Below are 286,639 nucleotides of genomic sequence, written 5' to 3'. Positions count from 1 at the left end.
AATTATATTGTAACAACAAAAACCATTTTAATGATAAAACCGTAATAATCATAGATGTATTAGTACAAAACATCAAATACTAAACAACAAGTATTTTTTAAATAAGTACAGGAAGTTCTGCTTTATATCATTCCTAGGCCCTGCTATAACATTACCTGCCACCAGAGGTCAGTCGTAGTTCTGCTTTCTTGCCACTACACCACCACGATATACGATTCAATTTTCAAATGAAAAACCACAACAAATTGTGATTTTCAATTCTTAGTGGCAGAGATGGGACATTGCTTTATCAAAATGCAATAGCTTAATTTATTTCAAATGTTTCCTGACATTGCATCTACATATATTACAAAAGCCCCCGCGTGTTTTAATTGCAGACTAGTGGCATTTTTGCTCCAAAAAGTTGTTGAGTTGTGAAACGGGACAGACATTAGGGTCAGACATAATTACTGTGAATAAAATTAATATCGATCACAGATGAAAAAATATAGAAATTAATGGTAGTTTTTAAGAAATAATATAAATATCCACTAGAGGGCAATGTGTAACAGAACCATTTGTTTCAACCATTTGCCCTAAAAGGGTAGAACAATATTTTTGTGAGGGTTTCCCATCATATAACTCAGCAGACTCAACTTCTTGTGCTGAATTAGGTGGGTGTGAGCTAAGAAACAAAGATGTTGCTACAGCCCTGCAGAAGAGCAGTTGAGACCAGTAGTGCACAGCACTTCCCATGGAAAAGCTGCCTCCTTTGTTTTAAATGAGCAAATAGGCCTTTGACTGGTTAATTAACGCAATGATTAATGTGGCCAAAGCAATGAATACCTACTCATTTAATTAACAAACATCATTGTGTAAACAGAGTAGTAACTAGGATGTGCTTCTTTTCTTCATATTCAACATGCCTGAACCAGTCTGAAATCAACTGAAACATAGCTGTGTAGAAAGAGAAGTCAGTCACGTTGACTCTGAGACCCCAATGGTCCTGTGTCTATTCTGATTTATTTTTAACATGCAAATTATAGTCAGAAACAACACAACATTTACATTTATGGCATTTATCAGACGCCCTTATCCAGAGTGACTTACAATCAGTAGTTACAGGGGACAGTCCCCCCTGGAGCAACTTAGGGTTCAGTGTCTTGCTCAGGGACACAATGGTAGTAAGTGGGATTTGAACCTGGGTCTTCTGGTTCATAGGCGAGTGTGTTACCCACTAGGCTATGACCACCCTGCTCCAGGACCCCAGCCATGTCAGTTTTAGACTATTTTTATTAATTAACTTTAAAAAAAAAAAAACAGGTTTTCCTCATGCTTACATGCTTTTATGATTGTTGTTTTATGATTTCTTACACAAGTTTGTAAGTAGAATATAATACAATATATTAAATGTGTACTGCATGTTTACTACATTTCATTGTAAAGCTTGGTTTTGCGTGACTTATCTTAGCTTACAAGTAATTATGTGAAATATACATAACTTAAATTCTGGATGAATTGAGATTAGGTGAAAAAAGAAGCTTATAGGCTTGTGTAGACTCAAGTCTATTGCATTACATGTAGTGTAAGTAATCATAAAACAACAATCATAAAAGCATGTAAACATGAGGAAACCTTTTTTGTTTTAAGTTAATTAATAAAAAATAGTCTAAAACTGTCATGGCTTGGGTTCTGGAGCCCACGTGCAGACATGGCTGAAGTTGGAGAGGCGGCCAGAGGACTCAGCGTCGCTTGGGATCCAACAGAGAGGCAGAGAGGGAGGGGAATTGTGAGCGGATGCACTTGTGAGCACGGATCAGATCTGGTTGTTGCTCTGTGGCAGGAGAAATGAACAGTACACAGGCTGGGTCAACCATGGTGTCGCTGTAGCAGAAGGCAGCAGGAAGAACTGGTGAATCAGAGGTCAAGGCAGAAGAATAGTCAGGTGCACAGCGATCGGTCGGCAACATCAGCGTCAGAACATGAACAGGTAAGGGCAGTCCAAAAGATTAGTCAGGGGCAGTCAGTTGACGTGAGGCAGCATCTAGCCAGGTATAACGGCTTGCAACACCGGAGCAAAAGAACAACGAGCTTGAGTGTCCAAGATGGCCACTGGTGGGCCTGGTGGTGGAGTGGCAGCTGTGATAAAAACAATCACTAAAAATTAGTTATAGATGTCTGGTTAAAAATATATATATATTTGAAGAAAAAATGGATATGTCTCCATTTATGTGTCTGTTGTAGATTAAAATACATTCTTATTTATTTACTGTTATACATATAGTGATACAATTTAGAATGGTGAATATAAAATTTCTCTATTGGGAATAAAACACCCTTCCACTGGCCTATAGTCTCATGAAATCCCACTTGCAGTGTGGTTTGATCATCAAAAGGTTGGACGTATTGCCCTATCTGGGATTCTCTCCTTTAATTGAAGCGACTCCTGACAGAGCGCTGCCCCATCTGCTGTGTAAATCACTTCCTAATTCAGTGGTAGGCAGTGGAGGCAACCCTCAATTAAGCACCACTGATTGTTCCTTCGGAAGAGCTCAGTACAACCCGTTTCCTGCAGAACCCTCAGGATGTTGTATTGTCTATGTAGCAGCAGGTTTTTGGGTCAGAGTGGAGCATAACCAGTACACTGGATTTTGCTTTAGCCTGGAAATAAAAAAAAAAAAACCTGCCGAGACCCTCATTCTTCCTTTGCGGCCTTTCCACACAAATTACAGCCTACGCTCTCATTATATTTATCAGTCATGATGCTGCCAGTGGCGTGCTGTATATAACTGAAGACAAATACAAACAAATGAGGTTGGTGCACGTTCGTATCTCCAGGAGACTCAGCCTGTGGCTCTGTTTTTAATGGTTGCATGACAGCCTGCCTCTGATCGTCCAGCCCAAAGCATCCTGGAGTGCTGAAATGCTTAATGTTTCATCATTTTGCATGATCAGATATGGGCACAGCATTCTGGTGTCTTTTTTTTTTTTAAAGACAGAGAACCACGACACTAGAGGAAGAGGAGGAGAAAGGGGAGGAGGATGAGGAAGCTGTTTAATCACCTTGCAGGGAGTCCCTGCACCAAGCAAATATTAACATAATTAATCATTGTCCAAATGTCACTCACTGAAAAAGAGCCTGAGAGGCTGTGCAAACAGTTCTGCTATTCTGCAACCAATGTGCACATGCACACTTGCTGAATGTAATTTATCCAAGGCCACTGTCCCCTGATGCTGTTCAGAGTCCTAATGGTGGCACAGAGGTGCACACGGTGCCTCCCGACAAAGCGTTTTAAAATCAAACAAATTGTTCTCCACATAAACGGCTTAACTTGTGCAACGAACAGTTATAATAATGCTGTATTGGAGATCAGCTGGGAACACCAAAAGTTGGACAAAACTGGTGACCTTGTCTTCTGCTTTTTACGTCCCTCCTCAGAGTGTCTGCTTACACGCTGAATAGCACAACTACATTGTCTATTCTTTCACCACCTTATAAAGTACACTGCCCAGAGCAAGAAAAACCATAATAAAAACATTATATATAACATTATAATCAGAAGCTTATGGATAAAAGTCTGCATGACCAGTGCATGGCCTAGAAAGCGCTTTGATGAATTTCTGCTTTTAATGAGTCCTTCTGTTTGGTCTGTTGATAATCAAGGATTTTCTCACAGTAAAAACCTGCAGGGTCAGAGGGAATTTGGCTTTGAACCGTAACTTGCTTATGCCTGGGATCTAATTACCATCTGTGTGAAATTACTGTACATTCAAAGCTTGTGGAAAAAAAAAAGACACAGATTAAGCAGAGCTTAAATATCACCTTGGCTGTGCTGTTTGATGATAATGAAAGAGGTTGGCCACATTCAGACACATTTTCCATCAAGTGACATTCTTTGGTGGCTGTCAATGCGTTTTGTCAAAAAAAAAAGAAAAATCTAAACCCGACTTTGAGATAAATCTGGGCACTGACAACTCGTCCAATGTTGCTGATCCAGACGGTTTTAGACTGGCTGTGTCTTTGTATATGTGTAAGTGGTCGGATTTGACATGCATGGAGGCTTCACCAAATTCATTCAAATGACTTTTCATGTCAAAGGTCTATGACAGTGAGAGAGAAGTGACAACGAATAGCCAAGTCCGTACTGTACTTTTGCTGCTTTTTCCTATAATGGCAACATCATACACAGCATCTTGCTATTATACTCATTACATATTTCTTAGAGGTGTAAAATAATCTATTCTCTTGAGTACTGTCAAACCATTTGTGAAAGTGAAAGAGAAGTGATTGTCATTGTGATCAACTGCAGCACACTACGAAATGTGTCCTCTACATTTAACCCATCACCCTTGGTGAGCAGTGGGAAGCCATGACAAGCGCGCGGGGAGCAGTGTGTGGGGACGGTGCTTTGCTCAGTGGCACCTCAGTGGCACCTTGGCAGATCGGGTTTCCAACCAGCAACCTTCTGATTATGGGGCCGCTTCCTTAACTGCCACCACTGCCCCTACTGTGTCAAATAAAAAAATATATATATCATCATATTTATTATTATGATATGTCTCAAGTAAACAACTCTTTTGCGACTGCATGTTTAGGACATACCTATACATATACATTTACAATCAATATTTATTGCCTCTTTGGACAGGCAGAGCTCTCAGCTTCTCCAGGTTATTAGTAGAGTTCTCTGTGAAAAGCCAAGGATACTATTAAAATTATGGGTCAGGTATTGGTATTCCATGAAGGTGAAAATATCTTTTTTCCATTTTGTCTTTATACCATTGGCTAATTTGGTTGTGTTTGGTTTTGCACTGCCCATTTTAAACCAATTTTTGGGCCAAACTTGTTTTAACTTCACATTATTCTAATGTTTGATTGTGTAGTCAGTTCTAAATGATTGTTTAGGGAAAGATTGCATGTTTCTCTTCAAAACCATGACTGGTTCTTATGGTATATCTACTTTGTATCCAGTGTGTCTGTCATGACCCGGTCCGGAAGGGGTTAATCCAGTCCGGGATCCGGACTCGAGTTTCACGTTAGTCCTGTGTAATGTTCCCTAATTGTTTTCATGTATAAAGCTGCCCTGTTCGTTTCTATTCAAAGTTGGGTCTATGTTATATTAAATGGTCACCAGCTGCCGGATGTCTTCCCTGTCCTGTTTGTCACCGATTAAACCCCGGTTTTGTGGCCTCATGCGAATGCGTCATTCTTCCTCATCATCTCTGTTCACCTGCCTCGTCATGCCACCATGGTTGTGACAGTGTCTATTGTTTATATAATGATACCATATACATTGTAAACATGTTTTATAACAAGTTGTCAAGTTGATGGTGTTTTACATTATTAGACAGTGTGTATTTATATGATATGTATTTATATACATATGGTAAAAAAAATTGTATTATTACAATAAATTGGGTGGGTAGTAGCCTAGTGGGTAACACACTCGCCTATGAACCAGAAGACCCAGGTTCAAATCCCACTTACTACCATTGTGTCCCTGAGCAAGACACTTAACCCTAAGTTAGGGCGTCTGCTAAATGCTGTAAATGTAAATTGTCAGAAGTTTGATTTTTGAAGTAAATTATGAATGGATGAATCATCATTATTTTTGGCATTAGGTTTGATCATGGCTGGAAATAGCCTCTACAATATTCTAGCAGACAATTGTGGTTTTTGACATTCTAACAAACTTTGTTGACCCAGACAGTTTTTTGAATATCCATTTGATATATCCTTGTATATGTTTAAGTTTAAGGATTTGTCATGGATGTCAGCCCCAGCAGTTTTCACCACAGGATTTATTTTTCAGCTTCACCAGCTTGAGCAAAAGCTACAAAGATGTGTGCATGCTCTGTGTAATTTATGTCAGGCATTTGTCTGTCAGAATATTTATATTAATGTAATCATCCTTGGATATATTAGCTAATTTGAGTATATATATATCTGTTTCATTGGGTATATTATATGTGTGTATTAATCATATTGTGTTATGGATGAGTTCTGTCTATATTAATTTTTTACTTTCTGAATCGGTTCACGTCCCTGCCTGTTCTATCCACATGTAATCAGTCCTGCTCATTATTTGTGCTTCTGACCACCTTCACTATCCGCAATGATGTCTTATTCAGCACCAAGGCCAGGTCCTCTTCACACAGTGGCAGGTCTCAGGTCAGCTCAGTGTTTAATAGTTTCCAGAGTACATTCCAAAATTTCTATTTAAGTCGAACTTTCACATTTTGCCTTTAGAGGGGAGCTACACTGGGAATGTTCATGGTAGCAGTTTATCTTACATTAATTGTAATGTATTTCCATAATAATGACTCATCATGACTTAATAGATAATTATTAGAAATAACAACACAGAAAGACTATTATTGCAATATAACAAACAAAACTACCCAAAATAGCAAAATAAGAAAAAAAGTATCTCCTTGGTTTCTGGCTCCATGCGGTCACAGGCGATTTTCTACATTTAGGTGAAACAATGGCTTAGAACAGGCTGTGGGGCCTGTTCGAGTTTCAGCAGCTGTGGATCTTCAAACAACATTGTTTACTTGCTTCACTGCCTAATCCAATATATTCAGAAACATGGAGCTAAGCTGTTCCAGTTTGGTGTATTTATTTGTTTGTTTGCTAAACAGGATTATTCCGGTTTGTTACGAATCTCGAGGGACATGTAATGGAGAAGAAAATTGTTTTGACACATATATGGCCTAAATGTTGCAAACAAATGGAAGAGGCAGGACCAAAAAGAAAATGCGCTCAGATTCGTCTTTCGCAGCTTTGTCCTCTGCTGTCTTATTTCCCTTTCTTCTTCCATCCTTCAGATCGATTTGCGATTCAGTGACCAAATGTGTCTTGTTGTATGAAAGGGTGAATCTCTCACTGGAATAAAGACATTATTTTCCTCTCAGATGTGAGTGATCTCCTGTGTGTGGTGGATGTTTGCATTTTTCTTGTTGGTTGCTTCATTCAAGGCTTCTACCGTGCAGTTTCTGATGCTGGGTCAACCTAATAAAGTAACATGTTGCAGAACGAGCTCATGTTTCTAATAAATTTCAACATTAGTACACAGAAGGTCATTAATGCTTTTTATTAAATTGTTAACAAATCAGCAGGCTGAAAAACTTTACATTTTCATCATTACAAAACAATAAGTTAAGAATAATTTCACTCTGTCCCCAAGTTAATCTTCTTCTTATTATTCCCAAACAAGAGATTATGGAGGGTACAACTCTTCAGAACTTGCAAGAGGTTTACTACAGAACTAAGTAGAATTTGATGCAGGATTATGAAGATCTTGATCAAAAGTATAGCAGACATAATTATATTTCAAACCCATGCAGTGATATCGTGGTGACAGACTGGATAACATTATGGCAGACATTCTATAGAGTAGGCTACGCTCGACACAGATTCTGTCAGTCGTGAGCCTCCAATCATGGCATACAAGACAAGATGTGTAATGGGCTTAAATGAAGTAAAGTAACCTGAAATAAATTCCCTAAACTCACGGAGAGGTTCTCCTTTCCCAGGTGTTGTGTAGAGCAGAGGCACAATGTGGCATCTGCAGTCAAATCATTCAGCTTTGGGCCAGATTTTACTAGTGATAAATAAGTATGGCATAGTTTTTTTTTTGTTGTTAGTTTAGTGTCAGGTATATACAGCTGGCATAATAGTATCAAACTGATAATTTATGAGACTAAAATTGTTGCCAAGAAACACATGATAGATTTCTGATATTATTTCTCAGAATATACTAATGTTTTAGCAAGACTCTTCATTCTCCAGAGTCCCTTTGCTGTTTGTTCAGCAGAGCCCGGAGAGACTGGAAATTGAAATACAGGCACTTTCCTAAAATGATTTTAAAAAATGGCCACTCATAGTGACAGATTATTCATACATGGATTCATACAGACATTGTGGTGTATATACATTCATACAGCTATATTCCCTTCTCTGTTCTGCATAATATATTATACATGATACACACCATCCAAATATATTTATGGTTTTACTGATTACTGATTTGCAGTTCTGGTAACAAATTATGTTCAGCTGTAGCTCCAAAGTGTGATATGAACAAATTAAAGCCAAGCAACATACAAAAGCCAACATAGGTTGCCCATAATAATTATCATATATGGTTATCAATAGTTTACTTATTGGGTATCAACAAAGTTTTAATATTCAAATTGCCTTCTTCTTCACATAGTAATGTTATAGTGATCATTACTCCACTGAACAGATCAAAAAAAGACTAGCATCGAACACAGTAAAAGTGCTCCACTATCCACACAGGCTGCTACATCCGACACTACGCTTTTTATTTATTCAGAACACTGATATTTCCCCTTAGATTTCTGCCTACCACTCTCATAAAAACATTATTTGTCTGGGAAAAAAAAGCATTTAAACACTTGTGAACAACACAACACATATCCTATGCAAGCCAGTTGATTTTTTTTTCAGTTTTGAGTGTTTTCTTAATTGAATGCTTTCCCTCTTTATGTTAAGGCAACATATACAGTGGTATATCTGGAGCAACATGGCACAGTTTTAAATATTAAAACTGAAGCCAAATTGCATAAATTATATGGCATGTAATTTACACTGTGGATCAAAAGGTAATCAGAGCACTATCATGTTTTTAATCTATGGAATCCCTATTGCAATTGACAAAATTAAGTTAAAATTAAAACATAACATTTAACATCTGCTGTTACATAGAAAAATGCTTTTAGGTCATTTCTAAAACATCAACCTTGGGTGTCGATTCAGTGGTGCAACAGCAAGTGTTTCATACATTTTATTTGGAAAATATTGTAAACAAAACTTTTAAAATATACTGAAGGTGCATAACCTACTGCACAGCACTGTGACCTGCAGTACGTTTTTCTAAGTCCATGGCAACAAGGGAGTTAGTTATTAAAAAGTTCACCCAGGCCCCTCCTCCTTTATCAGCCGACGTTGCAGAAGCCTCATCTGAGCCTTCACATGCATATTTACAGTTGAGCAAAGGAGACCGCATTTGTACGTTCCTCACGGCCTTTATCGGGGGTAAGATGACAGCGTGTGACACCACCATTGTCATCAGGTGAGGCAGACGTCAGTCCTGTGTCCATTTCATGGGCCATCGGGGGAAGAGGGAGTGCCTGCTTTTCAGGAACAGCATTGGGGGCTAAAGCGTTGTGTAAATGTACACGAAGATGATGACCACCAGGTTGAGGATGGTCCCGACGATTCCCAGCATGGCCAGAATGGACTCTTCCTTGCCTTCCTTGTCTTGAATTCCTTTTTCCTCATCACTGAGAGTAGTGTTTACCATTTTCCCAGAAAGAGACTGCAGCTTTCCTGTTAGACCAGTCTGCCAAAGGGATAGAAAAAAATAAATGTCAAAGCAAATCAGCGAGCAGCATTAACCGAGAGCAGAGAAGATGCAAAAGAAGACAGGGACAACTTAAACAAAAAGTTAATTCTTAACTGCATTTATGACTGTGCTGCCTCTCCATTCCATTTCCCGAATGTGTATGCGTGTGTCTGTGTGTGTGCCTACGTGCGTGTGTGTACACACACATACAGTACAGGTCAAAAGTTTGGACTCACCTACTCATTCAATGTGTTTTCTTCATTTTCATGACCATTTACATTGTCAAGTTGGAAAAACATGAGTCTGTGTGTTGTGAAGATATCAGATGGATGGACTTTGAAAAAATGGGCAAATTTCAAGGATGTATGTACTTTTAATGATGTGAGTCAATTATCCCTGCATAAATAAAGTGTGCATTTGACCTCCCAATACAAGAATACAGAGATGTTGATTGAGAGGATTTTTGTTTTGTTATATTTATGATTAAAAGTGTTTTCTTTGGTCAACATTTTCCATATTCAACCATATTCTGAAAAAAAATCCACACAATGAATTATGGAATAGGTTGAATAACAAAGGATTCATCAGATGAGTCCATCTTGGTCACATTTAAAGGACCTTTTCAACTGGGACTGCCTGACTAGGCCACTTACATCACATCTGTTCTTTGTATTCGTCATGAACTGAGTTCACAGAAACCTCAATACCTGAAAGTTCATTGTCCAATTATTTTAACTCAATATTTGAAAATATCTCAATATTTGATTCTGGCCTTGGCCGCATGGTGGCATGGAGGTTAGTGAGGAGGTCTCACACATCCTACTTCACAAGTTTGAGTTTGCAAGCTTTCCCCATCTTGACAGGGGAACTGGAGGTGTGTTTTACCTCTAAAATTACCAGTTGGATCTTTTTCATGTGACTCCTGAATGACAATTGTTCATTCCTTTCAACAATAAAAAAAAAAACGAAATAAAACTATTAGTAGAGCAATTTGGACTTAAAAAAAGACTTAAATCAAATTTCCAGTAGTGATTATATTATAGGAACTCAATATCAAGACAAGTCAAGAATGAGATAGAAGGGAGTAGATGCTCATGCCACAGGTCCTGTGAAAAGTCTCAGCCTCCAAGCCCTGACTCCAGACACAGTGCAGCGCTTTTGATTCTTATTGTCCTGGATGGTTGCCCTGGCAAATAAGTTGGCCTGTACCATAATGAAAAGCCCACACCTTGGAGGAATTTGTGATTGACACTTCAGTCATCGTGAGGATAGCCCTCTATGAGAAATGAGACTCTTGCTTGTACAGTATATCCCTGAAAAGGGGCCTGGAGTAAAAAAGAAATAAATCAGCTCAAAGAGCACCTTGCAATTCAGACCCCCTTGTCCAGTCAGTGGTCATTTTATGTTAAAAAAAGAGATTGTTTTTTAACAACTGTGAGGATCAGCTGGATCAACGGATCTGCTTAGTGCTTTCAGTTTACAGAGGCCACTTTTCTGAGAACGTCCCTTCATAATGCATTACAAATACATGTGCCAATGCATAATATTTCAATGCACTGACTTAAATATGTATTTTTAATATTACTTAATTTAAAGCAAGGTAATGTTCCAGTGATGCCTGCTGCAGTTCATAAATTCCTGGAATGAATAATCACTTCTGTAAAATGTGTCTATAATGTATTAGAGTCATCTACATGTCATCTCTATTATACAGTATCATGTCGTGTATGGTGCTGAAATGATTTTGAGCTTTAACTGACTCTGTGAAGTATGATACATGTGATTGTAAAGCGTGAAAAAGACAACAGTGATGGGAGATGTTAATGACCGCCTACCATTTGAAACAATTACGATAAAAGTGCCTAGTCCGTGCCATCAGAAATAGGTCATTTTAATATGCAGAAGAAGATATAGTCCCAGCATGATTCTTTTGCAAAGACCGCCTTCATTCAGCTGCCAGCAAAACCGGCATTTAACATTCAGCTGGCATCTGCCCCCATCCATCACAATAGAGAATACCAGCGCATCCGCCTCTTCTGACAATGAAGCCATTTCCATATGACTGTTTGCTGTAATTAACATCAGGGACATGCACATGGTTATCACTCATTCGCAAACCCGCCCGTAATGTATTTGAATTGTGTGGAACCAGCAAGGTCTATATGATGTGATATAAGTTTTGGTCCACTGGTTGTGTCTAGCTGGAACAACAGTCATCAAGATCTGGACAGTCACTGGACAGAATCGTTTAAATGGATTTTACAACTCTGACTCAAGTAGTCTTTATTCAGCTCAACACTATAAATGAGGAGGGAAAATTACTGTAATTCTGGTTTCTCTTAACCTGCATATTTCCTGGTTGTCTTGCTTACAATATGCACATTAAAAATGTCCCTTCATTGTCCAGCCAGCACAGAATAAACCGTGTTTCCCTGAATCTGAGCGCCGCTTCCTTGTGCCACATATTGCATGCGCCTCCACGCATGAAGGCGGCTGCTCACAGCTGAAACAACCAATGGCTGTGTGGGAGCTGAGGACCAGCCAAAAAAACTGGTTTAGCCAAAAGGGAAGCTGCTCACCCCCATCAAAAAGTCTGGACAGCATCCATAGGCTGTCAGAGGCCGGTTGATACTATATAATTTCATGGCACTCAGGGTGTGTTTAGTGACTGTAGGTTGTAGAGTCATGAAACCCGCGACTACTTTCATCCCTCCAACAACGTCACTTTCCCTCCTGACACAGCACCTCATCTTGCTGCTCATATTTCCTTTGTGGCCTTTGAAATGATTGCATTTATATTTATTTAGTGGTTTGACCATTATAGGTTCACTCACACTTAACACAATGGTAGTTATGAGGTGCTGACTGTGGGTTTGTAGAATTTGTTGACCATAATATTATGTTAAAATTATGACTAAAAAAGATTATCTATATTTATGGCATTTACCAGACGCCCTTATCCAGAGCGCCTAATAATCAGTAGTTACAGGGACAGTTCCCCTGCAGACACTCAGGGTTCAGTGTCTTGCTCAGGGACACAATGGTAGTAAGTGGGATTTGAGTATGATATATTAATTTTTAGTTCTAGAAATATCAAAATTTAATGTACCCAGTATATACAAAGTCCTATATATTCTTTTACATTTTACACTAATGAAATGGTGGATAAACTCTAAACCGCAGATCTTTTCAGTAGAATGAAAGAAGAATATTATGGTGGGCCCTTGTTTGAGGTGCACAAAGCGCAGTAGTTCACATCACAGATGCGCTGGTTAGCAAGCTGCAAAGAGAGTACAACTGCTTTATTGAGCAGACTGAAAATTCGACTAATTAATGGCACCTAATGGATAAAACTTTTGCTGGCTTTTCCTTTTTTAAAGAATTAACCTTGCAAAAGTCCTAAAGACCTGCTGAATGGTTAACGTATGCAATTACTCACTAACAAATGAGAGCTGGAAGCTAGAATCTTCCCCAGAGACACACTTAACCCTGCGATATCATTTGCATTATACTTACTCCTCAAACTAGCAGTTAGATGGAAAAATATTTTACATAGAAATTTGAATGTATTACAACAAAAGAATTTTTGAAAAAACATTGATATTCCTTAAGCAATATGAACAGGACAAGAAACAACTACAACAAAAGTGGCACAATCCTGCGAGACGGAATGAGACCGGACAGAATGTGGTGTCGTACCTGGGGAGAAAAAAAAAAGAAAAGAAGTCCATGGTCTCCAGCTACACCTAATCAGAATTAACCTCTGTGGAGCACTGAAGTGTGAAACCTTCTCTTGCTTGGCTTGTTCAGCGTGCACCAGGCGTCCCAAGACGCTAACCGCCTCTGACAGCAGGAGTTGCTTTTGGCATTGTTTTAAAATGGGATTAAAATAAGCAAGCCCTAATGTAGACACACACAATATACTGACGGTGAGTGCGACAGACAGAGAGACAGACAGACAGACAGGCTCATTGATGCACAATCAACCAATCTAACATATTTTTGTTGCATATATTAGTTTTATTTTTTCAGACAGACCTACATTGATTAGCATGTGTCGTGTCAAAATATAGACATTTCATTTTGAAGGAAGTTTTTTCCCCCACAGATATTTATGAATTAAGCTTGAAAGTACCCATCTAAAGTAAGAAATCAATTAATCTTTAACTCAGTTCATGTTTAGCTGTGTCACTGTAAATAAACCCCCCCCAAAAAAGTTTGAAAAATATACTTCATTTTGACCTTGACACTTAACATAATCATAAAAGACAAAATAATGGCCATCATTTACAATCTGATAAGGAAGAGACCAAAAATATGTCACCATATGTCACCACAATCCGCTATCTGTAGGTGTTCTGCGGTGATACCTGTTGTCACAGAGCATCAACGACTGCCACATACATGCACCTTCAGTGTAAAAGATCCAGAAAGAAAAGCGCCGTCTTACCTTGCACAGCATCAGGAGGAACATAAAACAGGACATGCTGCGAGGGATCGCCTTTCTGTGGCGTACAGACATCCCCGGAAACTAAGGGAAAAGTCGACTCTGCTCATTCTTCGGCTGGAAAGGGAGGATGCGTGTACCGGAGAGGTTCACTTCTTCCAGCCCGTCCGACTGTTCCCATGCAAAGACAGACTCTCCGATGCCGAATCTCATCTCACCAGCACCTGACTTCAGCCTGTCTCCTCCAGACTTTCACGCTATCGCTTCTTCGCGGCAAAGTTGCAGCTGAGGGCGAACAGATGAGGGAAGAGGAGGGAGGGTGGATCATGTGCTCACCATTATCACCCTTATTTAATTGGTCCAAGCCTCACTTTCCCTTCTCCAAAAAAAAAAAATCCATTTGGACCAAAGGCTCAACAAATTCCAACTAAAAGTTTCATGTGTTCTGAAGTGTCCCATTTATTTGAAATGTTGCCTGGAGTTCACTTTCAGAGAGTTTCATCCAGCACCTGCACCTCTGAAGGCGGAGAGGGGAGTGTGACCCGGAGCTATTTGACTGCTTCGGCAGCGGAGTGCGAAATGCGAGCGCCGGCTTGGAGGGGGAGCTGTACCACACACTCACGCCGCCACTGCCACGCTCCAGAGGCAGGAGGCATCCCCTGTTCCCTCTGCCTCGCATATTAATGGAGCAGGGGTTGCCTGGCAACCAGCTCAGGAGAGCCACCAAATGCCTGACAACGAGAAGCTTTTCTGACAGCAGCCGTGATGAACGACTCTCCAGCCACATTTTTACATAAAAAAAAAAAAATAATAATATATATGTGTGTGTTTTAATTTTTTTTTAAAGAAACATTCAGACAAGCTCACTGCCATTCGTTAGCTCTGGGGACTGCGGGAGAAGTGGGGGCTTTGTGTCATCCATGGTGCCACCAGAGCCAAGTGGACCAGCACAGTCCCCCGCCTCAAAACGAGTTTCTCGTTGGGCCAGCAAAGGTTCTACAATCCAACGAACGCTCACCAGGGACCCCTCTGCTTCTTTCAAGCTTCTCCTCGCTCAAATTCTCCCTCCCAGCCTCTTCTTCCTTTTGTCTGTCTCTGTAGAAAAACACAATGCGCTTTACATGAGAAACTCCGGTCATGCTCTTCAGAAGCATGTCACTAAATCATGATTCGGTGTGGGCTGTTATGTGTAAAAGCTCAGTCAGAGGGAGAGGTGTATTTGCTCATTTATTGATTCATACTAGATCACCATTAATGCAAATCTGTCTTTCCAATATTTTGCTTCATTGAAATCTTTGGTTGCTGTCATCTGAGCCCCATTCCTCAATAGCAAATTATCTGACTAAGAAAAAAATCTCTATGATGAGGCCCTGTCCCATCTCAGGACCTCAGGACCGCAGGACTGTCTAGGACATGTCTAAAAGCATGGTGAGCTCTCCACTAGACCGGGTGCTAAAACCTGTCCTGAATTATTTGGTGAGGGCTGTAAGATGCTGATGGGACCTGACACTGTCCGTCTTGTTTATTACTAAACAGTTTTGAGCAGAACCTTAGGCATCATGCCTGCACGTGGTATAAAGCAGTTCTATAAGGCACTTTACTTATGTAATGGTTGTTTATCCCTTACTTTGTGAGAACTTAGCTTGGACTTCAATCTGCTCCATTGCCTTCCATTGCTCTCACCTTGTGGGACACTCAATTGCGTGGTACCATTTCACTTCTTTTGTTGCTTCGGTCCCCTGCCTGTCCCTTGCCTTTGGGCATGGCAGGTGCTGTCACACAATGTAATAGTGCCACCCTCTCCATCCATCTGTACCTTACCAGTTTAGGCTAAAGTAAACGTTTTTTACCAAAGATGCTGCCACACCTCATTTGTTTCCTTTTTTTTACTGACATCTCATTGTTGACTCAATTTTTCCTCTGGCTGAATGCTAATACTGTACATTAATGCAACCCAAATGGACATTTTGATAAATGCTGGTTCCATGGCAATGATCAAATTATGTCTTCTGCTCCAGAAAGCTCTTACAAATTAGATGGCCTCATAGTCTCTGTTTAGTGATCCTTGATGTGATTGGATTTATACATCAAGTTTTTTTTCCACAGACAATATTTTATTTTGTGGATAGGACAGTAATGGAAAAGTTTAAGGAACGGGAGAAGTCAAAACAAATTGCTTTAAGCCTTGACGTTGCTTTGTGCATGAAATGGCCTGGAATGGACAGCAATAAAAATGGAAATGTAAAAGGCAGCAGTCGGCATACAGAAATCAGCAGTCTGCATAATTTTATCACTTACTTTCATCCCCGCCCAGCGTTAACTAAACTGGAGTGTCCAAATATATCAGGACATTCAGAGGCATTAATCAGACGCTGTAACTAATCTCGATCCCAGCACTGCCTTGTAAGTGTCTGTTGATGCCGTCTAAACTGCTAAATCGGTTGTTAACTTGATCCAGTTTCTTCAGTGCACTGAGAAACAGTGCACCTCACCCATCTCCTGTCCTCCTAGTGTCGACACGCGCAGCAGAAAGTTTCCACGTGCTTGCAGAATAATGACAACTCAGTCTTCTGCCCAGCGTGATTAGTCCTTCCCTTCTCCATAAAAGTTGAAAAGGGCACCATAGGCATTAAGCATTTGCTTAGGAGCAAAAAAAAAAAAAGCCTCGCATTTCTACAAGCTGTGGCACAATTTTCACTTGGCCAGTGATAAAAACACTGACCTGGCTTCTTAAGGGGTAATGTCAGGTTTCCCCCCCACAAAAAAAAAACCCTACTACAGTCGTTTCCACATCACCACCCAGGGACATTGAGAGACAAGACATCGTGAACTTCTAACCTCTAATGTGTTCTTGAAAGCGAAAGAGATTGTTTTTTTTGTCATTGGGATAAACAGCAAAGCACAGCACACGGTGCAGACAACAAAATGTGACTTCTTCACTTAACCCAGTGCACCCTGGCACCTTGGCACGTCGGGATTTAAACCTGCAACCCTGCTTCTTTACCCGCTAGGCCACCACTGACCCATGTGATCTCTTATTTTATTATGGTTTTAGATATAATCAGGACAGACCTAATGTCAGCTTTTATCATTTTGTCAAAACCGAGCTGTACCTGTGTAGTTGTATTGAAATTTGATGTATTCAGATATACACAGCAAATTTGAGCGTGTGCAGTGCCTGTATTAATTCTACAAACCTACTTATCCAAGGTGAGAGCTGCCGGAGCTAGAGCTTATCCCGGCACAAGTCAAGAACAGCCCTGGAGAGGATGCTGGTAGAACACACCTACACACACACACACACACACACACACACACAAAACAAAGTGAATACAAGAAGAACGTTCAAGGTCCACGGAGAGAGTTAAACAATGTCGCTTTATTACTTCATTTATTTTTTCATTCACATATGTTTGAAGTTGGCTGAGAAAAGCTGGCCATGGATGCTCCTGATCCCCGCGAATGAATGTGACAGCAGCATATGGACCAGTCTGCACGGGGAGCAGGATGACAGAGCACGGAGCCGCCTGACAGAGTTTACTCAGCTAATGAACCTCACGTTCCAAAGAGACCAAAATATTGTCACATGAATTATGGCTGGGTGCGGCGAATAATTTGGGATCAGAGCTCATTAGCAAGTCTTGCTTATTTTTTTCTTGATAATATCTAAATAAATAAGACAGGACAGCACTATGGGCTCCATGATAACATGTCCCACCTCCAGTCATTTCACTGTCATAACAGGAATTAAAGCAGACAGAGTGCAGAGCAGCTAAAGGAAAATCCTGACGTTTTCAAACAATTTTACTGACCAGTCAGGACCTATAACATGTTTGAATGAAGATCACAGAGCAAAATTATCTTCGGCAAAAGCCTCACAGTTGGAGGACAGTGTGACTGGTTTGGCTGGGAATGGAGGCTGTTGTTATTTTTTATCTACAATGCCTGGATTTAACATCACAGTGCTGGGTCAATTTACATTTATGACATTTATCAGACGCCCTTATGCAGATCCACACTGCAATTCACCTAGAACCAGATGAGTCCCACGGCAACATGGGGTGACCACACACACAATCCTTACTGCATCCACCCAGACATATTTTCATCCCTCTATCCTTCCTGGTCGGCCAAGGCTTGTCTCTGTGTTTGTTCTGTGAAGACAATATTCTCGTCCTTTATAAAGCCCTGCTGCTTTATTTAGGAACGGAGCCTAGGAACAAAATTAGAATAACATTTTTATCCCACATATTTGGCTCTGGCTGTTGGTGCATCTTATTACTTAAATGTAATAGTTTAAAGTTTAAAGACTTCATTGCCATTCCACAATCATAGTTGGTACAACAGTACAACAAATTGAGGTCATGCCCACCACCCCCCCAGTGCAAAATGCCATAAAAGAACATGGGACTAAAAACTAGTAACATCAAAGAAGTTACACATAATGCAAAATAAATACATAATAAATACAGATCTGTACAGGAGTGTGCAAAACAAGTCAAATGAGTAGCAGTCTGGTATGAATTGTAGCATATGTAATGTAATAGCAGCACACACTATACTGTGCAAAGTGTAGGGAATGTACAGTAAATACACACCTCTGTGCATAGTGTAGGGAATGTACAGTAAATACACACTACTGTGCATAGTGTAGGGAAGATATGAGATATGAACTGAGTATGGCGATGATGTGCATTAAGGATGAAAAACAAAAGCATACTTGTTGGGAACTTGTTGAGACACCCTCACTGTTTGACAGATACAAACCAGAATGCTTTCATCTTCATGCCCAAAACAAACTCAAAATAAAACCGTGGCCATGATGGACACCCTCGGGTCACTGGGTATACATTTCAAAATGTCTAATCATATGGAAATGCATTCAAATGTACTCACTTAAAGGCAAGTTGTTTCTGCATGCAGCATGTACACTTTATAATAGCAGGACGGAGTTGCATTAACAGCACTGTACCCCGGCATCATCAGTAACATGAGACTTTGGAGAATGTTGAGCTTGACGAACACTGTCTTCAGGCAAATGTTCACTCTCAAATGTAAATGAACAGAGATCTGAACTGTACTGAAATAATCATTTAGGGCAATTTTTTTTTGTCAAACTAGTAATGTGCACAAAACCACCCTCAGTATTTAGACAATAATTAGATAAAACAAGAAAGTTTAGTTTAGTTTGTGTATATGATTTATAGATGGGCACGGATTTAAATGATCCAGAATGAGCAAGTAGCATGCATCAGGGCTGTCAATCCTTGGGTTTTTCTTATTCTGAACTCTTTCCTTAAAGACTGTGTGCTGTGTGACAGAAATCACTACCCTTCAACTAAAAGGTTATCTCGTTTCTCCTATTGAACATAATTATAAACCTTTCCTTTCTTGTTTTTTCTGTTGATGTAAATCCTGAGCACAAATTTGACCTTACACTGGCAAACAAGCCCATAGCTTGTAGCTCTGCATTAAGGTTAGGGTTTAGGATTTAGCACCAGTCTAAAAATAGTGCCTTGCCCTGTACAGAGACCATAGTTTGTGGTTAAAGTTTCTTTAGTTTGAATGTCACGCACATTCTTTAATTTAAAGAGTTTTTTTCTTTGCTTTGTACAGCATAACACAGGAAGCACAGAATAGTAACTAACGTGCATAAAATATTCCTTTATGGATTTTGGATAATTAGCCAAGCATTTTTTGTTAATGCTTTGTTAAATCAGACTACAGAGGCACCAAATGCCACAGGCTTGCAATGATAATATGAAGAATAAAATTAAAATAATTTATCTCACGGAAATAAAGATTACATGGCAGGAAGGGACAGGAACATTTGCGGGAAGCCCCAAAAATACCATTTCCAGCAGCAACATGGTGTTGTACGGCAAATGATTTTTTCATATTTGGTCTACTGGGTAATAACCATACACACCATCTGTCATGCAATACCTCATACAATGCTACAGAGATATCATTTACAAAATCATTTAAACCCCCCCCTCTGCAGCTTACATATACAATTTCACACAAATGAATTCTGAAGTGCTAAACAAAGAAAGGAAAATGGTGAACTAGTGAATAACAGGGATCCAAGCACAGATGTGTTTAGTTCCATTCAAAACCAAATGGTGCAAGCTCCATAATTAAGCCAATAAGGATCCACCATTGTCTCCTCGGACCATTAAAATATTTGAAACCAATCTGCAGAGGCATTAACATGGGTAACACGTGATAGCTGGATTATGGAATTACAATCCTTGTTACATCATATCATCACATTTATTTTTTAAAAATTAAATGCAGAATCTCTGGCCTGTCAAATAAATCTTTTTGAAATACAGAATGATTGTGGGTATTTAACAATGGTACTTATCCACATGAGATAAGTTCCCTCGCTCACGGATTATAGGATCTGGTTTGGTGTTATCTGAAGCCTATCCTCCAGATCTCCATTGTGTCAAAATCTCCGTAGGTGGAGCATTGACTCTGGCACCAGAGACGGGCTGTCTCCACATAGCCGGAGGATATTTGGGGAGGTGGGGATGGGGTTCCGAGCAGCTCGAAAGCAGTGGGAAAGGTTTTTACTCTCATTACCAAAACTGTAGTATGTTTTGCCAGGACTGAGAGATATTCATACAATTCAAAAAGTATTTTTGTGTATTTTGAAGGTCCATACATAAAATCTGCCAGCTGTTTATGCTTGAAAGTAAAAGTAAATAAAAACCAAACTTGTGTTTTTAATTTGGTTTATGTTCCTCACAGCATTCAAATGGCAGAAAAGGCCTCTCTATTTGAACAAACACTAAAAGTTTTCAGGATGTGATTGAACCATTGGCTGTCTGGCTCTTTCAATAGTCCAAACCCATGCTGAACTTATTCACACTGTGACACGGCTCACGGGGAAGGAAGGCGAAGAAGCGAGGCATATTCCGGATGAAGGGCTTTTAATAGGGACAAAATAAACAAGGCACGAGGGTCAGACAAATGAAACAGTAAAAAGCAAATCAAGAAAAAACAAGAAGGCCTGTGGCAATTGCAAGGAACTAAAACAAAACCAAAGGGTAAGTAGACCACATTAATGCAAATCGTTCCTTTCAACAGGAACCTAATCGTGAACGACTAATCGGCGGCACTGGTCCATGATTGGAGCCCTCTGGTGAGTGCCCTGCCCCTGCATGTCCATGCTGGTGTTCCCATCGTTCCTCCCTGCCAGATTGCCAGGAAATAAAACAAAACCAAAGGGTAAATTGAAGGACCACATTAATGCAGCAGCATTTGTCTGCTGCCAGACCATTCCTTTTAACAGGGCCAGAGTCATGCACGCCTAATCGACGGCACCGGTCCATGATTGGAGTCCTGTTGTCAGGCTGATCAGTGCAGGCTGTGGACCCAGCACATGTCAATCTTGGCTTCAGCTATAACACCATTCAAGAGGCAAAGACAAAGCAGCTACTACAGAGTTGACAGATGCTTATCCTTGGATGTCAAAAGGAATAAACGCTCCTCCACTGTAGTATGTGAGATCACTGTGTAAGATTGGCCGTCGCAGGACCATGCTTTTGTTTTGCATAGCGGCCATCGCAGGACCATGCTTTTGTTTTGCATAGCGGCCATCTACAAGTAGAAATGTGACATTCCTGTGCCAATTGTTGTGCATGAAGATTCAACACCTCTGTTTTTCATGCCTTTTATGAGATGGCCACGTGTGAGCCCACTCTCTTTGTCTTCCCCAGATGGGAGGCACCGGGGGCGTGACATCAGAAACAACAGGTTCTGATTGGTCTGTGACAACTTCCTGTAGGCCAGTGACAACTTCCTGTAGGCCAGGGGTACAAAGGTCTGCTCACATGTGGGGAAGGGACTCTTTTTCTTTTCTTTTCTTTTCTTTCACAGCTGTCTTTCCATCGAAACCGGATCTTCTGGTTTTGAGCCTGCTCTATCATCTTATTTCATCCCATTGCTCTGCCTCTTTCCTTCTCTCTCTCCCTCTTTACTCTTTCTTCTCATTTTTATTTTCTCTGTAACCTTGGTACCTTTTTACATTCAATATTCACATGTAACTACAATATTTTTTTACCGGTGTTAATAAATTAGAAACTGTTCATTTTTAATCTCTATTGTGCCATGCCTCTTTCTGCCAGGTAACATCAAGTTGGAGTGGTTGAATACAGTGCACGTCAAAAAACGTCATACACGCTAAACCCTTCACCGTCGTATCAGGTTCCATTATTGGGCTGATAGGCGGGTTTTACCGTACGAGATTGCACATCACTCATATACCTTTTTCATAAGATCCTGTAATTTGGCCTCATAAACCAATCATTCATCCGCCTTTTTATTAGAGATGTGATATGTACATTCACTTTTTGATCACATCATTTAATAATTGCTAATAGGTGTATATTTACAGGCTGCAGCAACACTTCTGGGCAAACTGGGATCCATGGATCACATGGATCAGGGTTTTTTGTCTGTCTTTCTGCCTACGAGCAATATTGTGCAAAAACTACCAGGCTAGTAGTAGCATGTGCCAATAACTACCTGTTTACATTTTAGATTTTATCATGGGATGGATCCATGACCCAGAGTTTACCCATGACCTTGCAAACCCACATGTTTACCCATGATCTTACAATCATATATATGAATGGTCTTCCCTCTGCCATGGCTTTGCCCATTTGGCCTTGATATCCGATTTTGGTTTAGTTAGATATGCTTCAGAATTGTTGGAACACACAGCAAGGGTAACTGCATGGTCACCCAGAGTGGTACCTACATTGCACAAGTTACAAATAAAGAAGAAAATGTATATAATATGTTTATCGCACAAATTCTTAGCAGCAGGCTTTCTATACATTCAATTTAAAATCTTCCAGCGTACCCCAAAGAATGTGCTGCTGATTGCCGCAGCAACAGGAATGGGAGTCACTTCTCTACCACTTTGTCAGCACAAGCCCATTAATTACAGAACCTTGGCCAACACGAATCGCTTTGCAATAAGCCAACACCAGATCTGAACACGTACGTGTGTGACAGATATTATAACACATCCCAGTAGGGTGATAAATGTCCCTCTCAGTATTGCTTTCACATGCAATATGAAGGGCAGAAGGGAAATCGCCATTTAGACTGTGGGTAGGTAAAAACCGTGGCATAAAACATGTCAGTTTTGAGATGATGAAGTTGTTTAATTCTGCTGTACTTGACAAGAGGCTGCGAATATGCATGAGAGAGGCTGCATTATTAAAACATCCCGTTTGAGCTGCTCCAGCGCAATAAGCACTGTAGGGCTTCATGTTAATCTTACAGGCCTACCCTGGTGCTGACTGGGCGTGTATTGAAAGTTAAGAGCCACATACTGGCTCTTATTTTACAATCATATGCAGCGTTTGCATATTCAGTTCTTCTCTGTCTCTTGCAGGGTCCACCCCACGTTATGATCCTTTATCTTACATCAGTCACAATCAGATCTCTGCTCACATTTAAAATGATTGGGCTTCTAAAAAGTTCTGGAGGTGCATTGCTAATTTTCTCTTTCATTTAAAGGTGAAGTGGCATACAATTCTGCTTCCAAACCATCACCCTTTGTGAGCCTTGGGCAGCCATGTCAGGTGCCCGGGGAGAAGTGTGTGGTGACGGTGCTTTGCTCAGTGGCACCTCAGTGGCACCTTGGCACATTACAGGGCCGCTTCCTTAACCGCTAGGCCACCACTGCCCCACCACTGCCCCTAGATAGCACAGAGGAAAATAACTATCCAACACAAAAGCATGTTCAAAACTCAAACTGTATACAAATTCATATTCAAACTTTATGATTTCGCATTAAACCGTCAGGCAAACATTGTCAACTCTTAAATACTTTTGTGCTTTAGTAGATAACATGCTCTCAAATGCAGAGCCACATTCTTGTCATCCTTTATGATTAAAAGCATTGCATTTTATCAACGACAAGGAAAAATTACACCTCATTTGCCTTGGTGCAACTGTAAAGCGCTTAATGGTTGAGAATGAGCAGTTTGGCAAATGGAAGAGAGTGTTTTGCTTGGTGAAGGCTGCAGGAAGAGTGGGTGGTGTCTCCCTGTCTACAAGGCTCTAATGAAGCAGAGGCACAGGAAATGCTAATGAAGCACAGTTTAGGATCCCTCACTCAAATGCTCCTTCATTACTCTAAAAAAAATGTGGAACTCTTAAAATGAAGAGCTGATCCATTATTCATTGTGATCCATGTAACATCAGCAGTGTCTGTAATTAATATTCATCAATACCATAACGCTGTCAGGACTTTAAAAACTTTTATAGTGCAAAATCCATCATTTACTTAAATTCAGCACAGTCCATTTATTACAGAAGCAAATACTCAGTCTGATTGCAAATCAGCCTGTCATGCAAACTGCAAATATTGTGGCATTTAGATGCAAAAGAACTCAGAATGAATTGGACTATCCACAGTGTGCAAGTGATTGCATTATAATATTTTATATAATTTAAGAACATATAAATGACTCTAAAATAGTGTAGGTACATCATCCATTCTGCACACACACCTGTCCAAGTCAGGGAGGATGGAAACCTAATGCAGGAAACTCCAAACCTCATCCTCCAAGAAGAGAGGAACCCTAAACCCAGAGTAGCATAGGACACTAAACTGCACTGCTCAAAAAAATAAAGGGAACACTTAAACAACGCGATGTAACTCCAAGTCAATCACGCTTCGTGAAATCAAAATGTTCACGCAGGAAGCGACACTGATTGGATGGTAGTAGCCTAGTGGGTAACACACTCGCCTATGAACCAGAAGACCCAGGTTCAAATCCCACTTACTACCATTGTGTCCCTAAGCAAGACTTGATAGTTGGATTGTGTCCCTGAGCAAGACACTTAAGTTGCTCCTGGGGGGACTGTCCCTGTTACTACTGATTGTAAGTCGATCTGGATAAGGGCATCTGATAAATTCTGTAAATGTAAAGGATTGACAATCAATTTCACGATAAATTTGATGTGCAAATGGAATAGACATCAGGTGGAAATTATAGGCATTTAGCAAGGCATCCCCAATAAAGGCATGGTTCTGCAGGAGGTGACCACAGACCACTTTTCAGATCCTATGCTTTCTGGCTGATGTTTTGGTCACTTTTGAATGCTAGTGTCCAAAGCATGGAGGCACTACCAGGAGACAGGCCAGTACATCAGAAGACATAGAGGAGTCCATAGGAGGGCAACAAGCAGGACCGCTACCTCCGACTTTATGCAAGTAGGAACAGGAGGAGCACTGCCAGAGCCCTTCAAAATGATCTCCAGCAGGCCACAAATGTGCATGTGAGGGTGATATGAGGGCCCGATTTCCACAGGTGGGGGTGGGAGCCCAACACCATGTAGCACGTTTGGCATTTGCCAGAGAACACCAAGATTAGCAAATTCACCCCTGGCGCTTTGTGCTTTTTACAGATGAAAACTGTGAATGTTTGATGTGGTCCAAAAATATAATCTCTTGAGGTGAAATTTAAATTCTGTCCACATCTCCCCTATTTCTTGAGGGAAGCCTTTGAGACTCTTGAACTTTACTGCTACGTCTGCCGTTTTTTAAGAATTAATTTAAGCTCTTGGATCGTGTTGTCACATCTTACCCTTACAATTTTATGAAATTTCTTTTTAATTGTTTTTTTTTCATGAATACCCACTGATGATATGGATATGACATGCTGATCAAAAACTGGACAAAATTAGGCCCTTGCATAGTGCCACCATCTCTGTTTTATTGAAATCCTCTTTTATTGAAGGTTCTCCTCTGGTCTTCAAGGGGGCCTCAGAGATTTGAGCCCTTTGATTACGAGTCTGCTTCCTTACCTGCTAGGCTACTACTGCCCTTTAACTAGTTGACTTGGAACCTTGTCCATAGAAAATTGTGGACTTAGAATATGGATACAAAGAACACTATGATTGAAATGAAATGTCTGAAGTATCTACAATTGTCCACCATCTGACTGATGTGCAGGGCAGCAGACAGGGAGGACAACAAGGGGCTGTCCAAGGCCACAGTCAACAGTGCTAAGCCAATTAAAATCACTCTTCATTTGAGCCATTATTGATTTGCTTTTCAATTCTCATCCACTTGTCTTAAAGTCTCTTGCTCTTGTCCTGAGCCACTTTCTCTAGTCTATCTGTTAGAAGCTCTTAATGATGGGCTCATGTGTCAAGGTAACTGAACAAACAGGTACAGTCCCAACATAAACAGGCACATTTGAGTTGATTGTCACTTATTCTGGTTACCTTGCTTCACCTAAAAGAAGAAACCAAAAAAATGCCTTTTAAGTATATTTCTTGAAAGTGTGTACATGAATTTAGTTTATTATTATTAAGAGTACATAATAAATACATAGACAAAAGCAAATATATCTGATATATAAGTTCATTCGAATTTGTTGATGTATTTGATTTTACAGTGTAGTGAAGAATTTATCAGTAATTGAATATGAGTAAATGAAAAGATGAGAACATACCCCCTCTCACCTACTACACCCTCTACAGCAGTGCAGTTATTGTATTTTCTGCTTACTGAGTTTTAATACTGTTGTGTAAGCACACCAAAATGTTAATATTTCCAGTGCTTACAATTGCATTCCTGCTCCCCTTTCTTCTTGTTGACTCTGAGGCCTTGGACTGTCAGAGTCTTCCCCATCAGGGGCAGAACAAAGTCTCTGTTTCAGCAAGTTTGATAATAGTCTGACCACATCTCGTTTCGTGGCTCGTCATATAATCCATCCCTGCGTGTTATAAATCCAGGAGCCCAAATGCTTTTTATATAACTGCACAAACTTTAAATACAGAGTTCAACTAGAAATCTGATTTTCATTTTTTAAAAAGTGATAAATGATTGCAAAATGTGTATATAGAAAATGATTAATTTCACCAAAAGGCTGCTTGGACCATTGCTCTCTGATTAAAAAGCAATTTATGGCTGGAATTGTGAGATAGAGGGGATAGAGGAGAGTATTTTTGAAAAGATAGATATGCATGCATTAAATCTTATTTGCATGGTATACAAGTAATAGGTGCCTAAAAAGTGATCCAAAGTTGGATTTTTCATGAAAAGGACCCATTGCTTTTTAGACCCCTTGCTAATCTTTAGACTCCTGAACTAATCTTTGTACCTAATAGTGCAATCTTTCCCCTGATGGTTTTTGTTTCACTTCTGCTCAAAAAGCTATTGCAATTAAGTAACTGTTTCAGAGCTAAGCCGTGAACAGATTTTAGACACTCCCTTCATTTGTAGGGTGACTCTGTCCTTGACACAGCTTTATCAACCGGTAGAATAAGCAGCAACATATTGCATTCTATTGTGTGCTGTTGAATGTATTGCATTATAGTGTATTACATTTAATTGCATTATGTTATATTATAGATTTAAGATCACAAGCAATAATTGGATATGTTGACCCTGTACAAGACATTAAAAGATTTATTTATATATATATATATGTATTATTTATTTATAAAAGTCAGCATGCTATATATCATGTCTTATATGTGTCTACACATATATTAATATCTAATATCATGTCTACATTTGTACAGTAAATGGACAAATCTAAGTAATTTAAGTACTGGAAGGAGTACCCACCTCTAACAGAATGTTGATAATAGGTAATGTAATTAACACTTTGAACTCAAATCAAATCAAGATTCAGCTAACAATAGCCTATTTAAACATAATTGATCTCAGAATATAATGTTCACTGTTGCTTGTGGTCTCCTGATAACCCCCCCTCTCCCCCCACCTTCTTTGCCCCAATAAAAGGATCAGTAACCTCATGTCTAAATAGCTTCAAATATTTAACACATTGCAGATTAATTAAACAGTTAAGCAAAACACTGATCTTAACTCTATATGGTAGAGTCTGAGACATTTCCTTGTTGCATGAGTTCTTCAGATAAACACAATGTTGGACCAATGCCCTCAACCTCTGATAAATACCATCTGACAGAAAATGACATTAAAGCATAACATGAGAAAGTGCCCTCCATTCATTACACACACAGTCAAAAGGCACCTCACCAAACACCAAAACAACATGTGAAAAGGTCACGGTGACATGGTCAAAAGGTACAGCAAGATGGCTGTCAGCATGTCTCAAAGTCATTATCATTCACTGTGCATATTAAAACTGTATCAAATAATGCCACTTTTCTCATTTATCGGTCTTCTAGGAATGACCGCTTTATTTTCATTGACTTATAGTGGCTTATAATGCTATATATGCACCATAGTAACATGCTGCAAAAGCAGAAAGCCCACGTCTTACTCATTTATCATTTATCGTTTTTATTAATATTCCCTTAAGATGTGATGAATTGCAGATTGCAGGGTTTTCCATTTTACCAGTTTGCCCATTTTTTCTCTGCACCATCCACCACTTCTCTCTTCTATACATTAACTATATGTCACCAATGCAATATTTACCACAAGGCAACAATGATAGGTCACATATGAGGTTAAAGTATCTCCAGACATTAAGCAAAATGCAATTAAATCATTTAACGCATCCTTGACATAATCATTCACACACACAAGCAAAGGCAAAAGGACACAAAACACATTTTACTGTTGACCAGTCAAGAGGTGAAATGCTTCATTTGGTTTGCTTTGAGATTAAGTGACAGTAATGAGAAAAGGAAAGGAACTAACAGTCAACTGCAGAGACAACACTGATCCACTCCGGAAAGTGCTGTGTGGGGAGGATGGAGTCTGTCCATGGAAGGCCAGATGCCAAAAGTCCCTGTGCTACCTTTGGCTGGAAGCTCTTGATTGGGGCTTAATGTTATTCGAGCAGCTTTGCAAAAAGGCTTTCTGCAGCACCACAAGGAGAGCCGAGGCAGGGTCTGGCAGAGCGGCGCATTCGTTCCGGCATGGCAGTGTGACTGTTCCAGGCCCAGCACATTGTTACGGATATGATTAATTACTGGTGCGATGAAATGTGATGGCCCTGGAAATGTCACCGAGATGACACCGCTCGTCAAGGCGACATGGGGGGGTAGAGGCCGATCACACACAGACATCTGGAAGGGTCCTCGGCACCAGCCGCTTCCTGCCTCCCAGAGCCTGATCTCAATATGCACTGAGCCTAAAAAAAGCCCCCAGAGAACAGTTCTTCAATGCCTTGCTCTATCCATATTCCTCATATTTTTGGTACATTTCAATTAAAGCAGCATACATAAATCATGCAATAGAGATTCTCACTACAGAAACACATTTTGATTGTTTGAATAAACAATACATGCAATGTTTTAATTATCATGATACATGAAGAAATGTTTTTGACTCTGCTCAGTGATCTCATGTTCAGTTTTTATCAATTGACTACTACTGTACAATATATTGTGTACGATCAAACTAGTAGTGCAAAAATCTTTATTTAAGTGATCTGAATTCCTTGATGTTGCCAGCACTTTTAATGTAACCATGCTTATGAGAGCAAGCAATGCCAGCAAAGGTGTTTCTTGGCGACACATGAAATTTCCCACATGAGTTGCTCTATTTACTGAAATAAATTGAACTGATGCGAGGGATCCCAGGGTACCTAAATTTGTCCGGTATGAAAAGGCTCTTTCTATGTGAGCTGTCTGCAGCTTGTTTATAATAAGCACTGGCATATTACGACATGCTGATCAAATCTTTTTTTTCCCCACTCAAAGAATGTTTGAATTGTATTTTAAGACTTTTTCATGCAAGAAGCAGGTATCGTAAGTACATTATACACATACATATAACTAATATTTACAATAAATACATAGAATAGGTTCTTTGAGTTCTTTTCTTCTCACAGTCACAAAGTAGGATGCCACCTACACACCACTATTATTTCCAGTCGGAGTGATCTCTTAAATGCATGCTAAATATAAATCAATGCAAGAGTTTGCTGCTGCAGAGTTTCTGGGGATGCCTTGATGGCATATGGTGTTGCTGGTTTCCCTCCTCTCCCGTTGAGAACATATGCCGTTTGTTGTTGAAGATCCCGTATGAAATGATGTGGAATGATGAATGTTTAACCAGGCGTTTTACTAAGGTTGGATTTTTAATGAAACATATGCTGCTGTGGCAGTTCCTTTTTACCTAGATCACTGCTGCCAGGTCATACAGGTTTGAACATTTTTATTATTTCATCATTGCAAAGAGCTACTATAACATTGGAATAATGCATTAAATACTGACATGAATTTAACCAGTTTAACCATAAATATTTAATATATATACACCGTCCCAGATAATGCCAAATAATGTTTAGGTTCCTGTCATCCAATAAAAATGCTCTGTTGTATTTGTAAATTAGAAATGGAGCCTCCACGAATGAAACTTCCAGCACGTTCCACAAATGCTCAATGGAGATCATTCTGCTTCCTCAGGTTTGCCTCCGTCCCACAGTTATTCTGCTTGCACAACCAACCACAACTGATGACAGGGGACATCATGACATCATGGCGCACACCCTCATACACAGCAAAATGTGTTGTACCGTGTGTTCTGACAGATTCCTGTCACGACCAGCTTTAAGGTTTTCAAGAATTTGCTCAGCAGCAACTCTTCTGTGGGACGTGAATCACCACACGCATTCAGTGTGCAGATGAACCTGTCACTGTCCTGGACAAAACAACTTATCACTGCTGGAACCCCCCACCAGCCATCTTGCATCATAATATGGTAGCAGTCCAAGTCATTCAGATCCACTTTCTTGAACTACTTTCTTTGAATTGGTTGTAGGTGTGGGTGTCTGAGCAAATGGCATGTGTGTGTGTGTAAGTGTGTGTTCTGCTGTAGTCTGATTCCCCGACCAAGCCTGTGCCCAGTGTGGATGCGTGTGAGTGAGATTCCATTGGATATAATCAATGTTATTCACTTCACTCAGCACTGAGTTAAATGTTGGCTTCCAGACTGCAGTGACTGCAGTCTGTACACATGCACATCGCATGTACTACATGGATCAGAAATTTTAACTGAAGTAGGTTGTGGTGATCAAATTGAAATCTGTGAAGCGCCTTGGCCTTGGCAAGCCCCCAAAAGCCAATAAAAACTCAAGTGCATTTGGCACATGTAATATTGGATTCCTATATATAATAGCTCAAAAGCTATTGATGGAGGAACATGGCAATGTTTCAATTATCTGCAGTAATTGGCATCAATCTGCAATAAGCCATTAATTTAGAACATGACTGATTTACACAAGCAAACAGTCAAGTATTTTCATCGGGTTTGGGTTCATTGCTTTCAAATGGTAAAGACCAAAAAATGTGCAATACCATTACTTAAGGGAGTGTGAAAATATTTGTTTAAACATTATTCTCACTTCCAAGCATCTATTCAAACATCAAAGGAACCGTTGGGGGCAGGAGCATCTGATGTGGTAACTGGGCATTAAATCTGATTTGCATGAAAAAACGCTGAAGTGGACTAACAAATTGCTATGTTGACCTCAGCTACATTTCAACCCTGTGGCCTTTTGTTAAAAAAAAAATCACCGAAATAGCAAGCTTTTATCTTTGAGGGCTCAGCTGATTATACTGAATAGCTTGTGTTTGCTGTCTTATAAGGTGAAGGTTTGACTGACTGTACAGTTTAGGGCTGAAGATTGACAGGTAGAATTAACGCACGTAATGCACTTAGCTGAGATCAATAGTTGCTTTTCCACTGGCTGTCAAAGAAAGGACTCCATGAAAGGACTTGTCACTTTGACAAGCCAATTTCCAAAAACTCTTTATTTGGTCTGCTTCTTCAAGAGGCTTATTCAAGAATGCGAGCAAAATAAAGACTGTGCAAAATTTACATTCAAACACTTTAATGAGCAACTGTATGCCACAGTGTCAATAAAATATCTATCTATCTATCTATCTATCTATCTATCTATCTATCTGTCTGTCTGTCTGTTTGCCTATCAGTCTGTCCATGATCAAACAATGCTATAAAAGACACATATTATTCGTTTTTAATTTAGCATTAACATCAACACAGTGAAAAGCCGACCTACATTAGAAGGCAGCCTAGACAGGAAGACAATCGCCCATGAACCAGAAGACCACAAAGTCACAGTTTCAAACCTCACTAACTACCATTTTTTCCCCGAGCAAGATGCTTAACCCTGAGTTTCTCCAGCCGGACTGTCCCTGTATCTATTGTAAGCCACTCTTGATAAGGGCAAAAATGTAAATGTAAGAAATTATTCTGCATTAAAACATGTTTTTTTCATGTAGTATCAGGGATTCTATTTCAAATCTAAATCCCTAAATTGCATAAATCTAAAGTGAGGTGAGCAATGTGGCCTCAGACCTCCAACACTGTTAAAGGTGAACACTTGCTAAACTTTAATAAACTGAAGTAACCTGAAGTAACTAAGCTGCAGTTTATGCTTATGAGTAAATCATTTTTTACTTTACTATAATGCTACAGACAGCAGGTTCATTTGGTTTATTCACACTGTGGCAATGTTAAATATTAGGTTCAGATTCATTAAATGGTTGTGACTTTGAAGGTTGTGTGTGCTCAGTTTGCATGCACGCTAAGTCAATTGGTGAGTCCAAAATTTCCATATGTACGAGTGATTGAGTAAATGAGTAAATGTCCTGGGACGGGACCCTGGTTAGGAATAAGCGGTTAAAGAAAGTAAGTGAGTGTGTAACATCCTGTTTTGTGTCTCTGCCCTAATTACCCTCCTCACGTGTATTACAGTAATTAGCATTATTATTATTTCTATCAGAATGGATAGTCCCGTATGCACATTAGTAACTATTTATTTTCGCTTCAGACCTCGCCTGGAGTGTAACTTCTGATTGTGTTTGGGCTAATCTAAAGCTTTGTGAAACTTTGTGAAATCTAGAGTTTTATACAGTACGAATACATTTTGAAAGGTGAACTGTGGTATGGTCATAATAGTTAACAGTTCGTTCTCAGGTGGTTTTGTGATAGGCTGAAAGACAACGGCAGCTGTTTTTTTATTCCCTCTGGGACTGAGTGGGTACAATAGCATCAGAATATCTATCAGAGGTTTCCAGGATGAATTCCCTGGTTACAGCCATGTGTAAACAAAAGAAATGTACAAGTGGTGTGCTGTCTACAATATTTTGCTCATTCAATGATCATTCATCATCCTGGAAAGCTAGTGGCTGCATTTTTTGGGTGCAGGACCGCTGACCCACAGCACGGGTTTTTTTGCACCACAGCTAAATTAACAAATAAAGCAATGTACTCAAAAAGGACTACATGCAATGTGGAATGTATAGAATTGTTGTGTTTTACACAATAGCTAAATGCACAAATATGCATGATGATATTGATAAATGTCGCTGGTCTTAAATTCTACAGATATGTTTTAGTGTTTCCCCCTGTTTCTTGAAGGCCATATTTTTTTATCCTTTCATTCATGATTTTATTCTTTTCTTAATTATGCCAGATGCATCATCTAGGAATAAGAAAGGGAGCAGAAACAATTCTTGGGCAATGTAGATTAATAGCAATAATTATCAATATTAGGGCACATTGGTCATGCAACGTGAGTAGAAGATTATTAAATGCTATGAAAATAGCACTTCATTATTTTGATAAAATCTTTGATCTTGATTTAATTGCAACTGCAACTGCAAGCCCACTTCTGTAAAATCACCACCTAAAACTTATTCTCAACTCTAATATACTTAAGCTAACAGCTTTGAAGTTTTCAAATGGCTGACCTGGACACACTTAGCAATTTTTGTTTATTCGTCAGAGAGTAATGAGTAATTCCCTCAGACAATTCAAGATTCATTGTCTGGCACAACTACACCCCTTCTCACCCTCACCACCATGTCAAACATGCTCACAGCATCACAGCACCGATTATATGCTGTTTGACAGCAAATGGCAAGCAGTGCAGGAATTGCATCTATACTATTACTGTAAAACATTTCAGCATTTAATATGCATATTATTCATCTTCTTGCATGCAAGAAGATGGACAGAATAATAAATCAATTTAATTTTCTTTTTACCCCTCTCAAAAAATGTGTCCTGGTCGAGATTCGGGAGCACTGTCATCTGGATCCCTCTCTGGCAAATTACTGTTACATTTTTGTTGTGTTCACCATTTTTCCCACTGTCATTAAACCCTGAGCAGAGAGCAGTTAAATACCCTCCTGCATTTATTTTGACACTAAAGCAGATGGTGAGCTCTGCTAAAGAACAATGCTGACTATTGAAAAATGCTTTATGGAAGACAGTGAATGTAACATTAAATTCATTTCAGTTCAGTGCTCACATAGTATTCAGTTTAATTCAGTTTAATTCAATATAAGAATTTAATTCATTCTCTCTAATGCACCCAGTATGTATGACTAAAATAAAGTAAAGGGTGGGCAATCCCCCAATCACCTTGGTTTTCAAGGGATTCGAACCTGCTTTACGTGGGTTGAGTTTGCATGTTCTCCCCATGTAAGTTTCCTCCTGGCTCTCTGGTTTCCTCTCGCTGTCCAAATGCATGCATGCGGGGGGAATTGTTGACCCTGAATTGTGCATGTAGGTGTGTGAGTGATGATGAGGATGAGTGTCTGCACACGCTCCTTGAGGTTAGCTGACACCCCACCCTGGGTGAGTCCCCATCCTGTGTCCAATGTCCCGGGATGAACTGTGGCCGTCGTGACTCTGGTTAGGATATGAGTGTGCAAGGGGTTTTGGCTTCTACCAGACTAGAGGAAGCAAATGGTAATAGTGGAGTTGAACAAACTGAGAGCCATTTGCTAGAGTGTCATGGAGACTGAGCTTCCTGGTAAAGTCAACACATGACACCAGTCTAATTTCATCCATCCTAGCACCGCAAACAGGCTCAAGTAGTAGTAGAGTAGCTTGACATGAAACTAGTGACATGAAATATTTCAATTTCAGGTTCTTTACCACCCTCAGGGTCTAACAGGTCTAACGTCTGGATGTTCCAGTAGAAGAACTTCAGTACTGTGGGGGGATGATAATGATATTATATTAATCTATCATCCATAATTCACCAATAGACTATTCAGATTCAGCAGGGTTTTTCCATTTTACAGGTTTTGAATATCAATTAGTCATAGTAAAAGATCTAGATAGATCTGGGACAGTTGTGGCCTAGTGGTTAAGGAAGCGGCCCCATAATCAGAAAGTTGCCGGTTCAAATCCCGATCTGCCAAGGTGCCACTGAGCAAAGCACCATCCCCACACACTGCTCCCCGGGCACCTTCATGGCCGCCCACTGTTCACAAAGGGTGATGGTTAAAAGCAGAGGACACATTTTGTTGAGTGCACCGTGTGCTGTGCTGTCACTTTACTTTCACTTAAAACATTCAAATAAACATCAGACAATATATAAACTATGAGAAAGTGGTTAAGATGCAATATTGAAAAACATCCATCAGAGTCTATTTGGGAAAGAAATATTACACATTTTCAATCAAAGCATTTTCACTCAAAATTAGGATTCTGGCCTTCAGGACTTAAGAAATTATAAGTAATTTTAAGTTAATTCCTGCAGTGCCTGCAGAACTAGAACATGTAAACAAGTGCCTATTACTGCCAAGAACAGAACCCTCCTGAGGATTTTTTTTTGCTGTCTCTGGAAACAAGAAAATGTAGCTTTACTATAGCTTTACTAAGGTCCTCTATTATGATTGTTGTTGTTTTTTGCTGTTACATACAGGTTTTAGTGGTCCCCTAATACTATATCTTAAGTCTATTTCCAGAGTTCAGCCGTGGCGCAGAATTACAGCCAATTAAGCGATTCACACAATGAAATTTTCCCAGGACGCACCATTTCGGAGTCTGTAGCTTTAAATGGTAATTAGGAGGAGAGAGACGGAACGTCATCAACACCATTCACCAACCACAATGTTTTCCAGAAAAAAATAGAATTAACCCAAGGGCTCTTCAGAGTCTAAATGCTTACCCATTTTCAAGCCATGATGTTCTATGGAGTTACGTTTTTAGGGGAGGGGTGAAAGAGATTTTACCCAGAGTAAAAAACAGAACCCATTACATCATCCATGGTATAATAGATTCAGGTGAAGATCTGGTCAGTTGGGTTTGCCCAGGGAAAACATTCTGGAGAATGGGAGGAATCTGGAGAACAGGAATTACTGCCCTTTCTGACACCAGTGCCATGACTGTCCTGCTGGCTCAGAAGATGCATTTGTTGAAAAGGTCAGTCATCTCCCTGTAGACAAAGCTAGGGGCAACATTCAATACTAATGGAACATTGTGTGCACAGTGTGTACACAGGGCTGTCCAGTATTTATGTCCAATTTACTAAAATGCTTCAAATGACACTGGTTATATAAGAACTTACAATCATGTTAAGATTTATAAGAGATGTGCCACTTTAAGGGTACTGAAAGGCATCATGTGATGAGCTCAATTCATGAGCGTCTGGTGTCATGTTGCAGGAATTTATGCTAAAGGAAATCCATTAACATGGCCTACTGAGCAATGTAAAAGGTCAGTAAAGCTGCGCAGCCAGTTAACAAAAGGTTGGGGTGACTTTTACCAAGGAGGAATTTGTGCTGCTGCAATGAAGCTCAAAAAGTGCCATAAAATATCTTTAGCTTTGAGGCATGGAGACAGGACATTCATTTTCATTCACTGGTCTTAAACAAACCATATGGCCATATAGTTAGCATATGGATTAGCATAATGAATTGCAGTCAAGTGATACGCATGGCAACTTAACGCACATTTTGGAATGAAGTTGTGAAAATGTCTTATTACCAGCTGTCAAACAGTAACTGAATTCATCTTCCATAGAAAAAAAGGGTCCTTTTAACAGGCAATAGGTGTTGATGTTTTTAATCACGGTTTTAATGAGAATAGTTATGATTGCACTGTGTGAAACAGTATTTTAATACACTGAATATTGTTGTACTGACAATGAATCATACTTTAAAATGGACAAACAAGCCTATAGGGCTCTGCTTTGGGACAGGGGAAGTGGAATCGGGGCACACGGAAGAAAACGTTCACCACACACTCCACCTGGAAACCAACACACAAGACTTTTAAACAAAACTATAACCTAAACACAGAGTGTTCACACTCAGACCATGACTTTATCTATGACTTTAACAAGACAAGAAACCAAGGTGGTAGAGCGCAGGAAGTGTCTCTCCTCGCTCAAACAAGGTTAGGTTCAAGCTGGAAATTTAACACAGGGAGGCCTTCAGGTGCTGGAAATTGGGAGGGGCGTCGCCCTGGTGGGATCCACCGCGACAGCTGTAGATTGCGGACCAGGGAAAATCCTGCCCGTAATGCCTGTAATTTCAGGTCTAAACACTCAGGAATGAGAGGGCAAATTGCTTTTATTTATTTTTTGTCTAATTACACAGAGAATCTAGATACATTAAATCCGCAAATTCAAAAAATTAAATATAACCAATTAGGCCCAGATATGCAAAATAGGCTAATTAGTTTTCAACTAACTAATTAGAATTCAATAAAAATATGCTGGTCAAGTTCTGCAGGACACATTAATGAACACTGCTGCTAGTTTATATCTATAATGAGCAAAGTTATTTTTCATGAGCTCCTCAAATTAGCACATTACAAACAAAGACACCCAGTAGAACCTGTATAACATTTTGGATGGAATTGTAGGGGCCTGACAAGACTGACTGATTGGAATGATGGCTTGCGATATAATAAAAAGATTATATGCGTGAATAAACTTTTTGTTTCATAAAAATTACTTCACCAGCTGTTCATCAGGTCAATGTAATCTACCCAATGTCATAGTCCTACATTCAAAGCAGGGTTAATCAGTCACATAACGACTGCTATAACACATTTATAACTCTTCTTTTCATATTTACAGTTAACATGCAGTTAAAAGACCCTGTGCATTCAGACGCATTGGACAGAACTGATTCGTTATTGTTGTGTAGTTCATTATGCATACTGGAACTGAATGTTTTCCAGCTATTTTTTTCCAAACTCCTGTAAGTAGGCAGATACAAAAATGTGAGTTCACTAAGAGTAGGTAAACAATCTTCAGGCCATATTTACCAGTGGAAATGTAAAAAAAAATGTAATCCAGAGAGGTATTGCATTAATATTTGTCCCTTTATTTTAATCAGGACTGCTAAGAGGTATGTTGACATGTAAAACTCAGTTCGGCTTTTAATTTGAAAAGTGCAAAGAAATGCTGCAGGGATGAAAGACAGAACTTGTATGGCTGACATGTGCTAAATTATTTAAACAGGAACTTCAAAGGGTAGGGAACACACACACAGATTGGAGGCTGCTCACAACCAAATGCCTATCCAGCCTGTTCTATGTCAAGAGAACATCATTCGTAATCAGACTGTCCTTTATCCATTTTATGACCTCTGGATCCTGGAGACCTCTCTCAACCATGGGCCCAGATGTAAAACACCCATGAACGGACCTATCTCTTAAGACAACTAATAATTCTCACAAGAATCATCCTGTGGAGGAAGGGTGATGGCATCTGCTAAACAATCTATTGTAAAATCACACGAACTACCCCCCCCCAGCAGAAAGTGACTGGCCGGCACCAGGCCAGATGCTCCCCTCAAGTCTGATATCAAAATGTGATTAAATATTCATATAGGACTCCAAAGGACTCAAACACATATCACTTTCATCATTACTGATCCACCGGATTCTGTCCATTGAATGTCCTTTTGAACATCATGTCTGTATTTAAGTGTAATTGTGTAAAAGGTATTTTTATGTTAGGGGAAATCACTAAGTAGTTCACGTTTGGTATCAATCGCTTCTCTATTTTGTGTAAATAATGGTGATGAATGTTCGAATGAAACAGAGTAGATTTCTTTATGATCCAGGAGCCACACAAGGTTTGGTTTATTGAGTTACGTTGGTTTTGTGTGTGTGTGTGGGTGTGTGAGCGCTGCACTGGCTGAGGCTGGGCCTGTCCTCCGAGCAGTGCAGGTTAATTAACACTGGTGTGTTTCTGTTTTGGTTACCTGGGTGACTTCCCGTCCTGGGCCGAGTCACATGACTGCACAGCTGCAGAAGATGAGAGACTGAAATTGGGAGAGACCAAGGAGTCGGCCGGAAGGGGGGGGTTGACTTAGCTAAGAAGGTCTTTATGTATTTAAATGTATTAGTTAGGTCTTTGTGTATTTAAAGTAAAAAGTGAAGTGATTGTGATACACAGCACACACAACGAAATGTGTCCTCTGCTTTTAACCATCACCCTTGGTGAGCAGTGGGCAGCCATGACAGGTGCCCGGGGAGCAGTGTGTGGGGGACGATGCTTTGTTCAGTGGCACCTTGGCGGATCGGGATTCAACCGAGCAACCTTCTGATTACGGGGCCACTTCCTTAACCGCTAGGTCACCACTGCCCGTTTCTTACCTGTGTATGTTAGAGTGGTTGTAACTGGCCAGTCGGGGATTTGTTTTAGGAGTTCTATGTGAATGTTGGGAAAAGATTGGGAGAGAGAATGCTGTGACAGTGGTTGCAGATACTAGTTTGAGTTTATGTGTGTTGAAACTTGTCACAGTAGCTAACTGTAGTCAATAAAGATCTCCTTTTAGTGAACTTCTTCAGCATCCTCCTTCCTCGGCTGCTTGGTCCCTCACACAAATCCTGCCCAAACTTCTGATCGCTGGTCCATGCCACACCAAGGGCAGGGATCAGTACCGACATAAAAAATGCTGACACACCCAGCAACTTGGTCCTTCGTCTTTTCTTTTCAGCTGTCCTCACTATCCGCTGTAGGGTCTTGCGGTCTGTTGCGGTGCCGTTTCCAAACCAGACAGTGTTGCAGCTGGTTAGAATGCTCTCAATGGTCCCTCTATAGAAGGTGGTGAGGATTGGTGGTGGGAGATGGTCACACTAAGATCAGTATATTGTTAAAATTAACCACAAGACTATCTCTGCAGACGAGTGGTCAAGCCGGTGGAATTATTAATAATTTACTGAAATCACACTTTGGGCTCAATTTACTCTACAAAAGGCTGCCTATATTTATATCAGCACAGTGTATACCTGTTATTCTGAGGTGAAAGAGAGGTTGGTGCATGCAAGGCTAACAAACTTGTCCTGAATTTCAAATTTCATACTAATGAGGTTGAAAGTTATTTTGGCTTGGTAAGGACAGCCAGCTCAATATACAGATATTCTTATTCACCTGCTTTTTTATTTTATGGATGCAGCAACCATTCCCAGTCTACAGTGATTGTCTATCTGCGTTTGCACATTTCTAGCAGCTTGTGTTTGCCTATTGATTTCCCATGAAAACAGCCTACGGCTTTTGTTGCATTTTTTTGGAAAGTGTTTCTGAGGGCTGTATTTTGAGTTTATTTTTGAATTTTGGTAATGTTTCTCAGACTTGCTGGCTGTTAAAAAGTGAAGCCTTTGGATACTTTTCATTTGAGATAAAGGAGACAGTCAATAATGCACCATAGCAACAGAGGGAATTTTTAACTCTTTTCAATAAATCAACTTTGCATGTGTTCACATACATTTACTAAAATTACATTACTTGAACAAGTTACCTTTGTGTGTCAGTTTATGTTCTGTGCCGTTTCTTTTGTGTTCTTTGATAAATCCCTTTGTTCAGTATGTCCCGTCTCTGCAATTCCTTCCCCAGTCATCCCTCGGACATGACTAGTAGCATGTTTTTATTGAACACATACTTAAGGTCAAGGAAAATTTCAAGTGGAGACCTGGCCTCCACAGTCACCGGACCTGAACCTAATCGAGATGGTTTGGGGTGAGCTGGACCGCAGAGTGAAGGCAAAGGGGCCAACAAGTGCTAAACACCTCTGGGAACTCCTTCAAGACTGTTGGAATACCATTTCAGGTGATGACCTCTTGAAGCTCATCGAGAGAATGCCAAGAGTGTGCAAAGCAGTAATCAGAGCAAAGGGCGGCTATTTTGAAGAAACTAAAATTTAAAACATGTTTTCAGTTATTTCACATTTTTTGTTAAGTACATAGCTCCACGTGTGTTCATTCATAGTTTTGCTTTCAGTGAGAATCTACCAATGTAAATGGTCATGAAAATAAAGAAAACACATTGAATGAGAAGGCGTGTCCAAACTGTAGAATGTAGAATATATGAATGTAGTATATGTAGTACTGTAGAAGGGCACAACACTCAAGATTTTTTAAGTCATCCCCTATGTGGATAAGAATATTTTCAAGCCTGTACTCTGTACATCTTTTCTTCCAAACTGCAATATAAAAAGTGATGAATCACCAAAGTGGAATTATGTTTCAGCAAAAATCAGTTGATAAGACATATTCTGAAGACTTCTGAACATTTTTAAATAGCTTCATCCAGCACCATTTACATTTATGCCATTTATCAGATGCCCTTATCCAGAGCAACTTACAATCAGTAGTTACAGGGACAGTTCCCCTGGAGACACTCAGGGTTAAGTGTCTTGCTCTGGGACACAATGGTAGTAAGAAGGATTTGAAAATGTGACTTTGTGGTTCAGAGGCGAGTGTGTTACTCACCAGGCTATTACCAGCTCTAAGACAAGACTATGTGACCGGTTTTACAGAGATTGTGAGCATCTATTACATTTGTCATCATTTTTCTGATGAATGAATGAGTTTAGCTTTTCTTTAATTCACTCACTTTAATTCACTCACTTAATTGACTTTAATAACTCAGTAAGACACATAACATGGAACAGTGACATGGCCTGTGTGTTTGAAATTGTTACTGTGTAATGACATTCACTGCTTTCAACATACTTGATACAGGAATGATAAGCCATGATCAAACTTCTCATCCAAAGTGACTGGCTGCTCTCATTATCTGGGAGGGTGACTTGTCTTAGAAAAGGTGCACCTTGGTCCTTGTCAGCGCAAGTGTGTGTTTAATTTATGGCACTTGTGGAACTGTGATTTTATGTCCATCACATCCAAGGTGTAGACATCACACAGAAATCAATTGTCAGTTAGTTTCAAAAGTTTGGCATATTGGTTGAACTGTGATATGAAAGGATATGGAACACTGTGTGCAAGAACCCTGTGCACAGCAATGGTCAAGTTTGGTAAAAGTTTTGGAGAAACATCAAGAGTGAATCTGAACTGAATGTTTGATAAATTATACAGCTTCTGCCAAACTGCACGAGTGAGTTGGCAGGTTTGGAAAGTGCGTGTGTGATTTTCTGAACTTCTACCAGTCTGAATAACAGACAAAGATGCCAAATGGCAAGTTTCATTACAAATCCCTCCAAAATGGCTCTGTTGATAAAGATATGTGACACTGAAATTGTTGAAACATATCCAGTCGAAAACCTGCCAAACATATTTACACAAATATATTTACTTTTCTAAAAGTTTCAAATTGTTGGGCTACAATGGGCTGCACACACACACACACACACACACACACACACACACACACACACACACATTTACCTAGGTAAAATTGAGAGTCGTTAGTTCACCTATCACACCAAATTCAAATTCAAATTAGCTAACCACCATGCGGCCCCTGATTCAATATATATTCCCATTATAATTGGTGGAAATACGAGGGGATGAAAGTACAAGAAAATTAATTGGAATTCTGAAGTTTTACAAAGTAATGTTTTTAGCTAGATTTCCAGTGAACATATGAAACAAAACAAAAAAAGATAGCTGAGATAATGCTGTTTTAAAACAGTTAAAACAGTGTGAATTACTTTCAGAGGATATCCATTTTAACTGCTTCAGTTTATGGATGTGCTGCATATCAGCACCTCCTTGTGGTTGAAAGTGCCTCTTCTCCATTACACCATCACACTGACTACATAGTATCACTTACTTATACTATGCACGCAGACATTCACAAATATATTTTTATGAATATACTGATGTTTTTACAAATCACATGCACTGTTTTTTTCCACAGACTATTCATTTGTATATTGAACATTTATTATTATACAGACGAAATATTGTCTCTGCTATTATTTTTGCTGCTCTTATCTTGTACTGTCCATTTTCTGCCGTGAAAATGTAAATTTCCCACTTCTAGGACAAATAAAGATAATCTTTTATTTTATCTCATCTTATCAGGAGCACTGTGTTTGTATATTAAAAACACACACACGTACACATATACTTGGTATATACTTGTTAATCAAGCAAATGCCACTGACATAGCATCGCTATTTAAAGAATTTACCTGAAAAATTATTTTAACTGTTAGTTGACCTATTGTTTAGTCTTTGCTATTGAACACATACATAGACTAAAATGTGATTCAGTATGTCATATATCATAGTAGATCACTGTGATTTACACTGGAGATCCTGAGGATCCATACAGTTTCACACATCACATCACGGCACAGCTTAATGCTACAGATGGACAGGGCACAATTCTTTCTGGAGGAAACATTTATTATTTATTCATTTATTTATTTTGAAATCCTTACAGATGACTGACGCAGCCTGGAGGACCTAATGGCCTCCAGCCACGAGAAGGGTCTGTCTGCAGAATCTCCCAGCGCTGACCTCACAGCTGAATGCGGTGTACTGTGTCATTATGAGAATTGGTCCAGGGCGGTGCAGAGTGCAGCAGACCCACCACTGGAGGGATCAAATCTGTGCCATCTGACGCTCACGGATTTATGGGTTTAGTCAAAATTGCTTTTCCCACTGTGGAGATTAACCGCTGTGGGATGTTTACAGTGAGGACAGAGCTGCTTGCTCCTCAGCTGTGCTGCTCGAGAGAATGTCCCAGCACCCAGGAGCTGTCTTAGCCTGCTTGGCGCATGGATTTTTGCTCTAGAAGCTGCTTCGTTTGAGTGCGGCATGGCCAACATGCACATTGAGGCTATTCTCGTGCTCATCTGCGCCTGTCTGGTAGGTGTAGCTGGACGATCTGCTCAGCACAGGGGTAACAAACTGGAGACTTTCACACAAAGCAGGTAAAGTGTATTTTCTGTTACTACGGCAAATAATAGACTAGCCAGAATAATTCAGTTTTATACAGTTTATGTGATTGCTTGAGCATGTATTTAGATTTTGTTTTTAGTGCTGAAGACCATGTGACTTTTTATTCGGTACTTAGGGTTAGGCTTTTGTGAGGGAGAGGTTATAAGAGGTGAACTCTTCTGGATTAATATGGATCCTGCCAGAGCAAATATAAATATGAGCAGCACCAAGCAAAAGACCAACCAGAACTGGTGTTTCATGGCCGATCTTGGGTGACGATAGGTTGAGAATCTGTCACTAACATCATCTATTGTCCTGATCACAACACAATACCGGATCACAGAACAAAAATGTCAAAAATGCAATTGTGTGAGAGCAACGCATGTTGAAGCCATGGCGTCTTAATGCGTTCATCTGCTACTTCTGTCACCATCAGGCTGAGATTTTATAAGTAATCAGCACATGGTGCAAATTGCTTTGAGAAAGCCTACGCCTCATAAACCAAACACAGCATCCACAGACTGGACTCTTGACCTTCTTGGTCCAGCTGCAACAGCCTCTAATCCTGGAAGACCTTTTTGTGCTAATGTAGCTACCAGGCCACAGAGTGACAGAGGCCCGATTCTCCACGCTCAGGTTGGATTCTGGCAGAAGTACACTTTTGAAATACAAGTCGGACGGCCGATTTTTCAGACTGGAACAGATGAAATGTATGGGCCGTGACAGGCACATAGCAGGGCGTGGTGCGCAGGATCGGCACTGCAGGCTGACAGACGGCCTGTTCTCTGGGCCGGGGACAGGATTGAAAAGACCTCTCAGCCAAGCGGATTAGTAACTAGCTGCCGGGGCAGGCCGAGCGAAGTAGCGACCGGCAGCCCCGTTTCACCCAGCAGCCCCCTGGGAATGTCACGGTAGATAGTATAAAATACCACTTTTGTGTCTGTGCTGACCAAAGGGCCTCCCTACTTGTGTCTGCATGCATTCGCTCCTTTGTGCCATCATTAATCCATTTTGGGTTTTCAAATTGTCTACAGTGACCTACTTAATGGTAGCGAACAAAAGACAAGCTTACAGCGCAACGTCATTGCACAGCGCTGAACAAATACCCCCATCCTCACAGTCACAATTTATAGTAAGACACTGGACTATAATAGAAAAAGTGGCAAATATGCACACATGAGAATCTTACAATTAAAGACATTTACGTGAGTTTAGGTGGTCGGAATGTCTCAAAGCTAACAGGTCAAATAAACTGAACTCCTTGACACTGAATATGTGTGAAGTTCCCTATATGTTGATTGTTAAAGCTGTTAAAGCTGCTATTCATAACACGTTAACACGATGCTAGCACCGCCATGGCCGACTGCAGGCACTTTGTTGTTTGGAGGATGAGCTGTGCCGGCTTTGCACCACACCAAATCTTTTGGAATTGAGGCCAAAAAGTCAGATATTAGGCTTAACATATCTTACTGTCAAATACGGACATATTCAGATCAATATATTCTGTTTGTTTTTTAGTAATACACAGAGCAGCTAGCAATAGTAGTTACGAAAATGCCAGTGTCATTAAAAAATAAATTTAGCAGATATAACCAAAATTCTCTAAAGGAAACTTTAGAAAATCATACATGAAAAACCATTTCTAACTTTTTTATTATTATTAGAGTGATGTAAACTTTTATAACAATCTGCTGAGAGCAAGGTGGAGATATGGGATTCAGTCATTTTTCAATCATATATATAATAATAATCAAAAAATAGCTAACATTTGTGTTTGCTGTGTATATGATCAATGTATTCAGTTTATTTTTTGATAATACACAGAGCAGCTAGCGATAGTAGTTACACTATTGCCAGTGTCATTAGTTATGTGAAAAAAAAGTAAATTATCAAATAATACCAAAATTCTCTAAAGGAAACTTTAGAAAAACAGGGGGAAAACAACTCAAACTTTTTTTTATTATTATTAGAGTAACATAACTTTTATCTGCTGAGAGCAAGGTGGAGATATGGAATTCAGTAATTTTTTTTATAATATGCAGATTTTTTTATATATACAAATAGCTAACATTTGTGTTTGCTGTGTATATGTAAATAATTTAATACAATCTGCAAGTCTATATTGCACCTATGATTTAATTGCTTGTCACAATTGTACATTTTATCGATTTTTGTAAAACAGATCAAGGCGGGAAGTAACGAGAATAGAGGGTGGAGCTCATAAATCTGGGAGGTAAGAAACAGCAGGAAATTATTCAGCACTCTCAGAGACACATTTTACACCATATAATATATTCTACTGGATATGGTAAATACATGAAATAACTCTGAGCTCTGCATGGAAAATATACTGTCAGTGTACCCAGAAAAAAAAGCCTGATATAGTATAATAGTAGTAAAAACTGTTTTATACTCATATATAGGCAGTGGTGGCCTAACGGTTAAGGAAGCGGCCCCGTAATCAGAAGGTTGCCGGTTCGAATCCTGAGCCGCCAAGGTGCCACTGAGGTGTCACTGAGCAAAGCACCGTCCCCACACACTGCTCCCCGGGCGCTTGTCATGGCTGCCCACTGCTCACTCAGGGTGATGGGTTAAATGCAGAGGACAAATTTCACTGTGTGCACCGTGTGCTGTGCTGCTGTGTATCACATGTGACAATCACTTCACTTAAATAAAAAAAAATATAGCTTATGTCTTCATCTTTACAGCCCTATTTTCAGAAGAAGTCCAGACATGACCAAGTCCCCAGTGACAAAGTCAGAACAACTACTGAGAATAGAGGACCATGACTTCACAATGAGACCAGCGTTTGGAGGTCAATTATTTCTAATTTTGTGAGGTGGATGGATGGATGGATGGATGACTGGGTACAGCCCTGTAATGTGAAAGATAGATTTGTATCTCTGGGTTAAATGTGTACTGTAAGATGGGGATTTTCTGTGGTTTCATGGTAACGCAAGAGGGATTTGGTTAGGCTTTTTATAGAGTGTGGGATTATAAGATACATAACTCCTCATGATCTTTTGTATTAGCCAAGGCTAAATGCACATTTCATTCTCATGGTTCACAACCTCTTGCACACGTAAATATTCATATATATATATATATATGTGTGTGTGTGTGTGTGTGTGTGTGTGTGTGTGTGTGTGTGTGTGTATATATATAAATGTAATATTCAATTAATGCTAAACATTTGAAACAATAAAAATGTGTTGATTTATGTGTAGCTTCAAGACAAGAAGAAATTACTATAAATGCTGCTGTTTGAACCGCATTAGACGATGACCCTTCTTGCATCCTCTGATGTCAGCTTTAGCCAGCTAAAAAAATCTAATGGGGGGAAAAGGCACTGGACAGCATCCAGATGTGCTATGCAAGAACAACTTTGATCCATTGTGACCTAATTGTATTTTTGTACTACCGAAATCTAAAATAAGACAAAAATCCTGCTCAGTATAAAATACAGCCATAAATCCATTTGCTTTCCCAGAATCTCATTCTAGAATATTTATATGCATAAATGCACAATTACAAAGCACAGGTCAGGAAAAGGTTATCTGAAATTCCACTAAAATGTTGAAATATTGCTATGTTAGTAGAATAAGATTTTTGTTGTTGTTATTTTTGTCTTTAATCATTTAGGACCTCCAATCCCTGTTGGAGTGGATGTGCAGGTTGAAAGTCTGGACACCATATCAGAAGTTGACATGGTAATTGACTCGTGTGTTACAGAATAAAATATTACAGAATGAAATTAAATGCATTCCTAATTCTCTCTATTGTAGTTTATTTGTGAATTTTTTGGAACTCTCCTTGAATCGACTGACCCAGAACATTGACCACAGTTTTATCTGAAATCCACTTGCTCCTGTTGTTTCGTGACCCAGGACTTCACCATGACGCTTTATCTAAGGCACTACTGGAAAGATGAACGCTTGTCCTTCCCGAGCACCAACAACCAGAGCATGACCTTCGACAGCAGGCTGGTGAAGAAGATCTGGGTGCCAGACATGTTCTTTGTCCACTCAAAGAGATCCTTCATCCATGACACCACCACAGACAACGTCATGCTTCGGGTCTACCCCGATGGAAACGTCCTGTACAGCCTGAGGTAAAAGAAAAAAAAATTCACTTCATTTCTGCTATATTTGTCCTCACGTTTGCCTTCTGTGAACACTAATCAGATTTTCTTTGGAAATCTGGGGATCTCTTCATTACTGAATCAGCAGATGCTCTGGGAATAGTAATAGCCAATAACTGTAACAGCCAGACACCTTTGCTTCCAATAATGCTCGCCAAATAAAATAAACTACAAGGCTGGTCATAGATGCAAAGAAAAAAAAAAAACATTCAGTATTCAGAAACTCCTGTATTTCATGCATTGTCAACTGTAACATATTTGTTCTTGTTGCCATTAATGCTGGTTTTGTTTCCAGAGTCACAGTCACAGCTATGTGCAACATGGACCTGAGTCGTTTCCCGCTGGACACACAGACATGCTCACTGGAGATAGAGAGCTGTGAGGGCAATCGTCGTTTCATCATGCTCATCTTTTTCTCGTACATATGTTATGCTTGAAGCACAGAAAGTGATCACAGAATGGGATGCTTCCCTCCCAGATGCGTACACTGACGATGACCTCATGCTTTACTGGAAGAAGGGAAACGAGTCACTGAACACGGACGACAGGATATCCTTATCCCAGTTTCTCATCCAGAAGTTCCATACGACCACCAAGCTGGCCTTCTACAGCAGCACAGGTAAAACGGGGCTCCTTGCCGTTGCTTAAAAATGTTTGGAAACACCTGCTGGTGCTTCTCAATGGATGTTATGTCTGGTCAATAATAAATGTGAATTTGCCCATGGATTTTATACATGGAAATATTGTAAACAACTATTTAGGCATCAGATTTTGAAACGCGACTAATTAACCAAACTGATCTGGTGGGGGTGGCCAGGCAGGGTGGTGGGCATTTATATGATGGGTGACATTTTAATGTTACAAGATCAAAATAATCTTAAAATTTCGCACTACAAAACAATGGATAAGCATAAATTATTATATACTTAAATTATTATTTATTCCCCAAAGTCACAGGGAGCCACAGTTTAAGGATGAAAGGCGTGGTTTGCTGACCCCTGGCCTACATACTCATTCTTAACATATGGAAAACAACATGAAAGTGATTTCTAAAATGAACTTTCTACTTTGTACAATACAAGTACCAACCACCTGCCATGTTTTCACAAATTAATCTTATAATACACTGCATATGATAATATTTATCATATTTTTACTTCTTTTTTTTATCTCTTCTAGGCTGGTACAATCGCCTCTACATACATTTCACTCTTAGGCGGCACATTTTTTTCTTCCTGCTGCAAACCTACTTTCCCGCTACCCTGATGGTCATGTTGTCCTGGGTTTCCTTCTGGATTGATCGTAGAGCAGTGCCGGCAAGAGTCCCTCTGGGTAGGGAATCCAGTGTACACATGCAAATATATATATATATATATATATATATACACACACACACACACACACACACACACAGGTACTGAAGAAACTTATTTAGCTAATTTCTAAAATGTCAGTGAATGTCAGTATATAATTGTAACTGAATTCAGGAAGGGCTTTAAATAATATAAATAATAGGTCTTTCAAAGTGAAAGCGAAGTGATTGTCATTGTGATAAACTGCAGCACAGCACACAACGACATAACGAAATGCGTCCTCTGCTTTTAACTTGTTGAGCAGTGGGCAGCCATGACAGGCGCCCGGGGAGCAGCGTGTGGGAACGGTGCTTTGCTCAGTGGCACCTCAGTGGCACCTTGCCAGCTTGGGATTTGAAACAGCAACCTTCTGATTACGGGGACACTTCCTTAAACACTAGGTCATCACTGCCCCTCATCCTTATGAGATCCTGATGATTGAGTGGTCAATCATTCTTATGAGCTCCTCTTTCAAAAAAACTTTATTTAGAGTAAATATGGCAAATATGAAAATATGGCCATCTTGGGTGATGCATCGCGTTGCATGATGGTAAATCTCTTCTCAGGAATAACCACCGTGCTCACCATGTCTACGATCATCACTGGAGTGAACGCTTCCATGCCCAGGGTGTCCTACATCAAAGCAGTGGACATCTACCTGTGGGTCAGTTTTGTGTTCGTCTTCCTCTCGGTGATAGAGTACGCAGCCGTCAACTACCTGACAACTGTGCAGGAGCGGAGAGAGAGGAAACTCAGAGATCGCGTAAGTGCTCCCCTCATAGTGCCACGTGGGTCTTATGACTCAAAATTATGAAAAATCATGATAATAATATCAACACCATTTTTTATACATTGGTAATAGTAACGAATTTCCTACACAATATATTTTATTTTATTGTAGCTGCCCTGTACATGTGGTATAGCAAACCCCAACGATATAATGATGATGAACACCAGCTACAGCGACATGGATCAGAACGCCACTGGAAACTACGGGATGCCAGAGAATGGCGGGCGCCAAGAAAGGATTTTGGCCCAGCTAACACTGGGGGACAATCAGACCACAAGCCAGGTGAAAAGCTCCCGGACCTACGTCAACATTTGGATCGACACCCATGCCATAGACAAGTACTCGAGGGTGATCTTCCCTGGTGCCTACACCCTCTTCAACATCATCTACTGGTCCATCTATTCCTAACGCTGATTTTTCAAAGCCTCAAGGAGAACCCCGTTCTCCAGCAACTCATTTCAATCACTTGAAGAAAGGAGATGTTTTTTTTATCTCTCTGTAGTTTTGGATATTTCTGAAAGACATTTGGACCCCCAAATGACATACTATGTAACAAACGTCTTTGTACTCAGAAAAATAATAATCCCTTTATGTTGGGGTAACTCAAGCACTCATTCTTTTAGCATGCATTCATGAGTAGCATATTGTGTGTATAAATTATGTTCATAAATGAACTGACTTATTTCAATCCCAACCTTTTTAAATGTAAAAATATAATAATAATAATAATGTTTTATTGTCCCCCTCTGATCACATATCTAAGGATAAAGGCATAACACACAAGGGACAAAAACTGGTGGAAAGGAGGATGGCCTTGCTTGGAGTGTAATAGTGCTTAGTTGGTAAGCAACCAGGCTTTAATAAAATAAACACTGAAATAGCTGGAAGGTCAAAGTTCACATTTTAATGTCGTAAAACGCAAAAGCACACAAAGTTGGCTTTAAATGCTTTCTTTTGATATTATTAAGACATAAAAAAATGGTTCAACGTTATTATTGTTAGTAGTAAATATTTTTCTGCCGTCCTTAAAAAATGTGTTACTAATGTAAGTAACCATATTTGTTAGCATCCTCTGACAAATGTCCTTGGTCCTTACTCCTGCCCCATTTTGGCTTGTCTGAACTCCTCTCGGACCTTCTTGAGCAACTCAGGGTCCAGAAGCACATCCAAAGCGGTCATGGCCAGGGCCTTAGATGTGCGCAGTGTGTACATCTGGGCTTGCTCAGCACCTCAGGGTTTGAGAGGGACAGAAGTGCAACAGATCCTTACGTAACCCGGAAAAAGTAACACTCAGAAAGATATATGTTTGCTAAGATATAAGAGATATTCCAAGTGATAGATTGAGTGTTTTGCAACTATCACCATGATACAATTTTCATTTTGCAGTAAAACTTTTAGAATTAAAAAAATATATACACTTCCATAAGTCTATCCTACCTGCAGCAGCTGTGTATTCTGCGGTGTGATTAAGGGCATCAGAACCAATGTAAAAATAAGGGTGTATTCCCGGGACAATAAAAGACACATTCCCAAAATCAGTTGATCCTGTTGTGAAAAATAAATAAACAGATTTGTAGAATTGATTAATTCATTTTCAGGTCATATGGCATAGACATATTAAAACAGTTTGTTCCTAAAGGCAGAGAAGTGCATCAGTGCAGTTCTAATGCAATTTCACAGGAATGGGGAGAGGAAATAAAATGTTCTCGAATTGTAAAACCACCCTTAAGAACTGCTGCTGAACTGATTTGATTTTTGGTTACACAATTATCAATTTTCTCACCAGACAAATCTCTGCCCTCTTCTTTGAATTCAATTCCTAGGGCTCTCCCATTTTCTTGATAAAGCTTTTCCAGTGTTGTATTTTGAAGAATGTTGGTATACTCATGACCTGGATAAGTTATTTCCACCTACAAAAGAATAAAAAAAAAAAAGCAAAGTGTCCACTTATAAGTTTTCACTTACAGTCATTTTTTTAAATGTTTTTTTTTGTGTTGACACCATGAGTTTGAATGGCGACTCGGTTCTCTTTCTCGTCAACTTCTGCTCAGATGGGCAAAATATGATGCAGACAAAATAAACCAAACTGAGACCACCTTCCACGATGACTTTGATGATTGAATTTGTTTCAGGATTGTCTGGAGCGTTCACGTATATGCAAAAACGCGGACTAATTACTAAGTCCCCTCGAATGGACTAACTGTGAAAATAACCTCAAATAATACCGAGCAAGACACTTAACCCTAAAATAGTAGTAACCCTGTAACTACTGATTGTAAATCGCTCTGGATAAGAGCGTCTGATAAATATCATAAATGTAAATGTAAATGTGAACGCACACCTGGCAACCCGTAGCTACTGCAGCAGATCTGAAGCAGGCCTCCGCCTTGGCTTTAAGGTCAGACAGCTCTTTGTACATTGGGGTACGTAGATAAAATTCGAGCTCAGTGTAGTCTGGGATGATATTGGGCTTAACTCCGCCATGTTTGATGATTCCTGGGAAATAATGAATGATTTTGTTGTTAATTGATTTGACAATGAAACAAACCTTTTCATTTTCAACTCCACATGCGCCCCATACCATGAACTCTCCAATCAGGCTTCAACTGTTGCCTCAGCGCAGACAAGTTGTTGTAAGCCAGCACAGCGGCATCTAAAGCATTGATCCCCTCCCAGGGGTAAGCAGCCGCATGGGAGGCTTTACCGTGGTATTTCACATTGCACCTGAAACGAACATTCAGGGTCAAGTAAGAGTAAGACGCCAAGTCCAACTAATCTGGTTTACTCCATTTCACAGAAATGGCTCTTACTCTGTAATGGCAATACATGGACAGGAAACGGAGTCCTCTTGAGAGGGGTGTGCCATAAAAACAACATCCATGCCCTCAAATGCCCCGGCTTGGATCAAGTCAACCTTACCGCCTCCTTCCTCCTCAGCCGGGGTCCCAAGAACAGTCACCTACCGAACAAAGACATGCCTCAGACACAGAATCCACACCCGAGACAACAGCAACAGTAAAGCCTTGGAATTTAAAAAAAAAAAAAAAAAAAAAACACCCAAAAAGACCTAATCGCCCCCTCGGCCTGACTTTATTTATAGAACATCGCTGATTGCTGGGCCACCACAAAAACACGAAGACTCGCAAAAAAAAAAGAATAAAAAACTCTATATTTTTGAGCCTGTGGTTGAAATTCAGAACCACCAATGGTTCTGTACACTGCTCAATAAGGGTGATGGGTTAAATGCAGGGGACACATTTTGTTGTGTCGCTGTGTGCTTTGCTGCACCCGGTCCCGGGGCACCTGTAATCATAAGGTTGCCAGTTCGAATCCCGAACCGCCAAGGTGCCTTGGACTTGAACTTGTCCACCAAGGGTGAAAGGTTAAATGCAGGGGACACATTTTGTTGTGTCGCTGTGTGCTTTGCTGCACCCTGTCCCGGGGCACCTGTAATCATAAGGTTGCCAGTTCGAACCGCCAAGGTGCCTTGAACTTGCCCACCAAGGGTGATGGGTTGAATGCACAATGACAATCAAGTCACGTTCCCCGTTTCACAAAGCAGGAGAGCTCAGTCCACAGTAAATGTGGTAGATGGGGTGGGACACCTCCACTTTTAAACCACACGCATCACGAAGGGGCGGGTTCAAGGTGGAACGAGTGAATGAACTAGACACCCACGTGGACGTAACGATGCACCCTACCATGAATCGACAAGGCAGGCCGGACTCCAGCTCCAGCGCCCCCTTCAACCCGACGGACGCGGCCGCGCCGACCTCGGCTATTAAGTTGTGGCCACACGCGTGGCCGATGCCCGGCAGCGCGTCGTACTCGCAGAGGAAGCCCACGTTCACCACGCGGTCGCCGCCGTCGCTCTCGCCGCCGCGGGGGGCCCAGGTCGCCCGAAACGCCGTGTCGAGTTTAAAATGGCTGTCGACCGTCCAGCCGTCTTCCCGGGAGAAGAAGCCCACGAGCGTGTCGTGGGACCGCTTCTCCCGGTACGCCAGCTCGGGGCAGCTCCAGATGTCGCGGCTCAGGCTCTCCAGCCGGCCCCGCGCCTCGTCTATGACGGTGCCGACGCTGCGTTTCAGTCTCTGCAAAGTGTCTCGGGACGCCATGGCGGGTGGGAAGGACAAAAAAGGGAACGAGTGTGAAAACGGTTGAATGGTCAATATTCAACATTTACAACCATTTATAACTTTCTTTCGTTCGCCTGCGCGACGCGCCGACTGCCTGTGTTTCAATGTTGACGCCAGCGCCACCTGTAGGCCTGGGATGGAAGCTGGCCCCGGCAAAACGTGGCACGCATCCCGAAATGGAAATTTGCCTTTAAATTTCGACCCGGCGGAGATGTCTGGCTCGCTTTTACATCTTTCTTGGCGAGGTCGGAATAGAAGGGGAAGAAGGAGCTCCCGTTGTGGGTTGTTTTTCGGTTTGATCCCTGCCATCAGCTGCACATGCTGTGTGTTTTGGTTTCAGCGGACAATTCTTCATGCCTGAAGGCAAACTCATGTATGAAGGACTAAGATTAAAGAATTTCACTGCGTATCATACCGTGTATGACTGTGTATGTGACAAATAAAATTAGAATTTGAAGATTCAGTTGGCATTTCAGCTATTTATGGCCTATGCACATTTTTTTTTTTTTACAAAATATGCCCTCTTTTATGTCAGACATGGGGTAACTGCATATTCAAAACCTATGTATACTTTCTTATAAAAAATAAATAATGTGCCACACAGGTGCAGTTAGCAATGTGACCTCACACCTTCAAGGTTGTGAGTTTGAATCCTGGCTCGGACATTGTGTGTGTGTTTGCATGCATGGGGTTTCCTCCATGTTCTCCAGTTTTCATACCACCATCCAAAGACATGTATACAAGGTGAATTGGCATCTCTAAATTGAATGTATGTGTGAGTAAATGGTGTGTGTCCCCTGTGCTGTGCATGCTGTGCTCTACAGACTTCAGCACCTTTGTTTTAAAGCATCTTGATAATCACATCACTGGTATGATGTGATATGGTGTTTCTGAACATCAGAACAAGAACTTATAAATCATTTTTATTATCAAATTACAAGAGATGCCCATTAAGTAGCTGATTGTTTCAGCAGCCTTAATGTGTTTTTTTTGTTGCAACTTTCTATACTCGATATCCAATCTTTGCTGGTTATATGTTGTGTTTTTATTGTATTCGTATTGCATTTGTAAGCAGTATTTATTTATTCATTGTGATTTAGATCTGTTAAAAGTTCAATATCTCGGCCGTGGATCAGCGCAGCTGAGCCCGGTCTTGGTGAATGAAAACTTCAATTCCCACAGTTCCTTGCGTGCGCCTGCGCGTGGGGCTGTTGCGTCATCAAAAAACGCAGGAAAATCACGGAAGGTGCGTTGACGTCGAGACCCACCGAGAACATTTGTTTTTGTAATTTTTAGGCAGCGTTTCAGAAACACGCGACAATTTTGCGCGTCCTCCGAACGGACGGGTCAGGAAAAGTGGGAACGGCGGAGCAACAGTTTTTAACTTTGTCGACCCACCTAAACTACAAAAAAAATCGTTTTCGTTGGCTAGTTTACGAAGTTCCTTTGCTGCTGCGACGCCGTGTTTTCAATCAGCGGCCGGCATTGCCGAACAACCAGATGGACTAAAACCCCTTTAATAAATAACACCAGGTTGGGTTTTTTTCCGCGTTTGCCTCGATTCGAGGAGAACTCGGCTGATCATGGCGTGCGGAGCAACTCTGAAAAGGACAATGGATTTCGACCCACTCATGAGTCCCACGTCGCCCAAAAGACGGAGGTGCGTCCCCGTGCCGCCGCCGTCGTCGTCGTCCTCGCCGAGGAAGTACCTGCGCGACCAGCCGTCTCCGTTCGGGGAGGTCTCGTCCAGATACACAACAGGTTGGTCCGGCGTTAGAAACTTGTCCAAACCAGCTCCGATCCAAGCGTGTTAGCGAACGCGTGTGGCCGCCCCGGCGTTTTCTAACTTCCCCCCATTGCTTCGCTCCGCAGGGCAAATCCTTCATAGCATCAAACAGGAATATAAGCGCATGCAGAAAAGGAAACATTCTGAAGGCGCTTTCCAGGCAGCAGAAGGTCGCTGCTCCCCCGAGCCGCAGCCCGGCCTGTCGTATGGGAGCGGGTGCGGTTTGCAAGGTGAGATGTCCTCTCCCTGTTCCTGTCCCCTCGCTTTGAAAGGCGCACCCTCCGGTCCCGGTTCGCCGTCGAGGAGAGAACCGCCGCTCTTCACCCTGAGACAAGTTGGCATGATCTGCGAGCGTCTGCTGAAAGAACGCGAGGACAAAGTCCGGGAGGAGTACGAGGAGATGATGGCCTCCAAGCTCGCAGGTGGGTCTGGCTCGGCCGCAGGTCCGCTCCCAGTGCCGTCTGACGCAGGTTTTCTAATCCCCTCTTGTCTTCCCCTCTTGTCCAACAGAACAGTATGACACCTTTGTGAAGTTCACCCATGACCAGTTAATGCGACGTTTTGAAGAGCAGCCTGCCAGTTGTAAGTTCCTGCATTCATTTCCCACAAGATATGATCTTCGGCCTGTCCGGCACATGCTATCTGAAAGAAAAACGTATGCCTGGTCTAGGAAATATATCAACTGAGGACCTCTATCTGCTTAATCGGAGTTCCTCTCTCCCTCTGCTCTTATTTTCCAGATGTTTCCTGAGACAAATACACACCAAACCCCGGCTGGAACAGTGTTGACACGGCTGCAAGTCTATAGCGTTTAAAAGTGCCATATTTCCACTGTTGGCAAAGGCTACTTCTAGTTTCTGTGGTAAACACACTCTCCTAATTGTTTAGGTGCGAGGCTTTATATGAACCATCATAAGCCTTTAAAAGCCTTTTTTTTTTTTTTTTGTTACATTCAATATTATAAAGAATGCCACGGGTGGTCAAATCACAAGATCGGTTGTGAAAGACGGGATCGTTTCAGGAAGACTGTGCAGTATTTGGTGACACTGAAGTGACATCGAGCGCTTTTAGAACTTCACACGCGCCAGAAGACCAGTAATTGGGAGCGTCTCCCTGTTATTCAGCTCTGGTTGGTTTTTATTAAAGTCCTCTGGCAAGTGTGATGTCCATTACGACAGCGATGCATTTCTCAGAGTCCCCCACAGGCTGGAGTCATTGAATCAGACAAGATGCCTTTTAATAGTATTATTTATTTTGATGGCTGTAAGCTTAGACAGTTGATACTTCAAATAAAACATTTAATACAGGTTTGAGTCGTATTCTCATTTTATTATGAGGCTGTTGTGTGTACAAAGACTGTCTGCTTAAGTTCGGAAATTAATATGCTTTGTATATTGCGTCCAAGCATTTACGAAGTTACCTTCACTCCTTTGTGAGTTTAATTACATAGTAATAAGTAACAGTAATAAGTTTCATGTATTTCAGCAGCCTCCCCAAGTGAGTCGGGCCACATGATCCGTTTTCTGCTTTGTGGATTTAACAAATCCCACAAACTCCAGCTCTGACACAGCTTGTATAAACCGAGCACTGAAAAACAAACAGTTAAGGAAGGTATTTAGTTCAACGTTTTTGAATTTTTTTTGTGGGGCCAGTAAAGGCAGCAGCCTTAAAAATCACAGTCAATGCCACAATGAAAATTGTTAAGTAAAGCGATTGTCATTGTGAAACACTGCAGCACAGCACACGGTGACAACGAAATTTGTCCTTCGCTTTTAACCATCACCCTTGGTGAGCAGCGGGCAGCCACCCACCAAGTGTGTATGTAGTACTTGTCGTGCCTACTGGGTAGTTCAATATAAAAGTTATGACAAAGGCCATACAAGCGGTTTGATTAAACTTGCCAAGTGATTCATGAGACACAGAAAACTTGTCTCACTTGAAAATTCTGTGAACGCTAAAAGCATTCAGCCAAAATATTGCACCATATATTTCAATGTATAATAGGTGTCAAAACTTTGCAACACATCAATAAAATAATGTTTATGCAACACCAATATATGCAGTGCTGTTACGTTTACCATATGATAGCCAGTACTAAGAGTTAAAATGTTGTCCACTGTATGAATATTTTAACTGTTCAATGATATATTGAACAGTTAAAATATTCATACAGTGGACAACATTTTAATTAAATTTTAAACATTTAATTCAATTATCATTGAATGATAATTTACTTTGAATTTATATGAAATTAGTAAAACAAATTTACATGGTGAGAGATAACGGTGTTTCTAATGTCTGAAAAACCTTCAGTTCTTTTAAAGCCACTCAAATGTAATGATGTTCCACATTATCTGAGTACCAATCTTAATTATTAGGACTAGTGCAAATATTACAGAAAACTTTATAGCATTTTGGTTTCATTTTCCAGAGAATCGCCCTATTTGGTCATATAAAATTTCACCATGGAAAGGATACTGTTTGAGTTCATCCACTTTGCCGTAGTCTGGTGAATCAGGGTCTTTCCCCTCAGCTGCAGACACCACTGTGCAGTAGGCCTTAAAATGGCATAGTTACAATTAAAGAATCGAAATTTGATATTTCGCCATCCTGAATGCTGCACATCAGTAGGCGTGACCTACCTCCAGCCAGTCAAACAGGTTGATAAGTCTGCCACATTCTAGATGAAGTTTGTACACAACGCAGATGTCGGGTGCCGTGTTGGAGATGGAGCCGGTGTCTGTCTGTAGACCCTCATGCTGCAGTGAAACAGCGATGTCAGGGACCATCACAACTGTGAGAATGTTCTGCTGACTTAAGCAGTAATCACCTGCAGGTAATAGTAGGGGTGGCTCAGGGCAGTCTGGATGGAGGTACGGGGAGTGGCGTTAAGATGTCGCCTCAGTACTCCGGAAGAGCTGTAGTAACACACCTCATTCATGGGCTGAGTCTCTGGTGGAATCAGATATGTCCTATGCACAGAATTAATAAAAGAAAAGAATTTTAAAAAATGTAAAAAAACACAATGACATGCTGACCTGGTTTAATTTTTTTAACCCATAATCACCTAACAAGTTGGTCGACAATGTCCAGCACTTGATTTCGAAGAACTTCAAATGGCGTCATTTTCTTAGATCTCCTGGACTCTCTCATCTCTAACAGAGTCTGTGATGAATGACAGGGTTACAAAAAAAAAAAAATATATATATATATATATATATATATTTTTTTTTTTTGGGAAGAGTATCTTCCATAATTTCCTTTTCATTTACCTTTTGAAGTTGGAAAAGATCAGTTTTCTTCTGCAGGTCTTTTCCTGGAGAAGTTACTTCTTCCTCCATTAAATCCTCACTTGACAGTTCTGATGAAACAGATGAAAATGGAACATCCTCAATGATGACTAAAATGAAGGGGGGGGGGAATGTATGGAAAAACCACCAGAGCAAAGTCTTACGATCAAGTTTGTCAAATTTGGTTATATAATCCTCCAGCTGCTGCAAAGCTTCCTTCATTTTCTCTGACTTCGCTGGTCTCAGTAAATCAGCACAGTTCTGCAACGCTGCCACAAGTTCGTCTTTCGCCAGCATCCTAGCAACGGAGGTCTGAATTGATAAGGCAGAATCTCCCCAACTCGGGAATTTAGGAGAGTCCCAGGTTTGTCACCTTAAAAGCTGCATTGCTGTGTTATACTCTTCTGTCTCCCAAATGTTCTTTTCAAGACAGGATATGTGCAGTTCTCTGACCTGCACATAAAAATGTTCTTTTCTTTTATATCTTGATTTATTTCACAATCCAGGAACCTGATTTGCATTGAGCTTATATGTCACTGGATTTCACCTGCTTGCCAAGAGGATACTTCGGCAGAGACGACGTCAGACTGTGGAGACATCTCAAGACAGGGTGATAGTTCTTGTGGTACTTGCGAAGGTTTTTAATCAGCTTCTGGCACACCTCCTGAAATGCGTTCCATGGTCGTTAGTATCTGAAAGGATTTTACAGACTGAAGTAGAAGAATTTGGGTTTCTTCCCCCTCACCTTCACATGGTCGTCGTTTGTCAGCAGCTTAACCTGTTCTTCAGCATCCTGGTTCTCCACGTATCTTAAAACATTGGACAAAACCAAACATGTTACAGAACCGTTCAGCTCAGATATTCCAATCTTTTTGACAATCCAAGCATATGGTTCGAGATGTGGGAAATCATACTGGGCTGCCCACAGTGCCGCAAGGCTTCGGCGGGTGTACCTCATGAATGATGGCAGCTGGCGGACCCTCTCCACATCCTGGTGTATGAACTGCTGGGCGTGGTCCACGGCCTCCTTTTTGCAGCAGCAGAGCACGCTGAGTGGCTGAGAGTGGAAGTGCTCCACAAGGGCCAGCTGAGGGGAACCAACATCGCATCAGAAAGGGGAGTTCTCCAGACTCCACATGTAAAGAGCAGCCAAAGGCAGCAAAGGCATGACGATCAAAGCAATTTATGTGAGAAATGTATGAGAGCAATAAAAATAATTGTGCTTTTCAAAATGGCAAACTTTCTAAAATGCATGTTGCATGCTTCCATATTAAAATGAACTTATACATTTATTGACCATAGAACAATAACTGATGGTCTAAAACCAGGCTTCTCACCTGTAAACCCTTTATGAAGTTGCGAACAGAAAAGTCATGGTAGAGAAATATGCTTACAAGGACCTGCAACACCTTGCCTGTAAGTTTGAAGGGGAACTTGGGAGTCAGAACAAGCTGCAGAAAAGAGAAAAGAACAGGAATTGCAGTCTTCTCTTGAAGTGAGAATGCAATGCCACATTTTTTTTTTTGTCCTGTCAGTTACCTGGTCAATGACTGTGGCCAGGTGCTGCGTGCAGGACAGAGACTGAAAGAGCTCAATGCAGAGAAGAGAGGAAACCGAATGTGGAAGCATGTGCTGGATTGTGCTGGGTGACGTGGCGATGCCAAAAATGAACATCAGAGGGAGCTGCTGGATGTACCGACTGTTGAAACGAACGGTCAACACAATTTCATGACAGTAATTAATTCCCACATACATAAGATTTAGATCATATTGAATATCAGTGGCCTTACACATTTGAAAAGCTTAATTTAGCAACAGTGTTTCTTCCTCCAAGTAAAATGGGTGCCTATCATGTTCCAGCATAAATCATCAGTCATTTACATAAAAGGAGACATGTGGCTGCGGAGGTGCTGGAATATGGAAGCAACGCACACGATACCATGTGACATGGTTCACTATGTAAAGCCAGCGAAGATACTATAGACCTGCGCTAGTTTTAAACATTGTAGTTGTAAACCTACAAAAATGTTTCTCGCACAGTATTACGGGTTTAATTTGTATTCCAAAACTTTCAAGGCCTGGAAAATTTTCCAGGTTTTTAATGACCATAGGAATGCTGGAGAATATGTTTGTAGACATTTCCTAAAGGTTCATTAAAAGGGTTTATTATCAAATTTTCATTTTGTGAGAATTTAACATTAATACTAGTTTTTCTAGGCAGTCTGTGGTACTGTCGAGCTAGAAATGGCAATAAGTATAAAGAGTGCTTTGGCCATTCTGCTTCACCGCTCAGAGAGCGGGAACTCATACGGTCAGATCTGGAATTTGTGTATGTAGTCATAAGGGGAAAGGTTACCTCCCGTTTCTCATGCTTTTTCCACCCAGAGAATTTCCCACCCCGCCCCTAAAAAGGTAACTACACTGACCGTCATGGCTTGAAAATGTGTGAAGCATTGCAGTTGCTCTGTGTTTGGATGTAAAAAATTAGCACAAATGTGTTTTTTAGTTCCGTCACCGTCTGTTGAACCAGTGAGTTAATACATTTTTTTTCTGGAAAAACACTGACAAGACTTCCTGTCCATGCCAAACTTGCCTCTCTCCTCCTCATTAGCATTTAAAGCTAAATGCATCCTGGGAAAATCTCCTTGTGGGACTGGCTCAAAGTGGCTGTAGTTCTGAATTTTGGATTTCAGACAGAGTATTATGGGACCAATATGAGACTAATCGTTTTTCTTACCTGCATATTAATATGAAGTCCTGCAGCACCCTTGGGCTGAAAGCTTCGAGGTCTTTGAAGATTATCACAACAGGTGGATAAGGTAGAACGTCCTTGCCCAGAGAACTGCACTTCTTGCCCGGAGACCTGGCAGCAAATTTCTACAAGATACATGGTGGTGTTTTTTCCTTCATGCAATATCAGTAATTCAATTCTTCCCTTAAATGTATCCATTCACATAGCGAACACTATCGGCAAAATTTACAAAGGTGAGGAAAGAAGACAATGCCCTCCCACAAATACAGTAAAGCACCACTTGTATGAATCATCTTTGGCAAGAAAAACATATTTTCAAAAAAATATGTCACGAACTGGGAGATCCACAAGGCAGAGAGGTCTTTTTTAGTCCATCTATGCGGCACGGTATTTTTATACCGCAGTCCCAAGTCAAAAAATATCATAACTGCACTTGTATGTGCTTGTGAGTTTCATTTATAATCCATCGATCCCAAACATAATGAAGAGTGAACGTGAAATAAGAGTCGTCTTAATGCCCGTCCTACCTTGACAGCCATCTGGTACCACTCGCAAAGTGAACTAAGGGAGCAGCGCGCCCGCTTCCGGTTGCCAGGTACGCTGCAGCTGCCGCTCTGTCCCTCGTCCTCTTCATTCAAAGGCACGTCGACGCCCATGATGCGCTCCAGGACCTTCTGCATCAGATGCTTCAGAGCTGCGCGGGACAACTTGATCTCACCATATGTTCACTCACGCTTTACCGCATCCACTGAGGGTAACACACCTGTGCACTCTTTGGCTTGTACAGAGACCACGAACGGAGTCACGGACTGCTGCAGCAGTTCGGACAAACCCTGGAACGTCACATCGTGGTCGGGCACGTTCACTCCTGGCAACGGAACAGCAGAGTTACAGATACGCTCACGTCCGTGTGAGAACGAACTCCGGCACACGGAGCTCACCTAACACCAGGGCGGCAGTCGGTATTTCACTGGCCCTCATCAGGCCAGCCCAGTCATTCGCCTTCAACTGGAAACCCGAAGCACATTTCCTGATCAGCTCCAGCAGGCTGTCCAGGGTTTTCTTGTTAAGCTCCTCCTGCAGCGTCTGCAGGAGCAAACCATGACTTCTAACACTTCATTTGAACACATTATTCAAGAAGGAACAAATATATACAGAACAGGCCAAAGGTTTGGACTCACCATCTCATTCAATGTGTTTTCTTTATATTCATGACCATTTACTTAACAGAAAAAGGTGAAATAACTGAAAACATGTTTTATATTCTAGTTTCTTCAAAATAGCCGCCCTTTGCTCTGATTACTACTTTGCACACTCTTGGCATTCTCTCGATGAGCTTCAAGAGGTCGTCACCTGAAATGGTTTTCCAACAGTCTTGAAGGAGTTCCCAGAGGTGTTTAGCACTTGTTGGCCCCTTTGCCTTCACTCTGCGGTCCAGCTCACCCCAAACCATCTCGATTGGGTTCAGCATTTGTACTTTATTGATAATAATAAAATGCTCTAAGCATTGGTAATCAGTAATAGTCAAAGTCCACTTTATTGTCATCTCACTATATAAAAGTACACAGAGATACGAGAGTGCGAAGCTTTGGAGAGTCACAGTGCGCAAAAAGGCAACACAAAAACACGTCAAAGGACAATGTGGACATAAAAACAGTGCAGGTCGAGACAAACTAGACGAACCAGGCAGAAAAGTAGCAGCAATATGACAGTATATCGGCGTGTGTGGATGTATTTAGTATAAAGCGAGTGTGGTATATGAAATGCTGCGACAATAATGGCAGTAGTAGTGATATGAAATTATATATATATGGGTAACACACTTGCCTGTGAACCAGAAGACCCAGGTTCAAACCCCACTTACTACCATTGTGTCCCTGAGCAAGACACTTAACCCTAAGTTGCTCCAGGGATACTGTCCCTGTAACTACTGATTGTAAGTCGCACTGAATAAGGACATCTGGGAAATGCTGTAAATGTGAATATGACGACCATAACACAGCAGCGCAGTGTGAGGTAGGTACAGATTGAAGTATATTGAAGTATTAATACTTCAGTTAAAGTGCAGTACTGATGTTCAGCTTTACATTTACATTTACAGCATTTATCAGACGCCCTTATCCAGAGCGACTTACAAGCTTGCAACGTGCAGTTTGGCAGGGAGAAAAAGCCATCTACAGATGGTTTAAGGCATCAGATGTGGTCGATGCTGAGATGTTACCTCCGTGTCGGACTTTATTTTTTCCCAAAGCTCCTGGCAAATATTAAAGCGCAGCTTGGCACTCTTCGCGTCGTCGTTTCCTTCCGTGAAGTAGTCCTCTGGTGGAGGGGACATGGGTAAATCGTGTCAGCCGGCATCACAGCATTGTAAACCCTCACTCCGCACCTCGAACGGGGAAGGAAGCACATACCTACACGGGGAACCCTTTTCCTCTTTTTGGAACTTGGTTTAAACACAAAACATCCCTGGAGATGACACGACATAAGGTACAAGATGAATACTGGATTCAGTATATTTATACCCCTCCTCCCCGCCATACTTAATTAGCAATTAACGTAACATAACTTTAAATGTGTGATTTTACTCGGTGTAGGTTTCTAGATTTTTCACGATCGGTGTTACACTGGATCGGTAACGTCGGGCGGAGAGCGGCACGATGTAAACACGAGTGCTGCTGTTCTCACCTTCGACACGGACGAAGTCGCCATTAGTCGACCGAAGACGGAGGGCGGAAAGCGGCGAGCCACACGCTTGTCCCTCGGACCGAACAGCCACTTCCTACCGAGTTTCGCGCGGTTGTGACGTAAGGGGGCGGGCGTGTTCAAGCGCCTCAGGGAGGCGTCGATGGGAGCGAACGCGTCAACAGAGCCGCCATCTTGGGAGGGGCTAGCCTCCCTTTTCAACGAATGAACGTCTATCAGGGGCCAAGGTGGCATACAGAATAAAAGCATCATAATCTGGCAAAATTAAGAAGCGATCAAATTTTTTAGGCAAAGCACACAGTCACACAGCCTGTACTATTAACAAAGGTAAAAATGCCCATGTGACGTGCTTGGTAATCTAAAATGAGAGTAAATGAGTCTGTATAGAATTAGTTTCAAGCCAAATAATTTAATTTAATATTTTTAAATAGCACACATTTACCTAATTGAATCTAAATTTAAATATTTTTTAAATTGGAGTTAAACCAAAATTATTGTCCAAATTTTTGTTTTTTTTATGGGTAGAGCGTGGTTAAGTTCCTGCCTGTGTCCGTGTCTTGCTGGGATTGGCCAAGCGGGTACAGAAAATGGATGACTGGATAGAGGTTTGGAGTTTGGAAACAGTGTTTTCACAGGCAAAGCCACAAACCACACCCTTTGGTGTGGATACGTTCACCTGAACAGATGAATGGACCAGGTTCATTTACATTTACAGCATTTACCAGACGCCCTTATCCAGAGCGACTTACAATCAGTTGTTACAGGGACAGTCCCCCCTGGAGACACTGAGCAAGACACAATAGTTTGAACCTGGGTCTTCTGGTTCATAGGTGAGTGTGTTACCCACTAGGCTACCACCACTCTTCAGGTTCGACTCCTGGCAGGGAGCAAGTGGTTCACCTGAGACTATTGCTCCAAATACTCAGGCCTTCTTGCCTTGTAGCTTCAACGGGGATCAAAAAACAAAAACTCAACAGAGATTTACAAAAAGTTCGTTTAAAGATATCTGTTTAGAGTTTAGAGCAGAGTAAAGTGTTCTAGTGTCCTGTGACTGAAAACGAAGCAATTTGTGAAAACATGACCACAGCATGAAGAACATCACCCCCTTTCTTTAACAAGGCCGGTTAGCCACGGTTAGCTCAGCTGGTTACAGCGTGGTGCTCATAACGCCAATGTCGCGGGTTCGATCCCCATACTGGCTAGGTTGCCGGTTCGATTCCCGATCCGCCAAGGTGCCACTGAGGTGCCACTGAGCAAAGCACCGTCCCCACACACTGCTCCCCGGGCGCTTGTCATGGCTGCCCACTGTTCACTCATGGTGATGGGTTAAATGCAGAGGACAAATTTCACTGTGTGCACTGTGTGCTGTGCTGCTGTGTATCACAAGTGACAATCACTTCACTTTCACTTTCTTCAGCCCAAAAGGAACATGAATGAGGAACATGACACCAAGTCTCAACAAGGGGTACAACGGAGGATGAATGCACCTTCACAATATCTGAACTTGTTCACTGTTTCTGCCATGTATGACCTTAAATACGACCTTGTAACTTGTCATTTCCTCTGATACTTCTTTCTTCTGCAGCTGTAAGAGAAGTTCATTTGCATATGACCAGAGGTTAAACACAGGGGCTGAGCCCCAGCAAATAAAAGGGGGCTGCATCATGGGACATCTTCAGCAATTAAAAATAATTGTTACAATTAAGATTTTTTGGCGTTAAAGTTACATGTTTCTAACAATTTTCAGACCTTCGTAACAACCTTTTTTCTAAACCACATTTTTAACAAGCCTTAGAATGAACAAGTTGTTTGACCTGACCTAGAGTGCATAAATTCCTATATATGTATTATAAACACTTTTCAGAATCAAAAGAAGTGGACATCAGCATGCTCAGCATTAGCATTTGTATGGCATTTTACTGAAGAAATGTGTAAAAAGAAAAACAAAGTGGTCAATCGACTGCAAATTAAAAACCTTGAGCTGCTTTAAGAGAAAGCATAGTTGGATTTTTCCTTTTAAAAACCTAGGTTCCACAGTCAGGTGACTGAAAGGGCAAATATCTGTCTACAGCTCTTTATTGATGCCTGAGCCTTCCACTGTGTCACACAAAAGATATCACCAAAGTTCTTAAATCCCTTATTTGCATCATTCAAAACCTAATCAGAAAATAGGACCATCAGGGGTAGAGAGACAGATGGTTTGATGTGCACTTTTTGGAAAGTAAGCCATAGTCGACACCAAAAACAGGAAAACAACAAAACTCTGAACAACATGAGTGGCTAGAATCCCACTGGTGGACCTTCTAAAAAGATGCCCTGAGGATGTTGTGGTGGCTGTGCGTAACTGTTACGTTCCGTGATCATGTGATGTGTGGTTTGTATGTTCTGTCTTGTTGGTGTTTTTCCTTTTTGTAGGAGGAGCCTGTAATTTATGGAACTCCTCCCAGCCCTGACGCTGATTCGCGCTCCCATCGGAGTGATGCCGCTAAAGACGGTGTTACGTCCTCTGACGTATTTATTTTAGGTTTATTGTATTGTAAACATGAATCGTCATGCTACAGTATGTTGTTTCTCTCTCATCTTTTTCCCTTTTTTCTTCCTCTCGTCTACCACACTGCCGGCTTGGTGGAGCTCAGCTGTGCCTAATTGCACCAATCACCGCTGGATCCACATTGGCTAACGAGGGGAGCTCTGTGGAGTTAAAGGCTGCCGACACCTGAAGGACGGGGGAGGGTGTTTTGTGAGCAGAGCAGAGCAGAGCAGAGCAGAGCAGAGCAGAGCAGAGCAGAGCAGAGCAGAGCAGAGCAGAGCAGAGCAGAGCAGAGCAGAGCAGAGCAGAGCAGAGCAGAGCAGAGCAGAGCAGAGCAGAGCAGAGCAGAGCAGCTTAGGAGAAGGTGCCCTCCTGCTTTCTGACCCGCTCACTAGAGAAGAATGTGTTTTCTCCTGCCTTAGACATTAGCTTGTGTGCTATTGTTTGTGTTATGTGTTAGCTTATTATTTATGCTAAGGTGCTAGCCTTAACTTCAACTTCACCCGTTGTCAGCTTATTAGTCATTACTACAACCCCATTCCTACTCTTTTCCGAAACTTGAGTTCTTTGTTTTTGTTTACTTACTTATTTTAAGAAGGAGCAGTAGGGAGGAGGACGCCATTTACTTTTGGTCATCTTTTCTCATGTGTTGAGTTAGTAAGGGAGCCAGGTAAGACTTCTGTCGTTTATTTGATATTTTCTTTTGTGAGGTTACCTGAGTTAGAACTGTTATGTTTGTTATTTTGGCCTTGTTCCCTCCTGAAGTTTGTTTTGCTCCTGTTTTGGATATTTGAGTTTGTAAATAAAATCTTTTTGTTTGGCATTTAAGAATAGTGTGATCTTTTTTGGAGTGTTGGGACAGGGGAAATGCCAATTAGACATTGTATTCAGGTTAGTAGATAAAAAGCTGCTATCTTAATTCGTTTTGTTACTTCTCTTCCACCCCTAGACACGAGGAGAACGTAACAACGGCGTGGTGCGACGTGGAGGGGGCGGAAGGAAAGAGGGAGACTGAGAGAGGGAAAATACGCAGGACAGATGCCCTGTTCACATTTCGTCTACCCGGTGCTTTTCGTTGCCTGACTGTGTGTCAAGGCGTGACTTGTTTTGTTTTATTAAAAATCACTTAGTTCCAACGGTTGTGACGTTTCCCTCCCTCTTTCTAATTGTTCACGTTCCTGACCTAGACCAGGACATAACAGTAACTCTTTGACCTATTTCTTGACTTCTGAAATTAGAAGCGTTACATTGCGAGAGACATCTTGAATGAACAAACTACACTCATCTCCACAGGTCCTGCCCTTTCCAGCCAGCAAGAGGCCCAGAGCCAACCTGTTCTGAAGAGTCATGCGTGTTTAGTTTTTCATGTAGTTTCTGTACAGGCTGTCATTTTAGATTGAATATGTATAATATATGTATTGTCTTCTAAATAAATCCCCTTATACCTGGCAACATGGGCAGTGCTGATTCTTACATGCCTGTTCCTTGGAGTAGATACAGTCCATTAGTGTTATTTGTTCACTGACTGTTATGTGAATGTTAAAGTAACATTGTAAGGAATACACATTTGGTCAACTGAACCTGGATTCCTTTCAAACTGGTTGCTGTCTTACATTGAGTAGTATATAGTAGTCTGAGTAGTCACAATGAACAATGACAGATATCTATATATCTCCTGTGCAGACATAGCAACAAGTGCATTAACTTGTACCCTCAAAACCTGAAATGACATACTCAAAATAATCTGAAAATATGCAGTATAATATAACTCTGAATTTATAATACATCAATGGTTCAGGATTGAGCATATATGATACTGAGAAAGAGAAAATGAAGATAGAACCCAATAAGAATCTATTGTCCACTTACAAAAAAGCACAACTTTACAGTGATTCAGTCATCTGAAAGAGGTTTAGAAATTATAGGCCTGGACAGGCAATGGACAGTGCAGCATCTTGACTATAATCTGAACCAAAAATATTGCAAAAAAAAAAGAGTAGTATTGGAAGACAAAACTCCAACCTGTCATTCTGGGCACATTTAGGCACCATATGAGATTAACTAGGCCCCAAACTATAAAAGTCATTTGTCACATTTTACACATCACTATAGTTACTCACAGCATCTATTAACAGGGGTCAGCAAGACGCAACTCATTGACCCTTATGCTGTGGCTCCCTGTGTCTTTGTGAAGATTATTGTAATTTTGTAACATGTAAATTTGATGTGACTCAAAATATGCACCAAAAATGCCCTATATGCATATATGCCCGCCACTACGCCTGGTCATCAACAGCAGAGCTGTTAATCATATTGCTCTTCTTAATCTGATGCTTCTTGGGGTGAGTAAACTGTTGTTTGCAATATTTTGTGACATGTTGATTTTAAGTCAGTAAATTGAGTAAAGTTAGTATAGTACCGCTAAGTTAGACCACAGCTCCTCTTTTCCCCACACATGCAATTTTATAAACCCCCCCCCAAACTTTTTTCTTTGCATAAATAAAATTTCACAAGCAAAACACTAGCCTAGTACTTTTATATAAAGCTTAAAAGTTAAAAAGACCATTTGAGAAACTATTTTATATAAAACCAGAATAACTGACATTAACAGTGAAAAACAAAAAAAATGAATACAAAAGCAACAATTTTCACTTTATTGAATACTTTGTGGAAGACTTTAAATTTACAGACACTACAGTGATGTAAAAAATAAATACATACCAAATAAGAAAAGGAAATAAATCCCATGGGGATATCAAATTTTAGCTTTTTTTCTTCTTAAAATCAATTAATAAAAAAAAAAGAGGCTTCATAAATACAAACATCTTCTATCCTAAATTGCCTACATATTGTCATAATACAGAACATTTCACTAACATACATAATGGTATATCAAAATGTATGACAATATTATTTCCTATTTTAAAAACCTCTATTGTTCTTCAATATCCATTGTCTAGGAGCCATAACTGTTCCACGTTATGAAAGTACAGATTTAATGTGTTGGGTTTTTCTGTCTTCCTCTCTGCAGCATGTTACATTACTAGTCCTGAGTACAAGGTGTAAAATAGAGACGTTATACTTTCAAATCGACCATCAACTGTAGAGCCATTTCTTAAGTATCACTATGGGACACATATCCTGAAGTTGTTTCAGTAAAAGGTCAGCACCATTGGAAAATGTTTTGTCCATAACAATCTTCACATTTTTCACAGACTTTATTTTCAGGGGATTTCTAAAATTAACAAAGAGTTCATTGGATTTTGTCTTGTTGGTTTCATTTGAAGTTTTGCCCATGATGTTGGATGATTTTTGTTGAAGCGTACGCTGCCTCTTTAATGGAGTTTCCGTCTTGCCGCTTTCACTGGCTTTCCTTTTTACAGAGTTTTTGGAATCTTCCAGAAACGCAATGAAAGATGACTGGAAATCAAGGGTTTTTAGTGCAACATCGTCCATTTTTACCTCCTGCTGCTTATTAGGGTTGGACTGTGTTGCCATCATCATATGACTGACATTTTCTTCAATGCGGTTCCTCAGACTTTTCATCCTCTCCTGGGAAGGAACTTTTCCTGCCAACTCAGATTTCCGAGGACGACCCCTTTTACGCTTAACAATCACTGTGACGGGAGCAGCTTGGACATTTTCGTCATCAGTTTGCTGATTGTCCACTGCTGGTACCACACTAGGCTCCTCGGTGGGGCATGGAATGACACTTCCACCTTCGTCAAGGTCCGTTTGCTCGATGTCTGAATCCTCAGTGGACACTCCATCAGATTTATTTGCATCCTTGGTTCTAGAACGTGGACATTTCTTACAAAAGATGAACTGACTTCGCCGATCTTCAATGTATCGCTCTGTAAGCCCGTGAGTCGCATAATGTTTGAAGATATTCCGTTCAGCGCTCGATACCGAATCACAGCCCTTTATCATGCATGGGTACTGCAAGGGAAACTTCTTAGTGCACATAGCCGATGCTTCGTCCAAGGTCTTCAGAGATGGCTTTCCGAAGCTTGTCCAATGTTGAAGCGCTTTCTCTTTTTTCTTGGTATGCTTCCTCTTCATCTTCAACTTGTTGTTTGCAATGTTCTCTTTTCCATTTTTAGGATTGACTTTTGTTGTTGTAGCCAGTTCGTTGCCATTACTTTTTGGTTTTGATTTGGTTGGAAACAATGATTGGTGTTTTGCCATCAGATGTCGAAGGAGATTTGACTTTGTGGAATACATGCGATCACAACCCTCAAATTCACACTTAAATGTCAGGTCCACCTTTGCAGAGGCCAAGTCACCACCTTCTGAAATCTTTATTGCCTTATGATGATCTTTAATGTGGTCCAAGTATATCAGGGGAGATGTAAATGAGGCTGAGCACTTGGCATGGTCACAAGGGAAGGTACCAAAATCAAGATTTGATAACATGGCACTTGCTTCATCCACCGAGAATTTGTGAACCAAGAGATAATGTTTCAGCAAGCCAGTCACTTTGGGAAGCACCTTAGAACAATTCTCGACTTGGCAGCTGAATTCCTGAACCAGCCCGTCAACAGAGTCATTCGAAACACCACCTCTGCATTCACCATCTCCGTCCATCTCATGTATAGCCCTATAATGAAGTACTAAGTTCTGTTCGATTGAAAAAGCAGCCGCACAGCCAGGATAAACACAACAATATGGTCTATATGCCTTGAAGAGTTCATTAGAGTCACCAGGGTCAATTCTGGGGCCTGGGCTTTTTTGGAGTTTCTGAACAGGTGACATGATTTTAGGTGTGTGCGATTTCGATTCTAATGCTTCTTGGGTGTTTACACCCTGTGTTGTCCCTTGGTTTTCCTTTTTGTTTTCAGCCTTGAGAAGACTTGTTACAACTTGCTCCTTCGACAGAGAGTCAGCACTGACGACTAATGCACCTAAGGCACCCGATGCCTCATTCATTTGGAGGGAATCACCTTTTGCAAGTTGTCCTGGCACATTTATGTCATGCTCTTGTTTAATGTTCACCAGCATCTGCTTCATATTCATAGATGCTACCACTGGCTCCTTTCGCGAGACAATTGGAGGACGATTGGATTGAGCACTTACAGAATTGCCACTCGCAGGCTTTTGATTGATTTCATTAAGCCTTCCTTTTTTTATTTTGGTGATGTCTTCACGTGATAGGTGGTGGACGTTCATATAATGAATTCTGAGGCCTGTGGTTCTAGTGAATTTCCTTTGGCACAGCTGACAACTGTAAGGGGAAAACTTGTCTGTTGTCTTCTTGAGTTCATTTATCATATCATCAGAGTAATTGTGTTTTCTGAAGAGATGCTTGAACAGGGCCTCCTTTGTCATTGCACCATAATCACAGTCCTCTTTTTCACATCTGAAAGGCTTTAAGTCACAAATTTTTTCATTTGCTTTCTGTACATTACGTTCTGGGACAGAGTTGCAGGTTCTCTTTAGAGTTTCTGTGTTAACCTTTTGATCAGGGACACTGGTGCAGCTTTTATCCTTAGATGCATCCTTACAGACGTTGTCAAGCAAATCCAGACGCTGCAAAGCTTTTTCAATTTCTGATATTTTACTGTCTTCTCTTGTCTGCATAACATGTTCAGGATTGGCAGAATTTCCATTTGAATCAGTCGTTTTCATATCTAATTCAGGTGCATTCTGCTGGTGAGGCTGAGATGCATCCAGCATCTCAGACAAGCTTTCATTTGGTTCTTGAGAAGCGTGTTGCGCCACTTGCTCCATGCTTGTTGAGGGAGCGTCATTTGCTCCATTCTGGAAATAACCTGAACTGTAGGATTCAGTAAAATTGGCCTTCTCAAAGATGCCTGCGTCAGTCGCTTGATATATGGCCGATTCTCCAGGCTCATCCTTGAAAGTCATATTGTGGCTCATCATTGGTTGATACATATCTGAGACGTTTGGATCGTTCAGAAAATCGAGAAATGACGTAGGAAGGTCAGCTGTTAAATCAACCTCATCAAATGCTTTGCACTGGGAACGCTTAGACAAATGGCCACCAAGAGATTTTGTGCTAGCAAATTCCCTGTAACACCTGCTGCAGATCACCTTTCCATCTTTAATAATGGCAGGCCATTTAGTCCTCTTTGAAGAGCGGATCTTTTTCACTTTCTTGGGATCATCGCTTTGACTTGATATTTCTTTTCCCTCCACAGAGATTTCAGTCTCCTCTTGGTCTAATTCATGAGAGTTAGAAACCTCTCCAGAATCACTGTAATATGGAACCGAACTGTTCATTTCGGAATTGTGTGGATGGTCTGAGGACGTTTCCAGGTGAGGTTTATAAGTAGGTGACGCAAGGTGAGTAACATTATCAGCATCTTCAGGAAATGAAACAATGTCAAAAGTCACTGCAGTGTCTATTGTGTCTAACGAGGAAACTGAATTAACAGGAACGTCACTTGAATCGGCTGAAATATATGGATGCAAAGTTGGACAATGCAGAGCATCAGGATGTGAAAAGTTACCATTGTGAGCAACTACACTTGGATGAGGGTGCCCCATCTGAGACATCTCAGGTTCTTCGCTTGTCACTGCTTGCGGCAGCTCACACTGCTGCCCAGATTCAGGCGAATGCAGAACCATAAAAGAGCTTGAGATGTACTTTGATGCCTGATTCATCACACTTGAGTCTGTATTCAATGCATGTGGAGTATTACTACTTTCTGCTGAGGCGGTTGTGTGTGCAGAATCACTCTGTGCGTGCAGTCCAGCATCTGGTTTATCAACTCCACATGGGAAAGAATGAAGCGACTGCAGATCGGGTAAGGGCTGATCGGGGCAATTACTTGGTTGAGAAAAATGACAATTGTAATTATTTCCAGGTTGTGGATGCCACATATGATTAATATCTGTACGGACCTCGTTCTGATTGGCTTGAGGCTTTGTGCATGGCTGGTATGGAGTGTTAAAAGGCAGGGTGCCGGCAGGAGCAGAGTCTTCAGAGACAAGGTGAGATCCACGTGTTGAATCCATGGGAAAGTCCAACTGCGGAATACCGGCAAGCTTTTGAACGAGTCCAAGACCTGAGTCATTTACCTTTTTAGTGATGGTTGGCAAGATGGGTGTCTTTTGAACAGTTGAAAGCTTCTTTGAGGACAATTCCACTAATCTTTTGTACTTTCTAGACAGTTTCCATTCTTCAAAATCGTCGGGATGCACCTTTTTGACATGTCGTGACAGACTTTTCGATGTACAGTACCTGCGACTGCATTCCTGAAATGGACAGACGTGGGTCAATTTATCTTCTATGCTTGGCAGACTATTATTCTGCAAAGGCTCATCCGGTGTCTCTTTTTTGGGTGGCATCTCTGCAGAGCTGGAAGTAGAGCCAAACAACTTTCTATCCAGTACTGTCTGGGGCTGAAGCATAGGTTTGGAGCAACCCACGGCTTCTAAAGAATTGATGGATATCGGTTCCAGTTTTACAGAGCATGGCTGTGTAACTGGTAAAGGACCCTTGAAAGGGCTTAGACATGACTGTGATGCTTTGGTGGTCTCGGAATCTGGTAAATCCACCTGACTAACATGGACATCATGAACTGGAATTCTGGCCTGATGTTGAGCTGATGAGCATGTCAGGTCACTCCCATCACTGAGGGCTATAGCGGAGTTCAACATGCTTTCAACTGAGTGTTTGATTTTTGCTGATGCAGATTCTGATAAAACAGTACAAGCACTGTCTGATAGTTCATTCACTTGGACGCTTTGAGTTGGTTCACTTGTGTAGGGCATTTCCTGCTTATGTTGTTTCTGGTGGAAAAGCAACTGGGATTGAGAGTAAAACATTTTGCCACAATCTGCAAATTCACAAGTGAACATTATGTAGTGCTGTGCTTCATGGTCATACAGCTGGTAGGTTTCTGTAAAAATTCGGCCGCAGTTTGGAAACATGCACTGAGACTTAAATTCAGTGTGTACTTTTCTATGCATAAGAAGCTCTGCATGTGAATGAAAGCGTGCTTTGCAATCTAACTGAATGCAGTAGTATGGCTTTAAATCACAATGCATTTTCAAGTGATCATTCAGGTGAGTGACATTTACAAACTGTCTGCGGCAGTACTGACAAACCGCCTTTTGGCACTGTGTTTCAAGGAAACATCTAGCCTCGTCATCATTTTTGTGAACTTTCATATGGGCCACCAGGTTCCTGAAGTACTTGAAAACCTTCTGACAGCTGGTGACAGGGCACGAGCAGTCCTCAGTATTTTCGCTTGCACCTGGCACACGCTTGGGTTTTACAGGACTCAGGGTAACAGTCTGAGTGCTACTGCTATGGGCTGTTGAAGAATTAGGAGTAATTGCAATAGGTCTTTGTACTGGGCTAGTCTTTACAAAAGCTAGGGGATTTATCTCTGCTTCCAATGTCTTTGAAGACTTCTTGGAGGACTTCATAGCAGCAAGCCGTTCCTTGCTAGACTGTTTAACATGTAACATTACGTGAGGTTCCAAAACTGCTCGAGTGTCGAAAGACTTTGCACATATTGGGCATCGAAACAAGCCATCCTGGACATGCTTCAGTGCATGTTTCACAATTCTGTGCCCAAGAAACTCCTTATCACACAACACACAATACTGCATATAGGCCCGCCAATTACGAAATCTTGCAGATACAAATCCTTGCTCTCTTAGCTTCTTCATTTCCCTTTTTTTCTGTCGTTCAGCTTCGATCTCACTGAGATTACTTGCAGGGCTCATCAGAAAATGCAAAAAATTTTGACTGCTGCCCATTTCATCTTCCTGCCCCTCTACATCCTCCCCATCATTGAGCTCATCAATGGATGACACAATAGATGCCTCATCACCCATCAATTTCAAGCAGTTGCGTTTTAGAGTTTTCCAGTCCCAAAATTCTGGATCAAAAGGCCACTGCATCTTCAAGGCCAAAAGGAGATCACAGCGTAAGGAATTAGGAATGGGAAGAGACTCCTCCTCCAACTTTTGGTCAGGTTCATTGAAAAGTGATTCAACAGCATAGTATGAGTCCACAGTGGGTTTGTGAAGGAACTCTGTCAGCTGACACGCCCGTTTTACCTCCAAATCATTAGGCATTAGGCAGGAGATGGTTTTGCATATTGTGGCTTTACTGTCTTCACTGTCACTTGCTCCTATTTTCAGGGCTTGAATGCACATTTCAATGCAAACAGGAAGTCCTACATTTTCAACCTATAAAATCAAAAGAACATTTTGAGTTTATATGACACGTGACTGCAACAATATTCAAATGTAAAATAATAATTTTAATAAAAACAAAGCTGACCTCTGACTGGATAACTTTGATAAGCAGCAGGATGTGATAAACACTCCCGGTCAGCAGCATTAACTGCTTGCACTCCTCCAAAAATGCTTGTGCAGATTCAAACCGCATCCAAAGCTTACTCCAAAGCAGCGTAAGTTCCCTGTAAATGGAGAGAAGTTTTGTATTTACAATTTACAATGATTGTTGGTAAATTCCAATTCAAAATATAATACTGTTAAATGAGATTATAAGTCCAGACTTGTACACCATTCAACTCTTAATACATTGATGTTATTTTATGAATTTTACATTTACAGCATTTAACAGACACCCTTAACCTGAGCAACTTGCTATCCGTAGTTATGAGGACAACCACCCTAAAGCATTAAAAAAAGATCTATGCAGCGCTTCACCAAAGTACAATAGGTCGACTGTGTTCATTGCTATTCTATGACCAGTGTCTTGTTACTGTGTGTAAATTTCAGAGCACCTGTACTTTTAATGTTGGCACTGACCCGAACCCTGTGCAGAGGTCACGTGCTGTCATCAGAGTTGTGGCGAATTTAAAACAAATGGAGGTTGTGCACAAAGGGGCATATTTTTAATTTCTCATATTTTTTTATTTCTCCCCTTAATTCTTTGTTCTTGAGATAGGACTAACCCACTTTGACTTGTGTAAAATGAAAATAGTGTTGCCTTAAGTCACATGGGCTGTAAAAGCAGGAAGCCTGATGATGCAGCTATTGCATGAAATGCAAAACCGGAAAGAATGTACAATGTAATCAATAGCCTATTTGACAGAAAATCCACTTGTCTGGTATTTACCAACTTATCTAACAGGACTGATGTCAAGAGCCAAAAGACACAAGCCGCTAGAATAAGCAATTTTAAGGAAAAGACCACTTGCTTATCCACCGCTGTACATAAATTCCATTATGGTAATGTATGTTTGACCTTGACGTCACACTTTTGCGATAGTACGGCTTGAAGAGTCAGGGTTTGTTTTAGGGGTGTTGAAATTAATTGCACAATTGGTGTATTGCGATGCAGACGTGGACAATTCTGCATCAATTCAATGCAGAACATAATAAATTATGTCATAATGATGTTGCATAAAAATTCTCGTTAAGGAGTAGTGCTGGTAGTGACTGTGGCTGCCTGATCTGGTAGGGACTATGGCTGACCGGGGCCATTATTTCTTATGGCTTGTGCGGCAAAAGAGCAGTTGTCAGTGCCAGATTTGTACCATTTTCCCCCTCGGTTCCAATGCACAATAGTTAAGGAAGACAAAAACAGGATCGCGTGCAAATGCATCATGGCACACAGTGGTCAAAGAATAAGAATCAAAGCGGGCTTGTGTTCGGTCTTCCCCTTCGAAAGATACACACAAAGCGGGAATGGAGGAAAAACTGATCTTATCAAGTCTGAAGTCTCTTCACAACACAACATTATCATCTTAACAGTTCAGAAAAGTATGCAATTTTTTTGCAGCATTGGTGACCCCCCTGAGGCTTTGGGCGCAGAGAGAGGCAGCTTGCAGCGATGGCACAGTGGGGAGAACGGGACCCGGCGAATGGCACAAAGAGGCCAGAACTTTGTTTTACTCTCTGCCTCTCTTCCGCTTGCCTCCCCAACTCCACAAACCCTGACGTTAACTGATAGAGCAGAGTCTGGGGTTGCAAAATAATAGCAGTTGTGGCTTTCTATCAAATTGAATTAATTCAAATCGCGATTGCGGTTCATAATATCATTCAGCCCATACCACTCAACACCTTAATTGTACATGTCTTTGCACTGAACTGTCAGTCTACACCACACAAGCATTATTATCTTGGTAGAACTCCCATGTTTACAATGTGTGTACTATGGCTGCTTTGTCTGATGTGAACTTCTATTTTTAAGTTGAAACTGAATTAAATCATGTATTTCAGCTTTATGACAAGAGATCTTTGTTCATATATGCTAGATATCCGCAGCCATCTAGATCTTTTCACAAGTCAATGTATTTGGCTGTACTGTAAGCAATAATAATAATACAAATGTAATATTCACACCACTGCAGAAATGGGTTTTGATCATATGTTTCATAATGTAGCACAAGAGATAGAGCTGATTACTGTACATTGCAGCTTTTAAGAAACTGATAACCAGATGGAACCTCAAACATTGAGCCAAACTGTACCAGACACAACCACACTCACAAATAACAAACAGCTCAGTATGAAAATGCTGGAAGGAGTTAGCAAGCTTTAGCTGGTTGTCTAAAGGCACCATAAAAAATTATGTCTACTGACTAGATTACCAACACTACACTACTCAGAATTAAAATTAATTTGGCATCAGCGAGAGTCACACCCAAACTCAACTGGGACAGGTATTCAGTGGAACATTACATTTTTATTCATATTTGGAGACAATACAAAAACTTACCAGGCACAGTACACATCGCCTTGTACAAGCTGTCGCTTTAAGAAGGCAGAACAAAGAGCAAGTGCACCCTTCTCATCGCCTTCAGATTCCAAATTACAGATCATGTCCAAGGCATCTTTACAGTCTACCTCTGCAATCTAGAAACACAAAAATACACACATGACAGCAACAACAGTCATATACAGAGTCATAATCATACAGGCCATCTTGCTGTACTAAGGTCCATTCTTAGCCAGATATTATTTAGTGGTGGACCATTCCAAACACAGCAGTGACCTTGGTGTGATGGTGAGATGTTTGTGTTGTGAACGCATCAGGATTTGCACATCATTTAAAAAATCCTTCAAACTGGTTACAAGGTTCAGGAGTTTTTAATAAAGTGAACAACTTAAGCAAATCATTCAGAGTTTTGCACTTCACAATCATTCGTTCAGCTTAAGTAATGCCAAGCCCCATAGAAAATTGGTTTGGATGATATTCCATCAACATGACCTGCTTACCTCTTGCTTAAGCTCTTCCTGTGAATTGGTCGCACACAGGCACACAAGATAGGTTTGTTTAAAGTTCTTTTTCCCTCCAAACCCAGGAAACTCTGAGCATGTCTTGGCGAGCACAGCAGCTTTTTCAGCTTGATTCTTTTTTATAAGGTGCTTGATTCGCATATCAAGGAGTGTGGGTCCTTCCAGGGCCAAAAACTCATTGACTTCAGAACAGCAAGAGAGGAAAATAATCAAAAATTAAAAACTACCATTCTGACATATAATTAAGCAAAGAAATGACTTTGGAGCAAATTAAAAATGTAACAATAACCAGGTTTAATTTAAAAAGCAAAACCCTCATACCTCTCTCTCTATCTGGCATCTCATTAGACAGAATGCTGCACAGGGTGGCATTGGTCCAAACCCCACTTTCCGCTGCCACAACTGATAGCATGTGAATCTGCGAACTCCCATTCTCCCGCAGGATGCCATGTGCCGTCTACGAAACGTAAAGTCACGCAGAAGAAATATGGGTTTTTACAATAGCAGTTATTAAACAAGACCTAGTCCAAAAAAATATGAAAACCAGGTTTGTACATATTTTAAAATACAAAAATAACTGGCTCCCGACCTTCACGGATGACTGAAACTCTTCCCATAAGGCACCTGGAACGGGCTCAGTGAGTGAAAGCAAGAGATCCATGCAGCTTCTGGGATGGAAATTGGGGCACATTTTAGTGGGGTCACTTTCGGTCAAACAAAATTGCGGGTCAATGTATTTACCCCCCCCCCCCCCAATAAAATACTCACAGGCCTAATTTGTCAAGCACAAGCGGAACTTGTTGACATTCGGGGGAGAGAGAAGGGGTGGCTTCAGCATAACTAAGTATCGCCACGGAGTACATCTCCAGTAAAGGCAGTGGATTCTCTTCAGTCTTCCATCGTCCCCCATGTTCTAGCAGGACCTTGAAGATACAACGCACACAAAAATTCACGGTTGAGACCAAAAGATCTGAGCGCACCAAAATCAGCGTGCACCATGGGAAATTTAAAGGACACCAGAAGCAACCAAACCTAGTTTTATGCTCTTGTAATATACCATGAAATAAAAAAAATAATAATAATAATATTTGATATTTCTTGTGAGTTTCTACTGTACGAAACATAAAATTCAAAGAGATGCACAGTGGGTCCGGCCTTAGCCCAAATAGATCAACCAACAATTTGTCCATCTTGACTGAGGGGGGAAATATATTTATATATATTTTTTCCCCACGTACAATACTGGATATGTGCAGTATCAACTAGTGCAGACATAGTGATTTTTTATTTATTTATTTGTTTTAGACAAGATGCCAAATGCATTGTTCTTCAGGTACGGCAACCACCAGACAGAAACCATTCAAATTCTGCACAACATCTATGCACGTAGCCTACGAAGTCAATTTAACAGATCGAGCTGACTTACTGGCACGGACTGAGTAAATAAAGACGATCCATCAGCTCTGGACATCAAAGGCAGGGCCAGGCTAGTTTGTGTCAAACCGTATAATAAAAGCCATTACACTCAGCCTCCATAAAGATGGACGCAAATGTCACGTATTAGCTAAATTCTTGCCAATGAAAGAACGCCGTGCGGGCGAAATGGACGGGATTCGTGCATTTAAAGAATAGACGCGTATCAGAACACAACGCAATTAGTCAATATTGGCACAAAAAGCTAGCTAGCGCTTAGCAGATGGGGCTTGGGGGGGGGAAAGGGTCTCCCACATAGTGGGCGCTTAGCCATGAAAAATTGACACCGATAAACTTCTGCAACTGCGCGGCATTTTAGGGCACGCCGCCGCTACCGAACGTTTAATACGGGCTCGATTCGCATGCGTGCGTTTTCACGGCGCGGCGAGCGGCGACCCGCTAGCCTGGTTTTTTTTTTTTTTTTTTTTTTTTTTTTTTTTTGCAGTCGGTCATTTGATGGCTAGCGTTAGCATTCGTCGCTAGCGACACATCAACAGTCATCAGTCCCGAAACTGCAGACCTGGCAAAACTCCTGGCAAAAGCTGGAAGAGACGTCCGGCGGCGACGCGGAGCCCTCCTTCAACGCGGCCGTCAGCTCCTGGAAGCGGTTGCGGAGGGCCAAAATCGCTTCCCTTGTGCTGCGCTCCTGGTCTGCCTCCCCCTCCGCCATCTTCACAACAATCACGGCCGCGTCCGGACGGAGCTTCGCGTGCTCGGGCGGGGGCGCGCGCGCTGACGCAAGGGTGGGGGGGGGTCTGAGATCAGGCATGAGAAGATAACTTGCCCCCCCCCCTCGCGTACACGTTCAGAGAAACATCAGGTATAAAACTCGTACAAGACACCGTGATCACCCCCCCTTGATGTCAGGGGGAAATAATTCATATGTGAACCTTATCGATCAGGCATGAGAAGGTAACCTGCCCCCCCCACACACACACATACACGTTCATAGAAACATCAGGTATAAAACTTGTTCAAGACACAGTGATCACCCCCCCTCAATGTCTGGGGGAAATAATTCATATGTGAGCCTTATCGATCAGGCATGAGAAGATAACCTGACCCCCCCACGTACACGATCATAGAAACATCCTGTATAAAACTTGTTCAAGACACAGTGATCACACCCCCCCACACACACACACACACATGTACACGTTCAACATCCTGTAACAAACTTGCTCAAGACACAGTGATCAATGTCAGGGGAAAATAATTCATATGTGAGCCTTATCGATTAGGCATGAGAAGATAACCTGCCCCCCCCCTCACGTACACGTTCATAGAAACATCAGGTATAAAACTCGTACAAGACACCGTGATCACCCCCCTCAATTTCAGGGGGAAATAATTCATATGTGAGCCTTATCGATTAGGCATGAGAAGATAACCTGCCCCCTGCCCCCACGTGCACGTTCAGACAAATGTCATCTATAAACCTCATACAAGACACACTGATCACAACCCCCACCCCTCACAATGTCAGGGGGAAATTAGCGATCAGGCATCACAGTCGTTTTCATGTGTGAATGTACAAATCCTGTGACCAGCACATAGTTATTGCTTAATGGTAACTGACTCATTAAAATCCTGATTTAATCCACAGACACGTGTTGGGTGCTAAAGCCTACTGAAGAACTGGCAGGATATGTACATTTCTAAAAAGTAGGCAATTCTAGAAAATTTGTAGACCGTTCATTAAATTCTCTACAAAATAATTATGTTTAGCTACTCTGTGACTATTGTTTTTAGTACACTTTTTAGTAGACATTATGCAACATGCTCATATATATATTTATACACACACACATATATAATGTAATAAAATGTAATAAAACAGCACACATATATATATTTATTACTATATTTTTAAACACTTATTTGTGGATAGGGTTAATTACTCTAATGACTGTGTTTTTTTGAAAGAGCATGGGTGACAAGAGAAAATACAGCCATGCATTTTAATTGTTGAAAAAACAAAAATCTTTAATTGTTAAGGCCTTTTGCAGATTGGAAGCGTTAGTTTTAATTAGCGCTAAATACAGATATCATGAACTGCACAGTAATTGCAACCATATATGAGCCTTTTTTCCACAGTCTATTATGCATTCATATTGTGATCTCTAAAACACAAACATAACCAAGAAGAATTGCTAACAATTGCTGATGCTGAAGTGCGACAGACCCTTCGCATTGGACCAGATCTAAGACTTGTGGTGGTAGCAAGTGCTGCAGTGGCAGTCTGTGTGGTTCACAAGCCATATGTTGCTGACCTTGATCTGTGAAAAGAAAACAATTCATAGCATCATATAACATGTTATGATCTTATATTCCAAGATCAGTGATTTCCTCTGTATTCCGGATGGAAAGATGTGTGCAGTCATACCCTTTCGACACCCTTTGCCACGCAGCACGTCGCTTCTGATGTGATATTTTTTGGGACCACCATTGTCTTCTTGGACCTCAGTGGAGTGGGATACGCTCTGGAGAAGCAGCATCCCATACATTGATAGACAGGGGATCCAGGCTTTGAGAAGATGCTATTTTCTCTCAGCTTGCATTCATCACAGCCCACTAAAGAAAAATGATACCATTTAACTTGCGTTACGAAATGAATGACATTCACCTAGATCTGGTTTATATTTACACACATTGGAATATCCATAAGTATTTACTTACTGTTAGCCATGTCACTGTTTGGATACAAATGACCAAATTGGACAAGTATTAATAGCAGCAGCAGGGTTGCCAAACAGGACTTTGTCATAGTGATCATATCCTGCAAACACATATTTAACAAAGTACAATGTAATCATTTTATTTTAGCGATAATATTTAAGTATTTAAAATATCAGGAATTACCTTCTGTCTCCGGTCTTCCTGTTCAGTGAAGTCTGCAAAGCATCCTGCTGTGTTTTATACCAGCATCCCTCCGTTGACTCGTGTCTGCTGGATTAGATGAAGCCTTCAACTTTAAGTCCCCCAGTCTGTTATCCACATGACTCATTGAACACTTCCCTGCTCTGTAATCCCTTAAGTGAATGAGAAATGATGAAAGGCTTCGATTACAGTAGTTGTGCAATATCTCATAATCTTTTAACCAATGTGCAACAATGCTTTTGTTTTACTTGATCAACTAATTTAACCAGGCTGTATACATGCATTAACCTATTTAAACAAAAACTCTTTAAATCACATATGTTATGTCAGTAAAAGGGGTTGGGGTTATTACAGCGTGTGGGGCTCAGTATGTTCTTTCATAGGGCCCAAATTTTCTATCGGTGCAGGAATTAAGAATTTTGGTCCATAGCAAAAGTTCACCTCATTACTTTGTAATGTAACTTTGGTTGGCCAAAGTTCAACAAAGGTCAAACGTTTCCTGTAGGTCTTCACCATGTTTGCACACACTGTAGCTGATATTTTGGCTAATTCTTCCATGCAGATCTTCTCAAGATGTGATGTTTTGGGGCTGTTGCTGGGCACAGATTGGATTGAGGTCTGGATTACTGTTGTTCCAGCTCTCTTCAGGTCATTGCCCAGTCATCCCAGTCTTGTGTGTAGGTGTACAGTCTCGTCCCTGTGTCATCAGACAGGTCTCTGGTCTTGGCCATAGTGGAGGTCGGAGTTTCTTTTATACAGATAAGGATTTCAAACAGGCGCCATTAATACAGGTAACAAGAGAAGGACGTCTTAAAGAAGTAACAAGTCTTGCTTGTCATCAACGCATACAAAATCATACAATGTGATTTTTTTTTACATTCTGTCTCTTACATTTAAAATGTACATATGACAAAATGACAGACCTCTCTTATCTTTTTAAGTGAGACAACATGCACAATCTGCAACAATTTCCCTGTGCAGTAGCCACAGAATGTCAAGGATATTTAATTGCTGTGCTATCTCTTTATCTTTCCAATTTCATTAATGTTGTCAAGTACGTCCTTGGTTGCTTTGGAGACCAATGTAACAGAATAGGAGTGGAACATTGGAAATCTGAGATTTTAAGTCTCCTAGAGAAAAAAATGTATTTAAAGAATCAGTATGGACATTAGTTGAAGAACTAATGTCCATTCACACCACAGAGATGTCACTTCTGTTATCCAATGATATCATATTACTTCCTTTTATTGAGCTCATATACACAAATCTAAATGCATTTCAAATGATAAAAATAACATAATTTCTGCATTTATGGAATATTTCTATAAATATCTTAACCCATGTGCACTGGGAAGGCATTGATACAATATATACAATATACCCTATATAGCAAACAAGACCCCTGCTTAGTGACAGTTTGAAATATGTACCCTATATGTCAAAAATGTGCAGAAATGTGAACACTGAACAACACTGAACACTGAATGCCGTCCCAAACAAGGTTGTTCATTTGGGAACCAGAGTTAATTTCATACACAGTTGCTCATTTGGTAGCCCTCCCCATTTTGCAAGTGCTGCAGTTGATCTGTTCCAGACAAGGCTTTTAGTTCTAAGGTTTAGCCTCAAGTATTAACTATTACTTTAACTAGCTTTGTATGTGTATAGGTTGAACTAAGTTTGTACTGAACTGTAAAATTGGCCTTAACAGATGCATAAGAATGCATAATCTTCCAATCTGAACTGGGCAACTGAGCAGTGTGCCTTATCCTACCAACCTGATGGAGAGAACGGACGGGGTAAGGCCATCTGAGAAGGAGCCCAGGGGAGATGGCTGCCACTACCAAGTCTCAAGTTAATTCCCCTGTCCTGCCTCACCGCGATTGGCAAGGACCCCTCAGCCCATCTCTCCCTGAGGTACGGCTGATGGTGTGGCACAATGGCTGGAGCTCAGCCTAGACAACAGCAGGCCTATGTAGGATCTCACCCCTGCGCAACCGTGGTGTCATGTCCACCAACGCACCAGTGACAGTGACTGTAGCACCAGTGATAGGGAATTCCGCGCCTACCCAGTCCAGCGTGCCCAGGAAGTTACCATGCAGACTGTTGCTTTGACACTGTACCCATGCTGCCACTGTGATGAGAGTGAACACATCATCTGGTATTGCCCTCTACCGCGCCTAATCATGATACAGCGTCAGCAAAAACAACTGCTGGTGGGTTGGATTGACTCCACTGATGGATTGTAAACAGACTCTTTAATTGAGGGAGATTGCTGCCATAGACTGGTAGACACTGTACTGGATTACAGTTTGGGACAGCGCAGTCCAACCCGGCATGGTGGAAGAAACTGACAATTACCATGGGCCAGGGGACATCATTGCATCTAGTGTGAATGGCAGGGATTTGAGCTGGACTTGTTTCCCACATTGCGGACCATGTGTGGATTTTCATGGGGCAGTGCATTGTCTGGGGTTCTGGGCCGATCATACAGTACCAGAGCCTGTTTGAGCAGCTGGAGGCCGCCACAGCAGGCTGACCATCGTGGCATTTGGTTGGCCAGTGGTTGGCCTAGTGGGTAAGTAAAGGAACCCGTAATCAGAAGGTGCCGGTTTGAATCCCAAACCATGAAGGTGCCACTGAGCAAGGTACCATCCCCACACACTGCTCCCTGGGTGCCTGTCGTTGCTGCCCAATGTTCACCAAGGGTGTTGGATTAAAATCAGAGGACACACTGCTTTCAATTTCATTTAGCGAGAGTATCGCAAATTACTCAACCAACCATCTCCTGGTTGATGAGTAATTTGTTTAACCACAAACAAGGTTCTGCCAGGTAGTGTGCAATGTCTAATTGACATAAAAGACACCACAAGAGAGTGTGATGGGCAGCAGAGGCAGAACTATTCACCCTCTGAACAACTGAGCTCAGTTGCAAACCAACCAATTAAGAGGGGGTCCATTAAAATGTGGGCAATCTGTATGCTACAGACCATAACGTGTTCCTTATTTTACATTTGCTTTTGTGGCATTTGGCAGACATCCTCATCCAGATCAACTTACAACATGTTTACAGGTTACCATCAATGAAGTAATCAGTTATGGTTTACTAGGACCCCCAACTACAAATCATTTTATTCACTCTGTTTTCCTACATAAATACATATACCTATTTAAGTTTATGTTTCTAGATTGTATAGTGTACATTTTATACTTTATTGTTTTTTTTTTTTTTTCTTCGCTGATCTACCTTTTCGCTGCTCTTACCTTTGTTCTATCCACTTTCTGCCATGACAATGCAAATTTCCCACTTGTGGGACTAATAAATGATCTTATAAGAAAATTCCTAGTTAGTCTAAGTATACTCTAAAAAGGAAGGGGGCGACATCACAGGCATCTGCAATTATTATAATTTTTTTGGGGGTGCGCACCCATCATGCCAGCGCATTTTTAGGATTGCATTGGCACCAATCTGTTTTCTAGTCCTTTTGCGGGGAGTAAGGTCACCTTTTCTGAGGAACGCTTGCTTCTTGCCAGAGGGAGGAGGGGAGGAGAAACGCTGGCTGGCTTGATAAAAAGTGATAAAGTGAAGTGATTGTCACAGCAGCACAGCACATGGTGCACACAGTGAAATTTGTCCTCTGCATTTAACCCATCACCCTTGGTGAGCAGTGGGCAGCCATGACAGGTGCACGGGGAGCAGTGTGTGGGGACAGCGCTTTGCTCAGTGGCACCTCAATGGTACCTTGGTGGATCGGGATTCTGATTACGGAGCCGCTTCTTTAACTGCTAGGCCACCACTGCCCCCTTGAGTGGCATCTAATAACCAGATCGCAAAATAAAACAAACACAAAAGCACCAGACATTATGACATATCACACCCATATATGTGGGAAGTGAGCGTGAGGGCCCTTGGCGCTCCTGATTTCTGCTGCTGCTGCTTGTCACACACACCCTGTCGAAAGGGGCAGTGTGCTTCCAGTGTGCTTCCAAATAAAGCACATTTAATTCCTAATATTGTCAATCCAAGCTCCTTATGTCACAATTAATTGTCACAAAATTGCAGAACAACAACAAAGAATTTACATTGTGGTGATCCTTGGGTTGGAGGATGGGTGTTGTTACTGGAGTGCAAAATTAACCCCAATGGAAGATGGACAAGAAAATGATCCCAACAACTGTAAACAGTAAAATATGTAAATGTACAATTCCTAATATGTTTTATGTTTCCGAGTGTGTGTGTGTGTGTGTGTACAGAGTGGGAATTCGCCCAGGGCCGCCCTGTTGTCAAACAGGAAGAATGGATCATGTACAGTACAGGCCAAAAGTTTGAACACACCTTCTCCTTAAATGTTTTACATTTACATTTACAGCATTTATCAGACGCCCTTATCCAAAGCGACTTATAATCAGTAGTTACAGGGACAGTCTCCCTGGAGCAACTTAGGGTTAAGTGTCTTGCTCAGGGACACAATGGTAGTAAGTGGGATTCGAACCTGGGTCTTCTGGTTCATAGGCGAGTGTGTTACCCACTAGGTTACAACCACCCTTTATTTTCATGACCATTTACATTGGTAGATTCTCAGTGGAGGCATCAAAACTATGAATGAACACATGTGGAGTTATGTACTTAACAAAAAAGGTGAAATAACTGAAAACATGATTTATATTCTAGTTTCTTTGCTCTGATTACTGCTTTGCACACTCTTGGCATTCTCTCAATGAGCTTCAAGAGGTCGTCACCTGAAATGGTTCTCCAACAGTCTTGAAGGAGTTCCCAGAGGTGTTCAGCACTTGTTGGCCCCTTTGCCTTCACTCTGCGGTCCAGCTCACCCCAAACCATCTCGATTGGGTTCAGGTCCGGTGACTGTGGAGGCCAGGTCTCCACTTTTTGTTAAGTACATAACTCCACATTAACTCATTATTCTGGACTGAACAAGAGAGGAGTAGAGAAAAATAGTTTGCACTGCGTTGACATGCAGGTCAGCGGTGTGTTAAAATGTGCATGCACAGGCAGAAAGTGGGGAAAGTTACCCGACTACCAGTTGGATTATCTGGGTTATTTTCTGGGAATTTTTAGAGCTCCCTTTTAAGTAAGATTTCGGTTTTCATGTATTTTGTCCAAGTTTATATGCAATTACAAAAAATAGATTTTCTCTTACGTAATGGAAACATTATTACATGGAGTACAAACAAAACATGTTTTGGACATTTGTAATTAATTGAAGACGTTCTTGTCTTTCACAAGGCTACGTGTCACGTTCCACGAAAATATATTCAAACGAAGGTCTACAACCCCTCTGTCGTGGTTCTACGGATAAGACTGCAGTGATTGTCGTGATAAATGTTTCCTCGCAGCAATATTTTCCCCGTGACGGGTCATCGGCGAAGATGGAGCTCTCTTCGGCCCGGCTGCGTGTCGCGCCCTGATCCGCTGCCTCCTCCTGGCGGCGGCGCGTTTTATTCGCGACCTCCTCGCCGAGCACAAAGAGCGGCGGAGCTGCCGGCGCAGGTCCGTGCGCCGGGCGCCGAGAAACCCCGTGGACGGGAAAAAGCTGGCAGCGTGAGTCTCGCCGCCATTTTACATCCTCCAGAGTGAAAGAGTGGAGCCGGAGCAGCGGCGGGGATTTCGACTCTCTCTCTCTCTCTTTTTTTTTTGCTCCTCTCCTCCCATTACGTTTCCCTCCCGTACAGCACAAAGCAGTGGTCTATCGGCAGGTACGGCGATTACTTATTCCTTATCCCCTGGCGCTGTTCGTGGCCGCCCGCGTCGGTCTGTTAGCCTATGCTTGTAGGAATAAAAACAAAGTGGGAACTGCTCGGGACGTTTGTCCACACCGGCTTTTTGAAAATGGACTCCCCTATGTGGCGGCACGTTGGCAGACTCGTTAGCTAGCCGGCTACAAGCTTCTCGCACCGGTCTGGAAACTCTTGGAGAAGTGGTGGGATTTAGAACCAGCCATTTCCCGAACTGTAAACGCGTGTCGATTTGAAAGATTATTATTATTTTTTTTTTATTCTGACTGCGAATGACCATTTATTAAAAAAAAAAAAAAAAAAAGTACCGCCCAGTGGTGCCAACACTTAAAATCGGATTCAGCCCCGGGACCAATGATCTGTGCGTGTCCGGTTGTTTTATTTATTACGAATTTTTCCTACCACGACGCAGATCACGTTTCGCGCAGTGTCGGCTCACGGGAAACCCGGTTGCCCTCATCGCCGTTTGGTTCGACCCCAGAGTTCACCACGGCGAGACTTAACTTGTGGAAAGTGCATTACAAATTCAACTGACCAGAGTAAATATCCCGCTGTATCGTTGCCATGGATATCTGTTTGGTTAAATTAGGTCTTTTGAGTGGGGAAAGTCTTTTTTTTTTTTTTTTTTTGTAACTCCTGAAGGACAAAACCACGAGCCTGTTACTTTACTAGGCCTTAGGAAGACCCGGAATAACCTAACCCTGGACGAGTACTGTAGCTAGTAAATAGAGACCTTGCCCTGCTGTTGGGAGGCGTGTGGCTAGCTTCGGTCGTCCGGGGCCTACTGCCATGTTCCAAGTTGCCCGGCTAGCTCGCTAATTTGCAGCCGTTCCGCGTCATCTCACCAGAGCCCATGCCCATTTCGGGAGGTAATAGGGCGGGATGCGTACAGATGTCCCACGAGGCTGTGTAGTCAACACAGGCTCACCTGCCCGGCTAATGTCACACACATGGGCTGGCTGCAGCTAATGCTAAGCTAACGTTGGCTAACTGGAAACGCTGGTTAAAAACGAGTTTCGTGTTTTTTTTTTCCCCAAGACGACGCGTTTTTTATTAATCGTTAATGTAGGACTTGGGTTATTTTGCCTAAAATGCTTGTCTTGATTCACTGCTGTAACAACGCTGTCGATTTGCCCGGGTTTTTCGCAAGGAACATAGCTGAAACATAGCTGTCGCTCTTTTAAGCGGTGACGAGGTCGAAAATGACGTGGCCTGGTGTTTACCACGTCTGCTTGCATGTGCAGATGACTGTGAACGGCGGGGTCTGGCACATGCTCGAGGCAGAAACGTTACCGGAAACTGCTGGTGGAACACGTGTATTGGATCTGCGCCGTTATCTGGCCAAGATCCTGCGTGAATAAGGCGGGTGTTAGATTGGGTCGAAGTAATGTTTAAACTTTCCTCGGGTGGTGTCTTTTGGTTTTAGTGCACAGGAACAACGTTATATTTTGGACTTCAGTTATCCAGCAGGCTGCATAAATGTTTTTTGAGGATATGCCTTAGTCTTCTTGTGATTGGCTAGGTGGATATGTTTGCTTTTTAATAATTAGGCCGTGTATCTATAGATGTGTCTTTTAGGGAATGTCTTACATAGAGCCAATTGTTAATTACTGACTGGGATGCACACAGGGTGGTCTCTTTCAGATGAATATTATTTATCTATGTAAATTAAGCCCTTGCATGGGCCTCCTGCATTAAGTGCAAGTGAACATATTTTAGTGTGTAGACTGCCGGCATAGGCATAAATAAAGAGTAACACATTTTTGTCCCGTTTTGGATTAATTTGGCTCATTGCATCTGTGCAGATCTGGAGACATGGCCACAGAGCATATAAATGGAAACGGTACAGAAGAACCAATGGAGACCACTGCTGCAGTTACCCATTCAGAGCACTTCCAGTCTTTATTAGAAGCTGGTTTACCAAAAAAAGTTGCAGAAAAACTAGATGAAATTTACATGGCAGGTAAGGCCCGCTAAACATCCAGCATTTATTTGCTTCCATTCTTCTGTTCTTTGCAATTGCATGTGATGAAATTGAACTTTGAATGTAGGAATTTGGACTTTCAGCAACTTTTTGTGGTTGCCTGTCAAAATGGGTACTGCAGTCTGGAACAAAACAAACATGTGTATATATATTTATATCTACTTATGACATGCTTCCCCTGAGCTGTGCATCTTACATTTTATTTTATTTTTTGGTCCATGTTGCTGTCTTTGACTCAAACACACGACTTTGCAAGCTAGGCATAATTAGTTTTCTGCTGGATTGTTGTTGAGGATGTAGGCATCATGCACAGTCGTGACTAGATTTTTGGCCATCTGTTGCTATATGGTTCATCCAAGCAAATGTTGGGCATATTGCTTAAAGTTGAATTATCCTTAATGACTGTATTGGTAGTGTGTAATGTTGGATGTTTTTTAAGCCTATTATAGGTCCTAAGTGTATGAATGAATGTGTTTGGCGTAACGTTGGCCGGAAGTCCTTTATAATTTGCTCTTACAGGTTGTATGCTCATTGTCTGCCCCTCCTCAGGATTGGTATCACATAGTGACCTAGATGAAAGGGCAATTGAAGCGCTGAAGGAGTTCAACGAGGACGGTGCCCTGCAAGTACTACAGCAGTTTAAGGACAGTGACCTTTCACATGTTCAGGTGTGTTTTTTTTTTTTTTTTTTCTTCTCCTCATATGTCAAATGTAGAACATGGGGGTATTTGAATTTTCATGAACAAGCTTATTTAGCCCATTTGTGATGCTGACTCGTTGTTGACTATCACACATTGTTGTCCCCCCTACCCCCCATTAGTGTCCTGTTTCATTAAAGACACATACTCTGCTTACTTCTGCTTAAAATGCATTGTCAGTAAAATTGCTTTTAATTTTAAGCTATTGAGCCACTGGTTTTGAATTATTTGCAGGCTCTCATAATAAATATCTATGACTATATCTGTGGTTGTTTGTGGTTCTTACCATTTCAAATAAACAACCCCCCCCCCTTTAGAACAAAAGTGCCTTTCTTTGTGGAGTAATGAAGACGTACAGACAGAGGGAGAAACAGGGGACCAAAGTGTCAGATTCCAATAAAGGACCAGATGAAGTGAAAATAAAAGTATGTCTTTACCATTAGCTTAACCCACCTTTCATGTTATATTTATGAAATTTACTTAAATCTGCTTTCCCTCCCCAGGCACTGCTGGAGAGAACTGGCTACACGCTCGATGTAACAACAGGTCAGAGGAAATATGGTGGCCCTCCTCCAAAGTCAGCCCACTCAGGAGCACAGCCCACAATTGGCACAGAGGTAGGATTCTTCCTTGTTTTCACATGAGTGTTGGTGGGAGAAAATAGCCATGTAGCCCGTATAATTTCCTTTAGTCCCAATGATGATCTCTGTACTCAAACCTGGAGTAACTCTTGTTACACTGATGGCTAACCGCTAAGATCTGAGTGGATGTCCTTATTTTATTTCACCTGCATGTCGATAACTAGCATACAACTACCCAACTGACTGTCATGTTTTGATTATTTTAACCAGATATTTGTGGGAAAGATCCCAAGAGATCTGTTTGAAGATGAGCTGGTCCCTCTGTTTGAGAAAGCAGGACCTATCTGGGACTTGCGTCTAATGATGGATCCCCTCAGTGGCCTGAACAGGGGTTACGCCTTTGTCACTTTCTGCACTAAAGAGGCTGCTCAGGAGGCAGTGAAGCTGGTAAGGCTGTGTGTGGCCAGTAACTCAAGAGATTAAAATGTTGTAATAGTGATTTTGAGAATTTATTTTAATTCATTTTGCATTAGTTGTACCAGGTGTGTTTTTAGTATTATGAATGGATTTATGAAATTAATGATTTTGCCCATATTGCCCATCTCAGCTATGAACAGGACAATGGAGGGATTCCCCAACTGACCTCCTACATCTTTTTCCACACAGTGTAACAACAGTGAAATTCGCCCTGGCAAACACATTGGTGTGTGCATTTCTGTTGCCAATAATAGACTGTTTGTTGGCTCCATTCCTAAGAGTAAAACAAAAGATCAGATTGTGGAGGAATTTGCTAAAGTCACAGGTAAGCATGATCAGAGGAGAAATTTTTAGGTTTGAAAACAACTAGTGTCATTTTTCAGCATGACATTATGTGATTGACTTATTGGGTTTGTTATCGTTGAATTTTAACAGAAGGTCTTAATGATGTCATACTGTACCATCAACCTGATGACAAGAAGAAGAACAGAGGATTTTGCTTCTTGGAGTATGAAGACCACAAAACAGCGGCCCAGGCAAGGCGCAGGTTAATGAGCGGCAAGGTGAAGGTGTGGGGCAATGTGGTGACAGTGGAGTGGGCAGATCCCATTGAAGATCCTGACCCAGAGGTCATGGCCAAGGTAGGGGACTTGAGCAAACCACACTAGTTGTCCATTATGACTAAAATCGAATGCTCAAATAATTTGGTTTTAGCATAAATGTAAACTTCATGGAAGGCAGCTGTATTGTCATTACTATTGTGGAAATGGTTCATTATGATGGTGGTATTTTGCAATTAAGCTCAATAGACAGTTTAAATTAACTATATTGTTTTTTTTTCTCCTCCCTCCCCAAAGGTTAAAGTTTTATTTGTTCGAAACCTTGCAAGCACTGTAACAGAAGAAATACTTGAAAAGACCTTCAGCCAATTTGGCAAACTGGAACGAGTGAAAAAGCTGAAAGATTATGCATTCATTCACTTCGAAGAAAGAGATGGTGCTGTCAAGGTAACCTCCCTTTTTTCATGAATAAATCTGACGTTGTAAAATGATGGCACGGTCTAAGGATGGTTCTCTTCTCAGGCACTGGCTGACATGAATGGCAAGGATCTGGAAGGAGAACACATTGAAATTGTTTTGGCCAAACCTCCAGACCAGAAGAGGAAGGAGCGCAAGGCTCAGAGACAAGCAGCCAAGACACAAATGTAAGGTGGTGGTGGAGGAAAAGCAGCTTGACCGCTTGATCTTTCTCATGAGGTTTTTTTTGCTGACTTCTCCTTCTGTGCTCAGGTACGATGATTACTATTATTATGGCCCACCGCACATGCCTCCACCCACAAGAGGAAGAGGACGAGGAGGGAGAGGAGGGTACTGTTACCCCCACGACTACTATGGCTATGAAGATTATTACGATTACTATGGCTACGACTATCACAACTACAGAGGCGGCTATGACGATCCATACTACGGCTATGACGACTTCCAAGTGCAAGGCAGGGGGCGAGGAGGGCGGGGTGCCCGGGGCATTTCTATGTTGCGTGGTCGCGGAGCTGCTACACCCAGGGGCAGGGTCAGCTTCACCCAGCGCGGCGGCCCAGGAACCAGCCGAGGCACGCGGGGCTCAAGAGGAGGGGCTCAGCAGCGAGGCCGCGTGGTATGTGGCAGTGTGGAGAAATTGTGGGCTAGGCGGTGTTAGTGTGAATTTGGAAGGAGCCAGGTTAAATGTTAATCAAATCTTAATTTTTGGTTTTATCATGCGGATGTTAATTACTTTTTATTTAATTAAATATATATAAATTCCTTTTGGCTATGTCTCTCTCTGAAAATTGCATACTTATTGAAGGCACCATGTGGAAGAAATGGACCAAAGGTTTGCATATACTGTACACTTGCATGTTTCTCTTTTCTGCAGCCATTCCAAATTTGTGTTACATTTGTTCTGTCCATATAGTTCTCAATTTGCACGGCTTTCAGGGTTTCATAATATTTCAGATTTCCACATTGCACCGTCCGTATTTGTTTTACACCCCACCAGGTTTTTGCGCACATGTACAATTATTAGCCACAACATTAAAACTGTTGATTTTTTTGAAGGTAAGAATTTCCATTATTACTTCGGCACGAGCATGTATTAGGTAGTACAGTCAATTGATATGTTGGTAGCAGGGACTCCGAAAACGAACATAGTGTAATGCTGCACAATTGGGTCACAGCATCTGCAAAACAGCAGGTCTTCTGTGAGGTTCTGCATATGCATTAGTTAGAAACCATCTAAAGAGCTATTGTACTACATTATTGGCTGAGCAGCTGCTCAGCTGTGTCTGCAAAAATTCATCTCACACACATTTAGCAGGTGGTTTTAATGTTGTGGCTCATTGGTGTAAACTATACATCAATCCATCCATTTATTTATTTATTTATTTATTTATTTATTGTGTTGCTGGAAAAAGCCAAAATCGATGTATGAATTTGGCACCAGACCTTTGAGATGCTTGTGAGCATCATAGAAAGATTTTAATCTTTTTCTTTGTTTCATTAGCAGGGAAAAGGGGTCGAGGCTGGTCCTGACCAGTTATGAAGACTGACTTGTTACATGGGGTTACACCGGAAGCTGCCAATGGATGTGATGGTAAGGTCGTTGAAAAGGCCTACCCAGTTATATTCCAGCCTTACTGAAGCATATCTCCCATACTGCCACCATAAAGTCAACGGAAAAATCTAAAAGATACGTGCTTGGACTTACTGTTTTCATAGATAGAAAGAAGCCTCGCATAACAAGCATCCCACCCCCTGTAATATGCCCCTAGATCCCTTCCCACCCAAAGTATGCCATTTTAAATAATTCTGAAATTCCGATGTCCTAAAGGATGCCGAAATGTCAAATGTATTTTGCACTTTTTTTTTTTTTTTTTAGTTTTTCTTTTTTTTTTTTTTAGTTTTTAAGGTTGAAGTGGCTCAAATGAGCTTGATGCTAATGTATATTTTGTGCTAATTGCAATTTTATTGTCAGAATATCCATGTTATTCTAAATTGATTTGAGTTTAAAAAAAAATGAGAGAGAAAAAACATCTGCAGGTTTATGGTGTAACCACCTTGCATGGATAAGTCAGGCATTCCAGGAAAGTGGTTCTTTTCAGAACTTGTCTTTTAAAAGGGTTGGTTAACTACCTCAGTACAGAGGATTCAACTACCCTGCCTGTACTGTAAATAGGGAAACTTGTATTGATGAAAGCAGGGCTTGTTTCCCCATGAAATATGCACAAGAGCAGCCGCATGGCAGGTGTACTTAACGAAATTCTTGTCATTTTGCTGCTGCTCTGACGCTGCGATCAGTCAAACTGGGCATGCAAAAATAATCATGATGAGCCTAAACAAGCCCTGCTTTTATCCTATTTTGAACTGAATTAGCTGCCTTGCTTCTTCAGATTATGTAGTTACTGGTTGTATGATTGTAAGATAGTTTGGAATTAAATGTTACTTTTGTAAAGGCTTGAACATCATTAAAAAAAAAAAAAAGGCATCAACCGCTTTTGAAATGCCCTGCAGTGTCCCTTTCCTCCACGCCAAGAGAGGTTTTCCACTTTTATTTTTTTCTTTTGTTCCAATTTAATATGACGACCTTTTGTCACATAAGAATTATGTCCAGCGCCATCCCTTTTATGAAGAGGGAGGAGGGTTTTATCGCAATCATGCACAACTTTTGAATGGCCTCACATTCCAACTCCAAAGCCCGCTGCCTTTTAGGTCAAGCCCACCAGAGGTCTACAGCTCTCTATAGAGAGCGCAGTGCTGGCTTAGCCGACCGGTGATGTGGCGCCATTCAGCAGGGGGCAAGGGACGCTGCAGCTATGGGTTTATATTCCATGTATACTACTAGCAAAAAGGAAGACTGAACCATTCAACCGGTTTTGTACACAGTTAACTCCCTCTCAGTAAAGTTGTATCATTACAATCTTTTGAAGAAAAAGATGTTAGCAGTTTTAAACTATTGTTGGTGGCCAACAACGTTTTTGCATTCCTGCAAATAAATTGTTTTATACTGTAAAATGAGGTGAGTGTAACTTATTTTTGTAATAAAGTTTTTGATTTCTATCTGTGTCCTTAAACTGTTTACTTTTGATAGCTTTTTTTTTCTTTAAATTGTCTTTTGGCAGAAAAAGGGACAGTAAGGTAATTGCTTATTAGGCCCTTCATGACATATCTGTCCTGTCATTAGGACCAGGATGGTTATTTCTAGGCAGTGGCTCCCCTTTTATCTTGTCCATCCCACTGCCACGTCACGGCTGATGCAGAATTTGTAGCTGGTCTGTGATGAATGGGGACATTTACATTTACAGCATTTTATGAGACGCCCTTATCCAAAGCGACTTGCAATCAGTAGTTACAGGGGACAGTCCCCCTGGAGCAACTTAGGGTTAAGTGTCTTGCTCAGGGACACAATGGTAGTAAGTGGGATTTGAACCTGGGTCTTCTGGTTCAAAGGCGAGTGTGTTACCAACTAGGGAGTGTGTGTGTGTGTGTGTGTGTGTGTGTATAATAAAAGTTGTTGTGCGCATGAAGGGAATTTACGATTTTAGGAATGGTTCGTGTACAGAGGCTCGGACTCGGCGGCGCCCCCTGCAGGCGTCCCCGTCTTCAACCGGAGGTGACATCAGGCTCGCACAAGCGGCGGCCGTCAAAGTGCGAACCCACGCGGGCCAACGTTGGCACGGCGGCTGGCCGGGCTGGCGGCGAGTTCTCGCGTTCGGCGTGTAGCCTTCCGAGCAAATATGGAGCTTGTCTGCTAACGACGTCGTTTTTTTTTTTTTTTTAAACAAACAAAAAAAATCTAAATCCTGAAGAATTGTGTTCGTCTTAGCTGTTGGACGTCAGGTAAGGATGAGAAACGGAACATAAACATTAAGGAATTTTGGGCTCGGTGTCGATTCCGTTTCACGAGCGCGTCGGCACTACGAAGCCGCGGCCGGGACTGTCGAGATTTAAATGTTTCTGTCTCCATTTAAAATGGCAGCTCGAGTCCGCTCACTAGTAATTTCGCCGGTAGGGAAAAAAATGACTCCCGCGGGGAGGCGCCTGGAGAGCCTGAAGCGGAGGCTGAAGCTGGACGTGGTGAAGGAAGCGGGCCGCCAGTACCCCCTCTTCTGCTTCCTCCTGCTCGCCCTGCTGCTGGCCACCGTCCTGCTGAACAGGTGACTCGTCGCGTCGGCCCCGACGTCGGTCGCTCCGCACGGGCCGAGCGCTAACGTCGCGCCCCCCCCATCCGGTTGCAGGTACCTGCACGTCCTCATGGTCTTCTGGTCGTTCCTCGCGGGCGTGGTCACGTTTTACTGCTCGCTGGGGCCCGAGACGCTGCTGCCCAACTTTCTCGTCACGATAAAGCCGAGGGTCAAGGTAAACGCTGCGGTGCGGACATTTCGGCAAGGATCGGTCCGATTCTCGTCAATTCCTATTTGTATTGCAGCAAGAGCAACAGGAGTTGTTTCCCCTGGGACACAGTTGTGCTGTATGTGGGAAGATAAAATGTAAAAGACACAGGTAAGGATGGGAACAAGTAGACATTTCTGCTTGATGGATTTTAATTCCACACTTAAAAAAAAAAAAACATTCTCTCATCAGACCTACACTACTTTTAGAGAACTATCAGCCATGGCTGGACTTGAAAGTGTCCTCTAAAGTGGACACATCATTATCTGAGGTTTGACATTTTGTCTTATGTTGTTTTTTTTCGTTATTTTTTTTTTATTATCAATATATTAACACATTAAGAAATTTGCACTTGTGATGTTCTAGATTCTGGAGCTGGTTCTTGAAAACTTTGTATATCCATGGTACAGGTGAGTTGTTCCCTTAAATCAAGGTTGGACAACACATGATTATTGTGCCATTCATTTGTTAGTGTTGTTTTATTGGGGCAGTAGTGGTTAAGGAAGCGGCCCCATAATCAGAAGGTTGCCGGTTCGAATCCGATCACTGAGCCACTGAGGTGCCCCACACACTGCTACACACTGCATGGCTGCCCACTGCTCACCAAAGGGGTGGTTTGAAAGCAGAGGACACATTTAGTTGTGTGCACCATGTGCTGTGCTGCAGTGTTTCACAATGACAATCACTTCACTTTAAAACATTTAAAGTGTCTAATCCCAAACCACCAAGGTGCCACTGAGGTACCCTGAGGCACTGTCTGCACCCGCTGCTCCCCAGGGGCTGTTCATAGCTGCCCACTGCTCACCAATTGGTGATTGGTTAAAAGCAGAGGACATATTTCGTTGTCACCATGATTCACAATGACCATCACTTCACTTTCATTGCATCGTGTCTTGTCCATATTTCAGATCTGTCAGAGAAAAATCAGTTAAAGATGTACACCAAAGTTGAAAAAACACTAATGGAGAACATGGTTAATCACTTTGGCAGGGACCTAACCGATGATGAAGCGTTTGTGGACGAGCTCAGAGTCACTTTGCGCTTCTTTGCTGCTGTGTTGGTTAGGAGAGCTCAGAAGGTATCGCTTATATGATAAAATATAGAATTTCTACTCTATATTTTGTGCTTTCCCCCAAAATTATTTTAAATTAGCAATATTTAGCAGCTTAGTTTTTTTATCTTTTATTTGCAGGTTGACATACCATCTCTGATTACTCTAAAACTTCTTAAAGCTGCAATGAAGCACATTGAAATCATTACCAAAGCACGTCAGAAAGGTTCGTGTGACTAAATCTCCATGCAGAGCATTTTGCTGAAAGTTTCAATGTAATCAAACAGTAAAGCCACGGTTTCTGTCCTTCTTTAGTGAAGAACTCTGAGTATCTTCAGCAAGCCGCTCTGGAGGAGTACGGGCCTGACCTGCACGTGGCTCTGCGTAGCAGGCGAGACGAGCTGCTCTACCTTCGGAAGCTGACCGAGATGCTTTTCCCCTACATCCTACCCCCTAAAGCCACCGAATGCAGGTCAGCTTGGCTTTTCTTGCCTTATTCTGACCAGAATATCCGACTTCATGAGTGCCTCCCTGTTGTTTGCAGATCTCTAACTCTCCTGATAAGAGAGGTCTTGGCCGGATCTGTTTTCCTCCCATCTATGGACTACATTGCCGATCCAGTAAGTCACCTGTAAAGTGTAGGTATCTTTATTTTCAGTATAGAAAAAGGTCTGTGGACCAGGTACATTACTCTCGAGACAGAAAGAATGGTCTCCTTGTACCAGCACTGTGGGTGAACAGGTTTATCTGCTTTTCTAGGACACGGTGAACCATCTTTTGTTGATATTCATAGACAATACTCCGGTAAGTGCCATTGGATTATGCTGGAACATTCAGATTCATAGGTTAAGACTGTTAACACAATGTGCATATGAGTGTTAGTAGCCTAGTGGGTATCACACTTGCCTATGAACCAGAAGATGCTAAAGCAGCACTTATTGTCTCTGAGCTTGACACTTAAGTGTCTCCAGGGGGACTGTCCCTGTAACTACTAATTGTAAATCGCTCTGGATAAGGACATCTGCTTGATGCAATCAATATAAATGTAAATGAGTTTAGTGAATACCAGTGGTGATCAGAAGTTCTTGTTTCTTGTAAAGCCTGAAGCTGCCACTGATCCGAACTCGGCTTTGGTTCCGTTCCTGCAGAAGTATGCAGACCCTCGTTGCAAGAAGCCCTCAGTAAGCCTCTTTGTCTCCTTGTGGTTGTGGTACAATGCATTATACAGTTGTGGAGATTATGTAAACTGGTCTGCCCTGCCTTCAGGTTCTGAAGCTGGAGCTGAAGGAAATCCGTGAGCAGCAGGACCTGCTGTTTCGCTTCATGAACTTTCTGAAGCAGGAGGGCGCTGTCCACGTTCTGCAGTTCTGCCTAACTGTGGGTAAGAACCTCTGATGTAATGACATCCTATCAGAAGGCTATAGTTTGTGAAGCTTGCAGTGGCAAACCTGTCCCTGGTGGAGACCCTTCCAGAATGCTTATATATTCCAGCCCACACTTGCCACACAAAAGGCAGAAAAAATATCCCCTCAAAACTCCATTAGATAAGGGATATTTTAGATTGTCCATCAGGCAAAATTTTTAAGGGAACATAATAACATATTAGGGGCAATGGTGGCATAGCGGTTAAGGAAGCGGCCCCATAATCAGAAAGTTTGCCGGTTCGAATCCCGAGCCGCTAAGGTGCCACTGAGCAAAGCTATGTCCGCACAGTCTGCTCCCCGGGCTGCCCACTGCTCACTAAGGGTGATGGTTTAAAGCAGAGGACACATTTCGTTGTGTCACCGTGTGCTGTGCTGCAGTGTTTCACAATGACTCACTTCACTTTCACTAAATACCTTCACATGATCATGCATAGATACATTATGCTTTAGTATTTGTCTTTGTGTAGAAGAGTTCAACGACAAGATTTTGTGTCCTGAGCTTTCTGACGCTGAAAAGCTTATGCTTCATGATGAAGTTAAGAAGATCTATGAAACCTATTGCCTTGATGAGAGCATTGACAAGATCCGCTTTGACCCCTTTATTGTTGAGGAAATACGAAACAGTGAGTTTACTAGTTTTGTTTGTTCTAAGAATTTCTAAAAACTAGAAATTGCATTGAAACAATTCTAAACCTAATTACCTTTGCATTTCAGTTGCTCAAGGTCCATACACTGAGGTAGTGAAGCTACAGACCATGCGGTGCCTTTTTGAGGCCTATGAACATGTCCTGTCCCTGCTGGAGAATGTATTTACGCCAATGTTCTGCCATAGTGATGAGGTAACTTAGAGAAAGAAACCTACCTTCACCAGCACAAATAAACACACAATCACACACCCCTCCATAAACAATCAGTGTTTATGTCATAACTCCAAACACATGACTGACCAGTGACTTCATGTCCTCTAGACAAGAGATCACTGTATCTTCATATCTAGCACCAGAGACACCAGTCCAGTGACTTCTAGCTGCCGAATACACACTTTTCTTGGGCTAAGATTTTCATGTTGTATGTTTCAGTACTTCAGGCAACTTCTGAGAGGGGCAGAATCCCCGACCAGGAACTCTAAGCTGAGCAGGTGTGTGTTTGTCCATCAGGATTGAATACTGAATCATTGTGAATTTTAGTACTTATAGTTAGTACTTTAGTACTTAGTACTTTAGTACTAATAGTTAGTATGCATGGAAAGCCAAGTGTTGCAAAAACGTTGCATAATTTGTTAAATGCTGAATGCAAAGCTATACAGTTACAGATATTTAAGACGTTTTAAAACACTTTGCATTCCATGAATATAAAACAGTTTGCTTATCTTTTGTTTCACGTTGTAAAGTAGACTACACTGTTAGAGTTCAATTTCAGTGAATTAACATTATGTGTATTAACCTACCTTTTCCCCCCATTTTTTTGTTGAATGTTCACATATTGCTCACAGTGTTCAACTCTTGATAATGTGCTAACTGGTGTTTGATCATGGGGTGTATTTTTATTCTGGACCAGTTTTAACCCACTGTGCCTGTTCCAGAAATAGCCTGAGTTTGGATGACATCCGGTGAGTATGATATGGACACAGTGGTTCTCCTCTGCCTACTGGAAACTGCACGCGAGATAACTGCACTTGCTACAATGCAGTCTGAGGAAACAAAGCTGCCTTTGTAACAAATTGAAGAGCGATGTGTATGCAACAATGTCCACATATCCAATATCCATTACATGCTCAGATTTAGGTATTAGTGCCTGATAGCTTGTGAACTCTCATCTAAATGCCATTTGTGGAGCCAAATTCTTCTTTACTGAGCTTATCCTGGTCCACAAGCTCCTTTGAAGTATTGCACAGTAAATAGCTTGATATCTTAGTGCTGAAATTGCCTTTGAGGCTGATCGTATTACACAGACTGGATGTAAAAGGGCACATTATTACCTGGGACCTTTACAGGTTTAATTATATTGTCAGCCCATGGCAACAGATTCTGTGAAACTGCTGCACAGAAGGAAGGAGGGGCAGGAGAGAATGGCTTCAGCAGCACCCCATGTGTGAACACCTTCCCATTCATTCCGGCTAACACCTTCGTCTCGTTTCTCTCTTGTACCTTTCCCATGCTTTGTTGTTGTGTGTTTTTTTTTTTTCTTTCCCCCCATCCATCCTTTGGCTCACCATATGCCATTAAAAAAAATGGCCTCTAGCTGCTCGGAGAGGGACTGCCTGCCGAGCCTTGAGTCCCCGTCCATCACTCCTGGTTCATCACCTGCGTCTGTCTCCCCCCATGTCCACTCACTCTTAACTCCCCCGTACGGCAGCCCAACTAGCCGTGCTGCCATGCTGAAGTAAGTGAGGGTGCGTTCCATGCTTCAGCCCTCGCGACCCCTCTCTGCATGAGCCCCTGTGATGCCTTGTGTGTGTGTGTGTGTGTGTGTTTTAAATGCCACTCCTTGTCGTGAATGCCATTTACCATGTATGTGCACAGGGAGCCATGGTTTTGCGAACCATTTTAAGCTGAATGTCATTGTTTTTGTTAATATATTTTTGCTTTTCTGCATTCTTCTCTGTGTACCTTTTGTAAATCTAAAAAAAATATTGTTGGTTTTATATTAACTGTGGCTGTGCTGCTGAAATGTATGGCTAAACTTTGTTGATGATGTAGCTGAACTTTTTTGGAATTTCTTAATCTTTGAATTGTGTTTCACTGTTCCTAGTTTCTCACACAGCTTACTGTGCTGCATGTACAGCAGTTAGCCATGAATGGCACTGTTTGCGGCGCATTTCTAATGTCTGTACTTTTATTTAGGGGCACCTCTAAGCGAGGAGAGTCGTTTGGGATTAGCCGCATTGGCAGTAAAATCAAGGGGGTTTTTAAAAGCACCACCATGGAGGGGGCCATGCTGCCATCCTATGGGCTGGCAGAAGGAGAAGATGACATGGTGAGTTGTTTCTATTTGGCATTATACAAACTCAACAATATTAACTAAAATGCAGTAATGTTATTATTTTTTTCTTATTTAACTGCAGAACTTTATGGATTTCGTTTAAAGGACTGGGTTTGTGTGGCAGTTACCTGTAACTAGTGTTTGTGGCAGTAGCAAAATCATTAGTCACTTTTAGTCCATGCATAAACCAGTGACTCCCACCTCCTGTATATGAGTCTTAGCAGATGAACTCATTAATCCCAAAATCAGTGTTCTCTACCAACATGTTCCACAATAATGTAATGTTTATAGTCGGATTGTGAAAGGTGCTAATTGTGTGACTCTTCTAGGTAGAGGAAGCCATGATGGTTCTGGAAGATGACTCTCCAATGGAGGCCATTAGCACCCCCAGTACACCCCGCAACCTTTCAGCTTGGGGTATTACTATCCCCTATGTGGACTTTTATGATGACGATGTGAAAAAGGAGAGGATTCCAGTCTTCTGCATTGATGTGGAGAGGAATGACCGGCGTGCAGGTGAGTTTATTTATTTATTTTAAATAATAAGCACAAAGATGAGCAAAAAGGAAAGTTATGTGTATTACTTTAGTAACTTGTGCTTTAGACAGATCATTTACATGTTCTCAATCCTCTAGTGGGCCATGAGACTGAGCATTGGTCAGTGTACAGAAGATACCTGGAGTTTTACGTTCTTGAGTCAAAGCTTACAGAGTTTCATGGTATGTTATACATTACAAGCTATAATTGTCAGCTGTGCAGTTCATACCATAGAATCATTATATTTCTGACCCATGTCTTGCACTACAGTTTGCTTATTGGACAGCCAGTACATTTAACATTTCACAATGTCTCCCCAGGATCCTTTCCAGATACCCAGCTACCCTCCAAACGAATAATAGGACCAAAGAACTATGAGTTCTTAACCTCAAAAAGGGAAGAGTTTCAGGAATATTTACAGGTAGTGACACTACCACCACCAGTGGAAAAAATACATTATACAGTCATGGCCAAAATGATCAGCACCCCTTCTGATGTACCGTTTCTCCCAGAAAATTGTTGCGATTACAAATGTTTTGGAATAAAAAAAAAAACAAAAAAAACTTTTTTTAAATATTGTATTAATGTGCATTGGAACAACACAAAAAATGATAAAAAAAAAAAGCCAAATCTGACATTATTTCACAAAAAAAGACTGACTGGACAAAATAATACGTGTGTGTGTGTGTGTGTGTGTGTGTGTGTGTGTGTGTGTGTGTGTGTGTGTGTGTGTGTGTGTGTATATATATATATATATATATAATAATACTTATATATATTAATATACTTAATGTTAGGTTGCACAGGCTTTGGAGAAACACTCCCTTTAGCCATCAACAGTCAGCTTGTTGCACCTCTCTCAACTGGAATTTCTGACCACTCTTCTTGTGCAAACGACTGTAGGTCAGATTTGAAAGGCCATTGTCCCAACAGCAATTTTGAGATCTCTCCACAAGCGTTCAATCGGATTTAGATCCGGGCACTTCAGAACTCTCCAGCGCTTTGTCTTCAACCATTTGTGAGTGCTTTTAGAGGTTTGTTTTAGGTCACTGTCCTGCTGGATCACCCATGACCTCTTAAGCAGGCCCAGCTTTCTGACACCTGACCCTACATTGTGCCCCAATATCTTTTGGTAGCCGCCAGAATTTATGATGTCTTGTCAAGGCATCCAGTTCCAGAAACAGCAAAGCATCCCCAAAACATCTTAGAACCTCCACCATGTTTGACCCTATGTACTCTGTTCTTTTCTTCTTAGGCCTCATTGCATTTTCTGTAAACACAGTAGAATACCGTGGTCTCATCTGGCCACAATACATTTGCCCAGAAGGAGTCTGGCTTCCTCAAGTACATTTTGGCAAACTCCAGTCTGGCTTTTTTTTGTTTCAGTATCAGCAGGGGTCCTCCTGGCACTCATGCCATAGCGTTTCCTTTCGTTCAGATTTTGTGTCAATCGGGAGACTGTGGTTCGATTCCCAGCAATGCTTGGATGTTTTGGGGCAGTGGTTAGCCTAGTGAGTAAGGAAACAGACCCATAATCAAAAGGTTCCACTGAGCAAAGTACCGTCCCCACACACTGCTCACCAGGCGCCCTTTCATGGCTGCCCACTACAGCCATAAGGGTGATGGGTTAAAAGCAGAGGAAACATTTTGTTGTGTGCACTGTCGAGTATCATATGCTTGGAATAAAACGATTTAGCCACAATTTTGAAAGGGTGCAAATAATTTTTTCCAGCCCAGAGTTTTGTGTGAAATGTAAGATTTAACTTTTTGTTTCTCTGTTTTTTTTTTGTGTTCCAATGCATATGAAGGAAATAAACATTTGTAATTGCAACAATTTTCTGGGAGAACTGGGTCATTTTCTGGGAAAATTCCAGGGGTGCCAATAATTTTAGCCATGACTAATTATACAATCAAAATTTTACAAACGTGTCATGTAAATTCAGAAAACTCACGTTATTTTATACTAGAAACTGCTACAACATCCAGAGCTTAGCAACAGCCAGTTGTTGGCAGACTTCCTCTCCCCACACAGCATGGAATCCCAGTTCCATGACAAGATGCTCCCTGATGTTAATTTAGGTTTGTTTCTTCATTTAAAATCTCCATTGAAAGTTATGAAGATGTAACATTTAAAGTTATACATTTTTGTCTCTATATTTTATGCACAGGCAAGATTATTAAATCAGTGCCTGGGAAGTTGATAAAAGAAGTAGGTTATTCATTTAAATTTATGCTTTATATACATACATACACACACACACACACACACACACACATACATTAACTTAATTTCTTGCTCCCTCAGAAAGGGCAGCACCTGGAGCCATTCATCCAGTCATTCTTTAACTCCTGCGAGTCTCCAAAGCCTAAACCCAGCCGCCCAGAGCTGACTATCCTCAGTCCCACATCTGAGAATGACAAAAAGGTGCATTACTTATTTTTCTTCTTATTATTATTATTATTTCTAACCTAGCCTTGAATGCTTGGTTGAATGGGACCGGCATCAAGAAATACAGTCACATGCATGCCCAGTGGCTTGATTAGCCAGCTACTGCATTTATTTGTCTTAAATACACATCATTCATGAGTGTGTTTGTCTCTTTCTTTCGCTAAAGCTTTTCAATGACTTATACAAAAATAATGCCAACCGTTCTGAAACAATTGAGAAGAAACACAACCAGAATTACTTTATGGAGATGATCACTGTGGAGGGAGTGTATGATTATTTAATGTATGTGGGTAAGTACTGATTTTAATTAACGCAGAAATTATTTTAAATATTTTAATTGACCATATCATGCAAGGATTTGAAAATGGACAGACTAACTTTGATTTCATTTACTTTAATGGACCTTATGAACAGGCAGGGTGGTGTTCCATATTCCTGACTGGCTGCACCATCTGCTGATGGGTGGACGAATACTATTCAAAAACACCCTTGAAGCATACACTGACTACTGTCTGCACTGCAAGCTGGACCAGGTTCTTCAGGAGCATCGAATTGTCTCTCTCATCACTTTGCTAAGGGGTATTCCATCTAATACCTGGCCTTTGATGTATTTAGGAAGGAAGCAGTTTTGTCATTGTTTGTTTTTTTCATTCTGTCCTCATTTTAGATGCTGTCTTCTGTGAGAACAGTGAACCCCGTTCCTTTGAATATAAGCAAAAAAGAGCCAAGAAAACATTTGAGGAAATGATGAACTACATCCCAGGTGAGTCCATTTAATTTTAGTAGGCACATACCCTCAGGTGGAGAAAAAAAAGATTAGGGATGATTAGGAATGATTTAGTTACTACTAATTGCTTGGATGAAAAACCGTTTGTTGCTGTTTTAAACAGAATTCTTTTTCTTTTTCATAAAGTTCTGCATCTAAAAATGTACTTGAAAAATGTATATACCTAAAAATGTAGATTTCCTGGGAAAATGCATTGGGGAAGAGGGCAAGTATGAGGGAATCCGACTCCTGTTTGATGGACTACAACAGCCAGTTCTTAACAAACAGGTACAGAAAAAATGTTGCTTATCTTTCTGTCTTAGAGTGAATGATGTTGTGAATTTTAACCATCTTACTAAACCTTTTAATCAAATTTAGCTGACCTATGTTTTACTGGACCTGACCATCCAAGAGCTTTTCCCAGATTTAAACAAGGTACATTATTATACATTTTTATATATGTACACTGTCTCATTCATAGCATGTCTCATTCAGATGCTTTTGTGATAGGTACAGAAGGAGACCCCTACGTTGATGGCCCCATGGATGTAAGGAGCTGATGAATGGAACCTGGATAATACTGGAATACAGCCTGCACTGTTTTTATATACAATATAACTGCACTGCTGTTATTGTTATGCATATGCTTTTTTGTCTTGTGATATTAAAATATTGAAATAAAACACTAGAAGGGAATGCACATTAACTGCTGTAATACATGTGCCACTAATAAACTATTTATTGTTTGTAAAACTGTATTGTATATATATTTATTCTTACTGTAAACTGCCTAAAGGGATTTGACCACAATAATTTGACTTAAATGTGGTAATGTATGTCACAACCATAACTTAATCCTTTTCTTTACTTTACTTAGCAGACACTTTTATCCAAAGCGACTTACAAGAGAAAGACACCAGTAATTCATACATACCATTAGAATAAAATAGAAATGTAAAGATGATATACACAAACAAGAACCAAAGTAAAAAAAAAAAGTCAAATCTGGTTAAATAAATGTTAAATCTGGTTTTGTTAAATTGGCCTTTAGAAACGAGATAATAAAAAAAAAAAAAAACTCGCTTCGAAAAAGCGGACGTGGCAACATTGCTCCAATTCTGCGGTCACCTGATGCCTTTTCAAACGGTGATTAGGGTGAACCTGACGGGACCTCTAACTCCTCAATGGCCTTCCACGTTTTTACACCTCGCACGTCCCCTAGGAAGTTGGATTTTATCCTCACACGAACACTCCCCCTCTCTATTACACATGCCCGTCGACAGAAAGACGTTGGCATGGGCCTAACGTAAAGGCCGTTCCCCCCACACCCCATTCACAGAAATATGTCGAGGTGGAAATAAGGGTGAAAATAAACGATTTGAACGACTGGGAAAAAACCCTCTACATGTCGCCGTTCTGCAGGTAAAACTGATACTTGGCTTTGTTACGAAGAGCTTGCAACCTGTTGTCTAGCCACGAATACTGTAATATTTAATGCTTACATTTTACCAAACGTCCGTGGACACAGGTTCGTTTCTGTGGAACATTTAAATTCTGTAATGGAACACGGACGAGCAAGAACTCTGTTCACATCGAGTAGAAAAACTTTCTGTGTGTGGGACGAAGATAAATAAAATAAAATAAGAGTTCTTCGCTTTTATCTTCGATATTCGCTTTTGCTGACACCTCCAACTTTGCGGCGATGCCCAGGAAGAAGTCGCTGCGAGGAAACGCCGTCGGCCTTCACATGATCGGAATAAAAAGGTCGCTCAGGTAGGACCGCATCTGCGTTACGAAAGTGCGAAACGTGTGAAGCAGTCTTCCTCGGTCCCTGCCAGAAGGATTTCTCTCCAGCCAGGCCTTAATTTGCCTGGTCGGTTCATGAAGATGTTCACGTTTTTTTTTTTTTTTTCTGAAGCGAAGGACTGAGGAACACCGATATGCATCCTCTTAAGTGGCCTCAGAAATCGCGACCACAACTATCTGGCCATTGTTGAGGTTAATAATGAGATTGTGTCATGTGACCTTTCTAGAAATCCATGTCACAAAATCTTGCATTTTGTGTGTGTTTTTTTTTTTTTCTTTTTTTTTCTTTTTTTCTGGAGAGTACAGTAGCCAACAAGGTGCAAACCTCGCCTCACGTACTACAGGTCTGATCTCTAGCAGTGACGATGAAGGCCTAGGAAAAGGTCCCAAGCTCGGCAAGAGGTCTGTTTCCACCATCAAGGCACCCGTGGACGACATGGAAAATCTTACCAAACGAGCCAGCGTGGCCTTGAAATTAAGAAATAACGTTCCAAGGAGGTTACGGATGAGAGATCAGGTACGTTTTTATCAAGCAAGGTTTACTGGTTTTTGTTTTCAAGGATCAGACTAACCTTTTGTGCGAAATGTATTTAACTCAAGTAGTGCTGGCTGGTTGCTGTTCATATTCTTTTCAGATCATTAGCATATATGTTGTTGATGCTTGCTTAATAGTTTGGCGACCTCTGTTGCAACGCCTCTGTGAAAAGAGCCAAACCACAGACAAGTACTGTCAAGATGGTATTTGCCCAGGAGCAGCCCAGTATTTCCTTAAAAATCCGATTTTTCAGGATTGGAACGTTTCAAAGCGTGTCTGTGAACTCCGTTTTAGTAAGTCTGAGTAATCTGATGATTGTTTCATTCTCTGTGTTTTATTTGTGCGGTGGCAGCGTCTCTATTATCCTGTCTTGTCCTTCATTTACAGTTTACAGTGGATTGTATCAAGATTGGCTCAGATGGTAAGGTTGTGAACGTTGTGTAGTCATTTTCAGGACCGGCAAAATTTGGGGAATGAAGGTGTTACAAATCAAACTACCCTGATCAGTTCTGAAATACTGCCCTAGGCAAAATAAGTTGGAGCACTCTGTGTCCTGTAACAGAAAAAAACCAGAAAGCAATGGATTTGCAAATCTCACGAGTTTACTATCTCATGACAAATGAGGTTCTGTTTGAATTAAATGATTGCAAGGCTAAACAGCAACAGGATGTTAATTGACCACAGGTCAGTATCGTTTTATATTAGATAGTCTATCAGATTTAAAGATGGGCAGAGGTTCACCAATCTGAAAAAAAAAAACAAACAGTAAATTGAAGAACATTTTTAGAATAACCTTCCTTAATGTAAAATTGTGAACATTTTCCAATGTCATCCTTTTAACTACACTGCTCGGAAAAAATAAAGGGAACACATTAAACAACACAAGCTGTCCACTTAGGAAGAAACAGGAAGTGCCAGGAGACAGGGCAGTACATTGGGAGACGTGGAGGAGGCCGTGAGAGGGCAACAACCCAGCAGCAGGACCGCTACCTTTGCCTTTGTGCAAGGAGGAGCAGGAGCAGCCCTACAAAATGTCCTCCAGCAGGCCACAAATGTATATGCGTCTGCTCAAACGGTCAGAAACAGACTCCATGAGGATGGTATGTGGACCCAACATGCACAGGTTGGGGTTGTGCTTACAGCCCAACACCGTGCAGCATGTTTGCCATTTGCCTGAGAACACCAAGATTGGTAACTTCAGCCACTGGCACCCTGAGTTCTTCACAGATGGAAGAAGGTTCACCACTGAGCACACGTGACAGACTTGACAGACTCTGGAAACACAGTGGAGAACGTTCTGCTGCCTGAAACATGCTCCAGCATGACCGGTTTTGCAGTGAGTTCGTAATGGTGTGGGGTGGCCATTCTTTTTTGGGGCCGCACAGCCCTCCGTTTGGTCGCCAGAGGTAGCCTGACTGCCATTATGTACCAAGATGACATCCTCAGACATCAGGAGCATGCCCAGGTGCACGGGAGGTCTACAGGCATATGGAGGCCACACACACACTACTGAGCCTCATTTTGACATATTTTAAGGACATTACATCAATGTTAGATCAACCTGTAGTGTGTTTTTCCTCTTTAATTTTGAGTGTGACTCCAAATCCAGACCGCCATGGGTAGATAAATTTCCATTGATCTGGGATGTCTCAGTTTTGTGTTTCCTTGATTTTTTGAGCAGCATATAGGAGGATAGTGATGGGGAAATAATACTTCCATTTTTTCCAGTTTGCATCCAGGCATCTGAGCTGAGTACCTGTGAGTGGTGCAATGCACAAAAGCTGCCCATCCTCTTCTTTCAGACCACCTTCACTGGGTTTTTCAAACTACAACTGCAGCTCCAGATGTCCAAAGATAACAGTGTTTGGCTTGACAGCAACAGTGCGTGTGAGTACTTGGAGACTTGTGGGTCTGCTTGGAGAAAAGAACACTTTTAGTTTTGAGTGGGTGGAATATTAAAGAAATGCATTTGGATCAAGATTACTTGTGTTCTGTCTGCACAGGCCCAGCAGAGAGATACGTTGTTGTGGTGTTTGAGAAAGTGCTGTCTTCTCAAGAAACACATGTTCTGGAGACAATCTTTCGAGAGATTGGCAGAGCCAGTAAGCTTGAAAACTTCCCAACAAATTTTCCTTACAAGGAAGCCTGTGAACGACTAATGGCAATTAAGAAGATGGTATGCATCTTGACTGTGGTGTGCACTGGAGAAAATAAAAAATTCTGAAAGCGAGATATGATCAACTTATTGTGTGAAATCTGCAGCCAAGCTCTTCTGGGTCAGACAGCCTAACACTCAGCATCATAGACACTGATGATGATGATGATGATGATCAGCTACCCCAAATTCCAACTGATGAAGTCCAGCTGATTTTTAAAGGAGATCCAGGCCGAAGGCAAGAAGCTTCTTTGAATGAAATGTGTTTGACATTTTTTGGTGAGTTTTGTCTGTAAACCTTGTGTGTTTTCATCAGACTTGTGGTTTACCCTCCTCCACCTGCCAAAGGAGGCATATCTGTCACAGAGGAGGACCTCTACCGCCTTGATGAAGGAGAATTCCTGAATGACGTCATCATAGATTTCTATTTGAAGTAATTGAAGTGCTGATTTTTGTTTCAAACAAATGAAAGTACTGTTTCATACTGCAGTAATGTTAACACTGTGTATATACTGGATGTTCCAGGTTCCTGGTCTCAGAAAAACTGCAGAAGGAGGACACTGACAGAACGTACATTTTCAGCTCCTTCTTTTTCAAACATCTCACTCAAGAAGAATGGAGGGCTGTTTTGGATGATGAAAATGTGCCGTAAGAACCCATACCCAGATATTATTAAATTATACTGTATAAGACTTTTGTCATTGAGCTACACAAATGAAAGAGTCTGATTTAATCGACTTTAAGAAGTCTATCCCATTGTCCTGTAGTGGGATCCCAGGATATCTTCTGTAAGCCACGACCCAGATCTGGATTCAGTGGATATGGATAATGAGTGAGTGAGTCAAATTACTCTAGAACAAGTGAAATAACATTCTCTTGTTCACATCATTTCCCCCAGCATGCCTGAGCGAAGACACAGTCGGGTAAAGACCTGGACCAGACATGTTGATCTTTTTCAGAAGGATTTCATTTTTGTCCCCATAAACATGTCGTGAGTCCATTTGTTGGATCTTTTTTTCTATACTCTCATGCATCTTAGTAGTTTTTGCCATAGAGATTTCAGAGGTCATTGCATGTTCTCTTCTGCTTTCTGTTCTGTGGAGGGCTCACTGGTTCCTTGCTGTCATCTGCTTTCCTGGCCGGCAAAATCAAGACGTTGAGGAACAGCACTCTGGCTGTATGGACCTTCCACCAGTCTGTGAGGGAGGGTTAAAATACCTCTGGAGTGACCAAGACATCTGCCCCCCAAATCCCATGTCCCTCTTCTATCGTGGTAGTCCTGATTACACTGACATCAACTCATCAACCCAAGACAACATGGCCACATTTGAGAACACAATAAATACTGTGGTAAGCATTTGACATGGAACAGCAAAATAAAAACATACCCAATGATTATGTAAAAAATTGTTGTTATCTCACTCAGTCACTTAAGTGAATGCTTCGAAAACTTTGTTGTTTCAATAATGAACAGAAGAAATCCAAGGGCATCCATCCCAAACCAGCCAGCAATGAAAAGTAAGTTCATGATGCAGGATGAACTGGTTGTCGGGTTATTCACTCAGGTGAGATCTGAAGCTGTTGTCTCTCAGCCGTCACTAGATGGCAGAAATGTATATGGTTAAAGAGTAGGTGGGGCAGTGTTTTTGTCAATTGTCAATTATCTATTTATCTACTTACAATACAATATCGATTAATTTCTCAAATGTGTGGTCTCGAAGTTTCTGCCTAAATGAAATTGCCAGATGAGACATGAGCGCTTCATTACTTCATTTAGTTCCCTAAATTGTAAAAAAAATATTCTCACTATGCTAAGACACATTGCATTGGAATAATTTGTTTTATGATGATATTGTATTTCATAACATCTCATGTATTTCATGTATCTCATAACTGGGCCCTGAAAATAATATAAATGGATACCACTGACAATAACATAAACATTAAACCTAGTTTATCAACTAGCTGAATCGGTCTACAATGATCATGGAAATAGTTTTTGTACGTTTTAATAGATGCCCAAGTAGGGCTCTGTTAAATTATCTTGTGTCCTCAGGCCCTGCATCCTCATCATGGATTCTCTTGGCCACTACAGGTCATCTGTGGTCAAAACGCTGCAGGAGTAAGTCCGCACTCATTTTCTCTTACAGCTTTATTCTCCTAGAAGAATCACTTCTGGCTCCATCTTTTCTAGGTACTTAGAAGTTGAATGGAGGACTAAAAAGGGAACTCTGAGGACTTTCCAGCAAGGTGCGATGGAAGGCTACTGTCCATCCGTTCCACAGCAGGACAACTTTAGTGACTGTGGAGTCTATCTGCTGCAGTATGTGGAGAGCTTCTTTGAGGTATAGAACGTCCACATCGCCACCGATTTCTATATCAGATTATATCATGTTTTTTTTTTTTTTTTTTTCTCTCTCTCTCTCTTTAGAGCCCACTTCAGAGTTTTCTTGCACCAATGGACCTGAGTCACTGGTTTCCCCAAAAGGTTGTGAAGAAAAAGCGATATGAGATCAGGAAGCTCATACTTAAGATGCACAAACAACAAAAAACATGTAAATCTTTTCAGGTTATTTAAACCGATCAAATTAGCAAAATGCTTGTGAATATGTACCTAACATATTTTTTTTTATACTTATGAATGCTGTGTGGTCTGGTCAATTTGTATGTTTTTTTTCCTGTTGTGTTAAAAAAAAAAAAAAAAGGGTGCCAATTAAATATTTTTGTCTAATGACTTGTTTTCATATATTCTGTAATTTATTTAGTATATGAGTGGATGGAGTTCATTTTACTAAAATGACCTGCCATCAATAATTACTGAAACCCTGTGGAACTGCCCATATGTTCACTGAGCAGATGGACACGTGGAATCTGTTGTAATTTAAGAACGATTCAGTGTGACTGTCGATCTTTGTGTCTGTCTGTCCACGTGGGTGCAGTCTTGTATTGTATAATGTCTTCACAAAAACCAGCCAGAACCTTAATTACCTTAGGGGACATGAAGTTATGTAGTGAAATCAGCTTTGACTCCGGCATGCACCCAACAGGACCTGATTGTGTCTGCTGTATCTGGCACCAAGATGTTTGCAGCACATCCAGTAAGTTCTGAGGTTGGGCATCTATGCATTGGATCCCTGAGATACTTGATGGGATTGCAAATTTAAAGTCAGACATGGTGGACATGCTGAATCAATACGGGACACAATTTGTCTTGCATTTTTATCAATTATGTCCAAGCGTAACTCGACTTCCGTTGTCTAATCGCACAGCTATGATTCAAGAGTGAACAGGGACAGTAGAATTTTTGACGGATCATTCATAAGTTCTCGACAACATCCCCTAAAAAGTTTGGTCTGCCTATATCTTAACAATTCAGGCCTGTTTGTGAGTATGCCAGCAATTTAGTGTCTCCCATACATGCATAATATCTGGTCAGAAGTAATGATCCTTTGGTTAGATGTTGACCATTAGTGAATGAACAAGCAGGTGACTAATAGATGTCTATTACTATTACAACAGTACAGTATAAAAGGACGAATCTAAGTAATATATATGTACACAAATAATGTATATATGTGCAGTGTACCGGAACATCAGAATATTTACAGTATAATTTAATAATTGTGAACAACATCTCATCTTTTCTTTCACACTTGAAAAGGAAAAGTAAAAAAAAAAAAATCAAAAGAGAGATTTCTACTGCATGTGAAGGCTACAGAACAAAAGTGTGACATTGCCGCTAATCCCGATGAAACGCAAACAGTTGGATGGAGATGACTCGTCGGCCCTGTTCTGTCAGGAAATCGGACACTTTCCCAGCTCCGGCGGATCAGATGTCCTAATTAGATTTACAAACACCGTGTAGACTTTCAATGGCGGCTAGGATGTCTTCTTCAGAAATGCCTGAAACGTTTTAAATTACCTGTTCATCAAAGATGCATGAGCCTTAAAGTTGACGATAATTCAGCGGCCACCGTGGTTATATACAAAGTACACTTTCTGGCGTTATAAAATTATGTGTGTGTGTGTATATATACACACACACACACACAGTACAGGCCAAAAGTTTGGACAAACCTTCTCATTCAATGTGTTTTCTTTATTTTCATCACCATTTACATTGGTAGATTCTCACTGAAGGCATCAAAACTATGAATGAACACATGTGGAGTTACGTACTTAACAAAAAGTGGAGACCTGACCTCCACAGTCACCGGACCTGAACCCAGTCGAGATGGTTTGGAGTGAGCTGGACCACAGAGTGAAGGTAAAGGGGCAAATAAGTGCTAAACACCTCTGGGAACTCCTTCAAGACTGTTGGAAAAGCATTTCAGGTGACGACCTCTTGAAGCTCATCGAGAGAATGCCAAGAGTGTGCAAAGCAGTAATCAGAGCAAAGGGCGGCTATTTTGAAGAAACTAGAACATAAAACTTCCATTTTCAGTTTTCATGTTATAGGTTATTTCACTTTTTTTTTTTTTTACACTCCACATGTGTTCATTCATAGTTTTGATGCCTTTAGTGAGAATCTACCAATGTAAATGGTGATGAAAATAAAGACAACACATTGAATGAGAATGTGTGTGTGTGTATATATGTATATATATAGTCATTATCTCTCCGTTGCCGCTTTCTCTTCTGTTTGCGTGTAGGGGAAGGAAAGTCGCCCGTCCTCAGACGCCCGCCTGTCCCGGAGACGTCGTCCTGACGTCACCCGCTCACCTGGTGGCCAGAGCAGGAAAACCGAGCGCTGCGCTCCGGAGAGGCGAGCCGGAGGTCGGACTCATGAGCGCGACCTGGGCTGCCTGGCGAACACTTTCCACCGTAAGCACGCTTGTCTTTTATTCGTTTTGGGAAGCGTTTCTACCTTCGACACAGCAAATACAAAAAGAAAAGTGCGCTACAGGAGCGTTCTAGAAATATAGCTATTACAGCTAGCGCGGCTGCCGTGTTGCGCGTAGCTCTAGATCATTTCGCCGCTGACAGCGCTGATGCATCGAATTTAAAAACCGAACTCTGCCGGGAGCCGGGTTCTGCAGAATTCCGCTAATGTGGGTGAAGACATTAGACGGCTCTGTTAGAGTTAACTCTTATTAACCGCGTCCCGTTAGCCGCGGTTATGCCTCTAAACTACTTCATCGCCTTCTGGCGGCTTTCTTTCTCAGTACTTTGTACATCTTTTTTTTTTTAAATCACAGGCAACACAGAAATATTATACGTGGGCATAAAGCTGCGATGATGTGTACTGTGTGGTACAGTGTTCGTCTGTGAGGTGATATGTTCTTATATGGCTGTTTGTAGGCTCGAGTGTGACATGAAATTCCTGGATGTTGTATTGTTATGTACGAGTTTGGCTGGAACACCAGAGAGTGATGGGGCTTGGAGGAACTGATGGACAGACGTCTCTGTTTACATGCATTTTCTATTTTCTTTTTGTGGAAAGTGTCACATGCATTTTGCTCTCCCTTCAATGGTGAATGGCGACCCAGTGACGTGTGGCGAATTTGGGATGAACTGTTATAAATATTTAAATCCCCCCAGCTCCTGTGGTTGCGCTGCCTCCTTTTCTCCAGCAAGGGGACTAGCACTGAGTAACCGCGGTTCCTGAGAGGATATGGAGTGAGAACCGCGCCGCTCCTCACATCCTGTCGATATCGCATGCATTTTCCATATCCTCCATGCCACGTAGAGAGCAGGAAGTGTAGTCAGGCTGTCCAGGAAACAACCCCTACCCTTTGACCCCCCAGGACCATCTCTATGGGAACCACCATTGGGTATTGTTGGTGACAGCAGCTGCGCCAGTTTTCACCTCGCCGAGCTCCTGGCCCTTTCTTCCGTATCGGTTCGCCAGGCCTGACACATATCTCACCTCCGTCCAGGATTGGGAGTCCTAAGAGGCTTACATGCCGAGTTAAAGCAACCCATGCTGCATTCCACTGCGCGTTGCGTAAAGGCGACTTGTCGACTGCGTCCATGTCCAGTGCATTGTGGTGAAGAGCTGATCCAGATATGCTTCTGAGCAGAGTGTGACTGCGTATTCAATGGTCTGAAGTTGCGCAAGTGAAGTCCCGTTCAGCCCCCAGAAATAATCCAATAGATCTGTGCCTAATGACTGGTAAGTGGCTATTAGGAGGAGGTTTTGTTGAGTCTATTCATTTAGCCCATCATCCCATTACCCATCATTCTGGTTATAACTGCACATATGCACGTCTATTTTTAACTTTCTCTGTGATTTGTACGAAGTCTTATTTATTAACTGCTAATCTGATCATTAATAAAATATCACTAAGAATACTGCCTGTTCTGATTTTTATTTGGTTAGAAGAATGTAGTGAGCTCCATATGAAAAAACATATTGCCAGTAAGATAACAATCAACGGAATAACAACTCCATCCCACACGACTGTGTTTATTTCAGAGGCTACGCACTAATGATTGCTTATTAAGAGGGAGCAGAAATAGTTAAAAAAAATAATGGGACTTGATGTTTCTTGGGTGCTAGGGTGCTATAATGACAGCTATAATGTGGACAGTGTTATTCTCTTGGTATGATCATTAAAGGAATGATCAGAGGGGGTTTATTAATAAATATAAATAAATATCATTTATTTTCTCATGTGCAAAGGACAGATTTTCCTGTCTGTGAATCCCACAGGTCTATGTTTTACAATGCAGCTTACTAATAAATCTGTTCTTCAGAGCAGGCGATTTTCTCCTCCATGCCATATCTATGTAGTTATCTTTTTACACAAATATACTGAAAAGCACCGATAAACCCCGATGGTGACCAGTGTTAATGTTTCATTTCACCAGAGTGACCCCAACCCAACCTGAACTTTTGAACACAGTTACCTTTGTATAGTGAGACATGCCGATAGGCCAACGTATAAGATGATTTGCTGGTTAGTTTTACCTGGTCAAGCCTCAGAATATTTATAATAATAAAAAAAAAGACCTGGCACTTGACCTCAATTCCCAGTTCTAATGGGATCACATAATTAATTGAGTGTCTGTTCTTCATTATGCATAGCCTATTTACGCACACATGATGGTACTTCTGTTTGCTTCTTGTTACCTGCATGCAGCCTACCCGGTCAACAGCAATATGTGGTATTTAAATATTAATAATTAAAATAGTTCTGATCAGTTATCATTCATAAGCCTATTCTGACCTCATGTCAGAATTTGTTCTTGGAAAGAGCATAGTTGTCCTTTCTGTTCGTGCAGATTCACACTCGCTCTGGAGAGGATAACAGAGCAGCTATTGTCTCTGTACGCCTGGATGCAGGCTCTAATTAGTCGGTGCGATCCATGGTGGATCGACGCATTCATCCGGACGCAACCAGCTCCAAACTGGGCAAAACCCGAGGAGGGGAACAAACAAAACCACGCATCACTGTTCTGTTGCGTTTGCACAATGCAAGCTTTGGGCTGGTGAGCGAACGTCTTCGCTGAGTGGTTGCTCATGGCCAGAAGGAGAAGCTTGAATAATTGATGAAATGCGCCTTGCTTGCCTCTCTCAGGCGTCCAGACTGTGGGCCCTAAGGCCTGACCTGATGTTTCACAGTCTGTAGGGGAACATGGTTCCACAAGTGTTCTTTTTAAGTTAGGCTTCTGATTAAATGTGCATTGTAGTCTAGTTTTAGCCAATGATTTGATCGATGATATTTTTCCCACTAATGTCCCTTTCTTATAACACATATTATAATACAAATAAGAAAGAATTCACTTTCTTATAATACATAAGCTGTATACAGAATGCGTCATATCATTTATTTTCAGTCACCTACTCCTCAGTTCTTTTTTTTTTTTTTCATGCATAGCACGTCAAATCTTTTGCTTTTGCTTTAATCTGTCTATAGAGAATTAATTTGAATTTGCCATTATATAGTTAGAATTTTTTTTTTTTACAAAAATTGCCAGACAATAATGGCATGGCTTGCCTCACACAGGGGACTTTTCACCCAACATCTCACACTGCTGCAGTCTGTACTATGGAATCTATTGTCCTGTTCTCAACAGCAGCCTATCGGTCACATTCACAAACTGCAGGAAAACCCTGTGAACGTGTATCTTTATTCGGTGCAGATGTAGATTTTTTTTTTGTGCGTTAATCTGTGTGTGAATCTTTGTGTGGGATGTGGTACGGCTTGCGAAAATCTTTTTTTTTCTCCCTGAAAACATCAGCACAGTGTGGGCTTAACTTTTTTTCACTGAAAACTGTTAGCTTTTATGAATGTGGGAAGAAGCCCAGGTGCACATAAGGAGAGCATACAGACTCCACCCAGTTCACAGTAGTAGATAAAACTTAATTTCTAACGCAAATCAACCCATAAGAAACACTATACCAACATTTGTTACTAATAAATCTAGATAATAATACACACAAATAGCCAGTGGAGATGCAGAGGAGGCAGCACTGTGCTCAGGTGGGCGTTCCCAGGAGATTCCTACTTGCTAAAAACAAAATCCTTCATTACCGGCTCTACACTGCTGCTCGTGAAGTGAATAACAAGCTAACTGAGAGCCAACGTCCACTTGAATATAACACATAATAGGTAGACAGAGGTTAGACTATCATCTTTATTTATTTTTTAAAAACTGGACAGTAGTTCCTGGCACAAGCAAATACATAGATGCACTGCTAACTTTACATAAAGTTTACATAAACAGAAATAGCAACAGTGTTGTTCAATCTGCCCAATGTGTTCTGCAGACCTGGTGTACAACTGAGCTTAGAAATGGAGGATGGGAAGCCGGTTTGGGCGCCGCACCCAACAGAGGGGTTCCAGTTGGGGCTGATCGTGGACATCGGTGCTGACTCCCTCACCATCGAACCTCTGAACCACAAAGGCAAGGTGAGTTGTTCCATACGGCCAGTACACACACTGACTCATAATGTTCAAATCAATAACCTGCTGTGCTTCGGATGGCTCTGGGAATCAATAGAGGCCAAGGTCGTCAATGGCAACACATTAGTTTGCATACGACACAAGAGACCATATGATGTTGGATTCACGCTAGGACCAATGGCTTTACCACGGACTACTGTCTGTGAGATGGCCTGCCCCGATGTTATCTGGGTGACTACTGAGTACAATGTACTGCCCTGCGCAGGTTTGAGGGAGATGAATAAATGATGGCGCCAAGCTTCGGGTGCATTGATCGTGTTACTGGCTGAGTTTGTTATTAGGGGAAGCAGCCACCTGTGCCTCTGAGGCAGAAGCCACTCCCACAACCAGTTCACAGACAGACACATTCTGCCATGCAGATGCATTTCAGATGTTTTTTTTTTTATTTAGTCATTTACTACCTTTTATGTTTATGATCTCCCATTGACTGCCAAGCATGTGTGATGTATTTGCAAGTAAATGTAAAAGTATGTTTAGTAATGTTAAAAACATAGTCTGCCTAAATATATCATTTTTAACATGAGAACATTAATTTGCAGTATTTGAGTCCAGTGTGTCCCAAAAAAAAAGAACAAGTAGTAAAATATTGTGGTATTTGGAAGAGTGATTTTTAACACTAAGGAAAAGCAACAGAAAGAGAATAGTAAGCATATTTCCTTCTGTATAATATAGTGCAACTCTCACATATTAGGCAGATTAAACAAAAACATTCACTGACCAACCTACTGGGTGGTAGAAACCTTGCCTATGAACCAGAAGACCACAAAGTCACAGGTTCAAACCCCCACTTACTACCATTGTGTCCCCTGAGTAAAAACTAAAGTTGGAGTTGCTCCAGTGGGACTGTATCTGTAACTATGGAATTATGGGAGAAAATTGTGTTTGCCTGTGTTTTTTGGTGAGTGTAGAATGCATTTACTGAGTGTGGAGCAGTAAATGGTTCATTTTATGCTTTGCAGACATTTCTGGCTCCCATCAGCCAAGTGTTTCCTGCAGAAGAAGATGTCGACAAACATGTGGAGGACAACTGTACGTTTTGGACTGGTTCATTTATAAAAAAAAAATACAATATGAATGTTCTTCACAGCCTAAATATTTTCAGCAATCGTGTGTTATATAATATAAAAAAGGAACCACTAGTAAATGTTAATGAAAATCATTAATATCAGGGGCACCTTTCAAATTTTAAGTAAAAATTAATGTGTTGTAAAAGTAATGTGATTCAATAAGTCAGTCAGTAATTTTTATACTGTTTAATTTTTTCAGGCTCCCTTATGTACTTGAATGAAGCCACTCTTTTGCACAATGTTCGTGTGCGGTACAGCAAAGATAAAATATATGTAAGTATTGTTGTTTTTATTCTCTTGCTCCATTCTTCATGCAAATTGTCTGCAAATAGCAAAATGCTGTCTGGCGCTACACCTCAGTTGACTCAACCCATTTGCATCCCACATGACCAGAAACCTCCCTGTAGCAAATTTGAGGGTGGCCCAAAACAAGTGTCCCTCATTGTTTCCAGTGATGGGCACAGTGGTCTTTATTGTCATCAGTGTCTTAACATAAGGCCACAGGCCCTGTCCTGCTGCGGCTGCTCGTCTCGAGTGACCTGGCTAACCGCACAGCAGTGCTATCATATTGCCCAATGAATTTAATTAGGTCCTCCTAATGACCTAGTGTGGTTCTCAGCAGACTGAAGTGCTGCTTCAGTCCAGGACCCCCACAAAGTCTCAATGTATTTTTGTCATTATCACAACATACATTATCACATACATCCTTCATCAGCCTTCTGGCATATAGATATTGACCTTATGATGGTGAGGGTGTTTTTTTTTGGCCTTTCCCAGCAAGGTATAGGAGTGACCGGTGGTCAGCCAACTAAAGACACACACACACACACACACACACACACACACACACACAGAACAGTCAGAACATCACTTCACTTCTCTATTACATTTGCACATTACCATAGCAGCATTTGCACATTGCTTCTCTGCACCTTCATAACTTTTTTTTTTTTAGCACTGTCTGTATTGTTATTCTGTTACTCTTGCACTGCCTGTTTGCACTTTATGTAACCCAGATTGTCTGTAATAAATGGCAAATGTGATAAAGTGTGTTATATGGTTTAGTATACTCCATTTGGCCAGTACCATACAAAATGATGAATACAAAGAAATATATTTGACATTCATGACGCCAATTTTCCCAGACATTTGTGGCCAACATCCTTATCGCAGTGAATCCCTACTATGACATCCCCAAGCTCTACTCGCCTGAGACCATTAAAATGTTCCAGGGCCGCTCACTGGGCACCCTCCCACCACACGTGTACGCCATCGGTGAGAAAACTATGCTTCTTCCCAGCATTACGGCAGCATGTGTTTCTTCCTTCCCTGTGAAGACTCCTGTTTTTTTTTCTCTCTTTACCAGCGGACAAAGCATACAGAGATATGAAGGTTCTAAAGATGAGCCAGTCCATCATCGTATCTGGTGAATCTGGGGCAGGAAAGACAGAAAATACAAAGTTTGTTCTCAGGTGTGTTTTGTACAACCCAAGCACACTCGCACAGATACATACTGCACAAGTTTCGTAATATCTCTGTTCCTTTCTCCAGATACTTAACATCATCATATGGAACAGGTCAAGACATTGATGAAAGAATAGTTGAAGGTAAATATTGTAGAATTTACAGCATATCAAAATTTGAATCCTAATTATGGGTCATCATAGTATTTCTTCTTTCAAAATTTTAGCGAACCCTTTGCTCGAAGCCTTCGGAAATGCAAAGACTGTCAGGAACAACAACAGCAGTCGGTTTGGGAAATTTGTGGAGATTCATTTTAATGAAAAGGTTCCTCTTCCTGTGTCACCTAATAGTGACTGTCTGTCTGTCTGTCTTGACCTTCTTCTCATCTACTGTATCGTCTGCACTCTGTGCTGCAGAATGCTGTGGTGGGAGGGTTCGTCTCTCATTACCTGCTGGAAAAGTCCAGGATCTGCATGCAGAGCCCAGAAGAGCGCAACTATCACATTTTCTACAGGCTGTGTGCTGGGGCGTCCGAAGACATCAGGCAGATGCTGCATCTTGGCTCTCCAGACAGCTTCCGGGTCTGTTTGCCCCACATGCTGAAGCCATTTTTAACCCATTTCAATCGTTGTCTTAAGGGCCTTACTTTGTCGGTTCTTTACAAGATTGAGCCTGTGTTATGCTCTCCATTGTACATAAACAGTACTCCCTACTCCCTATTCCTTAGTCAGGGAGCATCAATTACAGGAACGGTGCTTAAGAAAATTGCTTGATTGCAGCAACATTACCTGCTGCTGCTATTGTGAAAATCAGTGAAATCGCTGATTAAAAAATAACACAATACCAGACCATATATGCAACCTAATTTGCAAGCTAATTTTACTACAAATTTGGGCCATATCCTAATAATGTCACATCTAATTGAATAAGTTTCAGCTAACGAGGATTGACTAACTGCAGGTAGCTGTTTCAAAATTGCCACAAATGCAAATTTATTGCATGGTTAGGAAAATTCGTAATTTGATCGCAAAATTATTTATGATTTGTTATTAATTATGTTAAAAGACTAATACCTGCTTTTACTTGTGCACATATATACTTTGGGTTCAGATTTTTAATTTTCATAAATTTGTTCATTCTTCAGGTGTAAGTTTGAAAACGGCAAAATCTGCATTTAACCACTAGATGTCACATTTGCAATAGTATTTTGTTTAGCTTTAACTCTTCCTTTTTCCTTTAGTATTTGAACCGTGGCTGCACCCGATACTTTGCAAGTAACGACTCTGACAAGCAGATCATTCAAAACCGAAAAAGCCCTGAGGTACAGTCCCCTGTTTGGTGCAGCCACTCACTTGTTCACACATTTTCACAACTTCATTTAGTAAAAATGCTGCTGTTCAAATAAGGAAGATGATCATATCATGTATGAGGAGTATGTTTATTCCAGGGACTCCTCATCCCCTCAGTGTTCAATTAACATATTAACCCTGCTATTGAATGGGGAATCTGGATGCTTACATTATAACTTTATTAGACCATTTACAGGACCGTAGAACCTAATTTTCCTTAAATGCTTTCCCTTAGCGTGCCATATAAATCTAGGGTGGACAGGACCTGAGATCCTGTGCTCCAGCCCTCGTGTTTCTGCTGGTAGAATAATTCAACATACTTTAATCATGGCAAACCTGCAAATAATAATAATTATTTTGAATTGTAGAAGCTTTGGTGTTTGGCCCAGGTATGTTTGACATGTAGTACCCCATATCCACATTCTACATCAAGTAGAATTTGTCATGAGCTCAGGCTTTTGATAAATAATGTAATAATACAATGTGCTGTTGGAACAGTGTAAAAGCTTTTGTTAAAAATCAAAGCTCTGAATCCCACCTTATAAAACTTTATTAACTTCACTCCTCGCTGGTGTGCGGAATTTTAAGCTTAAATGTTTAGATCTATTTCTTTTTACATTATGCTTTAATCTATTGTTGTGTCTTCTTTTCACTTTTCTTTATTTTTCGTTATTTTGCAGGACAACGAGGTGATTATTTCTAGTCATTAGTTCCACATTTCACACTGCTCCCAAACCACTGTTCTTCATGTAAATGCTGGGTTCAGTATTTACATTTTCTTAGACTGGAGTGGGATGATTCTGCCATTGTGTGTGTGTGTGTGTGTGTGTGTGTGTGGGAGCGAGAGAGTGTGTGGTGTTTCACAATAAAATAAAATTCATGGTTTGCTGATTAAACCTTACCATTCAATGTCACAGTATGGTTTGCTGATGGATTATGGATTTAGATTTGGATTAGATTTCATCATACATTGCATACATGAACATACAATACAATCTTTTACGTTCCTTCATAAATACCATGCAAGTATCTGTTACCTGACTGCACACTAAATGATGGTGATGTTGTTTGTGTTACAGAAGGAACAATTTCATGACCAAAGCTAAATCAATGTTGTATGAATTGATAGTCCTACCAGACATTTATGTATATTAACAGATAAACTGGGGTATCACAGCAACATTAGCAATAGAAAGTTGTATATTATGATTAGATTTAGACAGATCGTATTGTGACATTCTTTTGACGTGCTTTTTATGGCATGGTTCTTTCTACTATAGATTTGTCTGTATCTCCTCTATCCAGAAGAATAAGCTTTTCTTCAGATTTAATGGGGGTTTGGGGTCTGAGTCACTAGCACACATTCTTTTACACTGCTTTGATAAAGTGCAATCTGAACTGATTTTTTGTTGTTGTAACTCTGTAGCACCTTAATGTTGGAGCCCTGAAAGACCCTCTACTCGACGACCAGGGTGACTTCAACAGGATGTGCACGGCCATGAAGAAGATCGGTCTGGATGACACAGAGAAGCTGAATTTGTTTCGGGTGGTGGCTGGAGTTCTCCACCTGGGCAACGTTGACTTTGAGGAGACCGGCAGTACCTCTGGTAACCAGGAGTTTTCCTTCTCCCTCTCTCCCCCCTTCCTGTTTCAGCAGCTCATACACTGGCATCAGCACCTCAGCGGAGCTTATTAGGAGCTCTTTCAAGTGTTGATCTGAATCAATTTTATTTCCTGGTGGGGAGTCATGCCACCTACCTGCCAAATACCTGCCCTACTTTATAACTGAATCAAACATCAGCCTGAATTATTCTTTCTATTTATTCAGGTCTTTCAGGCAAGATGCTCAATGAAGAGTGTCTCACTCTTCTATTAGGTACAGGACAGATATTTTTTGGGATAGATTCATGTTGTTCCTTTTAGGGTACATGATTTGGGGATAGATACATCATTGTTCTTCAGAAGGGTACATAGTGATACTTCCATTTCTCTCTGTATACAGTAATCACAAGCGCATCCAGTAATCACATTTAAATTAAAAATGAAATGTCTACTAGGGGTGGGAGCCGTGTTGTTTTTATTGAATATGGCTGTCATCCACAAGAGCTTGGCACCTTCTGTGGTACCATGGTGTCCCTGAACACTGTGTTGTTCCATGGGGGTCAAATCTGTAATTTGGCCTCCACTAAATGGAATATGAGCACATCCCAATTACATCCCAATTCAATACTTTGCCCTCAATGGATTGAATATGAAACAAACATTAGGGCATTTTCTAACACTCACTTTAATTAAAATTGAATTGAACAATCCACAAAATGCTAATAAAGACAAAAGACATGGTCTGGCCTTATTTCTCATAGGTCTCCACTTCATTTATTTGTCTTTTTCAAATTGAGTGTGTAATTGTAGTTGTGCTGCAAAATGCACACATGACCGAATAATCCGTAACTGTTCCAGACGGCACCATTCTTGACTGAAGCCATAATGATGTAACCACTCCGCTGTGTCAGGTGGCTGTGTCCTGAAGAACCAGTCCAGTCAGACCCTTGAGCACTGCGCCGAGTTGCTGGGCCTGGACCAGGACGACCTGAGGGTCAGCCTCACCACCAGGGTCATGCTCACAACAGCAGGGGGTGCCAAAGGCACAGTGATCAAGTAAGTGTCCGGCGCCGAGGCCTCTGGTGAATCTCAGAGGGCTAGCATCCCTGGAGCTGTAGTGCGTTTCTAGCTTGTTGCGGCCCCAATTTATTACTGACAGTGTTCAAGACTGCCGGTTTAATGTGGTGGAAAGTGTGACAGTAATCTGTGCAGATCGGTTTTATTGACATATTCTGGATATACGAATTACATGTATATTCATTGTGTGTGTATTTGTGTATGTGTTTGGGTGTCTGTGTGTGTGTGTGTATATATTATATATAATATGCTTACTTTTCATTGCCCTCAGTCCAGCATGTAACATGTAATGTGAGCCTTGCAACTAACGAAAGCCTGGCAAATAATCAAAATACTGCTACATCACAGAAATTATTAATAAAGGTTTTATTATAGCAAACAAGTATACCTGGGATTGAGTCATGGGCTGGGAAAAATAAAAAACTGGGCAATTTGAGCAATTTGTATAAAGCATAATGTAAAAAGATCTGTTTCTTCATTGATTAAGGTCGCTCTATGAAAAGAAAACTAAAAGAATTTGAGTAAATCGAAGTAAACTTCAGCAGCCAACTGTAAAGTGTTGCTGTTTGTGCTCTGTGGAAGGACCTTAAGCACCCCATGATGGACTGAAGGTGCAGATAATTTACAGGAGTTCCCTGCTTCATTCATAGCGTGGCAATATGTGTTACATCTTAGTGTGTTAAAGTGATAGGGAAAAGCTTGGCAGATGAATATTTCATCAGGCACAGATGCTGGGCTGGGAGAGTTTTAGCTGCATGAATAATGGATGCTGGTTGAGGGAAGCCTGATGTCATTGGGACAGGGTGAGAAGAGCCTTGTGCCAAAGCCGGGGAAGCGCCCCGGCGATGTCTTGTTTGCCTGGGAACAGATGCGGCAGCATAAAAAGTCATCTCCTCACTGCACTGCAGACAATGCGGTCACATCAGTGCCGTAACGCGACCCATTAATTAGATTGCCGAGGCAAGCCGCAAAGCCTGGTTTTAAGCTAAATGCTCTTCTCTCGTTTCTATTTGTCTGTCCATTAAGAGTTTGAGCTTCTTTAGCACAAGTGATTATGTTTTAAAAATCTTTTGATCGTGCTGCGTCACTGCATCCCCTGCATTTGGCTTGACTTTATAATTTAAACAGTAATTAAAACTGTATGGGTGTGGGAAATGTTAAAAATAAGGGCATGGTGCATATAGCACAGGCAACAAAAGACTTAAAGAAGACAAATTTTTTAAAATATGCCAGTTTTCAAGTCCCCGGTCCCCTCTTCTTCCAGAGTCCCTCTGAAGGTGGAGCAGGCAAACAATGCCCGCGATGCCCTGGCCAAGGCCATTTACAGCCGACTCTTCGATCATGTGGTTAAAAGAGTCAACCAGTGCTTTCCCTTCGAGATGTCCTCTACCTTCATCGGAGTTCTGGATATCGCTGGGTTCGGTCAGTTGCTTTTGGAACATGGCTAGACCATTCACCAGAATGTCAAATCAAATGGCATAAAAATGGCATTAAAAATTAGGGCACAGCTGCACCTCAGCTAAATACATCAATAAGGGGGTTCGTAGTAGCAGAAATAGAAATTTCGCAGATTTTATTTTTTACACTTAAATTCCTTAGCATAATCTATATCATTATCATAAATGATGACACCATTTTTACAGAATTTTGCTCAGGTGTACTGGAAACCAACCAGATTTCTTAAGATCTAGCTAAGGTCATTGACATGCTGGGCAGAACTTTATAAAAACACCTATTTACTGTGTTAGATGCAATTTAATCTGCCTCTCCTCTCAAAAACGTGCCTTCCAGAGTATTTTGAACACAACAGCTTCGAGCAGTTCTGCATCAACTACTGTAATGAGAAACTTCAGCAGTTCTTCAACGAGCGCATCCTGAAAGAGGTACGGCCGCCTCCGCAGACAGCGATGCACATCACGCCTGACAAGAGCTTCATTACTTCTCGGCAGGAGACCGTGTGATTCTGCCATTATCCCCTTTGATCCACCCTGTTCGGCAGTCCACGCTCCTTTATGTTTGGGGCGTCTTCAGTGGAGAACATGCGCGTTTCTGACACTGTGCTCTTTCATTGCAGGAACAAGAGCTATACCAGAAGGAGGGGCTGGGTGTGAACGAAGTTCGCTATGTGGACAACCAGGACTGCATAGGTCAGCCAGCAGTGTTGCCTCAGCTTTGATTTGCTTTCAGTTTTATGGGAAATGAATAATCATTTCTTTATGTATTTATAGATTCCAGCATGTTTTAATTTTTAAAAGTTTTTTTTTATTATGTGTTCTGTGACCTATGTTACGAGCCAGTCTAGGGGTACGGTCCACAACAAAAGAAAAGACAAAAACTTAGGATGAAATAGAGAAATCTAACAAGTATTTTATTAACAAATAAACAAAGAAGAAATACATACGAAATGAATTACAACAAATAACGACAAACAAAACGGGAAAACAGAGAAAAACAAACACCGTCAAGCGGGCAGACACAAGTTGCGTCGCTTTCTAGGGGAAGCGCAGGGGAAACCAGAAGTGATGCAATCGGGAAATGCTAGGGAGGTGGGTGGGGTGGATGGCACGGCAAGCACAGCCCCGTAAAAGTAAACTGGACATAACACCTAGAACAAGGTTCTGTTATTTATTTATTTATTTATTTAAGGCCAAGTCCACCTACAGTTTTGGGACTTTTAAGACATATGACATACTTGAACAATTACCTGACTAGTAGTTATAGTGGCCAGCCAGCTCTTTTGAAAGAAAAGAGTTCCCACACACCAGTAATTTGGTTCAGTGCAGTTACACACATTCAGTTCTATATCTGCATATTGTAGAGAATTGATATGATAAGCTACTTGGGCTATGGTGCCACAAGACAACCTTGCAGTGTTCCAGAGGGAATGCAGTCCTCCCTTAATGCACAAATCTGAATAGTGTCTTGATGTCACCCGTAGATGCAGTAGATACAGTTTGACAGTTTTGTTTCAAAAGTACACAAGTACACCAGCTGGGGGCCATAACCACAAACTTCTTCCTGCAAGATTAAAATGCATGCGGAAAGAGAGGGCACCTTCACTCTGCAGAGAAAGTGCATTACATCGAGCTGCTCTCTAGAGACCAACAAAAGTAGCAAAAAAGTTGTGTGCTTGCAGTGCGTCAGGGCTGCACAGACTCTAGCCTGGAGGAGAAATGTCAGACACCTCATCAACGGAGAGCCGGGATAAGGCAGAATTTATTTGTACAGCCTAAAGCCTGACGAGAGATAGAGCTGCCCTTGGATTGGCCCCCAATTTCTGCCGGGCCCTGGATATCCTTTGTCCTCACTGTGTTTGTGTGCCTTTGTGTATGTGTGTGTTTACCTCCGGACACCAATACCGATAGGCCTGTGCTTGGGATTAGCTTCCAATTAATAAATGAGCAGAACAGTCTTTTTGGAAGTTCTGCCTCTTAAGGTCCCCTCAGTAGAAGGGATGGTCATTTTAATAATGCAGTGCTACCAATTTGGGATGAGCAAACAGGTTATGCACCCCATAATCGGCCTCCAGAATCATTTCTATAAATCTGTTGTCATGTTTTCCCCTGGCTGACTGGACCACATTACTCTTTTCCTGTTCCGCAGACCTGGTGGAGGCCAAGCTGGTTGGCGTACTGGACATTCTGGACGAGGAGAACCGCCTGCCTCAGCCCAGCGACCAGCACTTTGCAGAGGCCGTGCACAGCAAGCACAAAGACCACTTCCGACTGACGGTGAGTCGACTGTCCTAATTCCACAAACTTTGCTCCTCAGTCTTACTAACTGAACAAAGGAAGTCAACATTACCTTGGCATGATGGACTAGATGACAGCCAAGGCAAGAAAAGTGATTTAGCTTATAAATGGCTGATTGAAAATGACATTTTTGGAGGAAGACATGTTTTTTATTTAGTATTCCTTTGAATGTAAGGTCCCCAGAAAATCAAAGCTGGCAGTGCACAGGAACCTGAGAGATGATGAGGGCTTCATCATCAGACATTTTGCTGGAGCTGTGTGCTACGAAACGGTAAATCTCCTGTTCAAATAAAATGACACACCTTGGCTTTAAAACTGTTTTAATATACACAATTTCATATCCAAAATGTACAAGGTGACCTGCAATACCAGAATCATATTGTCTCTATTTCAGAGGATTTTGTTTCATATTTTGTGACTGACACAGTCTAGTCTGTTTTGAAAGTGAAGTGCCGCACAGCACACGGTGACACGACAATCACAGTGCAGGACAACCTATCACAGTGGTGAGCAGTGGGCAGCCATGACAGGCGCCCGGGGAGCAGTGTGTGGGGATGGTGCTTTGCTCAGTGGCACCTCGGTGGCTTTGGTGGATCGGGATTCAAACCGGCAACCTTCTGATTATGGGGGCACTTCCCTAACCGCTAGAACCTGTGCTTATTCAGGCTTCATAAGAATGATTAAAATCATAAGATCTAAATTTAAAATTTAAATAAATGCATTACCATTTATCTATGTTCTTATCTACAATTAAGTGATGAATTCTGGAGAAATTAGGACAAAAAAGTTCTTGGTTCAGCATACTTCCCTTCTATGAGGATTACTGTAAATTGCGTAAACCAGGGTTCTTCAACATAAGGCCTTCATTCCAGGTACTGCTGATATGCCTGCCTTCCTCTACATTTGCATCAGGTGTGAAACCTCTGTGGCCAGTCAGAATCAGTAACTACCTAGGAAACCTGAAAACAAGGCCTGGATTTGGTTTCAAGGTCCAGAGTTGAAGATCCCTGTGTTTGGTATTCAGAAGTGTGGGTTCTATTTCAGCACCAAGCAAATAGATAATATATGAAGATTCTGCATTATACATTAAATGCTTTTAGTTGGTGTCTTCCCTTTATTTCTTTATTTTTTTTTCAATAAGTTACACAAGTGTAGCACAGGGTGTTGTCTTCTCTGGTGTTTTTCCACTTCCCTCCGTTCTCTATACTTGCAATACCCCTTGTATGGACATCACAACCTCTAGCAAACCAGACATGGAGATAGATTGGAGCATTATGATTGGTTACATATATAGCACTGACAAGAGAATCCCCTCAAGGTCACATTTATTACATGCAGGTTGGAGCTAATGTAAATGCTATTATGCTATTTTTACCATTGAGTAGTTATCAAACACTGGTTGGTAGGTTTAATGATTCTAAATGAATGGCAGTCAGTATCTGGCTGATTTAATTGTCTTTATAATGTGCTGCCTGTGGTTTATGTATAGACCCAGTTCGTGGAGAAGAATAACGACGCCCTCCACATGTCCTTGGAGTGTCTCGTATGCGAGTCAAAGGACAAGTTTGTGAAGGATCTCTTTGAAAGCTTGAACAACTCTAAAGACTCGAAGCAGAAGGCGGGGAAGCTGAGCTTCATCAGTGTTGGGAACAAATTCAAGGTGAGACGTGTCAGCTCTTTAACCTGCTTGTTCATTTCATTAAGCAACACAGGTAAGATTTGCTGAGTCTTCAGAGCCGGGCAGATATCAAAGCGAAGGGTGCACTCGGAGGGCACATGCTCCTGAATTTCTGCTGGAAATAATTTACATTTGTAATCTTCCTGTATGAGAGATTTTGACCTCTGAGCCGATCTTTTGAGATCTAATTCCTCTGCTTCCTCTTCTCTTCCTGTTTTCCTCTCCCCCCCTGCTCTTGTAGACTTCCTCCTGTCTTGTGAACTTTTTCCTTGAGACATGCTCGAGACAGCCAGCATCAGTGCTCTAGAGAGGGGGAGGGATAAAGGAGTGAACAGGCAGAAGTTGTTAGGGATTAAAGGTGTTGGTGAAGAGGCGTAAAGACTGAGCCTGGGCCAGAAGGTAACCAGCTGGTCAAGCTTCTACTCCACTGCGCTAGTCCTGCCACCCAAAGAGTCCTTCCACCTCTGACCCGCTCCTGTCTGCTCTCTCTCTCTCTGTGTGTGTGTGTTTTTGTGACTGCAGAGTGCAGAAGGGCTCTGCCAAATAAAGCCCAGCCAGAGGTGTTTAATATTTTTAATTCATTTAAAATACATTTACATTTAGTTTGTTCATTCATTCATTCCTTATTTGGTTAACTCTGATCATTCTGATCATCTGAAACCATATATAATGCCTAATGATTTTTAGCAGCTAATGACTATTAAAAAACAAAACATTCATATCTCATATGCTGTTTTGTCACAGCACTTCACTTTAAAAAGCTCCCCCCATATGCATGATAGCATGGCACTCCCTTTTTTGCTTGATTGTTTATTATCCAGTATGCTTAATATAAGCCCATCGTCTAACACACATCTTCTGTGATTAATGCAGACCCAGCTGAACCTGCTCTTAGAGAAGCTGTGCAGCACAGTGAGTACTGTCTTTCATCTACTGCCAGGGAGGGCGTCCGTCAGTGCTGTGTGTGGCAGTGTGTTTTTTTTGTTTTTTTTTATAGGGCTCCAGCTTCATCCGTTGTATAAAGCCCAACTTGAAGATGGTGAGCCACCAATTCGAAGGAGCCCAGATCCTGTCTCAGCTGCAGTGTTCTGGTAGGCCTGATAAAGACCACTTCCAGGACACAAGCTTTAATGATCAAGTACATAGTGTACTTTTCAAAAAGCATTTAATGCTTACATTGAATTTTGAAAGTAGCTGACTGCAAAGAGTGAAAAGTGAAAACTTGTCTTGTGTTTCTCTTTTCCCATCAGGCATGGTTTCAGTCCTAGACTTGATGCAGGGTGGCTTTCCATCCCGAGCCCCATTCCACGAGCTTTACAACATGTACAAACAGTACATGCCTTCCAAACTCACCCGGCTAGACCCACGGCTCTTTTGCAAGGTTTGCTTCGGCATCAACTGGGCCCAGCTCTGGTCTGGCATTGTTATAAATCTGACTGATCTTGGCCCAGCTCTCATCCAGCTCTTCCCCACTTTTACAGGCTTTATTTAAAGCTTTAGGGCTGAATGAAAATGATTACAAGTTTGGACTTACCAGAGTTTTTTTCCGGCCTGGGAAGGTAAAAAAAATTCTGCATGTTATATGTTGCATAGCATCTGAACAGATGAACATTAATTTGTGCACCTCTTCCCAGTTTGCAGAGTTTGACCAAATCATGAAGTCTGACCCAGATCACCTGGCTGAATTGGTAAAACGGGTCAACAAGTGGCTGATCTGTAGCCGCTGGAAGAAGGTCCAGTGGTGTGCCCTCTCAGTCATCAAATGTATGTAATGATCCACTCGTTTGCATTTACTTTCTTTGTCATTTAATGAGTTGCACCACCTCCACTCTTTGGGTTTGTTTTTTTCCCCCTTGCCTCATCAGTAAGGAATAAGATGAGCTACAGGGCCATGGCTTGCATTAAGATTCAGAAGACAGTACGAATGTGGCTATGCAAGAGGAGACACAAGCCTCGGTGGGTGATCACGCTCCATCATGTCACAGAATTTACTCCTTGGCTCTGGGCATATGCTGTTTGAATTTCATTTTAGTTGCTTTGGTTGTTATAAACTTATAACATGTTTGACATTTGTGCTGCAGCATTGATGGCTTGGTGAAGGTGAAGAACCTGAAGACGACACTAGAGAAATTCAACGAGGTGGTGAGCGGGCTGAAGGAAGGCAAACAGGAAATGAGCAAGCAGATCGAAGAGCTCCGCACCAACGTAGATGCGCTGATGGCGAAGATCAAGGTGCCTGCCTATTATTTTTCACTGCATTGCCAGACATTGCTTGTTTTTACTCTAAATAAAATGCTATTTCTATAGCCGTTTCCAAGATTTTTCCCCCCACACTTCCCCTCTTTTATACACCTTCACTGTTTGTTTGTTATTGACATTCATTGTTTGCCTTCTTGTCTTTTGATAGTGGGATTTATTCCTTACACTCGAGCACACCTCACCCAGCTAAATGAGGTCTCGGTAGCTTGCCGCCCGCCTGCCCCTGCACTGCAGTTCCCCTCTCTGCATAGTATCTGCTCCCTGATTAGCATTGTATAATGGGTTTCTTGCCACGGTAACGCTGTTCCCTGCATTCTCGTGCGCTTCCCATTCAGCAGCAACTGTCATTCAATGGAAATGCCTGCCTTGTTTTTGCTCTTCCTGATGGCATGTATGAATTCTGGGCAGTTATTACACTTGAAGAAATAGGAACGTGTACTTTCCTGGTAACCATAGCCATTGACCATTGTAAATAGCTAGAGGGACGTGCTGGAAATTGGAGTCAGAAAGCACCCCCCGGTAGCAGTGAAATGGAGACCAGGGCAGCTGAATTTTAAGATTGCTTTCTGTTTTTGTGTGTCTGTGTAGACCACAGTGATGAGCCGCAGCGAGATCGAGCGAGAGTTTGAGGTCCTGGTGAAGCGCTCCGAGCACCTCCTGTCCTCCATGCAGAAGAAGAAACAAGAGGAAGAAGAGATGGAGAGGCTGCATCACATCCAGGAGGAGATGGAGAGGGAGAGGAAGAGGCGCGAGGAGGAAGAACGACTTCGCAAGCAGGAGGAGGAAGATCGACGCCTGTGAGTCACTTGTTGGTGTCTACTGTCTGTAGGAAGACCCATATGAACATCTTCCAGTTCTAGTTCATCAATCATAAACTTACTTTGAACATTTGTGTATTTAACTTTTACATTTGAGTGAACTTTTGATGTTCTTATAATCTGTCTATTGCTGTGTTATAGGAAGTCTGAAATGGAACAGAAGAGGAAACAGGAAGAGGAGGAGAGAAAGAAGAGGGAGGATGAGGACCGCATCCTACAGGTGTGTTTTCAGAATCATCCCACCCTGCATCTAATGTCCCAGACTCATGCAGGCATGATTAGGAATGATTAGGAATTTTTATTTTTACTGTTCCAATACTGTTAATTTTTAATACCTGTCAATCACAACAAAGCTAGTTAATGCACATCACAGACTCACCAAGTACCACCGCTAACTGATGTGACACCCCAAATACCACTAGAGGGAGCAGGAGTGCCAGATTTTGAGAAATACACAGAGGTTCTACACTAAAGCCCAATAAAAATGTCACAGAGATCTGCAACCATCTAGACTTTAGTCCATCTTTAATGTATAAGTTGTGTGCAGTATTGAAATGACCATAAAAAGTTGCCCCAACCCAACAATAACTGACCATGGTTTATACAGATATACTGACAGCCCATATTTAAGGTTCCTCTCTCCTCGGTGTGGAGAATGGTCCAAGGATGGATTCCTTTCCCAGTACACCCCTGATGGATACTTTAATGACTACACTCTGTATCTGCCTGAACTTGGCCTGGACCTGCAAGCTTATTTATCACCACCCTCCCCCCTCCTGATGGGCCTAGATTACAGTGTTCCTGCTGAGCGAAAGTCCTTCCTTCCATGGTCTCCTGTGACGATATTGTGGGAGCGGCAGAGTCGTTTTTTCCCCCTGCTCCATGTCCTTGATGGATCGCTCCTGTCCTGAATGTCCTTCCTGGACATCCCTAAACCAGCTGCCTCTCACCCTCCATCCTTTTCCCTCTTTTACTTTTTCCACAACCCACTAGTTTTTTTTTACTTCATTGTGCTTGTCCTGCTTTGTTAAAGTCTTCCGGTTCAGGTCACATTTTTGGCAAGTTGTGTTCTTTTCACAGTCTAATTAAACATATCCTTCTGACACATCGGACCCTTGAGGCACACCAGTAGGCTGTATATCGCTGTGCCAGGCTGTGTTTTTTGCCCAGTAATCAAGCAAGCAGAGGACAAACTCATTAGCTGTGGCACAAACTCAATCAAGCGCCTGATCAGGCTTTTTTTTAACACAGCTGTACTAGATGGTGATGGTTGCTGTTCTACATCACTGGAAGACAAAAACATTGTCAAAGTGAGTTGTTGTAACACTACTGCAGGTTGAGTTGGATATACAGTTGGCTCTGGAACGGGAGGAGCAGGTGCAGCGGCAGGCTGTTCTTGAGCAGGAACGGCGGGACCGGGAGCTGGCCCTGAGAATCGCCCAGAGCGAGGCAGAACTCATCCAGGAGGAAGGCCAAGCAGACCCCAGCCTGCGCAGGTATGCTAGGTTCCCCCAGGATGCACAGTCTCACCTACCATACAGGCGTGGAGGTGCAGGTCGTGTACCTCGGGTGGTAGTAGCCTAGTGGGTAACACACTCTCCTATGAACCAGAAGACTCAGGTTCAAACCTCACTTACTACCATTGTGTCCCTGAGCAAGACACTTAGCCATGGGTGTCTCCAGGGGGACTGTCCCTGTAACTAGTGGTTGTAAGTTTGATATATGCCATAAATGTACATGTAAACTTCTTCCCTCTGTTCTCTCCAGCTATGGTTCCACAGGTGTTTCATCTTCGGAAATGTAAGACATAGACATAGTTCCCTAAACTAGTACAATTGCTCCCTTCTAACACCCCCTCACCGACCCCTAAGACATTTACCAACTCCCTCACCCCTTTTGTTTCTTAATCTTCCAGCCAAATCTTTTACCAGCCTAGATAGAGGATTGCACTCACATTGCAAGGCCATAATAAACAATGGTCTAATTCCTTATTTGATGCTAACCTAAATACTCCTAATTCGCTCTGGAATCAGTCCTTCATTGTATTATGTGCTCTCAAATTAGGATGGTGCCGGGGATCATGTTGTTCTCCATTTGGTTCCAGAACAAGCAGCAAACAGTTAGCTAACTTTTCTAAGAAGCATTCTCCAGATTGCTGTTATCCTGGATTTGATTTGTGCAGTTTTTTGTGGATCTATTGGGTTACATAACCCGTTTTTCCACAGCTCACTGCAGTATAATAGACTTTCAATGTGTTTGAAACATTTTCACCAACATGTTATTCATATAATAAAGATTTTAAACCATTTACATAAAGTAGCTTTTGCAACACTACAAGAAGGCTTGATCAAAGCTGTAGATATCCTTACTAATATAACCAGCCTTAACATGTTAGTGTACAGCAGAATATAACTTTTTCATATTTTTATGAAAAAGTCTATTTGATCTACATATGTGTAAAGTGTGAATGAGTTGAAGAGCAGTGCTGTGCCAAGACCTGGTAAACAGCAGTTGGCGCCTCTGTCCATCAACCATCACTGTGAGCAGAGGTGTGTCAGTATTTCCCAGCAGTCACTCCTGTGCCTGGGCGTTTGTCAGCTATGTGTGTAACGCCGCTGCTCACAGGTTTCCGGCCTGAGTCATGACACCTGCCAGAGTGGTTTAATCAGGCGCTCAGTTATTTAATGACTTATAGGGCTGGGATACGCTTAAGCTGCTTTTCTTTTCACAGCTGTCATAGTCGCTGGTGTCAAAGTGCTGGGAATTAAAGTCAGGCTCAGTGACTCTTTACGGTTGCCATAATTTCACTTTTAGAGCTAGTTGTCTGGCTGATCCTTTTTATAGTCACAGATGCTGGTGGACTTATTATCGACAATCAAACAGAAAAAAAGGATCCTAATCATGCAGATGGAATGATTATCACCATTCGTACTATTACTACAACTATACTGCCAATTAAACCAGATATATGAATAAATAACGAAAACAAATCGGTTCAGAATCAAATTTGATTGGCTTAGGTGTCTCAAGAGAGCAGGAGGTTGGCACTGCCATGATCCCAAGGCTGGCATGAGTGAAAAAGCTGGATAAAGCTCAAAGAGCATTCACGTGCCTTACTGTACTGGTCTTTTTGTCCGTTTTTGAGATCAAGCCGCCAGAAACACAACACAGTCGAGAGATACACAATGAAATTTCCACAGAGGTGGCGATGCAGTATGTGGGTTATGTGGGTTCTCATATCACCTCAATTACTTGTTTCATAATACAGATAAGTATTATGCTTTATTGTAATATATACTGCAACTATTCTCTGGTTATTAAAAAGTATGCAGGAAGCACCCAATGTCAATTTAATTGGCCCTAGAGTTTTGGTAGAGCATATCGTATTTTTTACCCTACACGTTTGGGAATAGAAACAAAGACAGTTATATTTCTTCTTTTTGCAGTGTTCTTGTGAAAGTGGGGCACTATAAAAAAAACATTTACTGTTTCTTTTTCCACATGAGTTCCCAGTCCTATTCCTTGACAGAATGGGCTATGCTTCCAACCTGGACGTGCATTATTAGGTTCACCTAATAATGAAATCAGTTTTGTTTCAGATCATGTTTTTTAATGTCTGTATTTGCAGATATGCCTTGCTGACTTTTTAATAATAACCCACATTCCTGGAAAACAGTTTTATTATTCCTGGAGGAAGCTTTATACCATGGGTCGCCAACCCTGGTCCTGGAGGGCACCAGTCCTGCACAGCTTAGATATTTCCATGTTCCACCACACCTCATTCAAATCAAGAACTGGGTGATATTGAGTACAGAGGTTGAATCTGGTGCTGCAAGTGATAAGTAAAGTGAAAGAGAATGATTGTCACAGCACACGGTGCACACAACAAAATGTGTCCTCTGCATTTAACCCACCACCTTAGTAAGCAGTGGGCAGACATGAAAGGCACACAGGGAGCTGTGTACGGGGACGGTACTTTGCTTCGTGGCACCTTGGTGGTTCGGGATTCAAACCGGCAACCTTCTGATAACGGGTCTGCTTCTTTACCCGCTAGGCACCACTGCACCACCACTGGCCACTAAATGAAGGTAAACACAAAAATGTGCAGGACAAGTGCCCTCCAGGACTAGGGTTGGTGAACTCTGCTTTAGACTAATAAATTTAGGGTTTAGTTACTCAAAGCGTTTGAAGAATCCTGTATATGTTATCAGACCAAGTTGAACGTTTCTTGTTTTTCTTGCATTAAAGTCAAACACACACACTCACACACTCATTTAACTTCTCCCATGGAGCTAAATTTCTTTATTCAACACCAGGGGTGTACAAGTGCAGGCGAGCAAGGCAGCTGCCGGTGGCAAAAAGTACGACCTCAGCAAGTGGAAATACGCCGAGCTACGGGATGCCATCAACACCTCCTGCGGTAAGAACTCGCTGAACTGTCACCAGGCCTTTCAGATCTAAAAATGAAGGGTGAGCTGAATAATGTGAAGGCTGGTGTTAACCATGGGTGACTCCCACAAATTGATGAAATCACCATAATGATCTCAGGTGGCACTATAAAAACCAAGGCCGTTGTGATGAAGCTGCTGGGAAAGACCTGGCAGTCCATTAAGGAATACTGAGCAGATGCCCATCACCATTATCTTAACTCATTATAGCAGCCGGAGCACAGCCAGAGGAAACTGATGTATTCAGGAGGCCTTCCATTGCTCAGTTAGGTCAGACCTGTGATGTGCTTCTCACTTCATTTCTATTAGCATTAACGGGAAGGGCAGCAGTCACACTGGTACCTGCTATGAATTATTAATAATTTTCTGAAAAACAAACCGTTCATACACATTGTAACAGTACAACGATTTCTCCCAGGTTCAACATTTTCATTTCACTCACCTCCTGACAAGTGCAGACTGTGTGACTCATATTCGATTAGTGTTGATCTCTTCAGAGAAACTTTAGTTTGTGGATCAATAGATTCGATTTAGTGAATTTTGTTTTATCCTGCAGGTTATTGACCTACATTCAAGGTTTCTTAGGATGCATGTACAGTCACAGTTAATAATTATAACCTCAAGCGGTGATTAACGGGCCCTCGCAAACATGGTGAAACGCCCTTTGTTGTTACCGTAAAACAACGGATGTGTGCAGAATGTTTTTACCGAATTCAGTATTCACTGAAACTGGTAGCCATCTGACTCCAATGCTCCTGTGAAAGAACCCACCCCCCTCTCTCTCCAGCACACTCATAGAGCAAGCTAAACCCGCCCCTTTCAGCCTGGAGGATTTTCTTTTCAAGCTTCACACACACAGAGACGCACACACAGACCCCCTGCAGTCTGCCTCACTCACAGGCAGAGCAGACTGTCTTAGCAAGAGGTGAATTTAACACCACCACACGGCAACACCATCAAAGATAGAAATAAGATCTTTGACATGTGAAATGTTAAACTTGTTAACTTAACATGCTAAACAATTACGTGTGATCTGTAGGTCAATCCCGCCCATGCAGTCTACAATACTCAATTACCAACACACAAACTGGACAATCAATCAAACATCACTGACTTGCAATTGGACCATTACTTAATCAGAATCAGAATCAGAAAACTTTATTATTCCCGGAGGAAATTGCTTACTGTCCAATGATCCTCCTGCAATATTTATATTATCATTATTTTTTCCCCACCACTACTATCATTCAATAACTGTGTGATTGCTCTGGTGATAAAGTTCGTGGTATGTAGGTTAAATTGTATTCCCACAGGGTACAAAAACAGTTTGCTCCAAAGTCACCCCTGCATTTAAAATGTTATGTGAAAGAAACTGTTCAACATATCACAAATTCCTTATAAACACTGCACAAGGAACATGTTGTCACATGTGATACACAGCAGCACAGCACACGGTGCACACAGTGAAATTTGTCCTCTGCATTTAACCCATCACCCTGAGTGAGCAGTGGGCAGCCATGACAGGCGCCCGGGGAGCAGTGTGTGGGGATGGTGCTTTGCTCAGTGGCACCTCAGTGGCACCTTGGCGGATCCGGATCCTCTTGCCAGGTTGTGGCCCTATACCAAGGTCTCAAAATTCATTCATGGATATGACTAGGGTGTGAAAAAATTCCTGTTAATTTTCAACTCGATAACTCAATGTTTACTGCAATTTAGGATTTGTCCCCCCTAAAATGATATGTAATTTTGACGGCTTGCCAGAAGGGGTAAGGTGGCACTGTTGAGCAACCCTGGCCATGCCCAGGACGAAATCTGTCTGAGAATGAGCTTTAGGCGAATTGTGACGTGTGGAGCAAATAAAATTGTTTTCATGCATAGGAAGCACCTGAAAAATGGCAAAGTCTGTGAGAAGGAGAATAATAATAACAATAATATTTGCAGAAACAATAGGACTTTGCAACTTCGGTGCTCAGGCCCTAATGATATTTTTAGGATAAGATGCTCTTAGCCATTTAAATGAATTCAAAATTAATTGAACACAAAAATAAGATATCCTAGATCTGAATGAAAGAAATATTCTTATTCTTTACATAATTTAACGTGTTTACAAACTCACACAAAAATTATTGATTGAAATCAAATGTATCAACCCATGAAGGTCTGGATTTGGAATCACACTCAAAATTAAAGTGTAAAAACACACTAGAGGCTGATCCAACTTAAAACAAGTAAAAATGAGGCTGAGTAGTGTGTGTGGCCTCCACGTGCCTGTATGAACGCCCTACAACGGCTGGAGTGTGTTTTGCCATGCTATTAGCGAACAGATTAATTAGAACATCATTAAAGTGAGTGAATCACCCTAGCAAGTACCTGAAATATGAAACATTTGGCTTTGTTCACAACATAACCATGTTTGTTATTGCGTAGTTTTGAGTGTTCAGTTGTACAATACAGAAACAGAAAAAGTCCCATAAATGAGTTGGTGTGACAGAAACGTCTGTTATTCTACCCAAACATATTTTTAAAGAATATATAACATTTTGTTTACATATACCTTGAAAAATGTGTCCATATATGATATTGAAATAATGTCTCTCTAGATATTGAGCTGCTGGCTGCATGCAGGGAGGAGTTCCATCGACGCCTGAAGGTCTACCATGCCTGGAAGTCCAAGAACAAAAAACGCAACACCGACACTGAGCAGAGAGCCCCCAAATCAGTCACTGATTATGGTAGGAATTGCCATGGTCCTCTAGTGTTCCTGCATTATTCATATGTACACAGTCATATTTTTTACAGCACAATTTCCTCTTAAAAAGGTAACCAGCATATAAATCCCCAGGAGCTTGTTGACTTTCCGTGTAGGTTTAGCTTGCTGTCGAACACAAGGTGACATAAGGTGAGGAAACTTCTCTGTCATAAGCAGTGGGATCACTGTCTTTATTAGTGGAAGTGATGGAAATGCCTGTTTGCAGACGCATTTGTTCAACCAGCTCTGGGGCCCGTGGTCCATAAATGCCCTTTCAGCACTGGAGTGTAGCATCCAATCTTATTCTGCCATCGTGGTCTGATGATGGGTTCCTGTGTGACGCCGTGGCGACTGCTTGAACCTCTCAGGGCATAAGTTATTTCGTGTGCCTTCCAGAATATATTTACCTCTGGAGTTATATTGTTATTTCCTGGCTTGAAAGTACTGCTGTGCCTTTGATTGTATGAAAGAAAAAAAATCATTTTTTCACCCTTTTTCATCTTTGGAGGTCTTTTCTGCTGAAGGAACAAAAGCAGAATCCATTTCTGCCTTGTCCTTTGTTGATCCCACCATGTTGCAGCATTCCCTGGCATTTAGTGTGAATGCCGTGGAGGTGGAATCCTCTGAGCCAGGGCTTTTAAGGCTCCCCCCCTCTCCCCTTTCGTAGGTTGTTAGTTGGGCTCATTCAAAAAGTTAGTAAAACTTTGAAAGTTTATTTTTTCCCTGCAGCCTGAGGCTGCATGAAATACACTCACTGGCCACTTTATTAGAGAGACGCACCATAGCATCTTCTACTAGATGGCTGGTGCTACGCAGACATCCAACCACCAGAATCGATTCTGGTCTTGACATATGGGTTACAATAGGAAATTATAACTTTAAAGTGGGTTTGAGAGTTGGAGAATATAGGAGAATATAAAGTATGTATTATTTATGTGTTATTAATTAGTATTGCATCATTGATTTCCTGAACCAAAAAATGTGCAGCCCAACAGAACCCACCCACGCCTATGCCAGCCCGGCAGCAGGAGATCACCATGAATCGACAGCAGCGCTACTTCCGGATCCCATTCATCCGGCCTGCTGACCAATACAAAGACCCACAGAACAAGAAGAAGGGCTGGTGGTATGCCCACTTTGATGGACCCTGGATTGCCCGACAAATGGAGCTCCATCCAGACAAGCAGCCCATCTTGCTAGTGGCAGGTATTTATCTGCTCCTCTGGAATCCCCTGTTTAAATGTGTCTTAAAATATTGTATGTTGGCTTTCTAATCTTTGCAAATATGAGAACATTTTTAGATGAATAGAAAAAAACCAACTCTGCAAAGGCTTATTAGTATTCAGTGTGATAAAAGGAAGCACCACTAGATGGTGCTGTCAAATTGCAAATGTACCAAGCAAAGCTTATAGTTTTTATACCCTTGGGGTCTCCAAAAAGATAATTTCAGGGAACATTAAACAGAATGTAAAAAACAGTGCACATTGTCAGTGTCTGTTTTAAAATTAATCCAGAACATAATATGCAAGGCTATAATGAATAAGTTCTTGCCCTCAGGTAAAGATGACATGGAGATGTGCGAGCTGAGCCTGGAGGAGACGGGCCTGACGCGGAAACGGGGGGCTGAGATCCTGCCCCGGCAGTTTGAGGAGATTTGGGAGCGCTGTGGTGGCATCCAGTACCTGAGGAACGCCATCGAAAGCAAACAGGCCCGGCCCACGTACGCCACAGCTATGCTCCAGAACCTCCTCAAGTGAAATGCCCATTTTGTACCCTGCTCGCTGCGGGTATACATAAACCCTGAGTCAATGGAAGAGCGCGGCGCCTAGTGGTTTCAGAGGGATCAGGTTTAGAAGTCACCGTAGTTATGTTTCATCTGATCTAAGGTAATCTGTTAATTTGTTTTGTTAGTGTCATTTTGCTGTGAGACCTTATGAACATCAAGACCAGTTTATATTTTCCTATAGATATTGAGACACAGTATAATATGGGGCCTTAAAGTACCTGACCATGTCATTTGTTCATGTCAGACAGTTATTTTTAGTTCATCCTTAATTTGACATCCTATTGATATTGTACGTTGTTTGTGACTATTTCTTAGCTGACAGTGTAAGTCTTTGCACTGTACACCTCCTACTGAAAACGTTTAGGATTTAATGTGTCAATGGTATTCTGTTCAATTATCAATTTTTTATTAAACCTGTCGTCTAATGTAATTTCTAATGTAAATGAAAGAGTGCTACTGGACATGCTGGAGTCTCTGTTTTATAAGTAGATAACCTGGAAGTCAGAATGACAAAAATATTGTATGTGTATTATTATTATCATGTGTTCGATTTACATTTTTTTTGTAGCGCTAGACCCTGATAGTTTTGTCCTGAAAGCAGAACTTTCTCTTTGACTATCTATCTTTCTCTGAGCAGTTTTGTACTTTGCTAAGCAATATCTCGTTTATTACACTGGAAATCCGTGTCTTCTGTAAATCATGGAGCAATTTAGGTGCTTGAATAAATGATTTGCTGTGAAATCTGTGAAGGATCAATTTACTTGCTTGTGTATGAAATATTGAGTGCCCAACATCCAACCTTCTATAGACCAGGCTAATATATACTAAAATATAAAATAGGTATGAAACATTAGCTCCTGTTGAAAAAAGCTTTATTTGTCTGAATGAAAGATAGTATAAAATCATCCTTATCATCCATATGTTTCAGGAGCTGATTCGGTGTTATGCAAAACGTCTAATAATTACATCAGTTTGGTTTTTGGACTAGAGAGCTTTTTCTAATATGCACTTATGATACCAAGTGTATCCAGTTTTAAATAAACACCTCATTGTGAGGGAAAGAAGAACAACCTTTGAGCAAGGATATGCAAAGGAGACTGATCCTTCAATGATGCTTTGCGAGAGCAGTCCGTACATGAATCAGTTTTATGTTTCCTCTTTGTACTGCATTGACTCGACTGCTGAAGGACAATCCTTGAAGAGTCTATCCATACCTCCTGCAAGCCCGCTGACCACAGACTGCCTGCTTACCCGGACTTCTTTATAAACGGAGACCTTTGGTTCCATGTTCACCTCTGTTGCAAGAGTGTACGATCTGACATCATAAAACAGTTAATTCAAAATCTTCTTGATCCGGTCCCTGTACAAGGCAACTGGACGTCCTGCATTCATTAGGCAGTTGCCATGTCTGCTGACAGGACAGAAAAAAACAGCATGACAAACTTGCACATAAATAATGTTTTACGTTGTTGCATTATGTATGCTTGCAATTTGCATGCAGTTGCATGCAATTTGCCACCGTTCACTGTGACAGACTCAGCTAAGTGAGAAGGAGCATGTCTGTTAGGCCAAGTTATTTAAAATATTTCACAATGCATATTAAGCAAGAGTTGTATAATAAAAGAATGCATTTAAGTGAGTGAATTTCTTTGGATGATTTTCAGAGGTTGTTGATCATTTGTGAGCAAAAAGCCTTCTGAAGTTTGCAAAAAGTTCATTATTAATTTAAAAGCATTACATTGAAGTTGACAAAATTTTATTGAATTGTATTTGAAAAATATAATTTATATTAATAAAATTAATAGATTTTTAAATGGTTAGTTCCAGGATTTAATATGCCCTGTAAATGTAATTTTAATAGTGACTGTTATATTAGTAACATTTCGATATGGTTGTCTTACCTTAAATTAAAGTTCATTAAACCTATAAAGAATGGTTAATTAAATAAACACTAATGAAATAATGGAACACTGAAGAACCAATAAGTTTACGCATTGTCATAGACCACTTGAACTGTCCACTGATAAGATGCCTAAAGTCACAGGATCAAGCCCCACTTGTGTCCCTGAGCAAGACACCGAATGCTTAGTGTCTCCAGGGGGGACTGTCCCTGTAACTACTGATTGTAAGTTGCACTGGATAAGGGCGTCTGCTAAATGCCATCAATATAAATGTAATTGAGCCTGTGGTATAGAGGCACAGTGAAGTTGTTTTTGTCAGTATAGCTTACCTCATTGTGTGCTATTTCGTGGTGAAACTCTACAAAGTCCGGCACTAGCTTTTCGCATCTGGCTGAGTAGAGCTGTCTGGGGATCTGAAAGAGGGAGCAGCAGTTCGCTGTCAGCGTTTCAGTGGTGAATCACTAATCCATAGCAAAGCTCTACTTTGTAACAGGATGCTGAAAATGTGTTAAAGCACCTATTGCAAATACATGCCAACCCATGCTGATCTGAAGGGAATCATAGCAACATTATGAAAGTCCAACCTTGGCATATTCATTTCACTGAAACTTACCAAGAAATCCATATGAAACTCTTACCGTTCAAAGTATCTGATTAAAAAAAAATTTAATTAAAAAACCAATGGCGTTACATTTATTATAAATAATTCTGTACTCGTTCTGCATGGATTTGCATCTTTGCATTTCTCTCCTTAGTCAGTGTTGTGCATGAATGGCGTTCAATTATCACTTTCGTGATTTTTGAACAAATCCTTTTATAAAACTGCAGAAATTGGGAAGCACACATACATGAAATACATGTATGTATTTTGTATGTATTTTGTTAGCTTTGAAATGAAGTGAATCTCAAGTTAAGGGTATTCTTAGTTAGCATCTTCTTAGTAACATTATTTACAGTATTTAAAAAAGATAGTTTGTAGACTGCAGAGAATATCGAGCTGTTAGTTGTTAGTTGGAGCAAGTGAGGAGTTAGCCCAACAGCCGACCTTTGCCCCTTTACCTCAATGCTAACATGTATGTTTTCAATGGAACGAAAAGTGCCCTGTTCACACAGCTGTGAAGAGCTGGAATCAGAACAGTGTATTCTTGTCACTTGGGTCAAGAGACCATCGTCATTCTCAAAACCTGGATTTACCCTCAGAGGAAATGGGTTTTCAGGGTGCCTACATTGTACATGGGATGAGATATATGCGTGTTTACATTTTACATGTTGAACAGATGCTTCGCACTTCACTCTCCAGGACTGATTTGCGGAAAGAAAACTTACATCAATGTCACCGTCTTTCGGGTCCGTATGCATTTCTTGTTGATAAAAATCAGCAAGCCGATCACCAGAAAGACCACCAGGAGGCTCCCCACCAGACAGGTGACGAAAATGAGCGGGTCGACAGGCTGAGACACCAGCTCACTGCAGCGTTCCCCATGGTAGTGCCAATATTTGCCTACAGGACACCTAAGACATGACACAAAGCTAGTCACAAAGATGAAACAAATGGGTGCCATTGTGAAAATATAATTTTTTTCAATTCAGAACACACTGTCTCATTGTATGGGTGAATGTATAATATTTATAAAAAAGGATGGTAAATTTAATGTCTTTTGTGTGTGGTTGAGAAAGGTCAAAAACCAAAAACACTAAGGTCAGAATGAAAAGAGCACAGAAGACAAATTAATGAGGGTGAAAAAAGTTCAAGGCACAAACTGATGTAAACGTGTCCCATACTGTCAGATCGGAAATCCTTGACCACTTGACCCCGCCTTTCTGGGGTCCTCCACACTGGGGGTCAAGTTAATCTGCAGCCCATCATGCAGCTCACTAATTATGCAGGCCTTCAAGGGCGCCACAGCGAGTCATCCAGTAATGAAGAGCCCGACTACTCTTACCACACGATCCTCGCTCTCATATGGTGCACACACAGGCCTCGCCCCGAAATCTCCCTATAATTCCCTATACTTCCCTTCTTCTACCCCAAGCTGAAATGCAGGTGCATCCCTTTCGCTCTTACACAGGGGGAACAAACCTGGGATTCCTTCATGAAGCTCACATACTGGGTGCTCCTCTAACGATAAAATATGTATGGAAGCAGCCTCAGCACTGTGCCAAACTTGCAACTTGATATCAACACCAAAAAGACCTATTTTGTTCCGCATGGTAGTCATGGCAGTAGTACCCTGGTGGGTAACGTGCTCGCATATGAACCAGATGACCGCAAAAGTCCCAGGTTCAAACCCCCACTTACTATTACTGTGTCCCTGGGAGAGACACTTAACCGTGAGCTTCTCCAGGGGGACTCTCCCTGTAACTACTGATTGTAAGTCACCATGATTTATGTCAGAAATGAACCGTAGTGCTGCCACACCATCATCGCCCATCTAATGAAGCAATTCTCCCATTCCAAGGTGCCTCAAAGTGTAGCGCATTGCCCATATCTCAAGCCCCTCACACACGATCAACTCACGCCATGTGTCACATGTAGAGAAATGAGAGAGCACCCCCCCACCCAGCCTCTATCAAAGGTTGAGCCAGACTCAGGGTCCAAGTCAGGGCCCGTAGGCACTTCATCAGAGGTTTTGTGGGTAACAGTGTCTGTACCTGCAGGTCGCTCCATGGCCAGGGATGATCTCACACAGCCCTCCGTTCATGCAGTAGTCAGGCTGCAGGCTGCAGATGCTCTGGCAGGGCAACCCATCCACCGAGCTGTAGCCCGGGTCACACAGGCACTCCGCCTCCATGGTCCACGTGTTCGTGACGCATCTGGAATATTCGTTGCAGGCCATAAACCTGCAGGGGTCTGCACGGTCAGCTGAAAGGGAAGCGCATGACGCATTAGTGTTTGCGGCGGGCCGCTTACTTTCTATGGGTGGTAAACAACGGCAGTGAATTTTGAAGCGGGAGCGACAGCTTTAGGAGGTTTCATTAATCAAGTTTGCCCGCAGTGGCTCTCAGAGTTATTCACCCACGTTAAAGCAGAACTCCCTCTGACAGGAGGAATCACGTGATCATTGATTTCCACCATTCTGGGCATTTTAAGGCCCGTGCGGATTCTCACAAGAGCCCATTTGGACCTGGTGACAGTCCCTAAAACTTTCACGGTGGATCCCGAGCAAAAAAAAGGTTAGAACGCCTACCGGCCTCGACGTCCAGGGAGCCGCTGTCAATCTCCATATCCAGCCGCTTGGATGCGGCGTTGCAGAAGTCCTCCAGCACGCAGTGCACCGCCTCTGTGACATTGTACGGCACTGGCTTTTGCAGTTTCATCTTGCTGTTCACTACCACACTACCATTTCGGAAGTTCAGAATCTGTAGCTCTTTAAATCCTGTCAAATTAGATTGTAGGTATGGGAGAAGCTGGAAGAAAAGGGAAAGAAAATGACAGGATAAATGGATTTCGCTCTCAGTATTTTGACTTTTAAAGAAGTCATTTAAAGAAGTGAGCGTATTTTGCTAAAAGCAAAACCGACAAAATACAGGAAAAAAACAACAACACACAATGACAGTGAATGACAGGAAGACTAATAAATCAGTGGTTCTCTATTTAGTCAAGATAAAGCTTAGCAGCGAATATAGCCTGCACATGAGGTTTTAGTGTTAATGAGAGTTATGGTTAGAATGTTAGTTGAGGTAAATGTTCTTTTGGAACACCCATATTTACAGTCACTTTTTGGCTGTTGGTGAAATGCCATGATCAACTTGAGCATAAAGATAGATCAAAGATAGTTCATCAAGTTCAGCACTTAATCAAGTTCAACAACTTTTATAGCTCATTTTAAAAGAATTCCGTAGTTATTCACAACAGGAACTCAACAACATGACTATTTCATTTCTGAACTTTATTGTAAAGGTACGGAACCTTGAGTGAAAGACAAAATAAAACGAAACATATAATAAAAATAAATTAACGAAAAGGATTACATGAAATAAAAGGTCAAACAGAAATGAACGTGAAAAATGCAAATTAAACAAAAGATAACAAATAAATAAATGAAAAGTGTAGAAGTCAGGATGCAGTCATCTATCTGCATGATGCCCGGGATGAAAGGGTCACTATGCTTTTAGCACATGGTACTCAGTAGGTAGAAAAGAAGATTAGCAGGTCTTAACCCAGCAGGCCATGCCTGTACACTAAGAGATAAGAGGCATTACGTGCAGCTCTGGCTCTACAGCTCCACTTCTCACCTTTGGGCTGCCAGCCAGCTCACAATGGGTATAATGCTGCCCCAATGAGAAACCTCTACTTCCCAGTCAGGGGTGAGCAGACAAACCAATGGCTGAAATAATTGGCATTCACCTCAGCCTCTTGAACTCTACAGATGTGCATTAGGCCTAGATATCTACAGATCCCTCTCATAGTAGACTATACAATAACTCCTCCTTGACTGAAGAAACACACACACACACACAAGCAGTTGTGACAGCCATGAAGACAACAATTTGTACTGTTCTAATTTGCCAGCAATGATTTTGACTTTTGGGCAGAAAGGTTCCATTTTCTCAACACATATGAATTTCATATGAACCCAATGTAACCATGAATATAAAATACTCAGCCAGCAATGGTGCAACCCCTTTAAATCTGTATGCTCCATACAACAGTAAAAAAAACATTGATGCAATGCATCCATTGAGTTCCCGTTTGAATTCTCCACCTGAGCAATGCCAGCAATACCTACTGTTTGTAATTAAGCACATTTATTTTAATCCATATAAAATCCATGCATTGTACACGAAGGAAGATTTAGACTCAGAACTGAATGTGCTGCTGTGCCATTTTCCAGCACTGTGCAGTCATACAACAACTAAAATCCAGAGCACAAAGCATTAAGGCAAGACAAAATCAAAAACTTCACTCCAATGGCAGAAAAAAACAACTAAACAATTTAGTTTGATTGAAGCAAGAGAAGCCTTTATACATATGAACACTGCAGAGGTGGGTTAAAGACAGACACACATGCATATTTAACAGTAACAGATTTTTAGTTGCTAATTGTTTAGTTGTTAGTTTATTATATTAAAATTGATTATCTATTGTTTTTGTCTTAAGGATACCGGTATTGAAGCTAATGTCCTTTCTCTCCCATTCTCAGATTTAGTGGAGGCTCCAAGGTTTGGTGAGTTGTTGGGTTCGGAGAATTGTCTCTAGTTAAAACACAAAATTTTTACTTGACAGGGAAATCCACTATTTTGTCAAGTGTGGAAAGAATGTAAGATCTTTATAAGCACTTTTGAGATAATTCTACGTCGTTTCAGAAAAGTATAAAAATAAGTTCATTGAAAAAATACCCTTCTGTAGAAAAAATATTTCGATTTCCTAAAATTAGTGTCCACAAGCTCATGTCTGTGGATCCATCCCTCCATCCATCCATCCATCCATCCAAAAAAAAATATATTTCCACATTGCACTTTTGGTTTGAACAACATTGACAAAATCTTGAAGCTATTCATAAAGAGCAAAGAAAGAGGCATGTACAAAAACAATGTCAAGGACAAAAAGATGTCGACCTACCAGTTCAAGAAATGTATTCTCCAGCGATTTGTACTCAGGAGAGTTCTTGTTGAAAAGGTCGTCGGAAAACATCATGTTAGTTACTCGCAAGCTAAAGAATACGACTAAATCTTTCGCCTGGTTCGCAGCAATCATGGAGGGCGTGGACATATGTCTGAGTGCGGGTGGAGCCGTTGACTCTTCCTGCTCATCTGTGTCTGAGGCATCTGCGCTACCATAATCAAGTGCAGTGGTGCTGTCCTTTTCAGTTAGCTCCACATCCTCTTGCATATCTGCGGCATCAAAAGTAATTTTTTCCAAGAGAGCCGTTGTCAGAGTCACGTCCTCGGCTAGGTCAGGGAAAGGACGAGGGGTCACTGTGGATATTGTATACCCTGTAGGAACATCAATAGGCTCTAGGGACTCTAAGTCCGTGGGTTTGGGTGGGACCTCCACAGGATCAATTGGAGGAATAGTAGGTTGGACAGAAGTGATGTCAGTGGGTTTACTGGGTTCAGTTGTGGTGGCCTCTGGGGGGGAATCTATAGGCTTAACAGGCTCAGTTAAAGACACTAAAGGTGGTTGTCCGGGTTCAGCAGGAACTGAAGGAATGTCTAAAGGATCCATAGTTTCAATGGTCTCCTCTTTTGGCCTAGGTGAGGTTAGTGATGGTGTTGTCAAAATTCCAGACAAGGTGTTAGACTCCATAGATGGAAAAAATGTTCGTCCAGAGGCAACGCTGAAATAATCCAAATTAATAGATGCTGTGACATCCTCGTGCTCTGCTAAGGTTTCAGGTGGTTCATTTTCATTGGTCCCTTCAAATCCTAATGAGAAAAAAAATGTAACAAAAAATTTAATTGTATAAAAAATTGCATGTAAATAACTTTTGACTTGGGCTAGGAAACATATTTTAAGGCATGTACAGTCGTGGCCAAAATTTTTGAGAATGACACAAATACTGTTTATTCACAATGTTTGCTGCTTCTGTTTTTATTATGGCAATTTGCATACACTCCAGAATGTTATGAAGGGTAATCAGAGGATGAATTGCAAAGTCCTTCTTTGCCATGAAAATTAACTTAATCCCCCAAAAAAACTTTTCCACTGCATTTCATCCCTGCCACAAAAGGACCTGCTGAGATTGTTGACAAGCACAAGGGTGGAGATCATTCTGTCATGCTGACTGAGTTAGAATAGCAGACTGGATGCTCGAAGATAAGATAAGATAAGAATAACTTTATTTATCCCGAGGGAAATTCTTTTGTCAACAACATGCTCAATGCAGTAGGAGAAACAAGAGGAGTAAATTATATTTACAAAAAATAGTACAATAGAGCAAATATCAAAAATAGCTTAAGGCGCAATAACAATAATGATATTACTATATCCAGTGAAATGCCCGAGATAGTGCTAAGTGACATAATGATTATGCCATGGGTACAAGTGAGAGGGGGTAGCAGCGGCAGCGTGTGCAGGGGGGAAAAAACAACATTCAAAGACATCCAGGTGAGTAGTATTGCACATCTGAGTAAAAAAAGGAGGGTGATGCTTGAAATCATTGTTCTTCCTCTTTTAACCATGGTTACCTGCAAGGAAAATTTATTTATTTATTTTTTAATACGTGCAGTCATCCTTGCATCACATAAAAAGGGCTTCACACGCAAGGATATTGCTGCTACTACATTTACATTTACATTCATGGCATTTGGCAGACACACTCATATAGAGCAACTTACAACATGCATTCATGTTACTGTCGATGAAGATTTAGTTCAAACCATGAATACAATTATTTTATTCACTCTGTTGTAGTTTTGTCTTGCATAAGTCAGACTACAACAAGTTGTAAGATAGTATTCTCTAAAGAGGAAGGACTTAAGCTGTCATTTGAAAATACTAAGAAACTGTGATGTTCTGACTTCGAGGGGAAGTTCACACAGGGGCCAAGGTTGGGAAGAGTCTAGATGAGTGCCTTCCTCGTATCTTAAGTGGTGGATGGACCAGGCGAGCAGCACTGGAGGGTCGCAGTGTGAAAGTGAAAGTGAAGTGATTGTCACAAGTGATACACAGCAGCACAGCACACGGTGCACACAGTGAAATTTATCCTCTGCATTTATCCCATCACCCTGAGTGAGCAGTGGGCAGCCATGACAGGCGCCCGGGGAGCAGTGTGTGGGGACGGTGCTCTGCTCAGTGGCACCTCAGTGGCACCTTGGCGGATCGGGATTCGAACCGGCAACCTACTGATTACAGGTCGAGGTGTAGTAAGGGCTCTGAGGTAGGATGGTGAAACCCAATGTTTGGCTTTGTAGGCCAGCATCAGTATTTTGAATCTGATACGGAGGCAGCTACTGGAAGCCAGTTGAGGGAGCGTAGCAGTGGGGTGGTGTGGGAGAATTTGGAAATGTTGAAAACCAGTCATGCTGCTACTAAGATTGCACCAAATCAACCATTTCAGAGGTTGACCTGTTGTGAAGAAGCCATCAGGGTGCCCAAACAAGTCTAGCAAGTGCCAGGACCATCTGCTAAAGAGGATTCAGCTGCGGGAACGGGCTTGAAACGATTGCTCAGAAAGGGAATAAGGCAGATGTGAAAGCATCTGTACGCACAGTGAGGCGAAGACTTTTGGAGGATGGCCTGGTATCATGAAGGGCATCAAAGAAGCCACATCTCAAGAAAAACAAACAAAAAAAAAAAACTGCTGATGACTGGGGTAAAGTCATTTTCTCTGATGAAGCCCCTTCAAAACATTGAAATGTTGGGTCCATGGCCAGGAAACTCCCCGGACCTTAATCCAATTGCGAACATGCGGCCAATCGTCAAGAGGCGGGTGGACAAATAAAAACAAAACGAAAAAATTCTAAAACACTGAAGCAGTAAACTTTGTGAAAACCAGTATATGTGTTATTCTCAAAACCTTTGGCCACAACTGTATGGTATGTCCTTCATTACCTGGCTTCTGAACCCCAGAGGGTTTGAAGTCAGTGTCGGGGTGCTCAGTGATGACAGATGGCGGCATCACTGAAGGCTTTATCGCAAAGGTTCCTGATGTGGCCAGGAATGGGTGGGTTCCTTCCGTAATTCTGTTAGCAACAGGATCCCCTGTGAATGCTACAGTTTCCTGAACTTTAGGTTCTGATGAAGTGAATGTTCCAACAGGCACAGGATCTGCTGTGACACCTAAAATAACCAAGACAGTTGAGGTATCTGCCAACAAATCAAGTTGGTGCTCTGCAATGTTCAGCTACATATTCACAGACTAATTGAAAGACCAGTAGAATTGGGAATACCTTCTAGGGCAAATGTCAGAGAATGTATATCCACAGGCAGGGTAGTGTCCTCACTTAGTGCCTTAATCACCATTTCCTTATAATACAATCCAGCAGGGGTTCCATCAGGGGTTCCATCAGTTGTACGCACATTTATACCAGACTCAAAAACTACAGCATATCGTGCAAAAGCATATTCAGACCTGTCAGCAAGAAATACATCACAGGGAAAATTGTGTCATTAATTACTATAATTTAAAATTAAATTATATTAGAAACATGGTCCCAACTCACCAAAATTCCAACAGTCGAATCTCTTTAAATCCAGGAAGTTTTTCAAAAGTGTGAACCATCTTTGGAAGAGAGAATAAAAAAAATACTTGTCAAAGCATATTTTAGATTTTTTTATCAGTTATTACCATGGTTTAGGAAGAGAACTGGACTGGGCCAGCTTGGCTAACTGAACTTATCAACTGAAAAAAACTGTACAAATGTGTATACGCCCCATTCACTCCCATGCACAGATTACCTGATTGTGTAGACTTTGTGTGATTGTGCGATACTGGCTGGGGTCAGGGTCAGTCAAAACGTAGGCTGGGTTCATTATTGTGACACTAAACTCCACTATGTGCTCCACAGTGTCCTCAGGCATATGTCGATTCTGCATTTGCCGAATAAAGGAATCATCATCATCATCATCCATGCTATTCAGATCAGGAAAGACAATAAAAAAAATTCTTCTTTTCTTAATAAGATAAAATACTTACATCTTCAAATTTATCATTCGTTAAACCTGAAAAGTATTGAAAATACAATTAGTCATATAAAAGAAGACATATGTATATACATTTTTAATTTTAAGGAAGGGTCATCCTCTCACATTTCTCTCGACTGGGCTTGTGTGTTGTCAAACCCATTTCACTGGGAAAAGAGAAAAGCTTATTAATAAAAACAAAATAAACTATGTTCATGCACCATTATGCTTCAGCCTACATAATCCACTTAAAATAGATGAATAAAATGGAATTTTTGAAATGATTGGTATTTATGGATTTTTACCTTTCTTCTTCATCCTCATTCATTACTATCTGTGGATTAATGACAGCGTAGAAGTCAGAACTGAATTCTTTTTGTAATTCTGACAAACGTTTATGTATGTTCACTTCTGTCTAAAATGTTAACTACCTTAGAAACCATATCAAGATGCTCCTTTGAGCTGCTAAAGTTCTGTGCCAGATCATCTGCACAAAGTGAGTCCCTCTGACAGGCATAAACCCACTGCTGGTATTCCATGGTGTCGGGAACTCTGTCTAGGAAGATTCGGAATGCCTCCCATACAGCCTCCTGACAAACTGAACAGAATGCAACCTTTAGTTGTTTAAAAAGGCTATGCATTTAAACAGTCATGTCTACATATATGCAAAGTCAAGCCTATAAATGAAACCACAAAGTCACAAGTTCAAACCCCACATCCTACCATTGCGACATTTAACCCCCGAGTGTCTCTGGATGAACTGAAACTGTCCCTTTAACTACTGATTGTATAGTTACTCTGGATAAGGGCTTCTGCTAAAGGCTGTACATGATGTTGAGTGTTGCGTTTATCTCTTGAATCGGGATACCCCTCATCACTAATCCATCACAAAATACTGTACTATTATGCACTTTACATTGACAGACAGTATACATGACACTATTAAATGAGATGGTTTAAAAAAATATGTCACAACAGAACTGGAACTGGATGTCTCTCCAAAAAGGGAGGCTGCCAGAGACCTACAGCCACTATTATGGGGCTGCAGGAAACTGGGCATCACTTAGAATCCTAAGTGATGCCCAGATGCCCAGATATGCAACCAGACTTTTGTAAAGCAAAACCTGGTACCTTTAACACATTACAACCAATGTTTGTCTGAATTAACTGCTATTGTATAACTGGTTACATCTTGGTTCCATTGTTCCTTGCATTGTTCCCTTTCTTTATGATTTATTAATGCGTTAGCTTTACTGTATACCCAAACTAGGACTCAATATTCAGTCCGACAGTGGAATACCTCTCAGTCTGTAGTATGCACGATGGCTGGAGATCACCTCTGCCATGTTTTCCTGAGGGCACACTTTCACCCCTGTGCTGAAAATCGTGGATCGCCTCGACCGATGCCTCTCCAGGTCGTGTTGAGGTTGGACATTTGAAGGCAGGCTTATTGGTTTTACAGATTGTAGGAAGTGTCTGTATTTGACGTTTCTGATCCCAAACAAATCTTGGTTTTTTAGGTCTGAAAACAGACAAAAATTTAACAACAATACATTTTCTCAAAGATTCCCTTATTGTTAAATAATAAAAGTATGAAGAAAAGCTCCTGTAAATCCCATTTAAAGTGTCAATACAAAACAAGAACGTCTAAGTTTGGACTAACCAGTATACATTTAACAGGGTTAGTTTTGCTAAAGTGAACTCAATTGAAGCTGATTGATGCTAATTACACTGAAGTGATTAGACAATCCATAGATGCTTAGATAGATGGATGACAAGACTATTTAGAGTGTGGTTGCTTACCTAGAAAGAGATTACATTAGAAGAGACAAAGTTCATGTCTAACCCAAGCACTGGTCTAATCAAAAGCCAATTTTGCACACATCACACTCATATGCAAATGGCTACCCTCAACCATGCAATGAGACAATCCTGTTCTTGGTGTTGGGTCAGGTTCTGGGCCCCAGATGTACAGAAATGTTACAAAACTGACTACTTAAACTCCCTGCAGCTTAGTTTGATGTCTAACCCATGTTTCTATATCCTGAAAACATACTGCCCTGTATTCCTAGAGCATGTTGAAACATTGATTTGAATCTGATGCCAGATCAGCTATTTTCATATTACTGAAAAGGTTTTGCCTTGGCAATTCAAATGTACAGTAGAAAAAAACATTTTCCATGGTCTTTAGGAATTTAGGAATTGACACACATGTATTTGTTGTTGATAACAGCAAGATATATCAAGGCAGATTACCCATTCTCAATTAAAATATTGTCTTTCATACACCCATTTTTGTCGCAGTCCTAGTTTCAGGTTTTCAGATGTAATGGAGCAGGCTTTTTGGGGCCGTGAAATTACAGCGAGTCCCCATTCCAGAAGGCTAATACTAATGCTATTTGAAACAATGACTAATGTAGTTTGCTGATAGATTTAGCGGGATAACTAGTTTACGTCGGGTCTGAGAAATGAAAACACTTCCTGGCTGTCAACCATATTAAAGTCCCGTGTCACAGTAAGGCAGTACCACGTTGTTATGCAAAGCCATTTCACTAGAAAGCACAGGCACTCCATTCAAAGGTGACCAGGTGGCAGACCTCTGAAGCTTTCTTAATACATTAAGCCTGGCTCAGCAAGTAACACACTGGGGTTCTGCAATGCCTGGCTTTGGATTAGGAAGTGAACGGTGAAAAGGAAGTAGAGTAAAAGGCTGCACTGGAAGAAAAACAGGCCTTTTTTTATTATGTATGTGTTTTAATAGAAGATTTAGTAGTGCGTTAAAGTATAGGTTACAGACCTCAGAACCAGGAAAATACTTTGAGTACCATTTGCATCAAATTCTGGTTATTAAATGATCCATTGCTCAGAGGCAAAGGGGTGCAAGTCAACAGAGTCCTGAAAAGAGCAGGACTCACATATTCTATAGATCTGTCACAAGGTCTGAGTCCCATTTCAAACCTATAGGATTTCGTTCATTTAGTGCAAGACAGTTGATCCTATGGACATCCTATGGTGCCAAAACAAGGGGAATTTACACACACACACACAGAAATTCTAAATTAAACAAAACATGCCATATAACAAAAAAATCTACTACATGAAGCACAAAGAAAGCAAAAGTATATGTGTTTGATGCACAAATTGGGAAAAAGAAGGACTGTCTGTAGCTTTTTTTATTTTATCATATTTTCATAGAATATTTTTATGGAAGCTTATTTGCATATTTTACTAGGAGTTTGTCATTTTCATTTCAGGAAATGCTGTAAAAGGCCAAGAACAGTGTTGAGAAACCTTTCCTGACCTTCACCTTTTCCCTATTGCCCACAGTGGTCCACAATGCTGGAGACACATTCATCACCACAACCAGACATATCTTCAGGGTTTTGGAAATCAGTCGCTAACAGGGAAAGAAAGCTCTCATTCATTTCTGATAACCCAGTTAATTTGTTATAATACAACCTTCAAGGTCTTTTAACCTCTTAAAGACCTTCATTGGTGTCCGAGATTTGCTAAATGGCTGATGAAAACCCCAACAGGTCACAGTTGCCTCGATTTTGCATTGCTGCAGAGTCGTTCTCATGAACGGGTCAATATCCCCACATCTTCGGGGTCAGGAAGCAGCCTCTCGCTTGCACAATCTGGCCCCCAGGACTCAGTGTACAGAAGAATGTTCATTGACCCGAAGAATTGTTCATGCAGATCGCAAGGCTATTAAAGGCCTGCATCACAAGCTGAGCAATCTTCTGACTGACGGTCTAATTTAACCGACAAATGGAAGCAGGTTGCGAAATGTGCGCTCCCGTGACGCTGTCCTACACATGTGGAGAACCGCAGAGACGCAGCTAAATGGCCCTTATTATGAGGAGTGCGGTGAGAGGCCTTACAGCGGAGCTACAAGCCAGAAGAGATTAGTGTCCCGCGCCGACACGAACAGAACGCCTTTGTTTTCCTGGTTAATGAAGGGATCACACCAACACCACGGGGAAATGTTTTTCGTTAGAGAAAATCAGTTCAAAATCCACTCTGCTTTGCTCAACATTTGTTCACGTGTGGATCAGTCAATAAAAAATGTAATAATTAAATGTAAATGTAAATGTAAAAAAACCCAGTTCCTACACAATTTGAAAATTAACACAGCAACAGTAATGACAGATGGAAACTATTTAACACAACCCAAGTTAATGCATATTTTAAAAGTGCATTAATAGTAACAGTATGGCATTTTCTGATTGATTATACTTTTGCTAATTGTACTTTAATCATCAAATTGTGATGTTCTGCAATTATACCACGGAGACAAATGCAGCACGTATCCACCAATGTTTATGTATTTTATATCTGAAGTGAATCTCTGACAAAACATATATCTGTGACCTACCATCTAAAATAGGATTTAAATGACAAAACAGAATATATAGATATTCATACATAAAATGTATGTCAGTAGACGGCTTACCTTTGACTGTAGTGGCTTGGAGGGCAAACAGAAACAGCAGCAGGATGAGGAATAGTTCCGTTTTCATTGGCATGATGGACCTGGTTATTTGGTGGTCTCCGGCAATCTATCTGGGGTCCATGTATAAGAAATTAAGTTTCCAGTGACTATGTGTCCAGGTTTCCATTAAAAGGCTGTGAGGATATCCTTCGCAGGACTTGGGCACAGAGCAGGTTTTGGCAGGTGAGGAGTCCTGGGTGATGTTTGATCCCTGAGGACAGCAGTGATCCCTGAAGACCTGGCAGAGATGTGACGCTCCGCTGTGTGACAGTGGCAAACGAGGTTAAAAAAGCAGGCTCCGTTTTGGGACTAATCTGTTTACCTCGCACTTACACCTAATCCTTTTTGGCCCACATGGTGGACTATCTTCATCCTGTTAGTAGCCTCCTGGATGAACATCTGTCAACGTCCAGATCTCCAGTGAAGCCACCGTCCGCAGCCCATAGGGTGACCACCCAGCCTGGACTGCTCGGTCTCTGTCTCTCCTGGAATTATCCCAGCCCGTCTGCTCATGAAGCAGAGCACTTCCCAGCTCCCTGATTGGGACAGTGTCCCTCTCCGCCTGTTTGACTGGCTGGTGTGGCCTCAGCTCCTGCAGTGCGCGTCAGACGTGGTGTTGTGATCAACGCTCACAGCTTCATTAGCCGAGACGTGGATTACCAGCCTGATGCTCTTATTAACATTTTGTTACCAGAAATAAGCCCTTTCAGAGCAAATCCATTCAGGGCATTCCAGAGTGCTGCACACAGTGTCCTTTCAGACACAGAGCATAATCACCTATTTACTCAACATTTACTGTCATCACAGCGCAGAAATCGTCCTCATTACAGTGAACATTACTTAACGTGAAAACAAGCAGGACATCATCCTGTTAAGATTAACACATATATGTTGTCTCACAACTAACCCTGTACTGATGATCACATGTCTGATTGGCTACAGTTCTATTATACATCTATCTGTCTTCAGTGTATCTCAATGACTAATTAAGAGGGTCAGCTCAGTTGCCATAACCATTGCCATAGATCATCTGACTACACTGGTTATATCTTACTGCGACCCCAAGGCTACGATTCATTCTGACACACTCTGCTCTATTGTAATGTTTCAGCGCCACTCTTTAAGATGCTTCGAATTGTCTGTAAAATGAGAGTACACGGTACATAGGGAAGACATGGGGGGACTTATCCTTTTACTACTTAATTTAGATGGAAATGGACACTTGGGGTCAGTTTCCTGTTAACTGATAACCTATAGTCCTAAAAAATAGAACATCAACCAAGTGATTTTTAGTCTAGGGTTAATGTATGAACAGGAAACTGGCCCTCACCTTGAACAACAACTCTTTATTGCTTTAGAATCAGGGTGCTTCAGGATGTGAAAGATTATAATTGACAGAAATCATCAAATGTGAGTCATACTGTGAGAACTTACACCCCGTTGATAAAAAGTGAAAGTGATTGTTTTTGTCACTGACATGGTGAATCTTTTGGTTACAAATCCTCATCCTTACCCACCCGGCCACCACTGCGCCCTCCCTTATTTGTGTGCATTCAGCTATCAAATTTGATGTTCACAGATTCTTTTTGGGGCCAGTGCAGAAAATGTGGATGTACCTACTCAACTGAAATATGAATAATTTAAGTCATCAATAACGATATCCCAATTATATAGGAAAATGAGACGCCTATCTTATTATTTTACGTAATCACAGGTGCTACTAGGCAGATGCCGTATGGGAGATGTAATTCTGTTGGGAGTAAAACGAACAAAGAGAATATAGAACACAGCTCAACTTTGCTGTTATGTAAAATCCCGTTTTCCAATTTCGCCTCCGCTTTTATGACCAGCATTAAGTCAGCATCAAGACAAATAGCTTCTAGAGGTGCAGAGCATAGTGGCAATGATGAGCCCGATAAACTCACCAAAACATAACCACACACACACACACACACACACACACACACACACACACATGGTCTCTAATACGTTCATGGAACATTTCGTGATGAATGATGCGCATTCATCCTGCGTAAAAGAGTATCGGGATTTATGGTAATTGTAACAGGTAAAGTAATATGCCTCTGACAATCTGAAACATGTACTGTAAAGGGCCACAATAAAGCATAACAACAACAATAAGAGATGGTCACAGTGGACTAAAATGGGACCCTTATATATATATATATATACCCTTAGAAGATTGTTCAGGGTTTTTGGCTTTGACACAATTTACAGGCCACAAACAAAATCCTTCTGACTTGATGCAGATGTGAGATCAGTAGCACCTTTCCCCACACTGACTGACATTTCAATTTTTAACATAATTCTTTGGTACAAATCGCATGGTGTGTCCACATTGTTCATCATTGTTCAATGGTTCATCGCAGTGTGGTGGGTGCAATGCTCACTGATCTCCTAAAATGTCTTGGTTCATTTCTTGATAATGTCCTGCATTGCTTTAGCATTCTCAGATGTCTATGAAAGAACAAGACCAACTTGTTATTTCAGTGATTTCTCAATTTGTATCTGTCCAATATTCTTCTAAATGTCTCAAGAAAAGGTTATTTCACTGGCAACTGAACTTGTTATGGATCATTGACAACGGTTCTCCCCTTTCGCCCTCAAGTCCGCCAGTAATGCTGACTTAATGCTGGTCATAAAAGCGGCAGCGAAATGGGAAAACAGGGGATTTTGCATGACAGCAAAGTTGAGCTGTGTTCTATATTCTCTTCGTTTGGTCTTGAGAAAGCACTCTGGAATGGAATGGAATGAAAGTCACGTTGCCAGTGAAATAACCTTTTTTTGAGATCACCGTGACCTGGATGACTGAGAATCTTTGAGATATTCTTCTAAATGACAGATACTCTTCTAAATGTGTTCTTGAATAATAAACCAAGGTTATAAGGGAATTTGTCTCTGCTGAATTGGTCAAAAATTATCACGACACAACAAACAGCTTCATCTGATCTGCAGATTTTACCTCACGGCACTGAAGAAGTTGTTAGAACTGAACACATGCACATGGAATGCCTGCTGCTATTTCAGAATAATATTTGAATATTTGTCACCTTACTTTTAACAGCTGCAGTGCAAGTTTCTGGAAAATAAATGATTTCCAAAGCCACTAAGGGTTCGATCCAAATGTCAAAAGGGTGGTAGTAGTCGAACCAGAAGACCACAAATTCACAGGTTCAAACCCAACTTACTACCATTGTGTCCCTGAGCAAGACACCGAACCTTGGGTGTCTCCAAGGGGGACTGTCCCTGTAACTACTGATTGTAAGTTGCTCTGGATAAGGGCGTCTAATTAATGCCGTAACTGTAAAATCTTTGATATCTTATAGTCTAAAAGCACTGGTGAAATAATTGAATTAACTGGTGGCAGTTTGTAAGGATGCACGTTGGGAGTCATGCGCAGAAGGTGTTGTCTTATTAACTCTGTTGTGCATAGTTACTGTTGAGTTACCTGCTCTGAAAAGGAGAGAAGAGAATGGTGCTTCTGATGAGTGAATTGCATCAAGGCCACCAAAACACTCTGTAATTAGTCATTTATTTGAAAATATAGGGTCCCCATTGGGGGTATTTATGGGCATTCACTGGTTCAAAGTCTATGAAATGAAACCGTAAAGTCACACAGAGATTTTATGATGTCTTCCTGAAGCCATGTCTCTAGCATGTGCAGCAGCGCTGTCAGGTGTGGCGAAATTGAGCACATTCATCACTTTCCCACAGGAGAGCAACCTTTTCACTGTGGGGGATAGAAGACATGATGACATGCGTTGATGTCCTTGCCTTTCTGCCCTCAAGCCAGAGAAAGTTCTGGGAAGCGTTCCTGGTAGGGTTACCATCCGGTCCAGAGGGTGGAACACTGCCACTTAGAGTTCACATCTTGACACTGCCTCTTCTGTCCGTACTACTTCCTTTAAAACGTGCCTTAATGGCTAAATGGCTATAAATAAATAAAGGATAAAATAAAGTGAAATTATTTAACACCGTAGCAGATGGTCTCTGGTCCTCATTGTCATTCTTAAGTCACTGAAGAAAAATGGCTTGCAGAGGGGTGACCCACGATGGGCTACGAGCAGCATGACAACCCACTTGAGATGGTCCAGGGAGACCCAGGGAGAAACAGGTTCCAGAATGTAGGTTCTCTGGAAAATATAAGCAGGTCTCATTGTTCTTATAGACCTGAGCGTGGCAAAAAAAAAATGCTGGATAATCATTTTAGAACGGAGCAGAACAACGTGCTCCTGCTGTCACTGTGATGAAGAAAATCAAAATTATACCGTTTAAACCTTCAGATTATTTTACTGCTGCTGTCTAAACTGTGTTCTTGAATAATAAACCAAGGTTATAAGGCAATATGAATATGAAGGTGAAATTAGCAATTCATGTATGATCTAATAGCATTAAAAAAACAATAATTATGTTCTTTATAAGATTTTTTAAATATATTTTTGAGGCAACCAGGAACCTGATTTGTGTATTTTTTTACTGTTTCAAATAAAGCCCTTTCTCAGGTACATGTGGTATAATGGTGAAATATTTCTATGCATGCAATAGCAACACTAAAACAATAACCGACAATGGCAGGGCTCTAACGTTAATTAAAGACGACTAATTAAAAACCACAGGGGCCCTGAAATGAATTCACTGTTTTATTACAAAACGTTTCCCTTGCGTCTTAACTAAATGATGCACAGCCGTAACCCTAATGTGAGCAGAATATTGTGAAATATGTTTCACATAATATATTTCACAAATATAATGTTTCACAGTTTTATTAAGCTTTAAAAAAATTATTATTATTTTTAATATTCTAAAGAACTGATAATGATATTCACAGAACATATTAAAAGTTCAGTATATGTACTGACTATATCATTTCGAGCCAGTTTGTTTAATATACTTGAATAGACAGGAAATATGACAGTATTCAATCAACAGTTAAATCAGCGCTACCTTTATTTCCTGCGTAGCCCTGTGTGAATGTTCTTTATGCATTAAATTATGATCATTATCAGTACTTTAGTGCATTGATATCCTTAAAGCCGGGCCTGAAAAGCGCAACATTTGATTCCGAATGAATTCAATACATTTTCTCCTGAAGATGGAGTGCATGTTATAGCTTTCCATATTTGTTTTATTCTCTCGTATGGCTGTCCCTCCGAACCCTGCTGCTGGCCAATGATTCGGCCGGGCAGAGCAAACAGAGCAGCGCGAGGTGCATACAGCAGGATTCATATAGGTTACACTCACAAGTCAAACACTGACCATGTTTGCTCAGTTCTTGGGTAAATATGACTTCAAAATGACTTATTGAGCTGCTCCCCACACTGGAATAAATCCTGATGAACGTGCCAATTACTACTGGGTAACACTTTTTTTCACCTTCTGCAGCATCTGAAGCTCACAAGTTTATGGAAAGCCTTTTTGAAATCCTCGTTGGCCATGGTGTAGATGATGGGGTTTATCAGGGAGTTGAGGTACCCGAGCCACGTGAAAAGGTCAAAGAGCCCCGGGTACGAGCAGGACGGGCACAGGGGCGCCAGGAGGGTGTAGATGAAGAAGGGCAGCCAGCACACGATGTACGCGCCCAGGATGATGCCCAGCGTCTTGGTGGCTCTCCTCTCGCGCGCGGCGGAGACCCTCCTCCTCTCCTCCAGCGCCAGAGGAGAGCCACCCAGGTGCACTGTGGAGGAGTCGGACCCGGGCGAGCCGGTGGCCAGCTGAGCCGAGGTGATCCGCTTGCCCGGTCTGGGCGAGCGCCTCAGGATCCTCTTGCGCGCCTCCGCGTAGATCCTCCCGTAGAGCGCGACGAGCAGCAGGGTGGGGATGTAGAAGGCCCCGAAGGTGGAGTACACGGTGTAGAACGCGTGGTCCGCGTTGACGGTGCAGCTGGTCACCGGCTCCGTCTTCACCTGTCGCCAGAAGAACGGGGGCAGCGAGATGGACACGGCGATGACCCACGCCGTGGCCACCATGGCCGCCGCGCGCGCCGGCGTGCGCCTCTTGGCGTAGCCCACGGCGTCCGTGATCGCCCAGTAGCGGTCCAGCGCGATCACGCACAGGTGCAGGATGGACGCGGTGCAGCACGTGATGTCCGAGGACAGCCACACGTCGCACAGCACCTGGCCCAGCATCCACGTGCGGCTCACCGTGTACAGCGCGCATATGGGCATCACCAGGATGGACACGAGCAGGTCGGTGACGGCGAGCGACGCGATCAGGAAGTTCGGCGGCGTGTGCAGCTTCCTCGACTGCGAGATGGTCGCGATCACGAACGCGTTGGACAACACGGTGGCGAGGGTTATGAGCCCCAGGGTGACGGCCAGGACCGCTTGGGACACGAGGTCCTCCGCGTCCCCGTCCGGGTGGAACGGGACGGACGCGTTGTCGGGACCCTTGGACGTGTCCATGGCGCGCTCCTGGATTGCGGAGCTCTCCATCCTTCAGCAGAAGGTCACACGTTCCTTTACGCTCGAACGTTGTTGCAGTGTAGAAGAAAACGCCATCTTGTCGCTTTTTACGACGCAAAACAAGTTTCAAATCTCAACGTTCTGCTTTTTTGGAATAAAATCCACGCGGCTCTGACGCGCTTTTTTCCTGTTCCCGGTGGCACGCACTTCTCAGATCACATCACCCTGGACGTGCAGATTTCATGTCGCATTCGGATGAGCTCTAGCAGCGGTGTACCTGTTTTGGGGTCTGAGGGTCTGCCTTTATATAGCTGAAGGTGATGAATCTTGTGGGTCTCCCCACTCGGGACCTGAAGTCGTCGTCTGGGTCATAGTGCCCCGCCTGTCATCCAACTCTACCGAGGCCACGCATTGTTCACGTATTATACATTCAACTATACCGCAGAAATATCAATCTAACCATAAAATAGGGATGCTTTTGCATTAACATTTTTAGGAATTGTCAATTTAATGATTCAGTTACTGTGTGTGTTATGTGTAATAATAATTCTCTGAAATATTGGGGGGGTGTCTTGCTCCAGAGTTAATTTACAAATATGACCTGAAAAAATGGATGCTTTATTGAACCAGTACAACCAAGTTTGATCTGCCAAAGGCTTCAATTAATGACCGGAGGACAATGATCTGCTTGTCTCCTTTTCCCAACATTTCTTAAACCATCATCTCTCTCTCAACATTTTGCAACATGACCTCACACCTCCATGGTCGTGAGTTTGAGTCCCGGCTCTGGCTGTGCGTAGTTTGCATGCTCTCCCAGTGTGGGTGTGGGTCTCCTCACACCGTCCAAAAAGGCATGACCGGTGACTGTAAAGTGTCCCTAGCCTGCACCATACTGTATATATCCCAGTGATGGGCTCTGGCAGCATTGATCCTGCTTCGGAATAGACAGGTATGAACAGTGAGTGCTTGATTATCATGTCATTGCTGAAGTGGGTGTTGGTGGTGATCCTAAGTGTGTGTCGTCAGCCTTGGGAACAAAAAAGCACAGTCCATTCTGCCCAAGATAGATCTGTGTTAACAAACTGTCTAATGTAATATCAACTGTCATAACTCACAATAATGATAGTGATATATATATTAATCACGTTTGTGGGGTTGTATGTGGGCTGAGACTGCAGCAAACAGATGCATTTATTAAAGCCATGTTAGGACAGTAGCTCTTGTTTTGCTATGATATGGCATGCATCTATCCTCATTTTCACACTGCCCTCAAATGACTTCTTCCATAATTGATCTTGAAGACATTGACTGTGGATGAAAGTGACTGTAATTAAGGGGCTGGCACTTCAGTCACACACTTTAACAGCTATACAGTGAACACAGGCTACTGCAAATACACACGTAGCACAAGATAAAAGACTGACCTTTCTCTCAGACTTCACGTGAATTTACCAATATGAGGTAATAAGGACATTCATGTTAATTGGTTGCTTAGAAGTAGGTGGTTATGAAGAACGAAAAGCTGAAGTGGGTGTTGGTGGAGATCCTCAGCGTGTGTCATCAGCCTTGGGAAAATTAAAAAAAGGACAGTCAATTCTGCATTTGTAGGACAAAGCCAGTTAGCAAATGTCTAATATAATATCAGCTGTAATAACTCACAATGGAGTGGCCTAATGGGATCTAGCTTCTAGAGTGAAAAAGTCTTAGACGCTTTAAGGTCTTCCATTAGGGAGTTTGCAAAGCAGTGGCTTCAGTGCATTATCAAGCTTCTCAAAAAACACAACATATCAGCAAAACATTTTCAGTGTATTCTAAATCAGAATGGTCAAAAGAAACCCACTGCTGATCCTACAGACATTAACAATTACAGACCAGTTTCCCTCCTCTCATTTCTATCCAAAATCCTTGAGCGCTGTGTCTACAACCAGCTATCACTCCATCTATCACAGAACAACCTCCTGGATCCTAACCAGTCTGGCTTCAGAACAGCTCATTCCACCGAGACTGCCCTTTTGGCGGTTTCCGAGCAGCTACATGCAGCCAGATTGGCAAAACTGTCATCGATTCTTATTCTCCTCGACCTCTCTGCTGCATTTGACACCGTTAACCACAAGACTCTCTTTTCAATCCTTAAGAGGCTTGGAATTTGCATGGCAGTGGTTTGCTTCCTACCTTGATGAGCGATCTTACCAAGTGACTTGGAAAGGATCCACCTCTACCTCACATAGACTCTCCACTGGTGTCCCTCAAGGCTCGGTGCTAGGTCCTTTTCTCGCTCTACACGAGATCACTTGGTGAGGTCATTTCTTCACATGGATTATCCTACCACTGCTATGCTGACGACACACAACTCCTCTTCTCCTTTCCTTCCTCTGATCTACATGCTGCTTCCAAAATCTCTGCATGTCTAACCGACATCTCATCTTGGATGGCAGCCCATCACCTCCAACTCAATCCCACCAAAACTGAACTAATATTCATTCCAGCAGATTCTTCACCACATCAGGATCTTGCTATTTACCTAGACAACTCGCAGCTCTCTCCTTCTGCAACAGCCCGCAACCTTGGCGTAACAATAGACAACCAACTCTCCTTCTCAACTCACATCAGCAATCTTTCCCGCTCATGTAGATTCCTTCTCTACAATATCAGACGAATCCGCCCTTATCTGTCAACCCAGGCCACCCAACTACTGGTTCAGTCCTTAGTAATCTCACGACTGGACTACTGTAACTCCCTTATAGCTGGTCTACCACTATGTACCATCCGACCTCTACAAATGCAGCAGCACGACTAATCTTCAACCTTCCCAAATTCTCCCACACCACCCCTCTCCTACGCTCCCTCCACTGGTTCCCAGTAGCTGCACGCATCAGGTTCAAAATACTGATGCTGGCCTACAAAGCCAAACATGGAGTAGCACCATCCTACCTCACAGCCCTTATTACACCTCGCACTGCACCTCGTATACTCTGAGCCTCCAGTACTGCTCGACTTGTCCCTCCATCTCTGAAGGTAAAAGGAAAACATTCATCTAGACTCTTCTCCGTCTTGGCCCCTCGGTGGTGGAATGAACTTCCCCTCGAGGTCAGAACAGCTCAGTCACTGAGCACCTTCAAACGACAGCTCAAGACCTTCCTCTTTAAATAATATTTAGATTAAATTGTAATTTTCTTGTTGTCGAACTTGTGTACAGAATCTACAACAGAGTGAATAAAATAGATGTTTTCATAGTTGGGGTCCTAGTGAACCGGAATCGATCTCTTCATCAATGGTAACTTAAGCACGTTGTAAGTCGCTCTGGATAAGGGCGTCTGCCAAATGACGTAAATGTAAATGTAATGTAAATGTAAAAATGATTTTTCTTAATGTTACGGGGACAACCACCTGGAAGCAGACCAGGCCAGGGTTGGTGCCACAGATAAACATCTGGCTCATTGTTGGCTTTCCTTCATTGCTGCTTGCCCTGTTATCGACTGACCCTGCCTCATAATGACAGCCTCGCCTGACTCTTCTTTCGGATTTGACCCTGCCTGTTTCTAGTTTTGGACCCTGATGTTGCCAGAACCATGTCTACTCTTCTGCCTTGCCCTCGGATCTATCAGCCCTTCCCATTTCCAACCCATGCCACCCAACCAATCGCCTGCCAGCCTCCTTTCGCTATGAGTACACCACAGACTCTATTACCACCCCGCCTGCTACCCCCACCGCCGCTGGACGGTTACCTGAACTGTTCACCTCCACTGAGCAGTCTCGCTACTGCTCCCCCTCCCTCGCTTTCTGGCTGCTTCATCCCCAGAACCCCGCAGTCCCCTTGCTTCTCTCCCAACCCTCGATGTCTGCTCATGCACTTCCCAGCTCAGGCCCTCAGAGCCCAGCATTTCTTCTTTTGCTTCTGGTATGCCACTGTCATGATCTGGTCGGGCAGGGACCACTCTGGGTCCGGAGTTCGGACCAGAGTTTCATGTTCGTCCTGGTTTATGTTTCCTGATTGTGTTCACCTGTGTATGATTGTGTAAAGCTGCCCTGTTCGTGTCTGTTCTCTGTTGGGTCATTGTTTGTCGATGTGTCCCCTGCCTGTTCACCATTTATTAAACCCGTATTGTGACGTTGTGCGTATACGTCATTCTTCCTTGACATGTCCAGGCATCGTGACAGCCACGGTAACAACAGACTATATTTCAACCTTGTGTGCAACCCCCTCTTCCGCTGAGCGGTTACCTGTACTGTTCATCTCCACCGAGCGTTCTTGCTCCCGCAACCCCTCACTCCTTGCTGCCAATGCTCCCACAAATCCTACTGCTCGTGCACCTCCTGACTCAGGCCCTGACACTTAACCAGAACTCAATGACTTTATACACAATTTTTCAAAGAAAAAACAGGTATCAGATTTATATCTCCATAACCAACTGTACTTTTGTAATGTACTTACATTCAGCTTATAGTAATGGTCTCTTCCACCCATTCTTGATATTTTACAGGTTTCTATCTTCATAAATGCTGGACTCATTTGAACATGTTTTATTCCTCAGAGGGCTTAAAATCTATCAAGCAGCCATTTCCTGACAAAAGTGCAGTTAAAGCAGAAACCTCTCTTTTAGTGAAGGGCAGGGTAAATACCGTGATGCATGATGAAAGCTTTGTTCAGGATTCCACTTTTACTGTAACCGATGTGCCTGAAAGCAGCCGTCCTGTTCGCCATCATGGTTGAGTAATGGAGATTTATTACTGTTTATCTATCCACAATCAGGCGTGTGTGCCCGCATGCCATCTGCCCATTTCCAAAAGACAACTCATTGTTCAAGGGGACTAAAACCGACTGCCTGGTAAAAAGCGAATGAACACTTTAAAAATGACCCATAAAATATAATAAATGCAAAGAACACACTTTCACAGCATTCTCATTTGTCTTTTTTTTTTTGTAGTGAACATTTATTTCACGCATTGCGAAACATTGTATTTAAATGAGAAATTAAAGAAAAGCTGCTGAATAAATCCGATGGTGAAACATTTCCACTGTTGTCATATCTATTCTTTCAGCAGGGTGATCCAAGCTACACAAACGTCACCGAATAGATGATGAGTTTTAAAACCATGTAAATCATGTGATTTGACCTTCTGCCACCAAATGTCAACACAACTCATGTGTGATGTTGAAGTGACAGCATCTCTACCACCGTCATCAACACAACAACTAGATAATCATTTTATGGCACAGGTTTGAGCAAGTTTGTGGGGTGGATCTGCAGCAAACAGATGCATATATTAATGCATTAATGTATGTCGGTATGCATGTGTATGTCAGCAGCTCTTGTTTTGCTGTGATTTGGAATACATTCGTCATCATTTTGGTTCTGCTCTCAAATGACGACCTCCATAATTGCTCTTGAAGACAATATGGATGAAAGCTGACTGTAATTAAGCGGCTGGCACTTTAATAAATCCCTGATAACATCTTTACTTATGTTTTCTCAGACATCACGTGAACTAACTAATACGAGGTAATTAGTTGAATACACCATTGAGCACAATTTGTTGGTCTCTGTGTGAATGTGGGGCTTATTAACTTAATCCACAAAGTAGGAGTTTTCAGTTATCCAGGATAATGTAAGCTAGATGTCATGATTGGCCTATGGAATCATCCTTTAATGCAAACTTGTATGCATTCATAAGACAACAAGGTCTTCCAGGAAACAAAAAAGCCTTCTTTGAGCAACACCGCTTGTAGACTAATGGAAACTCCTGCCCCTTGGTTTTCAAAAAAGAGGTTTAATCCAAAAAAACAATCTGCTGATGCCCACTTGAATCCTGCTGATTTTTTGCTATGGGTTAAAAACAATGAACTACCCAAATGAATACCAATGTGAATCTACACCCAGGATGGATCTCTAGTCTTCACACACTTCAGCCAAACACAAAAACTGGACTAGACCCAGGGACCATGCTGCAGCCCAGTTTCTGTATTGATGCAGTTCACAATATCCAGTGTTGACCAGAGGAGTATGTGCTGTTCTCCTTGGGTCTCGCTTCCAGTAAATGTACATGACAAAAAATGTTTTACAAATAAAGATTGATTAAAAGCTTGATAAATGTTAGTGATGATTGAATTAATACACAACTCTGCCTATGGAACCTGCAGTCCGGTCATTGACTAAGCATCTCCATCTGGGCATACTGGGTGTTTCTCCCATGCAGGTGACCTCTATGATTGATAAGGAAGCAGGGTAAATGTTTAATGTTTGCCCTTCATTGTACCCAGGGGGAGTTATGGGTAGAAGCTTTACTTAATTTGTTCAACAATGAGAACCCCTCTTTGAAATTGTAAGGGATCATTCTGAGGATGCAGTATTTACTGCCGATATGCATACAGGATTAGTATAATTAAAACACATAAATTTGTATGTTGCTATACACTTTCTCTTGCCATAAAAAGGATGTCAAGGAGAAGTAGAAGCTCTTCGCACCCCAAGTGACTACCTACAGTATGATTCAGGGTACTTTATACTCGTAATAAAGGCACCCGGTTGAAGATGGAATGCTCACTATTCCATGACAGAGGTGAATTACAACAATTGGCTAAAGCTGTTGGATAAAGAATAACCAATCAGAGCGGCTGTACATTGAGTTGATCATCGCCTGGCAGTTTAATCTTTCTTAGCTAAGGATGTGTGGCCGAGGAGATGAAATTTCAATATTTAACCAGTCACTCTACCCAGTTAACTTTTACATGTGTTGAAACGGGTGAAGGACACACTACTAACCGTAGACTTAGAGAATTAAGATCTCGGATGTACAGAAAGTTGTACAAGAGCATGCTGACAAGAACTAAAAGCATGCCAATTTTATAGTATGCAGAACTGTCAACTGTGGTCATCACTTCGCAAATGTAAATGGCTTGATTTAAGTCTTCAGTTTGCCAGGTCGATGACAGAAAACCTGTCTGCTGACTACTACTAATTTCACAAGCAAGATTCATAATGTAAAAAACACTGTCCACAGCCATAGCAACCTGATATTATATCACTCCGCCCACCTGCCCCCAGTCAGAGTAAGGGGCAGTGGTGGCATAGCGGTTAAGGAAGAGGCCCCATAATGAGAAGGTTGCCGGTTCGAATCCCGATCCGCCAAGGTGCCACTGAGCAAAGCACCATCACACTGCTCCCCAGGTACCTGTCATGGCTGCCCACTGCTCACTAAGGGCGATGGGTTAAATGCAGAGGACACATTTCACTGTGTGCACCATGTGCTGTGCTGCTGCGTATCACAGTGACAATCACTTCACTTTATAGCAAATGCTGGGGCAGGAACCACAGATATCAGAGCTGCTACTGAAGAAAAAATAGATATGTGATTTAAAAAAATGTTCAGTCTGCAAGTAATTTACCAGCAATGCTCATCACCATTGAACATTTCTTGCTTCATATGCAGGTGAATATAGTCAAATATAATTTTATGCATCCTTATTCTGGAGCATGCTATGAAGATGCTTAACTGGATTTAGAACCATCTGTAGTTTTTTTCAGTTTTTGCATGTAGATCAATTGCACTCAAAGTACTTAAGCAGAGATTGGAAGGCTGAGGTTCATAAAGTATAATTTCCACATCAGTGTTCAAATCTAAACAAAAAAAAAAAACAGTTTCTTTGCACTTTAGACAGTTTTGCCAAGTATTTTACAGTCACACTTGGCTGGTGAAATGGAACCTGACCTGTGATGGTTTCTTTTTTGATACAGTGTACAATAAGTGTTATACTTAATTCGTTGTCGTTTAAAATAATCATTATAAATATTTTAATTGTTTGGATAGTGCTGATGAGCACTCCTCCTGACTCCTCTAATGTCCTGGCCCACCAGGTGGCGCCACATCTTTTGCTTTCCCTGTCTCGTCCTAATTATGATTACTGCCTGAACGTAATGAACCTTTTACCCACAAGTAAATTACCTCAGACACTCATGGTTACATGCAGTATACATACAATCCATGTACGAGAGAAAGTCACTGTTAGGTTTCTCTGTTCCACCATAGCTTGTATATTTTCTGTTTATTCCTTACACTAAAACACTATGTTGTGCATTTGTGTCTCTGGCTCTCTTCACTTGACATGACAGTTCCATTAATTGAATGGCAATAAAGTGTGAATGTCAACTCTTTCAGATTGAAAGATTTCAACATGCATTTTTTAAAAACAAAGTAGTTATTTATTTGAGCAATTTCCTTCAGGATTAATACATTTCTTATTCTGATTATAATTATTATTGGTGTAAACCCTATACACAGTAGCTCCAGAAGAACCATTAACCAATCCTTGTGGTAAGGTGTCATGTCTTCTGCATGTGTGGATTAGGTTAATTACCTCTGGACAAGACACAGGACAAGAAATCTCCTCATACACCACCAATCAGCCTTAGAAAATCACTCCATCACTCTTCATCCCTCATTCTGTTTTGGAGCACAGCCTCTTTTTTTCATTTTAACGTTTTATTTAGTTTTATTTACCATCCCATTATCCCATGGAACATTTCAGCAATGATGTGTTAACCCTCTAAATTCTTTTGTATGTAATCGCAGAATGGCGGCACATTAATTTCTTAACGACTTTCTGGCCGTCCAGTGGCTGCTAATATTTCAACTATAATATCTCAACTCCTGTGCAATGAGATAAGGGGCGGCAATAGCACGTTGTAATCAAAAGCAAGAAAGAAATCAACTTGGAGGAGGGGTTTTAAAGTGCACTAAAGCCTTGGGGAAGCCTTTTGCGCCTGAAAGGCTGCTTGTTTTTGTTTGCGCCTTGCCATTAGCCACCGTAAAAGCTCGAGATAAAAGCCGCCCATTTTCCCAACGACAGGTGATTCACAACAGGGAAGAAAAGTGATAATAGTGCCGCAGCGACGCAGGGGCTGGGTATGGATCTGTAAGGCGCAGAGCTTCATTGATATTCGCCCGAATTCCTCTAGCCTGGCTCAACTGTATGAAAATCAATGCTGTGGATAATTGTGTCTGGAGCAGGACCACAATGCACGGCCATGCATGTGCAATAATGATAAGGAGGTTCTTGTTAATCTAACGCTCAGCAGCAATTTTGGTTGCAGTCTGTGCACATTCTCAAAAGGAAAAATCCTAACTATCCAACTCAAATTTTTTGGGTGCACGTCACGTAAATTGGCTCTAGTGTTCATTTGTGAGCTTCCTGTCTGAACGACTGCTGGGATTGCAACGTTTTCTCAGTGGCCCTGACACAGATAAGTGGGGTTAGTGGAGAAAGTTCGTGGCCTCATGATGCCTTTGTTTATGCGAACAAGTAGCTTCGACCATATCGATCACCTCTGACTGAGCATCGTATCCAGACACTTGTTTCGTCAATTGTTTTAATATTTACAATGAAGAAGTCTTGTGTGCCACTTTGTAACCTTGAATGCTGCATTTTCAACTTTTTGTCCTGAGGCTCTGATGGTTTCCAAAATATATATTTTGTTGTTTCTTCCAGAGAAAGTGACCTGGAGCTGAACTTTCAGAATGTATTATTAAGTGGGATCGAATAGAAAGTTACTGCTTGTTTTCAGCTCCATGATTTAAAAATTCAGCCTCTGTGGATTCACTGTGTTCCTATGCGTTCGGGATTGTGATCAGAACAAACAATATACGATTAGGTGGATGGAAGATTGGGGATTTACACAAAGGTAAAGCGCTCGGTTCTTTATAATCATTTTCACAATGTTTTCATCAGGAGATCAATCTCCTCTTGCAGTAAAATGAAAAGTCAGCAGATGTGAACAACACTGCTGAATATTTAAACAGTTGAGCTTAACAGTATTACTTAAAATGCCAGTCTTTCCAGTTAGCTCAAATCTAGCAAACTCTTCTGAACTCTTCTGCCACCCAGAAGGATTTTTCCCCCCAATGCCTTTAAAATTCTGGAACTTCTGTACAATGTAACTACGTTTGTTCAGTTTAATGTTTAGGTTTTTCCACCCTAAATATAATTTTCTGAATTTATTGCAACCTGTCTCGCTCTTAATCTTTTAGATCTGCGGTTCCATTTCTATAGAGAATGTCTGATTGTTGTGTAAGTGCTTTCTTTATTGTAACCAGACTATGTGAAAGACCAGGGATCTCATTTATAAAACTTTGCGTAGAACTTTAGTGTACGTGAAAATATGCAATTGACGTATGCAAAGAAAATGTCAGATTAATGAAAACATGCTGACGCACACTTGCAAGCAATATAGGCTTCATAAATCATGCTCTACATGGGATTCTTCGCATGTGGAATTGCCACCTACTCCGCCCTTTACATGTCCCCTTTCAACCATACATGGTAAATGCAAATCACCTCATGAATATTTAAGTTTCCAATGCAAACCTTACAAAAACAGCATCATGGCAACTGAGGGGAAGAGAATATTTTCTGAACCTTAAATAGACGTGTTTGTGGGTGAAGTGAAAAGCCGACAAACAAAAAGGGTAACGAATGAAGTGAGTGCAGCAAACAGGATGGTGCCCAAAAAAGATTTAAAATTGATCATATAAAAAAGAATTGGGTGGTGTCATAGACGCAGACATGTCCAGAAAAATGCTATAATGCAATAACCGTTGGGTTGGCCTCTCTAACATTGGACCCAGTTCAGCCCATAGCTCCAAAAGCACACATCTAGGTAATCTAAATCAGTTTATGAGCCATCATCACTAGACAAAAAATCTTTATGGTCCCTGAACATCCGTTCTCTTCTAATTCTGCCATTGGCATAATCTTCTAACAATGTCAGTGCAACCATTATGGTATGTTACGCACAAGTGTGATCGCGGTATTTATGTGTTTATTTTAGCAATCAGACTGATTGTTTCACAATGTGTCCAAATGTTCATGATAATCACGGCCAAAACTTACATTTACACAGCTGTGGCGCATAGATACAAAGTGTACATTAAGTTAAGATGTAATTTGAAACAAATATTTTACTTATATATTGAGAAAATGTGGTGTATGTATGAGGTTTGTATGTAGAAGCATGAGGAAAGGTGGTGTATGAACGAGCTTTGTATATAGATGTGTGAGGAAGGTGGTGTATGTGCAAGCTTTGTATATAGATGGATGAGGAGAGGTGGTGTATGTGTGAGGTTTGTATATAGATGCATCAGGAAAGGTAGTGTATGTGCAAGCTTTGTATGTAGATGCATGAAGAAAGGTGGTGTATGTGCAAGCTTTGTATATAGATGCATGAGGAAAGGTGGTGTATGTGCAAACTTTGTATATAGATGCATGAGGAACGGTGGTGTATGTGCAAGCTTTGTATATAGATGGATGACGAAAGGTGGTGTATGTGTGAGGTTTGTATATAGATGCATGAGGAAAGGTGGTGTATGTGTGAAGTTGGTATATAGATGCATGAGGAAAGGTGGTGTATGTGTGAGGTTTGTATATAGATGCATCAGGAAAGGTAGTGTATGTGCAAGCTTTGTATGTAGATGCATGAAGAAAGGTGGTGTATGTGCAAGCTTTGTATATAGATGCATGAGGAAAGGTGGTGTATGTGCAAGCTTTGTATATAGATGCATGAGGAAAGGTGGTGTATGTGCAAACTTTGTATATAGATGCATGAGGAACGGTGGTGTATGTGCAAGCTTTGTATATAGATGGATGACGAAAGGTGGTGTATGTGTGAGGTTTGTATATAGATGCATGAGGAAAGGTGGTGTATGTGTGAGGTTTGTATATAGATGCATGAAAAAAGGTGGTGTATGTGCAAGCTTTATATATAGATGGATGAGGAAATGTGGTGTATGTGTGAGGTTTGTATATAGATGGATGAGGAAAGGTGGTGTATGTGCAAGCTTTGTATATAGATGGATGAGGAAAGGTGGTGTATGTGTGAGGTTTGTATATAGATGGATGAGGAAAGGTGGTGTATGTGCAAGCTTTGTATATAGATGCATGAGGAAAGGTGGTGTAAGTGTGAGGTTTGTATATAGATGCATGAGGAAAGGTGGTGTATGTGTGAGGTTTGTATATAGATGCATGAGGAAAGGTGGTGTATGTGTGAGGTTTGTATATAGATGCATGAGGAAAGGTGGTGTATGTGTGAGGTTGGTATATAGATGCATGAGGAAAGGTGGTGTATGTGTGAGGTTTGTATATAGATGCATGAGGAAAGGTGGTGTATGTGCAAGCTTTGTATATAGATGCATGAGGAAAGGTGGTGTATGTGTGAGGTTGGTATATAGATGCATGAGGAAAGGTGGTGTATGTGTGAGGTTTGTATATAGATGCATGAGGAAAGGTGGTGTATGTGTGAGGTTTGTATATAGATGCATGAGGAAAGGTGGTGTATGTGCAAGCTTTGTATATAGATGCATGAGGAAAGGTGGTGTATGTGTGAGGTTGGTATATAGATGCATGAGGAAAGGTGGTGTATGTGTGAGGTTTGTATATAGATGCATGAGGAAAGGTGGTGTATGTGTGAAGTTGGTATATAGATGCATGAGGAAAGGTGGTGTATGTGTGAGGTTGGTATATAGATGCATGAGGAAAGGTGGTGTATGTGTGAGGTTTGTATATAGATGCATGAGGAAAGGTGGTGTATGTGCAAGCTTTGTATATAGATGCATGAGGAAAGGTGGTGTATGTGCAAGCTTTGTATATAGATGCTTGAGGAAAGGGGGTGTATGTGCAAGGTTTGTATGTAGATGCGTGAGGAAAGGATGTGTATTCCTTGATATATTGTCTAGGGGGCGCCTCATGTACATTCTGCTGTCAAGATTGTTTCTATAGATCGCATCTTTTAGGTCCCCATTTTGTGTGTACGCAACGGTTCTAAATGAGACCCCAGAACAGTATTTTTTGCTTGCAGTGTGTCTATTTGGCCGGTATGCAGCACATCCCCACGAGCCACGTGCAGAATGGTGTGGTTCGTCTCTGCATGGAGAATGTGTTTGAAGCTTTGTTTGGCTTTCTGATATCTTAGCGGGGCCTCGGCTGTCGCCGACCCCGACTCCATTCCCAGGCAATTATCTTTGGGGAGCCCAGCATTCGCAGCTTTATCTGGGGCAGTGTTTATGCAGACGTAACTGCTGGCCTCTTGCACAGTTTCAGGGATGGAAAGTGAAAGAGTCCTCTTACGTTTTGTGACTCATTTGTGGCTCCTTTCAATCTAAGGCTACTGTCTGTCTCAGAAGTTTGGAAGTTTTATAGAAGGTAGGACAGTTTTTGTTTTCTTTTATGGTTAATAAACCGAGGCAGCTTGTGGGTCCAAAGTAAATACATCCTTCATAATATTCATTTGACAATACAAGTGATTAATGTGGTATGTCACCTATGCATGAAATTGGATGTCATCAGGATGCCCAGACAGAAGCTGATGTCATGCATGTTAGTAGTCCCTGTCCTGGGTCTCATGCTACTGAACATAGCTCAGTGCCAAAACCTGTCTGAAGAGCCCTGTACAGTTCAGATCTTGGTTCCTGGACTCAAAGGTAAGCTACCAATGGTATTCGCTTCAGTAGGAAAAAAAGTAAAAAAAAAAAAGTGTATGTATGTATATATATGTATGTGTGTGTGTGTGTGTGTGTGTGTGTGTGTATATATATATATATATATATATATATATATATATTTCTTGAACTGAAGCGAATATTTTATATATAAAACATATGTTTCATTTGAAAAAAAAAAAAAATATATATATATATATATATATATATATATATATATATATATATTTCTTGAACTGAAGCGAATATTTTATATATAAAACATATGTTTCATTTGAAAAATCTGATAATTTATTATATTTATGCAGCAGTGTGACTGCATGGTTGAATTCCAAGGTCTTAATCCAAGGTATAGAAGTCAACACATACTTTTACTTTAGGAGTGACTTTCAAATACATTTACTTCCCACAGGTGAGGCAGGAGAAAAAGGTGAGAAGGGGACACCTGGGCGGCCAGGGAGAGTGGGACCTCCTGGAGAGACTGGTACGCACATATTAAAATGCCTTAGAATCAGTTTATGGTAATGAAAAATGCAGCTTATAAATCACAAGTCATTCCCTCATGTCATGTGCAGTGGGCATTGTGTTTGTGTGTTCTTGTACAAAGACTCATAAGGTTAAATGTGTTTATGTTTAGCTTCAAAGTTGCTTTAACCTTTAAAAAATTATTTTACAGAGAGGAGAAAAATAACGGAATGATGTCTCACTATTTTCCTCCACAGTCATGACTTTAAACTAATATACATTGTTTTACAAGAGGATGTAAAATGTGGATGAAAGTTTATCACATTCCATTCCATTGCCTGTCAATAAGATAAATGTGCTGCTAGCTTAAGCAAGGCCAGAACTACAGTGTGTTTACTCAGGGTCAGGGGTCAATGTAACCAGAGAGCGCTAATGAGCGCAGGTCCCAGCTGGGAATATTTCCATTCCCTCACGTCTGTATTTTTTAAATAACGTACAACATCACCCACTTTTCAGTTTCACAAATGTTCCCTCATTTGTTAAGGTCCTCCTGGAATTAAAGGACAGAAAGGGACAATGGGACGTTTTGGGAAAATGGGCCCCTCAGGACATAAAGGTAAAATTGTCCTCATGTTTCAAGGGAAAGTGTTTTTGTGGTAAATGTTTTTAACCACAGGTCTTTTTAGGTGAAAAGGGAGACATGGGAGATCCAGGGCCAAAAGGACCAGTTGGAGACCCAGGTACAGCGTTACATTTTTATTTTGTGTTGGTAATGTGAACTTGAATAACACAAAAATGTCCTGTAAGTAAACTATAACTTTAATAACAGGGCTTCCCTGTGAGTGTGCTCCCCTACGGAAGATGATTGGTGAAATGGACAATCAAGTTTCACAGCTAACCAACGACCTGAAATTCATTACAAAAGGTATGTTTATGCATTTAACCCATCACCTTACTGGGCGTCCATGACAGCAGTGTGTGGGGACGGTACCAATGTGTGTAAACTGACATACACATTGTTTTTTCAATTGCTGCAGCCAATAAATTGTGAAGGCTAAATAATTCAGCTGCTCATCCATTTTAAAGCTCTCGCTGCACTTTTGACTGTATGTGACATTTCAAAATAAAAGCTCCTAATTGAAAGACAGGCAATAACATACATTATTATAGTAGGATCGAACTGGGGTCAAACTACATGTGTAAATCCATGCACATCATACACTTTCACATTTGTCATAGATAATAGGGTAAGGGTTATGTTTAAGGGTAGGCTTGGGGTTTTATTTTGAAATGTTGCTTACCGTTGCTTACACATTTTCTCAATTCGGCTGCAACAATTGAATAACCAACGTGTGTGTGTGTGTGTAAGTTCACAGACATACTTGACTTTGCGAAAGTGGAGATTTCTGGGTTTTTGTTTAATTCTCAACTTCTTAAAAAACTATTTTGCAAAAATAGAATATCACAGAATGCCAACACACAAAAACCCCCATACACCTAGTGATAAACCAAAATCACCAGTGAGCTACTTGTAGAAAGGGGGATATTCCCCTTTATACTCAATTAGATGCATTTGAATTAAAGCCAAACACTTCTGTAATACTGTTAAGAATTCTGTGGTAACTGTTCTTTTTTTTTTTACAAGACTCAACACTGCTTAACGGAGTATCCTCACTCACAGAAAATGTGATAACCAATTCTGCATTAGCTGTTTTTTTTTTACAAAGAAAAGTAAATTAACAAAGAGTAAAGTTCAACACCTTGCTGCTTTGTTGTCAATATAAGAAAATCAATATCTATTATAGTCTGTGCCATACCTGCATTCCACGATACTCAATTAGCAAATAAAAAAAAAAATTAGCGCATGTAAAGTTTGCGGGTTTTCTATGGTGCAGTTCTCAACACGTATATAATTTTTTTTATATATGTACTGACTACTAGTGCATGAAAATGCATCTCTGCAAAAATGCATTTTAAAGAAAAATGTATATATAAAAAAACCTCTATAATTACTTTATTCAATTATATCATGCAGCAGCATTTCATGTGATGTAAACACTCCTCTCAGCCAATCAGCATGCCAGGTGGCATTGGGTGGATGTCTGCTTGTGTGCTTATAGAAATGCAAGTGGTCATTTTTCAGCACTGCCCTCCCCTGCAGCTGTTGCTGGCATCAAGGAGACGGACAGTAAGGTCTATCTTCTGGTCAAGGAGGAAAAGCGCTACAGAGATGCTGAGACCTACTGTCAGGGGAAGGGAGGACATCTGGCTATGCCACGTGATGAAAGTGCCAACAAAGCCATTGCCGGGTACATCACTGAGGCAGGTCTCAGCAGGGTGTTCATTGGCATCAATGACCTAGAGCACGAGGGCAGCTTTGTCTATGTGGATCGCTCTCCCATGAGCACCTTCAGCAAGTGGAGAGAGGGGGAGCCCAACAACGCATACGAGGATGAGGACTGTGTGGAGATGGTGGCAGCAGGAGAGTGGATAGACGTCGCCTGTCGCCTCACCATGTACTTCATTTGCGAGTTTGATAAGGACAGCATCACTCAGTAGAGAGACATAGTGAATGAACACCAACATGTATAGAGTGAATGCAGATGGTCAGGAAGCCCGCTGCCACAGCATCCCACTGCTGCACATGTTTCTTTAAAATGTGCCTAATTAATTGCCCAAGAAATGTCAAAAGGTGGAAATGGTGTGGAGTCTGTTTCTACCGTTAATCTTAATAGATTGTCCTTATGGTTTATTAAAGGTGGATTGGTTTCTGTGACTCATTAATAAAATATCAAATATTTATATATTATCAAAATATTGAAAATCTGTCAATTTATTTTTGTAGGCATATTCCCAAAATCACTGCAAGTTTTTCTTATATAATGAGTACATTAACCTTACTTTAGCAGCACCGCTGTAATCTAGTCTGTATTAGCAAAGGTTAACAACTCTGGGTTGCGTTGATTAAAAATGAAAGTCTCACCTTTTGTGGTATTTTTTGAGTATTTCTTTGCATCGCATTAAGTCGTACATTTTAATGAACCCAGTCACTGGAGATGCTCGTGCCTCATATTTCTTGGTGCAGATCCCAAGCTCGGGTAAACGTGGTCATGTGGCATGAGGTGTAAAACGTTTTTCAGGTGGATTGGGCGGACAATCGGCCGGCTGATCCACTGAGGCAAACCCCTAACAGGAGAAGGAAGATGAAGAAGATACGTCTGAATGCAAAATGTATTTATTTGTCCTTCAGAAGAGATGCAAATGGTACCTAATTATGTGTAATATAGTAAAATTAATTTGTGATTAATTTGTCATTTGATTAAATTAAAAGAACATGATAAGTTAAATAAGTTAAATGTCTACAAAAAGTCGGTTCATATTGACTTTGTTATTGCATTGCTGCAGTGCATTGTTTCTGCAGAACAGTTCAAATGAAAATAGTATTTAGTATTAGTATTTTTTTGCTCTTTTGGCAATGCTTCTGCAAAAAATAAATGGTAATAATAATTCAGTGGCGGTTTGTGCGATGCTGCTGCCACCTGGTTGTCAAACTGAGATCCGACACTGAGATCCTCCCAACCAGCCGAACTAAACGTGCACTGGAATTCTGACCTGTCTGCTCTTCTGAAATGGCTTGAAAGTAAGTAATTACATGAACTATTTAGAAAACTGCTTAATAATGACTAGTAGGGTTACACAGGCCTGCATGTACTGCATGTGTGTGTCAGTTTGTGTATTTTATGATGATGAATTCTACTGTAGCTGCAAGGCTCATTCAAAATTCTGCCCTCTTCACCCTAAGAGAAAATAAAGTAGCCCGACGCATTTACACATTTGTGTAATGATGCACCGCGGCTTGTCGCTTCTTGCCCCTACTATTCATGCTTCTTCAGCCTCAGTACTCCTGCTGGGGTGCAACCATGCACGAGTGTTAAAAAAAGTTATTATCCTGAGAGCGGTCTGACCTTTCCTACACCGAATGACAAAACATGGCTAGATGTAAAAAGAAACTTTTGCCCCAATCCAGCAAGGTTGGCAGGGTTTATGGCTACAGGAGAGGCTATAGTCCAAAGTCGTTTTTTACATATAGTAAAAATAATAATCCTGCTGTAAATGCTTTCATTGAGCAAATTAGAATTTCTTTCTGAAATTAAATATAAATGCCTTAGTAGATCAGCAGTTTTTCCATGTCAGTGTCTTTCCTGCCTTTCAACGACGACTTTTGATTATATGAATGGCACACTGGTGTAATATTGATCTTATGTTTTAGCTAAATGTATAATTTATGTTATTTAGGGACATGTGCACATCCTCAAAATGCCATTGCAGTGTTAATAAACACAAAGCTTGAATATGCATGATCTAGGGCTATTGTTCTTTTCATAAAGCACCTTCTGATTGCCAAAAGAATTAATAATTCACACAAAAAATGAATTATGCATTCCATTGACCAGGAGTTGTCTGGCCAAAACCAATTAGCTAAATCTCTTGTTACCTCTGCCGTAAACAACTTCTGAGGGAGATGAAGAGATCACAGATGACTGGGTTGTGAAATTCCACTGACAATTGTAATTTTTCCTGCTTTTATAATTTAAACTCAAAGAATTTGCTTAAACACCTTTTCTAGTTTTACTTATAATGGCTACGTGGTTACACTGCATCAGAAACGAAAGACCAGGAACAGTCCAGCACATTTCTACTTTACGGATCAGTTTCCCATTCGTGGATTAAGTCTAGTCCTAGACTTAAAGAGTTCCTGAAGGACTTCCCTGAAGTTCTCTTTTAGTCTGGGACTGGGCTTAACCCATCAACAGGAAACTCACCCTATTTGCAAAAAACTAAACTGGTCATTGGCAGCTCTAAGGGGAATTTTAAGGTCACAATCCATACAGCATTTGGAGAAATACCTTGAAAATAATAATTGCAGTTGATGCACAAATATCTGATATATTTTCGTGCAGCTCTAGTGTTTTGTGGAGAAAGTTTACTTTGACTTTGACTGACTTTGTGCGTTGGAACTGCTGAATTATCAGTATTACTCTTGCCTACTGAATATTTCACATGAATATTTACTCTGTGGAGACTCTAATGTTAAAATCTGGTTTTATCCCACTTCTCACCACACACCTAATCCATTTCCTCTTTGTGTGTGGACACCTGAGACGATTCTCCCTCTCCATCGTCACCTGAGCCTGATGAGATCAGCTTACATTTGTCACTCCTGGCATTTGATGTCAGTGGCCGAAAGATTAACCCGTGTTCCTTTTACCATCCGCCCTGAGCGCATACCCACTGGACACTACAGAAGTGATGACCGCACCCCCAGGCAGAGCCCTACCACCCCAGCCTGCACCGCCCAAGACCGTGGTTGTGTACAGAAACGGCGACGTCTTCTACCCTGGGAGGAAGTTCGTAATTAACCAGAGAACGGCCACCTTTGAGAGCTTTTTAGGCAATGTCACAAGTGTCATCGAAGCACCATTTGGGGCTGTGCGGAATCTTTACACATCAAGGGAAGGCCACAGGATACTGGACCTGGATCAACTGGAGCATGGGGAAAGTTATGTTGCTGCTGGGAGGGAGCGCTTTAAACAGCTGGAGTAGGTCTACAATTATCATCACAATTCAGTAAATTACAGAGAATGCTGCATCATTGACTAAGAACTTCATTTCTTATTTATTAACACACCTTGCTAACTAATTTTCTAATCTAATCTGACAGAGCAATTTTGTCTGTTGTTATAAAATCTAACAATTTTTTTTTAATAGCTATCATCTAATATCAACCAAGAAACCAGAAAGAAAGAAAAGTGAACTGGTAAGGCCACGACTGCCTGTCTATGGACATAAATTCCAAGAGTATTGATGAAAGACAAATTACTTATGACATTTATTGACTTGGGGCTGGAACAAGTGATACTTCAGTAAGCCATCAGTGAGCCCTTGTGATTAAGTTAAATGGTAATGAATGTAATGTAAGTTTGCACATCATGCTAACCTGAGCCACATCGCTGGAGAAACTGGTTTAGTTACAGAAGACTGACTGACGTGTTTGTGTTGCAGATCCAGCCTGTTGCTCACAGCAGAATCGTAGTCTCCGCACGCTGGAAGAACATCGTTATCGAGTCGTGCACTATCAAGTGAGCCAAGAGAACGACTTTTTACATTGGCATGCAAAAGTTTGGGTGCCCTTGTTGTTCATTTTCATGCAGCTTCAGAAATGCTAGGGAGTTGCTCAGACGAACCCACTGCTGTTGATTATATTAGCAAGTTTGATGAAGATTCGAAGTACTTTTGAAATGTGTCTTTTGACTGTAACCAAACTGAAGTTCAATAAGATAATTAAGGTAATTAAGAAATCAAATGTATTGTGATCCTTTCCTTTTTTGTTCACTGTACACCTGTACAAAAGAAAAAGTAATGCATCTATATGCCACCGTATAGAGTCACATAGAGAAACTTTCGATTTAGGATTCACTTTCACGTTGAATTTTGTAGCGTTTTCACCAATGGAGGGAGCCTGGTTCCACCCGCTCGCATAATGATACCAAAATATACTCTGAGAAGCTGGGAGAACGTCCTGGCTATGGTCACAGAGAAAGTGCGTCTTCGTACAGGGGCAGTGCAAAGGTAGGTTCACTTATCCTGGGTTCATTATGAAGAGCATGAGTCTGAAGTTCATTAGCACTTTTGAACAAGCCAATGGAAAAAAAAATCAAGCTCACTCACTTAAAGACAAATAAAAACGGATTATGTAGAATTTTTTCGTATTACCTTACATTTTCACATTATGACATTTTAACTGGTCAAAACTGTGAAAAAGTGTGCCAACACACCTTACAATTGTAAAACTAGCTGGTCCACCAGCATTGCCAGCTTGATCATAGCATGTCGCTATCATTTGACTGATAAAAGGAGAACACATCTCAGTGAAACCTGAATAAGGCAGTTAAGTGAAAAACAATTTGAGGTTGAAAAATCCAAGGCCGATCTTTAAATCACACTTAGTGTCCTCCAGATGTACATGAACGTAATCGTCCTTAATGAGTCAAGATTCATCTGTCTCTTGTTATCAAATGATTGGACAGTCTATGTGAAAAATAATACAATGTCTCAAAGTAAACTTATAGCCCAAGACCAAACCCAAGCATTCCTTTGACAGCAAAGAATACTTAAAAACAAAAAAAATTGAATCCTTTTCACATGTCTTAGAGGCACCTTAAACAGAAAAACTAGTAAACGGTGATGTGACTCTCTACGGCCTTTTGGCATCAGTTTTAAAATAAGACCATCTGAAGGCTTTGCAGGCTGGACGGGACCATCGTATTGAACGCTGGCGAGTTGGAGAACAACCAGTACTACGTTGCCGTGGGAGCAGAGAAGTTCAGATGGTTGCCATACTTCCCGTGGGTTCCCAACAAGGCCTCCACGAGGGACCACAGTAATGGGTCGGTAAAAGCGAATCAAGCCGTAAGAGCCATTTCAATGAAATATTCGTAGACTATAGGAAAAAAAATGGTGTTTTTGTTCATTTACACAGAGAATTCCCAGCAGTTCTCGAGAGAGGCAGACTGGGAAAGGACGGGGTAAGCTTTGCGCAGACCTCAGAAAGTTGCATCAGATAACTTCTGCACAGCGAACAACATGAAATATAAATATTTCACCGCAGACGGTAGCTCATATCATGTTTTTTATCTTCGCTGAAGAAAAACACACCGGGGCCCTTCGGCGCCATGGTGTTTGTGTGCTGAACCGCAGATGGTTGCGAGACGCGGAGGCCGTGCCGCATTTCAATGACATCCTCGTTCCACCCAGTGTGAGGTGCAGATTGGGACGTTACCTTCATCAATCACTGTCCGAACGAGGCACAGAGTCCCTCGTACCTCGCTCGGTGATGGGAAATCCTGCCATGGCGACCCTCTGCCACTTGATCGAGTGTGCCGAGTGTTGCAGAGTGAAGGGATTTTTTTTTTTTAAAAAGGCCCCTCGTTCACCAGAGCGCTCAGAGGTGCTATTGTGATTCGGTGGACAGTGGAGAGTCCACAGCAGGCCTGCGGGGCCGAGAGCTCGTGAGCCTCGCATCTGACCAGAGAGTGGAGGGCTGCATGGTGGGAGTGTGAGGTCTCCTTCTTCGGAGACCTGACATCTGTTTATTGTAATATGAAAAATGACGTCCTCGTGTGACAATTTATGTGACACCAGCGGGCCTGTGCTTTACATCTCAGGTGCTGTTTTTTTTTTCTAGAACACTTCATCATGCTTCATCAGATTGATTGAAATGTGGTTCTCAAATGCAGTCTTCGGGGGGGGGTCTCATTAAAACCAATTAGGGGTTTGTACATGTAATTTTTTACTTAGCCTATCATATCAGCGTTAGTCACGCTATTCCGTACCGTTAATGTTGATTTTTCTCACTGCCGTCAGGACGTCTGCGTTTGTCACCATGATGACGAAATCTCTTCTTTAGCAGCTCTTCTTTACAGAACCACAAGGGGGAGACCGAGACTCACCAGAGGGCCCTGCAGTAGCTGAGCATGATGTCATTGTGCAGAGAGGGGGCTGGGGCGGGGGACAGAAAGTGGCAAGCTGTGTGCTGTGATGGAGTCGGTCCAGACCGACTGCGTGAACTGTGGAGCTCTGAGCTGCCGTCTGTAGGTGTTGGTGCATCTGTTGGCACAGGGACTCTCTGCTGAAGGCAGCGGCGACCACAGTCGCTGGGAGCAGAGATGAAACCTGCGCAGCGTTGTGGTGTTTGTTTTCCCAGTGGTGGTACAGATGCTGACAGAAGTGCAAAAAAAAAATAAAAAATTACAGAAATGCAGGATACAGGATGTTAGTATTGGTTTCACGTCATGGTCTCAGAAGGGAGAAATTTGTCTCCGGACTCTGTCACATGCATTCCAAAAATATAATTGTGTAATTATCTCATTTTAACAGCCCCTAGTCTGAAAAGACCTACATTTATTTCATGGTCAAGTTACCCAAAGGCTTGTTTTAATTGAGCAAGAGGAACCAAACAATGTTGAGTAGTTTTTTTTTCCCCTTTCTGCATGCGGTCTGTAATTTATAGAGAATTTCATACTGTGAATGAAACATGTGACGTCGTATTACAGGGCGGTCTCATCACAGCAATGGCATTTCTCTTTAGCGGAGTCTGAAATCCAAAACAGCATGTCTTCAACAGCTTCGTCATTTCTTTTTAAATTGAAACAGGTGTAATTATATAGTAAGGCAGTAAAATCTGTGATCTTGTGATATTCCGTTTCATTTTGCCCATGATCAAATGTAGCTCATGTCGGCCTGTTCATTAAACTAAGAAGAGCAACAACAATGACTTCCGAGAGACCCAAGGTCGCTGTATACAGAGAGATCCTTAAGTCTGAGAAGGAATGTGAGGGAGCAGCATGTCTGCATGTCAGGAGGAGGGCTTTGCGGGAGATTTACCTTGTTCACCTTACATCTCATTTGCATGGTAACAACAGAAAATAAGGTGCGATAAATAAGCTGCTTCTGTCGGCTGAAACCCCAACTCTCAGAGTTCCTGTGACTGATGACCAATCAGAAGTGGTGCAGGGAAACCTGCCACGTGCAAGAGGTTGGCACAGGGAAATATTTCATAAAACCGCTGCTTTGAATTTTGACCTTTTAAGCTCGGCCTGAATCATATTTCATGTAATGAATCATTAATGCATTATTAAAGTTGCAGTGTACCCATGCTGTCTTATTCCAAAGTAGACTGAAAAATCCACACAGTTGTTAGACTGTGAAAGCGTGGCAGCGGTCTGCGGTGACTGGGATTCAGCAGTTTATCATGGCAAGCAAAAACGCAAGGAAACATGTAAAGATGTTAGATTTAATTCTTTTTTCACGTGTGAATATATAGACAGAACTGGTACATGGGGTTGGGGGGGGGGGGGGGGGGGGGGGGGCTGGGTGAACTGATCTACCGGAACTGGATGTAACCTGGACGTTTAAAAGATGATGAAATCTGACTTATCTTCAAAAATGTGTTTATAAAGAGGTTTATTCCGTGTTTGTGATGTCATTTTAATGCAGGAGGTAGTGGTCAGGTGAGATGTTGAAGTCTGGCTCCAAAGGCAGCCGTGGTAGAAACACCTTTATCACCCGTCGGTGTATGATTTCAGTAATGAAGACAGTAATGATGCCCGTTACTGCTTACTCTTCACTCCTCCATATGTTATTGGTCTTAGTTCTGAGATCTGGGCCGATGCTCGTGTGCCGTGTTCCTTATTTTCCCAGAGTGCCGAGCTGAGGTTATCTTGCCAGAGCTGGACCTTTTCCATCCCGATCCGTCCTCAGCCTTCCCAGATCTCTTGTTGCCCCACAGCCTTGCAGCGCGGTGGGAATTTGTCGCCTCCGAGGGGCAAGGCCAGGGCCCGTCCGCCCTCTTCCCATCATTCCGGCCGGGCTCCCAGATACGGCAGCAGGCAGCGGTCGTGCCCGGCTCGCCTCCCCTCCCATGGCTGCTATCATATCACCGCGTCCCGCCTGTGCCTCCTCCGCGCTGCCACTTGAGAGGACGGAGATTACCTCCAGCCTCGCCCTGTCTCCGCTCAGACGCGGCGGCTGGCCCACAGGATGCAGTCTGCAGCCCGGCGCGGAAGATGGAGATGTGATGTCAGCTTTTCCGTCTCCGTGTCATTAATAGGTGCAACGGTGATCCAGGGGATCGCTGTGGTGCCCTTGAAGCTTGGACCTCTGGGCCCCGTGTGCCTCGCAGTTCCGCCCATGTCGTGTTTGTCACTTCTTTGGACTCTCCCGGCAGCCCTAACATGGATTGTTGAGCTTGCCTCGGTGAATTTTGTGAACTCCGTTTCAACTTGGCCTTGTTGAGTCCTGCTCATGCCTGCCAACAGCTGTTCGGAATAAAAAGAACGCCAGGCCGAGTTTGTGGTACAAAAAAAAAAAGAAGAATAAAATAACAAGGCAAACAAGCGTTATTCCCCCGGCCCGGCGTTAGTTGGCTTGCAGACACTGCAGCTCGCAGTGTGTTCTCATCGAATGCGGAGATCAGTAAACTGCCCCGGAGTCAGGCTCTCCACGGGGCCATCTAACGGCCCAGCGATGGATGGAGGGAGACCAGCTAGATAGAGAGCGAGAATGGGAGAAGAAGAAGAAGAAGAAAATGACATTAAGCCTGCCTTCTACCTACAGTCAGTGGAAAATTGCCTTTTTGCGGGAGCATTAATTCAGATGTGTACCCCGCTGGCCGGGCGTCACTCTGAACTCATTTTCCCACTGTTTTCCTTCACTTGCTCGCTCGCTCACTCACTCACTCACGTCCCCCTTCCCAGACCCCCTCTCCCCCATCAATATCTGTCGGTATTTTGCGAAGAATAAGTTATTCTCTGGAACCCCCTCTCCTCGCCCCCACACCTTCCTTTAAGCCTGTTTGGATTCTCATTGTTTGATCTGGCTTGATAAATAAGACAAATGCATTTAGAAATTCGCCGGTGCCCCGGCTCATCAATAAATGATTAGTTTGCTGTGCTCGCCGGAGATTGATAGGTTGTGCAGGGGTTGTATTGGAACCAGATGAATTCAATACAGTGTTCATCACAGGGGAGCCGCAAAGCATATCAGCTCGTGAAAAATTTAAGGGAAAAAGTTGGAAAAAAAAAGTTCATGTGGGAGAAAAAGAGGTGAACATGCATTTAAGGGTAGACACCTGAATAGATTACAAATCGTGGGGTAAATGCTTAATATTGAGGCGTGGGAAAGTGCAGGATAAGCAGGTTTTAAGTCTGCGGTACCTGTGTGTGTGTGTGTGTGTGTGTGTGTGTGTGTGTGCTGTAGCGTTCCGATTGGAAAGCGCTGCACCATGGATCGGAGCAAGATGGAAAAGGTGGGAAGCTTCTGAAAACCCACACTGACTCCCGCTTCCATGCCAAAGCAGGACGAGCCAAACATCAGAAGCAGGTTTCCAAAGTCTCAGATCTTCTCTCGTCTGGGGGTGAGTACCAAAACCCCAAACCATAGGGGGAGCTCCCAGAGAGCAGCTGTGCTCTTGCCTCTTTCTCAGTAGCCTGATCGCTGAGATGTGGATTGGACCTGTTGTTTTCATTGAAGGCTGCTGTATATGTCCATGTGTCAGTGTGTGATAAAGCAGAAATAGCACGGCCTTGCGGTGGGGATTGCTCTGAAGTTTCCATGTTGATCTCCGAAGAGTTTCAGCATCAGGTTGCCTGTCTTAGGAGAGATTTCAAACTCTTTGCAGTGAACCTTAAAGGTGCAAGTTTGTACGAATATCAGTAGTTTCAAACACGAAACATGGAAATAAATAACAAAGTTTATTTTAATGTGGAGATAGTTATGCTACCACCAACCCTCCTGTAATACCACTGTCTACAACAAGAGGTGACAGTGAGTTACTGTGCAAGCAACATGTCTGATCATTTACATTTTCATTTACAGCATTTATCATATGCCCCCATCCAGAGCGACTTACAATCAGTAGTTACAGGGACAGTCCCCCTTGGAGACACTCAGGGTTAAGTGTCTTGCTCAGGGACACAATGGTAGTAAGTGGGATTTGAACCTGGGTCTTCTGGTTCATAGGCGAGTGTGTTACCCACTAGGCTACTACCACTCCTGCTCAGAGTCAGGAGTGTCAAAATGTAACATCTGTGGAAAATATTACTGGCACTGTGCATGCACAGCTGTCAGATCATGTTAATTAAAGGAAGCGAGACACATGTCATATCTTTAAACGTATGACCCACTAACTCTCTTTCCATAACCACCAGTCATACTCAGGGTTGTGGCGGTGAGAGCCCATCTACTGACTCTTGCAGCAGGTCGGGGCCTCTCTCACACACACACACACACACACACACACACACACAAAAACACCATTCACTCACTCAGACTATCACATCTATGGACAATTCAGAGTTGAAAGTTCAACTAGTGTGCATGCCATTGGATGGCGGGAAACTGGAGAACCCGGAGAAGACCTGCACAAATATGTGGAGAGCATACAAACTACACAGACACAAATTAAAATGAATAAATCCAGGGAGTGTACTTAAGAAATACCAATATTTAAAAGGAATAAGGGGAATGTAGTTTGGTCAGTAACTAATAAGACTAATTTCGGATTACAGGAGCTGACATGGTCTCACAGTGTGCTAATGCATGTGACAGCTGTCACATTGTTCAGAAATGACATGGGGATCTGATAATTTCCTTGTTTCTCATGACAGGGCTCAACACTACTGCTTTTATAATAATATACTGCCCTGTATTTGACACATAAGTAGAAGTCACCAGACAATCACATCGTACACAATGCACCTTAAAATCAAATGGAGCTGGGAACATCATATAATTTATAATGATATATATAATGATTGACATGTAATTGACATACATTACATACCACAGGTTTTGAGGCCACCTTCAGAGTTAAAAAAAAGGTTCAAACCAATATTTATTGTTATTTTAGAGTGGGCACTACATTTGGCCAGTAATGTGGTGTGTGTGTGTGTGTGTGTGTGTGTGTGTATGTATGTGTGTATATATATTTCAACCAACTTTTTATAATTAGAATGTAATATCTTGTTTCCTGAATGCCTGCACAACTTGCCGTTTTTTTTGCACTACGCATTCCACTGAAATGAAAGTGCATCATGGCTCAGGGATGCTATGAGGTCATGGGGCTGAGTAATTACCTCTGTTCGAGGGCCGCCATCATTTCACACATAACAGCCGAGCCAGCAGTCCTACTGATGGAGTTGAATTTCCTCCTTCCACATTGCTGGCCTGGCTGTCTGCAGTGAGGCTTGTGGCTGAAGTGTCGACCCCGTTTTTTGACACTTGATCATCCCATGCGGCAGCGCTTCCTCCAAAACCCACTACTAATGCTTCAAGGGGGAAAAAACCACACATCCACACACACTCCCTCCTAAACAAACAATCTCCCCACACTCGTACACACTGCAATTAAGCGTTCATTGAGTACTGTTGAGACCACCTCTGCAGGAAGTTGCCCTAACCAAGGCCAGTGATCACTGGTGTTGTCTTACCCTTAAACACACAACAGCCTTGCAGGCTTCTCCCGAAACAGAAACATAATTTGTAAAATTATTTTAATAGCCTTTTATTGTATCACATACCCAAATCATACAGCAATGTACTTGTTTAAAATGAAACATTAGCAGTTTATTTTTATCATTCCCATTCATTTCAGAATCAAATCTCATTAATGATAACTTTTTAGGAAACATGAAAGCAGCATTAGAGATGTAATTATATGGTAATACCTTTTTTTTGTAATGAATATTTCAACACTTTTTTGGGGGAGAAACATTGATGTACACACATAAACAAGCTGTAAATAAATAACTGGATTACTACTGGAATATACTTGATGTTAACAATTTATACATGTGCACATCCTGTCAGACAAATCACCCTGGACAGTTCAGTGGTGGCCTAGCTAGTAAGGAAACGGACCCATAATCGGAAGGTTGCTGTAGACTTTTATTACAGGCTTCATTTTATGGAAGACCAATTAAATGATTTAGAAAGAGCACACGTTACACATCCATTAAAATGTTTGGCAAATGTTAATAGACAAATCCAGCTATAGCATATTGATGACATGTTTTTTTGCACATGTGAGACTTTTTCATCACTGACTTTAGTTGAACCCCGCTATTGTCAGATGTTGTCAGGTCTATTACCATGACGACAGATACAGCTGGGCATATCACGTGCAGAGTAGAAGGCAACAGAAAAGTGGATAACCTGTCACTGTCCCGACCTGTCCCATCCCTATTCATTTTTCCAATTCTGAAAAAATGGTTCCTGTCTTATCCATCCATATGCTGATAAAATGCTTCACACAACCCTCCACTGAACTTTGATATTAATTTTGCTGTTAGATAGTGCCACAGAAACACTTTAATTGCTTTGCCGTGGTACATTTCCCATGACATAAAGGTTAGACGGGGGATTACTGACTTATATAAGGACACAACATAATAGATAGTACCTGTGAAAGTTCAGCATAGCAGAAGAGTTCATTTTCCTTGTCAGAATCTTGGACCTCATCGTACTCCTCTGAAGGGTGGCCAAACTTGTCATAAAGATTTCCAGGCTTCCACTAGCCTCTGACTCTCTATAGTATTCATCCACTTGAAAGAAATAAAGGGTTTGACAGGCCCATTGATCACTTTTGAGGCTGAAGGCTAAAAAAGGAGTGAGGATATTGTGGATTGGCAGCAGGACTGGCTGCCAAGTGGAGAAGTAATTGTGATTAATCTTTGAACAGAAGGCAGTGTGTTCAAAGCCAAAGACAGAAGACGGGAAACTGCCGGTGCAGCTGAGGTGCAGGATGCTGGTGGACTTAAAGTGGACTTGCCTATAGATCAGGTGCGTGCTGTTTTCTCAAAAGCACTTTTGAAAAGCATTCAAAAAGAATTCTATCAAGAGGCCAGCCTTACAAAAAAAGATGGAGGCGGGCAGTGAAGGAGGTTTCAAGATGATTCAGATGATGGATGTACATTTACATTATTTTATAAATGGAGGCATGCAGCTGCCATGGAGTGTCTATGATATGCCTTTATGCTGGCCTTTTTTATTTCAGAAGCGCAGAGTGGAAATAAGATCGGACCAGATGAAAATATTTACTTGCACATGTGTGACAATAAGATCACAGTGTTTTTTGGGTGCATCATTTGAATCAACCCTTAGCCGGAAATTTAAAAAACAAAAGGTTGCCCAACTAAGCTGTTGTGAAAACCTAAGTAATTTGCACAAAATAGTACTTTTGCAATTGTATGCATTGTCCTCCAATACATGGGGAATACTCATATAATTTCAAATATCATCATGTGTAGGTCAGAGCTGAGACCGTGGAGGATGAGCTACCCTACTCTCTTTATCCGCAGAGCTCCAGTTCTCTCCATCCTGCCAGTATTACTCCGAGGCCCCCATCATCAGGTGGGGGGGAGGTCGGTGCATTCAGCCTGCACATTGTTAACACTCAGCAATGTACCTGCACGACACTGATTAAATGCAGCGCTTTTTTTTTTGCAGTCCTCAGCCAACACTTTCCGAAGCGAGGCAGGGAGAGTGTCGCCCCCTCAACAATAGGGGTGATGGATAAGACAAGTCACCTGTACACATGGGGCAGGAGGTATGGACACCACGCCATTTTCTAAAATGCCCTCCCTTGTACTGAATGTGGTCATAAAGGGACGCCACTTACAGGGTTTATCTCGACACTCATTCTGTTCAAACCTGAATTATGTAAACCTCATAACACACAATAACAATGCTGAGGAATATTACCATGGCATGCAATTTTATGGGGTTTTAAAATTGGACAACGTCAAATCTTATTTAAACAATCAATAACACTAAGCATTTTGCTTAATGAAAACGATAATTTCAGACAAAGGCAATTACAACCACAAGGGACGGTTTTTGGTGCTGTGCTTTTTCTGCTGTCTGAGGCACTTTTATAATAAAGATATTCGTATCGAAATAATTATTGACTTTGAGGAACAGTTATTACCTTGTTAAAGATCTCATCAATAGCATTATTCATTACTTATCTCATTTAGCCGTACAAAAACACTGCTGATTCAGAGACCGTATAGATTCTGGGAGCGAACCTCTGTAATGGAGAATTATAATGCAACCCCCCCTTCACACAAACACACACACACTAGAGCCCAGCTAACTGACAGAATCATTATCACTATTCAAAGCCACCTTTTTATGACTCTGGTGATCTTGACTGTGTTTGGCTCATTTCAGGCATGTGTGGGATATTTTGTGGGGCACTTTTAAAACTGCACTTAAACAAAGAGCTTTTGTATTGCACAGTGGCCCTCCACAATAAATATTTAAATGTTTTATTTTATTCTTCTCATATAGCTTCAGATCCCCATGTATTAAAAGCATGCATTGTCTGTGCGAAACACAAAGTATTATGCAACCAGTGCAATCATGTTATTCATAATTACACCATCAGCCAATATGATGTCTATACTGTGCCCTCCAAATTTATTGTTGATGGGAATTGTTGAAGTAGCTTCATTTCACAATGAGAAAAAATGTTTGGTTCACATATACCTTACAGAGTGTTGCTTTTCTTGCAGTGACCATAGCCGAGTCATTATTCCACCTGGACCGTGCTGGACAGAAATTCACCTAACAATCTTCAGTGTGCTTGGCAGGCGGCAAAACATCACTTCCCAAGCTTCACTGCTGCTCAAGAACAACTTGGAATCCATACAGTCTCTAAAATGTGAAGTCGGCACAGCCGCAGTGCCCCTGCTGGCTGGTTGCAGTATAGTGTTCAGCCCCACTCAAGAACCTTTGACACATTTGTGACTTTTCTCATATTTTCCTTCTTTGAATAGTGAATTTCCCCTGAGCTGATATCTGCAGTTTTGGTGTTCCTGTTCTGTAAATACTAGGGGTGCAACGGTACTCGGTAAAATACCAAAACATTTATTTTAAAATTGGTACAGTATGTCCAGTAAATACTGTAGATTTCTGTGGTCTTTTCTCTTGTGTTCCGATAAGTTTTTTTTCATAAGGGGCTAAAACAGACAAGCTAACATTGAACGAGACTCATGCCCCAACAATGTACAGTTAATACAATACAATGAGTATTTGTGGACAGTGTATCCAGCCTAGACACAACACCATGAGTCCAGCCATAAGTCTGGGGCGAATGCACCACGGCCTAATTCTAAAGAGAACATAATGATCATCCCCGGCAGTAGCTCTGTTGCTTGGTGTTCATTTGTTTTTATTGACTGGCTGATTGATAGAGTGCTTATGTGGAACCATTTGGGTGGGACACCGAAAAGTGTGATTCACTGTGCTGGTCATTTTGTTACATTGATTATAGGTCTTAAAGGTGACACATTATACCTCCTATTTTTCAAAAGTGAACTTATTCCTGGGATCTTAATGAAACTTATGTGACATGCTTGGGTCAAAATACCATAAGTACTACTGGCACATTTTCTTTGCTTTTTTTTCAAAAGCAACCCTATTTAGAAATATCAGTTTGAGTGTCTCATGGTAATAAGCCACTGCATGGTGTCTGTAAGAACTGGCTTCACTCATTTTCCCACATCATATCAGGGTACCTTCAGCAACCCCCCCGATTGCCAGAGTGGAAAACACTTCTGCATGAAGTCAGCAGCAGCCAAAATGCATCCCACATCTCCTAGCTAACAAATGTGTGACCAACACGAAGGTTTTGTGCTACAGTAGTGGACAGAGATGGGTGAACTGTGGCACCCATGACCCTGTAGCCGTCTCCTATCGGTGGTTTTAAAGTTGTGGCCGATCAGACAATTGCGAATCAAATCTAGAACAAATCCTGTTTGTTTTTCATTGTAATGGAATGATGAATGTCTACTATTTTTGTTGAAAACGGCATAAGAGACTGACAGATAACAGTTCATACTAATGGCTTGTTTTGATTTCAGTAATATTGACTTGGTATTGGTCAACTATATATTTTTGGGTAATTAATATTGTTACATATGCCAATGCAAGGTGGAGTGTTTGATCAATTTTTTTTCCCTCTTCCAGCACATTTTCTGATAAAAATCAAATAGTTATTGATTAAACCATTGATCTAGCCCTTCTCCCCCCGTGCGGTATCTGTTCATTTATCTTCTCCTGTTTTCTGGCTATGGTCTTCCTCAGCTTAGGCTAGCTGTTTCTGAGCCCTGCTTGCAGGCAAGGTCAACTATAATCAACCCCAGACAATGTCACCGGCTTCTGCAGTGTGAAGCACTACTCCTGACTTGGGGCCGACTGGTGCTATACCATTCAATTACGGTTTATTATCTGGTGGATGGCCATTAATCAGAGTAAGATATTCTGCTACTCTTTACAGCGTCATTGAACCACTTAGAGTAACATGGCTGTGTTATCTGTGTTACATGCACGGACATTACAATTCACGCACATATAACAGAATCCTACGTGTGGCTCCTCAATGGTTGTTAAGGCAAAAGCAATTACTCAGATAAAATTGCACTTGCATCTTCCGAAGTCTGAGTGCAGCAATACTGTGTGTATAACAGACATCATATACAATAAAATAACAATGTACAGGGTATTACATAAATCATGCTTTAAATGACCTGCTTCTCGGAAGTATAGAAACATAATGATCAATTGCTACCTCCTCTGCAGACTGCAATAGCAGTTGGGCACTAGTTTACATTTACGGCATTTATCAGACACCCTTATCCAGAGCGACTTACAATCAGTAGTTACAGGGACAGTCCTCCCCTAGAGCAACTTAGGGTTAAGTGTCTTGCTCAGGGACACAATGGTAGTAAGCGGGATTTGAACCTGGGTCTTACCCACTAGGCTACCACCACCCTTGGATTTACCTAAATAGATTAAATTCCATTTGGTTTTTTATCTGTATTTTGAAAAGAAACTAAGTATCCTTTTTGTGTAACTATTTCTGCTACCCAGAACGGGATCTTTAATGATGTTTTTATATAAATGGGAGGAGACTAATGATTGACAGCTCTCACACATGCTACTTCCTCATTAAAATGATATAATTAAAAATCCAATTTCTCTCTTGTATTGTCTATCTATCTCTATAATTCCTGAGGACGTCTTTGATCTAATGCTTGTAAACAATCCCCAGACTTGTAGCCAGTAATATTTAACGCATCCATATTGCAGCTTGAGAAAATACACATCATGTGTACAATAGTCTCATTAGCCTCAAGTTGTTATGCATGAAGTTTCTGAAATTTTCTCTCCTCCCACTACCATCTCGTTACTCTTCACATTTTCACAATGCAACAGAATGATGAAGTGAAGTCTGTAGATGGGAAGACTTTTAAATATGCATGATGTAAACCCTCCGTCATGGTCATATAAGCCAGTTGCATTTACGAGGCTTTCAGGCTTTGGCGTGTGTCATATAGAATGTGCATGAGTGTGAGCAACTATCTGTGTTATTAGCGTGTAAAGATAGTTGCAGAGTATACGACAAGCAATTTGTCCACAGGACAGCTGATGGATGTAGTTCTGGAAGCTAAAAGAACACACAGTGCCTTTCCATTCTAGATTTCTAGTCACATGATCAATACTGAGCTTATGTAAAGGTATATATATATATATACACTTTCTGTCCACATCATTGATTCCATAACTTCATTACAGTAAGTAATTTTTTCAAAAGGATTCCCCTTGAAAAGTTATTGAACAACAACCTTGTAATTTATAGCAACCGTTAGGGCAGTCTGATGTGAGATGTAACATGGTGTGATGGATTTCAGACATGCAGAAGTGTTCAGCCATGTCGCACTGGGCTATATTTTGCCCCACATGCACAAGTCACATGGCTTTGGCTTAGCCCTTGTCATGTTAAATTACTCCACACACAAATTAATGAACAATGAATTTCACTTTGCTCCATGGGGGATCGTACCTGCAGGATGACCTTTATGGAAGCGTGATTTTTACTTTTATTTAAATGTAAATTATCTCAGTGCCACTGTTATTAAAATGTCATATTTATTAAGGAATGGCTTCTGATGCTGAGCTATTTGAGTTTTCGTTTAACCACTTTAATTTTATTGCAGGAAATAAGATGCGGTGAACAATTCAAGGAGATGGAAATGGCATTAAGCCAAAGGTGAGTCCTGGTGGTATGCACCAACATTTCTTAAAATATCCAATGGTGGTCTTTCTTTTGATGATGTACACATTTCTGAAATCATATGAAACCTTTATCTTCTATCCAGATGTTGCTAAAGAGGTCAAACAACACATTGGCAGAGGCGATGCACTCAATTTCAGATGGAATGGGGTTTTACTCTTTGCTATGGCACTGCGATTAGCAAAAAAATTCTAGAATATCCACATCCACATCCATATGAACTGGTCAGATCATTTTCACTGAAAAATAAATCTGTTCCAGAAACCTGATCAATGGGTGTGGCTTTTTTTTTTGGCCACTGTTTATTCCTCTTGTGCAATGCCCTCCAGTGAAGATGCACCCTTGATTGCAATCGTTTGATTCAAAGCTGGTGGAAATGTGGGCTGGTTCAGGTGGTGACACAGGACCCCTTTGCATATATCAGTATAAAATCCTTTAGAAAAAATTGCATCTGGACTGCAGCATTGTATTTCACCCACAACCTGCTGACAATTTCCTCCTGTTTAAGACCATGAAAATAGTGCCTTTAGAACTATTAAAGGACTATATCAGCACTCAGAAGACTCATCTCTGCCATTTATAATACATTTTTTGGCCAAACTTCTATCATCATAAGAAGGCAGTCATAAAAGTGGGCTCTGAAATTGGGACTTACAGCTGTGAAATAGCATCTTTGTGGATTTTTGAACACCTCCGAGAAAAAAAGATTTGTTGAGTCTGACTTAGAAAGCAGCTCTAACATTTAAATAGAAGCTGGCACAGAGCCACTATCACCGCAAAGACAGAGAGGTCCGTGTGATCTCCCTTCTCTCAACAGACCCCCTCAGATGTGTACCACTGCCCAGTTGCACATTAGCTTTGATTGCCAGTTTGCGCTGTTAGCAGCGAGCTTTGAACCGCATCTGAAGATGAAAGCGCCGAAGTTGTCCGGCGTGTCCACTGCCGCCGCAATTTCTTATTTGCTTCAGGCACCATCAAGGGCTTCAAGAGTCTTCCCATGCTGGGCCGAGCATTATGTATAATTTATCACACAATGCATCTCAGACAGCCCATCTATGCTCCCTTTTTTTAATTGGATGCCATTTTTTTTGGCTTCTTGTGTTGACAGAATCGATGATTGACCTATTTTACAAGGTATGCCTTTGTTGCATTTTATGCACTTTGATATTGGCACCCCAGGGGCTTTCCCATGTGTCACCAACTCTCGCGGCTTTGCTCCTTTAAGAGAAAGCCAGAAAGCTCCTTTGCAGGAGCCGAGGAAATCCCTCAGTCACGAGAGCCTCATGCGTGTGATGAAACCATCATAAGCCAAATAAAAATGCCTGACAGCCCCATGGTGGATATATAGGCCCTTATTTCAGGAATATATTGCATAATTATGCATTGTTATGAATATTGCATTGGCCCGCACACTGTGCACATGGTAAGATGCCTAATTGCAGGAATTAATAATTTAAAAGCAAAGGTCTTGGGCAAGTTATGTTGAAGCACTTTTACATTTTTTTTGTATTTATTCATTCATTTATTTTTGAATGATTTTGAAGGCTATGCCTTATCAGAAACCACGGCGTGTGGTCCAGCTGTTGTTCGGGAGAGGGAGCATTAGTAAAACCTTATTAAAACCTGTAGATGCGATCTGGGAGCGAATCACACGCTGCATTTAAACTAGAGATTGGTTTGATGCCTTGTAAAGGAAGGGCTGTCATTGACCTTTGGGTCATGGTTTAATTTCTTTGCTTAACATCATCACATTAGCGCGGAATACAAAACAATGCTGTGGGCCGCCACGCTCTCCGGTGTAATTGTGGTGCTTCACTATGTAAATCAAGTGCGTTAGGAAGGACACAATTTGGCCTTCAAGCAGCTTTCCTTATTAAAAATCCTTATGATGAAGTGGGTGGCCGAGCCGGAATGGAGATCAGAACGTGTGCCTCGGTATTAATATGCCTAGAGCTGAGGGTTTAATTAGATCTACTCGTTTATGAAATGGACACTGAAACAGCTCACAGCAGATTCGCTTTCGATCAGAAACTCAACAAAGTGAAACAAATTAAGAACAGAATATTCATCAGCCAAACAGCATTTTGTATGTTTGCTGCATAAAACTATGTTAGTGAGCTAGTGATTTTTTTTTTTTTTTATTGAACACAGAAAATTACATTATTTTTTCTCTGCTGAAATACGTGTGCAGACCAAAACATTGTGTGTCCAAACCCAAGACAGTATGTTTTACAGTAATTGTGTGCGTATAGATTTCATTTATCATTTATTTTTACAGTTCTGAAACTCACTGCAGTCATATGGTACTCAGCCAGGATCCCATTTGAATCCCAGGGGTGGACAGACGTCCCCAGGAATGTGATTCTCCAGGCTCTTGCTGCAAGGAGAGACGGCCTTGCAGGATTTTGGCTACATGACAGTTTTAGTGGCCGAGACTTTGCCTGAGGGCCAGAGGAGGGCCTCCCTCCAGGCAGCTTGCCTGCCCTTTTTAGCACTGACATCATCCGGATACACCAGGGGGCCGTTTTTTTTCCACTCCTTCTTCACGCTGCCTTCTGGTTAGTTCCTGTTAATGGTTGCAAGCGCAGCTAAAAGCCCCGAGTGCCTGATAAGACATGAGTCAGAGAGAGGCGGTATCAACTGGGGGCCGTATTTGCTGATTAGGCTGCAGTAAGGTCTAAAAATATATTTAAAAAGGAAAACAAAATGGAAAAAAAACCCCAGATGAGCTCATCCTCGCTGTGCTGACACTGTGGGAGAGGAATATATTATGGGCGCCCCACTCTTAACGCAGGTGTGAATCTTGGGAGAATATCTGTGGCTCTTCTCCTGCTCCTTGCCTCGCCCGCTTTGGCCTGTGCGTCTTCATTGCAAGTGCTAGTCATGCCTTGCTTATGGTTAATCATAATTAACCCCCCCCACCACCACCAAAATATATTCCAGTGATCCGTTTTGCATAATGAAGACCCATGTCTTTTTGATAGATTCATTTCATTTCATTGCTGTGATAGTTTTATAATGGATATAATTTACCTGCAGCATATGCGGACCTCTTTAGGAGATCTCCGTGTCTGCGGTGATCATGCGGCAATAAATCACCCGCAACATAAATTATGTCGGAGAAGTCACTTTACGTTTCCTGCGAGGCTGTGTATGTAAATTGCGTCGTACCACCGGTACGCCTCGGTACTGCCATTTGGCAACTTTACCATTACCTCAGCCTCAACCCCGGCACGGTGCCGCGATGGCGTCCTTTATCTGCTCGCATCCCGTCTAATGAATGTTCTGCCCCAGAGGTGAGGCCTGCAACTGATTAAAGATGATAATGTTTTTCTCCCCGGCGCGTGGATGTTGAGGGACGTCTGAGGCGGCGGATGCCGGATCTTGGCTCCCATCCTGCTAATGAGGGGGCGGGGTGAGTGCTTGTGGGTCACAGCGGGAGCGGGACTGCTGAGGTCACCTGAAAGTCGGGATAATGATGGATTAATTGTAAATCTCCGTTATGTTTTTGCTGTCCGCTCGGCCGTCGTTCACCTTGCTTTATTATATGAGGAATTAGAGCGGCGGCGTGTAGCGAAGGGCACCGTCGCTCCATTACGTCACAGCTTCGCGTTGAAGAGCACGCGTGGGGCAGGGGGGGGGGCGCCGTGGCTTTTTCATTTAGCTCAAAATCGAAACCATCCGACCAATCAGAAAGCCATGCAATGCAAATACACGCCGGGTCTCCGGCCTGCCTGTAATGAATTGTAGAACACGCGGCGTTATGTTCATTATACAGCACTCTGCTATCGAATGACAGCAATTCATTTAACAAATTGGGGTGCATGCTGGTGACACCACTCCGCTTTCCAGTCTCGGGGTCCAAAGGTTACAGCGAGGGGGGTGTGTGAATTTTTTCCATTTTTAATTTTTTAATTTTTTTTTTTTTACGGCAGCTCTCGTCAGCGTGACCCTGACTGTTTTTCACCTCTGCTGTGGCAGAGAGTCTTTGCCGCTTTATGCAGAGATCACTTACCTGTGGGTAGGAAACACTTAAGCCCATAAGTGGCCTTGCAGTGATTTAGGGAGCTGCTTATCCATAAGCCCCATCCTGGAGGAATGAGGTGTCATTAAGCAAAAGCTGCACGACAAGGGCCGGTGTGAACAGTGCAGGCATTTCGAGTTGAGTGACATCATGGTACCCTGCTGGATTATGCAAATTGCGCTGTTCAAGCAGGACTCTCATCAAAACATGCACCTTTAAACTACTCTGCTGTCATTATAGACCACGCCCCCGATCTGTCCACATGGACTGCAGAAAATCTGTAAAGGTTTAACAATCAACATTTCCACCCGGTCTATGTCAGAGTGTCATCATGCTGATAGAGTAGCAGCCTGATGTCTAGAACTGCTGGGACACAAATTCATAGCACACACTGTTTTTTTTGTCTGTAGTTGCATTTCCTTGGTGCCACACAGCAAAAATAAGAATAGAAAATATGGCGATCTACATAATCTTCGTCTTTATGCTTATGTGAGATTTTCTTATGTGTACTATACCTGCACACACACACACACACACACACACACACACACACACACAGGACAGACTATCATCTTTCAGAATTGCGTCATACATGCCCAATCCTATGTATAAGGGGCTTGTCTTTAAAGAACAGCTTGCCAATAATGACAGCTAGAGTTGCCGTAATAGAAACCAACCTGGCAGACTCTAATATCATGATTCTTGGAATGACTTGTCATAAAAGGAAAAAGCTCTTCTTTATTATTTATTAATATTTTTAATGATTGCTATTTTGGAATCGTGTCTTAGCATTGTTTTTGCAAACCACACCGAAGTGTCGCGCCCTAGAACACCCACCCCTTTGATTGGCCACCCAGAACGTCTCTGGTGCCAATGGTGCAGTGCAAAACCTTTGATGAAACTGATGACTCCTCTTGAAGCGTGTGAAGCTGAAACACAACGTCTTGCATCTGTCAGATTTCATGTTTGATAAGTCAGCGTTTTCTTTCCGTAGACGTTTGTTGAAGTGTGCGATGAGACGCGGGCTGTAATGTGGAAAGCGCGACACCGTCCTGTGCTCAGCGCTCCGGGTAGTGAGCGTTCCGTAATTGACTCCGTCCGGCCGACTGGCCCCTCCTGCGGGGAGGGGAAGTCGCGCTTCTATGCTGCAGGCTCTGAGGTGGAGCTCATTACACCTGGGCTCTCCAATGTTTAATTGGCCTCATTAAGTGATTAACTTAGCAAATTTACCTTTCCCCTCAAGGGCACTCCTCTGAGCGGCAGTAGATCAAGCTGCCCGCTCAAGTCAGTCTATTAACACAAAAGCTGGTGTCAGCGCTCGCAGGGGCCGGACGGGAAGTTTCGGGGGTAAATATGAAGAATTTATTATTTCCCCCCCCCCCACACTGCATTCCAGCTGAGGAACATTTGTGGTTTTTGCACTCGCGCAGGAGTGGGCTGATGGGATGGCACTGTTGTATGAAGCGCGGTGCCGTGCCGTAATGGCATGGGCTCTGTATTAAAGTCTTTGCCCCGCGAGACGAGCGCATTAAAACTTTCAGACCCGTCGCACGGATCCTTATTAGTCCTGAAGCTCCGAGCTCAATATCTACAAATTCAGCAGTGCTGTTCTGAGACCAGATTTTATTACGGCGTCCCCCTCGCTGCAAAAAAGTGGGACTCATGTTGTGAAATAATATACTGTGGAGCTCTCCGATACGCAGCAGCAACAGATTACTGTGCCAAATAGTGGTGGAATTTGATGAAAGATATGTGAGATGCCTGTTCTTTATTGTCAGACGTATTTGCCCTAAGTTCTTTTCGCCCCCTTGGGGGGTGGGGTAGAGTGCAGATGAAGAACAGATGAAAACCGCGCCGTGGCGTTATTATTTTCGAAGGGGTTGCTTTCGGCTGTCGCCGTTGACTCGCCACGGCCTGCTTGCTTCCCATCCAGCAGCCAAATGAAGTGGCAGGTAAAGTGGCAATTGAACCAGTTCGCTCACTCTACGTGGGCGCGTGTGGCTATCGGAACGCTTCCACTTTTAATGACCGCTGGCGGAGGCCCGTTGCGCGGGTTTACCACCGAAGCACGGGAGTGTACAAATTGGATCCATCATTTTTCATGCTCTCAAGTGACATCCCTGTCAGCCAATTTCACTCTGATAGCCCCTCTCAGGGATCACTGATATCTGCATTAGAGACCTTTGTTAAAGGTCTCATCTAAATGCATTGAAAAGCGTCTCGTGCTCTCCTGTGTACTTCCTGCTGAAAAGGCAGCGGCTGCGTGCCCCTGAGGGCTGAGATTTGCCGACTTGGCTTTGTCTATATTAAGGTTAGTTTGAGACTCGGCGGTGTAGTGCCACTGAACTCTGGGGGAAATCGGACAGAGAAAAACAACAACAACCACCGCTACCACCACCACCACCACCCCAGCAGATCTGGAGCTTCAGTTTGACTTGTGCTTTATCAAGCTGGAGCCAGTCAGCACATCAGTTTTGATTAGCATTTGTCAGAAATTATGGATGACCTGGACATCATCAGAAAATGTGCATAAATGATCAAAAAAGAATTTGGGACGTTCTGCCTAGTGGTTAAGGAAGCAGAAAGTAACCAAGGTTCGAATCCCAATCCGCCAAGGTGCCACTGAGGTGCCACTGGGCAAAGCACTGTCCCCACACACTGCTCCCCGGGTGCCTGTCAAGGCTGCCCACTGCTCACCAAGGGTGATGGTTAAAAGCAGAGGACACATTTCGTTGTGTGCTGTGCTGCAGTGTATCACAATGACAATCACTTCACTTAACAATGTTGGTCCAGGGTGACTACAGTATGGAGGAGTAGAAGGAATACTAACCATTCCTGTCAGAGCCTGAAAGTGGCTATGATTGATTAAATCAATTATATTGACTACTTCTAGTATATTGGTATATGACATCACAGCAGCATATTACGTATCATCAAAACCAATTATCAAAGTGCAAAAAGTAGGGGCATACGGTATGGCTTGAATATAAGAGAAATAAAGCAAAAGAAAAACATAAATAATTAAGTACATTTTGAAACCCCCCAAATCTGCCTGATAAAGTGCTGTCTTACATTTAAAGTCTAGACAAAAATGTGATACCTGTAGATGGTGCCATATATGACGCCATCTATAATGCCAATAATTAACAATTTAGTTATTCTTGAAAAAAGGGGGTTTGTCTTATATTCTCCAACCCAAATGGAATCTAGCTTGCTTTCATCTGTGCTGCTATTGATATGCCAGGAGCCTCAGGAACAGGCAGCGAGAACATTTCAATTTAACACAATCCCACTGACCATCTCCATTAAAAAATCCTGTCACAAAAAGGCTCCCATCGCACAGAACACTTGCACCTCAGAATTGCTTTAAAGTGAACTCTGACTCTCCTCCCAATCCTAAATGAGTCATTTGCTATTCCCGTCCTCCCGGCTGCTCCGAGTGCAGGGAAACACAGCAGAACTGATTGAGTTGTCGCCTGCGAGTTAGGCCAGTGTCACTGTGTATTCGCCGTCCACGCCGCAACAAGCTCTTTTGATCTAAAGTTCAATTTTCCCCCTGATCAAAGAACACTTGTGCTTCAAGAGGCCAGGCTCATGCACTCGATTTGAAATAATCCTGAGTGCTCTGCAGCGAAAAAAAAAAAAAAAAACTTTCACATCTAATATTTATGAACCCTGTTTGAAAGAACTAATTTCATATGGAGGGAGCTTATAGAGATCAGGGCGTAGAACAAACAAATGAAGGCAGAATTACTGTCACCCGCATGAGATATTATTCCCCGTCAGTGCGTTGCAGTGCATACGAGTGGTGAACCGGAGTGCTACCGCGATTTGTCATTCCCCTGTTCTGTCATCATTGCAGGCACCCTTCTCGTGCTAGCTGTTTCCATGCCATAATAACAATTTATCTCAAAGGGTTGGTGATGTCATTTTGGATGCTTAGGCAGGACGATCAGTCACTGACTGCCAAGAAGCCTGAAGTAGATAAACACAAACCTTGTAGAAAACCTGGCCGACCGCATATTTGACATCAATGTAAGCCCTTGACAGTGGCCACAGTGGTGGCGTTTTTCCCTAAAAATTGCTACATAACCTGTATGGTTTCGTTTAAGTAATGTTTTTTTATTAATGAATTTGGTTGAGCAATATTTTAGAAATTATTTTATTAATGTTGTATATTCAGTGCAGCTATAAAGTGTGGTACGTCTGAGCTTAAGAGCATAGAAGAATTGAAAAAAAAAATGCATTAAATCCACCTGGGTATGCAGTAGCACAGCATTTAAAAACATGAAAGTTAAAAGGGTAAAAAAAAAAAAAAAAAAAAAAGATATGAAAGCTCCTTACCTCAGAGACGTTGAAAGAGAAATCAGTGCAGGGGTCACTGAGACAAGAAATGGGGTCTTATGCACAATGTGCCTGAACACACAAGACTCCAAAGCAAAGGTAAGGGCAAAGCCTTACTGCTATTTTCAACCCATCATTATTCCTCATAAATCCAGAACTAGCTCAGACCACTGGCTCTGACAGCATGACTGATGAGCTCGCCATTGTGAATGTCAAGAGAAATGGTCTCTCGCACCTTATCTCGCCATTTCTCATTGTGTGCGAGACTTAGGGTTTATGGAGAAATACAGCCGGTCTGATGAGCATTACTCGGCGATAACCAAGGGCACACGCCGGTGTACCGTCAGGTGTTACAGGCAGCGCTGGCAGGAACATTCACTGCACCCGGCCCGGGTGTTTACATGCCACAGCAGCCTGTGAGATAATTATATTACGTTACGCTCTTTTCTGCACGCTACGTAGGGTTTCGGTTGCACATAATAGGTTGCCGCTGGGCACACATACTGATTATTTGCATATATTTTATGCAGATTCTAATGCTCAATGTTAATATTTTACTCATATATGAGAGATGGGATTGAAGCAATATATACCATCTGCTTGGTCATGCAATGTGTAAGATATGGAATTAACCTTTTTTTTGCTATTTTTTGTTTTATACATTTTAGCAAATTGTCAGTAGAATTGTATGTTTGTTGGCATGGCTAGATACCTGGATTCAGAATGCCTGGTGAGAGACCAGTGATAGGATTGGCTACAAAAATGCTAGTATAGTAATCTTTATTACCCTCCCCTCCTCATCACAGTGAAAGTGAAGTGATTGCCAAAGTGATATGAAGGGCCAAATAAAGTGGCCATATCAAAGCAAACAAGAACAACAATTGCGAGTTACTGTCGCTATTGGAATGTGGTTAATGTCTTTAATAGGTAAATTGTTTTTTCCCCCGCAGGTTTTAATCTGACTGTTAATAAGGAGTTGACAAAAAAAGGCAGCAAGGGGTAGGCGGATCAATTCAAAAATTGATAGTATTGACTATTTCGTTCTACCCCCAGCAGAGATACAGCCTGAGAAATAGTACCTTCACCATACCTGTAAATATTCAGGTAGCTTATATAGCACTGCAATGCTTCCACAACTGTCATGAATCATTATTATTATTCTATAATTGCATCTGAAAGTTTTAAAATGTCATTAATTGTTTTGCAGTTTCATGTTTGCATCAGTTTAACATTTTACTCATATATGATAGAATAAAGCACTATATAACACAAAGGTATGTAGTCAACGTAAAGATTTATCATTTATCAACTTTTTTGTATTTATCATAAGCAAACGGTCAGTAGAAATGGTTTAGTACAGTTCATTCGGTTCATTTTACTCAAATATTTGCCTATAATTTCCAGTACTGCATACTGCACCTATACCACGTGTGACCTCACCCTACTAGCTGTGGTCACATGTCAGTGCAGTGGAAACTGGACTCATCTGCACTCTTTAGCTTTCCCAGACCTTTTCCCTCAATGTGTTTTATGTTGTTCTCCTCAGGCCTCCCTAATTTCTAAAGGTTATTTGCTTCAGCATCCCATTTTATTTGTTTGTTTATTCATAAATAAATTAATTCCTATTTGTTATCTATTACTGAACTTGTATTTTACTTTGTTTTTCTTATTTGTATGTCCTTTATGCCCGTACAGCAGTGAAACTGCTGTTAAAGTGCCCTAGAAATAAAGTTAACTTGACTTGACTAGAAACGTTGCTAGAAATACAAGAGGAAAACATGTTAGGAATACATGTCCAAGTCCAAGATCCTCTGCCAGCTGCCAGCTGCGAGACTATTCTGTAATATTTTATGCCATATTTTTTGTGAATACGCACAGATCCACCATGTCAGATTTGATACTCTTCTGTATCTGACGTTTTTCAGTCTAGTTCCATCACTCATTTCCTCACTGGGCCTTAGTAACGTTCTTTTCCCTCCCAGCATGTCTCCATAGCACTGTCTGATCAAAAAAGACGACTTCCTGGGGGAGCTTAATTCTGCAGAGGCACATGGACATTTTATTTTTTTCCTCCGTACCACTTGCTGGAGAGGCTCGCGTTGGAAAACAGGGATAATGAGGGCTGAAGCACATTTTAAGGCAACCACTATTAGTCCACCAAATACATATTTATGAAAAGTTTATGAAGCATTTATGGCTCAGTTTCGTCAGACTGGTATGAGCAGCGACGTGACAGCTTTCCTCTGAGATTAGAGCCGGGTAGTCTGTCCGATGGCAGCCTGTGCGGATCGTTTTCCCCTCGGCAGCGTTTAATGGCCAGGCCCAGCCGCACCGCTGATAGGAATCGGGGAGAGAGCGTTTGTTTACGGAGCGCCGTCTGGGGAGAGGGAAGCAAGGCAACGTGCGGCGGTAAATGTCAAGGAGGATGAGGTCAGTCAGGCTGGCAGCGCTGCTGTCGTTGCGGCCGTCTCCACGACGCGTTGTCACCAACTCTGACGGCAGCTGTGTGCTGGAGGAATGCGCGCTCATGGGTACACTTCCTGAGCCCTGCTGTTTCACGGGATAATGAAATTTCGATGACATGTGGACACCCTTTTCATCTCCTCAGCCCCAGCTGCCTGTAAAAACAGGACGGCGAAGCGTCACACCATGCTATTTTAGTGGCAGGTGACGAACAAAGTTCACATGCAAAGTGCACAAAAAGTGAAGTTTCATGCAATAATTCATGAGGGAGTTTTCACTGTCAAGGACTCTCATTTAGTCTCACTCATAATAAAAACTGTATTTGTATGTTGTCATGCCCCATACCTCAATGAGTGAGTAGAATTTGTAGTCAAACATACAGCGGCGCAAATTTATAACGGTATAGCTCCACATAAAGTGCACTTTTTCAAATTACAGTACAGGCCAAAAGTTTGGACGCACCTTCTTATTCAATGAGTTTTCTTTATTTTCATGACCATTTACATTGGTAGATTCTCAATGAAGGCAGCAAAGTGTGCTTTGCACACTCTTGGCATTCTCTCGATGAGCTTCAAGAGGTCGTCACCTGAAATGCTTTTCCAACAGTCTTGAAGGAGTTCCCAGAGGTGTTTAGCACTTGTTAGACCCAAACCATCTCGATTGGGTTCAGGTCCGGTGACTGTGGAGGCAGCCACAGTGAAAGTGAAGTGATTGTGCACACGGTGCACACAGTGAAATTTGTCCTCTGCATTTAACCCATCACCCTGAGTGAGCAGTGGGCAGCCATGACAGGCACCCGGGGAGCAGTGTGTGGGGACGGTGCTTTGTTCAGTGGCACCTCAGTGGCACCTTGGCGGATTGGGATTCGAACCTTCTGATTATGGAGCCGCTTCCTTAACAGCTAGGCCACTACCAGGTGAGAAGGTGTGGCCAAACATTTGGCCTTTACTGTATATATTGAATGCTTTTTCTGAGGATTTTTGTTTTTTTCTGTGATTAAATGCTTCCACCAATGTTCTCTTCTTCTAATGTGACACTGTGACTGTAGAGAGGCAGAATGATGTTTAAAGAGCTGATAGTGTCACCCTCTGGGACATGTTCTCTGCCAATCAAAATATCAGTCCAGAACTATCTGAGATATGAAAGTGAATAAAAAATCTCTGGCAATACAGCACTGTTCTCAAACTGCAGAATTTGTAAATATTTACTGGATTCATTGCATTGTTTTGTATGTTTAGATTTTTTTTTTGCATGTAAATTTATTCTATGTGACCATTCATTACACTGGGTCATTCCTGAAAGGTTAATAAGAAATTGATTGCAACAGACGCCCTATGGAGAGAAGAGAACATGTGAACGCACTGTCAATTAAAGAAGAGACATCGGAACATTTGAGAATCAACACACTAAAGCTTAAAATTCTATATATAAGACACACAGCATTACAGTTCGTACAAGGCTAAACCAGAATTCGTATAAAATGACCAAAAGGCTGAGAATTGCTCTGATGTCAATTTGAAGACAAAAGAAAAAAAATTCTAATTTAGTCGTGAATTGTGCTGCCCCTGTCTCTTGTAACTGCCAAATTTACAGAGTTCAACTAATTGGAAGACACGGTGAATCGGTCTGAATGAATAGTGAACCGTTATCGCAGGGCTGCTGTTCTCCACCCATTAAAAAAGCTGCTGCGCCGTGGCCGGCACATGATTCTTTCATGAGCTGTCTGGAACCTGGCCTTTTCATAAGTGTACGCTCATCGAGCACATAATCAATACCTGCCATCCAGCAGTCATCCTCGCAAGTAGACCCCCCCCCCCTCTCCCCTCTCCCCTCCCCGCCCAGAGCTGGCCCCGCAATCCATCTCCATACGCAGCAATTTGAATTCGGGGTATGCAGTCAGAGGGCCTTCTTACCGGCAGACCAATAACAGGGATTGTTTAAGAGCGCTGAGTACTTACCGTATTTTCATAAGCGGCATTCCTACTAGCACCGGTCGCCATGGCTGGTGCTGAAATAATTAGAGGAGTGAAAATATTTGTGAATCGAATTGAGTGCACTTTCTGTGATCACCTCTCTGAGAGAGTGAACAAATGAATGAGTGAAGTGAATCAATCTCGATCAATCTTTGTTCGTAAAGCGCTCTTTACAATGGCTGTTGGCACAAAATTGGCCAACACTGATGAGCTACAGTGCTCAGAAAGGCCTAGTGAAGGGGCCAAAAGCAACAGTAACAAGATAAAACTTTTCCAACAAGAGGAACCTTATCTCCTCTGACTGATGCTGGTTATTTGGTGGTGCAAGGTTCATTTTGATTTAATAAATTCATACATTTGTAAAATACATTTTGATCATTGTAGGAGTGGCTGCCCAGGTTTATGTAACAGTGTTTTAAATTCTCAATAGAATTAACTAGCTAATAAAAAGTGGCAGATAGCATTCTCATCCTCAGGACCTAGTTTGGAGGTTCCTCAGAAATGCTTCCTTCTTTCCCTGGGTCCACTTTTTGGAACTTTTGAGCAGATCACCCAACATTCAGCCTGATGGGAGGAGGTGTTATCATGCCTTGTGATTTCAGCAATCTGGGAAGAAGAAATATGTATGATGATGTACTGTACTCAATCATGGGCTTTAATGCAAGTTAGGATAGAACAAAATGTCATCATATTGATGATAAATGATGAAACATGCTTTTTTATGCTTTCATGGTGACATCATATAAAATAAATCTCTTCACTCCTATCCAGCCTACCAGTATTCCTTCATTCGGACTCTGCCTGTTTGGGTTTGGGTAATGCTGTCATGTATTTATTGGCTAGTAGACACTGACAGAAAATTATGGACAATGGACATTGTTGAAACTGTCGGATAAAAAGATATTTCCACAGCTGGTTCACTATTGTCCTAATTTGTGGGGGACAGCCAAACGCTGTACAAATTATAGCAGGGATGGTCTATGCAGGGATTTTTGGAATAATCTTTAGGTCAGTTCATGAGCCAAATTAGGGGCCTGTTTAGTAGAGTTTTGCGGTAAAAAAACCTGCAAACCAGTCGGCCGTTTTTGGAGAAGACTGGACACCCTTGCTGTACAGCCCACCAATCACTCTGTATTTTACTCACACTTCCATCTTCACTTACTCACTGTTTAATTACCATTCCGCCCCAGGGCCGCTCTGTGGGGCTTGGTTACTGAAGAGCTCTCTTCTTGGTGCGTATTTAGCCGGCGGACAGTCCCTCTAAAGCCGACTGCCGTCCTGGACATCAGCGGTATTTCAGCCTTACCTCAGGGCTTCCGGAATCTGCTGATAATGTCAAGGACGGGCGCATATGCGAATGTGTATGATAAGACACCCACATGGGAGCAGTCAGATCTCCTAGGCAGACGAGGTTGGAGCACTTTGTCTTCTTCAACTTTGTCTACTTTGCCATCTCCTCAAACATGCACACACACACACACACACACCCACAGACATCCTCTCATGCATATTGGCAGTCGTGAAATCCTGCAGCGCTGCAAATCCTCCACTTTAAAACAAACCTCTGCGGGAGGCTCCAGGGTTCACGGCTTGAACCTCCTGTGGCGAATGCGTCGTGCATGTCGGCCCTGGATTGCTCTCTCGCCGCGGAGCGTACATTGTGCCGGTGTCCAGGGAACGACTCGCATTTAGCTCTTAAGCTGCAGCAATCAATATAAATTTTGCATGGTAATGATCATGCACTCTGAGCACAAGTCGCCGCTGCCTCGGCACCTTATGATCCGGGCTGCCGCAGATTGTCTCGACCCCTTCCCTCCCCCCCTGTAGATTCCGAATCGTCCTCCTCCGGAGCCCTCCACTGAGAATAGTCAACGGGAAAACAAGCGTGCAGGCGTAAACGGAAGCCGCGTGTGAAGTGTGAGAGTGGGACACGTGATGAGAGATCATCAGCGCTGATGTGAGGAGCTCGGCATCTGAGAGGACTCTCGCAGGAGACGGAGATGACGGCGGTGGCTCGGGGCTTCTCGGGCCCGGGTGCTGACAGGTTTATCATTTTCCTCCCTTTAGATCCTTCTGATGGCCGCACGTGCTGATGCTTGTTTCATTTCCAGATGAATTCACTGGCAAAGTGCTTGCTCCAGAGTGAGGAAATATCCGATTGAATTAGTAACACCATTTGCATTTATTCATTTGTTGCATCCACTCCCTAATTACAGGTAACCTCCCCTGTCAGAAACAAATGGAAGATTTAAAATAGTGAGACACTTTCGCTCGTCCACTTCCACAAGATCACCGTGAGCTTTTTGTTGCTCCTGCACATCACACGAAAGGCATTTAACCCATCACCACTTTGTGGAGCAGTGGGCAGCCATGAAAGGCACCTTGGTGGTTCAGGATTTGAACTTCCTTATCTGCAACAGCCACACAACATGTATCTACATTTTCATATCTACATTTACAGCATTTATGAGGCGCCCTTATTCAGATTGACTTACAATCAGTAGTCCCCTCTGGAGCAACTTAGGTTCAGGGACACAATGGTAGTAAGTGGGATTTGAACCTGGGTGTTCTGGTTCATAGGCGAGTGTCTTACCCACTAGGCTACAACCACCACCCATGTAGATAGATACATGTAGATAGATACATGCGCACAAACGTACGAAAAACATCTGTTCAGAGCAAAAGACATTTACTGTCCTGCTTTGTCCTGCTCTGCTTTGCCTGCATTAGTTGGGTTATTACGCGAGACGTCGGCATCTTTGCGTAGCCCGACCTCTGCAAGCGCGAGGCCGGCCTTGTTTGTGTCAAGAGGAATCGCACGAGAGCGAGCGAGAGCTCTAATGCAATTGACAACCCACTGTTCCTGACGCTAATAAAGATGGAACATGTACAGGAAATTAAACTCTCACTTTCCTATTGTAATGAGGCCGTATCCATCACCCGACTGTTTACCGCGCAATCGTGTCGAATGATCAGATTGGACTTCGGCCTGCCCACGCCCGCTGCTGTTTTTATTGCTCGCGGCATCAGTCTTTTAAATGAATTGGAAAGTGGATGCGATTTAAATCAAGCTTCTGTATGGTAATGGTGCAGCGTCTGCTCTCCTGGAGAGGGGGAGATTGGGAGAAGTGGTCTTAGGAAGCCGCGTTTTCAAATGTCTCACCACCAACACGGCGTCACATTTTCATTTTCCTCCAACCAGGGCTGAATGTTTGGAACTGGCCCCGAATTGATGCCCCAATTGGCCACAAGAGGGGAGTAGCTGCAAGGCTGAGGGCTCAGCCGAAGGGGTTACCGAAGGGCATGTAGGGTAACATGCACTCTGAAAAATAAATAAATAAATAAATAAATATACGAACCTCTGTTGATAGGATTTTCTTTATGATGATCGCTGGGCTTCGCTGTGTCTTCTCGGAGGTCTGACATGTCTTAATGCAGCTGGGGCTGTTGAGTGGGCTTTTTATGTGCAACACCGATTTTGATCAAAGGTTCACATTATCCAGATATGGCCAGACTGCTCTCAAGAGGGGGACAAGTGCTCGGCGGGCCCGCTCGCTAAAATGCCAGATTGGCTAATCAGAATTCTACCCAAATGGGAAGTTAGACAGGGTAATTGAAGGCAGATTTGAGCATGGCCGTCTGGATACCCTTTCTTGATCTCCATTATAATTGATGGGGAGATGTTAATTGTACTTTTATTCAACAGTGAGGCCCTTTAGAACCGAGTACGGGGTGAGATTTTTAGCTCATTTACCTGTGTTTTGTGTTGTGGTGTTATGGCAGAGGTGGGACCCATAAAGTGTGTCAAGGAACAGTAAAACACGGCGAAACCCAGACTACCGGATGATTTCAGCGGCCAATTAAACAAGTATCAGGCACTCGGATTGTTGGGTCCTTGGCGAATCCCCTCAGCAGCTGGCCTGATGAATCCCTGGCTGCTTTACGGAAAGCGAACTGGAGCTCGGGGAGAGCAGCTCCCGTTGAAGCGCAGCTCGGTCAATATGGATGAAGCCTTGGATTAATGAAACCTGATACGGAAGTTGTGTGTTGCAGGCCGAGCACACTCCACTGTGTGTAGTGCAGAGAATAATCCCAACGCGCTTAAACTGACTGGCAGCTCCAAATAATCAGTCAGCGGTTACGTAAGGATACGCTTTCCAAATGGAAAATATCTTTCACCCACCCACCCATCTATTTATCTATCAATAGAACAAAAAAACATGATTCTGTCAACAGAAGAAAAAAATAAAAGAAATAAATCTGAAGTAATTAGATATGTAATTGCAAATGACTGACACCTAATTGAGCCCTGACTCTGGGTCTGTACCAGCTGTGGGTTAGAGATAATGCACACATTGTACCGCTGGGGTGAAGCCAACCACCAGTGATGAATGGATTCTTTTTGTAATATGCTTTCTTGGAAAATAAAAACACATGCATGTTCGGGAAGTTGTGAGGCGAATGTAACCAATTGGACCAACATTCTTTTTTTTTTTTCTTTACTAAAAAACATGAGGAGATTAGTGTCTTCTCTGGACTTCGCAACCTCAGGTCAACGTGTCAATTGTCAATTTAGTTCCATAGGACACTGAAGCAGGAGTTCCACAGCGGCTAATCAATTCCTTGCGAGATTACTGCCCCAGACATCAGTAATAATGTAGACTACGGAGCAGGAGCTTGATTATTGGCCATCTGAGGCTGGGATGTATAGGGCTCTCTCTTTCTTGAAGATTCCTTATTCCGCTCTACACACTGCCGACCGCTTTGATATGCCTGGCTGGTTTGAGGGAGCGCACTCAGGAAGAGGAAAAAAAAAAAACCCACTGGGGAGACAGGTGTCTGGTTTCTATTCCCATAGCAAATATGTACAACTAGATGCAGATTGCATGTGGCGAACACAGCCGGAGCGAAATGATAGTGGTTTTGGAAATGCCAGAGTAAGCTTTTACAGATATATTTAAAGAAAAATGGATACAACAGGGAGGCATGATTGCTGTAAATGACAGAGCCCAACCTAGATATTTTTCTGGACTGGAAACTTGGACACAGTCTTGATTTTTGAAAGCGGCAGAGACGTCTGCAGTCCTGTATGGTGTCCCAGGCAATTTGTTGAAAATATTTGATCCCAAATTACTCGTTGGGTGTCTTAGACGCTTCAGGTAATGGAGTTCATTTTCCTTGCTATGTGGAAGGAGCTGAAGTGAGCTTTTGCTTATTATGGAGCTTCTTGTTTGTGTGAACTGAGGAGCCCGTCACTGAGAAAAAAAAATGGAAAAATACCAAAGCTAGTGTTAAATGAAAGGGTTCGTTCCAGATTTTTTCCAAGAGTGCTGAGGTTAACTTCGGGGTACGGCAGTGATGGTGATGGAGCTACAGATATTATCTGAAGTAATGAAAACGTAAAGAACTGATGCGGTCTAAATTCATTTTTATTGCTCAACATATAAAAGGGTTATTTGACCTATCACTTACAGGGAATTAACTGTCGGTGTGAAATATCATGAATGTCTTGGTGCGGTAGATGTTAAAGTAATCTTTTATTGTAAATGCAGCCTTGTGTGTAAAACATTTATACACAGAAATCCACACTAATCAGTAATTTCCAGGGGAAGCACTTGTTTCACCTTGCATTGAAGACTGTGGCGTAATGAGATTTACTGTGTGTTTGTCACATAAATGCCTGAATTTACAGCAGAATTACAATCTAACCATTGCATTAGGCACATCAAAGCAGGAGGCGTGGGAGGGAGTGGGTTGGTAAGGTGTCAACATTTTTTTTCTCAGATGAAACGTTGCACGAGTCGGTGTGTCTGGATCTGTCATTCAGAGCCAGGTTTAAAGGGCATGTTGATACTGCATTCGTACTTTTTGAAAAAAAAAAAAAAAACATAGAAAGCATCCTCTTTATTGTATTGCCGTAATTCTCTAAGCACATCCACCATGTTTGCATCACACTGTGAAATAGAAACCCATTCGTGGGGCCATTATACAGCCATTTAAAACAGGAAGGAGGCTCTTCTCTTCTTATCGCTGGTGCTGGCAGGTAGTAGCGCTCGCCACGCAATGCTGCACCCGAGCAAGTGCATGAATGCGGTAAACACTGAACACGCAGACACCATAAAAACCCACACCCTTTCGACACAGTTAAGACAGCGAGTCTTATCTTTTGGCATTGCTCGTCGGGAAACACACTCGCAGGCCTCCCTCGGACCCGCAGGTCAGCAGGGATTTAATTGGATGCTTAAAATATTCACGTGAGCACTGCGTAGATGAATGAACCTGCAAGCGTGGTGTAAAATTTACAGCAGGTCAGGTGTCACCGAATACTTGGGAATAATTTACGGCGCAATCCTAAATTGTAGCGCTAATTAATATGTGAAGCCCATTAAAGAAACATAATGGCATTTGCCAGTTAGGCGTTTTGGCCGTGTCACGATACGATGTGGTACAATGAGTTGTGTTCTTTTAATTCCAATGCAGTTAAGCATAACGGATGGTGTTCATATTTCAGATTTTGTCCTTTTCTTCCAACATTTGCTTCATATCCAGGCTCAAATCAAAACACCGCATCTTGTGCTTTTTCCCTGTTTCCATCGCTCATTTTAATGGATTATTTGATGATAATTAACCCTGAATCCTACAGAGACAGGCCACCGGCAGATTGATAGCCCAGTCTGCGCAGAACACCTGTTTCGGCGGAACTCTGTCAGTGCTCCTCCAGCATCGACGTGACCGCAACAAGCTGAAGACATTAATGTCAAAAACAAACACGTGCGTGTGGCAGAGCGGCTTCTGCGCCAGGGCCCTGGTGTGACATGGGACATCTTCACACTGCTATTGAGAAGTGTTGAAGGAGATTAATTTGATGAAAGACACGTGCCCAGTCCTCTTTTCCCAGAGTCTGAGTGGATGGTGTTGGTGGTGGAGGGAGTGTGGGGTGGCTGGGAGTGACTGCCGCTCATTCGCACCTCCATGGGAGCATAACAAGGAACCTGTCACTTACTTAGATCATGTTTTCTTGTGCTCATTGGTACATTTATTGACTTCTGCAAACAATGTAAAGTTGATCCTGAATTCAAGACAACACCCATTTTTCAAGATCTATTAGAACCTTGGTTCTCAAACTGTGGAACTCTTAGTGGTACTTAGACTCCCTGTTGTGGTAAATGAGGAGATGTGGTATTGTGGTACATTATAGCTCCTGCGTGTTTAAATTGGTTATTATTACTGTTCATTTCCTCAGTATAGTACAGTAAATGCAGTGTATGCTGCACATTAAAGATAGATATGATAGATACTAAGAGAATGTTCAGTATGTACTCTGTTAATTTCTTCTGTATTTGTGCATGTTATTTGAAAGCTTGAGGATGCAGACAGAACAGAGCGATACCACTGGAAATCATGAAGGGCAGTATAGCCAATAGCGACTAGCTGATATTTCATGAAAGTCATTAAGAAGAAACGGGAGAACTTACTTCATCTATATGTCAAGGATTGTTCATTGTTGTTTAATATCCTTTAATATCCTCACTTGGTTTGTGTATGATTGCGGTAGATGACATTCAATAAGTAACACCCTTAACAGGAATAAAATTCCCTCCTGTGTAGTTGCATATGCTTATGCCAAAGTAATGAATAACAGCAGCATATGAAAAGCCAAATCATTTTCTGAAGTGAAAATGAAGTGATTGTCTTTGTGATACACAGCAAAGCTATGGTGACCTAATGAAATGTGTCCTCAGCTTTTAACCGTCAGCCTTAGCGAGCAGTGGGCAGCCATGACAGGCGCCCGGGGAGCAGTGTGTGGGGACGCTGCTTTGCTCAGTGGCATCTCAGTGGCACCTTGGCATACCGGGATTCGAACCGGCAGCCTTTTGATAATGGGGCCATTTCCTTAACCGCTCGGCCACCATTTACAGTAGTTACAGGAGCAACTTAGGGTTAAGTGTCTTCTGTTCTGGTGTCTTCTGGCAACCCGGGTCTTCTGGTTCATAGGCGAGTGTGTTAACCACTAGGCTACTACCACCCTGTAGATGCCAGCAGGTGCCCCTGAGGTGCTCTCATTGCGAAAGGTTTGTGAACCACAAATTTAGAACATCTGTTACAACACTGTATATGGTGCCATGTGCTGCAATTCTGCTTTTCTTGGTGAAACCAAGTTATCCTGTTTTCTGCTCTGGCATTTTACACCCACGCTCGTGATGCATGTTAACATTTATAACATTTAGCGAACACTCGGAAAGAGAGCCACAGACATTGTGTGAGCTGTCCAGTAAATAAATTGAATGACAGCTCCATAACGGGACGATATTTAATTCATTTTTGGTTACCTGAGTGCAGAGCATGTAATTGGACTTCTGGGTGCTTACGAGCCTTGAATAATCGAATCGAAGTGAGCAGTGCGGTGGCCAGCGCTAAACAAACGCGTCACTTGTGCCACTAATTATGGCGACGCTCGGGCTCATGAATAAACAGATGACATCGTCTGTGGCGTGTCCTTCCGCCACGCCCCGAACTGAGGCGAGCGTAATGCAATCGCTTCACCCCAGCCAGTGCCAGTGTTTGTTGGAGGCTTGTGTCGTGTGGCTGATTACCCCGGTGGAAACAGAGCATCGTGCCAATGCTCTACGACATCTTCGCCTCTCCCCACACATGTGCTTTCTATTTTATTAAGCGGCTGCTATGTTTATTTCTTCTTCTCCGTCTTCACATAAACGCCTGCACATTCCCCCCATCTCTCTCTTTTTTTTTTTATTTCCAAGTAGATGCCTAGTTTGGTGTCCGGGGGCCGAGGCGATGGGCTCGTTTCTTTTTTCTTTTCTTTTTTTTTGCTGCTGAGAGGTTTTCTGGGGAGGAGAAAAAGAAAAAAGTATAATTGAATGCAGCAAAAAAGTGTTTAATTTTTCATAAACACAGGAACCACCAAATGCACATGGCTAACAATGCACCCCAAAGCAGATGTAGCACGTTTTTTTAATTTATGGAGGTCTGAGAGTGAAAAAAGAAAAAAAACAGGCAGATGGAGCAAGAGAAGATGCAACCGCGATGGGACTCCATCTCCTGGAACTCACTCACATATGCTGTGTACGTGCACGATGCATATGTACAGGCAGGCACCCGGAAATCCACTGCAACTTGCCCATGCGCCTTTCGGGGGCTGGTTTAATGAGCCGATTGCGCTCGGTGGTGCACCGGAGAAACAGGCTTCCGTCCTGGCATACGCGGTTATGAATATGCATGGGAATCTGTCGCGCAAGCAGCACCGAGTGGATCCACTGTACAGGGTGCCACAGGTCAGCCATTTAAGGGATCCCCTCTGGGTTCCCAGCTGGAAAGTACAGAAATGAGGAGCACCACATACAAGCTATTACTTTAATTCAGCCCTGAAATGCATGAATGGTGTTCATATCGGCATTTCCTGATGAAATCATGCGAAAAATAGACATCTAAGGTGTTGTTTGAATAAATGTTGTGATACATAAGATTGATAAGGAAAAAGATAAAAATTATGAAAAACCCAATTGGAGAAACTCATTTGCAAGATCATTTTGCTGCCATGGTGTGTGTCCACTTGTCCCATTAGAGGGAAGGGTCACTGCAGATCAATACTAAGTGATGGTGAGTGATCACCTTCATCCTACAATGAAACATTTCTATCCTCCACAGGCCAATGGCATCACTGAATGCCTGGTGGGAATGAAAACGATGTAAATCAAACGAGTTGGCCCATTACTGGATGCGTCGACATTGATTATTTCCACATAAAATACCTTGATTATTGGCAATATCTAATTAGATGAGCCCTATATTAGCAAAACATGTGATTAGCTCTGTACAGAGTATATTTGTTCGTACAGGTTTTCCAATATGTTGATTTTTTGTGGCCATTTGTATCGTTATGTCCCATGATACCCAATTGCAGGCCCATCCTGAACGAATAAACACCTTATGTTTTATAGTGACAATGCAATTAATTAATTGTCCCTAGCTTGGCTTTTAAAAGATATGCTATATTACAATTAGTGGGGAAAAGAGACAAAAAATTAAGGGCAACAATTATATCACAGTACACGTAACACACAACGCAGCACAAAAATACCATACGTAAAACATATACTGCAAATACACATACCACCTCCTGTACCACACCCTACACCTATCACAATTAAACAATACAAATCGTGTATCGGTGCTGAGGTCTTCTGACCAGCTATTTTGTGTTATATGAGCCTCCCGCTCACAGCCAGGAATCTGCGTGTGGATTTACCTTCCCTCTATTTTCTGTTTGTCTTTATTCCGAATCAGTGGTAATCGTTTCTTTAATCACTGCAATGTTTTTAGACTCACGACCCTACTTGGAATGGCAACTGCATCACATTCAAATTGTGTGTGTTTATTTTTCCACTAGTTAACATTGTGTGACCAATGGAAATGCAATTATCTTAAATTACCCTCAGAAAGATGAGTATTTTATGCAGATGATTCATTTGCACATCCATGATTGCTCTGTCACCAGACCTCACCCCGACTCAGGTCTTGTATGAGATGTTTAGGGTCCTCATCATCAAAATTGTAAGAATGGTGACCATCCCTCAGAGTAACAGATATTGAAGCGTACACTCTGATGGGATTTACTTTCATTTGTCGCCTGTCTGTCTTTATGTTGTCACTAGATGTTGTCTTAATCAGGCTCGCCACTCTCTCCAGCTTTGATGCATAGTCCAACTCGGCATTGGAACTGTATGAATCACACAGACACGGTGCGGTGGAAGTACATTTATGGTAAACCTGTGTTTGACACTGTCTCAAATTGACTCATCAGCTGTTTAATGTTTCATTACGGAGCAGTCTGCGGAGCACAAATATCTCCAGCCTGTTAACTATTTATCCCTGGTGACATTAGCCTAGCATTAGGCCCCGTGAAAACACATGTGTCCCCAGGCGTGCCTGCAACTGCTTGTCCCACAGTCTTCCTGGTGTAAATTTCCCACTTAAAATTTCATGAACTCCTCACTACAGGATGCCACTTCCATCACGAAAGACTTCTCAAACCTAATGACCGTAACTGCTCTGGCAGGGCCATCAAAAGCCTATTTGTTTCGGCAAAAGGCGCTTTGCCTTTGCCATGCGTGGTGGTAATGCTGTGTAGGGTTTAAGGGCAATCAATTGTGGAGTCATCACCCCCCCCCACCCCACCCTTTCACCATGAAGATTATATTAAACTCTTAATTATTCATTGGTAATGCCTGCCATTGTGAAATATTACCCATTGCCAATCTGAATGCATCAAACTCCCTGCCCCTCCCTCCGTGAGGTTAATGGGGGAGTCTTACACTTCCATTAGCTTTGCCGAATGTGGCACACCTCATATGTCAAAGTTCCCCAAGTTGGACGAGGGACCTTCTCAACGGTGTCAGTGGCCTGATGGCAGCCTGTTGTCCTGGATAACTGTACAAATATATACACAAATCATGTTTGTTAATATTCAGGATCATGATTTTAAAACATTATAACCAAATGACTTAACACTAAAAAATCCGCTTGTGACTATTTTGAAAAAATTTTGTAGCAATAAAACTCACTTTTGCTCATATGAGTATTGCCCTTCAAAACGTTACTGGACTGACAAATGACCACGTATTTTAGTATTTTAGCAAACACACAAACTAACCAGACTTTAGAGAACCATCTCTAAACTGCAAAGCAGAATAATCAGTAACATGAAAAAAACTAAAAAAAAACTAAAATGCTCAACTTTAAAGTGGAAAATAAAATGAATGTGGCTCCGTTCTCAGAAACGTGGGGCCCCGGTTTGCACAGCTGTCTTGCAAAATAAAGATCTGGGTTTGAGTATGCCGTTGTGCTCCTTTGCATGCTCCTTCCATGTTTGCCTTAATTTACTGTCCTGGTCCAAAGAAATGCATGCGGGTTAGTTTCAGCTTTAGCTTTCTTTAGTACTCCCAGTGAAAATAAATGAATAATTTAATAAAAATAATGATTTTAACACTGCTAACCATCTAATCTAATGGACTACAAGCATGAGAACTGGGTTCAAACTGAACTTGTAATTAGAACATTTATGACATTTCAAAACATCTGAAATAAAATTGTTTGCAAGTTAAAACTCAACGTGGCACTAAATGAAATGCCGACATTGTCCTGGGATTCGTTTTCTGGATTAGAAACAGGGAGCGTTTTTTTGGAGATGTAGGCCAGGGCTGTTCCTGCTTCAGTCTTTGATGAACAGCACTGATGGCTCGGAAATGGTCATCACGTGGTCAGACGAAACGTGGTCATAACGAAACGGTCATAAATGGTCAGCAACATAACGTTACACTAAAAATGCGCAGCGAACATTAAAAAGCGCCAACCTTTCTTCCGTACAACACAGTGCGAGTGGCCTGTGGGAATTATGAGAATGACATTAGTCATTCCCCACCACATCTGCAATTTCAGCGGACATAAACACTATTAAACAGATTACAGGCTACGGCGGTGACAAGGAGCTCTCAGGTCTGATGGGAAGATGTATTAGGGCCATTTAAGTTAATACACTCTCGCCTGCAATATTTCCCAAGCAAATATGCAATGTTAACAAAAATGATAGTTTTGTGCACTTAGCAAATTGCTTGTTGATTACATCTCGCAGATATTGCTGAAATGAAATTCACTTTATCACTGGTTAACGGTGTATTACCCATAATACGAAACCCTTCTGGAATAAAAAGTGCATGCATTTAGTTATGTGCCAATAAAAGAAAACGCTGACACTTGGGTAAACATTTCACCAGCATCGCAGCTTTTTCCGTCACAAATAAAACGAGCGCTCAAAACAATTAATTTCTTTTGAAGGAAGGTCAATCTGCTCTGACCCCGGCATTATGGAGCGACCAGAAGAAAGGAGGGGGAAAGGGGATGCTGTGGATTAATACCTTGCCTTAAAAGCCAGAACAGGTCATTATTTCACACCTTTCTTAATGCCTCCTTAAAACATGTATGGCATGGTGTCAGGTGATTAAAAAAACGGCCTACGTGTACCCTTTCCCTGATTGAAGCTCGTTCAAGTTCAGGTTTTTTGCAAAAAAAAGTGAATGCTATTACAAAATTTGGAATGGCGTGCTGCTTCTTGGCTCAGGCATTATAATACAAAGACTCACTTCTAGCCTGAACAACCAGTACCATGAATGTAAAAATGTAAAGCAACTTCACTAGGCCACTAGGCCAGAGGTGGTGTCCTAGCGGTTAAGGAAGCGGTCCCGTGATCAGAAGGTTCGAATCCCGCTCCGCCAAGGTGGCGGAGGAGCCACTGTCATGGCTGCCCACTGCTCACTAAAGGTGAAGTGATGATGAAGTGATTGTCATTGTGGTACACTACAGCACAGCACACAGTGACACAAAAAAGTGTGTCCCCTGCTTTTAACCCATCATCGTTGGTGAGAAGTGGGCAGCCATGACAGGTGTGGGGACGGTGCTTTTGCTCAGTGGCACCTTGGCAGATTAAAACAGACAACCTTCTGATTGCAGGGCTGCTTCCTTAACCGCTACGACAGCCCCAAAATTTTGGTGGGACAGTTGCAGACCTGCTCAGGGACACAGTGGTAGTAAATTGGATTAGAACTTGTGATTCTGTGGACATCTGGCTTGTCTATTGGATCACAAACGTGATCAGCAAACATGTTTTACAACTGAAAAGTTAAACACGGAAGAAACACGGTTCTATGGCGGGAAATGCACAGGTGAGAAAGAACAGAAGACAGAGGCATTTGGAAATTTTATGGGGGTCCTGTTGACATGTGGGGGATCAGGACAGTGGTGCTGTGGCAGGGGTGGCCTAAAGGCTAAGAAAATAGACTCGTAACCAAAGGGTTGCAGGTTCAAACCACCATCGAGGTCCCCTAGAGCAAGGTACTGTCCCAACACACTGCTCCCTGTCAGGCATCACTACTGGGTAAAATGCAGGACATATTTCATTGTGTGCTGTTCTGTGTATCATAATGACAAAAACAATCACTTTCACTTTTTAATGTAAAATTGGTGGCAGCTGGTGAGCCCAGTGACACCTAGGCATCACACACATGAATTTGTATGAATTAGAATTGTATTGTACAGACCGGGGTTTAGGTGCATTAGTGTTATAACATTGGACATTTGACATTACGTCAATATGGCATCTATAATTATGTAATATTTTATGCTCAATTAATTCCAAAAATAAAAAAAAAGCTAATTCAAAAAGTATATTAACTGATGGCTATTACAGCACAGCTACGTTATTAGTCTGCAGATTTACATTGGGGTGTAAAGGCCATGTTTAAAATGCACTCGTAATTAGAACATTTTGGCATTTCACAGCATCTGAAAAGAAATTGAATGCACATTTCAGAATCAATATGGCACTGGATGTTATCGTTGCGTCCGCGTTCCCACTTTCATTAATAACGGGACGGAGACTGAGAATCCCCTGGGGGCTGGCAAAAATACCTCTGCTCCTGTAAATCATTTGTGTGGTATTAGATAATGACTCCTGAAGTCCAACAGCACGGCCGGTGATGAAAATTCTGACCTTCTCTTCACATTTGACTCTCCCCACTGTAGCGCTCATTAGTGGCCCATCTAATCTCGTTAGGGAAAGCTGGGCTTAGATGGCGCGGTGACAAAACAAAGGGCTCTCGGCTGAGCTGAGCAGGAACAGGTGCGACGCCCAGTGTTCTTACAGGCCTCTAGAGGAGGTGCTGGTGCAGTGTGCGTTTTAATCACGTCATCTGAGGCTCTGCTTGAAAGGGCATTTTAATGATCAGAGATTGTGTCCATTTTAACACCAGCTGCTCATTGCAATTAAAATATTCTAAAATTCTGATTCGGATCTGCATGGCTGTCAGACAGAATACAGAAAAGTACATGCAAATGTGAACGTCCTGCAGCTAGACTCTGCTACCTTTTAACCTCTTAACAACTCAGAAATTCGCACAGACAGTTAAGTACAGGTTGTTAATACAGTACATTGAATGGGTGTCTGTACAGTGCCACATAGAATAGTTTCACTTAGCAAAAAATGTTTACATTTTTATAATTATTCCTTTAATAATAATACAATTCTCAATAGAAAAAAAAGTGCATGCATCTTTTGTGAAATGTGCCATTTTAATGTGTGTGTATGCATGTGTGTGTTTTCACCCATTAAAGGATTGGTTCCTTGTCTGGGAGTTATGCCTGTTTTGGCCCACTGGTCTGGATAAGCAAGCATCAAAAATGGATGGATTATTAAAACAAGGAATAAACCATGGGCTGATAAACCATGAAAAAGGGGCAGCAGAACGAGACACACAAGAACTCAAACTTCCCCGCTCAGTCTAATCTTCTCATTAAATGAAAATGATAATTAAGCTCCCTTAAAGTCCTACAGGTCGCCAATCTGCATGAATGGACTTCATTTAAACCCCTCTTTTCCCAAGGTGGTAGGACCAATCAAGGTCATTATATTTAGCCCCACATGCAGTATATTACACACTAAATGCTTTGCTACCTCTTCTTCCTCCACCTGTATCTTTTAACCTGCACAACACTGAAACATCACCTATTGCAGTCACAGTTGCTCATTTTCGTGCCCCCTGTAAATCAGATTCCTATGGCCTAACTACCATAATGGGTGCATCTTGAAATTCTGCACTGCTGTTATTTATGCTCCCACCACCCCCACACACCACGCTGAGACTCCTAATCTAGCAATTCATCTCAACGCGCTTAAGACCATTTTCCGCGGTCATATATATATTTACAATCGCCGCTTATTTCAATAATCACTTGCATGTCAGAACACATTATGGCCCTCTATCACGATAATAACCCATTGTCATTGCTGCTGGAAATCAAATATTAAACAATAGATCAATGTTTAACAATTTATAATGGACCAAATGAGAACGTCGTCGGTAGCGTTATTGTTGGCCTTTGGCTAAATTGTAATAATTTAACATTTCAAATCAGGCAAAAGCTGTTATCATTATTGCTTTTTGAAAAATAGGGAATAACTGTAACCTAGATGTGGCTTAATGGATGCCTGTGTTTACAAGATGCTGTTCCTTCTGCCTCTCTTCAGTGCTGCATACCTAGGGCTGAACTGAATCTGGCCTCTAGACTCATTATGCTAAAAACAGGTCTAAGTTTAATTTAGAAAACTCTGAGAGATTACATTGCAATTCTGCGCGTGTGCTTACATGCAACCCCCTGGGTAGAATAATGTGCTAGTAGCATAAAACATGCAGTTAGGGTTGTGTATCCATTATTTTTTTTTTACATTATTGTTATTTCTTCTACGAATTTTTTTCCCCCAAAAAGCCAATGTAAATTGCCAGGATTATCTGAACTTGATCCGGTTGGCTGTTGGAAAATGTTTTTTATCTGGTGGTCCATAGTGACAAGTGGCATGACATTCTTTTGACATTGTTCCATATTTAGCATTCCAACTGTAGCTATCTATTTTGTAATAGAAAAAACATTTGAATAACGGGAAGTGAACATCAGAAAACAAGTGTAAAAGCAGAATTCATTTTAGTTACCATGACACACACACAAAAACTGCTTTTGGACAAATGGAGGAACAAAGTACCACGAGGAAACCAACACAAACACAGGGAGAGCATGCAAGTTCTGCACACGCCCATTTCCTCCAAAAAAGTCATAGCCAGAGTCAATAAAAAAACTGGTACACTAGGCACCTGGATTTTATTTGAAGGAAGGGGAAGTTCGCCTATCGCCATCTTCCTTGACAAATTCTTACTGAGTGGGACTGCAAGAAGTGCCAGGGTTTTTTGTCGTAAAATTTGGATATTTGATGTGTTCACATCTTAGGGCGCTATCACACATAGTATCTTTGCTTTGGTCGGAATCAGTCGGTCAGTTTGTAATACTGTATCAGTTTGGTTTCCTTTCAGACAGGAAAAAATACAGAAAGTAGATCTTCTGTTCTGGACTGTGGACTTGAAAGTTGTGGTGTACTAATAATTAAAAGGCTGCTGGTTCGATTCCTGAGCCGGCAAGGTGTCACTGAGGTACCACTGAGCAAAGCAACGTCCCCACACACTGCTCCTCGGGCACCTTTCACCTTTCAGGTGTGCACCATGTGCTTTGCTTCCCAATGACATACACTTCACTTTCTTTTTAAGAAATTGCATGTATGTAAGTCATCAGACCAATTGTATGGATACAAAATAACTACATTGAAATTTACCAATAATTCACTGTTCTGAAATTCAGTTTGGTTGTGTTTTGGTAATTGTACTCACCAGGATTGGCATCAGATCAACACCACCCCTTTTTGGGGTCTCGGTGTGGTTGTTTTAGTGCACACCCGAGTGCCATCACTGTGTTCATACTGGCCCAAACAAACCGTATCAAGGAGGGAAGCAAATTTGAGTTACATTCAAACTGACTATAGGCCGTAGGTGTGAAAATGGCCCAAGGACGTGGCAATGTTTAATCAGAGCAGCATCCTGCGTTCAACTAAAGCAGCCTTGCCTGAAGCTGAGCGCCATTCTGCTGGGAAGTGCAGGTGAGCCTGATTAGCTCTCGGTGGATGTGAGGTCAAGGGAAGGTGGCTCGGATTACCCTGAAGGGAAGGAAGAACAAAAGCCCGTTGTTTGTGGCTAATGGGAACGGTCGCTGGTTAATGAGGGGAAATTAGACAGATGTCAGATGTCTCAATTTCCCTCAAAAATCAGCGTGACACCTGCCCTTGTCTTGATTGGTGGAATTTGTTCACCTTAATCTGAACAAGGGGTGGGGCACTGTGCCTTCGCTCCACACGGGAACTGGATAAAACCACTCTTTTGGCTGTAATCCATTTGGAAAGCAGTAAGAAATTCCAGCATAAGTTTTGACTTTTTTGAAATGAGGAAGGGGCTTTGTGAACCTGGTGACTTATTGGAATTGCTTATTGTTTGAAAGACAGGAGGAGCTTTTCTCCAGTTTTTTTATTTGGAGTTTTTACAACATCAATAAAAGAAAAATGAGAGCGCAGTGACCTGGTATAACTTTTCTATTTATAAACCATTGCATTAATTTAATTACACATCCAGTGTTAACAGTGTTCACATTGATTATTAGGTTTATATAGATATTTACAAACTGGATGCCTTAATTTGGCTAGATGTGATGTGCAATTAAAATTTTATATAACAGCAATTTAAAATGTAAATAAATAAGAAAGGGTCCATTTAACATTCTGCAGCTCTTGAGAGATTCTTGGAAAGACAGACATGATTTATTTATCACTCTCTAAACACTCAGTGCCTCAGGAAATTTCAGTACAAAGTAAACTCATAAATACCACTGCTGCTTTTGTGGGGCATGCTCTTTTTGTTACTTATATACTGCAATTTTCTCATTAAGAAATGTTATTTAATTAGTAATTTTCTGCATGGGATTCATATCTGCCCTGGACTAAATGTGACTAGCCAAAATATACAGTCAGATATACAGGGATGTATTTATTATTGTTCAAATCAACAGTTTATCATTAACAATTGACTAAACACTAAAATGTGTAATTGGGAAATGGAACCAACACACCAATAATGAACAAGAGAAGAACATAGAAGAACAAGAGAAGAACATAGAAGACCAGAACAATCCAGGACTGGACTCTGAACCACTTCACCAGAAACGGTGCTTTAACTTGGTGGATCCCCAGGCAATATGACCTTTATTACCAGTCTTTACATGGTCCTCACTACATCTGATCTCACCACGCTGCTATGACGGCCAGGTGGCTGCAAGTACAAGGTGTCTGCAACTGTGCTTGTAAACCTGTGCCAGCGATCTGTTCCACTCCATTTCCACAATGGCCAAGGTACAGAAAGAAAGCTTATGGACACCATTAAATCAGCTTTTGATCATTCTCCAGCCTTTCACATTTTAACTGCTTGATACCTAGACTTCCATCTCATATCCCTATAAATTTCCCAGATTTGATCAAACAATGAAATTTAATCAGTGCTCAGTGGCCTTCGGTCTACTGCCCATAAAAATATAGCCATAAAGTTCAAATCTATGAATATTAATGCTGCATAAGGATTAATATTTAATATAATGCCCACCTTAATAATGCCCTATTGTACATGTCCCCATATCATGCAAATTACATACAGTAGTGCATTACAGGATATACACACACGTGAATATATACATACAGTGGGTACAGAAAGATTTTCACTCTTTGTTTTATTGAAGCCATTTGCTAAAATCATTTCAGGTTTTTTCCTCATTAGTGTACACACAGCACAACAGAAAATCTGAATTATTGACATTTGGACAGCCATTTTTAGGTCTCTCCAGGTAAGCTCAATTGGGGTTAAGTCATGGCTTATGAAACTACTCCTTCGTTATTTTACATGTCTGCTTAGGGTCATTGTCTTGTTGGAAGGTAAACCTTCAGCCCAGTCTGTAGAAGGATTTAGTCCAGGATATTCCTGTACATAGCCACATTCATCTTTCCCTCCATTACAACCAGTTGTCCTGTCCCTGCAGCTGCAAAACATCCCCACATCATGATGCTGACACCACCATGCTTCACTGTTGGGACTGTATTGGACAGGTCATGAGCAGTGCCTGGTTTTCTCCACACATACCGCTTGAATTAAGGCCAAAAAAATTCAATCTTGGTCTCATCAGACCAAAGAATCTTATTTCTCACCATCTTGGAGTCCTTCAGGTGTTTTTTTTTTTAGCAAACTATATGCAGGCTTTCATTTGTCTTGCACTGAGGAGAGGCTTCCATCAGGCCACTCTGACATAAAGCCCCCGACTGGTGGAGGGCTGCAGTGATTGTTGACTTTGTACAACTTCTGCAACAGAATTTTTTTCTAACCTTGGCCAGATCTGTGCTTTGCCACAATTGTGTCTCTGAGCTGCTCTTCAGGCAGTTCCTCTGACCTCATGATTCTCATTTGCTCTGACATGTATTATGAGCTGTAAGGTCCTATATAGACAGGAGTAATAAAACACAGTTGATCATTTACATTTAAGGCATTTGGCAGATGCCAAGAACCATTGTAGAACCATTTTAGAACCATCTCAAGGATGATCAGAAGAAATGGACAGCACCTGAGTTAAATATATGAGTGTCACAGCAAAGGGTCTGAATACTTATGACCACAAAATATACACAAAGAAAACTTTTCCATGTTTCCAAAACTACATGTATAAGCAGAGAGAGAGAGAGAGAGAGAGAGAGAGAGATATTATTTTCACTGTTTCTTAAACATCCATCATCCGCTTGCATGAATAATAATGCAGCTAGCAACCCTTTAAATGTCTTTGGTGGCTGTCTAAGTTGTTAACTGATTCTCCTTCAGCCACTGATGAATATCATCCCAATGTTCTATCAAAGTGCCACTGTAGGTGAAATCAGCTGGGACGTTCATATTTGTCCCTCTTAAAGCATCTTCAAAGCTGCAGAATCGGACATGTGCAATGTGCCAGTGGAGTAAATGTTAATGAAATCTAGTGCCCTTGTTAGGCTGTGAAAGTAAATACAGAGCCATCTGTTATATTACATACTGTAAATTCTTGGGCAATACCCTCTTTGAAGAGCCTAGTGGAGACTCTGCAACATTCTGACACCTTTAAACATGTGTCGACCATAAAAAAGTGCTCAGGAGTCTTTGAAGTGGGGTAAAACCGAATCACGACTTACACCTGACCATAAAGCGGTGTTTTCCCTGTAGCTCCTTTTGGGTGCAGATAGTTCTGGCTTGTTGCACAACCTGCATCGATTCTGGCAAGGGGGTAGAAATACTGTAGTTTATGTCCTGATTTAATTCAATTCAGACCTAATTACAGGGTGATATACACCTGGCACTCGCATCCACTGCCACATTCCCGTATTTTTAATGCCTTGGCCTGCGCATCAAAGGCAGGATCTGATGCTATTTGGCATTGGGCTATCTTGGCTGCAGCATAAATGAGATTTGAATGTGGTACATAAAAAAAAGTCTTGTGCTTGATCTCAGCATAACAGGATATTCAGTCTATTTTCAATGTCAGGGTAATGCTAGACGCTATTTCCGTTCTGAACGCCTTTAGATTATTTTTTTCTTGCGCTCTTGCGGCCTACAGGTGTGACAATAAATAATAATTTTGCCCAATATGTGGTCCACGGGGCAACAATCAAATGCAAAAAAAAAATCTATATCAGCATCTCAGTGGGACAGGTTCTAAATGCACTTTGCAGATCGCCCCTGCCTCATGTGAACCAGTTTAACGTGTCTTTGATGACAGTCAAATAGCCCTGTGATTTGCCAAGATTACAGGCAAAACCTGATGCGTTTCCTCGCCAGCATTATTACGGACCAAATTGGGTTCAGATATTGCAAGTCAGCAGACCAGATGCTGAACGCAATAAAACACTTTCATTATTCTTAATGGTGGAAGCAAAGCAGACAAGTAAAACGGCAATCAAAAATCCATACACATGGCCCACATGTTCTTTTTATTCTCATTGTTTACCAATTTCCTACTCACGGCCCATTCTATGACCAATTTATTGTGAGCTGTAAATACCTCTGACTGTAAGCCGCCATGCCTTTGAGGTGTGGTTGCGGGTTACAGAAGCCAGATGCAGTTGTCAGTGTCTTTTAATGAGCAGCTGAGAGGTTCCCTCGGTGAGTAATGGTGCCCTACGCGAGAACGTAGATCATAAAATGTCTGCTGCTTTTTAATCAGTCTTTAAAGCAAGACATGAAAATATTGTAACTAGCTTTGCAACTTGCATAAAAAAGATGGAAATGTTTAGTGATGAAAATGGTCACGTCATGGTACACAGGTACTGAAATAGCTCCGGTTTTAGCACATAGCTGACTTACATTTTTGAACTTCCAAATGCAATAATTCTGTTAACCAGTGACAGTGTGACATAATCCAGATGCGTCTTGGTTGTTAATAAATGCCATTTGAGTATTTTGACACAATGCACATTATGATGTATTGCGCTCTGCCCGGTATGTAGTTATGCAGTTGGCTTATTTGAATGCAGGCCTCCTGATGCTTTTTATATTGGAGACATTGATTTGCTGCGACATAAAGCCAAACAACTACAGTTTATATGATAAGCACACACACAAAAAAACATAGAACCTCATGTATTGTGGAAAGACTTCAAAATGATGCTGTTGATGCCTTACCCACAGATCAATATCAAAGATTTTTACTGCTTAATAGTGCTAGCTTCGGATACTCTAGAGCTACCTCTTAAAATGTATGTGTTTTATCAAGACACAAAAGAAACTACGATCACCTAGAGAAATGACAAAAAGCAGCAATGAGCATTTATCACTCCTGCTGCCCTCTGCTACCAAGTCAGGGGCCATGCGGCAGGACATACATCAGGCCGCGGCATGGACACCGGGGATCAAATTACCCCTCTCGCCATAAGGCCTGTTGATAACCTGGGTGTCAGCGAGGATCCAATCACAACTTCAATCGTGCCAGTCTAAAACGGTCCACTTGATTAGTTCTCCAATAAAACCCATTTGCTGCCCATGTGCCCGTTTCAAGCAGTTTGTTTCTTGTTGTTTGGCAAGAGGTCTGTTGCTGGGCTGGGGTGTGAGAGACCCAAAATACACGGTCCCTATCGTTTACACATTTAACCACCGCCAACGATGGTAAAAAGATTAAATAGACCCCTAAGAATGTTTTTCCAATAATTCCAGAAAGGTAGGCCACTGTGTAGATCGGCAGTGTAGCAGTCCCCTTGCTGCATGACTGCATAGCTCATCTTTCCTTTCTTTACCAGAATTCCTTCTGAAGAGTCTGGCCTCCAGTTTTAAAGTGAAGTGATTGTCACATGTGATACACAGCAGCACAGCGCATGGTGCACACAGTGAAATTTGTCCTCTGCATGTAACCCATCAACCTGAGTGAGCAGTGGGCAGCCATGACAGGCGCCCGGGGAGCAGTGTGTGGGGGCGGTGCTTTGCTCAGTGGCACCTCAGTGGTACCTTGGCAGATCGGGATTCGAACCAGCAACCTTCTGATTACGGGGCTGCTTCCTTAACCGCTAGGCCTACGCTGCCCCCTGTTTATGTATGTATTCATTTATTTTAGATTTGTTGTGAAAGCCATCACTCTCATTCTCATCTTTCAGATATCTAAATGAGCACCTGGGCTTCTTTTTGGAGTGCTGCTGAATGCACAGTTAGTGGATTTGTTGGTCGTGTGCAGGTAGGGTTGGAGAGCTCTGTGGTTAAGGCGGGGGTTTGAGGTGTTTCAGTGTATGCAGGCCCCTTCTGAGAGTCGAGATTTAAGCAGAAATGTTGAGGTACAGAGTACAAGTGACACATGGGGAGGTATTCAAATTCAAATTTGATTCCTTTTCGTTCAGACCTTTAAAAGTATGTCATGCAGGAGGGGTGTCACATGGTGAGGTGTCGCTTGGTGTCAGAAGTCTGAATTCATGGAAGGTGAAGCAAACACTGAAAAATATAGAAACATTTAAATTGTTGACACTTTTCTTCATCAATATATTTAATCACAAACATTTTTAAATGAAGTGTGCTTCCTTATTTGACAGTAGACCCTTAAGGTCAAAAGGTCCTTGTGCCAAAGTGCTGATAATTCAAAAGTGAAGTGATTGTCATTGTCATTGTGATACACTGCAGCACAGCACATGGTGCACACAGCGAAATGTATCCTTTGCATTTAATCCAGCGCCTTGGCTAGCAGTGGGCAGCCATGACAGGCGCCCTGGGAGCAGTGATTGGGGATAGTATGTTGCTCAGTGGCACCATGGCGGTTACGGGACCGTTTTGGCAGTTCTAGTGAACAGCTCCGAACCCTCCACTGCTAATAATGAACTAATGAATGGTGCATAGGGCTCTGTCCAGCCGGTGTCAGTTTAGATTGAGGGACTTTCCAAAAATCTTCTTGTCTTCTCCAACATCTCAGCGTCACAGTCAGGAAAAGGGTTAAAGGTCACTAATCTTCAGCCCCTAAACATCAAGTGATTAATCACCCGTCTTGACAGTCGGTAGCCTGTTTGTATTCTGTTCCGTCTATCCTGTCAGTATTTCAGAATTCCGTCACAGCTTGATAATGCGACTTGGTTCTTAACTGTAAATGGGGAGAAAACAGCATGTATGGCTGTTTTTCCGCAAAATTACCTCATTTACAGCATTGACATTATTGAACTCGTTGAAGGGGGAAAGGATTCTTGTGACCTTGACCTGAGAACAAGTGAGAAGATCAATAAAGTCAGAGTTCAGCGCCCCCTTCTCACAAAGGTTGATTGCAGAATGAAATCCATTAAAAGTTTCCAAAGTAGAAAAGTCAAATATTATTTACTCCAACTGCAGGAGGCGACAGAGTGAAAAAGCCCACAGGCTCAGCGAAGAGGGTCACCGGAGTAACGCAATCGGAAGTGGCTCCCAGGACACATTCCTTGGCACGTGGGCACATTTTGCTGATCCTTGCTAAGGAAATGCTTATCTAAAAACAAATGTTAAAGATAAAATAAAATAAAATAAAATACTGTTTGAGGACAAGGCTGAAAAACTTTGCAGTTTGCTTGTTGGAGGAAGCACTCACTAGAAGATGTAGTCATAGTAGATGTAGTAGATGTAAAAATGTAGTCATTTCCAACACAATGTGTCATAAGATGAATATCATTTTGTTCCCACAATTCAGATCGAGTTTTTTATATTTCTAATGTGTATTTGGCATATTAACTGTGGGTTTTTTATGCAAAAGCTTTACATTTTACCACTTCGATCGAGTGTCCTGTATGGACCGAGACGTGACTGCACCCATCACCCCTAACGCTCCTCAGTCGAGACCCCCATCCTTCTGTTTACCCAGATTATGCTGCAGTCGAGCTCTTTGTGGTGCTTGTGGTTGCTTAGCCATGTTTGCCGAGTGTCGTCTTTATTTCTTTTCCTTTTGCCTTTTCTTTCGGCCGGGTTAGAGATTTTCAGTTAGCTGCGTCTTTTAATTGATGTTCCCTGTGACCTTCAGTCTGGCTTCTCCTTCTAAAGGTTTTAGGTTCATCTGATTTAGAACGAGACAAATGCAAAGAAGGCCTTGACAGGCTTTGTTTGTCGACTGATAAATAGCTGTAAAGGCAGAAGGCAAGGGAAAAGAAAGGTGCTATCTTTTAGGTGCTCTCATTTATAAAGCTCTCCCGGCTGCTGTTGGCTCTGATATGTCCAATTCTGATTGGACGCTTTTATTTCCTGGCATGGGTTCATTAAGACAATGTTTTTGGTAACAGTACCTAAAGCAGCAAAGCTCTTCGAACATAATGTAATGATTATTTATTGCCCAACGTAATGTGATGCATGTGAACCGAGGAACCGTGTGGATTGTTGTGTCGCTTTTTTTTTTTTTTTCAGAGAACCCATCAACAGCAAGTAATGACAGTTTGGCCGAGGAGACTTTGGAAGATGGAATTCATTTGGCGGCTCACGTTGAGTCCGTTGACTTATGAAATGTTCCCGTCAGCAACACTCCAGTTCTACAGTAACTTTTCACAAGGTGCTTTGAACATCCCACAGCTTTTCACACTACTGACGCAATTTCCAGAAGACCGTCCAAATGAGCTAATGCAAGTGACATAACGTTTTAACTCTTTTTCTCACTGTGATCATTCTCACTGTGAGTGGTTGAGGGGTGGTGGTGTACTAGGCTTAGTACTAAATTTGAACACTTTGCACTTGTTAAGAATTCATGAGATGTTAAACTGTATCGGAGCAGAACGAGTATATTTCACTTTGACAGGACAGGTGTGCAGCCTGACCTACTCCAGTGTGACGTTACGGGCCTCGCCCTGGCCGGTACGGCTGCTAACTAGATGCTGACATATTGTGACAGTCCGGGGTGGAAGCCGATAATTCTGAGGAGGGAGGCTGTGGGTATCTGCTTCCTGCAGGTTCCAAAGTGAATGGCCAGGCAGGCCTTTTCTTGCCAATGATTGATGTCCTGGCTCCTCAGTCTAACCAGAAGGTCAGTCCTGAACAGAGGGGGCTTTAATCAACATGCGCTGGCTCACCTAAAATGACCCAACCACAACAATCCTCCTTTTTTTCTTCTGCTCTCTGAACGTATTGACCATCAAGGACTTGAATTTCCTTGCGTGAATTTTACATTTTACAGAAATGCTTATATCTGAATACTTATGCCTAGCATACATACGTTTGTTTTCATAATTTAAATAAGTATCGGCATCTTCTCCTACAGATGTTGGCCTATGGCAATATAACCACAAAATGTTATGGCTAAATAAGTTTATATTTGTGTGCAGTGGATGATCTTGAGATATCTGTGTGAGACACTTAGACTTAACACCAGAGAGATTTAATGCACAAATAGCTTTGGTTTATTCTGAGATAAATCATTTGTGCTTGAAATTCATTCTGGACAAAACTCTCATGAGCAAAAGTAAATTTAAAAAAATATTGTGCTCAGCATCATGCTATTGTTTTTTGGCCGTGCACATCCCTAAAACAAACCAATGATAGAAACCTGCATAGCAAAAATATTTTGTATGGCAGGTAAGAAGCCTCTCAGGATGGCCCCCACCCTCCCCCCTCCTGTCCCCTTTTGTCCCCTACTCTCTCTGCCTGTCTGTCAGTTTAGTGTTCCATCAAGCAGAATTCAATACTGGCTTGAAGTTGCACATAGTTATTACATCAAAGCAGCAGCATGGAGTATTACAGCCATCCAGGCGCAAGGAAGCCAAGCATCATGCTGTACATCCAGGAGACGGCAGCAGGGAAGTGGGGTCAGGACCCTGCAGTGCAGTCTGGATAATAAAAGGGGGATTTGTGCTCAAAATAAAAGGAAAAACAGACGAGGCTGCATCTGAGCGTCTTACAGCTTCAATAGTGATAATAGGAAAACACCACAATATACCCCAAAATATATCGAAATATTCAACAACACTACAAAATAAATTCAATGTTTAAAATGGTTTATTTATGTATTTATTTAAAAATACATCAATTTACTAATAAGGGCCATAAGTATTTTAGATACTTTAGATATTTAGATATTTTAGATATCGTGATCCTGACGATAGCCAACATAGTTATTTGTACAGAAATGTAAAATTTTTTCCTTTTTCTACCAAAACCTGAATTTTTGGAAGTAATAATTTGGATGTTGCCCTAGTTTCTGGAGGGTCCTATGGGGTTTGGGATGACTTCTATTTACAACCCGAGCAGCTCTTTCTAGCAGTCAGTCACTGTGGTAATCCCTGGGTTCCTTATTAATTAGACGGGCCACATTGAATAGGAAAAAATTAAAAGGCATGCCTCAGGGCTAATGTCACAAAAAAAAAAAGAAAAATTGAGATTAGTTGTCTTAAAATAATTAATGGTTTGGATGCACCATTATAAAGCAGTGGTGCAATTTTTTTTTGCTCAAAAGCAAAGAAAAATGACCTTCCTATACAACACCAAATACACTTGTGTACATGTTGTTTCTGCTTTGCTCTAAGTACAATTGCACTTCAAATCTGATTCTGTCATTTCAGTTTTATTAAGTTCACTGTTTAGCATAAAAACTTTGTGGTTTGTGGGTAGGTTCGCTGCAATACCACAGAGGAGCTGGAGCCCTGGACTTTATTGATCTTTAAGTAAACTTTCGGCTGAGTGATTGTATGTATACAGCCAGAGTGTCTCCTCATCCTTCACCGCTGTCTGCTCCTGAAAGTAAAACATCTATCTCACTCAATCCCACCTCGGTCCATGTTGGCATGCTGCTCATTAAAAATACACATACTGTACAGCACCAAGACGACCTGTCAGCGTCCCTGATCTTCAGCACTTCGGATAGCTAAACGGGTTCTTCACGTGATGGTTGAGGGTCCTGGAACACATGCTTAAGGACTGCCTTTTTTTTACCCTCTGTACCTTGGTTAAAAATAATATACTCTATATATGTGTGACATCTACAACAACTACTACTAATATTAAAAATATATTTCATTCATATACCGCTTTTGTAATCACCCCTCTCTTGAGTTATGTGCTGATAGGATTTCAAGACAAGAAAATTATGAATTCCTATGTGAGCAGATGCAAGCCACAGAGTTATTCTGAAGGAAGAAAGAAAGAAAAAAGAAAGGGAGGAGATCAATACATTTCATCTGTCTGCGAGTGTTTTAAAGTGAATTTCCACACTCCACTGAGCTGTTTTGACCTTGATCTCAGCGTCGAGATGTTTCTCCGCACCTCGGCCTCCCAGCACCGTGATTATCCTGTACGGCATGAAAGATAACCTGGATGGTGAGCGACACTTTTCCCGGCCCCCTCACGGTTTGCCTCGCCATTATCTTGCCAATCTGCAGGGGGGACAAAAGAAGTTGCCGCACGTCTGAGCGGCTCAGCTTTGTTCCAGACCATTCTCATTATTATTCCCCTAACAGTTTAAATTGCACTAAATGATAACTGAATTTTAATGAGGAGGCCCAAGTGCTGGGAGCGTAATGTGCGGAGCGCCGTGTGGTAGATATAAAACAGTGCAGATCTTATAGGCCCACATAAATAAGTCTATTTGATTTATTGTTAGTCAAACTGTAGAGTTAACATAAATTGCTCATGGGCCACTGAGCAATGTTCCATGCTTTCATTAGCAAGAGAATAAAAAGTACTTTTCTTTAACTTTGCTTCTTCAATGCCATTCAGACGCCCGCATGCCCATAGAAACAAACAATGCATGATGGGCTTGTTGCCAGAGCAAACATACAGTGAAATCCCAAGATAAATGTCTTCTGAGCCTAACTCATTCAGGCTTCAGAGAACAGATCCATCTTGTGACAGTTCATGCCCAGTATCTGTATGCCTGCAAAAAAATCCAATGATTTTTCACAGCCAGGGTCCTCAAAAAAAAAAAAAAAACACAAAATACACAAAATATCCTTTGCATGTTTCATCCATGCTCCAGTCAACGTCCACATCTCTCAGCTTTTTTTTTTTTTCATCTGTTCAAAAGATTCCCCCTGTTGAAACATTGGAATTGGATGGGCAAATACCAAATCTATGTCTCATCAGGTGCTCAATGGAAATCTCTCCAACTGCCAAAAAAAGTCCTTTCATCTTCAACCCATGCTAGTCAGCCACCTTTCACAACGTGATTAATTTCATGTGTTCAAGCAGTGCCAGCAATATTTAGCTTTGCCTACACCACAGTGCCTCCCTTAGACTTTCAGCAAAAGAAACCAACATGGTTCCTCTTCTTTAGAGCCATGTGTTGATGAGGGCAGACATTTCATAAGACGCTCAGCTCCTCAGCCCAAGAAATAAGTGAAACAAATGCAAACAGTAGCACCAGGGCTGTACAAAATGATGAGGACAATTCAGACAGAATGTTGGCACATGGATTTTTGGCAAATGAAAATGAACCCAGGTGGAGTATGGGAGATTCATGAAAGATTAAGACCAAAGAATTAAAGCTGAGCAGGAAATGAACTGAATTTAGTCTAAGATTAAGACTGAGTCTAATTTTGCTTAAACTAAATAATTTTGAAGCACCTTTTTATTTAATTACTACATTCAGTCTTCTGGGGTATGAGTCTATCAGCAGGCCATATCTTGCTAATAATTAATTTCCTTGGAAAAGAGTTTCAAACCATATTAGATTCATCTTAAACTTCATGACATATTATATATTACAAATACATGTAAATGTAAGACTACAATTATCAGTAATGCACAATCTGATTCTTTTTTTTAATGTACTTTTATTATGCAAACCATAAAAATCTTACAGAATTCTACTGCAGACGCAAAATGGTTAAATAACCTCAGTTGTATGAGTGCCCTGATCCCTCCCCGGTTCCGTATCAGTGTACACATGCATTAAGCCTGTCAACAATGTCTTACGTCTCACACAAAAGTGATGGATACAGGAGCCCAGAGTGCATTAGGTTTGTATTATGACTGGGGGTACATGGTGCATGGTAAAGGTGCACTCCACGTGCACCCCATTCATTCTGAATGAAGAGATGCGGGCTGCAGTTCGCTGGCCTCTTATCTGATAGTGGGCCTCTGTCACTGAAGCCATCAGAGAGAAAGGATTAAGGCGGGCTTTTATCGATGTACCCAGAATAAATATACACAGTCGGCGAGACTCTCACTCACTCGCTCTCTCCCTTTATCTCCCCTCTCTCTCTGTCTTTCCCCGTCCCTGTCTTTCTCTCTCCCTCGCTCTTTGATGGGGGGGACCTCAGGTCAAAATTGTCTGGTAGAAAAATGTGTTTTCATCATCTGAGAAAAAAGGAAAGTCAATAGACTTCTCTCCTCATAATATTAGACAAATCAGGCCTGGCATTCACTGTTTTTCTAAGTCAATAGTACAAGAGCCTTACATTAAATGTGCCTGAAAACAGATTTTTCTTATCACTGTCTTTCTTCAGTTCACTCATCTGCTACTCGACTGTATTAAACCCTGAAATAAGCTTAAAGTTCCTCAAATACTTATACCTAGTCTGTGTTGGAAAGTAGCCTAGGATTGAAAACTGCCATTGATACAGTGTCATATAAGGAAGCACCGCTAGATGGAGAAACCTGATTTGGTCATTTGGTCATCAGACCTACAGATTTTATTTAATCAGACTAACCTGTTAATATGTTTCAGTAAGAAATAGGAAATGGCATTGTCAGCTAATTCTAATACCTAAATGACTGGAAGATATTCAGTATTATAATCAGTTTTTGTTCATAGCCACATTCTTAGCAAAAAGGGGATAATGTACTAATCATTTGTTAGAATCTCTCTATACTTACATGCTGTCCTATAGGTAGAGTTTATCAATGCATTGACCTCATATCATTAACGTAATATGAACAATTTGAATCAATTTAATATTGCAGTATTACAGAAAGTATACGGAATGAACAACTATCTACCGTTTTAAACTATATGTTCTCTTTTTTTGGTTGAAAGTGTAATTTAAAGAGTAGGGGAACAGAAAAATAATCACATATGATACGAGATATGTGTTGAGAGATTAGGAGATATTGTGTTACATCTGTTACAGATATTGTGCTATGTGTTACATCTGTGGAGGTCTGATCCACATTTTCCATTTTTATTATTTTATCCTATGAGCCACATCCGTACCTCAATCGAGCTGTGAGGTCACACAGACTGGGGCTGGCAGTTGCTTGGTCACAACTACGGATGATCTTTCATTTCCATATTCAGAGAGGCCAGTGTGATGTGATATCTCAGTGTACTGATTTATCATTCATAATCCACTTTAGCCAGGCCATTACTGTCTCCAAATAAACTGGAGTATTTTCTCAAGCAGTTATATGCCCATGACATTTAAATAAATAATAACCCATCTCAGTAGTTAAAAAAAAAAAAGTTGAGTACAGTGTTCAAGTGTGATGTGCCACATAACAACATGAGTAATTTATTTTTCATGCCTTTAAATGTGCCATCCATTAACCAGTTGAACCAAGCTGACACACTTCAAGGTAGATTTATGCAGCAGCAGGGCTAAGGCTCATTATATGAAGGGTAAATGAAACTTGCCATAGACGGACGACCAAATGTATATATTTTAAAGCATGGCCTGAAAGACATTATGTTTCTTGGAACTGCCAGCTCTCCTCTCCGGCTATAATCCCCAGAAATGGTCTGCAGGTGGAGAGTGGAGTGACATTAGAGCGCGGCAGCCAGGCGCTTCGGTCTGTAGCTTAAGTCACTTGTTAGAAAGCAGTGGGTTGCCCAAGGAGAGCTGCTGCCTGGCTTTTTCAAATGCTAATGACCAGTGGTGCTGAAAGCCGTAAATTAGGGCATGCAATTCTGCCTGGGCTGTTTGGTGGGGCCCGGCTCATGTTTGGGACGGCTATGCTCCCCTCCTCCTGCCTTTGTGTGAGCGGTAATAGGCACAGATGTTCCCCTCGCCTCACACAGGGGCACTTTTCCCCTAATCGCCACCTTGTATGCGTGCAGCTTGCACCTGCCTAGCAGCACTCATTCTTTCCCTTTCTCTCCCTCAGTCCGTCTCTCTCTCGTCTCTGAATTAAGTACCGGCCCGACGGCCTTCAGAAACTTGCCTACTTTTCAGGCCCTGATTGCTTAAACATTGAATAGTGTCGGCAAGGGAGGGTGAGAGGAGGGGTGTTTGGGTTGAGCCAAAGGGAGGTAGATGGGTTCGCTTTCCCCCTCTCCAGCTGGAGGGGATTTTTGGAATAGAACGCCCGTGCACGAGCTGAGCCAAACTCCAGCGCTGATGGCGCACTTGCGGTCCCGCGCCGGTGCTTGTTGGACGTAGGCGGGTGGAGGTAGAGATCCAGCGTCCAATTTGGCCACCCATGATGCATTGAAATTTCGTCTTTAGTTTCGAAATTTATGGTACAGAAACACACATTAAATAAAACCTCAGCTAATTTGGTCAAAGAGACCTTTATATTTTCATTTATTCAATACCAGATGAATAATTTCAAACGTTAAGCTCATTTCAACCTGTTATTTTGGTGCAGCCAGTAATTTTCATATTTCAAGGTAAATATAACATTCCCCATAGCTGAGATGCAGAGAGGAAATGGCATAGACTATCGAGTGTTTGAGGTTATAACTTCAGCAAACATTAATACTCTCCGACGCTCCTGAGAAATACAGGTGAAAAGAGGCTCTTCTTGTTCCGCTTTTTTCTTTTCCCAAATTGAGTTTCTTCACCGCCGCCCGGTGTTTCTGTACTCCCCTGCTTTTTTCCCCCCTTTCTTCATGCCGAAGGAAATATGCATGCCATGAGATGTGGGTAGGAGCAGTGTTTGCAGTAGGATGGATTTGCATAATGTAATTTACAACAGCAATTCTTCTCACATCCACACTAAAAAGCACATTTTCTCAGAAAAGAAAAAAAAAAAAGGAACGTCAATGAAAGTGTTGAAATCCCACTGGGTTAAGAAGATGTGATGATACTGTGGGACCAGCAGAGAACAGCCTATCTCAACATCCCTGTCTAAAGAATTAAAAAAAGAAAAAAAGAAAAAGAAAATCAATGGACGTCCCGTCTGAGCCAGACTTTCTGTTTATTACCACTGAATCCTCGGAACAGTTGCCGACTCTCTCAGGGCAAATATCCATCAATTATTTGATCAGCTCAGTGGCTAAATGGGACAGGCGGGGGGGGGGGTTGACTTGATCAATGTTGCATATTGTCTTTCTGACCAGCGTTTGCGAAATATTCAGCCTGTGTGTGACATGGTCTTGGTGACTGTCACTCCCAGAGGAGAAGAAGGCCGTCCTCTGTCCATCCGTTCCTCCCTCTCGTGGATTTGGCATGTGCTGCAACTACCGCTTCGTCCTGTTTTGACGTTTTCATGTTTCTGCTGAGACTTTGCATCGCGCGCCTCCTCCGCCGACTGCCATGTTCTGTTATCGCAGCTTAACCGTGACCTTGGCTCCAGACTGTCGTCGCGCTGCGCGGAGCTTTCGGGGAGGGGCGGGTCTCTGGCTCTCAGCTGATACTCAGCCACCCGCGTTTAACATCCTCCAACCTCCACAAACTCCGCCGAACCCAAGAAGTTCACATATCCCTCGTCTTCCGAGGATCTCTCTTTGCATCTCGAGGCTCCACTTTTTGATATAATGGCTGAGAAGGAGCCTGAACAGGGCCCGGATAATTGAATGAGTGGCAATTAATCTCTCACTTACTGAATTATTAACGGCCATGCCGAGTCAATGAAGCGCCGAGATTGTCTGGCTGACTGTCAGGTGTGTGATTACTGCTTTCCTGAGGCACGGAGGCTTACCTTGCATTTTTAATCATCCGCGCCGTGATTGAATTGTGCTGGTGGGGTGCATGTTCCGGGGGCTGCACGTCGAGGCAAAAGGGTGCGGTGCCGACGCAAATGTTGTCCTAATAGAAGAGTTGACAAACTTTCCTTTATTTATTTCCCCCACGGCATTTCATCTTCTCAAGAGATGACTATATTAAGAGTAGAAAAAAAGAAAAGAAAAGAGTAGAAAACAAAGCAATGCTAATTGCCAGCTATGTTATGCTAATGCTTAGTTATGTATAAAAGCATCATTAAATGTGCAATGAAGTTAGTGTTGTTATAAAGATGAAGCGTCACAGAACATGAGACTACAAAGCATTTCTAAAACGATCACCATACTCGCTGTCAAGGAGAAGAATAATACAAGGATAATACAATAATACAAGGAGAATCAAATAATACAAGGCATGTGGCTGTAGGGAAATGATCTGTAGATCTGTCCGGTTGGTCAGTTAGCAATTTGTGGATCTGGTGAAGGCCAGCTTTACGTTCAACTGTTGAATTTGAATAAAAAAAGAAGCCTGTTCAAAGAAAAATAAAACTAACAATCCTATGATGGATGGGGTTCAGATAGTTTATTAAAATATAAGAAGGGATGTTGGTGTTGCCAAATCTATTTGACACTTATTGCACTGAATCTGACTTTATGGCTGCATGTATTAAGGCAAAGTGGTGGCATGGATTATATATCTAGTATTAGCTGTCTTTACATTGTCCATATTATCTCAGAGAGTGTGAGAACGTACTGTGTCCATACGTTGTCCATTATGTTGCAGGTGATGATGTTATTATGACTGCAGATGCCTTGTTGAAACCGATTCATTTAAAAAATAGAAGGTCCTGCAAGGCCCTGCATTTCTTTCTTTTAATTTATAATGTATGAACCAACATAATTAGCTGCTACTCAATATTGTTTGAATTTAGTTACATGAGAGTCTTTGGAACACTGGAATGGAATATGAAAAATACAGCATTTTTAATCCCTGGCTTCTTGAAGTTTTCTTGAGGTGCATGGAATGCATGTCTGCTGTTCATTAATCAACTGTGTTTGTACAATATCCTTTAAAAGAAATTAGGCAGGTCATTTGTAAATGCACTGTTAGGCTAAATTAATTTTGAGTGTTCTGTCTCTTTTGTCCTCCAATTAATAGATGTGGGTAATTTTCCAACCAATAGCCCTCTTTCAGAGTGTCCCATATCCATCACTAAGTTAAAAATAAATTAAAATCAATAGACTTCCCGAGTCATGGGACAGTGTCATTGTTTTCAATGGTGGTACTCAGGCCTGAATAACCACTATTGATCTTTTCTGGGAATATTCTCTTTTATCACCTCCACCGTAGCAGATAACTATTCCCTTTTTTCCCCCCTCCATGGAAATAGTGTCAGCTGGTGGCATGTCGGGTTTGTTCTCGTCCCCCGCTTTGATAATAAATGCAGAGATTGGAGCGATCCAGAGAGGAAAACAAAAGTGCAGCTGATAGCACAGAATGAAGTTTGGGAAGCGGTTTGAAATGCTCCCTCCTCTCCTGTGTGTTTGGGGTCAAGAAAAAAAAAAAAAAAGAACCTAACCCTTAATCGCTGTAAAGAGCTGTGGGAGGGAGTGATGGCGAAGGAAAGTGGGCCGCTCCGAGATAGTGTGTGTCAGCAAACATTGACTTTGCTTTATCAAAATGAGGTGCCGTGCAAGAGAGGAGCTAACAGGGAGGTGGCTTAATCACTGTCCACAGAGAACACATTCCTGGAGGTCAGGGCCGAGTGGAGGAGTTCGCCATGTTTACGAAGGGCCCCTCTGTCCGGTGTGTGTGTGTGTGTGCACGTGAGTGTGGGTCGCTTCTCTAGCTTTTCTGCCGCAGCGAATCTATCTGTGTCCGCAGACCATCCGGGGGACGAGACGCTCCGCTGCCTTTGCTCCTTTTGACCCGGCTGCGATAGGCATTGCGGAGAGGCAGTGTGTGCCGTAATAAGTCTGATGACTGTTTGTTTGCCCTTATCTAAAGCTGTGTGATAAATCACGGGAGAAGTGGAACATCTGCTAGTCCTTTCCTTGAGTGGACACAACACTGTGCAGTGGGAGGAATGAGAGGGAACAGGCAAGAACCTCACCTCCGCTGTGTCTACAGGGTCAAGATTGGTACAGATCTGCGGCAAGAGCTTAGCTACATTTCCCTGGTCAAAATACATCGCAATATAAATCGCTGGTCTGTCTGTCAAAAAGATCCGTTTGGGGTTTTAAGGTGCAGTTCCACGTCCCATCCAACAGATGCCAGTGTTCATGACGATTTACACTATTACAACAACACAGAAACAGGATTAAGGACAGGTTGATGTTCCTCTGCCCTTAAATACACCCAGCAAATTTTACAAGAAAATACTCACTGCCATTTTGAAATAAGTTGCTATGGTTTTTGTCAAGCGTTTTTGAGGAAACCTGCTCATCCCTTTGAGACCTTATAAAAACTGCTGCATGCCACTCAACAAAAACGTCCTAATTTGTAATTATTTGTTACATTTTGTGTGTACTATTAATAAGTGAAGCTATTAGACATTAAATATTATTACTATTCTTTATGACTGGCCTGTTTTTCTATGGCATTCACATCATGCCCACACGTACAGAACACACTACAAACCCACTAATACAGGAGGAATGTGTAAAAAGTTGCTAAAATGAGTATGGAAGCCTTCTGAGCATTAGTTAGGTACACTCCTGTCATATTCAGCTTTTTAAAGTAGGTGACTGATGAAGCTGTTTGTAGTGAAGTGAAATCGCGCTCGCAGGAGTAATTTAAGTTTTTGCAGTGGTTGTGTAACAGCACATTCTTGTTTAATCAGAAGGAAGCGTAGATGGGATCGCGGGGGGGGGTTTAAGCAGGGCTGATGTGACTAATGTGTCTCAGATGCTGGCCTCATAAGCGATGCCTCGATCTGGCTGGATGGGGTGAACCTGGAAGTAATCTCTCAGCGAGCATCTCGCTCTCCCGAGCTTCACACACGGTGCCGGCAGGAGGCGGCGCGTCAGGCTGTCAGGATAATCTGACGCTCAGAGCAAGTGAAGTATCATCATCTGCACTGCCGCTTTCAGTCCATTTAAACATTAAATAGATATCAGCAGAACGGACCTGCAGTCATTTCCTCGTAATTAGTTCGAACAGTTGCTCGCAGTGATGGGTGAAGAGATTTCCTGGACAAGAACACCATTCAACTTGATGACAAAGGTGTTAGTTGTAGGGACAGAAAAGTGTTAAAGTGATCCATCCATTTGCTTTATCATGCAGGAAACTTTGGGCCTGTCCCAGCAATGTAGCAGAGAACCATTGTGTGTCAAACTTAGAACATGGGTGCAGATATGGAGTAATAAAACTACAAAAGACAAAACCCACTTAACCAAATGCACATGCATACACAGTGCACAAAATAAATAAATAAATAGATAGATAAATAAAAAATAATAAAAATATATATAATTTTGTCTAGCACTTAACAATTTCCGAGCATGTTCTTGCAGGCCTTATCAGGACACTTAGTTTTGTAAACTCAAAATCTGTAGAAATCGAATGAGAATTGCTGGTGTATTCCTCTTGTAAGTCACTTTGGATAAAAGCGTCTGCTAAGTAAAGTAAAGTAAAGTAAAGTAAAGTAAAGTAAAGTAAAGTAAAGTAAAAGACAGAAAAGTGCCACGCATAACCATTAAAGTGTAAAAAAAAGCTTTATGAATGACAGTGTAAAAACAGTGTGTATGTGTATCCGGTGTAGTGAACATATAAGAAAAAAGGAATGAGTGCAAATAAGGAGACTTGTGAGACAGAGGCTAGTTCCTCCTGTACCGTTTCATCCAGTGTGCAGAGTGCATTTCCTGTACATGCTTAATCACTGTGTTAATGCGTGTTGATTGTGGAGAGTTGCACATGGTGCAGAGCCAGTTATTTGATCTCAAACATGAAACAAGCTGATCAAATCTGGTAGAGAACAAAAAGGCAACGATACATCAGCCTCTTTAACTCAGAACATTACTCATCATTACACACCAAGGAGAAAAGCATGTTTCCTCTTTGTCATCACATGTATTAGAGAACATGGTTTCTTCTGGTCCTGGCCTGATGCATTGCAGTTTGGTCATTTGCCCCAGAGGCAAACTTTTCACTAAAAACTCGTAAATATTCATTAATATCCAAGTCAAAGACAGTGTTGTCAAGCAGAAGATCACAAAGTCAATGGTTCATGCCCCACTTACTACCATTGTGTCCCTGATTTGCTCCAGGGGGACTGAACTTGTAACTACTAGATAATAATGTGATAAATGCTGTAAATGTAAATATTTTACAGCACAGCCTTCAGTAAATTTTGTGATGAATTATCCTGGGGCAGTGGTGACCTAGCGATTAAGGAAGTGGCCCAGTAACCAAAAGGTTGCTGGTTCAAATGCTGATCAGCCAAGGTGCCACTGAGCAAAAGCACTGTCCCCACACACTGCTCCCTGGGCGTCTGTCATGGCTGCCCAGAGCTCACCAAGGGTGATGGTTAAATACAGAGGACACATTTAATTGTGTTAACATGTGCTGTGCTGCAGTGTTGCACAATCACTTCACTTTCTTTTACATGTACGTTTGTTGGTGCCCATCCCAAGCCCAGGTAAATCGGAGGGTTGCGGGATAAAACTGCTAAATCTTTGCGTGAACAACCAGGCCAGTTGATCTGCTGTGACGACTTGTGTTTTGTAATGATGCTGTATGGAAGCTGAGGCCACAGAGAAAGGTTTTATCACCATGTGTTGGTATAGTATCAAGACTTTGAAATGAAAGGAATGCAGGTGTGACAGAATGCTTTATTGAATATTAAAGAAAACAAAAGGGGACATGGTCCCAAACAAGGCAAGAAATCAGTTTATAGGCAAGTACATGAGACATGAGCAACAGAGGTATAGAATTCATTATTATGGATGCAGAAAAGGACAATTTACATTTACAGCATGAATTTACATCCACAGCATTTATGAAATGCCCTTGATGACTTAAAAGCAGGAGAGTAGGGAGAGTCCTACCTGAGCAAATGGTAAGAACTGTGGTTTGAATTTGTGACTTTGTTGTCTCCTGGGTTAAAGCCAGATATCTGGCCCACAAAGATACTGCCACCACTAAAAAATGTACTAAAAATGTCATATTGTTTGCAACAATTCTCCAAATATATAAACATATTAATTGGTAAATTTTTTACTCTAACAGAAAATAGATCCTAATTTCCAATCCCTAATAGTATCCTGATTTTTTTTTTTTTACGGCGGCCTTATGTCATTTTTCTGATTTGTTTATTGCATGAATTTGCTCATTATATGAATTTTAAGTCAGTGAGTATTGGCCATGACAGTGTGAGCCAGGGCCCAGCCATTTTCCCTCCAATATGAAACAAATAATGAGCAATTGGCAAAGCAGAAGTGGCTTCTGCCAGAGCACTTTTCCCCCTACTGATTGCATATTATTCAGGGAAATGTGGAAAAGAGAGGAAAAACTCATTCTGAAACCGACTGCAGCCACTTGTTCTGCGAAGATGTGTAAGGCTCTTTGTGATATTTATGGAGCATTGTATTCTGGGGAACAGCGCCTGTTGAACCTATATAATGCATTTTCCCTCATCCTCTCTGGCATAAATAACGATAATACATTGCATCTATTTTCATGTAACACCTTTACATTACCATAATTGAACAGTTGAAACACAGCAAACAGCAGAGTGTACATGAAATTTTAATTTTAAATGCAATGGGGGAAATGCTAAAGGATCAGTAATGACACTTGCCGTGAATTACTTTCATTTTTCTCTGGAACAGTTTTGTGCAGTTTGCCCTCCCATGATTTTTGTTTCGCCGCATTGCATGTTGCACAGAAGCCCTCTTTTGTAATTATACAGAACGTGCCCCGCATGAGATATCACAGTAATTTAATCGCTGTTGCTGGAACTCAGGCTTAGGCAGAGAAAAAAAAAACGGTTTAAATCTGCACAGTGTTTTCTACGAGGATAACTCCTTTGGCAGCCATGCCGATATCGGCGGCAGGTTTACCACTGTAACCCGGCCCGTCTGAAGAGCAATGGTCTGAAACCGGGCAGATGACAGAGCCGCGAGGTTGATCTCTGAAGCCTGCCTTCCTGTACATGAGAGGTGTCTGATCCATAACAAATGCTCACAAACAGAAACACAACGGGCGGGAGCCGGGGGCTGTTCTCTTGGTTGAGTGAAAGGGAGGGTGAGGAACCTCGAGAACCAATCTGTGTCAGGGCCATACGCTCATGGGCGCTCATCCTCTGCATACACATGCTCAAAAAACTGACGGGCCAAAACTTATTCACAGCGTGGATATATATATATCCATATATCCATATATCCATATGTATATGGATATATGTATAGTCAACTACTATGTGTGTGTGTGTATATATATATATGTGTGTGTGTGTGTATATACACACACACACAAACATAGGTAGTTGACTATACATATATGACTTATCAAGGCTTGGACTCAACCGAAGATGGCTTCATAGATCGTGATCTTGCCTTCATCCCAACCATCCACATGATATAAAAGAAAACATGGTTCCCCACACCAGGATACCTCCATTCTTAGTTCTGTGGTCCTGTTCTGATGCTCATGTGCCCACTTTAGGTGCCTTTGGTGGTGGAAACAGATCAGAAAGGGAACAATGCAGATGGTCTGCATCTTTGACAGTAGGACTCTTTTAACTTCAACAAACTGACAAAATGCTCACTTGCTCATAATAATATGATTGATTGGTATGCATGTCTAAAAGTATTAGTTTGAACAATTTTAAAGTCTTATTACCAGTCTATATTTGTTTGTTGTTGAGCATAAACATCTAGTTGCTCCTAGAAGCTAATAAGATTGTATATTCCTCTGCTGGAGATAATGTGCATGATGCAATACAGAGAAAGAAGCTGCCTTAAACCAATGTCATTAATGGATCTGGAGTGGACTCCATCGCCTTCTGAAGCTGAGATGTGTGTGATGTGGAGTGCGAGGACGGGGGGGACGAGATCCATAAACTACCTGAATGTGGGCACTCTTCAGAGGGCAGAAATTGATGGAGTGATGAGACAGCTGAGGCAGGATGAGGGAAAACTACCATCCCCGCACCTAGCACTGCCGCCAAGTGTCTCTGATCTGGCAGAGATGAAATGGATAGGCTCGACTTTTGCATCAGAGCACAGATAAATGTGTCACAGCAAAATCTGTAAACAGGGACAGATGACAGAAATTATGGTGCAAACATGGAAGTGAATAACCAACCTGGTGGTTGCCAAATCAGTGAATCGTGAATTGAATCAGAGAATTACAGGCCTGACATTGTGACGAGTGTAGCTCTACATGGCTGATGCATATTGTAGGGTGCTGTGTTTGACTTCGTAGTAAAAACCAATCGAGTAAATCAATGTTGAGGGGTTCCTCTTGTAATTGTATCAATTAGCAGTAGCTGAGGGAACGGTAAATTAGCTGGAGATGTTTGAGGTTGTGTTTTAGAGGTTTTCTTACCTGCGAGTGGAGAAGCAGTCTCGCGGCATTCTGTCAAACGACAGCCCAAGATCTTCCTGGTTAGAGAATATTTAGATGAACTTGTAACTTTCTTATTGTCAAACTTGTGTACAGAATCTACAACAGAGTGAATAAAAAGATTGTATTCATAATTGGGGGTCCTAGTGAACCGGAATTGATCTCTTCATCGATGGTAACTTGAAAGCACGTTGTAAGTCGCTCGGGATAAGGGCGTCAGCCAAATGCCTTAAATGTAAATGAAGATGTTAACGAGCGATTATTTTAAAGCCGAGTTTTAAAAAAAAAAAAGTGAAGGTTAGCTACATGCTGTCCGAGCATTTTTCCCCCTGTGGGTGGATCTGCGGCCAGTCGTGGCGTGTGAGTTAACGTAGCCCGCGCTACCCCCGATCCAGGAGGTCAACCACAACGCTGACTCCTGGAGCCTGTCAACATGTCAGAGTGCATCCAGGCATACATCTGAAGTGGAGAGACCGGAGGAAGGATCGCATGAAAGGACTGTTTGTTTTGAAGATGTGTCCCTTCAAGACATTGTCCGTAATAGGCTCGTCCAGGAGAAAAAAAAAAAAAAAAAGAACGGTCGAGTGGAAGTGACCTCTCTGGACGTGCTGTCATGTGACATCTTTGTTTCCAGTAATCCCCTGTACGTTTCTCTTTACTCAATCAAACATACAGCAGGCAGGTGAAACCTCACCCTCTTACTTGGAGATCAGATCTCCTTCACAGCGGACAAAAAGCTGCACTGGATCCTTCAAAGCACCGCAAGAAGCTTTCGTGGAGATAAACGACTAATTTCACCGGATGGAGGGCTGTGCTAATGTGTGCACATGTCCCTGCATTCCCTTTACATCTTATCCCAAGCTGCTGGTCCAACAAGATTACCTGCAGATTAGGGGGTGTCAAAGCAAATGCATGCCTTCCTCATCACTGGATTTGGGTTACGCTAATACAAATCACGGTCAGAGCAGATCTTTCAGGCGGGGACTGTGGCATTTTGCATTACATTTCTAGTCAGTATATATAATTCTGGGAAGACGTGAGCCACTACATGAAAATATCTTGTTAGAAAAGTTGTTAGAAGGTTTAGGGACCAATAGTGAGAACTTTATATTTCATCCTGTTTTACTGAAGAACCCTTAACCCGTAAGAACACTTACACACGCACATGCGTACACATTGCACAAAACAATACAAAAATATATATACATTATAATTTTTTCTTCGTCTAGCACTTAACAATCTCCAAGCATGCTCTTTGCTGACAAGTTAGGCCTTATCAGGGCTCTTAGTTTTGTAAACTCAAAATTCTATAGATATCGAACGAGAATTGCTGGTGTCTTCCTCTTGTAAGTCGCTTTGGATAAAAGTGTCTGCTAAATAAAGTAAAGTAAAGTAAATCTCTATTTACTTAATTGTCACTTTCAATATATAACACTGCTAACAATGACAGTGTTTCAGTTTGCTTTTTTAAATTTTTTTTGGCATTATCAAATATGATCTGTAATCGTAATATCACTGTAAACATTTACAGAAAAATTGACAATTCCCTTTCTGAAGCTATTATTTTTAAGATTCTTATTTTTGTCCATTTTAAGCAAATCGGCAGTATTTCATTATTATTATTATTTTTTTCTAGTCATTAGTGCTTCATCATTGAACAAAATGCATGAGACCATGAAAAGCCTGTCCCAAGAGCCGGAGTAAAACGTTAAAAGTGTGTAAGTTGCAAATCTCATGTCATTAATATGCTCCGCGCGGCGTCTGTGCAAATGTAAATGCATCTGATCGGAGTTACCCCTTTGCACTCCTTCATTCATCTTAATAAAACTATTGACCCTTTAATGGCTATGCTCATGCGCTAAACCATTAGGCCACATGGCAGGAGCTTTAAATATTAAGCAGGCTTTGTAAGATTTGATAAAATGTTTAGTAAATGGCAAAAGGCAAAATTGGCTCTTGCAATTTTCTGACCTCACGTTATAAATGATGCATAGTCTTACGGGACAAAATGCTGTTTTCAGCAGTCTGCCAGATCTGGCATTTGACTATGGCTCGCTATAATTCAAAATGGCAGAATTGTGCAGCCTTATTAAGCCATCTGCTTTGTCTTCCATCATGAGTCAGATCATGTGCAGTCATAAATGTCTTCCAATACAATGTCTGTGCAGTGATGTCTGTGTATAGAAAAAGTTGAAAACTACTTTAAAAAAAAAAAAGTTAACCATATTCTGCACAAAAAGGCCAGTAATTGTTTTTAATCAAATCTGTCCACACGACCATGATAGCACTGACCAAGTTTTTCAAGCTTTTTGGACCTCACTTTTCACATAATACATTTAATTTGGTCTTCATTTTATTAATATACATTCTTTTTTCCTACCCTACATTTAAATACTCAAGTAGGTTTCTTTGGCTGAATGATCCTAGCAAAAAAAACCTTTTCATCTCCAAGGGCTCAGAAGGTCAAAGAAGCATCCAATAAGCCCCTTTCTTGTATTTCCTTGCCCTAAAGGTTGTAACAAACTGCACCTTTGTTGGACGGGGCCTCTCTTGATCCATGGCTGTGGGGACTGTGAAGGGTTCAGACCTCCGAGCCCCTGTCAGCCTTTAAATGGGCTCTGCTTTATTTCACCCTTTGACCTCACTCCAGAAAAGAAGCCGTGCAGGAGAAACAGAGATATGTGATACATCAAGTCACTGGCGAAACTCCAGAACAGCGAGAGGAGGCGCCCAGAACTGCGGAGTCGGCAAAAATGAAGGAGCTTTTTGTTTGGCCTGCTTCAGCACGGCTTTTACCTGAGACATACACCGCGAAGTCTGAGTCACAGCAGCTTACATTAATATGAATTATAAGAAACCTCTTCCATCTTTTCCGATATGTGTTGCTGCTATTGATTTTTTTTCCTGCAATGTAGGCTATAACAGTAAAGAAATAAAAGCTGTCACTATTCAATGTGTTGCTAGTAAACAAATCTGTGACGGCAAATAACACTCCTCAACAATACAGGGATCGTTGCTGAATACTATTCCAACCTAATGTATTTTTTTCCTTGTTTCAGCATAAACGGAACATCTTTCTGAACCTAGAGAATAGATACATACTTAAGTTCCATATTTCAATGATTGTCACATGAGGATTTTATAATTTTCCATCCATTTTCCTGTAGAAAAAGGATCGCCTGCCTGGTGAACAGCTCTTCATTTTAAAGACCTACATCACAAAAAGAGGCTGAATTATCCAGGGACCAGGCCAGAGGCATTCATCAATGTGAGGCTCTCCTCCATAAAGCGAGAGGGAAAAAAATTCAACCTACTGTACAATTTTTAACTATTTTATTCATACAATGCACTAATATTGCACTAAAATTATATTTGATGAATTGGTTTGAATGCTAAGAATTGTGTGTATAAATATAATGATCAGATCCGAGTAAATGGAAGTTAATTAAATTCATAAACATTACCCAAGGCTGCTCTCTAACTGGATACTGACACTTTTGTGGGAAACAAAGTTGATGTAATGATCTGATTGGACAGTTAATTATGTGGACCTTCTTACTTTTCATGTTCCTTAGATGTAGGGAGATTGGGAGTCATACCATGTAAATTAAAAACAGGGTTCTTTCTTCGCAAAAGGCTTAGCGCTTAACCACAACTTTCTTGTTGATACATTTGCTGATGAAATGTTATTGTTGGGGGGGGTCAGGTTGACAGAAAATTGGAACTTACATGGTGACACAATCAGTAGCTGTCCTTCCTCCCCCAGTATATTCATCATGTGATTCATGTCTATTTTGTAGACCCGTTTATACCATTTTTTTCTTTTCTATTTATTTTTTTTACACTGAGGCAAGGAAAAACTGTGTAATCGTGTTCCTTCCATCTCATTCTCTGTGAGTTAATATGCTGCCTTTTTTTTCTCGTTTTTTTTTCTGGAATTCTTTAAAATGCCACGGATCATATGATAATATCTTATGGATTTCCATGGCTGTCTCGGCGAACGAAGGGAATTGATTGACTTGGAGTTGTGTTGCATAGCTAATCAATCTAGCCCAAGCCGCAGTGCATGTATGGAGACAAGGAGAGGGTGCCTCACATTGTATGGAGCCCACGTCAGTCAGTGCTTGACCTTGGCAGCTAGGCCTCAGCTCTCCACTATGGCTCCGAAAGGCTAGATAAAGGGCTTGGGTGCTCAATATCGAAGGCTGGTGCTTTCAAGCCAAGGGTCACGGGGTCGGCATTAATGCTCACGAGTATTAATGAGTGACCTTTTGGAAAATGGTGTGAGTACTCAAGTGTGTGTGTGTGTGTGTATGTGTATGGGTGCATGTGGGGAGGGGAGAGGATGGGGGTGGGGAGCATAAAGGCAGAGAGAATAGAGCGGCAGACCTGTTTCACCAAGATAACGCCAATGCCCATGAAAATGCATCCATCACCAGGCTACCGAAGCCACAGCCTCTCATTGTACGCCCATCCGCGCAGCTCTGTTGACTGAGTAGCAAGGAGACGCGCAATCTGTGGAGGTGGAGACGAGTGGCGGGGGGTTTAAGGGGGGGCGGAAGGGGGTGTGGGAGGGGGTCGCCCAAGGCAGGCCACAGGGATGCAGCATTGCTTATTCAACAGGGAGCCGATCTCTTAGAAGATAGGGGCCCTCCAATCTTTTTTTCCATGGGTTCCGACAATCGGCAGCCATTGCATAGGAGATTTCTAATTTAGCTAGCGCGCGGCACTGAGGCCTGAGTGACAGACGGCCACGGATGAGCCATGTGTTGAGGCAGGGCTGCACTGATGGGGGAGGGCTATACTTATGTGATCAAAGAGGTGAGGGATGTAGACACTGCACATGGTATGGGTTTCCAGCTCTTAGGCTGAGCGAATAATGACTATCATGTGCCGGCAACATGCTGTGTTTGTTGTTTCTGTGATCTCCTGCTTGAATGTCACCTTTGGAAAGAAGATGTGGAGAAAGCCAAAAAATCGTGGCATTCTAAAAAAAATAAATAAATAAAATTCCAATTACTGCATTTTTGCTTTTGATATTTCACCATAAAAGGAGCATGCACACATTAAGTATTTGTAATGAAAGCATATTTAATATTGAAGTTTTTCTGCTGGTCTTTTTCCAGGTGGACAGTTCTTCACTTTAAAGCAAACATCACAGAAAGGCTGAACTGTTCAAGGAAAAGTCATTTTTTCTTATGTAGTTGTAGTCCAAAAAGGCCTTGGAAGTGACTAACTTGGTATTTGGGACTAACAGAAGAAATTAAACTTTTAAAGATTTGTGAATAAAATATACAGATGGAAAAGATTTTATTAAGATTTATGTAAAACACAAATTAGCACTGCTCTTGATTGTCATGATCCATAGTGGTAGGTAAGATTTGCAGTAGCACATGGGTTGCATCCAGGTTTTTTCTGAATTTTCTGCGCAATTTTTTCCCCCAAATCCCATAAGATGCGTTTCTAAACTTTAACCAAAAGGGGAGGAGCCCACAGGGATGACTGACATCTCTTATGCACCCTACTTTTGACATTCTGGACCATTTAAACCCAGGTGTCACTCAGCTTCCCGTCTCCTCCATTCTCTATGCTCATAACAGCCCTTGTCCACAGGGGATGTCAGTGAACATCACAAACATGATCTCCCTCAGGACCATTACCAAGTCGAATATGCATGTTATTGCCAATAGTGAGTGTGACACAACATTTTATCTAGTGGAAAAAATGTTTATATAGAATGTATCTCTATATTCATATATTTTGAGTCTATATCTATATACAGTCGGTTCACGGTTTGTGTGTGCTTTATCACAAATACACATAAATGAATTCAAGCATTATTGAGTGTATTTCTGAGCCTGATTGCTTAAAGGATGGTAAGTAAGTACGCTGGATCTGTTAGCCCCCCACTCACACACAGCCACACACACACACACACACACACACACACACTCCCCAGTCCATCATATGCTTTCTGTCCATCCTAAAGACAGATGCACCATGTGTGCTTCAAAGTGGAGTAACGTATACATTATTCATACCAAGCCACAAAAGGCGCTCATTAAACAGTACATGCCACATGGAGAAGACAGGGACATATTACAGTGTTTCCCCTCCACAAACATCTCGCTACGTTAATAGGGTGTGATGGGTTCCGACTTGGGGAGTCCTGCTTTTTTTTGTGGAGAGATGGGTTAATGCAAAATTCATAAATGTGGGGATGAGAGTAAAAATAAGCAATGTTTGTAACTCTGTGGCCACTGTTTATGTGATGTTTACTACTTAAATTTCTGTAAATACTGTTAAAAAGGTTCATGTCTCATCATTGTTTTGCAAATGTACAGTTTACTTAAAGACAACTATGCAAGCACTCCAAAAATATGACACTGCTCAAAAAATAAAGGGAACAAACAACATAATGTAACTCCAAGTCAATCACACTTCTGTGAAGTCAAACTGTTCACAAGCAGCACTGATTGAGAATCAATTTCACTTGCTGTTGTCCAAATGGAATAGACATCAGGTGGAAATTTAGGCAATTAGCATGACGTCCCCAATAAAGGCGTGGTTCTGTAGGAGGTGACCACAGACCACTTCTCAGTTCCTATGCTTTCTGGCTGATGTTTGGGCCACTTTTGAATGCTGACCGTGCTTTCACTCTAGTGGTAGCAGGAGTCTACAACCCACACAAGTGGCTCAGGTAGTGCAGCTCATCCAGCATGGCACATCAATGCGAGCTGTGGCAAGAAGGTTTGCTGTGTCTGACAATGTAGTATCCAGAGCATTGAAGCAGTACCAGGAGACAGGCCAGTAGCAGGATGCTACCTCTGTCTTTGTACAAGGAGGAATAGGACAAGCACATTCAGAGCCCTGAAGAATGAGCTCCAGCAGGCCACAAATGTGCATGTGCCTGCTCAAACAATCAGAAACCATGAGGGTGGTATGGGGGCTCAAGATCCACAGGTGGGAGTTGTGCTTACAGCCCAACACCATGCAGCATGTTTGGCATCTGCCAGAGAACACAAAGACTGACAAATTTGCCAGTCTGTGCTCTTCACAGATGAAAGCAGGTTCACACTGAGCACATGTGACAGATTTGACGTGACGTGGGTCTGGGGACGCTGTGGAGAACGTTCATTCTCAAGTATGACTGGTTTGGCAGTGGGTGAGTAATGGGTCATTTCTTTGGGGGGCTGCACAGCCCTCAATGCGCTCGCCAGAGGTAGCCTGACCACCATTAGGTACCAAGATGCTTTTGCTCAGCGGCACCTCAGTGGCACCTTGGCGGTTACGGGTCCGCTTCCTTACCTGCTAGGCCACCATTTCCCTTGGTGCAGTCGGCCCTGGGTTCCTCCGGATGCAAGACAATGCTAGACCTCATGGGGCTGGAGTGTGTCTGCATTTCCTGCAAGACGAAGGCATTGATGCTATGGACTGGCCCAACCATTCCCCAGACCTGAATCGAATTGAGCACATCTGGGATGTCATGTCTCCCTCCATCCACCAATTCCATGTTACACCACAGACTGTCCAAGAATTGGTGGATGCTTTTGTCCAGGTCTGGAGACCCTCAGGAGACCATCCGTCAACTCATCAAGAGCATGTCCAGGCGTTGTAGGGAGGTCATACAGGCACGTGGAGGCCTGTAGTGTGTTTTTCCACTTTCATTTTGAGTGTAACTCCATATCTAGACTTCCATGGGTTGATACAGTTGATTTCCATCGATAATTTTTGTGTGCTTTTGTTGTCAGAACATTAAACTAAGAATATTTCATTCATTCAGATCTAGGATGTCTTATTTCTGTGCATATTTTTTGAGCAGGGTAAATACTTTAAGACATTTTGAAGAAAAATAACCTAGGTCGAAACCGTCAAGGTGTCACTGAGGTGCCACTGAGCAAAAGCACCATCCCCACACACTGCTCCCCGGGCGCTTGTCATGGCTGCCCACTGCTCACTCAGGGTGAAGGGTTAAATGCAGAGGACAAATTTCACTGTGTGCACCGTGTGCTGTGCTGCTGTGTATCACATGTGACAATCACTTCACTTCTACTTCACTGTGTACGTCTGGAACCTCATATAATCTTTTGATGCACATGTGTGCTACTAGAAAGTTGCCCTCTGGGTAAATCATAAATGTTTCCATCCCCCCTGTACCGGATAGAAGAAGAGTGTTCATTTTTTTAACAATAAAACATTTAGACCTCCTGTACAGTCCATAAAAGCTGGGGCTGCCAGGTACTGTAAACTGATGGGACTAACAGAGGCTGTAAGCACACACACACACACACACACACACACACACACACACACACACACACACGCACACATTTAGGAGGCAACTAAGCTGTCATTACACACCAAGCCGCTCTCGATGCTGCTACCCCAAGGTCTCCTCCATCTCATAAATATATAATTACCTGACCGCCGATGATTTCTGTTTTCATCAGCTGTCAGAGATGACCTGAATTCCCCGTTAACTGTTTGACCCAAATTCTGCCGTCAGATATGTTAATCAGCGCTTACATAACCGCTCGCCCCCCCATTTCCAGGGCCATGCGCATCTGGTACTGAAAATAGCACCTGCCGTTGATTTTGTTGGAAGGCCGAGAAGTCGTTTTCAGCCTTTAGTTATCTGCAAGCGAGCGGCAGACGGCACCCTGGCCGCCTCTTTTTAATGTTTAACTTGGCAGGGGAGGCTGGATTACAGGGGAAAACTGGTTGTACCATGAAAGCTTTGTCCTCTGTGTGTATGGGAACAAGAAAAACAGGAGCTGTTATTAAGCACGACTGTGCAGGTGGGGTGCATAAACTCTCAGCGGTGATTATTAATGAATAGCGCGCGTCCGCAGTGGCTGTTATAGTATTAGAAGTGCAGCTTCAGTCCTTTCTAAGTGATGCTCCTGTGAGGCTTTTTTCCCTTTGTGATCTAATTGAACGCTTGGTTTATCAGGAGGAAACGTATCTGGACAGGTCTGCATAAATGTCTCCTGGTTCCTGATGCAAGGGCTAGAGAAATTCTTGGGCGATGTTTTAGTCAGATAAACTTGAATCTGTAACAATAGCAGTAGTTACAATTTTATTTTATTAAATTAGTGCTTAGTATTGTTTGTCACTGTATCTAGGTTATAGGCATCGTGGCTGGAAGGAAAAAAAAGAATGCATTCATAGAATTCATAGGGGATTTATTAAGCACTCATGTTGACACACAAGACATGGTAAAAGCCCAATGACCAGATGACGACAAGACACAGAAGGAGTACAGTCATACTTTACAAAAAAGGCGAACACAATCAGGAAACCAGGGACACGCACAATGAATTGGAGGAACCCGAAAATATGACCCTAAACTAAATGATATGAGATTAAATGAGTATACAGAACCCTATTTTACTACAACCACCAAACCACCAGGACATGAAACGTGGTGCTATTGGCACCAACTTGTAATAGAGATATTTAACCACTTGGGAGCTGTCTCCTAATACAATATTTCTTATCTGTCTATGACTAGCTGTGCTCTAACTGTGACTGAAAAGCTAAATTTAAATTGTTGGCTAATTGGATGTGCTGGTGGGGAAGTCTTATGCCTTGCACCTTTTAATGTAATTGTGTGTAACGTGATGAATTTACTCGTAATAGAAAGGTGTTTGAATCATTGCAATCTGTGTTGTCCTGCTGTTTAAAACCGTCTGCAGTGGTTATTGTTATTCAATATTGATCCAGTGGTTGGTGTCTCTTAAATGATGTCCCTGACTAAACTGCAGTGAAAATCATGACCAGACCACTTACACAAGATATTTCTGAGCTTAAATTAATTATTGCTATTAAAATGGTGGTAAAATGGTGGTTTAAGGTATGGTTCGAACCCTTTTGAGTGTCCATGCTTATCTGTGTTCAAATTATCCTTAAATTGCCACAAAGCCAATTCCCATCAGCCCAAGTCTGAAGCAGATGACCGAGAATGGAAACGCCGACCTTCTGATAAGACACAAACAGAGGAGCAACATGTACTTGACTGGAGCTATGTTAGATAACATTATCTAATTAGCCATGACTAATTATAACAAATACTAGCCTGAGTCTCTCCGAGCCGACGTGTCCTCCAGGACATTCTTCCTGTTCTGCTTGCATGTGATTAAAAAAAAAATATATATATATATATATATAAAACGTCTATTCTTCCCGTCTATTCTTTGCATAAACAGTGCCTGCAGACAGAATGCACTGTGATCAAAGGGACAAATCTATCCAGGAGCAATCAGGTTGCTAAGCTAGCCGGGGCTGTTGACAACTGCTGGCTCTTTGATCAGAAATACATCATCTTCACCAGGCTGCCTGGCTTTGTCTGTGGCCAGGAAATGGAGGAAGTGAAAGCTCCCACTTGGTTGCCTTCCTTGCTGCTCCTCTTGTCAGGGAAGATGAAAGCTACCCCAATTACAAGTGAAAATACCCCGCACTAAAATCACCGTTCTCCGGAGCAGCCATATCTCTATATTATCTCGGAAAAATGCCATAATGCCGAGGCAGAATCTCCTCACGCTTTTTTTCTTCCCTGAAATTGGCCGCTGGTTGAAACGCTGTTGTTTGTCAGAGCGCACGGCGTGAAATCAACCTACTGTGAACCCTGCCTGCAATTTAAGAGCTGTGCTTTACTAACCTAAGCAAATTGGAGCAGTTTTCTGTAAATATTACACTTACCTGAAGCCCCAGGGGAAAAGTCGTTTGGATTTTGGAGTAGTGACAGGAGAGAGGCGAGCATTTTAAGAAAAGGGTACTTTTGCCACCTGCCATGTGAATCTAAAATCGCAATATCCATGTCTCAAAAGTCTGGTAAAATAATAATTTTAATTGATATATTTTACATATTGTATTTCACTAAAATATAAATTTAATGAGAATGTCATTTCAAAATAATTCACAATGAATTCATTCTAAATGCAAAAGCCAAGTTTTGGAAATATGCTCAGACGAATGACAGAGGAGATGATCAGGTCTTGTCATTTATTTATTTAAATATATATAAATAAAAAAATATCCTGCAGTCTGGAAATACAATACAGTGCAAATTGGTTTTCAGCCATATGTCTCCATTTTCAAAAAAGATGCATCATCTGAATTGGCCCTAAAACTCTTTCACTCTGTTTTTTTATGTTTGGACTGTCTCTGGCTAGAAGGAATTTCACATCCATGTCACATGTCAGACCCCTCGCAGCAACTAAACAAGATGAAGCTGTGTTAATTGTGTTAATTTATTTTCATCAAAAATTAACATATTCATTTTGCACTTTATGATGAGTAGGCCTAACAACCCTTCCTGACTGGTTCCTTGGGCATGACTTTTCGTTTCTGTGTCTTTATTTCCTTTGGTTGTAGTGAACACTGAACAGATGACATCAGTCCACCCCACACTTCCAGCAGTCTTTCAGACGCTCCGCTTGACACGCACTTGGGGCAGAGAGCTATTTAAGTGTCATCTCGGCCTCAAGTAACTGCTGGCTTTGTCTGACTTCAAGATGGTTGCACTTGTCAGTCAAATATTGCTCCCTGCTATTGCACATCTGTCAAGTGTCACCTGTTGGTGCTTCGACCAGTGGGGTGTGCCTTGAGCAGCCAGCCATTAAGGTGAACCGAATGGAGTCTGCATTGTTCAGCGAGGAAGGCGATGTGACTGAACCGGAGTAGTCCCAACATTGACTCGATGCTGCAGCAGGTCAGCTTTATTTATTTAGTTATTTCATGCAAATGAAGTGTTTGCCCATGGTCATGCCTTTTATATGCATGAAGCTGAATTGACCTGACTGACAACGTGTGTTCTGCAAAAAGGAATCAGACGGAATGGCAAATGGGATTTAGCCTGGTCGATGCTCCTCCTGCATTTACTCTCCTGGACCACTGTTGATTATTCTGGGCCACCATCAAGGCATTTTTTTTATCTTTCATTCACCTTCTCTTTTGTTCTGTAAGAAAAATATATTTTCTTTTGTTGTTTAATTGATCAGTCATACTAGTATTTTGGAACATGTTACTTGAATTTTTTATGATTCAAAGAAAAATGACTTCTGATTATCATTCTTTTCAGAATCCCAACTAACTTGACATACATATTTCAAAATTTTGTCTGCTTGGGGACATACTATGTAGACATGATTAATGAGTTATAGCAATTCAAATGCACTGTAAACAGAGTATAAATTCTTTTATTTTATGTTGCAATTTTAAAATAAACGTCAATGTCCTAAATATTTACATTGATATTCAGTCTTCAGTTATGTGCCATAACTGCATTCTCTGTAATAAAGGTACTCGTACAGTCTCCGTAGCATTGGCAGTTTAATATTGTAACACACCTCAGTGTTAAAAGCTTTGCAGTAAAGATTTAATCTGGGTCACTTTACTGCTCTTGCCCATCACTCTTCAGAATTTCAGAAGCTTGGGAATATAGTCAAGTATTAATGAAGAAAATGTCCCTTTAGGCTGTACCGTTTGTCAGATGAAGTTACATACATCCGGATGGAAAGGTAAGAATGAATCTTTCAGATCCCTTCTGGACGTGAAGCACACATCCTATAGCCGTTTTCTGAAAATAGACCACTGATTAAGATGTGAGTTGGCTCGGCAGAAACAAACACTGTGGATGTCATTTGAAGAGAAGGTAAGAAATTGTTCTGCATGTGCCAAACCCCCCAACCCTACTGCAATAGTACTTGGTATAAAGGTGTAGCACCGACTACGAAAGAACCCATTACGTTTTTGAAAGTGTTTGTTTTGTATCATTGAGACACACAGCACACACTGCCATGTGTAATCTGCATTTATCCCATCCCATCCCTCTTCTTTACTCGATAGGCCAGAAAATTACAAAACAAAACACCCAAAACTATTTACACACACCAAGACCCCTGAGTTTCTCACTCAGACCATGACTCTTCAACATCACTGGCACGAATCTGCCCTGTGACCCCACAGCAGGAATTCACAGGGCAGACTGTGGCCACGCCAGCCCACTGACCGCACACCATTCCCGTACCGTACTCACACCACACACATACCCTGACAGAAGAATGCGTGCCAGTGACAGAAGAACAAGACTGTGCAGGCACTCCTTTAAAGGAAAATGGGGAATAAGGAGGGGGCGTGGCCTGTACTCAGTGCCCTGGGAACGGTATGATCGTTACATTGATAGCATTTTTTGTTAACAGAACATAATTTTATGTCCAAAATGTAATGTGCATATAGTTAACTTTTTATGTGAAATAAACTTAAACTACACTCCGACTACATGTAGAGCAATGCAAATACAAATACCACAAAAGAGGCCAGCAACGTTAGACCCTGCAATCTTCATGAAAAGCCCTGTAGCCTTCACCACACATTTATTTATATTTATGCCTTTATCCAAAGCAACGTGCATTTGCATAGATTTGTAAAGAACTATAGACAATGAACTGTACACAATACATTTTTCAGAGAAGGAAAAAATATTTTTTTAGATTTAATCCGAAGATGAACATCCTGCTTATTTGGAAAAAATAATGCAATATATAAAGTGCTGGGCATAAATGAGTACACCCCACTACATTTATCAGAAAACCTTTAGTTTCCTTTCAGAATCAACATTTTCTGTGAGATACTATACTACAAAATACTCCCACAAATGTGGGCCATTGATTGCAAAAAGATTTGTTCATTTGCACACACAAAAAAGTGATTTTCCTAACAAATCCATTCAAGCCCATGTTGCAGAAATGAGTACACCCCAATTATAGTCTTAGGAGAAAAGCCACACTTAAGACTACAAAATTCGACTTAACAGGCATTCAACCACGGGTGAATCTAACAGGAGCACCTTCTGATGAGAAGGGTTGAAGAAAATCGCCATGCAAGTTCACTGCAGTTAGCTAAAGCAGTAGAAAGCCAAACTGGACCGTTTCCTTTGACACCATACGGCGCACACTGCAGAGGAATGGCATGCATGGGTATCGTCCACGAAGGAAGCCTCTTCTAAATCCCATGCACAAAAAGCATGCCTAGGATTTGCTAGGGCCCATGCTGATAGAGATTAAGACTACTGGAACCCAACTGATGGTTCCAAAACTGTATGGCGTCATAAAAAGGTGTGGATTTCAAAAGAAATGCATGGCGACTACAGTGAAACATGGTGGTGTCCTTATGTGGGTCTGCATGAGTGCTGCTGGTGTTGGGGAGCTGCATTGGTATCATGAACTCAACAATGTACTGCTCTATTCTGAAGGAGAAGATGCTGCCGTGCACTTGGTCGGCGTTCATTCTTCCAACACGACTATAATCCAAAACACACATCTAAAGCTACGTGCATTTCTGAAGAAGAACAGGATGAAGGTGATTGAATGGCCAAGTATGTCTCCTGATCTGAAACCAATTGATCACCTATGGGGAATTCTGAAGCGGCAAGTTGAGCATCACTCTCCATCAAGAATCTAGGCTCTAAAAGAGGTTATTCTTGAAGAACGGAATAATATAGATATTGCAATATGTCGCCAACTTCCATGCCTAGAAGACTTGGTGCTGTCCTTGAAAATCATGGTGGTCATACAAAATACTAGCTGTAGTAGTTTTTGTTGTGGGGTGTATTCATTTCCACCAATTTTGTTAAAGTTTTGTGATGTTATTAAGTTATATTATTAACCTTAATTTCATGTAATGGAGTTAAACAAGTGTTCAATAAAACCCAGCCTTGTGAAATTTCTGGAAATTGTTCTTTTGTTCATTGAGCTATTGATTAAACTCATACTTTTTAAAGGGGACGTACTGATTTATACTGACCACTGTACATGTGTACAATACATGAGGCAGAAAATAATGCAAATGATTTGTATACAATTCATTCTCATTTTAGTTTTTAGCTGTTTATTTGAGTCAGAGGGAAATAAAGCAAGTATAAATAATACGATCCCGAAAGTCTCAGTATTAAAATGAAAAGAGTCTCATGCCACAGTGGTATTTTTGAGTCATCAATGTGCCTTTTCTTCTCTTTAATGTGTGCATGCATTTCCCAAACAGCTTTGGGCTGAGATGCTTTTGCCCATTTGGAGATTTCATTTGGATGTGGAGTGAAAAAAAAATCATTCCCAGACAATTAAAAGCCATTGATAACATACAGAAGAAGCTCTGTGGATGTGCCAATGCAATTCTGGCTCCTGTTGGTTTATGGCAGGGATTTGGCTTGCCCTGGGAAAGCACTGGAGGTGGATTTGGAGATTTTATGGTCCCAATGTCTTGCTGAGATTTAAATAAGCCTAAAGATTACTTGAGGGCCTCTGAATGCAAATTTGGGCAAGTGCGCAAAGCTCTTCCTGTAAAGCCCAGCCTTATCGTTTGCCTCACAGATTAGAACCTGTCTGGGACAAGATATTGGCGGTAGCCCCCAAACCGGCCCCGTCCCAATCAGCTGCAGGCCAGAGGCCTCGCCGACAAGAGCCCAGTTGGGGGGTGGGTGGGTGCTAGTGTGCATGCTCATGCCAAGGTCAGCTGTGGCTTTGATCACAATAAACAGCAGGTATCTTGAGGCATGCATCTGTTTGTATGTTTGTAGTGTGTATGCGTGTGTGTGTGTGTATCTGTGCAATGATTTATTTGTATTGTGTGCCTGTTGGACAGACACGTTCATAAACCAACATGCTTCTATTTAATCACTGGGGAAAACACTGATGGAGCTACCAGGAGATGAAATGAATTACGATGGGGGAAAACAGGGAAGTTTATAAGGTGAGCGCTGCGGCCATAGCAGATGTGTGAATCAGCTTTAAAAAATTGGCTGTGATGACAATCCAAGGCCTTGGAGCAGTGTGTTATAGTCCAAATATTTTAAAAAAAGGTCTTGGCTCATGAAAGCATGTATGCTTGACTGGCAGCAATTCACAACTTAATGATTCCAAAAGACTGTTATGAGCTTTTTCCTGAGCCAGAGCACCGGTGACCCTGCTGAATCAATGGGCTGAATAGGTCTGGACTCCAGACGGCTTTATCTGCAGTGCTAAGGCCATGCTTTATCTGTAAATCTTCCCTTTATCAGAAACAAAGGCACACTGCAAGTGGAAAACATAAGCATGGCGTCCTGCACTTGGATGAGTCTGCGGGGCAAGACAAACCTTTTCGTGACACGGAACATGGCTTCAGAAGCTGGTGACGATGCACTGTGTAGAGCTGTTCAATACTGGGAGGTTGCCAAATTGTGCTCCCTAAGGCATGGATGCTGCTGTCCATTCTGACTTTCAATTATTGTCAGTATTCCAGATGAAAAGCTGCACAATGGTGGGGTCAGCTAGTAATTTTCAATGCATTCAAGCAAATAAGAAATAATGCTGACAAGTCAATAATCGGCGCTTGTGTTTCTCAGTATTGGATCTTAGCTTATTGGACATTTGGGGCAGCACCATTAGCCTAAAGGAGAGTCCTGGGCAGAAGACTGTTAAGTAGTTTCTTTAACATGTGCACCTCCCTGTGAAGGTGGTACAGCCACTGTGTTGTCCACTGCTACATGGTCAGTAGAAGCAGCTGCTCAATTAATACAACATAGGAGAGGATCAGATTTGCTGGGGCATTAATGAAAGCCTTGGTTGAAACCAAAGAAAATGTGTGTTGTGTTGAAAGGTATTGGATGGTTGGTATAATGTTGTTGCTTTTAGTGGCCTGTTTAAATTTTAGTTTACTCTTTGCATCAAACTGTCATTTTAGTTATTAGTTATTATTAGTCTTAGTCAAGTGTCACGCCGGCGAGCTGACGGGGGAAGGAAGCGCAGAGGCAGGACATTCTGGGGTTTTATTAACAAACAATAAAGGAACTGTTTTTCGGTGGCCGAAAAACAGTGAAACAATGGGGAGAAAAAACGAGCCCACAGGTGTGTGGTGGTTGCCAGAACTTAAAATACATACACCGTTGGCAAGTCAATTTCATGAAAATGTCGCCTCGGCAGAAGGGGCGGAGTTACAGTCTTTTATAGGCGGTCAGAATTGGCTTCAGCTGTCACGATCACCTGGAGCCAATCCTGACATCAAGTTTCCGTCGACTAAAGGTCTGAGCATTTTAGTCATAGTTTAGTCAGAATTATCCATAAATTTTTTGGTCTAGTTTTAGTCACCGAAAATGTAAGATGGGGTGTCGCAGGACCATGCTTTTGTTTTGCATAGCAGCCGTCTGCAAGAAGAAATGTGACATTCCTGTGCCAATTGTTGTGCATGAAGATTCAACACCTCTGTTTTACATGCCTTTTGTCGGACGGCCTTTTGTCGGCCTCCCCCGAGCCAAACATGTGAGGTGTCGGCCGTCAGGACCGCCCACTCTCTTTGTCTTCCCCAGATGGGAGGCACCAGGGGCGTGACATCAGAAACAACAGGTTCTTATTGGTCTGTGACAACTACCTGTAGGCCAGGGGTATAAAGGTCTGTTCACATGTGGGGAAGGGACTTTTCTTTCCTAGCTGTCTTTCCATCAAAACCGGATCTTCTGGTTTTCGAGTCTGCCCTATCCTCTCATTTTTTCTCATGGCTTCTCTTCTCTCTCATTCTCTCTTTACTCTTTGTTCTCCTTTTTGTTTTCTCTGTAACATTGGTACCTTTTTACAAACAATATTCACGTGTAACTGCAATAATTATTTACCGGTGTTAATACATTAGAAACTGTTGATTTTTTAATCACTATTGTGCCATGCCAGGTGCTTTTGTGCTTTTTTGTGGAGGGAGAAAGAGTTTTCTACACTCTGTTCTCTCACCCCACCACAGTCTTTTTACAAAAACTCATGACATTTTAGTCTAATTTTAGTTCAAATTTTTTTTTGTCTTTTTTTAGTAATGCAATTTTACATAACCCAGTAAATATAGTACAGACATATATAACAGACATCTTTTAATCTAACCCATTCATAATTAGAAAAAGGTTATTTTATTATTATAATTATTGTTACCTTATAGACTCAAGAATACACTACATCCATCACAGACACAAAAAAAGCTTTGCTTTTTTCCATGTTTTTTAACAACAACAACAAAATTTATTTCTTAGGGGATGGTTGTAGCCTAGTGGGTAACACACTATGAACCAGAAGACTATGAACCAGAAGACTACAAAGTCACAGGTTCAAATTCCACTTATCACCATTGTATCCCTGAGCACCTAACCCTAAGTTGCTCCAGGGGGGGACTGTCCCTGTAACTACTGATTGTAAGTCGCTCAGGATAAGAGCGTCTGACAAATGCCATAAATGTAAATGTAAATGTTATATAGCCCATAATCACATACCGTATGTCTCAATCAATGGCCAAACACACATTCTGTTTCTTTTACACTTCATTTTAAAGAAATTGCCTCCAATTGCTTCGTCCATTTCTTCCTATCAGTCAGAAGTATCCTGAAATCGGACGAATTCCGCGATTGCATATTGCGGAAATTACGTCATCTGTTTGACTGAATGGAAGTTACAGGAAATAGAAACTGTCATGTAATAATACAATTAAATGAGAGGAAATAACATTTCATCTCATTTTTGTCAACAAAAATGAAGAGACATTTTATAGTCTTTGTCTTGTAAACCATATATATATATATTTTTTTTTTATACGTCAACAATGTTACATGATATCATCACATGACCAGAATTTATGTCTATTCTCGTCTTCATCATGTCAAAAAGGCTTGTTGATGAAAACAAAATTAATGGTTTACATCTTTGAACCTTACCCTTATCCCTCCTAAAAATTGCTCATGTTATTCGAAAGATGAAAAGCAACACGTAAACCCCACACTGGTCTTACACTGGATTTGAACACTGGTAAAGCAACATTTAGGAATTTGGAAACACCACATGCTGAATAACTGGGCCCCGGCTGTACTAAGCAATCTGACACTGCCTGAGGGAAACACTGATGTGTTTTAGCAGCAGGACCACACAGACATGGGTGAATCAACTTATTAAAATTCCAGACTGTTAACAGCGGTTTTAATGCCCCACCCTCTTCTTATGTGTGAACCTCCCTCTCTGCACTCGTTCTCTCCTTGTACATCACATGAAGGTGATAAAGAGACACCAAAGGCCCATGGTGGGTTTTGTTCTTAGAGAGAGCTGAGAGCAGTTGTGCAATGTTGATGTAAAATTCAACATCATTCATGCTCACTACCAGAATGAAATAGGCCAAACTGGATCTACCAGAGTACTGCAAAATATTTTGCATTGGTTTTGGCATTTACTTGATGGTTGTTTTAATTCCTCCAAGTCGCATCTAATTTCATTCAGTGAATTAAGAATTTGCTATGTCAAAACAATCCGAATATTTCCATGACGCCAACGGTTGAACTTTCCTTATTTCTTTATCTTTATCAAACGTGAAATGGGAGAAATTCAACATTATAATTCACTTGTCATGATTAATGCACAAGTTTAATTTGGTTTCTTAACATATATAGACCTTCACCTGCAAACAATCATTATGAACTCCATTGACAAAAAGAAGCATAATTTGTTCCAGGAAACAGAACCATTTTAATACAATTTCATTTTTTTCAATACACTGAAGAACTCCATACCTTTGTTTTTGTTGACATATACTTATGTTTTCCATTTACATTGCTGCATAATTTGCAAACCCACCTCTACATGATGAACAACATGTGGAATTCTATAGGGGTGGAGAGTGCTGCTGGAGAATAAAAAATAAAAAAAATATTCTTCCCAGAATTCTGTTGGGCTCATTTGCTACTTACAATGATCCTTGTAGAAATGTGTGGTTTTGCACGTAGAACCCATTTGTCAAAATCAATTAGCTCAGGGTCTAGTTTTACTGCAGCTTTAGGAACATGCACTTGCACTCCTCTGCTTCCTCTGTAGCACCCTGCGTTCCACAGATGATTTGTGGGGAGCAGTTAGCCACCATGGGCCCAGAATTTACAGCGGTATCACTGAAAGGAACATTTCATTCGCCGAGTGTTCCATGCAAACATTATGAGTGGGATTTGTATTGAATTAAGGCCTCTTTTGTTGAGCACAGCTTTGTTCTGATTTGCATACATTAGCCAGCTAATTGTGCATCACGAACATAAAGCTCGACCCACATCCAGAACACGGTGCACACTGCAGAATTTTAATGCAAGCCAGGCAACGTGGAGTTGCGAAACATGTCCGTCACCGGCAGGATGCTTAACACAGGCTAAATCACAAAAGCTGTGTGCAAAGTGAGTTTCGGGGTATTCGGCACCAGCCAGTTCTGTTATTTATTAAGGAATTATTTTTCTTGTCGAGCATTGCGTGTTTTCTCTCGCTCGCTCTCCTCTTTTTTTTTTTTTTTTTAATCAGCAAAACAGTGTATCGTTTGATCCAGAGAAGTAACAAGCTTAAAATCGTTCCTGTTTGCTCAAGCCATTACCTGGACCACAAATTCAATTAACGCATTCTTGAACCGGGCAGCCTTGACATGCGCTGGGGGAACATGGGAAGTAATGAGGGCAGTTTCGTTCACTGACCTCCGGGGCACACACATGCAGCCTAGTTAGCTGACGGAACAAAACATTTCGGGGCCCGGCGCACTGCGGGCCGCAAGCGTCGGCTCGGAAGGGGGCGAGGAGCGGCATCAACATCACGCCGTGACCCCGGGAAGTCAGCAAAACAAAACGGATAAATGGAGTCAAATATTCGAGGCCGCAGCTGTCCAGTTCTACGAGGCCTGGGGACTCTGAGGGTGAATCTGCTGCTCACAGGGTGACGTCACCCTCGTGAGACACGCAGCTGCCTGCGGTGTGGTGCACATGTGATCGTTTATTTCCGCGCCATAAAAACCCGCCGAAATGTTTACTGCGCGAATAAGGTAGCGATGTTTGCGTAGGAACAATTACGCTTCGGAAATTTACAGTTGCGAGAGATCGTCCACTCCGTGGTTTATGGCTGTAATTCCCATATGTCGACAGACTGCTCTCAGCTGTACTAATGGATGCTTGTGCGTTGATAACCTCGCCACGCGGTAAACAAGACAGGGATGCTACGTCTTGAAATTTAACAGCGCGCCACGGCGCGTCCCTCCTTCGAGGAAAGGAATAAAAATGGATTCGCTCTTGGCGGAGATGAGTGGTCTGGTGCTCCCACCGCCGTAGCTCAGATGGTTGAGCTCAGGGGTGAATGAGCGATCGGCATTTAGGCCTCTGTCGAGCTGGCGTGATACGTCATGTCGCCGCTCACTGTTTCCCGCGCCAGTAAAAAGTCAGCTGAGGGACCGGACCCCCTCACTCCCGCCGATCCGCTTATGTTAATCCAGGCCCCGCAATGCCTCCCCAAATGTCAGCGGCGCGTCCGGGCCACATTTCAGGTCCCTCATAAAGGCACCCCCCCCCCCCCCCCCAATAATGACCGCCGCTCACCAGGCTGAATAACTCGCTCAAACCATTTCCTTCTGCACTCTGCTGGCCGATAATAAAATCTTACGAGGGAAGGGGAACTCGTCCGGGCCGCTAATCTAATGCGGAAAAGGAAAAAAAACCCCACAGAGCTATAGGCACCCGGCACGGATCTGTTCTTTCTTTCTCCCTCCTCTCAGATTATCAGTGTGCAGAGGGTCGAGCGAGCGAATTAATGGGCAGAAGATTTATTTGTTTGGTGTAATAAGGACTGTAAAACAGTAAGAGCTTTGTCGGCCTTTGCTGGGCCCCTGCCCTTAGGGTACAATCAAACGTTGCCAGTAAATCAATAGAGCTGGGAGAGGTTTTTATAACCAGAGTTTAACACCAGACTCTAAGTGTTCAGGTGGCAGGTCATTTGTTCATTATGCCGACTTATCGCAATAAACAAGGCTCCGCTCTGATTGGGCGGCGGGAGCGTCCTAACAAAGGGAAAAAATAATAATCTGCGATACACAAAAGTGAACCTAATAAGATGGTTCCATGGTGGAGGTGGTCAGAAACCTCAAGATTAAACACCGCAATTACCGACGGTCCTGAGACACTGGCCTTGGGATCGGTGGGTCGCCCGGGGCTCACCCTTCCTGTACTCTCGGAGCCCCGCTTTCTTCCCCATTGCTCCTCCATCTGCCTCCTCACGCCGCCAGTCTTCCCTTAACAAGAGCCATGTGTTCGGCAGCAGCTTCAGGAGAGCCGTGCAGCTTTTAATTGCCGGGAATGGGAACGATGCAGTCGAAGCAGAAGGCATCCTTGTTTGCGCCATCACAATTCCATTTGCACGTAGCTGGTGCGCTTATCCAGAATGACTTCTATTCATTATTTACAGGTTCAGTTTCTAAGAGAATCTCTGGGATGGATTTTAGCAGTGGGTGTAGGCTTTGATGCTTTCGAGGTTACCAATCCAGGTGATGGCGCACAATAAAGTTGCAACGTGTAAAACTTGATCCAGAACGATGCAGAACAACCTTCGTTACAACCTACTTAAACTCTCCCACACCACTCCATTGTTCCCTCCACTGACCTCCTGTAGCTCTGCTGCTTGCCCTCAAAGCCAAGGAAGGGTCAGCACCCTCCTACCTCAGATCTCTCATCGCTCCTCACTTTGCACCTCGATCTCTCTGATCCAACACTGCTGGACCACCACGGTACCAGCATCTCTCAAGGTACAAGGAAAGCGTTCATCTAGACTCTTCTCCATCTTAGCTCCTAGAACAGCTGAGTCACTAAAGATGATCACCAGCTAAGCAGCTCTTGCACGCGTTGCGGATGCTTTTGAAGCGAACGTGTATTTGAGTTTTTTCTGTTGCTGCTTCACTGTAGCCTGCCTGATGACATTTGCATTATGATCTTCGGAAAGCTCTCTTAATGTGTTCCAAGTATTTATGCTCTGATATCTTACTGTGAAAAAAAAAAAAAAAAAGCGAACCAGCTTTTACTTACTGACCTGATAATAACAGGGTCACGACACCAGGAGATCAGAATGCTACATCGCTGAAGATAAACTTGCTGCTGCAGCATCTCAACTCTTTGAGGTTGAGGATGCTGCTCACTGCCTACACTTTACAGTGGTTATAAATAAATACAAAAACTTCACAAACCAACTAGTGAAGACAAATTGAATATACTTGACAGCTTGTTCCATGTGCAATTTTGTAAAATAAGCATCACGTTTATATCCTAAACAAACAGCATGTACTTCACTTTTGACATTTGCTTCTCGTCCCTGTCAAAGCAGACAGCTCGCATCCCCGCCCTTCCTGAAAACCCTCTTGGTGCCTGCGGTATCATGGTAAAATGCTACGGTAGAATCAAATTGCTATAATCAACTTATAATTAGTGCTATAATCAACCTCTCCTTCATCTTGGTTTGAGAGCCTGCATCAATGCCTTCTTTCTATTGGCCGCAAATCAATAAGTCTCAATGCGCAGATGTCAAAAAATCAAGAAAGTTTAAGTTTGACCACAGAGGCTCGTGGAGTGTCGCTTTGTTGCATCGCTTGCTCAAAATATATATCTATGTATCGAGATATAGTTTAAAAATATTGCAGTATTATTTTTAGCCCATTTTGATCATCCCTTTTTATTTATTAAGACACTGGGGCTGTATTTTGAATGATTTAATCAAAAGATTTTCTTCATTTATATTAAATTCTAGTTGCAAACAGATGTCAGCACCAAGGACAGAATACATTTTTTACAAAAGATTGACAAGTGTCTTGGCTCTTGTCTCAGAGATTCTATTGGGAAATGACACAGCTTCTCTCTGAGTTTATAGAGATGGAAACAGTCTAGCAATTGACAATGATGTATTTAACAAAGGTCAGGCTTAATGGATGTACTTCGTCTGATATGAAAGAGCGTTGCCCTGAAACATTTATGAGGCGCCCCGCAAGATCTCATATTTTGCAGCAAATAAGTTTAAATGTGCATGCGCTGTCTGGCGGCTGCTTGTGCATATTTAGAAGAAGATTATGTTCCTGTTGAAGAGCATTTTTAGTCATTATAAGGTCTATTGGTGCATACAAAACCCACAGCAGCATCTCCAAACAGTGGCAAGAAATCTTATAAACTTTTTTTTTTATTTCATTTACTGGAAACAACCAGGAAACAATCATTTGTTCCAAATGTCACAACAATAATACCACATAGTGCATATATTTCTGTGTGGACTTTCTTACTTCAATAATGCAGCAGATTTCTGCTGCACTGGGCTTTTCTGCAATTTCTGCTCCCCAGAGTGCAATCTGGGTGGAATTTGATGATGAAAAGCACAGACAGTTTAATCCATTAAAGCCTAGTGGTAGCGAAGTGACCAGCAGTGCATACCAGGCTCAAATCGGAGAAAATAAACAGGAACTCATGCAGGGTAATGCTACCTTCAGTAAAGCATTCAGCCAAAACTGGCCTGTAAAATGTACCAATATGAAACACAGTCGAAGATGAAAATGTTGGCAGTGCACCATAAGGGAAAGATTTATTCATTTCCTGATGGATATTATATTGGTTCGGAGGAAGCGCTCTGATTGGACGAGTGCGTGCGGAAATTCCATGCTGTCAGCACGGCGTCTCTTTTCATATCATTCCACCTTATTTGCATTCTGTTATCACAGTGTGGAGCAATAAGCATCTGCCACTTACCTGACTGCTGACTAAACGATGTTCCTTAGCAGCAATACCAACAGGTGTACCATAAATTGACTTTTTAAAAAATTCACTCTTATTAGGACCTTATTGTCACAACAGACGTCATAAATAAATAAACATCAAAAACAAATGCTTTATATTTTGGGGCAGTGGTGGCCTAGCGGTTAAGGAAGCGGCCCTGTAATCAGAAGGTTGCCGATCCGAATCCCGATCCACCAAGGTGCACTGAGGTGCCACTAAGCAAAGCACCGTCCCCACACACTGCTCACCGGGCACCTGTCATGGCTGCCCACTGCTCACTCAGGGTGATGGGTTAAATGCAGAGGACAAATTTCACTGTGTGCACCGTGTGCTGTGCTGCTGTGTATCACAAGTGACAATCACTTCACTTCACTTAATATATATATACACACACACACACACAAACACACACGCACACACTCATATTTTTCTTTGTGATATTTTAATTTCTTGGCCAAACTGCATTGTTAGAACTGTGGAAACGATACACTTAAAAGAAACAGTGTAGCTTGCTGTAATATAATTTTAGCTCTAACACTTTGTCCCAAACTGGCTAAAACAATTGCCTTTTTACCATTTATTTCTGTTTATCAATTACACATTAATGTGAGGCAGTTCCTCAATAATCATATCAAACCCGTCAAGGCACATTTGGCAAGCAATCAAATGAAGACTGAAATTAATCAACAGATAAATGAATGACGCATCCAGCGAGCGGGAGGGGCAACTACCTTCAGATTCTTTTTTTAATCTTTTTTTTTTCTGTTTATTGTGCAGATTTCAATGTTCATTACTGTGTTTAACAAGCCTATCGTGTGAGACAAATGACACAGCTTTCAGATGCTACTGCGCCCATTGTCCAATATAGCAATGCTTACTCCGAGCAGAATACTTCCTGCCCCTCTATCATATATATTCGGAGAGAGCTTAGAAAACGTCAAAGGGCTCTCTCTTTTTTTTAAAGCTATCAGTTTGGAGAAGTGACCCATATACGGGTCAAAGGTGGAAAAAAAGATTTAAAATAATGAACTGTGGTTTCAGTTTTTACATCATAAAACCCAAACATGTTCACACTTTTATAACCACTGCAGATACATGCGAATATACTTAACAAGAACATTATGGTTTACCAGTCCTCCATTGATGAAAAAGAGAGCCAAGGTGATGGAAAACTCGAATGTTGTGTCCAAAGATGTACAGGGACTCAATTCAGCAGCACAAATGTGGCTGGATTCAATGTAAGGGGATTTTCATTTACACAATGCAGTAAAATGATGCTGATCTAAAAAGCACAATATAAAAAGCAATCCGACGACAGACCCCTTTTCATTTAATTTCATTCTTATCCATGAAAATACGCTACGAAATGGCTTTCTTAATCCAATTCATCTGAATCCCAGCCTGAATTGGCCCCTGTTACGAATTCCCTGTTTACCAATACTGTCAGTTAAAGCCAGATATAGTGGCGTAGAATGACAGCTTCACAGCGCCGGCTGTTGAGTGGCAGTGATTGAGTGTGACAGTCAACAGAAGCCCTGACAGTTATGTCCCTGTAAACGCGGGATGCGTTCATTTCCCCTTCATCCTGGCCTGTCGCTGCAATCACCATTTGTTCCTTACTGCAAGGCATGCAGAAGTATATGCTGCATATTGATGGTGCATTATTAACACAGAGTAATTAGAATACAATCGAACTTGACATTCATTTCACAACAAGATTTGAAATAAGTTTGTAATCTATGTCATGAGATGTGATATGACCGTTTGAATTTTCATATCAATATAGCCCCAATATATAGCCCGGATTTAGGTCTGTTTTAGCATTGCACACCAAGCAGGCAGACGCTCTTTATTGATCTTTCGCCCTCCAGTAAACCACTGCTGATTTCTCTCAGCTGAGTATTGAAGTTTATTTCTGAACCCCCAACCCACCCTCACACCGATTAGATTTTCTCTTATTAACACCTCATTACCAATTCAGATTGGTTCACATAGGACTGATGACACAAGTACAACAAAAGGAAACCTTGCTGTACATTTGTTGGACCGTGTCCAGCGGTCCGGGGAAAAACGGGCTCACAATCTATTTATTTATTTATTTAAATTCTGTGTGTGTGTCTGTGTGTGTCATCCCGATTCACACACACATCACTCAGAGTCGGCTTGGCAGTGCCCTGTCTTGCTCTTATTTGTTATGAGCGCGCCTCTGTGGCTGCCTCTCGGAGCTAATGACCGCGTGACTGACAGCTTGTGTCTCCGAACGCAGCGGGAGGCCCTCCTTCTGCAGCCTGGAGCGGGCGTCCCCTCCCAGCCCGGCCCCCCCACCCCGTTTCCTCAGCTGTCCCACCCCCACCCTCCAAGCCTCCCCATGACTGATGGCCGATGCAGTTTCTCCCGATGCGTCTCTCAGGTGACTCGTCCTGGCCCTCTCCCAGACGACGGGTCACTATGCTCAATAGGAGAAGCCACAAGCTCCCTGTGGCAGTCTGGGAAATAATGAGCTGGTGCGCCTCCCTTCCTTCTTTCCCCTGCATCAGCAGGATGGCAAAATAAGTGCAGCTGATAAAGGCCCGGTAAAGGTTATTTTTTTTAACAAGCACATGATGAATAATCTGCTACTTGTTCGTCGTAATGTGCTGCTGCTGCCGCTGAGAGTTGCGTTGCATTACGCTCACCCGTGTGATGCACGGTGCACCTTTGCACTCATGCATTCTGACACTTGAGCATCTTACGTGCCACACTTGCTTATGCAGTGGATGTGTTACGCTGATGAGAGCCTCCAGCGGTAATGGGGATCCTAACAGAGAAATGAGCATCTGAAGGGAAAACGAGGGGCAAAGGAACCTGGATGTCAGGGAAATTAATCCGGATTAAATATCACCGGCAAATTACAGCTCCGGACATCTTCTACTGCGCAATTAACGCAATAAAGGCCCGTGCGCTCCTGAAGGATAACCGGCGCAGGCTCCGTGGGTGGAACAACAGTTTGTCATTTTCCCTTTAACTCCCTCGGCCCGCTGCAGGTCCCGTAATTGCGCGCCTGAAAGGCCCTTTGTCTGGCCCGTGCAAATTAAATAATTGAATCCGAAGCGAAGTCCGGGGCTGCCGTGTCAAAGGGCAACGCTGCCAGCAGCTGAATTAAGTTTTGCGACTCTCACCTCCAAGGTCACGGCCTATTTGATTACGCGCTTCCATATGCCCCGGAACATGGACACTGGAGGTCCGCTGTTCCGAATGGCGCCTTCATTAAGTTAAGCCTCTGCACGTTTAACCCTGTGTGAAGCCCGGCTGTTAGCATTCTGCATGTTTGCAAGGGTTTCGTTTAATGATGATGTAATGTGTTGTTTTTTTTTTTTTTGGACCAGAAAATGAACACAGTGACATGACTGAAGGCGTGTATGAAGTTAATCTGGTCTAGAAGGCTCTCCACGTGTACATCACCTCGCCAGCCTTCATGAATGTTCTTGTAAACAGAAAATGGCACAGATGGGGCCTTTGATTATATTCACTAAGGCCGCACAGTAATGAAGAACTGGTCTGGAGGTGAAGCGTCTTGAATGCAGCATGAGGGGTTACGAGCGTGAGTAATTGAGTGCGTGTGAGGGGGGGGTTCAGTAATATTTCCCTCCCTCATTAGAAATCCTCAGGCCGTGCTCATCCACGTATGAATGAGCAGCAGCCATTTACAATGTGGCAGCGAGCGCTGAGACGCCACGGCTCTGACAGGCTGCCAGCTCATCTCGGAAATGACAGGAAGTGCGGCGGCTCTTACCGTGGAAATGTGCGAATACCAAGTCACATCTTACACATTTGGGGGTGAAATTTATTCATCCCTCCCGCAAGAGGCAAGAAACGTGGTTGAGGACGATCGATGAAATATAGTTTATCACTGTCTGCCTAATCATTTGCTAATGGCTGTTATCAATTGTTGCCCTGCAGCTCATGCGCTGGACTCTATAGCAATTAAAAAAAAAAAAAAAAAAAACAATGGATGGGGGTGAACTGTGAATCCCAGGTTAATTCATTGATTTTCTTTTTATTCCGGAACAGTGAATTGGATGTCCGCGCCATCATTTTTCTTGGTTAATTATTCGTTTGTTGTGATATTTGTTAAAGCCCGGCTCTAGATGGAGTAGGTAATATGTGTTCGCTGGTCATAAGATATGAATTAACTGGATTTGTGTGAGTGTGTGGCAGTCAGGAAAGGTTACTTATGCAGCACGCTTCTGCCATGCGCTTCTAAAGATGTGTTTAGTTATTTATTTCTATGTGCTCCTCTTTAAACAAATCACCATACTGTACACAGAAAGCCGGATGCATGCCGGTCGGCCCGGACATTATTTATTCATTAAGCCCCCGAGTGTTCTGCGCCATCCTAAAGATTATTTTTGTGTTACTGTCACAGTTTCTTTATTTTTTTTTAAAGAGAGTGATGATAACTAAACTATCTGCACCACAGAGCTGGTCTGAGCTTTAGATGCAATGTGTCATTGGTCTGACTACTGGAAATGGGCTACCCAGCCTGCATGGCTGCACTATTTATTATTTCATTCAGATAGTTCAGATTGCATTATTCTCAGTTTTATTCAATTTTACATCCTGAGTCTCCCTTCCTCACACCAATTAAGTAAAGATGCCTATTATCAGACATAATTATTCATGAATGATTGATCTCTGTGATTTTTACTGACCATCACATGACAGCAAAAGGATGTATCTTGAATCATTTTAATATGCATGTGTCAAAAAAATGCAAGCAACAGCAATATTTTTTCAGCCTACAGGTATTGGGCTGATTAAATAGAGATGTTTAGTCAATTTTAAGCTTTCATTTCCATTTCCTCTTGAGATTTGGTTCCGATGCTCCTGGCATTGAAAAAGTTGTGTCATTTTTGGAACAATTAATGCACATAGAATAGATACCATAGATTTATTCTTTTTTATATTGAGTGGTCTCTCAAAAAATTGGGGGGAAGGGGATGTCTAGTCATGTATTGATACATATCGATTCAACATTTACTGTTTCCATACGTAGTCTTATTCTGACTAAAACTGCTCAGATTTTTTTAACCCTGGCAGTATTTGTCTACATCCATTTTTTTAATTCATTTTGGAAAAATCTGCATGGACATGGTAAATGCACCGTGCACCTTGTATCATTCAGCCCCCAAACCACTGACAAAAATTACACTGAAGTTGGATGCTGTGGTTAAGGTAAACGTCCTATCGCTGGCATGCACTCTGTTCAGCCCTGTATCTGTTCACCTCACGGACCACAAAAACCACCAGCGTCCATCATCTTGATCTACATTAAAAGATGGACCCCAGTTTTGTTGATAAACTGTGCTTCTGAAATGTTTTTTTTTTTTTTTCATTTCACATTCTGACATATGTTTTTAATTCCTAGGCACCACACACCAGCACTGTCAAACACTGTATCGGCAGGGGAGTCAATCTGGCTGCTGCTTTCTCTCTGTATGAAGCAGATGTGACATTGATCTGTCCTTTTACAGAGCTGGCCTTTCCTAAAATTGCAACCTTTTAGTATTGGCATGCTCA

At 41.8% G+C, this 286,639-nt stretch overlaps 14 protein-coding genes across 36 annotated transcripts; 8 read left to right on the top strand and 6 right to left on the bottom strand.

Moving 5' to 3' along the window:
* The first annotated feature begins 43,437 nt into the window (after window positions 1–43,437).
* LOC114794741 (gamma-aminobutyric acid receptor subunit rho-1-like) lies at window positions 43,438–52,063 on the top strand. Its single transcript, XM_028987502.1, has 10 exons — window positions 43,438–43,697; window positions 45,887–45,937; window positions 46,413–46,519; window positions 47,347–47,414; window positions 47,592–47,815; window positions 48,141–48,223; window positions 48,324–48,464; window positions 49,025–49,177; window positions 49,764–49,960; window positions 50,099–52,063. Exons 1-10 carry the CDS (start codon window positions 43,582–43,584, stop codon window positions 50,393–50,395), a joined length of 1,437 nt encoding a protein of 478 aa, XP_028843335.1. The 5' UTR covers window positions 43,438–43,581; the 3' UTR covers window positions 50,396–52,063.
* Window positions 50,872–54,201, bottom strand: LOC114794750 (peptidase M20 domain-containing protein 2-like). The gene is made up of 7 exons (XM_028987512.1): window positions 53,689–54,201; window positions 52,798–52,946; window positions 52,569–52,711; window positions 52,329–52,483; window positions 51,771–51,897; window positions 51,425–51,532; window positions 50,872–51,216 (listed from the first exon to the last, which is right to left on the bottom strand). The coding sequence occupies exons 1-7, from the start codon at window positions 54,100–54,102 to the stop codon at window positions 51,080–51,082; spliced, it is 1,233 nt and encodes a 410-aa protein (XP_028843345.1). The 5' UTR covers window positions 54,103–54,201; the 3' UTR covers window positions 50,872–51,079.
* Window positions 54,202–55,339: 1,138 nt separating this feature from the next.
* On the top strand, window positions 55,340–57,216 carry LOC114794653 (akirin-2-like). Its single transcript, XM_028987358.1, has 4 exons — window positions 55,340–55,884; window positions 55,996–56,331; window positions 56,420–56,491; window positions 56,650–57,216. Exons 1-4 carry the CDS (start codon window positions 55,707–55,709, stop codon window positions 56,658–56,660), a joined length of 597 nt encoding a protein of 198 aa, XP_028843191.1. The 5' UTR covers window positions 55,340–55,706; the 3' UTR covers window positions 56,661–57,216.
* Window positions 57,140–64,742, bottom strand: orc3 (origin recognition complex, subunit 3). Of its 2 annotated transcripts, none has more exons than XM_028987335.1 (20): window positions 64,637–64,742; window positions 64,363–64,417; window positions 64,173–64,270; window positions 62,893–63,037; window positions 62,715–62,819; window positions 62,479–62,645; window positions 61,937–62,076; window positions 60,739–60,898; window positions 60,537–60,650; window positions 60,153–60,286; window positions 59,945–60,008; window positions 59,747–59,863; window positions 59,573–59,652; window positions 59,364–59,497; window positions 59,182–59,270; window positions 58,977–59,074; window positions 58,740–58,881; window positions 58,552–58,668; window positions 58,388–58,467; window positions 57,140–57,496 (listed from the first exon to the last, which is right to left on the bottom strand). In XM_028987335.1, the coding sequence occupies exons 1-20, from the start codon at window positions 64,658–64,660 to the stop codon at window positions 57,391–57,393; spliced, it is 2,169 nt and encodes a 722-aa protein (XP_028843168.1). In that variant the 5' UTR covers window positions 64,661–64,742; the 3' UTR covers window positions 57,140–57,390. The 2 variants fall into 2 exon arrangements, with proteins under 2 accessions (XP_028843168.1, XP_028843176.1); XM_028987343.1 differs by having other exon boundaries at window positions 64,367–64,417; window positions 64,637–64,725.
* Window positions 64,743–69,815: 5,073 nt separating this feature from the next.
* Window positions 69,816–81,542, bottom strand: znf292a (zinc finger protein 292a). The gene is made up of 8 exons (XM_028997682.1): window positions 81,373–81,542; window positions 80,148–80,302; window positions 79,969–80,047; window positions 79,701–79,836; window positions 79,359–79,561; window positions 78,859–78,995; window positions 76,450–76,588; window positions 69,816–76,355 (listed from the first exon to the last, which is right to left on the bottom strand). The coding sequence occupies exons 1-8, from the start codon at window positions 81,520–81,522 to the stop codon at window positions 70,281–70,283; spliced, it is 7,074 nt and encodes a 2,357-aa protein (XP_028853515.1). The 5' UTR covers window positions 81,523–81,542; the 3' UTR covers window positions 69,816–70,280.
* A 1,281-nt stretch (window positions 81,543–82,823) lies between these two features.
* On the bottom strand, window positions 82,824–88,519 carry cga (glycoprotein hormones, alpha polypeptide). The gene is made up of 5 exons (XM_028974188.1): window positions 88,470–88,519; window positions 83,715–83,884; window positions 83,532–83,631; window positions 83,239–83,426; window positions 82,824–83,131 (listed from the first exon to the last, which is right to left on the bottom strand). Exons 3-5 carry the CDS (start codon window positions 83,626–83,628, stop codon window positions 83,057–83,059), a joined length of 360 nt encoding a protein of 119 aa, XP_028830021.1. The 5' UTR covers window positions 83,629–83,631; window positions 83,715–83,884; window positions 88,470–88,519; the 3' UTR covers window positions 82,824–83,056.
* A 768-nt stretch (window positions 88,520–89,287) lies between these two features.
* On the top strand, window positions 89,288–97,314 carry LOC114792603 (heterogeneous nuclear ribonucleoprotein Q-like). 4 transcript variants are annotated; one of them, XM_028984023.1, is made up of 13 exons: window positions 89,288–89,444; window positions 91,289–91,446; window positions 92,017–92,135; window positions 92,483–92,590; window positions 92,669–92,782; window positions 93,017–93,193; window positions 93,413–93,548; window positions 93,659–93,864; window positions 94,081–94,230; window positions 94,306–94,427; window positions 94,513–94,876; window positions 95,066–95,092; window positions 95,762–97,314. In XM_028984023.1, the coding sequence occupies exons 2-13, from the start codon at window positions 91,299–91,301 to the stop codon at window positions 95,798–95,800; spliced, it is 1,710 nt and encodes a 569-aa protein (XP_028839856.1). In that variant the 5' UTR covers window positions 89,288–89,444; window positions 91,289–91,298; the 3' UTR covers window positions 95,801–97,314. The 4 variants fall into 4 exon arrangements, with proteins under 4 accessions (XP_028839856.1, XP_028839930.1, XP_028839779.1 ...); XM_028984097.1 differs by lacking the exon at window positions 95,066–95,092; XM_028983946.1 differs by lacking the exon at window positions 95,762–97,314 and having other exon boundaries at window positions 95,066–95,302.
* A 547-nt stretch (window positions 97,315–97,861) lies between these two features.
* Window positions 97,862–108,608, top strand: LOC114792424 (sorting nexin-14-like). 4 transcript variants are annotated; one of them, XM_028983557.1, is made up of 31 exons: window positions 97,862–98,094; window positions 98,267–98,411; window positions 98,493–98,613; window positions 98,684–98,757; window positions 98,839–98,917; window positions 99,013–99,056; window positions 99,637–99,724; window positions 99,839–99,923; window positions 100,013–100,169; window positions 100,242–100,317; window positions 100,457–100,501; window positions 100,798–100,878; window positions 100,964–101,078; window positions 101,589–101,744; window positions 101,836–101,960; window positions 102,201–102,259; window positions 102,704–102,730; window positions 103,363–103,503; window positions 103,965–104,097; window positions 104,433–104,619; window positions 104,739–104,822; window positions 104,961–105,061; window positions 106,608–106,719; window positions 106,809–106,849; window positions 106,946–107,065; window positions 107,256–107,379; window positions 107,504–107,668; window positions 107,757–107,852; window positions 108,052–108,143; window positions 108,234–108,290; window positions 108,366–108,608. In XM_028983557.1, exons 2-31 carry the CDS (start codon window positions 98,275–98,277, stop codon window positions 108,405–108,407), a joined length of 2,964 nt encoding a protein of 987 aa, XP_028839390.1. In that variant the 5' UTR covers window positions 97,862–98,094; window positions 98,267–98,274; the 3' UTR covers window positions 108,408–108,608. The 4 variants fall into 4 exon arrangements, with proteins under 4 accessions (XP_028839390.1, XP_028839483.1, XP_028839569.1 ...); XM_028983650.1 differs by lacking the exon at window positions 102,704–102,730; XM_028983736.1 differs by lacking the exon at window positions 103,363–103,503.
* Window positions 108,609–110,381: 1,773 nt separating this feature from the next.
* Window positions 110,382–115,040, top strand: senp6b (SUMO specific peptidase 6b). Of its 2 annotated transcripts, none has more exons than XM_028990459.1 (13): window positions 110,382–110,489; window positions 110,584–110,617; window positions 111,925–112,083; window positions 112,200–112,372; window positions 112,459–112,589; window positions 112,668–112,784; window positions 112,877–112,999; window positions 113,250–113,342; window positions 113,455–113,701; window positions 113,826–113,869; window positions 114,408–114,473; window positions 114,546–114,696; window positions 114,783–115,040. In XM_028990459.1, exons 1-13 carry the CDS (start codon window positions 110,397–110,399, stop codon window positions 114,927–114,929), a joined length of 1,578 nt encoding a protein of 525 aa, XP_028846292.1. In that variant the 5' UTR covers window positions 110,382–110,396; the 3' UTR covers window positions 114,930–115,040. The 2 variants fall into 2 exon arrangements, with proteins under 2 accessions (XP_028846292.1, XP_028846303.1); XM_028990470.1 differs by having other exon boundaries at window positions 110,468–110,489; window positions 111,999–112,083.
* Window positions 115,041–117,082: 2,042 nt separating this feature from the next.
* Window positions 117,083–146,920, top strand: myo6b (myosin VIb). 5 transcript variants are annotated; one of them, XM_028965136.1, is made up of 34 exons: window positions 117,083–117,175; window positions 121,068–121,209; window positions 122,223–122,292; window positions 122,530–122,603; window positions 123,476–123,605; window positions 123,697–123,802; window positions 123,882–123,937; window positions 124,021–124,118; window positions 124,211–124,375; window positions 125,035–125,115; window positions 125,824–125,832; window positions 126,570–126,750; window positions 127,657–127,801; window positions 129,087–129,244; window positions 129,614–129,705; window positions 129,897–129,969; window positions 131,426–131,553; window positions 131,750–131,845; window positions 133,064–133,234; window positions 134,126–134,164; window positions 134,250–134,343; window positions 134,503–134,633; window positions 134,734–134,811; window positions 134,887–135,016; window positions 135,118–135,208; window positions 135,334–135,484; window positions 136,100–136,308; window positions 136,471–136,549; window positions 137,665–137,825; window positions 138,097–138,129; window positions 140,646–140,749; window positions 143,378–143,509; window positions 144,514–144,732; window positions 145,084–146,920. In XM_028965136.1, exons 2-34 carry the CDS (start codon window positions 121,093–121,095, stop codon window positions 145,281–145,283), a joined length of 3,801 nt encoding a protein of 1,266 aa, XP_028820969.1. In that variant the 5' UTR covers window positions 117,083–117,175; window positions 121,068–121,092; the 3' UTR covers window positions 145,284–146,920. The 5 variants fall into 5 exon arrangements, 4 of the variants coding, with proteins under 4 accessions (XP_028820969.1, XP_028821007.1, XP_028821025.1 ...); XM_028965174.1 differs by lacking the exons at window positions 117,083–117,175; window positions 125,824–125,832 and having other exon boundaries at window positions 121,093–121,209; window positions 145,084–145,283; XM_028965192.1 differs by lacking the exons at window positions 117,083–117,175; window positions 138,097–138,129 and having other exon boundaries at window positions 121,093–121,209; window positions 145,084–145,283.
* On the bottom strand, window positions 146,170–161,898 carry impg1b (interphotoreceptor matrix proteoglycan 1b). 10 transcript variants are annotated; one of them, XM_028965427.1, is made up of 19 exons: window positions 161,238–161,898; window positions 158,082–158,303; window positions 157,213–157,379; window positions 157,087–157,115; window positions 156,908–156,948; window positions 156,795–156,820; window positions 156,557–156,688; window positions 156,322–156,380; window positions 156,049–156,230; window positions 155,711–155,938; window positions 152,777–153,582; window positions 152,320–152,409; window positions 150,402–150,621; window positions 149,866–150,076; window positions 148,540–148,725; window positions 148,273–148,435; window positions 147,543–147,626; window positions 147,214–147,235; window positions 146,170–146,723 (listed from the first exon to the last, which is right to left on the bottom strand). In XM_028965427.1, exons 1-18 carry the CDS (start codon window positions 161,308–161,310, stop codon window positions 147,230–147,232), a joined length of 2,925 nt encoding a protein of 974 aa, XP_028821260.1. In that variant the 5' UTR covers window positions 161,311–161,898; the 3' UTR covers window positions 146,170–146,723; window positions 147,214–147,229. The 10 variants fall into 10 exon arrangements, 8 of the variants coding, with proteins under 8 accessions (XP_028821260.1, XP_028821331.1, XP_028821154.1 ...); XM_028965498.1 differs by having other exon boundaries at window positions 146,170–146,720; XM_028965321.1 differs by lacking the exon at window positions 147,214–147,235 and having other exon boundaries at window positions 161,238–161,536; window positions 161,610–161,898.
* A 4,437-nt stretch (window positions 161,899–166,335) lies between these two features.
* Window positions 166,336–168,004, bottom strand: htr1b (5-hydroxytryptamine (serotonin) receptor 1B). The gene has a single exon (XM_028988169.1). It carries the CDS (start codon window positions 167,726–167,728, stop codon window positions 166,667–166,669), a length of 1,062 nt encoding a protein of 353 aa, XP_028844002.1. The 5' UTR covers window positions 167,729–168,004; the 3' UTR covers window positions 166,336–166,666.
* A 13,028-nt stretch (window positions 168,005–181,032) lies between these two features.
* Window positions 181,033–184,239, top strand: colec11 (collectin sub-family member 11). Of its 2 annotated transcripts, XM_028989827.1 has the most exons (6): window positions 181,033–181,165; window positions 181,596–181,667; window positions 182,193–182,264; window positions 182,335–182,388; window positions 182,478–182,573; window positions 183,810–184,239. In XM_028989827.1, exons 1-6 carry the CDS (start codon window positions 181,033–181,035, stop codon window positions 184,205–184,207), a joined length of 825 nt encoding a protein of 274 aa, XP_028845660.1. In that variant the 3' UTR covers window positions 184,208–184,239. The 2 variants fall into 2 exon arrangements, with proteins under 2 accessions (XP_028845660.1, XP_028845671.1); XM_028989838.1 differs by lacking the exon at window positions 182,193–182,264 and having other exon boundaries at window positions 181,048–181,165.
* Window positions 184,240–186,787: 2,548 nt separating this feature from the next.
* On the top strand, window positions 186,788–199,634 carry dcdc2c (doublecortin domain containing 2C). The gene is made up of 10 exons (XM_028988234.1): window positions 186,788–187,248; window positions 187,418–187,466; window positions 187,712–187,788; window positions 188,147–188,278; window positions 188,947–189,096; window positions 189,189–189,234; window positions 193,466–193,622; window positions 196,947–197,047; window positions 197,515–197,813; window positions 198,784–199,634. Exons 1-10 carry the CDS (start codon window positions 186,959–186,961, stop codon window positions 199,016–199,018), a joined length of 1,536 nt encoding a protein of 511 aa, XP_028844067.1. The 5' UTR covers window positions 186,788–186,958; the 3' UTR covers window positions 199,019–199,634.
* Window positions 199,635–286,639: the final 87,005 nt, after the last annotated feature.

Source organism: Denticeps clupeoides, chromosome 1, assembly GCF_900700375.1.
Source record: "Denticeps clupeoides chromosome 1, fDenClu1.1, whole genome shotgun sequence".
NCBI classification, from domain to species: Eukaryota; Metazoa; Chordata; class Actinopteri; order Clupeiformes; family Denticipitidae; genus Denticeps; species Denticeps clupeoides.
This window is presented reverse-complemented; position numbering and strand designations above follow the sequence as displayed.

Excerpts from the sequence above, each read along its gene's own strand:
- znf292a (XM_028997682.1), bottom strand. The coding sequence starts at position 81,522 with ATGGCGGAGGGGGAGGCAGACCAGGAGCGCAGCACAAGGGAAGCGATT. Across the intron at positions 79,837-79,968 it reads AGTTTCAGTCATCCGTGAAG|ACGGCACATGGCATCCTGCG; the intron begins GTCGGGAGCCAG and ends TACGTTTCGTAG. Across the intron at positions 78,996-79,358 it reads AGGAAGAGCTTAAGCAAGAG|ATTGCAGAGGTAGACTGTAA; the intron begins GTAAGCAGGTCA and ends TTGTGTTTCTAG.
- colec11 (XM_028989827.1), top strand. The coding sequence starts at position 181,033 with ATGCCCAGACAGAAGCTGATGTCATGCATGTTAGTAGTCCCTGTCCTG. Across the intron at positions 181,668-182,192 it reads GGGACCTCCTGGAGAGACTG|GTCCTCCTGGAATTAAAGGA; the intron begins GTACGCACATAT and ends TCATTTGTTAAG. Across the intron at positions 182,265-182,334 it reads GGGCCCCTCAGGACATAAAG|GTGAAAAGGGAGACATGGGA; the intron begins GTAAAATTGTCC and ends AGGTCTTTTTAG.
- myo6b (XM_028965136.1), top strand. The coding sequence starts at position 121,093 with ATGGAGGATGGGAAGCCGGTTTGGGCGCCGCACCCAACAGAGGGGTTC. Across the intron at positions 131,554-131,749 it reads AAGACCACTTCCGACTGACG|GTCCCCAGAAAATCAAAGCT; the intron begins GTGAGTCGACTG and ends TTTGAATGTAAG. Across the intron at positions 137,826-138,096 it reads GCAGACCCCAGCCTGCGCAG|CTATGGTTCCACAGGTGTTT; the intron begins GTATGCTAGGTT and ends TGTTCTCTCCAG.
- LOC114794741 (XM_028987502.1), top strand. The coding sequence starts at position 43,582 with ATGGCCAACATGCACATTGAGGCTATTCTCGTGCTCATCTGCGCCTGT. Across the intron at positions 48,224-48,323 it reads CTCACTGGAGATAGAGAGCT|ATGCGTACACTGACGATGAC; the intron begins GTGAGGGCAATC and ends CTTCCCTCCCAG. Across the intron at positions 48,465-49,024 it reads GGCCTTCTACAGCAGCACAG|GCTGGTACAATCGCCTCTAC; the intron begins GTAAAACGGGGC and ends TATCTCTTCTAG.
- LOC114792424 (XM_028983557.1), top strand. The coding sequence starts at position 98,275 with ATGACTCCCGCGGGGAGGCGCCTGGAGAGCCTGAAGCGGAGGCTGAAG. Across the intron at positions 99,725-99,838 it reads TGGTTAGGAGAGCTCAGAAG|GTTGACATACCATCTCTGAT; the intron begins GTATCGCTTATA and ends TTTTATTTGCAG. Across the intron at positions 108,144-108,233 it reads AGCCAGTTCTTAACAAACAG|CTGACCTATGTTTTACTGGA; the intron begins GTACAGAAAAAA and ends AATCAAATTTAG.
- dcdc2c (XM_028988234.1), top strand. The coding sequence starts at position 186,959 with ATGACCGCACCCCCAGGCAGAGCCCTACCACCCCAGCCTGCACCGCCC. Across the intron at positions 187,789-188,146 it reads ATCGAGTCGTGCACTATCAA|CGTTTTCACCAATGGAGGGA; the intron begins GTGAGCCAAGAG and ends TGAATTTTGTAG. Across the intron at positions 197,048-197,514 it reads TGGACTTGCCTATAGATCAG|GTCAGAGCTGAGACCGTGGA; the intron begins GTGCGTGCTGTT and ends CATCATGTGTAG.
- impg1b (XM_028965288.1), bottom strand. The coding sequence starts at position 161,310 with ATGCCAATGAAAACGGAACTATTCCTCATCCTGCTGCTGTTTCTGTTT. Across the intron at positions 150,622-152,319 it reads GGACATTAGCTTCAATACCG|CTTCTCCCATACCTACAATC; the intron begins GTATCCTTAAGA and ends CTTTTCTTCCAG. Across the intron at positions 150,077-150,401 it reads CTCCCTGGACGTCGAGGCCG|CTGACCGTGCAGACCCCTGC; the intron begins GTAGGCGTTCTA and ends CTTCCCTTTCAG.
- orc3 (XM_028987335.1), bottom strand. The coding sequence starts at position 64,660 with ATGGCGACTTCGTCCGTGTCGAAG. Across the intron at positions 60,899-61,936 it reads GACTTCATATTAATATGCAG|TCGGTACATCCAGCAGCTCC; the intron begins GTAAGAAAAACG and ends TCGTTTCAACAG. Across the intron at positions 59,653-59,746 it reads AGTATCCTCTTGGCAAGCAG|GTCAGAGAACTGCACATATC; the intron begins GTGAAATCCAGT and ends TTTTATGTGCAG.
- LOC114792603 (XM_028983946.1), top strand. The coding sequence starts at position 91,299 with ATGGCCACAGAGCATATAAATGGAAACGGTACAGAAGAACCAATGGAG. Across the intron at positions 93,194-93,412 it reads CTCAGGAGGCAGTGAAGCTG|TGTAACAACAGTGAAATTCG; the intron begins GTAAGGCTGTGT and ends TTTTCCACACAG. Across the intron at positions 94,428-94,512 it reads CAAGCAGCCAAGACACAAAT|GTACGATGATTACTATTATT; the intron begins GTAAGGTGGTGG and ends TTCTGTGCTCAG.
- LOC114794750 (XM_028987512.1), bottom strand. The coding sequence starts at position 54,102 with ATGGCGTCCCGAGACACTTTGCAGAGACTGAAACGCAGCGTCGGCACC. Across the intron at positions 51,898-52,328 it reads CAGTAGCTACGGGTTGCCAG|GTGGAAATAACTTATCCAGG; the intron begins GTGTGCGTTCAC and ends ATTCTTTTGTAG. Across the intron at positions 51,217-51,424 it reads AGAATACACAGCTGCTGCAG|GTGCTGAGCAAGCCCAGATG; the intron begins GTAGGATAGACT and ends TCAAACCCTGAG.
- cga (XM_028974188.1), bottom strand. The coding sequence starts at position 83,628 with ATGATCACTATGACAAAGTCCTGTTTGGCAACCCTGCTGCTGCTATTA. Across the intron at positions 83,427-83,531 it reads AAACAGTGACATGGCTAACA|TGGGCTGTGATGAATGCAAG; the intron begins GTAAGTAAATAC and ends ATTTTTCTTTAG. Across the intron at positions 83,132-83,238 it reads TGGCAAAGGGTGTCGAAAGG|ATCAAGGTCAGCAACATATG; the intron begins GTATGACTGCAC and ends TTCTTTTCACAG.
- senp6b (XM_028990459.1), top strand. The coding sequence starts at position 110,397 with ATGGTATTTGCCCAGGAGCAGCCCAGTATTTCCTTAAAAATCCGATTT. Across the intron at positions 110,618-111,924 it reads TATCAAGATTGGCTCAGATG|TTTGCATCCAGGCATCTGAG; the intron begins GTAAGGTTGTGA and ends CATTTTTTCCAG. Across the intron at positions 113,000-113,249 it reads TTGGATGATGAAAATGTGCC|CATGCCTGAGCGAAGACACA; the intron begins GTAAGAACCCAT and ends CATTTCCCCCAG.
- LOC114794653 (XM_028987358.1), top strand. The coding sequence starts at position 55,707 with ATGGCGTGCGGAGCAACTCTGAAAAGGACAATGGATTTCGACCCACTC. Across the intron at positions 55,885-55,995 it reads CTCGTCCAGATACACAACAG|GGCAAATCCTTCATAGCATC; the intron begins GTTGGTCCGGCG and ends TTCGCTCCGCAG. Across the intron at positions 56,332-56,419 it reads GATGGCCTCCAAGCTCGCAG|AACAGTATGACACCTTTGTG; the intron begins GTGGGTCTGGCT and ends CTTGTCCAACAG.
- htr1b (XM_028988169.1), bottom strand. The coding sequence starts at position 167,728 with ATGGAGAGCTCCGCAATCCAGGAGCGCGCCATGGACACGTCCAAGGGT.